Source organism: Microcaecilia unicolor, chromosome 3, assembly GCF_901765095.1.
Source record: "Microcaecilia unicolor chromosome 3, aMicUni1.1, whole genome shotgun sequence".
Classification (NCBI taxonomy): domain Eukaryota; kingdom Metazoa; phylum Chordata; class Amphibia; order Gymnophiona; family Siphonopidae; genus Microcaecilia; species Microcaecilia unicolor.
Window position 1 is genome coordinate 214,702,198 of NC_044033.1, and position 237,874 is coordinate 214,940,071.

General features: G+C 45.1%; 5 protein-coding genes and 1 pseudogene across 7 annotated transcripts; 4 read left to right on the plus strand and 2 right to left on the minus strand.

Moving 5' to 3' along the window:
• Positions 1 to 15,031: 15,031 nt before the first annotated feature.
• On the plus strand, positions 15,032 to 38,179 carry LOC115466294 (E3 ubiquitin-protein ligase TRIM39-like). 2 transcript variants are annotated; one of them, XM_030197457.1, is made up of 6 exons: positions 15,032 to 15,475; positions 18,831 to 18,926; positions 27,410 to 27,640; positions 28,897 to 28,919; positions 33,523 to 33,662; positions 33,819 to 38,179. In XM_030197457.1, the coding sequence occupies exons 1-6, from the start codon at positions 15,065 to 15,067 to the stop codon at positions 34,328 to 34,330; spliced, it is 1,413 nt and encodes a 470-aa protein (XP_030053317.1). In that variant the 5' UTR covers positions 15,032 to 15,064; the 3' UTR covers positions 34,331 to 38,179. The 2 variants fall into 2 exon arrangements, with proteins under 2 accessions (XP_030053317.1, XP_030053318.1); XM_030197458.1 differs by lacking the exon at positions 18,831 to 18,926.
• A 987-nt stretch (positions 38,180 to 39,166) lies between these two features.
• RACK1 (receptor for activated C kinase 1) lies at positions 39,167 to 58,072 on the minus strand. The gene is made up of 8 exons (XM_030197459.1): positions 57,843 to 58,072; positions 49,230 to 49,401; positions 48,757 to 48,904; positions 42,240 to 42,335; positions 40,995 to 41,105; positions 40,771 to 40,911; positions 39,412 to 39,522; positions 39,167 to 39,307 (listed from the first exon to the last, which is right to left on the minus strand). The coding sequence occupies exons 1-8, from the start codon at positions 57,949 to 57,951 to the stop codon at positions 39,242 to 39,244; spliced, it is 954 nt and encodes a 317-aa protein (XP_030053319.1). The 5' UTR covers positions 57,952 to 58,072; the 3' UTR covers positions 39,167 to 39,241.
• Positions 58,073 to 87,763: 29,691 nt separating this feature from the next.
• On the plus strand, positions 87,764 to 208,289 carry LOC115464350. Its single transcript, XM_030194738.1, has 15 exons — positions 87,764 to 88,252; positions 91,380 to 91,475; positions 104,760 to 105,002; positions 107,049 to 107,291; positions 109,919 to 109,941; positions 120,416 to 120,525; positions 135,068 to 135,097; positions 139,146 to 139,661; positions 185,395 to 185,765; positions 187,741 to 187,836; positions 192,952 to 193,167; positions 200,217 to 200,239; positions 201,597 to 201,706; positions 205,230 to 205,259; positions 207,473 to 208,289. Exons 1-15 carry the CDS (start codon positions 87,839 to 87,841, stop codon positions 208,198 to 208,200), a joined length of 3,249 nt encoding a protein of 1,082 aa, XP_030050598.1. The 5' UTR covers positions 87,764 to 87,838; the 3' UTR covers positions 208,201 to 208,289.
• On the minus strand, positions 147,654 to 175,770 carry LOC115466296 (C-type lectin domain family 17, member A-like). 2 transcript variants are annotated; one of them, XM_030197460.1, is made up of 6 exons: positions 175,592 to 175,770; positions 167,314 to 167,433; positions 163,204 to 163,284; positions 154,446 to 154,624; positions 149,819 to 149,925; positions 147,654 to 148,386 (listed from the first exon to the last, which is right to left on the minus strand). In XM_030197460.1, exons 1-6 carry the CDS (start codon positions 175,656 to 175,658, stop codon positions 148,218 to 148,220), a joined length of 723 nt encoding a protein of 240 aa, XP_030053320.1. In that variant the 5' UTR covers positions 175,659 to 175,770; the 3' UTR covers positions 147,654 to 148,217. The 2 variants fall into 2 exon arrangements, with proteins under 2 accessions (XP_030053320.1, XP_030053321.1); XM_030197461.1 differs by lacking the exons at positions 167,314 to 167,433; positions 175,592 to 175,770 and adding an exon at positions 166,971 to 167,039.
• Positions 208,290 to 217,383: 9,094 nt separating the features above from the next.
• LOC115464961 (carbohydrate sulfotransferase 6-like) lies at positions 217,384 to 218,642 on the plus strand. The gene has a single exon (XM_030195355.1). It carries the CDS (start codon positions 217,384 to 217,386, stop codon positions 218,533 to 218,535), a length of 1,152 nt encoding a protein of 383 aa, XP_030051215.1. The 3' UTR covers positions 218,536 to 218,642.
• A 17,449-nt stretch (positions 218,643 to 236,091) lies between these two features.
• LOC115464962 overlaps positions 236,092 to 237,874 on the plus strand; it is a 14,948-nt pseudogene continuing 13,165 nt past the window's right edge.

Consider the following 237,874-nt stretch of genomic DNA (forward strand, 5'->3'; position numbering starts at 1 on the left):
TAGGAGCCTAGTACAGTACTGACAAATCAGTGCTACGCTGCTAACTTCTTTATCCCACCCTAATCCACCCCCGTTGCCACCCACTTTTTATGCTCCTGAATTTCGGAGTCGAGTGAACTTAGGTGCTCAGCCGTAATACATTTTTTTTAAGAGGCCAATTTAGGAGCTGAATTCTCAAAGGGGTCCTTTTCCTAAGTTGCAGTGACAAATGGCCTTAGCAAGCCCCTATGCTGGTCTTTCCCATGCGCTGACCCTTTTTAGAACATAGGAACAAAAGAGTAGCCATACTGGGTCAGACCAATGGTCCATCTAGCTCAGTATCCTGTTTTCCAAACAGTGGCCAAGCCAGGTCACAAGTACCTGGCAGAAACCCAAATCGTGGCAACACTCCATGTAGAACCCCAAAGAATAGCAAGATTCTGGACAAGGTTCCATATAGAACCCCAAAGAATAGCAAGATTCTGGACTCTTAAAGAGTGACAAGGTTCCATGTAGAACCCCAAAGAAAACAAAATTCTGGAATCTTAAAGAATGACAAGATTCCATGTAGAACCCCAAAGAATAGCAAGATTCTGGAATCCTAAAGAGTGACAAGATTCCATGCAGAACCTCAAAGAGTAGCAACGTTCCATACTACAAATCCCAGGGCAAGCAGTTGCCGTTAAATAGAATTACAGCCGTTAAATGGAAAATCAAGGAATTTTTTAAACACTGTGTGCTAATGTTGCCATTAACTCATGACTGTTTAAGAAAAAGTTGCACTTGAATTGATTTTGTAGGTGGTCAGATCTCCTTTGTTATCTGTGTGCTAACTCATTAGCTTGTGGTAATGTAGGTGTGCCCACTTTCCTCCCCTGACATGTCCCCTAGAAAAATTCCCCAAAATATTTAATGTGCACACATGCAAAAACATGTGACGATTTAGTACATGCAGCATTAGGCGTGTGTGTGAGTGCGTGCCTAACACAGCTTAGTAAAAGGACCCCAAAGTTAGGAGCATAATTCTTTTAATATGGCTTCCTAATATTTTCTGCTTCATTTATGGGAAGGAGTTTTTGGTCCATGCTGGATCTTAAGGGGGGGGGGGAGGGTTGGGGAGAGCACAAATGGAAGTTGGATGAGACTCGGGGTTTGTGAATTCGATGAGTCCTGCCCTGTTAAAATCATTTTCCCTCCTCTGACTCAGCATTGCTTAAGCGGTCCTAGAGTACTTCCTAGTCACTGGTTTTCAGAATATCCATGACGACTATACATGAGTTAGATTTGGTATGCAATTTATTTATTTGCAATAACTTTCTATACCGCCCTAGCTGACGGGCAGAACAGAGTGGTGTACAAGCTAACAATAGGAAATGAGAAAAGAACTCAATGTATAGGAAATCAGCAGTGGCGTACCAAGGGCAGAGCGGTGGGGGCGGTCCGCCCCGGGTGCACACTGCAGGAGGGGTGCAGGGAGCAGCCGAGTAGCTGTCGGCTCCGCCGGTTCCTTGCTCTCTCTGCTGTTACTTCCTGTTCCGGGGCAGAGGGAGCAGGGAGCCGGCGGAGCCGACAGCTGTGTGGCTGCTCCCAGCACCCCAGCAGGTAAGAAGAATGCACCCGGGGGGGGGGGGGGCTTGGAGGTGATGTGCAAGGGAGATGCTGCGCCTGGGGGGGGTGTTGTGCTGCAGTTGGGGATGGGGGACGATGCTGCACCTGGGGGTCTGCGCAGCAGTGATCTGCCCCGGGTGGCAGCTGACTAAGGAACGCCGCTGGAAATCAGGGTAAGTTATGAGACATAAGTATTGCAAAAAGAGGGTAAAGCAAGCACGCAAAAGAAGGACAGGGTCGAAGGGTGACACTAGTAATTTCAGCAAACTATTTCAGGTTTTCAGCTCAGTTTTAAAAGCCTTAAAAGAGGAATTGCTACGGAGAGAAAGGGGGAGATTGTTCCAGGTATGAGGAGCCAGGAAGAAGAAAGCGCTGTGACGGGTTGATTCCGAGTGGGCACGTTTTGGAGAAGGTAGAACTTAAGCATAGGTAGGTAGTCCATGCAACTCTATCTCATGCATATTCATTGTATGTATCCTGGAATCCCAAGTGGCTTGGGGGTACTTGAGGACTAATTTGAAAATACTGGTTTGGATGATAAGCTGCCTCTGAAATTTCTCTATCATTTGGTTTCAGATTCTTATAGTTTCTCGAGCTAGAGAAGCATGGTTGCAATGCTAATCTACTTGAATGTTTTGAAATACAGAGCACCAAAAATAATTTTATTTATAGACTAGGCTTGCACTTTTTCAGTGGTACTTCATGGAAGATGAAGCCTTTTTCTTGGACCATCAAAACATTTCTTTATTAGCTTTTGGGAGTTCTACTCCTCTTCTGTGGGTCAGATTATCAAAAAATGTGTTTTACGGTTGCTATGTATAAATGTAGGATTTACAAAGAAAAAGGTGCCTCTTAGCTCCCTTGAGGGGAGGAAGAGAGCAGGGTTGGAGATTCTTGAAAATCCTTTTAGTGATGGGCTGCCAGCTTTATATGATGGTTTTGGGAGCTGTGGGAAGGGTTAACCACCGTTTGTATCGATGAAGGTGAAAGGGGCTTTAAGAGGAGTTGTTCCAGGTACTCCTTGTCATCTATTAAATCATTTTAGGGAGGCCACTAGACCTCCTCCAATAATAATTAGAATTAGTACTGTTGCTTAATCACAGTTAACGATTGTTTAATGGTAATTAAGAATATTAGTGCCACTAATGTGATATTAATTATACAGGTCCATATTCAGTCTGTTGAGGTTTGCTTTTAACACTGATCACCTTGGGCTGACTTGAGCAACCTTGTCCCAAAGAGCCCCCACCCACCCCCTCACAAAGATGCCCCCAGGTCTACCTTTAAGGATATAGACTAGCCAGAGGGAAACAGCAACACAAATGTAGTGTGGTGAGCCCAGATGGTGTACTGCTATGGATTTACAGCCTGTCTCACTGACACAGACTACTCAATAATTACCGTGAATTCTTTTGGATTCGTATTAGATAAATGAAACCTTTATTAGAGGTGCTAAATTCTACAGTGATTGAGGTATATACAATGATTAGCTATATAAACACAATGATTAACTATATAAACAATCATTGCATCACTGGTCTCTACATCTAAGCAATGCTAAGAGTTCTTAGACCAGGAAAAGAAGCAATAAAACACTATACATACAATCATCACTGGTCCTTACATTATCCAGGCGCTTATCATCAGTTGGGGGGGGGGGGGGTGTTACAGCGAATGCCAGGAGTTTTTAGACCAGGAACAAGTCCTCTGTGCAGTACGTACGTTACTCACAAATGAGCTCCCGATTTCACTGAAAGAAACTCCCCTTTTTATTAGGTTCAGAACTCATGTTCAGAGCTAAGGAAAATTACAGAATGCTTCTCTGTTTAGGTAAACAAGCCATACTTGGGAACGTGGTCACATGCTTTCCAAGTCCAGGTGGCCAGGCTGAACTTCCAAAAACAAGAGCCATCTTTCCCTACTACTACTACTTAACATTTCTAAAGCGCTACTAGGGTTACGCAGCGCTGTTCAGTTTAACAAAGAAGGACAGTCCCTGCTCAAAGGAGCTTACAATCTAAAGGACAACATGTGCAGTCAGCTTACAATCTAATGGACAACATGTGCAGACAGTCAGTTGGGGCAGTCTAGATTTCCTGGATAGAGGTAAAATGATTAGGTGCTGAAGGTGACATTGAAGAGATGGGCTTTGAGTAAGGATTTAAAGATGGGCAGGGAGGGGGCTCTGCGTATGGGCTCAGGGAGTTTGTTCCAAGCATAAGGAGAGGCAAGGCAGAAAGGGCGGAGCCTGGAGTTGGCGATGGTGGAGAAGGGAGCAGAGAGGAGGGATTTGTCCTGTGAGCGGAGGTTTCAGGTAGGAGCATAAGGGGAGATAAGGGTAGAAAGGTAGTGAGGTAGTGAGGGGCTGCATATTGAGTGCATTTGTAGGTTAGTAGGAGAAATTTGAACTGTATGCGGTACCTGATTGGAAGCCAGTGAAGTGACTTGAGGAGAGGGGTGATATGAGCATATTGGTCCAGGCGGAAGATAAGACGTGCAGCAGAGTTCACATAACAAATTAATTAGAGCTGTGTCTTATCTTCTACATTCCAACTTGTTTTTGTATTTACAAGAATAGTTACTTTCGGTCAAAGACAGAAGTTTTCAGAGTTGATTATCGATCAAAGCAGGGTTGAAAAGCAATCCTTTACATCTTCCATTACAGATGGGAACAAAGCAGAGCCTCAAACTGGGGGAAGCAAGAGTTATTGGAGGACCTAACACGGCCCGTGTTTCGGCTGATTGCCTGCATCAGGGATCTTCTGTCAAATAGCAGATGAGAATACAGGACAGCATGCCTGTCTGTATTTGGACATTTTTGCTGATTGAGAGGGTCTTTTACTAAAGCTTAGTTTGAGTTATCTGCAGCAGGGCCTGTTTTATTCCTATGGGCCCTGCTGCAGATAACTCGACCCCCTGAGTTGATTAAGGAAGCTTTTACAATATGACCCCTGATGATTAGTTGACACACGGGCAGTGTCAGCTCTTCCAATAGATCTTGCTTCCTCTGGTTTGAAGCTCCGCTGTTTCTTTGCTCCCATCTGGGCCCACCACACTTTACTTGTGTTGCTACTTTAAAGATGCCTTAGTGAGCTAGGGTAGGAGCTTGTTTGCTCTCTTAACTATCCGTGGTTAGCCATTCTTCAGTTAACTGTGCCAGCTGATAACCAGGCGGCAGCGGTCAGCATTTTGCCGCCAGCTATATTCCCGGATATTCAGTGTCTGGCCATGTCCATGCATCAAACAACAAGGAGTGGGAACTGGATCAGGCTCTTCAAGAACAGACTCAGGAAGCCAGAATGGAATTACGGGTGCTTATTTAAGCTGACTCGACATGGAATCATGTTTCAGCACATGCGTGCCTGCCTCAGGAGTCTTGATACGTATATCCAGTGCGTTTTTTCTAGTGAAAAAGGTGCCGGTACTCAAATGCCAGGCCACCCTTCAGGGGCGGGGTGATCACTGAGGGACCCACCCCACAATAGCCAGGCCCCCTACAACCAGTCACAGAATCATTGACAAGGCAGAATTGTCAATGGTGTCCTGAGTCTGTTCTTGAAGAGCCTGATCCAGTTCCCACTCCTTGTATGATTCTATCCACCCATGGAACCTTTGTGTTCTATACACTTTTTTGGTTGTGTTGCACATGTCCAGGCATCGGCATTGAATATTCGATTTTAAGTTGGCCACTAAAGCTTATGCAGTTAAGTCAATATTCAGCTCTTGACTGCATAAGCTAAACCGCTTAAAGATAGGACTGATATTTATGCGGCCCAATTGAAGCGGTTGTCTTACGTGGTCAAGGGTTGAACATCGGCATTTAACTGCGTAAGTGCCGACTCTGCCCACAGAATGCCCACAAGTTAGCCATCTTCAGCGCAGGTACTAACTGTGAATACTCACTGTTGCTGCTGAATTTAAGCACTTAGCTACAGACAAGGAGCCTCTCCTGCCCACTTTAGTTGTCTTGAATTTTAGCCAGGCAATTAATTGTGATCAACATTTTTGATCAGATGACTAATCACAATTCAAATATTTGACTGAACAACAGCTATAATTAGAATCATAGAAGGCCAGTCACATGGTAGAGTAATAAAGTACTTGCTTTGCAATACATTGGAGAAGACATTGGCAATCATCTGTGTTCAGATGTGAATCACATTTGAAAAATTGCTCTGTCATTTGTTTCTGGCATCCTTTGAACCATCTCCTTCCCGGTCAGAGCAGCTGGGGATCTGATGCAAATCACATTGCTTATGTCATCTCAGGTCACCATACAGGTACATAAGGAATACAGTGGTTCCATCGGTGGGTGTGTTTTTTTTTCTTCCAAAGATGGCCTCAATTTTATTAAAACGAGTGTGCTGGACATGAGGGGAAGAGAGAGCAGGGCAGGCAATGTGGCAGCACCACCGGAGACCAGTACTGCCAGTAGCGGGGTGGCGGGATGGCGAACCAAAATGTGCCCCCCCCTCCCCCGTTTGGGCTCTGACCCCCTCCCACCTGAAGGTCTGGCTATGCCCCTGATTACAGCTACAATATACACAAACCACATGGACAGAAAACATATAAACTGGGTCTGTAAACAGTTTATTTACAGTGTACATGGTCACTAAGGGGTCCTTTTACTAAGCAAATGGGCCAGTTGGGCTGAGTAAAACTTCGCCCTCCAAGCTAAGGCAAACTTGGTATCATCAGAACTCTGCTACTGTGTTATACAAACATTTAGATAAGAATTCTATAAGGAGCCACCTAGATTTATATTTCAATAATTTTATTGATGGAATATTTCACAGTACATAGTCAGTATTCATAATATGCAGGACAATAAATGCGATATCTTACATACATTTATAGGAGCCACCTAGATTTAGGTAACAAGTGTATGTGTAGCCTCAGTCTAAGCACCGATAGAAACAAATGTGCAAGTCTGGGCAAAACATGGGCGTCTGTTGTCCTGAACCTTTCACAAATTTTAAGTGCAATTTTTGACAAGCTTATGTTTAAAGGTGCATAAGAATGGCGCTGATGTGTGTGTGCTTCCACTTCTGAGTTTGCATGGGCACGAACACAAGAGCTGGGCTTACCGCATGCCTCTCCCCCTTGCTTTCGGTTTACTAGCGCACATACAATTTGAATGCCGCTTGCATTGAGCTTGCAGGGCTAGGTTTCTGTGTAGTTCTTATGCCATGGGGTTGGTGCTGTTGGCTTTAGTACTGGAGCTTTGAGCATCGGGGCCAGGGTGAAGGTTGGGATTTAATGGGAGGGAAGCGGAATGGGGAAGGTCTGTAGAGGATGGGAGGCACAGTGATTGTGGGCTGCCTGATGAAGGGCTGAGTCAGGGTGTATCGAGAGTTGGGGGATAAGTGGGTAGGGGGCATGTCTGTTAGTAGCTGGGGGGTTCTTGGAATGTAGTCGCTGGGGAGGCTACAGTGAAAGGATGAATTAATGGGAAGGGGGCTGGAGTGGGTGGGCAGGTTTGTAGGTGAGAGCTTATTGGAGGGGTGGGATCTCTGATCCAGAATTCTCAGGACCCCTTTTACTAAGTCACTTAGGTGCCTACACGTGCCCAATGCGTGCCAAAATGGACTCACCGCCCTTCTACCATGTGGCTCTTGCGGTAATTTCATTTTTGGCACGCGTCTGCTACACACATCTGAAAAATAATTTTTATTTTCGGACACGCATAGCGGACCCGTGCCAAGTGGCATCTGACGCACGTAAGTCTTTAGCGCCCAAATTCTTTACCGCTAGGTCTATGGCTGATGGTAAGGTCAGAGACCCAAAATGGACGTGCAGCAGTTTTGATTTTGCCGCATGTCCATTTTAGGGGGGAAAAAAAGGCCTTTTTTACAGGCGTGCTGAAAAATGATTCTGCTTGCGCCCAAAACCCACGCCTACACTACTGCAAGCCACTTTTCAGCGCACCTTTGTAAAAGGACCCCTCAGACTCAGCTCTCGTAAGTTCAGGGGTCCTGGCCTTGTTGGTTCCCCATTCAGGGGTCCCAATGTTGGGTTTCTGTGACCCAGGGGTCCCGGGGAAGAAAAAGCAAGAGTAGGGGTGGACCAAATGACCTCCAGCAGCCAGATAAGGGGAAAACAAATCTTTCTTGAAAATGCACCATATAAACGGACTGAACATGGGACTGTGTTTCGGTGGAGGGAATCGCTTGCATCAGGGGTCATATGCACTGTATATCACAAAGGACGGAAGATCATCCATTGAAATCAGTTACAGTCCGAAATGTGATGGTCTTGCAACAAAGGGTAGCGTATAAAGCATCCAACAAACAGACCTCCATATTGCGCTCCTGCCAGTATGGCCTGTGAAAAAAATAAATATTTTACCTCAATACTTATCACTATACAATGCTGTGTACATCTGCTAGCACTGTCCATGCTGCACTATTCTCGTATTTCAGGTTTGATGGATTAGAGTCTAAAAGAAACATTCCACTTGATCCTTCCTCCGTTGCCTGATCTTCAGTGTAATTGTTTGCGAAGTACAAAGAGGTAATATAAACGAAGGCGTTATAAATACTTGCTGGGTGTGGCTCATACTCCTCTCCAGGGGTGGATGATTCCAGATGTGTGCAGCCCTCCTGAACATGAGCCATTTCCAGGGACGGGCTGCAGGAAAGACTGGACCTGCTTGTTTCTTACCTAGGATGAGGACATTATAGATCAGAAGTTAAGAAAGCACAGGGCAAGTGAAGAATCATCTTCAAAATCTGCACCTTAGTCCACAAAATCATATACTGCGTAGTCACAGAATACATGACAGACCTCATAGACTTACCAATAAGAAACAAAGTCAGATCATCAAGATCCTACCTAAATCTACACTACCCAAATTGCAAAGGACTGAAATACAAAACAACTTACGCATCCGGCTTCTCCTACATAAGCGCACAACTATGGAATGGGCTCCCAAAAGCTGTGAAAACAATCCACAACCACTTGAACTTCAGGAAATCACTAAAAACCAACCTCTTCAAAAAGGCCTACCCCACGTAACCCTCTTCACCTATCAACACAGCATGACTATGATCTAACAGGACAACACACAATCTTCATCCATTCCGACCCTCCACTTATACCTCATACGATCACTATACAACTTTGTATTTGTTATCCACCGACTGGGCAAACGCCTTTGATGGTACTATGTAAGCCACATTGAGCCTGCAAATAGGTGGGAAAATGTGAGGTACAAATGCAACAAATAAATAAAACACAGCAGTGACACTGGGGGATCCTGAGAATCAGGAAAAGTGAGACTCGGGTATCCTTCACTGAGCTCAGGGCATCTTTTACTAAGGTGCACTCACGTTTTTAGTGTGCCTTAAAATTGGACACGCAGTAAATGTTAGAGATGCCCATAGGAATGCATTGGAATCTCTAACGTTTAGCGCGCGGTAAAAAAGTGAGCACGCCTTAGTAAAAGACCCCTCCCCCCCTTAGTCCTACATCATGACATTCCTCTCGGGCTCTGTGCTGTATCAGGTAAAAACCACGAGAAGACGAAGTGGCGTTCGGTTTCCATATTTTCACTGATTCATGGGATGTTCTGTATTCTGATTCTATGAAACCAGCTGCCAATAAATGTATAATATCATTATCCAAAGATTGTGGAAAGTTTTATTTATTTACTATATCAATACAATATAGTTCTTATAAACTGCAATCTCCCAGCATCACCAGTTCCACAAAAAAAAAAAACCAAACAATAGTAAAAATACAAAAATCAATAAAAACTAACAGAACTTGTGTAAAAAATTTCTGAGCCAAAATAAGTTTGTAGTTTCTGTCAAGACCCTAATTAATAATTGTAAAATCTACAATAAAATAACCTGTAGAAAAAAAACATTATAGTTATCTAATAGTACCAAGGTGCCCACTGTCACGTGGCAATCCACTTTGCAGGCGTTAGGAGATCCCGTTGATTTATCGACGCAAGGAGACGTTGAAAACTTGGGAATAGACACTTCGTTGTCTCCTCCAACGTTCTTCCTACCTTTGCAACCAGCAGTACTCGACTTTGAGCGTGAATCGTTAACCCCGGAAGTCGGTGAAGGCGCTCCACCGCTGGGCCAGCGAGTCGGGTCCTTAGCCGGGGCTACTTTGACATCTGAGCCGAAGGGCAATGCGGCCTTACAGGAGAGGCCAATAGCATCTAAGGCCCCGCGAAGGTAACGCTGGAGGCGACATGGGAGGCACTCCAGCGTTTGGACAATACTGTGAAGACTTCAACAGGCAAGATTGACACGCTTTCAGAAAATGTACAGAATTTAAATGTTGCATTTACAACAATGAAAAATGAGGTAAATGAGAAAATAAACCTTTTAAATGTTGACTCTACTAAAATGAAAGAAATAACTGTGAAATTGATACAGGACAATACACTGATTCATAATAGACTTGAATACTTTGAAAATTACAATCGAAGATTAAATCTTCGATTGTTAAACTTTCCTCGAACACCAGTGTATTCTCCTATGGACATATTTAAAAGATATTTGATTGAAAATCTAAAATTTACCTCTGGAAATATACCGCCTGTGAATAAAATCTATTACTTACCAACTAAAAAAACAAATGGAGATTTACAGATTCCTCAACAACCACAACGAGATCTGAATGTTTCAGAACTATTGGAAACCTCTCTGTCTTCTATAACAGAGAGGCAAACATTGCTGGTATTGTTTGTATTCCAACAAGATTTAGACTTGGTGAGAAAAATGGCCTTAAGAAATTTGCAGATTCCTTTCTATGGAGGGAAAATCTGGGTTGTCCCAGACGTTACCAAATTGACACAAGCTAGAAGAAAAGACCTTTTAGCACTACAACCTGCTACTTTGTCACTGGGGGCTACTTTTAATTTGAATTACCCATGTAAATGCAATATAAAATATTTGGGTGTAAAATATATTTTCTTCATACCTGACCATTTGAAACAATTTATAGATCAGAAAAAGCTGTCATGAAACAGGTTGGAACCAAGCAGTATTGATTTCAGGGTTAAGATTTGATAGTATAAAGTGGATAACCTGTTAAGTTTTTCTTTAAAGTTTACTTTGATTCTCATCTCCTGAGTGTATTTACGGCCTTTGTCCCCTATTTGGTGGTCTAATGCAAGATGTATTATTTTTTTATTTCTTTACTATGAACATATTCTTGTAAAATGGTTTAATCTGATTTTCCTATTCAAGTGTGAATGCTTGTAAATTGATTAAAAATGATAAATAAAGAATTTTTTAAAAAATGTTAAGAGGATTAAAAACTGTTAGGTGGATTCTTGAAGGTCAAAAAGGAGATAATGTACTGATATTACACTATCACCCCTGTAGAAATTGGAGGAGAGGAAATATATTGAAGCTAAAATGTACAGTGGGGGAAATAAGTATTTGATCCCTTGCTGATTTTGTAAGTTTGCCCACTGACAAAGACATGAGCAGCCCATAATTGAAGGGTAGGTTATTGGTAACAGTGAGAGATAGCACATCACAAATTAAATCCGGAAAATCACATTGTGGAAAGTATATGAATTTATTTGCATTCTGCAGAGGGAAATAAGTATTTGATCCCCCACCAACCAGTAAGAGATCTGGCCCCTACAGACCAGGTAGATGCTCCAAATCAACTCGTTACCTGCATGACAGACAGCTGTCGGCAATGGTCACCTGTATGAAAGACACCTGTCCACAGACTCAGTGAATCAGTCAGACTCTAACCTCTACAAAATGGCCAAGAGCAAGGAGCTGTCTAAGGATGTCAGGGACAAGATCATACACCTGCACAAGGCTGGAATGGGCTACAAAACCATCAGTAAGACGCTGGGCGAGAAGGAGACAACTGTTGGTGCCATAGTAAGAAAATGGAAGAAGTACAAAATGACTGTCAATCGACAAAGATCTGGGGCTCCACGCAAAATCTCACCTCGTGGGGTATCCTTGATCATGAGGAAGGTTAGAAATCAGCCTACAAGGGGGGAACTTGTCAATGATCTCAAGGCAGCTGGGACCACTGTCACCACGAAAACCATTGGTAACACATTACGACATAACGGATTGCAATCCTGCAGTGCCCGCAAGGTCCCCCTGCTCCGGAAGGCACATGTGACGGCCCGTCTGAAGTTTGCCAGTGAACACCTGGATGATGCCGAGAGTGATTGGGAGAAGGTGCTGTGGTCAGATGAGACAAAAATTGAGCTCTTTGGCATGAACTCAACTCGCCGTGTTTGGAGGAAGAGAAATGCTGCCTATGACCCAAAGAACACCGTCCCCACTGTCAAGCATGGAGGTGGAAATGTTATGTTTTGGGGGTGTTTCTCTGCTAAGGGCACAGGACTACTTCACCGCATCAATGGGAGAATGGATGGGGCCATGTACCGTACAATTCTGAGTGACAACCTCCTTCCCTCCGCCAGGGCCTTAAAAATGGGTCGTGGCTGGGTCTTCCAGCACGACAATGACCCAAAACATACAGCCAAGGCAACAAAGGAGTGGCTCAGGAAGAAGCACATTAGGGTAATGGTGTGGCCTAGCCAGTCACCAGACCTTAATCCCATTGAAAACTTATGGAGGGAGCTGAAGCTGCGAGTTGCCAAGCGACAGCCCAGAACTCTTAATGATTTAGAGATGATCTGCAAAGAGGAGTGGACCAAAATTCCTCCTGACATGTGTGCAAACCTCATCATCAACTACAGAAGACGTCTGACCGCTGTGCTTGCCAACAAGGGTTTTGCCACCAAGTATTAGGTCTTGTTTGCCAGAGGGATTAAATACTTATTTCCCTCTGCAGAATGCAAATAAATTCATATACTTTCCACAATGTGATTTTCCGGATTTAATTTGTGATATGCTATCTCTCACTGTTACCAATAACCTACCCTTCAATTATGGGCTGCTCATGTCTTTGTCAGTGGGCAAACTTACAAAATCAGCAAGGGATCAAATACTTATTTCCCCCACTGTATGCACGAGTTTTAAATTGGTCAAACAACACATTTCTGAAAGGTAAGTTTTTAGTTTCTTCCGAAACTTCATATAAATTAGTCTCACATCTAATATCTAAAGGAAGAGAGCTCCACAAGGTAAGGCACTGAGGAGCACAATTCCTTTATGTTTAATTCTCTTCACCGAAGGAGAATGTAATAAGGACGATATACATTGACCGGTAAGATTACTTTAAGATACACGATCTACTGTTTGGGGTACAGAAATGTAAAAATGGCAAAACAAAACATAATTGTGCATCTATTTACAACCTATTAATCCTACTCATCATTTAAAACTCAACATTTCTTCTTAACGTCATCACCGAAAGCCTGTTGAAATAAAACCAATTGGTTTTCAAATTCTCAGTTACGAGGATCCAAGATGGCTGAAAGTACCAGACATGCTTAGCTTGTGTTCATACATAAGTTGACCAGCTCATCCTACCATAGTAATGCAAGTGCCAAAAATGGGACATAGGCACCCCCTACTGAGTGGAGGAGTAGCCTAGTGGTTAGTGCAATGGACTTTGATCCTGGGGAACTGAGCTCGATTCCCACTGCAGCTCCTTGTGACTCTGGACAAGTCACTTAACCCTCCATTGCCCCAGGTACAAAATAAGTACCTGAATATATGTAACCTGCTTTGAATGTAGTTGCAAAAAAAAAAAAAACACCTCAGAAAGGTGGTATATCAAGTCCCATGCATATAGTAACACCCTGTGGTCAGTGAGTGTACTGCAGCTGTATCTTGGCTGACTGATTTTGACAGTGACATCTACTGGTACCATTTCCTTTTCCCCCATTTCCCTTTCCCAAGGGTGGTCCCCTTTGCACCCAGTGGCTAGGGAGTCACCTATCTGTGACTGGCGCATCCTGTTTGTCCTAGGAGAAAGTGAAGTTACTTGTGACGGGAATTCTCCTCTCCTGGGCAAATGATCTGTCCCCAGCTAGAGACTCACAAGAAATGGGATTGCTGCAGGGATACCTACCCTCTCTTACTCATAGGGATCTTAAAAGAAAAATCTCTGAGCTATTGAAGAGCATCTTCGTCCAATGGGAGCTGTCAAATGACACCTATCTGTGGCTGACTTATCCTGCTGTCTGTCCAAAGAGAATTTCCATTACAGGTTAGTAATTTTACTTTCCTGTTAGAGAAGCTAGTGTGAAAACTCCCGCACAGCCTCAGAAAGTTTTTCCAGGGCTATCTGTTTCTTGGAAAGCTGTTCCCAACCAGTTGCATCCCAGTAATATCATCCATTAATGTGGCTTTTGTGATCCTTGCTGTCCATTGAGAACACCCTTGCACTGACCCTGTGTAAAGAGATAGTGGGGAATGGGGAAATGAAAGATATAAATTGGGAGATGTGTTGAGAGAGAGGGCAAAGGAAGGGGCGCTGTTACTGAACAGAAAAAGAGAATGAGGGACTGAGGAAGAAAGGACAAAAGAAAATGAAGAGGAAGAAAAGAAATTGGGAAGGAAGAATGAAGACAGAGAGAAGAGAAAGATGAGCTATTACAGAACAGGAAAAGCAATTGAGAGATTGAAGAAGAAAAGAGAAACGAAAGAGAAAAGGGAGAGGCAGAAAGAAATTGGGAAGGAAATCTACTGCATGTCTTTGAAGGGGTGAATATACATGTAGGTAAAGGTAAGCAGTCGATATTGTGTATCTGGATTTTCAAAAGGCATTTGACAAAGTACCTCATGAATGACTCCTGAGGAAATTGGAGAGTCATGGAATAGGAGGTAGTGTCCTATTGTGGATTTAAAAACTGGTTAAAAGATAGAAAACAGAGAGTAGGGTTAAATGGTCAGTATTCTCAGTGGAGTTCCCCAGCGGTCTGTGCTGGGACTGCTGCTTTTTAACAGTGGGAAATATGGTAAGAGAGAGTGCAAAAGAAAGGACACCATTACATAACAGAAATAGAGACTGAAAGAGGGTCAAGGAGAAAGGATAAAAGAAAATGAAGAAAAGAAATTGTGATGGAAAAATGAAGACAGAGAGAAGAGGAAGGGGAGCTATTACAGAACAGAAAGAGAAAGATTAAGTGAGGAAGAAAAGAGAAAAGGGAGAGGCAGAAAGAACTTGGGAAGGAAGACAGTGACAGAGAGAAAAATGACATGGAAAGTAAAAGAACGAAAGGTCAAAGAGATGACAGAGGGGAGAAATGAGAGATGGAAATTGAAAGATATGGTGAGAGACAGAGTGAAATGGTGAGAGACAGAGTGAAAAGGGGAGCTGTTACAGAACAGAAAAAGAGAGAGAGAGAAATGGACAGAGGAAAAAGGATAAAAGAAAAAAAGAGAGGAAGAGAAGACATTGGGAGGGAAGAATGAAAACAAGATGAGAGAGGCAGGGAGGAAATCAGGGTTCAGAGGTATGTGGAAGGTGGCATGAATGAGACACATTTCAGAGATATGATTATTCCTCTAAGGGTGTCGCAGTCAGTAACCTCTCATTTCAATCACTAGAAAGAGCCATGCCTGGGAGGAGCTCTGCCATGTATTCTCTCTCCACTGACTTAACCTGTCCTGTCTGCCTGGAGTATTACTCTGACCCAGTGACTCTTGCCTGTGGTCATAGCTTCTGTTTGTCCTGTATCTCCCGATGCTGGGAGAGACCATATGGCAGTTTCTCCTGCCCGGTGTGCAGGCAAAACTTCACCCAGAGGACTCTGAAGAGGAACCAGCAGCTGGGCGAAGCAGTCCAGCGTCTCCATACACAGCGAGCACAATCATCCAGGGGGTGCGAGTGCACCAAAAAACAACATGAAAACTTGAAACTCTTCTGCCGAAATGATGAAAGTCTTCTGTGTGTGGTGTGTGACAGATCTCAGGATCATAGATCTCACAACATGATCCCCATCGAGGAAGCTGCACAGGAGTACAAGGTGTGTGTCAGTACCTTTATTTATTATCACAGTGTGTCTTGGGATTACAGAGGAGGCTGTGTGGGAACACAAGGTGTGTATCAGTATCTTTATTATCACTGTGTGTCCTGGGGTCATAGATCTCACACTGTGATCCCCATAAAGGAGGCTGTTTAGAAATGCAATGTGTGTACAGGGGCATAGCCAGACTTTGCGGTAGGAGGGGGCCAGAGCCCGAGGTGGGGGGGGGGCACATTTTGTTCTGCCGCCCGGCTGCTGCCCTTCCCCCTGCCGCTTCGCTGCTACCCTGCCGCTCCCCACCCACTGCCACAACAAATACCTTGCTGGCGGGGGTCCCCAACCCCCGCCAGCTGAAGCGTTGTCCAACACCAGTCTCCGGCACCGCCGCATTGCCTGCCCTGCTCTGTCTTCCCCTCATGTCCTGCATGCTCCTTTTAGTGAAATTGAGCATGCTCAGTTTCACTAAAAGAAGTGTGTCAGACGTGAGGGGAAGACAGAGCAGGGCAGGCAATGCGGCGGTGCCGGAGACCAGTGCTGGACAATGCTTCAGCTGGTGGGGGGGGTTTGGGGACCCCCGCCAGCAAAACCAGGGGCTCGGATGAAATTGGGGGGGGGGGGCTCAGACCCCCATGGCCACACGTAGCTATGCCACTGTTGGGGACCCCCACCCGCAAAACCAGGGGCCCAGAGGAAATTTGGGGGGCCCAGGCCCCCCTGGCCACTTGTAGCTACTCCACTGGTGTCTCAGTATCTTTAGCATCACTGTGTGTCCTGGGGTCACAGATCTCACACTGTGATCCCCAAACATGAATGGTAGAACCTATGATTCTGGTTTAAAAAATGAAAAACAAACAGGAACGAAACACGTCCCAGTGGATTGGTGTTTGTACATAACAGTGCTAGTAGATGACTCTGTGTTATCAGAGGCAGATGCGCCTCTCATGATTCATTTCCATGTACTGTCCTGCCTTACTTATAAAGACTGGAATTAAAGGGAAAATTTGAGCCTGTCTGGCCTGTCCCTGAACTGGTTCCTCTTGTATATGTAGTTTTGTGAGAGCTGGCACTCTGAGTGAAGTTGCTCTTTTAAGTGCACGTGAATTTTTGTGAAATAATCATTCCTGCTCTATGTGCCAGGAAATACATGTATACTCCTGCACATTCTTATGTGCATTTTACAAAAGGCTCCATTTTTACATAGTAACATAGTAGATGACGACAGAGAAAGACCTGTATGGTCCATCCAGTCTGCCCAACAAGATAAACTCATATGTGCTACTTTATGTGTATACCTGACCTTGATTTGTATCTAAGGAAAAAAAAACAGCACAAAGGGCCTTTAAAAACAAAAGGTACACAAAATTTATATTAAAAAAAAACTTTTAATGATCAAATTTTGATTGAAGGAAGACCCGACATGGGCCGTGTTTCGGTGCTACCGCACCTGCCTCAGGGGTCACACTAATGACAAGAAGGCATATACAGACTCAGAACATCTGTTGAATATCAAAGTTGTCTATAAATGTATTCCTCTATATATCATACAATATTGAGCACACGTTTACCTCGTCATTTCGACATTTACTGTCGAGGTGAGCGTGTGCTCAATATTGTATGATATATGGAGGAATACATTTATAGACAACTTTGATATTCAGCAGATGTTCTGAGTCTGTATATGCCTTCTTGTCATTAGTGTGACCCCTGAGGCAGGTGCGGTAGCACCGAAACACGGCCCGTGTCAGGTCTTCCTTCAATGAAAATTTAATCATTAAAAGGTTTTTAATATAAATTTTGTGTCCCTTTTGTTTTTAAAGACTCTTTGTGCTGTTTTTTTTGCTTGGACTTTGTTTGTTCTTAGTTCCCTCTCTTTATTACTTGATTTGTATCTGCCATTTTCAGGGCACAGACCGTAGAAGTCTGCCCAGCACTAGCCCCGCCTCCCACCACCGAGTGAGCCTTTCATAAAATACCAGGGATATTGTGAACATCATGAGGTATATGTGGGATATAAGTGTTATGGAAGGGCATTTTCAAAAGAAATGTTTAAGTTGGAATTTGGACGTTTTACAATGACGTCCATATTCCGAGGCAGGAAGAAGGTCATTTTCGAAAAAGATGGATGTTCATTTTTTGTGTTCAAGAATACCATAGACATCCTTGGATTTGGACATTTTGCGATTTGGACATCTTTGATTTTCGGCCATTTTTGAAACAAAGACGTCCAAGTCTAAAACGTCCAAAGTCAAGCCATTTGGACGTGAGAGGAGCCAGCATTTTTAGTAGACTGCCATGCCAGCACAGCAAGCGGGCACCCTAGGGGGCACTGCATTGAATTTCTTAAAATGCTCCCAGGTACACAGCTCCCGTGTGTGCTGAGCCCCCCAAAACCCACTACCCCCAACTGTACACCACTACCATAGCCCTTATGGGTGAAGGGGCACCTATATGTGGGTACAGTGGGTTTCTGGTGGGTTTTGGAGGGCTCACAGTTTCCTGCACAATTGTAACAGGTAGGGGGGGATGGGCCTGGGTTCATCTGTCTTGTCCACTAAATTACTCCAGGGACCTGCATGCTGCTGTCATGGACCTGAATATGACATCTGAGGCTGGCAAGTAATGTTCTTCACCACACTTTTAGGGAGTGGGAGGTGGTTAGTGACCACTGGGAGAGTAAGGGGAGGTCATCCCTGATTCCCTCCGGTGGTCATCTGGTCATTTGGGGCACCTTTTTGTGCCTTATTAGTAATAAAAACAGGTCCAGCTCAAAATGTCCAAGTTTTAGTGCTGGACGTTTTTGCTTTGTTCCATTATTGGTCAAAGACATCCAAGTCTTAGGAACGCCCAGGTCCCACCTTGAATACACCTCCGATACACCCCCTTGAGATTTGGACATCCAACGGACTTCCGAGAAAGACGTCCAAAATGCGGTTTCTATTATACCGATTTGGACGTTTCTGTGAGATGGACATCCAAGTGCCGATTTATGTCACTTTTTGGACGTCCATCTCTTTTGAAAATGAGCCCAAAAGTAAAGTAAACTCAACAATTAATTCAGAATCATCTTGGTTATTTTACTATGGTTATGCTGTTAACAAAATTGTAAGTTTTATGTTAAGCTGTACCCGTTGTACATCGCCTTGGGTAAATCTCTTCATAAAGGCAGTTAATAAATAATAAATAAATAAAATATTAGTTTTTCTGTATTCACTAGATTGTTTTTCTGGTTTATGATGTCACATACATTGAGTGTTCTATTCAGGTCTTTATGATGTCACACATGTTGAATGCTTTAGTAAGGTTTTTGTGATGCCACACACTGAGCCCTTTGTTCCTTTGTTACTGCATCACCCAGGAAAAGCTCCAGAGACTGCTGGACCCAGTGAGGCAGACTATAGAAAATCTTCAGAGCCTTCGTTGTGAGGAAGAGCTGAGGAGTGGGATGCTGAAGGTGGGTGGGAATTTGGGGAATGACTGTCATACAGGCTTGTGCTTATTATCATAGGAAATGCAGTACCCAGTAAACATCAATGCTCAGTGACTGGATGGTATTGGGAGCCTTGGGATGCTAAAAATAGTCAAATTAACAATCAAAGGCACTTATGCAGATAACAGCTGCCATTATCCGCATAACTTAGATTGTGAGCCCTCCAGAGAAATACCCAGTGTACCTGAATGTAACTCACCTTGAGCTACTACTGAAAAAGGTGTGAGCAAAATCTAAATCAATAATAATAATAATATGTTGTCTTAGCCAGCGGTGCTGTGGATATTCAGTTCCACAATCCAAATACTTTACAGACCACCTCAGCATCATCTGGATAGTGTGGTGCTAGAGCCGAGTCAGTAGATTTCATTTTGCACTTGTCCACTTTAAATTTCATTGTTATTTTATTTGTTACATTTGTATCCCACATTTTCCCACCTAGATGCCTCCAATCTGCAACACAGCAAACCATAAAATGTACTGGACACTATATATTACTTCCTATCTTCGATCCCCAGGAACCTGAATATACTAACTTTACCCGACCCTAACATCAAATTGTATTTGTTTCCATACCGGTCTAGGCGATCGCCTTACATCTTACTGTAAGGCGATCGCCTAGACCGGTATGGAAACAAATACAATTTGATGTTAGGGTCGGGTAAAGTTAGTATATTCAGGTTCCTGGGGATCAAAGATAGGAAGTAATATATAGTGTCCAGTACATTTTATGGTTTGCTGTGTTGCAGATTGGAGGCATCTAGGTTAGGTCGGTGGGGAATGCTTTTCTGAATAGGTAGGTCTTTAATGATCTCCTGAAGTTTAGGTGGTCGTAGATTGATTTCACAGTCTTTGGCAGTGTATTCCACAATTGTGTGCCTATGTAGGAGAAGTTGGATGCATAGGTTAATTTGTATCTGAGACCTTTGCAGCTCAGGTAGTGGAGATTTTGGTAGGTACGTGATGCTCTAGTTCTGTTTCTGGTTGGGAGGTCAATCAGGTCGACCATATATCCTGGGACTTCAGCATAGATGATCTTGTGGACCAAGGTGCAGATTTTGAAGGTGATACGTTCCTTGATTGGAAGCCAGTGCAGTTTTTCTCGAAGGGGTTTGGCACTTTCGAAACGCGATTTACCGAATATCAACCTAGCTGCTGTGTTTTGGGCTTGTCCATGCTCAGTCTTACAAGATCCTTCTGCAAATACTCACTATCCTCAGCCAATTTAACAATTTGAATCAGTGGCGATCCTAGCCCCCAGCATGTCACCCCCCTCCCCCGAAGCACATCATCCCACTGGTGAGTCACCCAACTCAAGTGCATCACACTTCCCCCCCCCCCCCCCCAAAGCACATCACCAGAACTTTCCTTCCAGGAAGGGGGTATGCAGAGCAGGCATGTGGCTGTTGGCTCTGCCAGTCCCCTGCCTCGGAACAGGAAGTAACATTAGAGGGGGCAGGGGACTGGCAGAGCTGACAGCTGCATGTGTGCTCCACGCACCCCCTTTCTGCCTGCACCCGGGGCAGACCGCCCTCACCACCCTACCCTTGGTACACTACTTAACCCTGCTGTGAACAAGATTTTTCCTATCCTCTTTATTGGCTTACCAGCCTGTAAATCAAAGAATGTGCTTGGCATGTGTTGGAATGAGGGAGGAAGGGTAAGAATTAGATACAGACTCAAACTAACCTGCTTTGTCATTTTTAAATGCACAAACACCAATTTGATTTGGATTCTGGTTCTCGGCCTGTTTCTCGAACCACTGGACTACTCCTCATTGCCCCCTGGATCGCATGCAAATTTGGGCATGTAAATATGGGCGCCTGGAGTTTTGTGTCCTTCACAACAAAGTAAATTAACATCCTTATGCTCCAATTTTGACAGGAAACTCTTTAGAGGGCAGGGAAGTTATTAGAACCGACTCTCTATTTGTGACTCGGATGAATCACTTTATAGAAACATGTCGGCAGATAAAAGCCATATGACTCATCCAGTCTGCCCATCCTCTGTAACCCCTAACTCTTCCTTTTCCTAAGTGATCCCACATGCTTACCCCATGCCTTTTTAAATTCTGGAACAGTCCTTGACTCCACAACCTCCCACCGGGAGGCCATTCCATGCCTTCACCACCTTTTCCGTGAAATAGTACTTCCTTAGGTTACTCCTAAGCCTATTCCCTCTTAACTTCGTCATATGCCACCTCGTTCCAGAGCTCTCCTTCAGTTGAAAAAGGCTCTCCTCCGGTACATAAATGCCCTTGAGATATTTAAATGTCTCCATCATGTCTCCTCTCTACCAGCATATACATGTTGAAATATCTTCCAATGCCTTAGTTCCAACCTTGTGAGAAAACTTTCTGGACATACCATAGAAGTGGTCCCTTATGATGCCACTTGATTTTGTAATCTTTGAGCTCTGATGTGATAAGCAATGTGTACCTTTGGCATGTGCTTATTATCCCTACCAGAATGGCTTAGTCATCTCTCACCTGTCCAGCTGTGTCACCAGATGATTAAATTATGAACCAGCGCACATTATTGTGATTTCAAATCAGTTGCTCAGCTAGTTTGACAGCTTGTGAGCTATTCCAGGTATTCCTCGGGAGAAATATGTGTCATAATCATTTGCATACACAGATTGAGTTTCATCTAGACAGGATTCCAAAGTACCGAGGGGAGGGTTAGGATACAAAGCTGTGACATCTGGAAACTCAAAATCCCCATGTTATCCTTTGAACCATTCACTGTGAATCTTTCCACCGCTGTCCTTCACTGTGATTGTTATTTAAGCCAGCTATCTTCCCCCCCCCCCCCCCCCCCCATTCACTATGCCATATCTCAAAAAAGATATAATGGAATTAGAAAAGGTTCAAAGAAGAGGGACCAAAATGATAAAGGGGTGGAACTCTTCTCGTATGAGGAAAGGCTAAAGAGGTTAGGGCTCTTCAGCTTGGAAAAGAGACAGGTCAGGGGGGATATGATTGAAGTTTACAAAATCCTCAGTAGTGTAGAACGAGTAGAAGTAGATCGATTTTTTACTCATTCCAAAAGACTAGAGGACACTCGAGGAAGTTACATGGAAATACTTTTAAAACAAATAGGAGGAAATATTTTTTTCACTCAACGAATGGAACTTTTTTTGCCAGGTAGTGGATGCGTGTAGAAAATGAAATTACATAAGTACATAAGTACATAAGTAGTGCCATACTGGGAAAGACCAAAGGTCCATCTAGCCCAGCATCCTGTCACCGACAGTGGCCAATCCAGGTCAAGGGCACCTGGCACGCTCCCCAAACGTAAAAACATTCCAGACAAGTTATACCTAAAAATGCGGAATTTTTCTAAGTCCATTTAATAGCGGTCTATGGACTTGTCCTTTAGGAATCTATCTAACCCCTTTTTAAACTCCGTCAAGCTAACCGCCCGTACCACGTTCTCCGGCAACGAATTCCAGAGTCTAATTACACGTTGGGTGAAGAAAAATTTTCTCCGATTCGTTTTAAATTTACCACACTGTAGCTTCAACTCATGCCCTCTAGTCCTAGTATTTTTGGATAGCGTGAACAGTCGCTTCACATCCACCCAATCCATTCCACTCATTATTTTATACACTTCTATCATGTCTCCCCTCAGCCATCTCTTCTCCAAGCTGAAAAGCCCTAGCCTTCTCAGCCTCTCTTCATAGGAAAGTCGTCCCATCCCCACTATCATTTTCGTCGCCCTTCGCTGTACCTTTTCCAATTCTACTATATCTTTTTTGAGATACGGGGACCAGTACTGAACACAATACTCCAGGTGCGGTCGCACCATGGAGCGATACAACGGCATTATAACATCCGCACACCTGGACTCCATACCCTTCCTAATAACACCCAACATTCTATTCGCTTTCCTAGCCGCAGCAGCACACTGAGCAGAAGGTTTCAGCGTATCATCGACGACGACACCCAGATCCCTTTCTTGATCCGTAACTCCTAACGCGGAACCTTGCAAGACGTAGCTATAATTCGGGTTCCTCTTACCCACATGCATCACTTTGCACTTGTCAACATTGAACTTCATCTGCCACTTGCACGCCCATTCTCCCAGTCTCGCAAGGTCCTCCTGTAATCGTTCACATTCCTCCTGCGACTTGACGACCATGAATAATTTTGTGTCATCGGCGAATTTAATTACCTCACTAGTTATTCCCATCTCTAGGTCATTTATAAATACATTAAAAAGCAACGGACCCAGCACAGACCCCTACGGGACCCCACTAACTACCCTCCTCCACTGAGAATACTGGCCACGCAATCCTACTCTCTGCTTCCTATCTTTCAACCAGTTCTTAATCCATAATAATACCCTACCTCCGATTCCATGACTCTGCAATTTCTTCAGGAGTCTTTCGTGCGGCACTTTGTCAAACGCCTTCTGAAAATCCAGATATACAATATCAACCGGCTCCCCATTGTCCACATGTTTGCTTACCCCCTCAAAAAAATGCAAGCGGGCCAAGCGGTAGTTCCGAATTGGTGTGAGTTGGGCACATGTAGGCGCCTACGCGGCTTAGTACATGGGCCCCTAAGTTAATTTTTTGTTATAATTTGATAATGGTGTGTTTCATGATGCTTATATATGCACATACGTACACATACACAAAATGCTACTCAAATGCTAAAGGGCAAATGTATGTATTTTCCTTCCAGGAAATTTGTCCAAACTTTTTTTTAAACCCAGCTACGGTAAGTGCTTTTATCACATCCTCTGGCAATGAGTTCCATTAAGGAGTCCTTTTACTAAGGTGCACTAACAGATTTATTAGCGTGTGCTAAATGATAAGACACCCATAGGAATATAATGAATTTTACCTCCTAGTATCATCCATTATCCTTTAATGTTTTTAGTCTCATGCATTACACCAATGGTCTCTAATGTTTCTCATACCTCACACTAACATTATTTGCTTTTGTCTCACCTAGAATGTAAACCACACTGAATAGGGGATATTAGTGGTATACAAGAATTGATTTGAATAATGGCCATCTTATCATTTATTTAGATTTTACTCATACCTTTTTCAGTAGTAGCTCAAGGTGAGTTACATTCAGGTACTCTGGAAATTTCTCTGTCCTGGGAGGACTCACAATCTAAGTTTGTATCTGAGGCAATGGAGGGTTAAGTGACTTGCCCAAGATCACAAGGAGCAGCAGTGGGATTTGAACCAGCCACCTCTGGAGTGCAAGACCAGCACTCTAACCACTAGGCCACTCCTCCATGCTAATGATTAACCTGTGCTAAATCTGCTAGCAAAGGACCCCTAAATTAAAAAACAGTTTCTCTATTAGTTTTAAATGTACTACTTAGTAACTTCATGGCATGCCTCCAGGTCTTTGTATTTTTTTTTTAAGTAAACTACTATTCACATTTATTCATTCCACTCAACTCAGGTTTTTACAGTCCTCCATTATATCACTCCTTAGCCAGTCCATATCACAGGTACCACTCAGGAGTAGATTACTCCTTATTATTAATATCTAGAGATAAGCAGTGGCTTTCACATGCTTACATGGATAATAATGGTTTATTGACTTTCCTTTGGTCTTTTCCCAGTGTGGTATTACTTATGTACTTATGTACTTTTTAAACCCAGCTCTGCTAACTACCCTGACCATATTCTTTGGTGGTGAAGATTCAGAGGAACTGAAGCAGATTACAATGAACCTGGAATATGTAATAAAGAAAACTGTCAGGCTAAAGAATAATAAATCACAGGACCTGATGGTATACACCCAAATTCTAAAATAAATGAAAAATTAAATTTCAAATCTATTATTAGTAACTAGTAAAAAAGGCCCGTTTCTGACACAAATGAAATGGGCGCTAGCAAGGTTTTCCTCAGCTCCCCTGCAGCTACCCATGTCCAGCGACCCTCCTCTCCCCTGCCCCCTTCAGCCACCCATATCCAGCGACCCTCCTCTCTCCCCTGCCCCCCCTCCAGCCACCCATGTCCAGCGACCCTCCTCTCTCCCCTGCCCCCCCTGCAGACACCCATGTCCAGCAACCCTCCTCTCTCCCCTGCCCCCCCCCTCCAGCCACCCATGTCCAGCGACCCTCCTCTGGACATGGATCAGCTGTGAGGCATGTTTTTTTTCCCCTGGGTTCTGAAGTTGACATCATAATGGCTATGGTGATGTCAGCCTGATCTACGGAGCCATCCTGACCAACTCGGAATGAGCCACGGTCCCAGGCAGCAAGTCAGAACGTTGGAGGTGAGAATTATTATATAGGATATGTAACCTATCATTAACATCAGCTAGAGTTCCAGAGGTTTGGAGGGTGGTCAGTATAATGCAAATTTTTTTTAAAGGGCTTCATGGGTGCTCTTGGAACCTACAGACAGGTAAGTTTGACATTGGTGCCAGGCAAAGCAGTAGAAGTTATATTGAAAACTAAAGTTACTGGCCATATGTATAAAAGTGGGTTAATGGGGTAGAACCAATAATTTTGGAGTGACAAGGAGGTGATCACATTTGTGAGACTGGAGGACTAAGGGGCTGTTTTACTATGCCATGTAAGTGTCTACGAGCGCCCAAAGTGCGCCAAAATGGAGTTACCGCCTGGCTACTGTGTGGCTCTTGTGGTAATCTGGAAAATATTTTTATTTTCGGACATGCTTATCGGACACGTGCCAAGTGGCATTTGAAGCGCGAAGGTGATTACCACACGGCTACCGCGTGAGACTTTGCGACTAGGTCAATGGCTGCCAGTAAGGTGTCAGACCCAAAATGGACAGACGCCAATTTTGATTTCCCCGCACGCCCATTTTCGGCAAAAATTTTAAAAAGGCCTTTTTTACGGGCACGCTGAAAACTACGTGCACCCAAAACCCATGCCTAAACTAACACAGGTTGTTGTTCAGCGCACCCTTAATGGCAAACAAAATTTAATGTGTACAAATGCAAAGTGGTGTAGTAGCAAAATATAATAAAGGAATATGATACTGAATTGCATATTAGGAATCATCTTTTAGAAAAAGGATGTTGGAGTAACTGTATTCAGAAAAAAAATGGAGATTGAAATGAAGACTATCTCTTAATGTCCCTCATACTTTGAGTACTGAGTGCTGTCCTGGTCATCTCATCTCAGAAGAGATAGAACTAGAAAAGGTTCAGAAAGCAACCAAAATGATGCAGAGGATGGAAGATCTGCCCTAGGGAGAAAGACTACAATGAGGACTCTTCAACTTGAGAGGAGAGGAGCTATAACAGAGACCTATACAATCATGAGTGGGGAGAACAGGAAAATAGGGAAGGATTGTTTATAATTTTAAGTAGTACTAAGACTAGGGGGGCACTTCATGGAACTTTAGCACATTTAAAATGAACTGGAAAATTATATTTTAACTAAGTGATTACTGAAGCCTATGGTTCAACAAGTAGAGAAAGCATGCAGAGCATGGCTCATGGAATTCCTTCCAACCCCACTTTATGCATGTGGGTGTCTGTATGTCTATGTGTTGCCTGTGGAAGTATGCATGTGTTTATTATGTGAGTATATATGCATGTGTGTAGAAAGGGTGAGGGCAGTTTTGGTGTAGCGGGGCAATTCTGTGGGCTAGTTTTGGGGACTGAGTAGTTTTGGGGTGTCAGGGCAATTATAGGGGTAGTTTGGGGAGTGGTGGGGCAGCAGTAGGGGTAGTTTTAGGGATGGGGCAGTTTGGGAGGAGTTGGTGGCAGTTGTAGGAGTATTTTAGGAGAATGGAGCAGTTTGGGGATGGTGGGGCAGTTGTGGGGGTAGTTTTGGGTAGTGGGGTCAGTTTAGAGCTGCTGAGGCAGTTGCAGTGGGGTAGTTTTGAAGGATGGAGAGGCAGTTGCAGGGAATACTTTTTGGACACTTTGGGAAGTGGTTTTTAAGGTTAGGGATGAGGAGAGTAGTGAACTGGGATGACGCAGTTTGAAAGAAGGAATTCTCTGTGTTCCACTTTATGTTAATTTCTATGCTAGAGAAGTTGCAATTACTTCTCTCACAGAGATGCTGGGGCCCAGTTTTTGGGGGGGCATATTTCTCTAGAACCCCTAGTCCGATTGAGCCCTTTATCAAACTCAATGTGCCTTTTCACTGGCGTTCACCCCATGCCAAGTTCCATCCCATTCCATTTAATTTTCAGTGAGATGGATGGTTGGACAAACTGGTAGACATTTCTCAGCCCCCTTTAAGAAATTCTTTCCAGATTCTGTTAGGTTGGAAAGAATTTTGTAAAAAATGGTTTATATAAGTCCCAAAAGGCCAAGTCCATAACTGTTAGCTCTGTAGACTTGTCAGGTACTTGTGACCTGCACTGACCATTGTCAGAGATGAGATGCTGGTCTTGATGGACCTTTGGTCCCACATGATGTGGCATATCGTATTTTAACAATAAAAATGAACTCTATTCTATCTTATTTGTCTTTGTGCCTGATACAGAATAAGGTGGAAAGTGAGAAAAGGAAGGTTGTTGTGGAGTTTGCACAGCTGCGTCAGCTCCTTGATGAGCAGGAGAAAATCCTCCTGATCAGGTTAGATGCAGTGGGCATGAAACTTTCGAAGACCGAGAGCAGAATTGCAAGCCGACTTTCCACAGAAACCTCTTCCCTCCAAAAACTGGTCCAAGAGACCAAGGAGATGTGCCAAAAACCAGCGGCTGAATTTCTTAAGGTGAGAAAGGCAGTGTACAAGAGTATGAGAAATATTTTAGATTATTTTTTTCTAAAATGAATAGGCGAAAGGAAGTTAAAGGCACATACAGATTTCCTAAGGTGCTGATAAAACCCTGTTCTCTCTGATTTCTCTGACTCATGTTCTCTACTGATTACTGCTGTAACATTATTAATAATTTAACAGATAGCCTCCTGTAAACAGCACAGGATAGCTTAATTCAGTGGGCCTTTTACAAAAGCGTGATAGCGTTTTTTAGCTTGCGCTACAATTGTGCACTAAATGTGAGAGATGCCTATATATTTCTATGGGTGTCTCTAGCATTTAGCTTGCGCTTTGTAAAAGGGGAAAGGGAAGTGGGACTTGAAATACTGCCTTTCTGAGGTTTTTGCAACTACATTCAAAGTGGTTTACATATATTCAGGTACCAGGGGCAATGGAGGGTTAAGTGACTTGCCCAGAGTCACAAGGAGCTGCAGTGGGAACTAAACTCAGTTCCCCAGGATCAAGGTCCACTGCACTGACCACTAGGCTACTCCTCCACTCCCCTCAGAAAGGCCTCAGCTACAATCTAGTATATGTCCACAAGATGGCATTATTATTCCATCAGGAAGGGGTTCAGTGTTCAGTCATACTGTTTTCCCTCATTCATCTTGTATCCAAAATGTAGGTTTATGTGGTATAAATTATGCAAATAGCATCACAATAATGTTTTGTTTAAAGAGTGCTGCTTTATTTCAACAGATTGATGGACCTGGAGGCATTAGAGAATGGGCACAGGTCACTATGGTGGCAAATAGGGCTATGGCCCTGCACCCCCACACTACCTCAAGCAGAAGGCATAGGTTGAAGACCAGCTTTGGGTCCCCCTCCCCAGTTTCTGCCCTGGGCCCCTGAATGTCTAACACTAGCCCTGCTTGGCCCATTATTTGGCCTGAAGCCAGTAAGCAGAGCTTGCTGCCATACAAAGTAATGCATTTTGAGTGTATCAAGATGGCGACACTGCATAGGGGAGCAATTAAACCTCCATGGGTGTAGATGGCTTCATCCTTGTCACGTGACATCATCTCCTGTCAATGAAATCTCCTTGGTACAAACATATGGAATATACAAACAGGGTTTCGGAGACTTGCTAATGTCTATTCTTTACCTGGAGTCTTGCAAAGCTTGTATGTAAATAAGAGATTAGAGGACTGTTGCATTTAACTGATTTGTTCTAATCAAAGATTTTTTTTAATTGTTGTTTTTGCTTCTAGAATGTGAAGAGCGCCATCATGAGGTAGGAATTATAATTCTTTTTGCTCTTTGAATTTGAGGAAGGAGGTACTTTTGTAGTGAAATTACTGCTCTTTCCCCCTACTCCAGATGCTTAGGACAGGATTCCCTCTGTTCTAGAGTATTTCCAGTTGCAAATGCTAGCAACTCCCTGAACCTTATTTCTTTTTTTTTAATTGTTTAATGGAAAGGATAGCCCAGCTGGTTTGCAGTTCCCTGACTCCAGCCTCTATAAATTGAAGCTGCAGAGGGATATCTATTTTCATGAGTAAATACATAAGGCTGGAAATTTGCACCATATCCACTAGACAGCACCTTTCTTCCATAGATGACTCAATTTTCTTTACAATATCCTCAAAAAACATGAAACATGCAGTTTGCTAACAAAATGGCAAACACAGACAATGGAAGGAGGGAGGGCTACAAAAATCTCAAAATTGAAATAAACAAGGCCTCAAAGTACAGAATGACAAGGTGATTGGGACCCGCGGTAACCATGGGGATGGAGACAGGTGGGGAGGGATGGGGACAGAGACAAACTGTCCATGTGTTATTTTCTGCTTTGAAGTCTGTAAATGAACTGGATTATTATTGTGATGCAGATGATATTTTGATTTTTTTTTTTTTGGGGGGGGGGGGGGGGGGGGGTAAAACAAGCAAACATGCTGGCCACAACTAGCAAATTTTTGCATGGGAGATCCTGTCTATTCCTGCTACCAGCACATCTTCTAAGACAAGTTGCTTGTTTTTATTATTGATTTTTATTGGAGATTTTTAAACAACAGTTGCACAGCATATTGTTCCTTTTTATCTATATATATATATAAAACTCACTCTCAACGTTCTATTTGCACTGACGTCACTGAAGCCAGGTTCGTAAGTTCGAAGCTCTGAAGCCACAGAAAATCACAGTCTGTGGGCCCCGCCCTCGCGTCAAACGTTATGACGTTAAGGGCGGAGCACATTCTCAGCTCCAACGTTGTACTGCACTGTAGCTCTGCTCCACCCTCGCGTCAAAACGCGATGACGTTGAGGGCGGAGCACACGGGGGGGGGGGGGGCGTGCCAAAAGGGCCAGGGTCACACATTCGCATGGAGGCTGCAGGGGGGCCAGCGACACACGGAGACACAAAGGGACGGAGGGGAGCCTTGCTAGCGCCTGTTTCATTGCGATTTGAAACGGGCCTTCCTTACTAGTACTTTAATAAAGATTTAAATATAGAATCATAAGTGTTAGAGGCTTCTGCAGATGAGGACAGAGCCCGTGGGGACAGGGACAGAACCTGTGGAGACGGAGACAGACTTTGTCAAAGCTGAACGAGCAGCAGGTTTGTAAAACAAGTGGCCTTGTCAAGCCTTTGGACAGTTGGAATGTTTATGCATCATGGCACTGGAAGAGAGCTCATTTATGCACCGAAGCAGTACTGGTGTCGACAATCTGCTATAGGCTCAGGATGCCTCTTCAGTCAAGCTAAGTATTTGTGGGACTGTATTTTGATATAATTCATAAATTGTCAACGGTATTTATTGGGACTAATGGAAATTTGATGTGGGAATTTCTGTTTTTTGATGACTAAAACAGACTGTGGATTTTGGCTATTTTTCTCCATTTTTTTGATGAGCAACTTTTTTGTTCTGTTTTTCAAATTTTTTTTGGCTGCTATCTTTTTGCTGGAGTTTGATGTTTGTGCCTGGACATTACTTTTGGGAAAACTGACACATTTGGTCAGACCAGTGCTCTTTGAGCTTTGTTTATTTAAATATTGAGATTTTTGTAGCACCCTCCCCAGTAGTCTGTATTAACCATTTTGTTAGCAAACTGCATATTCCACGCTTCTTGAGGATATTTTGAAAGTTTGCTACCCCTTGTGTATTTTTTCTGATGTTTCGATTTTCTTTAGAACATAACAAGAATTAAAGCATGTAGCACGCCCAGTGGGAGAAACTACCCATCGTTCTCCTCCTTTCCTGTCCTATAATCATCTTCCATTTTATCATCATTTGCCTTTTTTGGGTTCTGCAGCCTGTTCTGGCTCTGGACATGAGCTTGCAACAAATGCCATCCTCCTGCATGCTGCTCTAGCCATGCATCCAATGTCAGCATGCATTTAGGGCTAGAATCAATAAACAGTGACCAAACTGGGATAATCCACACTAAACTAATAGTGGAGTGGAGGAGTAGCCGAGTGTTAGAGCACTGGTCTTGCACTCCAGAGGTGGCTGGTTCAAATGCCACTGCTGCTCCTTGTGATCTTGGGCAAATCACTTAACCCTCCATTACCTCAGTTACAAACTTAGATTGTGAGCCCTCCTGGGACAGAGAAAGATCCAGAGTACCTAAATATAACTCACCTTATGCTACTACTGAAAAAGGTGTCAGCAAAATCCAAATAAATAATATTCTGTAAAGAGTGTCCTTTATAGAATAATACTAGCTTAACATGGCTTTTGTGCTTAACTGTGGGCATGAGCATTTACACCTGTGAAAGGCTGGCAGTAAATGCTCACACCCAACTGATGACAAGTGCACAAATGCAAGTATTCTATAACCTTGAGCTTAATTTCTAGGAATGCCCTGACCCATCTATGCCCCTCCCATGGTCACACCCACTTTGGAATGTAGGCACACGTTATAGAATAAGGCGTAGGGCAGATCCATGCATAACTCCTAATTATTGCCAAGTGCTTAACACCATAATTGATGGCTAGCACCTAATTAATTTACTCACAGATCTGGAATGCATGCCCCATTTTGGGTGACTTATACAGAATCTAAAGTAAGAGATCGAAAGCCATCGAAACTAGACTAAAGCTAAACACCCAACAAAACCAAACTGTTGAGTGTGGTTTCACACTCAAACTGATCTTGTTCCAAACACATTAGCCATATCCACTAGTTTATCTCTACCAGTTGAGAAAAAAAAATCAAAAGGTACTAGGATTCTCCTCACTATCCTTCGAATTACAAATCTATCAGCTATGGCAAAAGACATGTTACAAACTCAAACTACTAAGACTTGATCAGAACCTGTTTCGACCAATCCTACTTCACTGTACTCGTTCACTTATTGTCTCTCACACAGATTACTGTCATGCTCTATATCTAGACCTATTGATGTACAAGCTCCAACATATACAGAACACATAGGCCCGTCTGATCTTCAGATTGCGAAAATTCAACAGTCACACACTACTTGAAACTACTACACTGGCTTCCTATTCAGAAAAGAATCCTCTTCAAAATACCCGCCTATTCTTCCAAGACGTACATGGATTAATCTAAGAAATGCTAATTAACATTTTTAAAGTCTTCATGTTTGGTCACGTTGCAAGGTTACAACACTTATTTATATTCTGTTCCCCAAGTGCAAAACAATGTCTGCTTCTTCAAATTCTACAATGTTCTATTTTCTTTCATGGTCATTCCTCTATGGAACTCCCTGCCTACCACAATCTGCCTGAAACTGTCTTACTCTACATTTAGAAAAAAAACTGAAAACCTTCCTACTTGACAATTAATGGCTTATGCAAATTTGCAATCCATTCTACATGCCTCAGGGCATTCATGATGGAGGCCTTATGTTAATCGGTAATGTCTGTTGAATGTCTTATGTAAAAGTATGTAATTGCTAAGAAAAATTACTGTGATATTGATATTTAGCTCATAGAAATACTGTTTTGGCTAAGAGAATACAAATATTGTTTTCTTTCTTTGGGTATTGGCTCCTCAAGGTGAAATGCATCCAAGTGCAGTAGGTAGATCCATGTCTCCAAACAGCTTAAAATCTAAATTTGTACTTGGAAGTGGTTTGCCCAAGGTCACAAGGAGCATCAGTGTGATCTGAACTTGTGCTTTTCTAGCTCTCGGGATGCTGCTCTATTAAGAACATAAGAGTAGCCATACTGGGCAGACCAATGGTCCATCTAGCTCAGTATCTGGTTTTCCAAACAGTGGCTAACTGACAGAAACCCAAATTGTGGCAACATTCCATACTACAAATCCCAGAGCAAGAAGTTGCTTCCCATGACTGTCTCAATAGCAGTCTATGGACTTTTCCTCCAGGAATTTGTCCAAATCTTTTTTAAATCCAGATACGCTAACCGCCGTTACCACCTCCTTCGACAATGAGTTCCAGAGCAACTATTCGTTGAGTGAAAAAATATTGCCTCTTATTTGTTTTAAAAGTATTTCCATGTAACTTCCTTGAGTGTCCTTTAGTCTTTGTACTTTTGGAACACATAAAAAAAATCGATTTACTTCTATTTGTTCTACACCAATCAGGATTTTGTAGACCTCAGTCATATCTCCCTTCATCCGTCTCTTTTCTAAGCTGAAGAGCCCTAACCTCTTTAGCCTTTCCTCATACAAGAGGAGTTCCATCCCCTTTATCATTTTGGTCGCTCTTCTTTGAATCTTTTCTAAGTCCGCTATATCTTTTTTGAGATATGGTGACAAGATGTGAATGCAATACTCAAGGTGCAGATGCACCATGTCTTGTTCACCATGTTTGCCCTTTCTTTTCCTCCCTCTATCTTCTTTGTAGATTGTATGCAAGTTTATAATAAACTTGAAACTTGATATTACAGCCGTTTTCACTTTCTTCTAAGGTGTGAAACTGTGAGGCTTCCTCAGCCAAATGTATCTCTCATGGCAGACAGGAGCGATACCCTGGTCCGGCGCCCGAGTCAGGACAGCCAACTATCTTCTTCCTGTATTCTGCTGAAGGAGATCAGCCAGCAATTCAAAGGTAAAAATCACAGGCATCCCTCACAATTTATATTCTGTCAAACTGATCCAGACTCGTGTTCTTAATTTTAATCATTGAACTCTCTCTCCCAGAAGCTGAGCTATGGTTCTAACATATTTCTCACTTCTATTTTTCTCTCTCCCCACTCTCCTCAAGAGGATGTGACTCTGGATGGAAAAACAGCCAATCCTTACCTCGTTGTATATGAGAATGGGAAGAGGGTGAAGCGCTGTGACACTAAGCAAGATATGCCGGACAATCCTGAGAGATTCGATTCAGACCCCTGCATCCTGGCCTGTGAAGGCTTCACCTCAGGGAGACATTACTGGGAGGTAGAAGTGGAAGATGGAAGATACTGGGCCGTAGGGGTCACCAAGGAATCGGTGAGGAGGAAAGGGGGTATTCGAGCTATCCCCGAAGAGGGCATCTGGGCCATAGGCCTGTACTGGAACCAATACAGGGCCCTCACCTCTGCTGTGACCCACCTCTCCCCGAGTCAGGGACTCAAGAAAGTGGGGCTTTTCCTCGACTATGACCTGGGGCAGATCACATTCTACAATGCTGAGAGCATGGAGCATGTCTACACTTTCCACCACAGGTTCACCGAGAAAATCTTCCCACTGGTCTGGGTGTGGTCTACAGAAACTCGGATCAAACTGAGCCCTTGAATTCAGTAATTAAAAAAAGAAAAGAAAGTTGAACAGTTGCAGGTACAAGAGTGTAGTTTTAAAATCTTTATATGGTGTTTGTTCTGTAGATCTTTCAGACATAAGATTTTAAAATAGGTCTACATCTCGATCACGTAATTACTTATCTTTGGTTTTTCCCATCTGCCAAACTTGTTCAGTTTTAAAGCAAATTTTTCTTGCACTTTTTTTGTTGTTGTTGTTCATCTTTGGAATAATCTGCTGGTTCAGATTTACTCTTTAATGAACCTTTTTCTTTTTCGGAAGGCTTTAAAAGCAATTTATTTTCTTGATGTTTCAATTGTATTCTGGTTACTGTTTATTTTATTGCTTATATATGTTTTTCTTTTGTAACATTCTAATATATGCTCAGTGGTTTATTTATCGATACCGCATCTTGAATTCCTTCTGGGAGAATTGGCGGGTTATAAGAACTCAATAATAACTTACTGCACTGTGATCCTATCTGCTCTATTGCTGAAAATGTTACGGACAACCTGAATATTTATAAGGTCCATCAAGCCCAGCATACTGTCTGTGACTGTGGCCAGTCCGAGTCAGATACCTGACAGATCCCAAAAAGGAGATCTATCACTCAAAGTTCTTGTCAAAGGATCTCTCCAAACTTTACATCACTACAAATTTTTTTATGGACATAAACTACTCCACAACCTCTTTTTAATCCAATATGGTGGTTGCTTTGACCCGCAACATGTGCCACAGCTTAATTATGTACTGTGTATTTATTAAAAAAGAAAACCTCTTTAATGTTTATTTTCACTCATTAGTTTCAAAGTGTCCTCCTTGTATTTGTGGTAGTTGAAAGGTTAAACAGCTCTCCCCTGTGTATATATCTTGTGAAAGGGATGCATTCTGCCCCCTTTACTATTTGTCGCCCTTCCGCTACATTTTCTGAGATGGGGCAGCCAGAACTGCACGCACTGTTCAATGTGCAGTGCAGTAACATAGGTAGAGAGATTTTGGGTGGGTCTAAGGGGGAAAGAGGTGAGCACTAATGTCCTCTCAACTCAACTTTTAGAAGAAACTGCAAGTACTTTCGTTCAGATGGGCCAAAAAACGAATCAAATACTTGGGGGTGAATATAACCTCTAACCTCTCTGAGCTATTTCAGGCTGATTATAAGGGATTGATTAGCAATATCAAGGCAGATTTGGAAAGGTGGGGGGATCAGGTTTCTTGGTTTGGTAGGATAGCCATTGTTAAGATGAATGTGTTGCCACGATTGCTATATTTATTTCAAGCGTTACCTGTGATGATGCCCAGGCGATTTCTTATCGATACAGGATTCTATTATACGTTTCGTCTGGGCTGGTAAGCATCCGCGCCTAGCGCGTCTGCTTCTTTATCAGGAGAAAAGGTGGATTGGGTGTCCCAAATCTCACACGGTATTACAGGGCTGCCCAAGGGAAAGCTGCAATTGAATGGTACCAGGATTACCCAGATAGACAATGGGTGCAATTGGAACAACATTCTTTGGGGTCGAGGCCATTGGGGGCACTTATGTGGCTTCCTAAATCCTTTAGAGTACTGAGAGATGGAATGTGCCCATCCATGTGTCACTCTCCACTACTGGGACAGCTTATTTCCAAAGGGGCAGTGTTTACTGACACGCATGGCTCCTATAGCATTCAATCCTCTGTTTTTGCCAGGGAATGAATAGGTGGCATACGGAGGGTCTGAGAAGCTGGGGTCAAATGTTTGAGGAGGACTCTATGCTTTTGTTTGAGACACTGAAGACTAGGTACTCTATAAGGGACGGGGATGAGTTTGCCTATCATCAATTAACTCATTTCCTTAACACTGAGGCTGTCCGTCTGGTACTAAAAAGGGAAAGGCTATGCTTGGAGGAAATCTGCGAAAAATTCGCCTCTTCCCGGGGCTTGATTAGTTGTTTATATCGAAGTATTATTACACAGGTTCCCAGCTATACCCTACACAGGAAGAGCTGGGCGAGAGAGCTTGGGGTGGCCCTGGGGGAGACAGAGTGGGAGAGAATAGAGCGACAAGCGGCGGTTGTGTCTACTCATGTCCCGTTTAAGGAAAATGCAGTGAAAGTATTATTTAGATGGTACCTCACTCCGGACCGTCTCTGGCGAATAGTTCCGGATTCTTCGGGATTGTGCTGGAGGGGGTGTGGTCAAAGAGGGACCATGAGACACGTGTGGTGGAGTTGTGTAAACGTTCGAGCATTTTGGAAATCAGTCCAAAGCAGGCTGCAGCAGTGGGTGGGGTGTTCAATTCCTTGGGCTCCTGAGTTTTTCTTTTTTTCTGTAAAACCTCCAGGCTTAAAGAAACACCAGCAAGTCTTGGTGTAGCACGCTGTGGGGGTCACCAGAGTGGTTATTGCCTCTCATTGGAAACAGGCGAGGGTCCCTCCAATTACAAAATGGCATAACAAATTGAGTTATGTGTGTGAGATGGAGCGGCTGTTAGCTGAAAGAAAACACCAGATCAGTAAATGGCACTCGATATGGAAACACTTTTCAAAAATCTACGAAAAGGATGTAAAGTGACAGTAAAGTGGATGCGGTCTGTATGGTTATGCAAATATGCATCTTGGAGGGGGGGGCGGGTAAGAAGGAAGTGGTGGGGTGGTACATGGGTGGGGGACTAACTGTAATACAAAACCTCTAAAAATTTTGAAGTTTACTGAGGTTAGAATATGGATGTCACAGATATAGAAAAGGGGTGTGGTTATTCATGCATTAATGTATAATTTATGCAGCAGTACATCATTCTCTTTGTAACTGAAGCAATCCTGTTTTGTTCAATTGTTTAATAAAGACTTCATGCAAATAAAAAAAAGAAGAAACTGCAAGTACCTCAGCCCAGATCCTGAACATACTGTTTTTGTGTATGTGCGAAAACTGCACCTAAATATGGCTACACCACTGGTGCAGCAAATAGACCTACACCGAGGCATGACATTCTTAATTTTGTTCTCCATCTCTTTTTGGGTAACATTCTATTTACACTTTCGGAACAGTCACGTCACATCAGTCTGCTAATTTCAACAGTAAGTCCCTGTTAACCTTTTAAATGCAAGGTACTAGTTAACTATTGACAACTCCCTAATCTCGGGATGGAGATCATTCCAAGCCCTCCTGTACTGCACAAATATGAGGCTACATCCCTGTGCCCATCCCCGAAGTCCTCCTGTGCAGTAGAAGTCAGAGGCTACATCCCTGTACCCGTTAGTCTCCAGTACTGTAAAAGTGAAGGGCGTTGTATATCACGACCTCAAAAGGAACTGCGGAAACACGGGGTTGCAACTTGATGGGCACTACATAGGACTGTCCTGCGGAGCTCTTGGGGTCATGGCTGCGAACGATTGGTGAGTACTGCCCCAAGGCCTCCAGAATACCTATGTGAATACCTGGGCACTTTCTAAGCTCTCATTTCTTAATAAGAAACGTATTTCATTTCACCATGTAACCTATCAATCCCACTCAATGTCAGGACAACTGAACCCTTGTTGCTACCACGTATAGATTAGACTAACCACTAGTATCGGGCTAGAAATAACTCCCCATCACCAAGTCCTGGAGGACAGAGTTACTGAGAGGGAACAAGCAGCATCAGAAGTGACGCCGAGGACTAAATATATAGATTTCAGATCCTAAAAGGGATACAGGGAGAACTATGAAGAGGGAATGCTAAACCTCAGGAATCCATATAGGGATCAGAACCAAGCAGCTCCTAAAATCCTAAGAGTGTGAATGAAAATGAGAAGAGAGATCTTCCTGTTCAACAGGTACGATCACGTGGCCTTCCATGTGCTTCCCCTCCCCCTCTAAGAGACAAGCAGGGGTGTTTATATGGGACATGCAGGTCTTGAACCATAAAATAACTTTACAACAGTAACTGAGAATTATGAGCAAAGCTAGGCCTCTGTGAACAGGCTACGAACAGGTTAAGAGTCACTGAGAAACTAAATAATAAGAATTACACAGAATTTGAATCTCATGTCAGCTTGCCCTTCTGTTGGAGAGACAGGCTGATAAGGAGTCATAACAGAGATATGTGTGGCAGGAGAATACTGTGCATGAATGTAGTAATGTAAGGGGGAATTTGCTGCTGACCATGAAAGCAGATAATGAAGAGACACAACTTTGGTTGCTGGGAAGATGGTTTTTGCAAAGTAGGATAACCTTACTGACCTTACTTATGATAAGCAAATATGTTATGAGGAACTTTGCTTCTGTAAGATAGAATTTACTAGTAGCATACTGTATGCTGGAATATGTTAGAATATGCTGACTTTGTACTTCCAATACTAGCCTATGAAAGAAAAGGGTATAAAAGGAGAGTCATGGGCAGAGGCAATCAGAGAGCTAATGTCAGAGGTCATGTTTGTGTCCCGGTTGCCGTCTCATATGAAAATTAATTATATTACGCATTCTAATTGTAGTCCTGATTGGTAAGTTTAATGAACAATTACTGATTATTCTCATATTACCATAGCCTTCTGTGTCTTTCTGTCTCTCCACCTGGTGGCATTAGGACCATAATCCCTGGAGTGCTGGACATTCCAGGTTACAGGTAACTAGTACCTTTATACCTGGGAGAGGGCAAAAAGATAAACAAGGGGCGTGGTGGGGAGACGATAAATGGCACTCAAGAGACAGTTCCTGCAAAATCCCAACAGTCCTGAATGGCACCACCGAGGAAGCAGATGGCACCTTGTTTAATAAAAAACAGGATCACCCAGACAGCTCTGAAAAGCAAGATGAACCATGCTGGAGTTATGCTTATATACCAGCCAGCCCCAAGTGACAGAATCGCAGGAAGCAAACATCTCCAAAAGACTTAGCGAGTGTTTATTGAGTGTAATACAGGCACATCTTTCAAAATCTTCTTGCCATCTACAGATTATCGGGTACCGATGGTGACTTGCCAGACGCGGATCAGATTATCAGTGTATCCGGCGAAGAGTGTCTGAAAGACAAAAATATTGTGGTGAAAGCAAAAGAACTATCAATGTTGTAGAGATGTGCAAACACCAGACCAGTGAGGAGAGAGGGGCAAATGGATTTATGTACCTGTCCATCAGCAGACCATGCCAGTGAGGTGCACTGGGGAGGCTCAGCTTTGCTGCTGGTGCTGATCACTTCCTGTTTCAGCTCATCCACGATTATCTTGCCTTCCAGATCCTGGGGAGAGAAAAAAAAAAAGGAGGGGGGGTGCATGTAATGAGCAGAGTACAGTTACACTTATACACCTAGCGCTAGATTCTGTATATAGCACCCAAAGACACTGCACTGTGTGGAATGACCTTTACAGAGCTCACGTTATCTGCCAAACTGATGGCCGTTAGACCCACTAGGGCCGCTTTTAAATCAAAACTGTAATTGTGATTAATCGTACAATTAAAAAGGTATGCCCCCCCCCCTTATAACACTGGGCAAGTCACTTAACCCTCCACTGCCACGAGGAGCTCCAGTGTGTAGAAAAATAAACACATCTTTAATTGCACGATTAATCGAGATTAAAATTTTAAAAATCGGCCACAGCCCTGAATAAAAAATAATGAAAATACAAAATACAAATTGACAAATTAAAGAATGTAAAACAGCATGCAGAATAGCTATACACAGTCTTACAGCTTTCACAGCCTACTTCAGAAATGCAGCCCTAATTCTATAAAATTGAATCTAATTTCTGGGAAAGCTCCTGACCACCCGTGGCCTCACCCCCTTTAGAGTTGCAAGCTATGAAATTTAGGTGCATAGGGCAGATCTGTAAGTAACTCCTAATTACTGCCAATTATACATGGACAGCACCTAACTGATCAATTAGTTTGCATACAGATCTATGATCAGTGCCCAACTCTTGGCAACCCATACAGAATCCCTTAGCCCCCACCACCAGCCACTCACTTCACCTCTGTGCTCAGACTTGAGCTGCCCCTCTTTGGGGACCGATTCTCCTTCCCCCCGTGTGAAGTTACTGGGTGTGCTATACACAGGATTCACAGGAAGACAGAGGATTCAGAATGTCACACTACATTAACTAGGATCTGTTCCAACAGTGCAAATCCTGTTTCTAAATACCAGGGTCTAGGGATACACAGATGCCCCTCGCTCAGTAACAGCCTCTGAGTTTCTACATGCTTATAGATCAGATGGCATTTCAGTATCTCATCACAGCAAGGGGACACCAGGCAAAAACAGCAAAGGGTCATAGGAAGGATGACAGCCAGCTGTTCCCTTCACCACAGGTGCTTCGTACAGGTTGCCACAGAGCACAGAGAAATCCCAGTTTTGTAAGAGAAAGGAATTGCAAAGGCTACACTGGCAAATCAGAGCAGGTATCCCCCTCTGGAAACTCCAGACCTCGTTCAAGCTTTTGAAAAATGTTGTTAGCGATGGCCTAACACCATCTTCCAAGAGGACACTCACCCAGATCTTGATGCTGGGGCCGGTGGCAGCACACAGCCAGTAGCGATTGGGGCTGAAGCACAGTGCGTTGATGATATCCCCGCTATCCAGGGTGTACAAGTGTTTGCCCTCGTTCAAGTCCCACAGCATCGCCTGACCATCCTGAGAAGAAACAGAAAGGAGTTTCACATCGCACGAGAGCAGAGCTGCACAGGGTGTGCACGGCTTGGGCACTGCCTGCCTACCTTGCCACCAGAGGCGCAGAGGGAGCCATCGGGAGACACGGTGACGGTGTTCAGGAAGCCTGTGTGGCCAATGTGATTTGTTTTCAGCTTGCAGTTGGCCAGGTTCCACACCTGGGAACACACAACACAGCCCTTTAGTACATGCAGCGCGCCACACACGCCTCTCGCTATCTGCATGGAATCGCCAACAAGAATTTGAACCCTCCTCTCCCACAATCCAAGTATTCTCTCCTGTACAATGTCATTAATAACCTCCTCTAAGCGGGCTTATTAAGAGCATGGGTTTCCAGTTATTAATGCTATCTTCTACTGTAACATAAAAGCCAGAAACATCCCAAGCTTTCAGCCAGGGAAAGAGGACTGCAGTCTGCAAGATGTCATGCTGGAGACAAAACATCTCCAAAATAGGTAATTAGGTTTTAAATACTTCTAGGAATTCCATAAAAACATAACATCACAACCTGCAGAGTCCAGAACTCCTGCATCTGTTACATTGTGGCACATCGGTGAGGGACACCCCCCCCCCCCAAAAAAAAAAACAAAAAAAACCTCACAGTGCACAAAGCTTGTAGGCAGACAAAACTGGCATGACCCAAAGAAGCACCCTCCACCTGTACATGTTTAGGCAAAGGGATGAAGAGAAAAAAACAAACAAACAAACAAACAGAACAACTCCCCTCCCCCTCTACACACAGGAAATGAGGAGCAGCTTAGTGTTCCTTAAAGAGAGATTGCAAATTAAGCAAGCTGGAGTTAAAATCTTCCTTCTCCTTTGATCTCTGGCAAGTCATTTCACCCTCCACTACCCCCCCCCCCCCCCCCCCCCCCCGCCCCCAAGTACAACTTAAACTGTAAGCTCTCCAAGGCAGGAAAATAAATCATGGTCCTGAATGTAACTTGCCTTCATGCTCAGATTTCAAAACTAAATCCTAAAACAATAAAATAAAAATCTCAGAGCAGGGTTTGCCAAATCCAGTCCTCAAGGTCTACAAACCAGACTGGTTTTCAGGATATGTATGAGATCTATTTGCATTCACTGCATGCAAATATATCTCATACATATTCGTTGTGGAAATCCTGAAAACCAGGCTGGGTTATGGACCTCGGATTGGATTTGAGGACCCTTGACATAGAGAAATGAAGTAGCCTAAAGAAAAAAAAAAAAAGAGCATTCCCCTGACCAACACTCATGTTTGATTTGTTTCCCAAACCCTGTTCATGACTCACTCATTTCCCCCTACTTACCTTGACCATCTTGTCCCAGCCACAGGAGACGATGATGGGGTTGCTGCTATTGGGGGAGAAGCGGACACAGGAAACCCACTCAGAATGACTCTCCTCCTGCATAGAAAGGGAGGAGGGAAACCATGGGGTCAGCGAGCAGTCAGCAGGTACAGAATCCAAGGGCAGCAGCTCTCAACCCAGTCCTCGAGGCAAGCCCAGCCAGTCAGGTTTTCAGGATATCCACAAGCAAACATGAGACAGCCTTGCATGAAAGTGCATGAAAATCTCTATCACAGGTCTTCAGGATATGCATAATTAATCTGTATGAGAGAGATCTGCATGCACTACCTCCTTTGTATGCAAGGCTGCCTCATGTTTGCCTGTGGATATCCTGAAAACCTGACTGGCTGGAGAGCCCCTGCCCTAGGAACAGTGAGCACATTATGTTAGTCTAGAATACATTTTCTCACCAACCCATCATAATTGCAGGACTTGTCATCACACCATGAAGGATCAGGACACAATACGTGTTACTTTAATCATAGGGTCATGGAGAAAGATCAGTGCTCAGACTATTGATGGAGATTACCTTGGCTCATCCCCCCCTGCACTAGGGATGCCTGGGGCACCCCTCCCCCCTTTCACCTACACTATTTATTCACAGATGTCCACTTGCCTTCTGTAGATATGGGACATGCTGGACATGAGCCCAAACGACAGGACTGCTATGGTAGCCTGACAGTTATGAGTAAAGCTATGCCTCACAGTACAGGCCAAGAGGGCAAGTCACTAAGAAGCTAGTTAACAAGTGTGACACAGAATATCATGTCCTTTTCTGCTTATGAAAGCAAAATGAACTGACATGGAGAAATAATAGAAATATTCTTTGCAGGACAGTATGGTTTATAACTTTGCTAATCTAAGGGGAACTTTCTGTTAACCACGGAAGCAGGTGGGTGGAGAAACAGAACTATGGTTACTGTGAAGATGATTTTGCTGATGTTAAGTAAAAGGGAAATGGGACTTGATATGCCACCTTTCTGAGGTTTTTGCAACTATATTCAAAGCAGTTTACATATATGCAGGTACTTATTTTGTACCAGGGGCAATGGAGGGTTAAGTGACTTGCCCAGAGTCACAAGGAGCTGCAGTGGGAATCGAACTCAAAAATGCCATAATATGATGAATCTGCAATAATGATTTGATGAACCTGTAACCCCAATGAAATATGCTATGGCATGATGATTTTGCATTTCCAATGATAAGTATATGGGACACCTCTATATATAAAACGCACCTCCAACGTTTTAATGAAGCCTCAGAAATTTCCAACATTCTAAAGATAAAATTATGTATCATACCTGATAATTTTCTTTCCATTAATCATAGCTGATCAATCCATAGACTGGTGGGTTGTGTCCATCTACCAGCAGGTGGAGATAGAGAGCAATCCTTTTGCCTCCCTATGTGGTCATGTGCTGCCGGAAACTCCTCAGTATGTCGATATCCAAGCTCCATCCGCAGGACTCAGCACTTAGAGAATTACACCCACAAAGGGACACTCTGCCCAGCTCACCACCGCCGAAACGGGGGAGGGGAATTAACCCAGCTCATCCCCACACAAGTGGGGGAGGGGAATCCGTCCAGCTCATCCCCGCGGAGCGGGGGAGGGACACCACACCCGCCGATGCGGGGGGATCTGGCTTATCCTGCAACCGCAACTGCGGGAGGAGCGGACTGACCCTAACACCGCCGAAGCGGGAGGGGTACAAAGCTGCCCTACAGCCGCACGAAGCGGGAGGAAGCGCAGGCAGAATTTAAGTCTCAATCCAGCCCCGTAAAACGGAGGGGAGAGGAATGCAGCAGCTCACTGTAACACAAACTCGTCTCAACTCTTGAAGAATCCAATTGAAAAAACTTGAACACGAAGTCCTCCTGAACAGGAACTGAAGACTAAACTTGAACCTGAAATGCAACCAGAATATAAACAGTATAGATATCTGGGAGGGGCTATGGATTGATCAGCTATGATTAATGGAAAGAAAATTATCAGGTATGATACATAATTTTACATTCCATATCATCATGCTGATCAATCCATAGACTGGTGGGATGTACCGAAGCAGTACTCACCCAGGACGGGACATTGAAATCCCTGAACTCAACACTGAAGCTCCAAACCGGGCCTCCGCCCGAGCAGCCACAGGCAAGCGGTAATGCCTGGAGAAGGTATGGGCTGATGCCCAAGTTGCCGCCTTGCAAATCTCTTCCAAGGAGACGGACCCGGCCTCTGCCATCGAGGCCGCCTGAGCTCTAGTGGAGTGAGCCTTCAGCTGGATAGGCGGCACCTTCCCCGCGGCCACATAAGCCGCTGCAATGGCTTCCTTGACCCATCTTGCCACTGTAGGCTTAGCAGCCTGCAGACCCTTACGAGGACCTGCAAACAGGACAAACAGATGGTCCGACTTCCGGAAATCATTGGTCACTTCCAAGTATCTGATGATAACTCGTCTCACATCTAGATATTTGAGAGCAGAGTACTCCTCTGGGTAGTCCTCCCTACGAAAGGATGGGAGACAGAGCTGCTGATTCACACGGAAGCGAAAAACAATCTTGGGCAGGAAGGAAGGCACTGCGTTTACGTCCGGGGGCCTCAACCCCTTTATCGGACAAGGGAGCAGGGGCAGCGTTTTGCATAAGGAAGGCCTGATGCAGCAGCAAAATGAACTCGGGGGAGAAACCCACCAGACTGTGCACTTCAGCAGCCTGGGCCACAGCCCTAGACGCACCTTCAACCGGCGCTCGCAAGAGCGGGGGAGAAACATGCTGCGCATCCAAAATGGCGTCCGGCGCGACGCGGGAAGAACGGCGCTTAACTTTGGCCGCTTTTTTGCCGTCGCCCAAATTGAGGGCGGCCATAGAATTAACGTCTCCCACCTCAAGGGCAGCCCAAGAAGAAGCCGTCCGAGCAGAGTGGCCGGCCAAGATGGCGGAGGCGAGCAGCGGGGGATGGGCGTTTATGGCGGGAAAACCCGCCGCACCAGAGGAAGAACCGGGACACTGACCGGCCTCCAAACTGACACCCAGCAAGGGCGAATCAGACTTTAAGACCCCCGCATCCCCGCTAGAAGCGCACACGCGGTCCGGGGAGCGATTCTTTGCGCCCTCGCCCTCCGACGCCATAGGCCACGTGGAGACCGATCGGGGAACCCCCTGCCCGCTACAAAAAAGGTAAAAATTACCTGCTTCTCGCACCGAGCTGTAACGAACTGGTGTCCCAGTGAGTAGCTGCAATAAACGTTGAAATAAATGCCCTTAAGGACGTCCAAAATTTTTTTTTTAACGGAGCCAGCGGGAGGGGGGAGAAAAGGAGGGACCTGGCACCACCAGGTTTGCACTTGCTCAAGAAGAGCCCTCAACCCCAGGTATTCAACAAAACCTAAAAATTAGGCTTGGAGACCTAGCCAGAGCTGCTGCTGTGTGTGACCACCACCTGCTGAGATAGAGAACATACTGGGGAGTTTCCGGCACCACATGACCACATATAGGGAGGCAAAAGGATTGCTCTCTATCTCCACCTGCTGGTAGATGGACACAACCCACCAGTCTATGGATTGATCAGCATGATGATACGGAATTGAAGTTGTGTAGATCACATAAGTGTCTGCCCCGTCCTCGCGTCACCACGTGATGACGTCGAGGGCGGGCCAATGACACTCACCCAATCGCATCGCTCACCCGCCCCGCCCTTGCGTCAATCCGTCGGATAAACAAAAAAAAAAAAAAAAAAAAAAAAAGAGGAACTTCACTCAGCTTGAGGGAGGCGCCGCCGAATTTTTTTTGTTTGTGGGCCGGGACGTGTAGCTCCGCCCTCACGTCAACATGCGATTACGTCGACGGCAGGGCAGTACAAACAGCATCGCACATACACAACTTGGACGGAGATCCCCGAGCCCCACTCGGTAAGCTATGACGGCAGGGCTGTACAGAGAGTGTCACACATACAGAACTTGCACCGAGATCCCAGAGCCACCCTCAGTAACCCACATCAACACACAAAACCTAACCTCACAGCAACAGGGTCAACTCAGGCTGGGAGGTTATGCTGGCATGGAGGAGGAGGAAATCAGGGAAGGAAGACAGAATGCTGGCATGGAGGAGGACATTAGGGAAGGAAGACAGAACCGCTTAACAGAGGGAAAAGCAGGTGGGGAGGGGCTCCTCACACCGGAGAGGTGGGGGTGGGGGCCCTGCGAGAGGGGAGGGACTCATTCACTCAGTAGAGGTGGGGAAGGGACAGAGGGGGGAGGGGGAAGGCAGGAGAGGGGGAAAGAGGGACGAAACGGAGGGGGGCTAACAAAAGGCAAAAGTAGGATTGGGGGGGGGGGGGGGGGGGGGGGAACCAGACTCTCACTGTCAAACACACTAGCTCTCGGAAAACTCTGTCTCTCTCACTCACTGTGTCCAACATACGCACTTGCACACACTCATTCTGAAACACACACACTCACTCACAGATACACAAGCACTCAATCTTTCTCTCACAATCGCACACTCTCTCTCTCTCACACACACTCACTCTAACATACACACTACAAGGAAAACCTGGCTAGCGCCAGTTTCATTTGTTTCCAAAATGGGCCTTTTTTAGTAGTCCTTTATAATAAAACGCACCTCCAACATTCTGAAGCTGACTGCATGGCTGAGGCATTCCTGCTCTCTGTATCCATCTCCTGAATTGACATCACGTACTTACGGGTTCGTCACAAGCAGAAGTGACCAACCACATGAGGTTTCTCGGCTTCAGAATGTTGGAGGTGCATTCTATTAAATGGGATTGGTCAGTTCCTTGAAGCACAGCCAGAGCTCAGCGTCCTGCACAGTAACGCTCAGACACCAGAGAGAGAGGGGGTGGGGGGCCTAAAACCATTGCTTTTGACTCGTAACCACCTGTAACCACTCGCCTCCACCTACCTTCCTCTCCTCCTTCCTGTACACATTAATTGATTTGATTACTTTAATTTTTGTCTATTAGATTGTAAGCTCTTTGAGCAGGGACTGTCTTTCTTCTATGTTTGTGCAGCGCTGCGTACGCCTTGTAGCGCTATAGAAATGCTAAATAGTAGTAGTAGTAGCCTAAAACCAGAGAGGGGGGGAGGTATCTCTGTCACACACACACTCTCTTCTCTCTCACAGTCAATGTCTTTCTCTCTCTCACTCTCACACACTATGTCTCACACTGTATCACATTCACTCTCTATGTGGCACACAGTCACTCACACACTCTCTTGGTCTCATACACTCAGTCTCACAGAGAGTCTGTGTCTCACACACACTGTATCTGTGTGAAACACACTCTCTCTCTCACACTGTGTCTCACATACGCACTTGCACACACTCTCATTCTCACACACAAACTCGCACCCAGACTCTCTCTCTCACACAGTCACTCTCACATACACTCTCTCAAACATACACACTCCGAGGAAAACCTTGCTAGCGCCCGTTTCATGTGTGTCAGAAACGGGCCTTTTTTTACTAGTGAAGTTATAAAAGTTAGAGTCATGAACCACAGTAGCCAGAGAACTAATGTCAGTGGTCACGTTGTGTCCCGGTTAGTCTCTCATATGAGAATTGATTCTATTACTCAGCCTGATTATATCCTGTATCCTTGCTTGGTAAGTGAAATAAATAATTATTCTCATATATCCGTAGCCTCCTGAATCTTTTTGTCTCCTCACTTAGTGGGTGATAAGTACATCACTGCCTGGAGTGGTGGACACTCTAGGCCAGGGGTAGGCAACTCCGGTCCTTGACAGCCGCAGGCAGGTCAGGTTTTCAGGATATCCACAATGAATATGCAGGAGATAGATTTGCATACCATGGAGGCAGTGTATGTAAATCAAGTTCATGCATATTCATTGTGGATATCCTGAAAACCTGACCTGCCTGCGGCTCTCGAGGACCGGAGTTGCCTACCCCTGCTCTAGGCGATGGGTAATTTGTAGTTTATTACTTGGGGAGGGCAAAAAGGTATTACACTTCTCTTCGCCAGCAAAGGAGGGGCAAGAGAATAAAGTGTGAATAAACGATGTATTTGAAGGTGGGAGCCTAGGAATGGAGGGTAATGGTGAATGCTATGTACTCACAGGCCTCTATTGCCAGAGCCCCATGCACACTCACCAGTACTGTAATCACAGCCTCCCTTCTCCTATGCTTTTGTAAAACTACTACTACTACTTATCATTTCTATAGCACTACTAGACATACGCAGCGCTGTACACTTGAACATGAAGAGACAGTCCCTGCTCGACAGAGCTTACAATCTAATTAGGACAAACAGCACAACCAAGAGATAAGGGAATATTAAAGTGATGATGGTAATATAAGGGTTCTGAACAAGTGAATAAGGGTTAGGAGTTAAAAGCAGCATCAGAAAGGTGGGTTTTTAGCCAAACCCTGCCATGTATTCCCAAGCTTCCTCCCCCCCCCCCCCCCCCCCCCCCCCCCCCCCCATGTTTTGCAGATCCCACTTCACCTGCACTGTGTACTTGCAGACACCCAGTGTGTTCCAGAGCTTGATGGTTTTGTCCCGGGAGCCAGAGACGATCTGGCGGTTATCGGCAGAGAAGGCCACGCTCAAGACATCCTTAGTGTGGCCCACAAAGCGCCTAGTTGTGGTACCCCTGAATGGGAGGGAAAAAAGAGCTGTCAATTCTCAGTGCCTGCAGCACACCGGTTACCTTGCTCCCCCAAACCCCCACCTCCTTTCAGATTCCCTCTTTGTTGCCCATCATAATTGCAGGACTTGTCATCACAGCAAGTCAGGAAACACGTGTCACTCTAATCATAGGGCCACAGAGAGAATGACTGGCAGTTTCTATGGTTAGAAGATCGCATTCTCACGAAGGCAGGTCTTCTGTACATAGAGCACTGAATAACAGCAATAGAGGAAAGCCCCCACCACCACCCCAGTCTACCCCCTCTCTGAATCACACCCGTTGTACTTGCGTTGTAAGGTCCCAGAGGCGCAGAGTCCCATCCCAAGACCCTGACAACGCGAACTGCCCGTCCGATGAGATGACCACATCGCTGACAAAGTGAGAGTGACCGCGCAGGGCACGCTGGGGGATGCCGTAGTTGGTCTCATCTCGAGTCAGCTTCCACATGATCACACTCTTATCTGTGAAGAGAGAGACAGAGAGAAAGCTTAGCAAACAAAATACAACTCACCAAACCAGAAATAAGCCACTAATTTACCTATTCCTGGGGGGATTCTGCACGTGCCACACGCAGCGGGAAACAGCACCAAAGGTGGCAACAGCTGGCATGGTTAGCCTCCCCTCCCTCACACCAGAAAACTCCTTAGCTGCTCTCTCTCTCCCCCTACTCCCATGCAGGAAAAATCCCTCGGGGCATTGTCCCCTGCCCTCACCCCCACCCCCTCAGCAATTGCTCCAACCCACTTCATACAAAATTACACCATAGTGCAACGGGTACACCAGATAAGTGATCTCATTTGGCACACACTGGATATTCAGGCACTGTTTCCAAACAGTTATACAGAAAAGGAAAGAGAAGGGATTTTGGATTTAACTCTTGACTTTTTCAGTTGTAGCTCAAGATAAGTTACATTCAAGTACACCAAGTCTTTTCCTGACCCTGGAGAGCTCACAATCTATCTTTGTACCTGAGGCAATGAAGGGTTAAGTGACTTGCCCAAGATCACAAGGAGATGAGTGGCTTCTCTGGTTCGCAGCTGGCAGCTCTAACCATCTGGTTACTCCTTCTGTATGTTGTCTAAAAGATCTGTCTGTGGCATCCAAAGCTCACAGAAATAGCAAATAAAGACCTCTGGATCCAGCCAGTTGGCTCTCTCTTCAAAGATATATTCTCACTGACCCCACTGGTACACAGTTTAAACAGAGGGCTCATAAAAGCTTCCCACTAGCATGTTACCAAGCCTGGTCATTTCTCCACCTGCTGCGACATCACCATATAGAGATTTATTTATTATTTGTTACATTTATGTTCCACATTTTCCCACCTATTTGTAGGCTCAATGTGGCTTACATAGTACCGGAGAGGCGTTACAGACTCCGGTGTAAACAAATACAAAGTGATGTTGTGGTAAGATAAAGTTCATGTGGCACAGCCACACCAGGGAATCGTACAACGGAAGAGTTGTGTTATGTCCATTACGTTCTTTAGTTTTGTTGTGTTGCAAAGATCACGCATTTATGTTGGATCGGTAGGGTATGCCTTTTTAAACAGGTTAGTTTTTAGTGTTTTCCAGAAGTTTAGGTGGTCATTTGTTGTTTTCAAGGCTTTTGGTAATGCGTTCCAGTTATGTGCTTATGTAGGAAAATCTGTACGCGCAAATTGATTTGTATTTGAGTCCTTTGCAGCTTGGGTAGGGGCAGATTTAGATATGTTCGTGTTGATTCTGTTTTCCCATCCCTTAGGACGGTGGGTCCCCTTCCAGAATTCCAGGGATAGTGGTCCGGACATACCACTGGGAGGTGGAAAGAAACCCCACCCCTCTCAACTCCATGTCAGTCCAAGAAGGCTGTCAACCTACTGTTAACAAACTGACAGTCAAGAACTGATAATACCTACTGACCTTACCAAATTACAAAGTCAGATGCCATTTACTTAGGTACAGGTCCTATATAGGGGAACAAAGAGTGAGAGATTGATAGTTTAAATAGGCTTTATTTTACTTACCAAAATAATACAGGTTAACAGTATAAGAATACAGAGTCATATTCTTATGGGGAGTGTCATGCGACAAAGCGGCCCGCTGACCTTCATGTCCTGACTCTCCCGTACATATGAGCTATCAGACTTTTCCCTCCCCGTCTCAAACAATTTGAAAGTTCTGGGAGTTACCATCGATAGAAACCTCACACTTGAAAATCACGTGAAGAATACAACTAAGAAAATGTTCCACTCTATGTGGAAAGTCAAAAGAGTAAAACCTTTCTTCCTGAGAGCCATCTTCCAGAACCTGGTACAGTCAATGGTACTAAATCACCTGGACTATTGCAATGCACTCTACGCTGGCTGTAAAGAACAGACCATCAAGAAACTTCAACAGTCCAGAATACCGCAGCAAGACTCATATTTGGAAAAACAAAATATGAAAGTGCAAAATCCCTAAGAAAGAAATTACATTGGCTCCCACTTAAAGAACGTATCGCGTTCAAGATCTGCACGATTGTTCATAAAATCATTTACGGAGATGCCCCAACCTACATGCTGGACCTCCCACCCAGAAACGCCAAAAGATTTTCTCGCACCTTTCTTAACGTACACTTCGCCAGCTGTAAAGGACTGAAATACAAACTAACACACGCAACCAGCTTTTCCTACATGAGCACGCAGCTGTGGAATGCACTACCAACTCACCTGAAAACGATCAACGAATTAACTTCCGCAAATCTCTCTCTTCAACAAGACCTACCATGATAACCCATAACTAACTATAACACAACACCTACACACCTTTACTCAGAATGTCTCTTGCTATAACTGCTTGACCAGACCCTCGTGTTTGCCTTGATTTCTTGGTAACACCAATTGTACTCTTGATTTCTTTATAACACCAACTGTACTCTTTACCCTGGTATAGCGATGCCATAACAGGTCTTTGTAGGCCACATTGAGCCTCAAACAGGTGGGAAAATGTGGGATACAAGTGCAATAAATAATAATAAATACCCTTTCCAGCCTATAATACTCTATTACAGTGATGGCGAACCTTTCAGAGACCGAGTGCCCAAACAGCAACCCAAAATCTAATTATTTATCGCAAAGTGCCGGTACTCATTATGGGTGGGGTTACCACATGACTCCACCCCTATGATAGCCACACCCCTTTCACCAGCCATGGTGCATATAAACAGACATCATTGAAAATATTATACTAGTATAGGAGAAAAAAATAACATGATTTTCTTTCATTATAAATCATTTCTGTAAGCTGTTACAGCTCCAGTATACCCAGTGCAAAATAAGACAGCAGATGTAAATTCTCAAATTGGACATATTCCAAACACTAAAATGAAAATAAAATGATTTTTTCTACCTTTGTTGTCTGGGCGATTTTTGTTTTTTCTATCCATATTGGTCCTAGTCGCTGATTCTGCTGCTCTCTATCTGTTCTCTTAACTCCGTTTCCAGGGCTTCCTTTCCATTTATTTCTTTACTTTCCTCCTTTCTTCTTCATTTCTTGCCCTCTATCCATGTCCAGCAACCCGCCTCTCCCCTCCAGCCACAAATGTCCAGCCACCCTCCTCTCCCCCCTGCCCTCCCCTCCAGCCACCCATGTCCAGCCACCCTCCTCTCCCCCCTGCCCTCCCTCCCAGCACCAGGCATCCCTCTCTCCCACCGAGCATCAGTCCTCCCTCGCACCCAGCAGCAGGCCTCCCTCCCACCCAGCATACATCAGCAGCACCCAGCAGCAGGCCTCCCTCTCTCCCACCCAGCAGCACCAGGCCTCCCTCCCACCCAGCATCAGGCAGGCATCCCTCCCTCCCACCCAGCACCTAGCATCAGGCAGGCAGGCATCCCTCCCTCCCACACAGCACCAAGCCTCCCTCCCACCCCACTCACCCACCCAGCACCAGGCCTCCCTCCCTCCCCGCACCAGGCCTGCCTCCCTCCCTCTTCCAACCAACCAAACAAGCATCAGGAAAATCATGTTCTTTGCTCGGTGTGCCTTCAGCCTTCCCTTCTGTCTCTCAAGCTTTGAGCTTGAAAGACAGAAGGGAAGGACGAAGGCGCTCCGAGCAAAGAACACGCTTTTTACTGCCGACGCCGCCATAATCTCGAGGTATGCCTTTTAAATTTCGGAGGGGGGGGGGGGGGCCCTGGCGCTGGGAGGGAGGGCGGATGGCCTGGTGCTTGCTTGGTTGGTTGGAAGAGGGAGGGCGGGACGCCTGGTGCTTGGTGGGAGGGATGGAGGCCGGCCTGGTGCTCGGAGGGAGGGAGAGTGGGCGGACCAGTGACGGCGCACGTGCCCTCTCTGGCACGTGTGCCATAGGTTCACCATCACTGCTCTATTAGCACCTGCAATCTACGGAAACTTGTTTTGCATATTCTCCAGATGGTCATTATGATACCCCAACCGCAGATTTTTATAACTGTCCCCAGAAATAGCCTCTACTTTCATACACCTGTTTCTCTATGTCCAATAACCACAACTTCTCACTTTCTACTGACACCTGGTGTCTTTTGATCCTTGTCTCCGTTAGCTTCATTACAGTCTATTTTAAGAATTGCCACCTGCAACTGCTTACTGCTTTCCGCAGCACAGTTAGAAACTTCTGGCAATTATTTGATAAAGAGAGGCCTTTGATTTTAGGCTTAACAAATCTACTTGGCCTATCTTCTAAAATGGCTTCAGACTGTACCATATTTATACAATTCGGATGCGTTTCTAGTTGGTAGGTCGATCAAGTCTGTCATGTATCCCTGAGCTTCATCAAACATAATTTTGTGAACCATAGTGAAGATTTTGAAAGCAATGCGTTCTTTGATTGGGAGCCAGTGTAGTTTTTCGCGAAGGGGTTTTGCACTTTCAAATCGCGTTTTTCCGAAGATAAACCTAGCTGCCGTGTTTTCAGTGGTCTGGAGTTTCTTTAAGGTTTGTTCTTTGCATCCCACATAAATTCCATTGCAGTAGTCTACATGGCTTAGTACCATTGATTGTATCAGGTTGTGAAATGTTCCCCTCGGGACGAATTTTTTCACACATTTGAGTTTCCACATTGAATGGAACATTTCCTTTGTTGTGGATGTCACTTGGCTCTCTAGTGTTAAGTTGCGGTCCATTGTAACGACGAGGATTTTCAGGCTGTCTGAGATAGGGAAGGTGTAATCTGGGGTGCTGATAATAGTGGGGTTATCCGAGCTACCAAATGGATCCCAATTTGGCCAACGGGGTTCAACCAGTCCTAGGTTTACCCCACTGCATGCAGGACTTGTACCCGATATCCTCATATTCCCTAACAGAAATAAGGCCTTGATCCAGTACTGGGATTACTCGACTGCATGAACCCTATCTGGATCCTACTGGCAGCCGTAGCTAGATGTCCAGCTTTGCCTAGCTCCTCCATCGATGATCTTGTGTGCCCATTCCAGGCTTTACCCCTTACCCCCAAATTACTAATTTGTCTTGTAACCCTAATTCTAAAACTATTTTAAAGGGGCCATGGATCTGATATACCAACTTTCTGTGGTACAATCAAAGCAGGTACTTTCTCTGGCCCTAGTTGGCTCAATTCCTAGTCTATAACCTCTGCCAAAAGGCTATTTCATACACCTATCACCTTTCATGTTGATTATCTTTGTTTCTCATATTGGTCTAATGAAGAGCTCATATGCTCCGAGAGAAATAAAATGCATGCATACAGGTTTTGTAGCTTGACTTCACACAGTTCCAGTCATCTCCAATCAGATACCTACAGGACCATTACACAACCCCCCACCCCGTCGTTTTGCCAATTAGAGCAGTTTGGTGGAAGTGATCCTGTCCAAGGAGAACACGGAGAGGAATACAGGATGAAACTGAAAGAAGCCAAAAGAGAGATACATCTGGCGAAAGCGCAAGCAGAAGAACAAATGGCTAGAAATGTAAGGAGGGGTGACAAAAATGTCTTCAGGTATATTAGTGAAAGGAGGAAGACTAAAAAGGGAATTGTGAGACTGAAAGATGCTGCGAACTGCTATGTAATGATGAAGAAAAAGCAAATTTGCTAAATAGATACTTTTGTTCCGTTTTCACAGAAGAAAATCCTGGAGAAGGACCACAATTGACTGGCAAAAGTACATATGAGAATGGAGTGGATATAGCACTGTTCACGGAACAGAGTGTGTATGAACAAATGGAAAATATAAAGGTGGACAAAGCCATGGGACCGGACGGAATCCACCCCAGGATATTGAGGGAGCTGAGAGAGGTTCTGGCGGGTCCTCTTAAAGATTTAATAAATCCTTGGAGACGGGAGAGGTTCCGTGGGATTACAGAACAGCGGATGTGGTCCCTCTTCACAAAAGTGGTGAAAGAGAAGAAGCTGGAAACTACAGGCCGGTAAGCCTCACTTCAGTTATTGGAAAAGTAATAGAAGCGATGCTGAAGGAAAGGATAGTGACTTTCCTGGAAGCCAGTAAGTTGCAAGATCCGAGACAACATGGTTTTACCAAAGGGAAATCGTGCCAAATGAATCTCATTGAATTCTTTGACTGGGTAACCGGAGTATTGAATCATGGACGTGCTATGGACGTAATCTACTTAGATTTCAGCAAAGCTTTTGACACTGGTCCCCACAGTAGGCTCTTGAATAAACTTGACAGGCTGAAGATAGGACCCGACGTGGTGAACTAGATTGACTGGTTGACGGACAGACGCCAGAGCGTGGTGCTTAATGGAATTCGCTCAGATGAGGGAAAGGTGAGTAGTGGAGTGCCTCAGGGATTGGTGCTGGGCAGATTCTATTCAATATATTTGAGAGTGACATTGCCAAAGGATTAGAAGGTTGAGTTTGCCTTTTTGCGGATGATACTAAGATTTGTAACACAGTGGCCATCCAGGAGGGAGTGGAAAACATGAAAAAGGATCTGCAGAAGCTAGAAGAATGGTCTAAGGTTTGGCAATTAAAATTCAATGCAAAGAAATGCAAAGTGATGCACTTAGGGAATAGAAATCCACGGGAGACGTATGTGTTAGGCGGGGAGAGTCTGATAGGTACGGACGGGGAGAGGGATCTTGGGGTGATAGTATCTGAGGATCTGAAGGTGACGAAACAGTGTGACAAGGCGGTGGCCATAGCTATTACTTAACATTTCTAGAGCGCTACCAGGGTTACGCAGCGCTGTACAGTTTAACAAAGAAGGACAGTCCCTGCTCAAAGGAGCTTACAATCTAAAGGACGAAATGTCACGTTGGGGCAGTCTAGATTTCCTGAATAGGGGTGTAGTGGTTAGGTGCCGAAGGCGACATTGAAGAGGTGGGCTTTGAGCAAGGATTTGAAGATGGGCAGGGAGGGGGCCTGGCGTATGGGCTCAGGGAGTTTATTCCAAGCATGGGTGAGGCGAGGCAGAAAGGGCGGAGCCTGGAGTTGGTGGAGAAGGGTACTGAAAGGAGGGTAGCTAGAAGGTTGTTAGGCTGTACAGAGAGAGATATGACCAGCAGAAGGAGGTTTTAATGCCGCCTGTATAAGTCATTGGTGAGGCCCCACCTGGAGTATTGTGTTCAGTTTTGGAGGCCGTATCTTGGTAAGGATGTAAAAAGATTGAAGCGGTGCAAAGAAAAGCTACAAGAATGGTATGGGATTTGCGTTACAAGACGTGTGAGGAGAGACTTGCTGACCTGAACATGTATACCCTGGAGGAAAGGAGAAACAGGGGTGATACGATACAGACATTCAAATATTTGAAAGGTATTAATCCACAAACGAACCTTTTCCGTAGATGGGAAGGGTGGTAGAACTAGAGGACATGAAATGAGATTGAAGGGGGGGGCAGACTGAAGAAAAATGTCAGGAAGTATTTTTTTCATGGAGAGAGTGGTGGATACTTGCCCGCCCGCGGGAGGTGGTGGAGATGAAAATGGTAACTGAATTCAAAAATGCATGGGAGAAACATAAAGGAATCCTGTTCAGAAGGAATGGATCCTCAGAAGCTTAGCAGAGATTGGGCGGCAGAGCCGGTGGTGGGAGGCGGGGCTAGTGGTGGCCAGACTTCTACGGTCTATGCCCTGAAAATGGAAGATACAAATCAAGGTCAGGTATACACATAAAGTAGCACACTGGAGTTTATCTTGTGGGCAGACTGGATGGACCATACAGGTCTTTCTCTGCCATCATCTACTATGTTAAATTGAATCATTGTTAGTGCATTTGCACTCTATGTTCAAAAGCGCTAAAATGCCTGTTTCCTCCAGCACTGGTATGGCCCTTACAGCGCAGTGTTACAAATGACATCACACAGGCCACAGCAGTCTTGCAGAACTATCAACAGACTGGCAAAGAGAAGAGCTGCTAAGATACCATGGTCCAACAAGGAACATTTTTTGCTAGTCCAGAATTTCTGACATATCTCACCCTGAAATATTATGGGACTTGTAGCACTGATTTCAACAGGTTGAACCAGACACAACAAATGCCATACTGCTTGGATGTAAGTTTAAAACCAAGATGGCCTACCTTTCGGCACTAGCACCCTCCCCCAAGCAGGAGGTAATATCTTCAGTCATCTAAGCCAGTCTACTCCCCCATTTAGAGCTGTGACTAGACCCCAGAAAAGGGAGATGCAGCTCTGATTTCCCTAAGAATGACAGGAACTAACATCCATTCACTAGGCAGGGCTCAGCTAGCAACAGAACTCTCCCCGTAAGATAGAATAGAAACTACAACTCCCAGCATGCAACGAGAAGGGGAGGAACGGGAAAAGAGACGAGAAGCTAGGACTAATCTACCTAACCCGATCATTCTGGTCCTATTTCTTCCGTAATAGTATCACAAATATTTTCTCTCAGGTAGGGAGCGGCCTCCTCCCCTTAATTCAATCATCGGACAGTACCATACCCCGGGGGGGGGTATATGCCAGCGCAGCGCTCACCTCTGGAGGAAGACAGGATCATGTCTGGAAATTGCGGCGTGGTGGCGATTTGTGTCACCCATCCGTTATGGCCCTTCAGGGTCCCTCTCAGGGTCATCTGCTCCGTCATCTTTCACAGTGGTACGAACGTCCCAGCAGCGGATGGTGACAGATTGAGAAACCCTTCAACCGCTGCACTGGAACAGACACCACCACCACCTTCTTCTTTGGCAGTGGGGGGGAAAAGGAAGAGGCCTCGGTACCGGAAGCGGAAATCGTCCCCAGACACGGCCAACCTGTTCCGCTGTAGGTACGCAAGATGGCCGCTACCAGTTGCTTCGAGTTGCCTTGCAATAAAATGTCTGCTCGGCTCGGTATATTGCACTGAGAAAAAATGTAGCACTTCGTGGGTTCCATGTTGTTTAGTGTACTCCTGTTTATACAAAAGAAATGGATGTTTCCATACAGTATATTATTTACTGGGTGGAACGCTGTCCGTACAACAATATGGCTGCTTCGGGAATTAGTATAGTTGCCGTATGACAGTATGGCCGCCCACAACCCAGCTTCCTAGCTGCTAATGGAGATGGGCGGCCTTCAAGCGCTTGTTCTCATGGTGAAATCCTACGTTTGGCAAATGTTAAAAACATCTGGGTGTATTTCGATAACTGAAATTCAGGTCTGAAAATCCTGGGCTCAAAGATGGCCTGGAAACGCGCAGAAAAGGCGCATGTTGTACGGAACACATGTTCTTAACGGATTTCAAGGATTTGAGCACTGGATCATTGAAATCCGCTGGATTCGACCTTTACCTTCTTCATTAGTTTAGACAAGAGTATCTAGCAAGCTGAGTTTATTTATTTCAACATAAATGTTTTCTGTGAGGTGACTTTTGTTAAGTTCCTCCAGTTCATCAGTGAGAGAGTTCTATTATTTCAACCTTTATTTTCCCACCATTCTTAAGAATATAATTTCAAGATGCAACTGAAATGTGTTACAGACAGTATTAAGGTACATACATGATTTGTAAAGTCATTCATTTTTAGGCATGCAGACATGTCGAGTCACATGCATTAAGAGCCTCTTCTCCAGCTCTCACAAGCCCTCCCTGTTTCCCACCTGCACACTCTGGCATATCTTTCTCTCTTCCTCTTTCTTTCTATCCTTCCCACCCTTCTGCTGCCTGGTATCTGTCGCCCACCAGTCTCGCCCTCTGCCATATCTTGTTTTCTGGGATGCAATTTCCTGTTTCCAGTGGTGGGACATGATGGAGAAAAGGCCCTGCACTAGGCATGTTTCTGCACTGCTACTTACATAAGCAAGAATAAAATTGCAGAGCATATACAAAAACATGGACTGATGAGACAAAGTCAGCACGGATTTAGTGAAGGGAAGTCTTGCCTCACCAATCTAATGCATTTTTTTGAGGGGGTAAGCAAACATGTGGACAATGGGGAGCCGGTTGATATTGAGGCTCATTTTCAAAGCACTTAGCCTCCCAAAGTTCCATAGAAACCTATGGAACTTAGCCTCCCAAAGTGCTTTGAAAATATGCCTCTTCGTATATCTGGATTTTCAGAAGGCGTTTGACAAAGTGCTGCACGAAAGACTCCTGAAGAAATTGCAGAGTCATGGAATCGGAGGTAGGGTATTATTATGGATTAAGAACTGGTTGAAAGATAGGAAGCAGAGAGTAGGATCGCGTGGCCAGTATTCTCAGTGGAGGAGGGTAGTTAGTGGGGTCCCGCAGGGGTCTGTGCTGGGTCCGTTGCTTTTTAATGTATTTATAAATGACCTAGAGATGGGAATAACTAGTGAGGTAATTAAATTCGCCGATGACACAAAATTATTCAGGGTCGTCAAGTCGCAGGAGGAATGTGAACGATTACAGGAGGACCTTGCGAGACTGGGAGAATGGGCGTGCAAGTGGCAGATGAAGTTCAATGTTGACAAGTGCAAAGTGATGCATGTGGGTAAGAGGAACCCGAATTATAGCTACGTCTTGCGAGGTTCCGCGTTAGGAGCTACCAGGTACTTCTTAGCCAGGATCAGGTGACCCTCAGGGGGAGGAATGCTGGCTTCGGCCTAACCCCTGGTAAGCCTTTTCTTGGTTGAGAGGTGCCCAGCTCTCCCACCGGTTGCCTTCTCAGGTGCCGTGGAGGACTTGCAGCTCATCTGCATATCCTCGGAGCCTTCGCCGGAGTGACTCCCAGGTCCGTTCCGATCCACTCGGGGCCTCTGCTCAAGGTGCTGCGCGCTCCTTCTAATAAGTTCTGGGAGAAGAGGATATTTCTCTGGTAAGTGAACAAATTTTGCTTGTGCTTTCGGAACTTGAAGATTGGGGTTTAAAGGAGGAACTGTAAGTTAGTGATAGGCTGATATCCTTAATACTTTAGCAAGTTTTAAATTACGGAAAAACTCAAAAAACACTAAGACTGAGTCAGCAGTCCAGCAGCGAGAGGGGTGCTATCCAGTCTTTTGCATTGAGTGTCACATGTATGATTATCTCCCAATTGGTGAGGTGTCATATGTGTGTGCCCGATGCAAAGAGCTCCTAGCTCTCAGAGAACGTGTCCGTTCTCTAGAGGCTAGAGTAGCAGACTTGATGGAGCTGAGGGAGACAGAGAGGTACATAGAGGAGACCTACAGGGATGTTGTAGAGAAGTCCCACCTCCAGTCAGGTAGCCCCTGTGCTACCTTGGAGGAGGGAGGTCTCCTAGAAGGAGAGCATCACCCTGGTGAAGTAGGAAGTACTCCTGTAGCCAGGACCTGCCCACCAGGGGATGTATTATCCTTTCGCACCGAGGATATATCTCCAAATGTTGCCCGGGAGGGAAAGGTTAGGACAGCTGTTGTACTTGGTGATTCGATCATTAGGCATATAGATAGCTGGGTGGCTGGTGGACGTGAGGATCGCCTGGTGACTTGCCTGCCTGGTGCGAAGGTGGCGGACCTCACGCGTCACCTAGATAGGATTTTATATAGTGCTGGGGAGGAGACGGCTGTCTTGGTACATGTGGGTACTAATGACATAGGAAAATGTGGGAGAGAGGTTCTGGAAGCAAAATTTAGGCTCTTAGGTAGAAAGCTGAAATCCAGATCCTCCAGGGTAGCATTTTCTGAAATGCTACCTGTGCCACGCGCAGGGCCCAAGAGACAGGCAGAGCTCCAGAGTCTCAATGCGTAGATGAGACGATGGTGCAGGGAGGAGGGCTTTAGATTTGTTAGGAACTGGGCAACATTCTGGGGAAGGGGGAGCCTATTCCGAAAGGATGGGCTCCATCTTAACCAGAGTGGGACCAGGCTGCTGGCATCGGCGTTTAAGAAGGAGATAGAGCAGCTTTTAAACTAGAAATGGGGGGAAGGCCGACAGTCGCTCAAAAGAGCATGGTTCGGGATAAGGTATCTTTCAAAGATATCATCATAACAGGGAAGATAGAGTATCCTGATAGTGAGGTTGCAAAAGAGATTGTAGTAGATCGGGTATCTTTAAATAACAATAAAAATCAGACAAAAGATTGCCAATTAATACTGTCAAGTACTAAGCATGATGTACTTAGGAACAACAAACATAGTTTGAAATGTCTATATGCGAATGCCAGGAGCCTAAGAAATAAGATGGGGGAGTTGGAATATATTGCACTAAATGAAAAATTAGATATAATAGGCATCTCTGAGACCTGGTGGAAGGAGGATAACCAGTGGGACACTGTCATACCGGGGTACAAATTATATCGTAGTGATAGGGTGAATCGGATTGGTGGAGGGGTAGCATTGTATATTAACGAGAGCCTTGAATCAAATAGATTGAAAATTCTGCAGGAAACAAAACACTCCTTGGAATCACTGTGGATTGAAATTCCATGTGCAAAGGGGAAAAGGATAGTGATAGGAGTGTACTACCGTCCGCCTGGCCAGGACGAACAGACGGATGCGGAAATGTTAAAGGAAATCAGGGACGCAAACAAACTGGGCAACACAATAATAATGGGGGATTTCAATTACCCGCATATAGACTGGGTTAATGTAACATCTGTACACGCAAGGGACATAGGATTTCTTGATGAAATCAAGGACAGCTTCATGGAACAGCTAGTTCAGGAGCCGACAAGAGAAGGAAAAATACTAGACTTAGTCCTTAGTGGTGCTCATGATCTAGTGCAGGGGGTAACGATACGAGGGCCGCTTGATAACAGTGATCATAATATGATCGGTTTTGATATTGGCATTGAAGGAAGTGAAACTAGGAAATCAAGTACGCTAGCGTTTAACTATAGAAAAGGTGATTACGACAAAATGAGAAAAATGGTGAAAAAAAGACTGAAAGGAGCAGCTCGCAGAGTAAAAACTTGCATCAGGCGTGGATGCTGTTTAAAAACACCATCCTGGAGGTTCAGGACAAATATATTCCACGTATTAGAAAAAAGGGAAAAAAGACTAAACGTCAGCCGGCGTGGCTAAACAGTAAGATAAAGGAAATCATTAGAGCCAAAAAAACAGTCCTTCAGAAAGTGGAGAAGAGAACCAACTGAAAGTAACAGGATAGATCATAAGGAATGCCAAGCCAAATGCAAAGCGGAGATAAGGAGGGCAAAAAAGGACTTTGAGAAGAAATTAGCTTTGGAAGCAAAAATACATAGTAAAAATTTTTTTAGATACATTAAAAGCAGGAAACCGGCCAAAGAGTCGGTTGGGCCGCTGGACGAAAATGGTGTTAAAGGGGCGATCAAGGAGGACAAAGCCGTAGCGGAGAAATTAAATGAATTCTTTGCTTCGGTCTTCACCGAGGAGGATTTGGGGGGGACACCGGTGCCGGAAAGAATATTTGAAGCGGGGGAGTCGGAGAAACTAAACAAATTCTCTGTAACCTTGGAGGATGTAATGGGTCAGTTCAGCAAGCTGAAGAGTAGTAAATCACCGGGACCTGATGGTATTCATCCCAGAGTATTAATAGAACTAAAAAATGAACTTGCGGAGCTACTGTTAGAAATATGCAATCTGTCCCTAAAATCGAGTGTAGTACCGGAAGACTGGAGGGTAGCCAATGTTACTCCGATTTTTAAGAAGGGTTCCAGAGGAGATCCGGGAAATTATAGACCGGTGAGTCTGACGTCGGTGCCGGGCAAGATGGTAGAGACTATTATTAAGAATAAAATTGCAGAGCATATACAAAAACATGGACTGATGAGACAAAGTCAGCACGGATTTAGTGAAGGGAAGTCTTGCCTCACCAATCTAATGCATTTTTTTGAGGGGGTAAGCAAACATGTGGACAATGGGGAGCCGGTTGATATTGTATATCTGGATTTTCAGAAGGCGTTTGACAAAGTGCCGCACGAAAGACTCCTGAAGAAATTGCAGAGTCATGGAATCGAAGGTAGGGTATTATTATGGATTAAGAACTGGTTGAAAGATAGGAAGCAGAGAGTAGGATTGCGTGGCCAGTATTCTCAGTGGAGGAGGGTAGTTAGTGGGGTCCCGCAGGGGTCTGTGCTGGGTCCGTTGCTTTTTAATGTATTTATAAATGACCTAGAGATGGGAATAACTAGTGAGGTAATTAAATTCGCCGATGACACAAAATTATTCAGGGTCGTCAAGTCGCAGGAGGAATGTGAACGATTACAGGAGGACCTTGCGAGACTGGGAGAATGGGCGTGCAAGTGGCAGATGAAGTTCAATGTTGACAAGTGCAAAGTGATGCATGTGGGTAAGAGGAACCCGAATTATAGCTACGTCTTGCAAGGTTCCGCGTTAGGAGTTACGGATCAAGAAAGGGATCTGGGTGTCGTCGTCGATGATACGCTGAAACCTTCTGCTCAGTGTGCTGCTGCGGCTAGGAAAGCGAATAGAATGTTGGGTGTTATTAGGAAGGGTATGGAGTCCAGGTGTGCGGATGTTATAATGCCGTTGTATCGCTCCATGGTGCGACCGCACCTGGAGTATTGTGTTCAGTACTGGTCTCCGTATCTCAAAAAAGATATAGTAGAATTGGAAAAGGTACAGTGAAGAGCGACGAAAATGATAGTGGGGATGGGACGACTTTCCTATGAAGAGAGGCTGAGAAGGCTAGGGCTTTTCAGCTTGGAGAAGAGACGGCTGAGGGGAGATATGATAGAAGTGTATAAAATAATGAGTGGAATGGATCGGGTGGATGTGAAGCGACTGTTCACGCTATCCAAAAATACTAGGACTAGAGGGCATGAGTTGAAGCTACAGTGTGGTAAATTTAAAACGAATCGGAGAAAATGTTTCTTCACCCAACGTGTAATTAGACTCTGGAATTCGTTGCCGGAGAACGTGGTACGGGCGGTTAGCTTGACGGAGTTTAAAAAGGGGTTAGATAGATTCCTAAAGGACAAGTCCATAGACCGCTATTAAATGGACTTGGAAAAATTCCGCATTTTTAGGTATAACTTGTCTGGAATGTTTTTACGTTTGGGGAGCGTGCCAGGTGCCCTTGACCTGGATTGGCCACTGTCGGTGACAGGATGCTGGGCTAGATGGACCTTTGGTCTTTCCCAGTATGGCACTACTTATGTACTTATGTACTTATGAGTTACGGATCAAGAAAAGGATCTGGGTGTCGTCGTCGATGATACGCTGAAACCTTCTGCTCAGTGTGCTGCTGCGGCTAGGAAAGCGAATAGAATGTTGGGTGTTATTAGGAAGGGTATGGAGTCCAGGTGTGCGGATGTTATAATGCCGTTGTATCGCTCCATGGTGCGACCGCACCTGGAGTATTGTGTTCAGTACTGGTCTCCGTATCTCAAAAAAGATATAGTAGAATTGGAAAAGGTACAGCGAAGGGCGACGGAAATGATAGTGGGGATGGGACGACTTTCCTATGAAGAGAGGCTGAGAAGGCTAGGGCTTTTCAGCTTGGAGAAGAGACGGCTGAGGGGAGATATGATAGAAGTGTATAAAATAATGAGTGGAATGGATCGGGTGGATGTGAAGCGACTGTTCACGCTATCCAAAAATAATAGGACTAGAGGGCATGAGTTGAAGCTACAGTGTGGTAAATTTAAAACGAATCGGAGAAAATTTTTCTTCACCCAACGTGTAATTAGACTCTGGAATTCGTTGCCAGAGAACGTGGTACGGGCGGTTAGCTTGACGGAGTTTAAAAAGGGGTTAGATAGATTCCTAAAGGACAAGTCCATAGACCGCTATTAAATGGACTTGGAAAAATTCCGCATTTTTAGGTATAACTTGTCTGGAATGTTTTTACGTTTGGGGAGCGTGCCAGGTGCCCTTGACCTGGATTGGCCACTGTCGGTGACAGGATGCTGGGCTAGATGGACCTTTGGTCTTTCCCAGTATGGCACTACTTATGTACTTATGTACTTATGTAAGGTTGTCGGCCTTGAGGTGGGGGATAGTGAGAGATGTTGGGCCGCATAAGTGGGGTGGAAAGAGAGGGAGAGAGATGCAGGACTTGCCTAGGCCAATGAAGGGGGGGGGGGAGGAGAAGAGATTCTTGGACGTGGAGGAAAGAGGCAGAGGGAGCAATGCTGGACCTGTTGGGGGAGGAGAGGGAGAGTACAGCGAGAGATGCTGGCCATGGAGAACAGGGGTAAAGCCAGACCTCTGATTATTTTTTTTTTTTTTGGGGGGGGGGGGGTCAATGCATTCATTCTTCCCCCGCTCCCAGTGCCGTGGCCCCACCAGCCAAAGAAATTCGTTACCAAGCTGCGCCCCTCCTCTTGCTACTGCAAGAAACAGGAAGTCGGTAGCAAGCCTCCAGCCACTAACTCCATGACTCCCCAAGCATGTTCAGTTCTTTCACAAACTGAGCAAGTACAGTCCCTCACGGTATTGATAAGTAGTAGTAGTAGTATTGGCTGCTGGAGGCACTGTATTTCCATCCTTCACAATGTATTGTAAGCCACACTGAGCCCACAAATAGGTGGGAAAATGTGGGATACAAATGCAATAAAATAAATAAAATGCCGTCAACTTCCTGTTTCCTGCAGCAGCAAGAGGAAGAGGGGAGTGGCTTGGCATCAAATTTCTTTGGCTGGCGGGTCTTCGGCATCCTTGCCAGCCATTTAATGAGTGCTGCAGGCTTTGGAGGGGGCCTGATTCCAAAGTGGGGGGAGGGGCAAGGTCAAGGTCAAGATATGCCACTGTAAAAGAGATGCACCAGCATGTGCTCTTGTGTGCACGATTTGATTATTGGGCTGGTTTAGGTTAGGTTTTATTTTTACTATGTTATTTGTATTTTAAGATGTTTTATTAAGTGTGGTCTAGTTGGAAGGTGAGTTGGCCTTTATTGTTGTAGTCTCAGAATTTGCACTATGGCGTTGAAGTCATATTGGTAATCTGAGTGTTTAATATTATTGTTAAAAGAACTGTCTATTGGTAAGGGTGAGGAATTGGCAAATCCCTGTGATACTGAGGGGCATTTTCAATACGATGTCTAAGTCCGACTTTGGACGTTTTGCAAAAAAAACGTCCAAAATCTGAATAGCAAAAAAGGTCATTTTCAAAAAAGAAAAACATCTATCTTTTGTTTTCAAAAATAGAAGGTTTTGTGATTTGGACGTTTTATTGTTTGATCCATTTTCGGGAAAAAAAAAACGTCCAAGTGCAAAACGCACAAAATCAAGCCATTGGGATGTAGGAGGAGCCAGCATTTTTAGTACACTGGTCCCCCTGACATCCCAGGAAAGCAGTAGGGCACCCTAGGGGGTACTACAGTGGACTTCATAAAATACTCCCAGGTTCACATCTCACCATTGCTCTCTTACCTTGTCTGCTGAGCCCCCCAAACCCACTACCCCCAACTGTACACCACTGCCTTACGGGTGACGGGGGCATCTATATGTGGGTACAGTGGGTTTCTGGTCAGTTTTGGAGGGCTTACAGTTTCCTCCATAAATGTAACAGGTACGGGGAGGTAGAAACCTGGGCCACCTGTCTGCAGTGCACTGCACCACTACTAGACTACTCCAGGGACATGCATTCTGTTCTAATGAACCTGAGTATAACATCTGAGGCTGGCACAGGGCTGGCACGTAATGTTTCTCATCACATTTTTTGGGGGTGGGAGGGGGTTAGTGACCACTGGGGGAATAAGGGAAGGTCATCTGGTTATTTAGGGCACCTTTTTGTTCCTTATTCATTATATTTAAATTTTTTTTATTAAACCAAGGTACAACTTTAAACAGGAGTATTATTCCACAAGTCACAATTACAAAGACTTCTTAGTTCAACAATAACAAGGTACATGAAAACATTTCTTCAAATCCCCTCCACTTCCCATCTACCCCACCTTCCATTTCCCCCACCCTCTCTCCCTTGACTACCAGTTATTGAGAAGAGGATTCTCTCCATTTAGATTAAGCTATTCACATGTTAAGCAGGTGGCTACGAGTCCTAGAGGGTAATGTGTCCAAAAATGGGCCCCATCTGGTGCAATAGTCTTTATACTCCTGGGAATCATTCTCCTTTAGCATCCTCCTCTCTGCTTTTAAAAGATACACCATCTGCATTCTCCATTTCTGGAGGGATGGGCCAGTTGGAGAGAGCCAGTCCATCAGAATAGTCTTTTTTGCGATTATCGTGGCCCGTTTCACAAAGTTCACATAGCCTTTCGGCCTGGGGGGCCGGAGGATGGGCCTGCCCAGCAGTAAGAGTGGAGAGCAGATCCAGCTCGTCGACCATATCTGAGAGATCTGTCGTAGCAGAGTTGTCCAAAACCTTGTTACCACTGGGCATGTCCAGAACATATGTCCCAGGGTTGCGCCTTCTCCTTTACATTTTGGGCATGCACCATCTGAAGAGGCGCCCATATGGAATGCCCTGCGTGGAGGAATATAAAGTCTGAATGCAAATCAATATTGTAATTCCCAGTGATCTGAAAATGGAAATATTTTGTAAGCTGCTATCACATGTTCTTTGAATATGCTTGGAGAAATTTTCACCAAAAGGTCTTTTTCCCACTCTCCAGCATATTTTTGTAGTCCGGTTCCGGGATGGTATCCTTAATGTGTTGTAGGTGGTATCTCAGGGGAACTTTTTGTTGGTAGCCTAGAGAAAAGGCCAAGGGTAGCTCCTCTTGCACGTCCTCGGCTAGGGCCTCCCATGGCAGACTTTTCACATAATGGAGCAGCTGCCAATAGTGGAAATAGTCTCCAGAGGCGAAAAGGCTTAGTTCCTGCAGTTTTGTAAATAAGTAGAGTTTTCCATCTCGGGTTACGATCTGTTGTAAAAATACCGTGCCTCAGTCTTTCCATTTGTTGAAGATCTTATATAGCTGTCCTGGTGGGAATTTGGGGTTCCCACATATTGGCAACATCGGGGTCACTCTGGGGGAGAAACTGTGTAGCCTACATATCCAGTTCCAGGCTTTTTGCGCCGACGGCAAGATATTGGAAATGAGCAGTACTGGCGAAACTTCTCCTTTGATCCCATGCAGTGCACTGCTGAAGTGATATGGTTCAAACAGCCGTAACTCTATATTTGTTGCTGAAAAATCCTCAGATTGGCGGAACCAGTCGTTGATATGTCTCATTGCACTAGCGACCGTTATGTGTCGCACACTCAATAAGCCCAGTCCGCCATACTCCCTTGGGGTATACATCGATTCCAGGGGAAGACTCGGCTTCCTCCCCCGCCACAAGAACTTTCTCAACGCCACATTCAGGCGTCTCTCATCTTTGTTGCACAGATATATTGTCAAAGTTTGGAATGTGTACAACCAACATGGAATGATCATCATGTTATAGAGCGCTTTACGCCCAAGAAGGGAAATGGGAAGTGCCTGCCACTGGCTTAGTTTCCTTGTCGTGTCTGTCAATAACTTCTGCACATTAGCCTCATCTCAGGGGATTTGCACACCTAAATATTTGATCTCTGCCCCTGCTTGCTGTAATGAATGGTCCTCAGAGCTAGCTTCAACCTCTGGATGATGCAGCCTCATGATTTGGGATTTTTCTAAATTGACCTTAAACCCTGATAAGGCACTAAAGAGCTCTATCTCTTCCAACAAGGCCGGTAGTGAAGATCCTGGGTTGGTGGATATTATCAGCAGATCATCAGCAAAGGCCAAGGTCTTCACCCTCTCACCTCCCACTTCCACCCCCACAATCCCCCCTCCCTTCTGCATACATCTTATCAATGGCTCAATTGAGAGCAGAAAGAGAAGAGGGGATAGGGGGCATCCCTGCCTTGTGCCTCTTGCTATTGAAAATTGCTGTGTGTGGGTTCCATTGACGAGCACCGCGGCTTTGGGGTTCGCGTATAGCAAGCAAATAGCCTCGTACGCCCATCTCTTAAGTCAAATGTGTCTTAACACAGCAAACATGTAGTCCCAGCCCACTTTATCAAATGCTTTCTCAGCGTCTAGGCTGACCAGCATCGCCTCCCAATTTTTGAACTGACATTGGGCCATGGCCAATAGCAACCTCCGTACGTTGATCCCTGAGTGGCGGTTATGTACAAACCCCACCTGCTCTGGTCCTATAAGTCTGGGTAGTAGCTCCTGGATTCTGTTGGCCAATAATTTTGCTAGGATTTTAACATCTACATTGATCAAAGATATTGGCCTATAGGAGCCCGCTTGATCCTCCGGTCTCCCAGATTTGTGAATTAAGGTGATTAATGCTTCATTCGCATAGGGGGGAAACTGGCCTTGCTCTACCACCTCCTCAAAATGAGAGTGTAAGGGCCCTACAATGGAGGGGCTCAGGATTTTATAAAACTCACTTGTGAAGCCGTCTGGGCCTGGAGCAGAATGGGTGGGCAGAGATTTAATTATCTCTTGTAGTTCTTTCCCTGTTATGGACTTATTAAGCTCATCTAACTCCAACTCCGTTATCCCGGGCATTCCAGCTTCCCTTAAGTAGCTCTCTACTGCCTTCAATGGGGGGGGGGGGGGCGCTTGTGCTTTGTACATCTCACTATAAAATTGCTGAAATATTGCCGCTACCACCTCTCTCCCATTTTGGATCTTTCCTGCTCGGTCCCGTACCGCTACTATCGTTCTTGATCCCCCCCAGGACTTCACCACCCTCGCAAGCAATGATCCTGCCTTGTTTCCATATCTCTGCAAGTTATATTTCCTAAACACTAGGGCTTTAGATGCCCTTTCATGGAGCAGGGAATTTAATGCTATTTGTATTGTGTGCATTTGCTCCCGCGAGAATTTGGAAGGGGTAGCCATATATCTATGCCTTGCTTTCTTAAGCTTTTTTTCCAAGTTAAGGATTGCCCCAGTTATTCGACGGTCTCTTTTTGCCATATACGCAATTACTGCTCCCCTAAGGACGGCCTTGGCAGCCTGCCAAAATAAAGTTGGTTGTTCCTTATGTTCTTTATTATGTCGCTCATACTCATCCCAACTATCTATGAGATAGCGCTTGAAAGCTGGGTCGGAGGCTAAGTATGATGGGAAGTGCCATCCCGCCCCTCCCCCTCTAGGGTCTTGGTCCTCCAGGTCCAACCAAACCATGGAGTGGTCCAATATCTCCTCGGGTCCTATCTCCACTGCTCCTACACAGGGAAACACTCTGCAGTCTACCAGAATGTAATCGATGCGCGACAGCGTCCCATGTGCTCGCGAAAGATGGGTGTAATCCCGCTCTCCTGGGTGTAAGGCGCGCCACGCATCGATCACATTCAGAGTGCGCGCTAGCTGGGAGAGGGCTCTGGTTCCGGACCCTCCTCTAATCGCCCGCCTAGGAGTGGAGCAGTCCATTACAGGGTCAGCTACTAAATTGAAGTCGCCCATCACCATGAGTGGTAAAGAGGTTTGTTGGAGGCATTTTTGAGTTATGTGGTCATAAAAGGATCTATCATAAAGGTTGGGGCCATATACTCCTATCACCAGATACTCAGTGTGCTTTAACCATAAATGGACAATCACAAATCGCCCATGGGGGTCTTCCTCTATTAATTTTGTCTTATCCACCAGTCCTTTCCAAACCAGGATTGCTACTCCACTATGCCTGCCCTCCGCCGATGCTCCGTGCACCTCCCCCACCCACAAAATTCGCCCCTTCCTCTCCGAGCACACCACCCGAACTCTCATCCACTCTCTCATTACCTCTCGCCTTGACTACTGCAACCTACTCCTGACCGGCCTCCCACGTAGCCATCTATCTCCCCTTCAGTCCATCCAGAACTCTGCCGCACGTCTTATCTTCCGCCTTAACCGATATACTCATGTCACCCCTCTCCTCAAGTCACTTCACTGGCTCCCAATCGGATACCGCATACAGTTCAAGCTTCTCTTACTCACCTACAAATGCACTCGATCTGCGGCCCCTCCGTACCTCTCTACCCTCATCTCCCCTTACGTCCCTACCCGTAACCTCCGCTCTCAAGACAAATCCCTCCTTTCAGTACCCTTCTCCACCACCTCCAACTCCAGGCTCCGCCCCTTCTGTCTCGCCTCACCCCACGCCTGGAACAAACTCCCTGAGCCCATACGCCGTGCCCCCTCCCTACCCATCTTCAAATCAATGCTCAAAGCCCACCTCTTCAATATCGCCTTCGGCACCTAACCACTTCACCTCTTCTCAGGAAAACTTATCTACCCCAACTTGACATTTCGTCCTTTAGATTGTAAGCTCTTCCGAGCAGGGACCGTCCTTAATTGTTAATTTGTACAGCGCTGCGTAACCCTGGTAGCGCTCTAGAAATGTTAAGTAGTAGTAGGATCTTTTCAGTTTTTGATGTTCCTCTGCGTTTAGCCTCGTCTCTTGGAGGCAAACCACATCGGCCTTGTGTCTCTTTAGCGCCTGCAGAATCTTGGCCCTTTTAATGGGTGATGTTATGCCTCCTACGTTCCACGTTATAAACCTAACCCGGGTCTTCCCTCCCATTAAAACATATAATCACCGCATAGAGCTGTGACTCATAATGGGAGGGGATCCCCGGCGCCCAGCTCCACCGAGGTCCCCTTATTTTGCTAGCAGTTGCATCTTGGCTTAATCCCCTACTCTTGTCCCCTGTTAAACCCCCCTCCCTTCCCCCATCCCTATCCTCCCCCCACCCCCCCCCCCCCTGCTCTCCCTCCAACAACCCCACTTAACCTATCATTCTCCTTTCGCAACATCTACTAGGAGAACAAAGATCTAGCAATGGCAGGGGACTCCCCTCCCCCTTCCCCCTACTTACTGGCTCTTCTCTGTTATGTCTACGTGCCCACAATAGACTTTAACCATATGAACTTACAGTTGCAAACTTTTTCGCATTCCATAAAGGTTGTACCTCTGCCAAGTTGCCCGGGTTGTTCACCCAAGAATTCCTTCCTAGGCCTGGCAGATCAACTCCCTCTGGCGACTTAAATTTCTCCATCCAGCTAACGATTGGGGTGTTCAGCTCTGTCCAAGGGATGCTGGTGGCTCGTCCTGCAGCGAAGCTTTAGCTTCTTCCGGGGTGTGGTAGAACTTCCATCCACCCTCTGCCAAAACTTTTAAGTGAGCTGGGTATAGCAACATAAACCTTTGGTTTCTCTCGGCCAGCTGCTTGTAGATCGGGCCAAACGCCTTCCTGCGTTCTTGTAGGGCAACAGAATAGTCCTGAAAAATCTTGACTCCCGAGCCGTCAAAAGTTAGAGTATCCCACTTCGCCCGAGCGCCCCTCAGGATTTCCTCCTTATGTATAGTTATGTACTTTGATGATAACTGCTCGAGGCCGGTTTCCAGCGCTAGGTTTCCTTCCCAGCCTGTGTGCTCTTTTCAGGCAGAGGGGGCCTGCGCTATCGGAAAGCGCGAATTCCAATTTGAGCCAGCGTTCTAGCTGTGTGGGTAATAGGCGATCTGTTACCGATTCCGGAATGCCTATAATGCGGAGGTTCGACCTCCGAGAACGGTTTTCGAGATCATCTATATGTTGCGCTTGCAATTTGAGGGTTGCTTGAAGGTTTTTTATGAGTGCATCTTTGCCTGCTGCCGAGTCCTCCAAGTCTGACACCCGCACCTCCAACTCACCTGTCCTCCGTGTCGTCTCTCCCAGCAACGTCTCGACACCTGCCAGCTGCTCCGATAACTTATTTAGCTGGGGGTCCAACGCGGATTTCACTGCTTCTGTTATTTGTTGCAGCTGGAGGTGGTGGAATTTCGGCGGGGACTCTGGAGTGGGGCTCAGCGCCATCTTGGATTCGCCAAGCCCTCGCTGTTTCTCCGCTTCTTTCTTCACCGTTCTACCTGGCATTGTTCTTGTTTCTCGGAGCACAAAGTGGTCCATCAGCCTTTACTCGATCGCGTTGCAAATGTGGGTCAGATTAGCTCTTGTTTTGCGTTTGTTTTTCCTATCTGAAGGAAGGGGAGCCCCGGAGAGAAAGAAAACATGACTTCCTCCCTCAAACAATCACGTGATCCGCCTTATTCATTATAAAAACAGGTCTAGCTCAAAACGTCTTAGTTTTAGTCCTGGACAGTTTTGTTTTGTTCCATTATGGCTGAAAAACGTCTTAAGTCTTAGGAACACCCAAGTCCCGCCCTGAACACGCCCCTGATACACCCCCTTGAAATTTGGACGCACTTCTGACGGACTTCATAGTAACATAGTAAATGACGGCAGGTAAAGACCTGTACGGTCCATCCAGTCTGCCCAACAAGATAAACTCATTTTACATGTTATGTGTTACTTTATATGTATACCCGAGTTTGATTTGCCCTTGCCTTTCTCAGGGCACAGACCATAGAAGTCTGCCCAGTACTGTTCTTGTACTAAGTTCTGAAGCTAACATCGAAGCCCCTTAAAATTTACACTCCAGCCCATCCCTATCTATTCAGTCACAATAAGGACGTAGACCTGTATAAAACTGGTGCTGCATAGGTCAAGCAGATTTGCTTCTAATAGCAAGGCCTGAATTAAAGATCAAAAGGCCTGTCTGACTAAAAAAAAAAAAAAAAGATTGCAAGACGTTCCAGTAACACTGTGATTGTGAAAGCTGACAGTAGCTGAAACATGGCTCTGATGAAAATAACACCAGGTGGACAGTCCAAAAGGAGAAGTTAGCAAGAAGTTTGTGGTCAGATATTCCATAACTGATAAACAGCAGAAGCCAGGTGCAGAAAAAAAGAGGACCCTAAGGGGGGGGGGGGGGGGCTGTGAAACTTGCGGTCAGATGTGCAAGTTTAGGGGGGGGAACTAAAGAAATAAACATGTTTATCCAAATTGAAGCTATTTAAGATGCTGCTCTGCTCCACAGAAATGGAGAAATCTGTATTGGTATGATGTGCTTGTCATGCTGTCGGATATCTCCCGTATGAGAAAATGATTCTATATCTGTATTGATGAAATACCTATGACTGAAATATAATTGCCTTTGGGTAAGTTGAATAAAGATACTTTCTCATACATTTAATCTCTTGGTCTGTCTTCTGGTTAACTACAGAGCAGGTGCACAGCTCTGTAAGAATTAAGGAGTCAGTATACTTTGAAAGCAGCCTGGGGGTTTCTGTTCCCTAAGTTATAACAGCCGGTCTGTTGTGTCTTGGGGAATGGAAATACCCTAAACCATAAGAGGGGAAGGAGTCTGCCCAGCTCCTGTTTTGTTTCCAATTACCGGCGTTGCCAACCAATCTCCGCTAAGATTCCACGGAACCATTCTTTCTAAAAAGGATTTCTTTGTGTTTATCTCACGCATGATTGAATTCCATTACCGTTTTCATCTCTACCACCTCCCGCGGGAGGGAATTCCACATATCCACCACCCTCTCCGTGAAAAAATACTTCCTGACATTAGTCCTGAGTCTGCCCCCCTTCAACCTCAATTCATGTCCTCTAGTTCTACCGCCTTCCCGTCTCCGAAAAAGGTTCATTTGCGGATTAATATCTTTCAAATATTTTAACGTCTGTATCATGTCACCTCTGTTTCTCAATTCCTGCAAGGTATACATGTTCAGGTCAGCAAGTCTCTCGTACTGTTTGCAACGCAAATCCCATACCATTCTTGTAGCTTTTCTTTGCACCGCTTCCAGTCTATTTACATCTTTAGCAAGCTACGGCCTCCAAGTGGGGCCTCACCAACGACTTGTAGAGGGGCATCAACCCCTCTTTTCTTCTGCTGGCTATGCCCCTCTCTATGCAGCCTAGCATCCTTCTGGCCAGAGGTTAAAAGCATAAACTACTAAAACCAAGAATGAATATACCAAAATATAAATAAGGCTACCAGCATTTAGTACATAAGTACATAAGTAATGCCACACTGGGAAAAGACCAAGGGTCCATCGAGCCCAGCATCCTGTCCATGACAGCGGCCAATCCAGGCCAAGGGCACCTGGCAAGCTTCCTACACGTACAAACATTCTATATATGTTATTCCTGGAATTGTGGATTTTTCCCAAGTCCATTTAGTAGTGCTTTATGGACTTGCCCTTTAGGAAACCGTCTAACCCCTTTTTAAACTCTACCAAGTTAACTGCCTTCACCACGTTCTCCGGCAAAGAATTCCAGAGTTTAATTATGCGTTGGGTGAAGAAATATTTTCTCCGATTTGTTTTAAATTTACTACACTGTAGTTTAATCGCATGCCCCCTAGTCCTAGTATTTTTGGAAAGCGTGAACAGATGCTTCACATCCACCTGTTCCACTCCACTCATTATTTTCTATGCCTCTATCATGTCTCCCATCAGCTGTCTCTTCTCCAAACTGAAAAGCCCTAGCCTTCTTAGGCTTTCTTCAAAGGGAAGTCATCCCATCCCCGCTATCATTTTAGTTGCCCTTCGCTGCACCTTTTCCAATTCTACTATATCTTTCTTGAGATGTGGGGACCAGAATTGAACACAATACTCAAGGTGCAGTCGCACATGGAGCGATTATAACATCCTCACACCTGTTCTCCATACCTTTCCTAATAATACCCAACATTCTATTCGCTTTCCTAGCTGCAGCAGCACACTGAGCAGAAGGTTTCAGTGTATTATCGACGACGACACCCAGATCCCTTTCTTGGTCCGTAACTCCTAACGTGGACCCTTGCATGACGTAGCTATAATTCAGGTTTTTTTTCCCACATGCATCACCTTGCACTTGCTCACATTAAACGTCATATGCCATTTAGCCGCCCAGTCTCCCAGTCTCGTAAGGTCCTTCTGTAATTTTTCACAATCCTCTCGCGAGTTAACAACTTTGAATAACTTTGTGTCATCAGCAAATTTAATTACGTCACTAGTTACTCCCATCTCTAAATCATTTATAAATATATTAAAAAGCAGCGGTCCTAGCACAGACCCCTGAGGAACCCCACTAGCTACCCTTCTCCATTGTGAATACTGCCCATTTAACCCCACTCTCTGTTTCCTATCCTTCAACCAGTTTTTAATCCACAATAGGACATTTGCTCCTATCCCATGTCCCTCCAATTTCCTCTGTAGTCTTTCATGAGGTACCTTGTCAAACGCCTTTTGAAAATCCAGATACATAATATCAACAGGCTCCCCTTTGTCCACATGTTTGTTTACTTCTTCAAAGAATTGAAGTAAATTGGTCAGGCAAGATTTTCCCACACAAAAGCCGTGCTGACTTGGTCTCAGTAACCCCTGTCCTTGGATGTGCTCTGTAATTTTGTTTTTAATAATAGCCTCTACCATTTTCCCTGAACCAACGTCAGACTCACTGGTCTATAATTTCCCAGATCTCCCCTGGAATCTTTTTTAAAAATCGGCGTTACATTGGCCACCCTCCAATCTTCCGGTACCACGCCCGATTTTAAGGATAAATTGCATATCACTAACAGTAGCTCCGCAAGCTCATTTTTCAGTTTTATCAGTACTCTAGGATGAATACCATCCGGTCCAGGAGATTTGCTACTCTTCAGTTTGCTGAACTGCCCCATTACGTCCTCCAGGTTTACCGTGAAGTCAGTAAGTTTCTCTGACTTGTCCGCTTGAAATACCATTTCCTACACCGGTATCCCACCCAAATCTTCCTCGGTGAAGACCGAAGCAAAGAATTCATTCGATCTCTCCGCTACGTCTTTGTCTTCTTTTTCAGAGTGCCCTCAGTAAAAAACCACTATGTAAGGCAGTATATTTTCAATGCCTAGTGGTCTAGCATTTCTTTCATCGGGTTACTCTTGTTTTTGTGTGCTATAGCCTATAATAAAGTGCTCAATCAAAATAACTCAAAACGTGACTTATCTCTTAACGTTCTTTCAAAGGTACGCTGTCCAGCTCATTTTCGAAAGGAGAAGGGCGCCCATCTTCGGGAGATGGGCATCCTTCTCCCGCAGGCGGCCAAATTGGTATAATTGAAAGCCGATTTTGGCCTCCCCCAACTGCAGTCCGTCGCGGGGATGACCAAAGTTCATGGGGGCGTGTCGGAGGCGTACAGAAGATGGGACAGGAGCGTGTTTATCGGCCGAGGAGAGATGGGTGTCCTCAGCTGATAATGCAAAAAATAAAAGGCGTCCCTGGCGAGAATTTGGTCCACTTTATTTGGTCCCTTTTTTTTCAGGTCCAAGTCCCCAAAAAAGTGCCCGAACTGACCAGATGACCACCAGAGGGAATCGGGGATGACCTCCCCTGACTCCCCCAGTGGTCACTAACCCCTCCCTCAAAAAAACAACTTTAAAAACTTTTTTTGCCAGCCTCTATGCTAGCCTCAAATGTCCATCGCAGCAGTATGCAGGTCCCTAGAGCAGTTTTTAGTGGGAGTAGTGGACTTCAGGCAGGCGGACCCAGGCCCGCCCCCCTACCTGTTACACTTGTGGTGGTAAATGTGAGCCCTTCAAAACCCACCCGAAACCCACTATACCCACATGTAGGTACCCCCCTTCACCCCTTAGGACTATGGTAGTGGTGTGTACTTGTGGGGAGTGGGTTTTGTGGGACTCAGCACCCAAGGTAAGGGAGCTATGCACCTTGGAGCAATTTCTGAAGTCCATTGTAGTGCCCCCTAGGGTGCCCGGTTGGTGTCCTGGCATGTCAGGGGGGCCAGTGCACTACAAATCCTGGCCCCTCACACGACCAAATGCCTTGAATTTGTTCGTTTTTGAGATGGGCGTCCTCGGTTTCCATTATTGGTGAAAACCGGGGCTGACCATCTCTCGAACCAGCAATCTCAGCATTTAGTTTGACCATCTCTAAAGTCAGCCTAAATGTTGAGAGATGGGCAGGGCAACCCATATAATCGAAATGAAAGATGGATGCCCATCTCGTTTCGATTATACGGGTTGCCCCACCCCTTCCCGAGGATGCCCTCAGGGATGGATGCCCTTAGAGATGGTTGTCCCCGTTCGATTATGCCCCTCCACGTTACTTAACTTGCTGCTTCACTCTTATCCACCGCTGTCTTTGACGAAACTTGGTTTCCCCTAGACACACCCGACTCCGTGGGTTTCAACGAGTCTTTCATCAGGGACTTGGGTTAAAGCCAGACCAATACTTAACGTGAAGCCTTCTAATTTCTCAAATTAAATGCAGCATCCATTCGCACTCCTCAAGCTGTTTAAAAGGCGCCCAACTATGATTGGAACCGGAACCAGTTCTTAAGACGTCATTGCAAAATAATAAGGGTTAATGATAGAGAGCTCTAGTGCAGTATACCGGTGGCAATACTTGGTCTAAATCACCTGCATTCGAAAGGACTTTAATGAGGGCCATCTATAAATAATTACTTTTATCTCAACACTAGACTAAATGACGTTTAAATGACTTTGACATCTACTACTAGTTAAATCATAGTATTCCACTCGATATTTTCGTTTAAACCCTTGGGATTAACAGTCTGCAATTTGTATATCCAACCTTGTTCATGGCGGGTTAACACACAGTCTCCCCCCGCCATTAATCAATGGCACGTGATCTATGATAAACCACTGAAGATCTGAAAACAAATGGTTGTGTTGTAAACAATGGGCCACAAGGGGAGCAGACAAATTTGTAGTATTCAAGCGACTTTTATGTTCTGTGAGACAAGTTTTCATTTTTCTAATAGTACGACCCACATAATACAGCGCGCACGGACACTGAATTATGTATACAAGAAATGCTGACTGACAAGTAGTCACATGTTTCAAAACAAATATTTGTTGAGACCCAAGATGTGTCCACTGGTGCATCACTTTTATTTGTTTACAAAATTGACATTCCCCGCAGAGTCCATGTTGGCCTTGATCAGTCTGTTGATTATATTCCACATAAGAAGTATGAACCAAACTGTCTTTCAAATTGTGTCCGTGGGTATATGCAATGCTGAAACACTGCATGAAATGAAAGAACATGCCAATGTCTATAAAGTAATTGTGCAATTTTTGGAGCCATAGTGGAAAAACCAAGTACACACACCATTCTATCCATACGTTCTTTAGGTTTTTCTAATAACAATAAAGGACATTGAGCATACCATGCTCTTTTCTATGCCTGACGTACGCACTCTTCTGAATAACCTCTTTCTTGAAGTTTAGATGTCAATTCCCTTGCCTGATGTTTAAATGTCTCATCTGTGGAGCATATCCTGTGCAAGCGCAAAAACTGCCCCACAGTTAAAAGCAGCATCAAAAAGATGGGCTTTTAGCCTAGATTTTGTCTGTCCCATTCTTTGTATGCTAGAGAACACAAGTTATGAGTCCAACTGTTTGACTTTTTAAAAGCTGTTAATAATTTGGTTATTTTAGAAGTTTGTATCATATATTATGTATGTTCTAGGGTTTGCCCTACGTTTTGTTTGTAAGTCACACTGAACAAAATTACCTATAAATGGTAATTGTAATGTAAAATAATTAAATACCTCTGGATCTGAACACAGTTTTCTAAGTCTTAAAAACTGACTATATGGTAAGTTGGATTTCAGTGCTCTGTTGTGAATAAATGTCTTGATTACAGAAGTTGTCACATCAGTCAGTTTTCTATACAGGTCATTGCTGAATTTGTTATTTGCAAAAGTAATTTGAATATCTAAAAAGAGTATTGTCCTTTCATCAGATTGTAACTGAAACCTCAAATTCCCATCCAAACTATTCAACCAGCAATGAAATGATTCCAACTGCTGTGCTGTACCTTTCCATAACATAAACACATCATCAATATACCTTTTCCACAAAAAAAAAAAAATGTTTTCTTTGTTAAGGATCTCACTTAAAAATTTCCTTTTAAAATCTGCTATATATAAATTTGCCACCAAGGGAGTCTTGGTGGCCCCCATGGCAGTCCCCTTAATTTGCTTGTAAAAACTTCCTTGAAAAACAAAGATGGGTATTTTCGATATGACATCTAAATCCGACTGTAGACGTTTTGCAAATAAGGTTCAAAATCTGAATAAGAGAGAAGTTCATTTTCCAAAAAAGAAAAATGTTTGTCTTTTGTTTTCGAAAATGCTGTTTCTAACAAGGATTTGTGCTTTGGATGTTTTGTTTTTTGGCCCATTAAAAAAAAAAAAAAAAAGACGCAGAAAATCGAGCCATTGGGATGTAGGAGGGGCCAGAATCTTTAGTAGACTGGTCTCCCAGAAATCCCAGGAGATAAATGGGGCACCCTAGTGGACTTCAAAAACATTCTCCCTGGTACACATTTCACCATTGCTCCCTTATCTTGTCTGCTGAGCCCCCTCCAAAACCCGCTGCCCACAGCTTTACACAATAGCCCTTATGAGTGAATGTGGGTACATTGGGTTTCTGGTGAGTTTTGGAGGACTCGCAGTTTCCACCACAAATGTGAGAGTTGGAGGGAGATAGGGACCAGAGTCCCCCACTTCATGGTACACTGCACTGACCACTACACTATTCCAGGGACCTGCGTGCTGCTCTAATAGACCTGGCTCTAACATCTGAGGCAGTCATAGAGATTGCTAAATCATATTTGTATTCACATTGGTGGGGGGTGGGAGGGGCTCATTGACCACTGGGGTGGGTATTGGGGTCACCCCTTATTCCCTCCAGTGGTCATCTGGTTATTTAGGGTTCCCTTCTGTTCCTTATTCGTTATAAAAATAACAATTGGTTTTGAAAATACCAATTTGGACATTTTTGTGAGAAAAATGTCCAAATGCAGATTTATAGCACTTTTTGAATGTTCATCTCTTTTGAAAATGTGCTCCAAAGTCATTTTCTTTAAGGACCAAAGATGCCCGTTCAACAATAAATTCAGATGGAATTCTTGAATGAAAATTTTTATCTTTGATAGTTTCTCTAATAATGGTAATAGCTTCCTGTTGCAGCATGTTTGTGTGTAGGGATTCAACGTCTAATATAACCAGAAGAAATTCACCCTCACATATTAAATTGCCTAGGGTATTAATAATATGAGCAGAATCTCTAGTATATGCAGTGTGTTTTATCTAGCGAAAAAGGTGCCACTACTCAAATGCCAGGCCAGGGGTGGGGTGATCACTGAGGGACCCACCCTACAATAGCCAGGCCCTCTGCAACCAGTCACAGGATCTATCACAAGGCAGAATTTGTGTGTAGAGCCTGAGCTCTTTCATTAAAACTTGGGGACCATGGGTCAATTTTAGCAGACAATGGAAAAGATGCCGGTACTCAGTACCCCCAAATACCCCCTCAAAAAAAGCCCTGAGTATATGACAGTATTTTTGACATGAAAGGTCTCGGAAAAATATGGAAAAAAGAGGACAAGGGTTTAAGCACAGAACCTATGGCCGAAATAACGAGCCTGCCTGGTGGAGATGATAAGCTTTTATGAATTTTAGGCAGAACATAGATCATAGGAATGATTGGGTGTTGCACCATTACATAATCTATTTCTTTGTCTGTTAGGAACCCTGCTGACTTAGCTATGGAAATCAGATGATACAAAACTATTCAAAGTTATCAAAACACATGCAGATTGTGAAACTGGAAGACTAGGCATCCAAATGGCAGACGAAATTTAATGTGGACTAATGCAAAGTGATGCACATTGGGAAGAATAATCCAAATCATAGCTACCTGATGCTGGGGTCCACTTTAGGAATCAGTACTCAAGAAAAAGATCTAGGTGTCATTGTAGATAATACCCTGAAGGCATTCTCTTATTTATAAACTAGTAAAAAAGGCCCGTTTCTAGCACAAATGAAACGGGCGCTAGCAAGGTGTTCGTCAAAGCGGCGCTGGTGACCCCTCCACCCCTCCCAGGGTGCCAGCGCTCCTCCCATCAACCCCCCCCTGAGGTTGTCGTAGGCAGTGCTCCCCCCCCTCCATACCCCCCCGAGGTCGCTGCTGCTCCCCCTTGTCCTGTATGCCCTTCCCCCCCTTTATGACCCCCCTTCCATGCCCGCTTCACTGGTGTGAGGACCCCCCTCTCAGTTCTCAGGACCCCCCCCCCCCATCTGTCATCCCTGGAGCCCCTGCCCCCTCTCATTCCTGGACCCCCCCCCCCCCCCCCCTCTCTCTGTGGTGCCATGCACCCACTGTCAGTGTCTGTGGCCCTGCAGTGCAAGCAGGACGTATCCCTGGAGCCCCTGCCCCCCTCTCATTCCTGGACCCCCTCCCCCCCCTCTCTGTGGTGCCATGCACCCACTGTCAGTGTCTGTGGCCCTGCAGTGCAAGCAGGACGTATCCTGGAGCCCCTGCCCCCTCTCATTCCTGGACCCCCCCCCCTTTCTCTGTGGTGTCATGCACCCACTGTCAGTGTCTGTGGCCCTGCAGTGCAAGCAGGACGTATCCCTGGAGCCCCTGCCCCCCTCTCATTCCTGGACCCCCTCCCCCCCCTCTCTGTGGTGCCATGCACCCACTGTCAGTGTCTGTGGCCCTGCAGTGCAAGCAGGACGTATCCCTGGAGCCCCTGCCCCCCTCTCATTCCTGGACCCCCTCCCCCTCCCTCTCTCTGTGGTGCCATGCACCCCCTGTCAGTGTCTGTGGCCCTGCAGTGCAAGCAGGACGTATCCCTGGAGCCCCTGCCCCCCTCTCATTCCTGGACCCCCTCCCCCCCCCTCTCTGTGGTGCCATGCACCCACTGTCAGTGTCTGTGGCCCTGCAGTGCAAGCAGGACGTATCCCTGGAGCCCCTGCCCCCTCTCATTCCTGGACCCCCCCCCTTTCTCTGTGGTGTCATGCACCCACTGTCAGTGTCTGTGGCCCTGCAGTGCAAGCAGGACGTATCCCTGGAGCCCCTGCCCCCCTCTCATTCCTGGACCCCCTCCCCCCCCTCTCTGTGGTGCCATGCACCCACTGTCAGTGTCTGTGGCCCTGCAGTGCAAGCAGGACGTATCCCTGGAGCCCCTGCCCCCCTCTCATTCCTGGACCCCCTCCCCCCCCCTCTCTCTGTGGTGCCATGCACCCACTGTCAGTGTCTGTGGCCCTGCAGTGCAAGCAGGACGTATCCCTGGAGCCCCTGCCCCCCTCTCATTCCTGGACCCCCTCCCCCCCTCTCTCTGTGGTGCCATGCACCCACTGTCAGTGTCTGTGGCCCTGCAGTGCAAGCAGGACGTGTTCTGCAGCCCATGCTCTGGTTCAGTGTTGCCCTGAAGCTGCTGCTGTGTATGTGCAGAGGCTGAGCTGTAATATTTCCCAGTTGACTGGTAAGTGGGTAGATTTAGAACCTGTGAGCTGCTGCTGACTGCAAAGACTGGGAGAAACAAAAGTTTCAGTCTCCTGTGCTCCTATGTGAAGGGGGAAGTGTGCTGCAGGGTGGCCCTCCCCTTCATTAGTGCTGGCTGTTGTAAAAAAACAGTGAAGGGGAGTAGGGACGGACAATTTCAGGGTTCTTTAAGCTTTGTTTTTGCTTTTGTTTCAGTTGTTGCCGCCCTCATTTCCTGTTTACAAGGCAGCTTGAAGCTGCGTCCCTGCGTGTTCTCCTTCACTGTTTTTAACAACAGCCAGCATTAATGAAGGGGAGAGGCTGCAGCAGCAGAAGTCCCCCTTCAGATAAACCGGATATCTCTGGCGCCTCAAGTTTCCGGCTTGTGGCGGTGCCTTTTATATATATAGATAGATAAGTCTTTTACTCATCTATCTATCCCTCCTCATCTGCCTATTATTTTTACCTCTCATCTCTCACCCAGTTTCCATCCCTCCCATTTTCCAGAACAATCTGTCCCGCCACCTTCTATCTTGTTTCAGTGTCCCATCCAGCTACATTTGTTAGTTAGCTCCTGGTTCCTTCCTTATCTACTTAAAGTACAAGCTGATGATGCTGAAGCAATAATGAGCAGATGTTAAAACACATATCTCCATGCAGGCTTCCTCCAATGCAATTCATATGTGTTAAGTCCCTTTCCAGAAGAGCTTATAATGTCACCATTTTTGCCATGCTTAAAGTGCACTGAACTCCCATACATTCCCATCAGCACTTCTACACAGTTCGCATTCTCTTGTCCTGAATCATGTCTTTTAGGGTCCCTTTTACTAAGACATGTAGGCACCTATGCATGTACATAAGTAATGCCATACTGGGAAAAGACCAAAGGTCCATCAAGCCCAGCATCCTGTCCCCGACAGCGGCCAATCCAGGTCAAGGGCGCCTGGCAAGCTACCAGACTTACAAACATTTTATACATGCTATTCTCGTAATTGTGGATTTTTCCCAAGTCCATTTAGTAGCGGTTTATGGACTTGTCCTTTAGGAAACCGTCCAACCCCTTTTTAAATTCTGCCAAGCTAACCGCCTTCACTACATTCTCCGGCAACGAATTCCAGAGTTTAATTATGCGTTGGGTAAAGAAATATTTTCTCCGATTTGTTTTAAATTTACTACACTGTAGTTTCATCGCATGCCCCCTAGTCCTAATATTTTTGGAAAGCGTGAACAGACGCTTCACATCCACCTGTTCCACTCCACTCATTATTTTATATACCTCTATCATGTCTCCCCTCAGCCGTCTCTTCTCCAAGCTGAAAAGCCCTAGCCTCCTTAGTCTTTCTTCATAGGGAAGTCGTCCCATCCCTGCTATAATTTTTCTCGCCCTTCGCTGCACCTTTTCCAGTTCTACTATATCCTTCTTGAGATGTGGTGACCAGAATTGAACACAATACTCAAGGTGCGGTCGCACCATGGAGCGATACAACAGCATTATAACATCCTCACACCTGTTCTCCATATCTTTCCTAATAATACCTAACATTCTATTCGCTTTCCTAGCCGCAGCAGCACACTGAGCAGAAGGCTTCAGTGTATTATCGATGACGACACCCAGATCCCTTTCATGGTCCGTAACTCCTAACGTAGAACCTTGCATGACGTAGCTATAATTCGGGTTCTTTTTTCCCACATGCATCACCTTGCACTTGTTCACATTAAACGTCATATGCCATTTAGCTGCCCAGTCTCCCAGTCTCGTAAGATCCTTCTGTAATTTTTCACAATCCTCTCGCGAGTTAACAACTTTGAATAACTTTGTGTCATCAGCAAATTTAATTACGTCACTAGTTACTCCCATCTCTAAATCATTTATAAATATATTAAAAAGCAGCGGTCCTAGCACAGACCCCTGAGGAACCCCACTAGCTACCCTTCTCCATTGTGAATACTGCCCATTTAACCCCACTCTCTGTTTCCTATCCTTCAACCAGTTTTTAATCCACAATAGGACATTTGCTCCTATCCCATGTCCCTCCAATTTCCTCTGTAGTCTTTCATGAGGTACCTTGTCAAACGCCTTTTGAAAATCCAGATACATAATATCAACAGGCTCCCCTTTGTCCACATGTTTGTTTACTTCTTCAAAGAATTGAAGTAAATTGGTCAGGCAAGATTTTCCCACACAAAAGCCGTGCTGACTTGGTCTCAGTAACCCCTGTCCTTGGATGTGCTCTGTAATTTTGTTTTTAATAATAGCCTCTACCATTTTCCCTGAACCAACGTCAGACTCACTGGTCTATAATTTCCCAGATCTCCCCTGGAATCTTTTTTAAAAATCGGCGTTACATTGGCCACCCTCCAATCTTCCGGTACCACGCCCGATTTTAAGGATAAATTACATATCACTAACAGTAGCTCCGCAAGCTCATTTTTCAGTTTTATCAGTACTCTAGGATGAATACCATCCGGTCCAGGAGATTTGCTACTCTTCAGTTTGCTGAACTGCCCCATTACGTCCTCCAGGTTTACCGTGAAGTCAGTAAGTTTCTCCGACTTGTCCGCTTTAAATACCATTTCCGACACCGGTATCCCACCCAAATCTTCCTCGGTGAAGACCGAAGCAAATAATTCATTCAATCTCTCCGCTACGTCTTTGTCATCCTTGATCGCCCCTTTTACCCCTCGGTCATCCAGCGGCCCAACCGATTCCTTTGACGGCTTCTTGCTTTTGATATACCAAAAAAAAATTTACTATGTTTTTTTGCCTCTAACGCTATCTTTTTTTCGTAATCCCTCTTGGCCTTCTTTATCTGCGCCTTGCATTTGCTTTGACACTCCTTATGTTGCTTCTTGTTCTTTTCAGACGGTTCCTTCTTCCATTTTCTGAAGGCGTTTCTTTTAGCCCTAATAGCTTCCTTCACTTCACTTTTCAACCACGCCGGCTGTCTTTTGTAATTTGCGGAATATGTTTGGCATGGGCCTCTAGGATGGTATTTTTGAAGAGCATCCACGCCTGTTGTACAGTTTTTACCCTCTCAGTTGCCCCTCTAAGTTTTTTTTTTTTTTTTTACCGTTCTTCTCATTCTATCATAGTCTCCTTTTTTAAAGTTAAACGCTAACGTATTTGACTTTCTATGTATAGTTACTTCAAGGTTGATATCAAAACTGATCATATTATGGTCACTGTTGTCAAGTGGCCCCAGTACCATAACGTCCCTCACCAGATCATGTGCTCCACTAAGGACCAAGTCTAGAATTTTTCCTTCTCTTGTCGGCTCCTGCACCAGCTGCTCCATAAAGCTGTCCTTGATTTCATCATGGAATTGTACCTCTCTAGCGTGTCTCGATGTTACATTTACCCAATCTATATTTGGGTAATTTAAGTCACCCATTATTATCGCATTGCCCATTGCGTGCATCAAATTAGAACTACTGTCATGCTACCGCGTGCCCTGGGCGGTAATTTTAATTTTGATGCGCGTCCAAAATGCACAGCAGAAAATAATTTCTATTTTCTATCGCATGGTGCTAATTGGCAGTGTAAGTGCGCTTTCAGTTACTGTCCGGTTAATGCGCGAGACCTTACCACAAAGTCAACGGGTGTCGGTAAGGTCTCAGGCCCAAAATGGACGCGCGCTGATTTTTATTTTGCCGCACGTCCATTTTCAGCAAAAAAAGAAAAGGCGTGCTGAAAAATGGACCTGTGTGCGTCCAATACATGAGCCTACACCAGCGCAGTCCATTTTTCGATGCGTCTTAGTACAAAGGCCTGTTAATGTTTATTGTTTGTCCAGGCTAATGGCCTGCTATGGCCTACTGTTCTGACAGTAACGAAAGTCTAACAATTACAGACTACTACTTCATTTTAAATGTAATATTTACAGCTTGGGAGCAGGAGAAAACAGTTTTCAGTAGTAATTCTTTATTTACAGATAAGCACCATGTTCTCCTTCCTTCATCCTGGGGCCCATCCTTAGTATTGATTTAAAAGCAATTCTGTTTACATAAGGCTAATCAAGTGGAGAAAGACTTCATGTTACAAGCAGGAAACTCCATGGGAAAAGAGGTCACAGCAGCCCTCCTCTGGCTCTCAGACCCCCGGATTTCTGTCATTGGGAAGAAGGGGATGAGCTGGGATGCCGGAGCAAGGTTAGAGGGTCTCAACAGATTGCACTATCCACAAACACATTGCAAAGATGCTGGCGGATGGCATTTGGGATTTGACAAACAGGAGAAAGTGGAGGCTGGCCAAAAGACCAACCACCACAGGAGATGTTTCTTAATCCCACTTGATTCAGAGCACCAGTAGAGGTGCTTCCTGTTTGCTGCATCTGCGGTTAGGATATGAAATAGAAAGTAAAATTTTGCTCTCATTCTCTGTAAGAAGTGGTGTGGAGGAGTGGCCTAGTGGTTAGAGCACTGGTCTTGCAATCCGGAGGTAGCAGGTTCAAATACCACTGCTGCTCCTTGTGATCTTGGGTAAGTCACTTAACCCTCCATTGCCTCCTGGGACAGATAAATATCCAGAGTACCTGAATGTAACTCACCTTGAGCTACTGCTGAAAAAGATGTGAGCAAAATCTAAATACAATAAATAAGAATCATGACTGCTGCAAGCCCTGCTAAACGGCTCAGAGGAGAAGCTTCTTGTCCCGTCTGTCTGGATTACTTTATAAACCCTGTGACTATAGACTGCGGACACAATTTCTGTCATGCCTGCATCGCCCAGGTCTGCGAGAAGGGAAATACAGACTTCTCCTGTCCTCAGTGCAGGGAACCATTTCGACACAGGAACCTCAGACCGAACAGGCAGCTGGCAAATGTAATAGAAATAGCAAAAAAGCTCTCTCCGAATTCAGTGAGACCAAAAAAGTTGAATCTGTGTGAGAAGCATGAAGAGAAACTGAAGCTGTTCTGCAAAGAGGATCAGAGAGCGGTCTGTGTGGTTTGTGACAAATCCCGGGATCACAGATCTCACACCATAATACCCATAAGGGAGGCTGTGAAGGACTACAAGGTGTGTATCAGTTATCTTTATTACCTTTATTATCACAGATTCCACACTACACAGTGGCATAGTAGGGGGGGGGGGGGGGTAGGGGAGACACAAGGGGAGCGACCACTCACCCAAATGGACTTCCAAAGGCACCTGTGCCTATTTTTCATGCCATCCATCCTGCCTACACAGTCCACTCTCCGCTTCCCCCAACTTCACAACCTGGCTACGCTTCTGACACTGTCTGTGATCCCCACAGAGGAGGCTGTTACAGGAATATAAGGTGTGTATCAGTTGTCTTTATTACCTTCATGCTTCCTTTGTGTGTATTTACTAGTAGAGGAGTGTGGTAGCCCTGTTAGTCCACTCTTAAGGTTATCAATAGAACTATCCACACCCATCCTGTTAGAATATCAATGATATGCTTTGATGTTCCCATGCATACCTCCCACCCACCCCCATCCTCCCACCCTGTCAGACTGTCATAGTAATGCTTGAATGTTTTCACTTATATACACTGTCAGCTAGCACATTTGCTTATTTCCGATCTGAGGAAGAAGGGCAACCTTCGAAAGCTAATCAAGAAATGTATTAAGTTATGTCCAATAAAAAAGGTATCATCTTATTTTCTTTTCCATGTTTTATTTTGTTTGATTTCTATTGTGTATTTACTCAAAGTACTTATTCGGATAATTGCCCATGTGCGAATTTTGAGTTGCATTATCCAATCGGTGCCACTGATAAATTCTTACAGACCACCCTGGTACTTTCTGGCTAGTCCTGGGGCGAATCAGGGGTGGTTATACCTAATGTTGTGGATAGTCAGAGATAGGCAGTCACTGTCCAAGCAGCTGTGTGGTTTAATTTAAAAGAGCAAAAATGTCCTAAATTGAACCATTCCGCTATTCAGATAGTAAGTAGCATAACATAAGTGTTGCCATAGTGGGATAGACCAAAGGTCCATCAAGCCCAGTATCCTGTTTCCAACAGTGGCCAATCCAAGTGCTTGGCAAGATCCCCAAACAGTCAAACAAATTTTATGCTGCTTATCCTATAAGTAGTGGATTTTCCAAAGTCCATCTTAATAATGGCTTATGGACTTTTCTTTTAGGAAATTATGCACATCTTTTTAAACCCTGCTAAACTAACTGCTTTTACCACATTCTCTGGCAACTAATTCCAGAGTTTAATTACTCGTCGAGTGAAGAAGTATTTTCTCCTGCTTGTTTTAAATTTACTATTTTAGCATCTCTGCTATCCATACAACCAGTGACTGTCACTGCTGAATGAGGGAAGATCTATCTGTAACAGCATGTTTGTATGTAATGGCTATTCTAGAATACTAATGTAAGTTCACAATTGTGTGCTTAACTTTAGACGCGAGCATTTATGCTAACTCAATGGCTGGTGACCTGCACATGCCCCTCCACGGTTCGTGCCCCCTTGCAGTTGTGCAAACAACAAATAGTGAGGGAACTAACAAAGAGGAAACCAAAGCTAATCCAGATCAAGTCTTTACTGCTTCCAAAGTGATGTAAGTCAATTGCCGAAAGGCTCGACACGGCCGTGTTTCAGCAGACATGCCTTCGTCAGGAGCCTTGCTAGCAACGAAGATTGGTACAAGTATAGTACACATTCAGCTTCAATAAGTTGAGCAGCAACACCCAAGCATTTGTGCATGGGGCCTGCACCTACCTGCGGCTGCCAGCTCTGCTCCGGAAATGGAAGTGACGTCAGACCCCGCAGCCGCAGGAATTAGTGCAGACCCTGCGATCAGTGATCACGAAGTTGCTTAAATATGTTGCTCCCTGCCGCCACCGCCACTGGTGCTACTGGACTGTGGAGGAGGAGAAGCCGTGGCGAGGGGGTGGGGTGGAGGCTGCACTCAGCGACGCCGCAATGCTGCGGAACCGCTTGGGGCCGCACAAGAGAAAAACGGAACTGTGGAGGAAGCACTAGGGTTACCATATGGCTCCAGAAAATGGAGGACACATTGATCCAGTCCGGGTTTTGCTTCCATTGAAAGCAATGGAAGTAAAACCCGGACTGGCTAAATCTGTCCTCCTTGTTCTGGAGCCATATGGTAACCCTAGAGAAGCACCCCCTTATGATCTGCAGCAGGAGATTAGCACCTGACGACTTATCTCACTCTTTCGGAGTATTTGGCTTTGGTTTTTGATACCATTGTTTTTACGTAGTGCATTGGTTCATGCATACACAGTCTTTCTAAAGACCTCTTCACTTTTTTCACCTAGCAGTACAACTTTAACGTCATTTTATTGTCAGACTCCTGAGGCAGGCACGTCACATGCCGAAACACGGTGCTGTCTCGAGTCTTGAGCACTGATATTACGTTCATTGTGTACTATCGAGCAATGTCGTAGCCAAGGGTGGGCCCAGTATCAGCATACCTATAATGTGGCTGGCAGGAATCCCCAAGTCACACCAGCCGAAAACTCCCATCAACTGTCCCTCCTTGCATACCTTGTAAATAGCAGATCTTTGCCTGCAGTGAGCAGTGACTGATACATACTGCTCGCACTGGCCCCACAGCCTTCCCTCTGATGTATTCCCGCCTATACGGAAACAGGAAGTTGCATGAGCAGTGTGTATTAGTTGGTTCTCGCTGCCGGTGAAAATCTGCTATTTAAAAGGTATGCGGGGGAGGGGGAATGTTTGAGAGACCATATGGCATGCAGGCAAGAGAGGGAGAGACCAAATCACTTGTGTGGCAAGGCGGAGTTCTTCTGCCCACCCATCTTGGGCCAAGGCCAACCCAAAATTGGGTGTCTGGCTACGCCCCTGCTTGAGTATTGAGTATTGATCTTATTTTTTTGTGTACTTTTTTATATATATTGAATTTTGAGCACTGATTTTATGTTATTTCTGTAGTGTTTTATACATACCATAGCAATAAACTTTTAATTTCATTGTTCCTGAATGAACAATTTAATTTCATTGTTCTAGTCTTCCTCCGTTCCCACTTCCTTGTGTAGTACTGTTTGTCTCGTGGGACTTTTCTATTCAGTTACCTTCTGGTTTCTGCACCGGGGTGGGCCACCCTCACCACCCCGTCTTTGGTCCGTCACTGGAAACTGTGGCCATAAAATAATAATATAATTCTAACTAAAACGTTTAATATTTGCAGGATAAATTAAAAATGCACCTGGAGTCCCTGAAAAAGGATTTGGAAGATCTTCTGAAGATTAAATTTGATGAAGAGAAGAAAGCTGGAGAGCTGAGGGTGGGTCTCTGTGTCTCCTTCTGAGCCAGTTTCTGCAGGGTCTTTGTTCCTCTCACTACATCAATCCCCTGTGGTTGTCATGTTAATCAATCTTAGAAGTAATAAATAGAAATATAATAAAAGAAACAAACAAAAAAGAACAGAAAGTAAGATGATATAATTTTGATATGAGACAGATGGTTCCGGTCTTTGAAAACTAGTCATACAGGAGTAGATTCAGTAAATGGCAATCAAAATTTGGCACCGAAAAAAGTCAACACTGAAAGTATTCTATAAAGGGCGTTCCAGGATAGGCGTCCTTTACAGAATAGCGCGTAGTGCCAGGATCTGAGCTCAACTTTGGGCACGAGGATTTACACCAACTGAAATCAGATATAAATCCTGGCACGTAAGGTGGGAGCGGATCCCCCAAATTCTATAATACTGCGCAAAACTTTAGTCAACGCCCCTGTCTCACCTATGCCCCTCCCATGGCTGCACCCTATGGGGTCTCTGGGAATCAGGGCCAGCCTACAGATCACCAGGGTCACACCCACACTTACACTCTGGAGAGAACAGCGTGTGTGCAGAAAAGGTGTGTTGTTTGACAGCTATTTTTATTTTATTTATTTATTTATTAGGATTTATTTACTGCCTTTTTGAAGGAATTTACTCAAGGCGGTGTACAGTAAAAATAAATCAAACATAAGCAATAGACAATTACAGCAGTAAAAATATTCAAATAACAATACAAAGTATGGCATAGAGGGGCATAATCGAAGATGGGCGCCCATCTCTAAGGGCGGCCATCTCTAAAGCCGGCGCCGTAAAGAGGTGTTGAAGACTGTATTATCGAAACAAGATGGCCGGCCATCTTTCGTTTCGATAATACAGTCGGGGCCAGCCAAATCTCAACATTTGGGCCAGCCATCGGCCTTAGAGGTGGCTGGCCTTGGTTTTCGCCGATAATGGAAACCGAGGCCAGCCATCTCAAACCCGACCAAATCCAAGCTATTTGGTCGTGGGAGGAGCCAGCATTTATAGTGCACTGGTCCCTCTCACATGCCAGGACACCAACCGGGCACCCTATGGAGCAATGCAATGGACTTTAATAATTGTTCCCAGGTACATAGCTCCCTTCCCTTGGGTGCTGAGCCCCCCAAATCCCCCCAAAACCCACTCACCACAATTGTACACCACTACCATAGCCCTTATGGGTGAAGGGGGGCACCTACATGTGGGTACAGTGGGTTTCGGGGGGGGGGGGGGGTTGGAGGGCTCCCATTTACCAGCACAAGTGTAACAGGTAGGGGGGGATGGACCTGGGTCCGCTTGCCTGAAGTGCACTGCACCCACTAAAACTGCTCCAGGGACTTGCATACTGCTGTCATGGAGCTGGGTATGACATTTGAGGCTGGCATAGAGGGTGGCAAAAAATGTTCTTAATTTTTGTTTTGGGATGGGAGAGGGTTGGTGACCACTGGGGGAGTACGGGGAGGTCATCCCCAATTCCCTCCGGTGGTCATCTGTTCAGTTTGGACACGTTTTTGAAGCTTGGTCCTGAAAATAAATGGACCAAGTAAAGTCGGCCAAATGCTCGTCATGGCCAGTCTTCTTTTTTCCATTATCGGCCGAGGGCGGCCATCTCTTAACCACGCCCGTCCCGCCTTCGGAACACTGCCAACATGCCCCTGGGAACTTTGGCCGGCTCTGCAACGGAAAGCAGGCTTTCGATTATACCGACTTGGCCGCCTTTAGGAGAAGGGCGGCCATCTCCCGATTTGTGTCCGAAGATGGCCGCCCTTCTCCTTTGAAAATAAGCAGGATAGTATACTACTTACAATGTCAACACAATATGTAATAAAAGATTTTAATAGACAAGGTAGGGTATAAGCAAAGATGGAACATAGAGATAGGCAAGAGAGTAAGAGGAGTTAGAAAGTAAGGTGACTAATTAAGTTTAAGAAAGTTGCACATTAGGGGCCAGATGCACTAAACTTAATGAGCCCTTAACGAGTGAGTAGATTACCCTGGCATGCACTAAAGGCTTCTCCGATGGATTTTCCGATGACGGTAGCAGCTAATGAAAACGGTTGCAAAATACAATAGTAATGTGATGCACTACCAATATCGAGGAATGCACAAAAGGAATCAGAAATCTTTTCCGTGATATATTGAACGTGTGGTCAGAGGCTGCCGGTAAACGTCCAGAGCTGTCATAAGCACGTCATAACACGTCTATGTGGTGTGTGCATAATCTTTTGACGTGCTATATATGCGTGGGTACGCGCGTGTGCACATTTGTTGGAGAAGTCATGGCTGCACGAAGGAGAAAGGCCAACTTCTCCGACATGGTTGTGCTGTGGCTGGTCCAGCTGTTCACCATTAATGAAAAGCGCCTTTTCCCCCGTCCGGGGAAAAGGCGCAATATCATAAGGATGTACGAAGGGTGGCAAGTTTTGCAATGCCTATTTAATAGGCGTTCTTCATACCCCAGATCAGTAAGTATTGGCGGCATTGACAAATGACCATTAGTGGAATGGGTGGTGCGTGTTCATCCTCATCTATTTTCTTTATAATATGAACGTGACGTGGAGCTAATGACCACTGGATTTGGGGGTGCGTGCTCACCCTCTGTAAATATGAACCCTCGTTACTGTATATATTTCTTTTCACCTGATAGCCTTTCTTCTTGTTTTAGAGGTTGAGGAGCTGAAAAAATGGGCTCGGTCCTTGAGAAAGGACAATGCAGAATGGCTCCAAGAGGTCAAGGCTATTCTTGACAACAACCCAGGTATTTGTTGGTTTCACCTGAGTCTATAACTGCGACATGAGATTTGATAACGCCGTTGGGGTTCTGATTTTTCTTTGTCTCTGCAGAAATGTCATCTTCTGAGGCTGACGAGGAGGAAGATGATGATGATGATGGTGGCAATGAGGGGTCCTTGGCTGGTGCTGCTCCTCCCCGCCCTTCCTGTCCTACCCCTGGTCCCCACCCCTTGCCTTATGCCCTTGTCCGTCCCGGCCCCTCTTCTGGTCCCCCCAAAAGAGATCCCGCCAAACCCCACTGATGCGGCTCCCTGCTCCCACCATCGCCATATCCACCTCCCCTATCCCTCCCACTCCTACCCTTGACCGATGTACCTCTCCCATTCCCCCTGCTCCCTCCCACACTCGATCCACCTCCCCTATTCCTACCACCCTTGTGGACCTTGCCACATCTCCCATCCCTCTTGCCCGTACCAACCTTTCCCATGAGGAACTCCAGGAGATGGCCCAGACCCTGCACATGGGAGGACAGGGCACTGGAGGACCTTTCCCAGGTGGTCCAGTATCTGTCCTCCCAAGTACAGCGTCCTTGAGGCCATCTCCTCCCCCTTTCCCCCCATCCAACCCCATGCAATATATCCTTTCCCCCCCCCCCCCCGTGTATATAGTTCCCCAATATATTTTTGTACATATATTCTCAATATATTTTTCAAAATTTATAAAGATGTTCTGTATAATCACTATTCTGTGTGTTCTTGTGGTGTGTTTTTCAAGCTGGTTGTGTGGGAGGTGGGACAGAGATAAAAGCAACTGTAGTACAGGGGTGACAGAGGTGATATATCGAGGGTCCCTTCTACCGCTACCCAGGAGGAGAGGAGGAGGAGGAAGAAGAAGAAGAGGGTAGAGAAGGAGATCGAGGCTGTAGCTGCCCTACAAACCCAATGCCTTTTTATATATCACTAGCCATTATGCCCGTTAAAACGGGCGAGATTTCCAGCTACCCTCCTCGCCAGGTCGCTACCGCCCCTCCCCCCCTGAGGTCGCCACTACCGTTCCCCCCCCCCCCCCGGAGTCGCCGGCCCGGGCCCTCTCTTCGCGATTCAACTTACAGCGCCGAAACCACAGCAGGCAGATCAGCTGAGCTGCCGCTGGCCTTCCTTCTTTGCCTATGTCCCGCCCTCGTGTGACGTAACGTCGGCGAGGGTGGGACAGAGGCAGGGAAGGAAGGCCGACGGCAGCTCAGCTGATATGCCTGCTGCGGTTTTGGCGCTGTAAGTTGAATTGCGAAGAGAGGGCCCGGGCCGGGTGGAGGGGGGGGCGGCAGCGGTGACTCCGGTTGAGGGGGGGGAGTGGTAGCGACCTCGGCGGTTCCCTCCCTCACCTTCGCGCATTTTCCCTCTCTGTCCCACCCCCGTCATCACGTATTGACGCGGGGGCGGGACAGAGAGGGAAAGTCTCTACTGCGCATTTGCGGGTGAGTACGGTCACTCGCAATTTATATGTTTGATTCTGCATCGACTAACATTTTTGGGGGTACAGACTATTCTGTGGGTTCTTGTGGTGTATTTTTTAGAAGAGGTTGTGTGTGTGTGTGTGTGTGGGGGTGTTATTAGACAGCCATTGGACAGGAAACATATAAACTGCAGTATTACATCAGAACCAAAACAATGTTGATGAAAACGGAGGGGGGGGGGGGGAAGAGGGGGGGGCAAAGCCAACATGCTATCAGATATATGTGAATTTCCAGACACGGTGGGCGGGAGGAAGAAGCCAGACAAACTAATCGGCTTCTAATTTCAAGATCCAAGTATCCACGCATTGGCTGTTAATGTGCGCATATATATGATGTACATATTGTGTGTCATTAACAAGCGACGCGCAAATCTTCGTGCTATCATCACGTTTGTCTTTCACGTGTCTCGCTACAACAAGGGAATGGATGGTGGATTTTTCCTGGCACGGTTGGACCTTTTTTGCTGGGAGGCAACATGCTGCTAGGCGAAAAGTGGGCCAGCAGGAACAGGAGCCAAGGAGACACGTTCATGGAGACCCTGCCCACGTTCATCCTCGCCTCCACCCCGCGAGTTGCTTTTTTAGAGCATCCATCGTTTTTACGAAATCAGTAAGTTTACTACGTGACTTTTACGTTTTCGTTTCTTTTACGCTTTGTTGATGCATCTGCCCCTAGGTCAGAGAAGTGATTAAATGTTATCTCAGCTGGGGTAGGAATGGATAAACACTAAATAAATGACACTTTATACCATACTAGTATAAAAGGTCCGTTTTGGTAGGCAATGAAACGGGCGCTAGCAAGGTAATCCCCTCTCCCTCCCTTCCTTCTGAGTTCCAGACCCCCCCTCCCTTTCGAGTTCCAGACCCCCTTCCCCAGACCCCGCCCTCCCTTCCTTCCTTTCCTTCCGTCTAAGTTCCAGACCCTCCCTCCCTCCCTTCTGAGTTCTAGACCCCCTCCCTCCCAGTTCAAGGCCCCCTCACACCGAGTTCCAGACCCCCCTCTCTCTGATTTTCAACACCCCCCCTCCGCATTACTGACCCCTGGACCCCCGTGCCGCGACCCTCTCGACCCCCCCTTCCCGCAGAAAACCCTCCCCCACCGGCGTCGCGTACCTGTGCTGAAGACAGCCAAAGTTCTCTTCTCGTCTGCGCCAGCGATGCTTGTTGAATGATCATCTGTTCAAGTTTCTGTGCGTGCATCTGCGCACGCACAGAAACTTGAACAGATGATCATCAAGCAATGCCCCGGCGCAGCCGAGAAGAGAAGTTTGGCTGTCATCAGCACAGGTATGCGATGGCGGCAGGGGAGGGTTTTCTGCAGAAAGGGGGTGTCGAGAGGATTACGGCAGGGGGTCCAGGGTCAGTTACGCGGAGCAGGGTGTTGAAATCGGAGGGAGGGGGAGTTTGGAACTTGGTGGGAGGAGCGTAAGGGGGCCTTGAACGGGATGGGAGGGAGGGAGTGAGTGACGTGTGTGTGTGGGGGGCGGGGGTGTTGATGTTCTTCGGGTGGGGGGGGTGCTTTGGTGATGCGCCGAGGGGGGGGGTCTGTGTTGCCCCGCTCCCTGCCACTTGCTCCGAAGTGGCAGGGAGCGGCGCACTGACAGCTGATTCCCAGGCAGGGGGAGGAGTAGGTCCTCCCCTTGCCTTGGAATCAGCTGTCAGTGATGTCACTGATGTTAGTGTGTTCTATGCTGCCTAGCAGACCACCTCCGAGGGATCCACGGTCCCAGGCAGGTTAGAACGTTGGAGGTGAGAATTATTATATAGGATAATCTTAAAGCTCTTTATATTAATCTATTATCCCTAGTACCTTAAGAAGTTTAATTAAACAATTATATGCCATATAAGGAAGGAGGACATGGTTATATTAGTTAATTAATTAGGATTTATTTACTGCCTTTTTGAAGGAATTCACTCAAGGCGGTGTAAAGTAAGAATAAATCAGACATGAGAAATAGACAATTACAGCAGTAAAAATATTTAAATAAAGAACCGAGAAATAGTTTCCATACTGTAAATAATAGGATTATATCTGGTTCATTATTTACAGTATGGAAACTATTTCTCTGTTCCTTATTGGTTGCGAACAGGCGGATTCTGAATCTACATTTCTACTCAATCAGGGGTGTGTCCTGATGCATGTTGAGGAATTGAATTTAAGGATACAAATTTCAATCTTAGAACAACAGTGCTATTTGCTATTTCCGCCTATATATTGTTCATAGAGCTTTTTTTGAGGGGGTACTTGTGGGTACTGAGTACCAGTACCTTTTCCATGTTATAGATTCTGTGACTTGTTGCTGGGGGCCCTCAGTGATCACCCCAACCCTGAAGGGTGGCCTGGCCTTTGAGTACCAGCACCATTTTTAACGGGTATTGATGCTGTGCAGGATTGTCTGGAATGCAAGGAGTTGAATGCAACCCTGGCACACTTAGAGGGGCATAATCGAATGGGGGCACTCATCTCTAAGGACATCCCGGTGAAGGGGTGGAGAAATCGCTATTATCAAAACAAGATGGCCGTCCATCTTTCGTTTCAATAATACGGTCAGGGACGCCCAAATCTCAACATTTAGGTTGTCCTTAGAGATGGTCATCCCCGGTTTTTGGCGATAATGGAAACCGAGGATGCCCATCTCAAAAATGACCAAATCCAAGGCATTTGATCGTGGGAGGAGCCAGCATTCATAGTGCACTGGTCCCCCTCACATGCCAGGACACCAACTGGGCACCCTAGGAGGCACTGCAGTGGACTTCACAAATTGCTCCCAGGTGCATAGCTCCCTTACCTTCGGTGCTGAGCCCCCCAACCCCCCCAAAAAACCCACTCCCCACAACTGTACACCACTATCATAGCCCTAAGGGGTGAAGGGGGGCACCTACATGTGGGTATAGTGGGTTTCGGGTGGGTTTTGAAGGGCTCACATTTACCAGCACAAGTGTAACAGGTAGGGGGGGATGGGCCTTGGTCCGCCTGCCCGAGGTGCACTGCACCCACTAAAACTGCTCCAGGGACCTGCATACTGCTGTCAGGGAGCTGGGTATGGCATTTGAGGCTGGCATAGAGGCTGCCAAAAATTTTTTTTAAGTTGTTTATTTGAGGGTGGGAGGGGGTTAGTGACCACTGGCGGAGTCAGGGAAGGCCATCCTTGATTCCCTCCGGTGGTCATCTGGACAGTTCAGGCACTTTTTTCATGCTTGGTCGTGAAAAAAAATGGACCAAGTGAAGTTGGCCAAGTGCTCGTCAGGGACGCCCTTCTTTTTTCCATTATTGGCCGAGGACGCCCATCTCTTAATCACGCCCCAGTTCCACCTTCGCTACGGTGCCGACACACCCCCATGAACTTTGGTCATCCCCCCGACGGAAAGCAGTTGGGGACGCCCAAAATCGCTTTTCAATTATGCCGATTTGGGTGACCCTGAGAGAAGGACGCCCATCTCTTGATTTGTGTCGGAAAATGGGCGCCCTTCTCTTTTGAAAATGCCCCTGTTATTTTGGAGCTGTGTACATATTAAAAGATTTTGGAAACATAAAGCCATGTTTATGGAACACTTGCTAAGGGGCCCTTTTACTAAGCTGTGTAGGCGCCTACATGCGTCAGTTTTTAACTACCGCCCGGCTACAGCGTGGCCTGGGTGGTAATTTCATTTTTTTTACACTCGTCTAATAAGCTCCGGCGCATTGCGCTAACCAGACGGTAATCGGCATTGTATGCACGTAGACCATTACTGCCCAATTAATGCGTGTGACCTTACCGCTAGGTCAATGGGTGATGGTAAGGTGTCAGGCCCAAAATGGACATGTACCAATTTTCATTTTGAAGCACGTCCATTTTTGGCCAAAAAAAAAAGAAGGCCTTTTTTTTGCAGGTGTGCTGAAAAATGAACCTGCGTGCATCCAATACATGCCTCTACACCAGCGCAGCCCATTTTTTTGGCGCACTTTAGTAAAAGGACCCCTAAGGAAGCTTCTTCCACTATACCCACTGCTCTTTCGATTTCTTTGAAAATCAGGTATTGGACAGTGTTTATCTTTCTGCCCTCTCCCAGGTATAAAGGTACTAGTTACCTGTAACCTGGAATGTCCAGCACTCCAGGGATTATGGTCCTAATGCCACCAGGTGGAGAGACAGAAAGACACAGAAGGCTATGGTAATATGAGAATAATCAGTAATTGTTTTAAACTTACCAATCAGGACTACAATTAGAATACGTAATATAATTAATTAATTCTCATATGAGACAGCAACTGGGACACAAACATGACCTCTGACATTAGCTCTCTGATTGCCTCTGCCCATGATTCTCCTTTTATACCCTTTTCTCTCATAGGCTAGTATTGGAAGTACAAAGTCAGCATATTCTAGTAAATTCTATCTTACAGAAGCGAAGTTCTTCATATCATAAGTAAGGTCAGTAAGGTTATCCTACTTTGCAAAAACCATCTTCCCAGCAACCAAAGTTATGTCTTCTTCATTATCTGCTTTCATGGTTACTTCATTCTCCTGCCACACATATCTCTGTTATGACTCCTTATCTGCCTGTCTCTCCAACAGAAGGGCAAGCTGACATGAGATTCACATTCTGTGTAATTCTTATTATTTAGTTTCTCAGTGACTCTTAACCTGTTCATAGCCTGTTCACAGAGGCCTAGCTTTGCTCATAATTTTCAGCTATTTTATGGTTCATGACCTGCATGTCCCATATAAACAACAGGTACACGAGCAGTGAAATTACATTACTTTGGAAACGGTTTCTTCTTACATGAAAATGTATATTAATATCATGGCGATCACTGGATTTATAGTAGTAGTAGTACCCCCACATTCACTCAGTGGAAAAATAGTGGTTTTCATTTATTAATAATGGAGCGTTATACATGCCCAAAGGGGTAGATCAACCAAGTGGAAGAAGTATCAGAAGATACGGTCACTCTTTTGAAACACTTTACTCTGGAGAGCATGTAGTTCATTATTAAACTATTAGATTATGATGGTTGCTGCAGAGGGGGAAGGGAGAGTGTTGTAGAGAGGGAGTAACAATTAGATGGGATTACTAACTAGGACTAGGGGTCATGCAATGAAGCTATTAAGTAGTAAATTTAAAACAAGTTGGAAGAAATATTTCTTCACTCAACCTGTAATAAAACTCTGGAATTCTTTGCCAGAGAATGTGGTCAAAGCAGTTAGCTTATCAGTATCCTGTTTCCAACAGTGGCCAATCCAGGTCACAAGTACCTGGCAAGATCCCAGAACAGTAAAACAGAGTTTATGCTGCTTATCCTAGAAATAAGCAGTGGATTTTCCCAAGTCCATTTTAATAATGGCTTTTGGATGTTTCTTTTAGGAAATTATCCAAACCTGTTTTTAAACCCTGCTATTCTAACTGCTTTGACCACATTCTCTGGCAAAACATTCCAGAGTTTAATTACACATTGAGTGAAGAAATATTTTCTCTCTTTTGTTTTCAATTTACTACTTAGTAGCTTCATTGTGTGCCCCCTAGTCCTAATATTTTTAGAAAGAGTAAATAATTCACACCTACCTGTTCCACTCCAGTCAGTATTTTATAAGCCTCTGTCATAATCTCCCTTCCTCAGCCATCTCTTTTCCAAGCTGAAGAGCCATAGCCGCTTTAGCCTTTCCTCATAGGGAAGTCATCCCATTCCCCTTTATCATTTTTGTCGCCCTTCTCTGTACCTTTTCTTATTCCACCGTATCTTTTTTTTGAGATGCACTGACCAGAATTGCACACAATATTTGAGGTGCGATTGTACCATGGAACAATATAATTGCCTTCCTAAGTCATCCACTCCTTTCCTAAAAATCCTAACATTCTATTTGTTTTCTTAGACGCCGCTGCACACTGAGCAGAGGGTTTCAGCATATCATCAATGATGACACCTAGATTCTTTTCATGGGGGGGGGGGGCAGAATTCCCCGGGCCTCCAAGGGGAGCCCGGCGTCATGGTCTCTCTCTTTCTCTCATTCTCCTGATGGGACCTTAGTGACTGCATTCCGACGGGAGCAGAAGAGAGAAAACTCCAGCGCTGGACCCCCCCTTGGAGGCTGGGAAGGACCCGGAGCTTCCTCCAGTGCTGCTCTTCTGCCTATTGCTGAGCGGCTTCTTTTCCTCTCAGGTGCACATGCTCAGTTTTGAAACCCAGCATGTCCCGAGAGGAAAACAGCCACAGGGGCAGGCAGTCAGCGCTGGAGGAAGACGGTTTCCTGCAGGCGGGGCCTCGGGATCCCCACCAGCCAAGGTATTTCAATTCAATCCTGTTGCACAGTGATCGGGGAGGGGGGAGTGGCATGATTGGGGGCAGCAGCATCAGTGATCAGGGGGCGGCAGCAGACAACGTTACTTTCTGGGCAGGGGCAGAGCCGACAGCCGCGCACCTGCACCGCGCACCTCCTTGCTGGGAGAAAAGGTCAGGTGATGCACTTTGGGGGGGCGGGGGTGATGCCAGAAGCATAGCTAAGTTGAGGGTGCGGGGGAGCGGAGAGGAGACTGCTGATGGTGCCAGGATGCATTTTATTTATTTTATTTTTATTTATTTATAGCATTTATACCCCGCTCTTTCCCGCTCAATAGCAGGTTCAATGCGGCTTACAATGTATGGGTACAAAGTATCCTGAGACACATGGTAGTACAGAGTAGGACAAGAGGAAGAGATGTGTGTGTGGGGGGGGGGGAAGGATTGAGGTATGGGTAAAGTAGTGGTGTGGATTAGGTTCATAAATTAAGTTGGGTCGTTTGGATAGGCTTGTTTGAAGAGGTAAGTTTTGAACGAGACACTGCGTGAAAAATAGGCGCTGTCAGAAGTCCCTTTGGGAGGAGCGGCTGCTCCCCTGGCGACCCACCTAGCTATGCTTCTGGGTGATGTGTCGGGAGGGGGGGGGGGCTGCGGGTGATGAACAAGCCACTGGTCTCCTGGCCACTTAAATCACTTCAAATATCAGCCAGTACGTATTTCTTTGGATTGTAAGCTGCTTTGGACTGCTCATCATTAAACATTAAAGTTGCTGGGAAGAGAGTGAGGTGATGAGAGGAGAGGAGGGAGGCTGTACTGGATTCACCACTGTTAAAGGAGGAAGCACTGTGACAGAACCACCACTGGTAAATTGGGGTCAGGGTCAGAGGGCTCAAGGCTGAAGATTCGCTTATTGTGTCCAGTACCCTTGCACCAGTCCTGCTATAACATTCAGCGGCATACTGAGGGCAGGGCGGTGGGGGTGGTCTGTCCCGGGTGCACACTGCAGGAGGGGTGCAGGGTAAGGTTAGGGGTTGTTCAGATTTTAGGGTATTTCCATTCCTGCTGCAGTACAATAGACCAGCTGTTAGTACTCAGAAAAGAATAGAAATATCCAAGGCTGCTATCAGCTTTTCTGACTCCTTAAATTTCATGGAGCTTGTGCACTTAGGTCTGAATCAACCAAGAAGACATACCAAATATAATTAGAAGTATGAGCAGGTATCTTTTATTTCTTATCCACCAGGTATAATTACAATTAGTCATTGCTCTGTAAGTACAATTTACAGAACACCATTTGTGATAAGAAGTACAGCTCAATTTTATTTACCAGGTACAAGCCAAATCAGCAGTTCTCATCGGGGGGGGGGGACAGCAAGCAATACAACTAAAGGTATTGACTGTTTCTGTCTCTCCCCCCCCCCCCCCCCCCCCCGTACAATCTGTAATTACAGTAGATTATGCAGGGCATTTTACATCATTAGATCTGTCTTTTTCCGTCACTATTGTCTTTTTACATCACTATGCCCGCCTGCTTCAACTTCCTCAAAATCACTTTCTGTGACACCTAGTCTTCTTCCTGTGAAGCCATCTCAGTTCTGTTTTTCAAGAACATCTGTGACCACAATGGAACACAATGTTGCTAAACCATGTTACTCTGTTCTTTCTCTCTCACGCCCCTCCCTCATTCTGCTGTTTCAAGATGTCACAACAGATAATGAGTTCTGCAGTCACACTGGAGTTCAGGTTAGAGTTATGGGCCTGTAAGGTTTTTTTTCTCATTTTAGATCCTGAACCAGTCTCAGGCCTTCAACCAAATAACAATAATATTCAGGGTGCAGGGTAGGGTTACCATTATGGCCGGTTTTACCCAGACATGTCCTCTTTTTGAGGACATGGCCGGGCAACCGGGCGGGTTTTGCCAGCCTTCCTGTTTGTCCGAATTTGTGGGCCTAGTGGTGTCCTATCCTCCCCTCTCCTTACTGTACTGCCCTGGTGGTCTAGTGACCTCTTTGGGGCAGGAAAGAGCCCCCTCTTTCCTGCCCGGAGCACCTGCAGACTGTTGTTTACTGACTCCAGTCCCGGTGCCGATTCAAAATGGCCACCGAGAGTTGAAGCGGCCTCGCGTCGCAAGACTTCTGCAGAAGTCTTGCAAGGTCACAGTCGGCAGCCATTTTGAATCGGCGCCGATACGGGAGGGAGCAAGACAGTCTTGGCAGCCATTCCGGGCAGGGAAGAGGGGGCTCTTTCCTGTCCCAAAGAGGTCACTAGACCACCAGGGCAGTACAGTAAGGTAAGGGGAGGGGAGGACACCCTTAGGGGGGTGATGGGGGCGGGGTGTGTGACAGGGGCGGGGTGAGTTGTGTGGCGGGCGGGTATGTGTCCTCTTTTTGGAGGGAGCAAATATGGTAACCCTAGTGCAGGGAGCAGCTGACAGCTCTGCCAGTTCCCTGCTTCCTCTGCTGTTACTTCTGGGGCAGAGGGAGCAGGGAACCAGCAGAGCTGACAGCCGCATGTCTGCTCCCAGCACCCCAGCAGGTAAGAAGAATGCACCCAGAGGGGGGAATGACACTGCACCCAGTGAGGGAGGGGGGTCTTGCTGCACCCCAGAGATGATGACACTGCACCCGGGGGGGGGGGGGGCACAGCGGCGATCCGCCCCTGGTGGCAGTTTACCACTGGTAACATTAGAGATTTCTTATTCAAGTCACAGCTCTGTGCAACAATACCACTTCCTTGTTACTGACATTTGTCTCTTTTTGTTAATCCAGAGAGAGGCAGAGATCAAAAGACAGAAAGCTGAGTCTGAGTTTGAGAAGTTGCACCAGTTTCTGAATAAAGAGAAGCAGATCCTTCTCTGGAGTCTGGAGGAGGAAGAAAAGATGATTCTCCAGAAAATCAGGGAAAATGTGACCCTGCTAGAAAAGCAAAGCTCCTGCCTCACGCAGTTGATCTCCGAGACAGAGGAGACGACAGAGATGAAGAGAGAGAAGCCAGACTCTGAGTTACTGAAGGTGACATTAACAAATATATTTCTAAGGAAGCTACAGTTCTGTTGTGTATTTCTGTTGTTTTCTCTGGGGTCTCTATAAAGCAGTGGCAGTGACCATATTATATGTGGGTCAATATTGAAGGGAACGTATGGTTCGCTGGTGGACAGTGACCCCACATTTGGGTGAATTAGTTAACGACCTGGCGATAATTGGCACTCATTTGAATTTATACATGCATCTGCCTAGATTCTATTCTATAATGCTGTATGCTCAAAGTGTCTCACAGGGGTGTAGCCAGACCTCGATGGGAAGGGGGGCCAGAGCCCAAGGTAGGGGGGCACATTTTGGCAGGGGCAGGCAGTCAGCGCTGGAGGAAGACGTTTTCTGCAGGCGGGGCCTCGGGATCCCCACCAGCCAAGGTATTTCAATTCAATCCTGTTGCACAGCGATCGGGGGGGTGGGGGTGGGGGAAGAGTGGCAAGATTGGGGGTGGCAGCATCAGCGATCATGGGGCGGCAGCAGACAACGTTACTTCCTGGGCAGGGGCAGAGCCGACAGCTGCGCACCTGCTCCGCGCATCCCCTTGCTGGGAGGAAAGGTCAGGTGATGCACTTTGGGGGGGGGGGGGGATGTCATGCCAGAAGCATAGCTAAGTTGAGGGTGCGGGGAAGCGGAGAGGAGACTGCTGATGGTGCCAGGATGTATTTTGAACGCGACATCACGTGAAAAATAGGCGCCGTCAGAAGTCCCTTTGGGAGGAGCGGGTGCTCCCCTGGCAACCCACCTAGCTATGCTTCTGGGTGATGTGTCGGGAGGGGGGGGGCTGCGGGTGATGAACAAGCCACTGCTCTCCTGGCCACTTAAATCACTTCAAATATCAGCCAGTACGTATTTCTTTGGATTGTAAGCTGCTTTGGCCTGCTCATCATTAAACATTAAAGTTGCTGGGAAGAGAGTGAGGTGATGAGAGGAGAGGAGAGGAGGGAGGCTGTACTGGATTCACCACTGTTAAAGGAGGAAGCACTGTGACCGAACCACCACTGGTAAATTGGGGTCAGGGTCAGAGGGCTCAAGGCTGAAGATTCGCTTATTGTGTCCAGTACCCTTGCACCAGTCCTGCCATAACATTCAGCAGCATACTGAGGGCAGGGCGGTGGGGGTGGTCTGTCCCGGGTGCAGGGTAGGGTTACCATATGGCCTGTTTTACCCGGAAATGTCCTCTTTTTGAGGACATGGCCGGGCAACTGGGCGGGTTTTGCCAGCCTTCCTGTTTGTCCGGATTTGCGGGCCTAGTGGTGTCCTATCCTCCCCTCCCCTTACTGTACTGCCCTGGTGGTCTAGTGACCTCTTTGAGGCAGGAAAGAGCCTCCTCTTTCCTGCCCGGAGCACCTGCAGACTGTTGTTTACTGACTGTGGTCCTGGCGCCAATTCAGAATGGCCGCCGAGAGTTGAAGCGGCTTCGCGAGACTTCTGCTGAACTCTTGCAAGGTCACAGTCGGTGGCCATTTTGAATCGGTGCCGATATGGGAGGGAGCAAGAAAGACTCTGCAGCCGTTCCGGGCAGGGAAGAGGGGGCTCTTTCCTGCCCCGAAGAGCTCATTAGACCACCAGGGCAGTACAGTAAGAGGAGGGGAGGATAGAACACCCTTAGGGGGGGTGATGGGGGCAGGGGTGTGTGACAGGGGGCGGGACGGAGGGTGTGGTAGGGCGGGCGGGTTGGGTGGTGGGGCGGGGTGGGGCATGTGTCCTCTTTTTGGGTGGAGCAAATATGGTAACCCTAGTGCAGGGAGCAGCTGACAGCTCTGCCGGTTCCTTGCTTTCTCTGCTGTTACTTCCGGGGCAGAGGGAGCAGGGAACCGGCAGAGCTGACAGCCGACCGGCTGCTCCCAGCACCCCAGCAGGTAAGAAGAATGCACCCGGAGGGGGGAACGATGCTGCACTCAGTGGGGGGGGGGGGGGGGTGGGGGGTCGTGCTGCACCCGGGAGATGATGACGCTGCACCCGGTTCACAGCTCTGTGCAATACCACTTCCTTGTTACTGACATTTGTCTCTTTTCGTTAATCCAGAGAGAGGCAGAGATCAAAAGACAGAAAGTTGAGTCTGAGTTTGAGGAGATGCGCCAGTTTCTGAATAAAGAGAAGCAGATCCTTCTCTGGAGTATGGAGGAGGAAGAAAAGATGATTCTCCAGAAAATCAGAGAAAATGTGACCCTGCTAGAAAAGCAAAGCTCCTGCCTCACGCAGTTGATCTCCGAAATAGAGGAGACGACAGAGATGAAGAGAGAGAAGCCAGACTCTGAGTTAGTGAAGGTGACATTAACAAATATATTTCTAAGGAAGTTACAGATCTGTTGTGTATTTCTGTTGTTTTCTCTGGGGTCTCTATAAAGCAGTGGCAGTGACCATATTAATATGTGGGCCAATATTGAAGGAAACGTATGGTTCACTGGTGGACAGTGACCCCACATTTGGGTGAATTAGTTAACGACCTGGCGATAATTGGCACTCATTTGAATTTATACATGCATCTGCCTAGATTCTATTCTATAATGCTGTATGCTCAAAGTGTCTCACAGGGGTGTAGCCAGACCTCGATGGGAGGGGGGGCCAGAGCCCAAGGTGGGGGGGCACATTTTGGCCGCCCTCCTGCCGCCACTTCCAGCCCTTCCCCCACGGCAGCTACCCTGCCACCACCTCCGTCCCCCACCGCTGCTCCCCCCTCACCGCCACTGCGATGGTACCTTGGCTGCTGGGGGTCCCAAACCCCCACCAGCTAAAGCATTTGTCCCGCACTGGTCTCACATTGCCTGGCACCCTGTCCTGTTTTCAGTCGCTGTGCAAGCTCATTTTAATGAAACTGATCATGCACAGCGACTGAAAACAGGACAGGGCGCCAGGCAATGTGAGATAAACAGGGGACAAACGCTTTAGCTGGTGGGGTTTGGGGACCCTCACCAGCCAAACTGGGGGGGGGGGGGGCTCGGAGACAATTTTGGGGGGTCCAGGGCCCCATGGCCCCCCTCCTTAGATACGCCACTGGTGTCTCATGTGTAACCCAAAGGGGATGTGGCCATGGGAGAGGCATGGGTGGGTCGGGGTGTTCTATAAGTCTTCAGGCACAGGAAACCGTACTAAGTGTAATTCTTTAAAAAGCCCAGAGTGCCCTTTTTAGAATAGCTTGGCATGGATTTTTCCTGGCATCTATTTTTGAGTTGTAGTATACAGGGTGCACTGACAAGATGTATCCGACACCGGCCGTGTTTCAGCACACAGGCCTTCGTCAGGGGTCCTGTCAATTAGTGAGCAGTCTATACAAACTGGCTGGGTATATTCTTCACAATAATGCATAAAATGAAGACATCGGTAGCACGAAGGCCTGTGTACCAAAACATGGCCCGTGTCGGGTACATCTTGTCAGCGCACCCTGTATACTACAGCTGAAGAATAACATTTGTCATTGGCCATCTTGGAACTGGTTTGTGGCCTCCAGGCCGAGATGCTGCCCCCCTTCCTTCCTCTACCCCATTCGCAGTGTTTACCTTGTTGTTTCGTCACGTTCCAAAAGCCGGCAGTGATTCCCATACGCTGCCCTGCCGCCAGCACCCGCCTCTTCCCTTTACTGTAGCTGCCTGAGCCTCTGACGAAACAGGAAGTTACATCAGAGAGGCAGTCGCAGTAAAGAGAAGAGGCAGATGCTGGCGGCAGGGCAGTGTTTGGGAATCGCTGGCACCGCTGGCTTTTGGAACATGATGAAACAACAGGTAAATACCGCGAACGGGGTGGAGGAAGGAAGGGGGAGATGCCGCTTCCTGAAGAGTGCCACCTGAGGCCCCCGCCTCAGGTGGCCTAATGGTCAGGCCGCCCCCATTTTCACTCTTTTCTTTGCTCCATCGCTTTTCTTGTGGAAGGATTGGCAGTGGCGTACTAAGGGGGGGCGGTGGGGGTGGTCCGCCCTGGGTGCACGCCGCTGGGGGGTGCTGTGCGTCTGTCGGCAATGCTAGTTCCCTGCTCTCTCTGCCCCGGAACAGGTTACTTCCTGTTCCGGGGCAGAGGGAGCAGGGAACGAGCGAAGCCGACAGGCGGGCGGCACCTCCCCAGCAGGTAAAAATGCACTCGGAGGGGGGGTGTCCTTTCGCCGGGGGGGGAAGTGTTGCGCTGCACCCGGGGGGGGGGAGTGTCTTTTCGCCGGGGGGGGGGGGGTGTCGTGCTGCACCCGGTGGGGGGGGGAGCACATCGGTGATCCGCCCCGGGTGTCAGCCACCCTAGGAACGCCACTGAGGATTGGTTTCCTTTTTTGGTTTTTCTTGTACCTATTTTTGAGTGCAATTTACTGAATCCAGCCCTGAATGAATAATCCCCTATCGGTGGATTTTAAGCCCTTGTACAGATAATATTGGGTCCAAAATCCATCTGAATAGCCTGATAGTGTCTTTATAGAAAAGGGACGAAGGGAAGGCAGAGTAAGGGCAGGTCACAACATTATCCTAGCATGTTGGTCCTTCTTTCTTGCATGATTAAAATGCATGTGGGTTGGATGTGCAGTGGGGAATAGACTTGATGATCCCTGGCACTGCTGCATCATGTCCAGTAATGCAGTTGAGTTACCGTAAGAGATGAGACCCAGCCCTGACCCACAGCTTCATCCTGTGAAGTAGAAAATCAGAGCCTCATTCTGTCTGGGTCTGGCCTCTTATAAGAAAACCCATCAAACCTCTCTCCTTATTCCTTCCCATGCAGCTCCCAGTGTCCGGCCCCTTAGCAAACTGCTCCCTGTCTGTGGGAAGCAGGAGGGATAATCCTGTTGCAGTGCTTAAAGTTTCTTTTCTCTATGCACAGGCTGTTGTGTGATTGCACAGAGCTGTAAAGTGTATAATGTGTTCTCATAAACTGTGAAATCTAACTTAGAAATTATATTCTCTGTCTCATTTCTCCTTTAGGATATGAAAGATGCTCTGAGCAGGTACAAGTTAATTTTCTATGTGGCTGGATGATTTCTTTCTTTCTGTTCTGTGTGTGAAAGAAGGGAATTCATTGATTGATGAGAGGGAGGGAGAAGTGGGATTGAGAATGAGAGAGAAGGAGGTGGGACTGAATGAGGAGGAGGAGAACTGAGGTCTGAGGAATGAAGGGAAAGAAATGGAGGAGAATCACAGAACTTTCTTCCCAACTCCATCTTGGATCTCCCTTTTTTTCGCCCTATATTGGCAGTTTTCTATGGACAGAGCCATAGACACATTAGCTCTCCTAGAGCTCAGAAAAGCATGGAAAAGCCCTTTCTGATCATTTGCAGGATGCCTCTAATCATCGTGCTTGCCCTTTTCCTCTCTAGTCTGTTCTGTCTGCCCGGCCAGATGGATGGATCCTCCTGCTCTCCTTCTAAACCCTTCTCTTCTTCCTTGCTTTTTTTTTTCCTTACTGTTAGAAATAAATTATTTCTGCTTTCCCATCAACTAGCCTTTTGCACTCAGGCATTTGACATCATGAGAGCCTCTACCAGCAATGGATTGCCTTAGTTATGGGTCCCAGGTTCCTGCCCCTGTCCGCTGGACCCACCCTGTCACTTCCTAGAGTGGCACCCTCTGATCAGCCATGAAGAATGATGCTTCAGAAAGGCAGATCTCTTCTGGAACAGACTGTCATCTCAAGTGATCTCCCCGTTTGGCGAGTCTCTCTATTTGCAAAACCTGCAGATAGGGAGGACCTATCCCTCAGGCAGCGAGAATGGCAGCTGGGGCTTGAGATCCACTGCAGGTTCGGTTGTGCTGACTCCACCGTGCCGCGGCAGCTCTTTCGGCATCAGCTTTTCTCTAGCTGCTCTATCTCCTCGCAGCCAGGAACTTCTGAACTTCTCCCCAGCCTCTGCTCTGCCTTCAGTGCCGCCCATCATGCCAAGCTTGCCGACACACAGAAGGCTGAGGGCAGGCGCCTGTTCCAGGTGGGACCAGCCCACCTCAACAGTCACTCACCATCTTACCCAAATGATTCCCACACAACCGGTTGTCAGTTCAACAAGAATCTATTTATTTTCTTACTTCAACGGCAGACAATCATCAAAGCATGAGCAGAGTGAAAGCAAGCGGCTACTGAAATACAAAAGTACAACGGTTATAAGTGGGATGCTAGGTGATAATCAGCTCCCTAACTACCTCCTGGACTATGCCCCCCTGGCTAAGGGTGGTTCCCTGTTTTATAGGTTTCTGTCTGTCTGGCCCATTCCTCTCATATTCCTCTCTATCTCTTGCCACCAATCATTTCTCATTAATTCCACCCATGTTCCAGAATATTCTATCCACTCTCTACCCTGTTCCTGTGTCATGTACAAAGCGTAGCTAAGGCTGTTTTCTAATATTATGTCTTCTTGTGGTCGGCTAGGAACATCCTGCCTTTCGTCTGTCACTTCTGCTTTTTTGCAATCTTGAACAAGTAACCTTGAGATAAGTTGTTTTCAATCAGCCTTGACACAAGCTAAGAAAATGTGGGATAAAAGATGAACAGCAAGTTGTACAAAAAGTGCTATATATTTTCTGTATAAGTTTTCCTCTAATGTATGATATATACACCAAGTTTATCGTGATATCCACTGCAGTGCTCAAAGTGCAACAACTTGCTCCCATCAGCACAGCCACATGGTTCACATAAGCTGATATTTTTAAAGAATTCTTTCCTTTTACCATGTCTCTAGTACTCATAATTATGTGACAGCCCTGGTCTGCAAAGCTCTCTGTTTGGTTCTTCTTAGTTGAAAAGGCAGGGCTGGGTGGCCTATCTCCATGGCAACTACAAGCCACAAAGCACGCCACTGCAGCTTCTTCGGACAGTGCAGTTGTTTTTGAGGGCGAGTTCATGGGATGTCACTAGCGAGCCATCTGAACGTGATAAGGTTTTTGTAGGGGGCGAACCTCCTTTGTCCTCCCTGTTGGTTTAACTTTCCTCGTTGGGATCGTAATTTGGTGCTCTCGGTCCTTATGAAGCCTCCCTTCCAGTCTTTGTCTTCCTGTATGGTGAAGGATTTCACGCTCAAGGTCACTGTTTTTGAAGTTCTGTAAGGATCGAGTGGTGTTACGTACAGTCCCGTCCTTTCTACCCAAGGTCTTGTCTCAGTTCTACTTGTCTTAGCCGGTGGTGTTGCCTGTGCTCGGTTCTTCCTCAGGGATGGAGGAGCAGCGTCGTTTGAAGTGTCTGCACCTCCAGCGTTGCCCTCCACACTGAGCTTGCCGACGCACTGACAATGAAGGTGGGCACTGAGTACCGTGTTACCAAAGCCTCCTTGGACAGTGCAGTTGCATAAGGCTCCACCCACTGGCGCTGACTCTGCTGCTGGCGTTGCCCACCACATCAAGCGTGTTGACCCATGGGCAAGCACAGATCTACAGACTGCTTGGAGGCCTAGGTTTGGTCTTGCCTGAGCATGTCTAGGCCCATAGGCGCCTGGTATAAGAGGCTTGGGAGGCTAAGCCTCCCCAGCCGCAAGCCCCAAGCGTCTCTCTCTCTCATCTCCCCCCCCCCCCCCCCCATGCAGCGTCTATTCCTCTCACTCCCTCCCTGCAGTCATAGGCGCCAACTCCGTGGGTGCTCGAGCACCCCCAATATTCCACCCACCGGAAGTCAAATTCGTTTCCTCTCGCCCTCCTCCCTTCGAGTTCCAGGCTTCCTCCAAATTTTAAACGTAATCTATCATACGGTGTTAGAGCAGCAGAAAAAGCATTGCAAGCTGGGCTCCGTGCTTTAGTTGTTTTGCCTTCTCTCTCTCTCTCAGCTCTGGCCTGCCCTCATTTCCTGTTTCTGCAAGGGCGGGCCAGAGCTGAGAGACAGAGAGAAGGCAAAACAACTAAAGCACGGAGCCCAGCCTGCAATGCTTTTTCTGCTGCTCTAACACCAACGAGGTATGATAGATGACATTTAAAATTTGCAGGAAGCCTGGAACTCAAAGGGAGGGGACCTTGGAACTGTCTGTGAGGGAGGACCCTGGCACTGTCTGTGAGGGAGGGGGGACCCTGGAACTGTCTGTGAGGGAGAGAGGGAGGGAAGGGGGACCCTGGAACTGTCTGTGAGGGGGGGACCCTGGAACTGGTGTGAGGGAGGGGGACCCTGGAACTGTCTGTGAGTGAGGGAGGGAGGGGGGCCCTAGAACTGTCTGTGAGGGGGGGGACCCTGGAACTGTCTGGGAGGGAGGGAGGGAGGGAGGGAGAGTGTGGGGACCCTGGAACTGTCTGTGAGGGAGGGGGGACCCTGGAACTGTCTGTGAGGGGGGAGGGAGGAGGGAGGATGGACCCTGAAACTGTGAGGGAGGACCCTGGAACTGTCTGTGAGGGAGGGGGGACCCTGGAACTGCTGTGAGGGGGGGAGGGAGGGAGGGAGGGAGGGAGGATGGACCCTGGAACTGTGAGGGAGGACCCTGGAACTGTCTGTGAGGGAGGGGGGACCCTTGAACTGTCTGTGAGGGAGGTGAGGGAGGGGGGACCCTGGGACTGTGCATCTGTGATATTTTGCATGCAAGTTTCAATTTTTCTAGTATTACTGCATGCTGAGTCTGACTTCTTGAGATAGCTTTCCAGTTCAGTATTTTGCCTTCATATCTGTTGTGTCATGTGTTTTTCATGTGTGATCAAGATGCAGTATTCTGCTAGCGTGTAGTATTTGCAGCCCTTTTTGTTTTGTTTCACTAGGTTGTGTACCAGTGGCGTAGCTACGTGGGGCCTGAGGGGGCCTTGGCCCCCGTAGATTTCCGTGGGGACCCCCCTCCCGGCGAACCCGCCCCCGCCGCCGCCTACCTTCCGTTTTGCTGGCGGGGGACCCCACTCCCCGCCAGCCGACGTCTTCTCCCGTAAAATTCAGCAGCCTGCACTGGCAGAGAAAAGTCATCATCCTCGCTTGCTGACGCCTGCATGTTGTACGTGCAGGCTGTCAGACTCAGAGAACAGCATGCGAGGAAGAAGACTTTTCTCTGCCAGTGCCGGCTGCTGCGTTTTACGGGAGAACACGTCAGCTGGCGGGGAGTGGGGTCCCCCGCCAGCAAAACAGAAGGTAGGCGGCGGCAGGGGCGGGTTCGCGGCGGGAGGGGGGTCGGCAGAGACGGCGGGGGGGGGGGGGGGCGACGATGGCAGCGGGAGGGGGCAGCGGCGGCGGGGGGGGGGGCTAAAATGTGCCCCCTCCCACGCAAGTCTGGCTACGCCCCTGTTGTGTACTGGTGTTTTAGAGCCAGGTGTAATTATAGTTCTGCCTTTCCACGCATAAGGTTGTAGCTTGTCCTGTCCTTGGAATTAGTGCTGTTATGGTTTGGTAAGGTTATGAGTGTGGTTTTGCACAAGTTTGTGTATAGTGTTTTGCAGTGGAGAGATTGTGTGTTGGCCTTACTGAGGTGGCACCAAAACATCAGAAAGGGTGTAGAGCCTAAATCATGACACACTACCTCTTGAAGGATCTACATATGGTCGTTAATAAAAGGAGCTCATTGTGAACACTAGCCACCCTACAAGGGTGTTTTTTGGCTCTACATGAGAATTGTGATATTATGATCCCTTGTTTCATATTGTTGATGGTCTGCATTTTCCGTATGGTGGTATATTGGAAGTATTTTTTCACGGAGAGAGTGGTGGATGCTTGGAATGCCCTCCCACGGGAAGTGGTGGAGAGGAAAACGGTAACGGAATTCAAACATGCGTGGGATAAACATAAAGGAATCCTGTTCAGAAGCAGGGTTGCCAGGTGGAAAATTTTTTTCCCACCCAAACCAGCCTAAATCCAGCCCAAAACCCGCCCAAACTCAAACCCCGCCCCTGACACCCCCACCCCGCGTCATCACCCCCGCCTCCCCCGTCATCAACCCCGCCCCCGCCGTCATCGGCCCCGCCTCCCCCGTCATTGGCCCCGCCCAGAACGTCACTAACCCCGTCCCCCGCGGCCGAAAAAAATGCCAAAAAACCGCCCAAAAGACAAAAAAGAAGCCCAAAAAACCGCAACCCGCCGCTGGAAAAATTTCCCGCGGCGGGTCGCAGAAAACCGCCCAATTAGGCGGTAAAACCGCCCACCTGGCAATAGTGTTCAGAAGGAATAGATCCTCAGGAGCTTAGCCGAGATTGGGTAGCAGAGCAGGTGCGGGGAGGCGGGGCTAGTGCTGGGCAGACTTATACGGTCTGTGCCAGAGCCGTTGGTGGAAGGCGGGACTGGTGGTTTGAAGGAGGGGATAGTGATGGGCAGACTTATACGGTCTGTGCCAGAGCCGGTGGTGGGAGGCAGGACTGGTGGTTGGGAGGAGGGGGTAGTGATGGGTAGACTTATACGGTCTGTGCCAGAGCCAGTTGGTGGGAGGCGGGATAGTGCGGGGCAGACTTATACGGTCTGTGCCCTGAAGAGGACAGGTACAAATAAAAAGTAGCATATATGAGTTTATCTTGTTGGGCAGACTGGATAGACCGTACAGGTCTTTTTCTGTCGTCATCTACTATGTTATATGTTACTATGTTATGTTATATTAGGTCTGCCCAGTGTAATATTTATGGTAAAGTAAGGTTATGAGTGTGTTTTTGCACAAAGTTGTGCATAGTGTTTTGCAGTTGAGCAATTGTGGTTAGTATATGCTTTGAGCAACCACTTTATTCTTTGACATATGATACATATCTAATATCTAAATTGAATAAAAGGTATTGATTTTGATTATTTTATTTTTACTTAATTTTTTTCTGTGTGTTGTCAGACAATTATGGATGTAAGCCCTGCCCCTGGCCCCGCCCCAAACCCCACCCCCTTAGCCTCCCCAAACAGTTGGGCCACCGACCGCCTATGTCTAGGCCCTCTCTAGCACTGGGTACTCAATTCCTCTCCATTCAGCAGATGATGGTGGCCTGATGGTGCCACTAACTCCTCAACTACTCCACCTAATGGCCTGATGCCACCATTGCATCTATATACAAAAAAAAATCACTGTTATTCATTGGGTATACTTCCACTTACTAGTTGTACTTAGTATATTATACAAATTCTCAAACAACTATTATTCTTTATATCACCAATCTTTATTAAGTTACTTTTAACCTTTCTAATCTTGAAAAAATCTTACTCACTATGCTGTTCCAATATTTAAAAAAAAATTTTCAACATACACACCATACTCTATCATACAAACATCCCACTCATACATCAAATTTTAAGACTAATTCTTATAATAAGTAGATCGTTCCATGTTTCTTAAAGTCTCATGATCCGGTGGTTAATTGTCCTTTTGCCTCACTTCAAAAAGTTTGTTACTGAAGTCAAACTGTGCAAGCATTGAGATTTTAATCCACTTTTTACTGCTTCTGTACAACAGAGCTGGCACAGCTGTTCTTTTCCAAAGTGTGAGTTCTACATATCTAGTCAAACATGCACCTCTTCTTTAACATATTCCTTTTTAGTTTCATACCATCTACTAGTTCATGCTGACTTCTTCTTCTTCTAACAATATTGAACTTGTATGCATTGTGACCCAACACGTATGTGTTTCGCTCTTGGAGCATCTTCAGGGGTCAGTAGTTCGGCTACTATAAGCCGTTGAGCACTCGATCACAACACCATACCCTCGTGGGGGCGCTTAAATGAACGCCCACACATGCGCAATATGCGTATACCAAAAAAAATGAGGTAAAAATACTACTACTACTACTACTTAGCATTTCTATAGCGCTGCCAGGGTTACGCAGCGCTGTACAAGTTTAGCATGGGGAAGGACAGTCCCTGCTCAAGAGAGCTTACAATCTAAAGGTTACAAACTATGTAGTCAGTGTAGGTAACTTACAACTTAGGTAGTCAATGTAGGTAGCTTACAATCTAAAAAATACCAGCTGTACCCATTATTCCCCAGATTCTGTATAGCGCGCCTAGAGATCTGTGCCGATATCGTCTCAGATTCTATAACAATATGCATAACTTAACAAGCTAATGAGCGCTGATAACAGCACTTAACAAGCAATAGTGAGCACTGATTGGCACTGATTAGAATTTACACGCACAACTCGCTAAGCGTATTCTGTAACGAAGTGCGCTGAACTTCTAACGAGCGCAGGCAAAAAGGGGTGTGGTTATAGGTGGGGAAATGGGCGTTCTGAAATTTACACGCTTAGTTATAGAATATGGCCCAGTGCGTGTAAAGCTACGCTCCAGTATTTACACCATGTTTTCGTTGGTGTAAATGGATGCGTGTAGTTTTAGGCGCTGAGATATCAACTAAGCTTATTATACACTTAGTCAGCACTGATTTTTTTAGGCGCCTTATATAGAATCTCACCCTATATCCAGAATACAAAAAACTATTTGGGTAAATAGCATAAATATACACCCACTCCTATCCCTTGCATCTAACAATATGATTGTGTAAACTTGAAGAATATTGGACTATTTGTGTCAAAATGGACCCTTAAACAGGTTATTCAGCCTCTTATGGGCCGTCCAGTAAATAATACAAAAGTATATGGTCACAATTGTAAAACAAAACATGAGGAAAAAGACCTCAAAACACCCAAACGCTTACTATAATTTTCAGCGTCTTTCACTGGGGTTGTGTCATTCATCATTGGTCTAAAAAAACCTCATGGTATTTTAATTTCATTTATACCTTTATTCCTTTTCTCTTTTTTTTTTTAATAAAATTTTTTTTCAAATTTTAAATTTCTGTTCAGAGGTAACACTCGTTTCACAAAGCAACAGTAATTCAGCTACGTTCTTGAAATTGTATTAGTAACGTGTGTATGAAACAAGAAAAGTTGAGCGCTTAACTGACACCCAAACGTTGGCCAGACCTGTTTCACTCAAACGGCTCCTTCAGGGGTAGTGCTTCGACATTGAAACATGAAAGGATGGTTTCATTCATTCAAATGATAACCTCCAGTCGCCCAAAGTGGAATTAACATGAAGAAGAACCAATAGGCAGTCGAGTTATTCTGGCCATCAGTCCGAAAGCACTCCAGCAGTAATACGCGCGTAGTATTTTAGAATTGTGTCCATATATTTTTGTATTATTTACTGGACTTGTCGTTATACTGCTAGCCATCCCATTTCAAGCCTTCAACCTTGGGTCTCCATTATTCAATCATTTACTCTTCAACATGTATTTCCCTAATGTTACATACAAATACCTTTAATTCAGTATGAATCTATGGCACTTGTTGAGTGGTTGACTAAGCCATGCCAGTGCTCTATGGCTTGACTTGGGCATGGCACAGCAGGATAGGGTTCGAGTCGACCATGCTCCCTTGTTTCGCTGGTGCCTGTGACTCTCGAGCACCAACGACTTCCCCTTCACCAGATATTAATGATTTCACACATGGCAGAGTTTCAAGTCGCTGACTTCACCCACGGCACCACAGGCAACGTGTCTCCCACATCAATCCTTCCAACGTGGAATTAAAAAAGGCACACTGGGTACCTGGTACTGGCATAGAGTGTGTTGTGACTGTCAGAGAGGCAATTAAAAAATAGAGAAAACAAACTGAGGCTTGAAAAATCAAACAAACAAGGTAATGAAGAGTCCAATGATAATACAAAGATATATGATACTATTTTAAAAGACGAAGAAAAGACCTCAAAACACCCAAACACTTACTATAATTTCGGCATCTTTCACTGGGGTTGTGGTATTCATCATTGGTCTGAAAAACCTTATAAAACGTTACAAGGTTTTTCAGACCAATGATGAATATTTTATTTTTTATTTTTATTTATTTTATGTTTTTATTTTAATAATTGCTTTGTTTACTTTATTATTTAATAGTCCTTTGTTAAAATAAATTTTTCTTCACTTCTACTTTTTAATTTTGACACAAAAATCACTCTCCTTTGACAATGCAATGACAACTATGTACTTGTCTTTCAAAAATCTTAAAGAAGTAAAGCAAAAAAAGTCAAGCACTTTTTAAAATAGTACCATATATCTTTGTATTATCACTGGACTCTTCATTACCTTGTTTGTCAGAGAGGCAAGCCAGCCCAGGCCAGAGGCCTGACCAGTTAACTAGGAAGAAACCAGACAGACGATTTGTGCAGACCTGGGTTGTCACATAGTTAGCATTACAGACATGGTTATTACAAAAGGATTCTTTAAAATCAGCATATGTGACATGTATGACTGTGCTGGTAAAGGTATTCAGGAATCAGTGCACTTTGAGCATGACAAAAATGGTGACATTATAAGCTCTTCTGGAAAGGGACTTACACATACGTATGAATTGCAATAGAGGAAGCCTGCATGGAGATATGTGTTTTAACATCTGCTCATTATTGCTACAGTATCCTCAGCTTGTATTTTAAGTAGATAAGGAAAAAAATGTGTGATGCCAGATATAAACAGTGTGGAACCCAGAGGATAATCCTCAGTGATAATGCTGTGAAATGAAGGAGAGTCTAAGGAGTTAGCAATGTAATTGATTTATTCACTGTTGAGTACAATGTATTTGCCTAGACACGGAACAGAGTCTGAACAGAGAGAGAGAGAGTCTCCTCCTAAGTCTGATTCTGTTCAAAATACGATTAGCAAAGCTCCTCGTTTTATAGACAAAATATTGGCTAGTTATCTGGCTGATTAAGATGATAAATGGCTTTGAGAAAAAGCGAGGACTAGGAAAACAGGATGCAGATGTTCTGCTCACATCAAGATATCCAAAAACTTAAGGATATTAGTGACATTATAAGGCACAAAAAAATGAACATATCAGCAGATGGTCAAAAATCTAAGCTAAGCAAAATAACATCCAGCCATTGCTAAGGATCATATGTAGAACTATGGTACCTTTGAAATATTGTCAGGTTATAATGAAGAATAACCTTGAGAAATAACAACTTCTAAAAGGGCAGGAAATAGATGTCCCTATAGTGAGATATTATAACAGGTGGGGATTCTCTGGTTGTTTCGGGAGGAACGGTTGCCAACACTGCAGCTATGACGACCTTCTTTTCAAAGAATATTATTTTTCTAACTTAGAGAATATGATTTTTAACTCTGCCAACTGCACAGATTCCTCTTTTCACTTTTTCAAACCTTCTTTAGCTTCCACTGGAATAGCAAGTCTGGATTGGGGCAGAGGGACAGGCAACTCGTTTCTAGCGATTCTGTTCGGGCTGGTAAATTCTGAGACGATAATCAGATTTTCAGACCTTGTTTCAGTCAAATAGGGGGTCCTTTTACTAAGGCGCTTTAACGGATTTTGCGTGCGCTAAATGATAAGACGCCCATAGGAATATAATGGGTGTCTTACCATTTAGCACGTGCTAATTGTTAGCGTACGCTAAATCCATTAGCACGCCTTAGTAAAAGGACCCCGTAGTTAAAGAAGATAAATCAAGAACCTTTGGTATATTTCATTCCCTTCACTCAACCCCACAGGGTGAACAGCTCCCACTTGTTTCATCTCTTATCTTCTGGTTGTGAACTTCCTCCAAAATAACTTCAGTGCCTCTCTTACTCATAGGTGTCTGAAAAGGAAGATTCCAGAAGTAGAGGATGTTTCTACTGATTTGAAAATAGGTTTGGAATTAACCTACTCGCAGCAGCTGAAGAAATTAGTTACAAAATTTGGAGGTGAGAAATTGTTCCCTTCTCATATTGGTTTCTTTTTAAATCAGGGGTTCAGTTCAAATCAGGTCTTATATACCGCTAAAATCCCCTTTCCAGGGTTCAATGAGGTTTATTTATTTATTGGGATTTATTAACCGCCTTTTTGAAGAGATTCACCCAAGGCGGTGTACAGTTTAACGTAAGACTTACAATTTTGTTAACAGCATAACAATAGTAAAATAACCAAGAATAAACATAAATAAGACTGGCATTAATCTCATCACAACCCAGTTAACAGATTTCAATCCTGGAGCCACCATTTCAAACTGGACTTGGCTTCTAATCTGTTGTCCAAAAAAAATGCTTCTTTTAACACGGGTACTGGGCTGACTAAAAGGACAGCAAGGATATCTGTAGGGGCTTCACATGGGCATGAACCCAAGAAAGAAGACTGAGGTTCGTTGCCGTGAAACCTAGCACCTGTATATAATCCCAGACAAAGGTACTTTTTTAGCCTCGAGTGCTCAATCTTCATCTTCAAAGTCACCAAATTTGACAGAGCTTCTCCACTCCTCTCATAAGACAACACTGGCCTCTGATAAAGCCTACAGTTATTTTCAAAATTTGTGCATTAGTTTACAAGATACTATGTGGAATTTCACCAGACTACATGACCAATTTAACTGATCTACTACTACTACTACTACTACTTAACATTTCTAAAGCGCTACTAGGGTTACGCAGCGCTGTACAATTTAACATGGAAAGACAGTCCCTGCTCGAAGAGCTTACAATCTAAAAGACAAATGTACAGTTAATCTGAAAGGTCAGACAGATTGGGGCAACCTATATGTTCGAAAGTTTAGGTTCCGAAAGCAGCATTGAAGAGGTGAGCTTTAAGCAAGGATTTGAAGATGGGTAGGGAGGGGGCTTGGCGTAGGGATTCAGGAAGACTGTTCCAGGCATAGGGTGAGGCAAGGCAAAATGAGCGGAGCCTGGAGTTGGCAGTGGTGGAGAAGGGTACTGAGAGGAGCGATTTGTCGTGTGAGCGGAGGTTACGGGCAGGAACGTAGGGGGAGATGAGGGTAGAGAGGTAGTGAGGAGCAGCAGACCGGGTGCATTTGTAAGTAAGGAGGAGAAGATCTCCCACTTAGAAATACTATGCCTGTTTCCAGAGACTCTCATATCCCCCATTTCCTCAATTACAAGAAAGTAAAATTATGCCTTACCTGATAATTTTCTTTCCTTTAGTCGCAACAGATGAATCCAGGAACCAGGGCCCCTTTTACAAAGCGACGGTAAGTCCAGCATGGGCTTTCCGCTCGCTAAAAAGGAGGTACCACCAGGCTACCACAGCAGCACGGCGGAAGTTCCCTCCCCTAGCACGCCGTCATTCCGGCGCCACAAAAATATTTTTACTTTTGTAGCGCCAGTGTGCACATCAATTAGTTTACATTAGTCAGTACAGCGCAAGGGAACGTGAACCAATCATCAGTTAGAAGATACAAAACATAAGAAGAAAAAAAACCAACCCCAGTCCTGTAAGCAGTTCTAGGGTACGAATACTGTAATTGTTGATAATATAACAGTCTTTGGGAATAAGACAACTTCCTAAAGCTAAGGTAGTTGATATCCCGCTCTTTTAACAATGGGAAGGGAGTTCCATAGAGAAGTTCCTGATACAAGGAAGAGTGAACTAAAAGTCTTCTTAAGTCTGATTCCCTTGCAAGTCGCGATGATAGGAGTAATTGTTCTTTTAGTCTAATGGATCGAGCTAGGTATATTGATGGTATATCAATCAACAGACAAGATGTGATGCATATAAAATACAAGTGGCTTTAAACCTGATTCTTTCAGCTATGGGGAGCCAGTGCAATTTAACCAGATATATCTATTTCATTTGAAAATCAATCTTGCTGCAGTATTCAGAATTATTTGCAATTTCTTCAAATATTGGGACTTAATACCAAAAAATAAGATGTTACAGTAGCCAAGATGTGGCGAGATCAGCATTTGGAACAGGAAAGTGAAGGCCTTCTGGTCAAACAATGACTGTACTAGTCATGGCCAGTAGCGTACCAAGGGTGGGGCGGTGGGGGTAGTCTGCCCCAGGTGCAGGCAGCAAGGGGGTGCACAGAGCAGTCGCGCAGTTGTCGGCTCTGCCGCTTCCCTGCTCCCCTTCCTGTTCTGGGGCAGAGGACCAGCGGAGCCGACAGCCGCCCGGCTGCTCCGTGCACCCCTCAGGTGGTGAAGGTGATGCGCTTTGGGGGAGGGGTGATGCACCGGGGGGGGGGGGGGGGGGCATAGCGGCGACCTACCCTGGATGATAGCCAACCTAGGTATGCTCATTTTAAACAGCGTTTTCTTCCATAGTTGATTGATGTGGAAGGAAAGCGTTAGGGATGAATCAAGAAGAACCGCAAGCAATGTAGCTTCAGATTGCACTTCAAATGTATTGCTATTACACACTGTTATTGAGGAGGAAAGGGAAATGGGACTTGATATACCTCCTTTCTGAGGTTTTTGCAACTACATGCAAAGCGGTTTACATATATTCAGGTACTTATTTTGTACCAGGGGCAATGGAGGGTTAAGTGACTTGCCCAGAGTCACAAGGAGCTACAGTGGGAATTGAGCCCAGTTCCCCAGAATCAGAGTCCGCTGCATTAATCACTAGCCTACTCCTCCACTAGCAACATTCCATGTAGAAGCCTGCCCTTGCACATCAGCAATGCGGCCGTGCAGGCTTCTGTTTCTGTGAGTCTGACATCCTGCACGTATGTGCAGGACGTCAGACTCACAGAAACAGAAGCCTGCGCGGCCGCGTTGCTGATCTGCAAGGGCAGGCTTCTACATGGAATGTTGCTAGTGGAATAGCAACATTAACATTCCATGTAGAATCTCAAATAGTAGCAACATTCCATCTAGAATCTCCAATAGTAGCAACATTCCATGTAGAATCTCAAATAGAGAAAGGGAAATGGGACTTGATATACTGCCTTTCTGAGGTTTTGGCAACTACATTCAAAGCGGTTTACATATATTCAGGTACTTATTTTTGTATCAGGGGCAATGGAGGGTTAAGTGACTTGCCCAGAGTCACAAGGAGCTGCAGTGGGAATTGAGCCCAGTTCCCCAGAATCAGAGTCCGCTGCATTAATCACTAGCCTACTCCTCCACTAGCAACATTCCATGTAGAAGCCTGCCCTTGCACATCAGCAATGCGGCCGCGCAGGCTTCTGTTTCTGTGAGTCTGACGTCCTGCACGTATGTGCAGGACGTCAGACTCACAGAAACAGAAGCCTGCGCGGCCGCGTTGCTGATCTGCAAGGGCAGGCTTCTACATGGAATGTTGCTAGTGGAATAGCAACATTAACATTCCATGTAGAATCTCAAATAGTAGCAACATTCCATCTAGAATCTCCAATAGTAGCAACATTCCATGTAGAATCTCAAATAGAGAAAGGGAAATGGGACTTGATATACCTCCTTTCTGAGGTTTTTGCAACTACATGCAAAGCGGTTTACATATATTCAGGTACTTATTTTGTACCAGGGGCAATGGAGGGTTAAGTGACTTGCCCAGAGTCACAAGGAGCTACAGTGGGAATTGAGCCCAGTTCCCCAGAATCAGAGTCCGCTGCATTAATCACTAGCCTACTCCTCCACTAGCAACATTCCATGTAGAAGCCTGCCCTTGCACATCAGCAATGCGGCCGTGCAGGCTTCTGTTTCTGTGAGTCTGACATCCTGCACGTATGTGCAGGACGTCAGACTCACAGAAACAGAAGCCTGCGCAGCCGCGTTGCTGATCTGCAAGGGCAGGCTTCTACATGGAATGTTGCTAGTGGAATAGCAACATTAACATTCCATGTAGAATCTCAAATAGTAGCAACATTCCATCTAGAATCTCCAATAGTAGCAACATTCCATGTAGAATCTCAAATAGAGAAAGGGAAATGGGACTTGATATACTGCCTTTCTGAGGTTTTGGCAACTACATTCAAAGCGGTTTACATATATTCAGGTACTTATTTTTGTATCAGGGGCAATGGAGGGTTAAGTGACTTGCCCAGAGTCACAAGGAGCTGCAGTGGGAATTGAGCCCAGTTCCCCAGAATCAGAGTCCGCTGCATTAATCACTAGCCTACTCCTCCACTAGCAACATTCCATGTAGAAGCCTGCCCTTGCACATCAGCAATGCGGCCGCGCAGGCTTCTGTTTCTGTGAGTCTGACGTCCTGCACGTATGTGCAGGACGTCAGACTCACAGAAACAGAAGCCTGCGCGGCCGCGTTGCTGATCTGCAAGGGCAGGCTTCTACATGGAATGTTGCTAGTGGAATAGCAACATTAACATTCCATGTAGAATCTCAAATAGTAGCAACATTCCATCTAGAATCTCCAATAGTAGCAACATTCCATGTAGAATCTCAAATAGAGAAAGGGAAATGGGACTTGATATACCTCCTTTCTGAGGTTTTTGCAACTACATGCAAAGCGGTTTACATATATTCAGGTACTTATTTTGTACCAGGGGCAATGGAGGGTTAAGTGACTTGCCCAGAGTCACAAGGAGCTACAGTGGGAATTGAGCCCAGTTCCCCAGAATCAGAGTCCGCTGCATTAATCACTAGCCTACTCCTCCACTAGCAACATTCCATGTAGAAGCCTGCCCTTGCACATCAGCAATGCGGCCGTGCAGGCTTCTGTTTCTGTGAGTCTGACATCCTGCACGTATGTGCAGGACGTCAGACTCACAGAAACAGAAGCCTGCGCGGCCGCGTTGCTGATCTGCAAGGGCAGGCTTCTACATGGAATGTTGCTAGTGGAATAGCAACATTAACATTCCATGTAGAATCTCAAATAGTAGCAACATTCCATCTAGAATCTCCAATAGTTGCAACATTCCATGTAGAATCTCAAATAGAGAAAGGGAAATGGGACTTGATATACTGCCTTTCTGAGGTTTTGGCAACTACATTCAAAGCGGTTTACATATATTCAGGTACTTATTTTTGTATCAGGGGCAATGGAGGGTTAAGTGACTTGCCCAGAGTCACAAGGAGCTGCAGTGGGAATTGAGCCCAGTTCCCCAGAATCAGAGTCCGCTGCATTAATCACTAGCCTACTCCTCCACTAGCAACATTCCATGTAGAAGCCTGCCCTTGCACATCAGCAATGCGGCCGCGCAGGCTTCTGTTTCTGTGAGTCTGACGTCCTGCACGTATGTGCAGGACGTCAGACTCACAGAAACAGAAGCCTGCGCGGCCGCGTTGCTGATCTGCAAGGGCAGGCTTCTACATGGAATGTTGCTAGTGGAATAGCAACATTAACATTCCATGTAGAATCTCAAATAGTAGCAACATTCCATCTAGAATCTCCAACAGTAGCAACATTCCATGTAGAATCTCAAATAGGGAAAAGGAAATGGGACTTGATATACTGCCTTTCTGAGGTTTTTTGCAACTACATTCAAAGCGGTTTACATATATTCAGGTACTTATTTTTGTATCAGGGGCAATGGAGGGTTAAGTGACTTGCCCAGAGTCACAAGGAGCTGCAGTGGGAATTGAGCCCAGTTCCCCAGAATCAGAGTCCGCTGCATTAATCACTAGCCTACTCCTCCACTAGCAACATTCCATGTAGAAGCCTGCCCTTGCACATCAGCAATGCGGCCGTGCAGGCTTCTGTTTACGTGCAGGACGTCAGACTCACAGAAACAGAAGCCTGCGCGGCCGCGTTGCTGATCTGCAAGGGCAGGCTTCTACATGGAATGTTGCTAGTGGAATAGCAACATTAACATTCCATGTAGAATCTCAAATAGTAGCAACATTCCATCTAGAATCTCCAACAGTAGCAACATTCCATGTAGAATCTCAAATAGGGAAAAGGAAATGGGACTTGATATACTGCCTTTCTGAGGTTTTTTGCAACTACATTCAAAGCGGTTTACATATATTCAGGTACTTATTTTTGTATCAGGGGCAATGGAGGGTTAAGTGACTTGCCCAGAGTCAGAAGGAGCTGCAGTGGGAATCGAACTCAGTCCCTGGATTTTGGAACCACAGGATCTTGTGTTGTGCATTCAGTTTTAGTTTATTTGTCAGGGCCCATTTCTGGATAGCATTCATCCCAGCTGTTAGGGACAAGGTTGGATCGTGATTAGAAGGCGATATTAGTATGAGAAGTCAAATGTCGTCGGCATAAGATAGTCATTTTATTTTTATTTTATTTGTTACATTTGTATCCCACATTTCCCCACCTCTTTGTAGGCTCATTGTGACTTACATAGTTCCGGAGAGGTGGTTACAGACTCCGGTGTGGACAGTACAGATTGGTTTGTACAAGTACAATTCATTAGAATTGGGGGTGATTCGTCCCATGCAGAATGTAAGGGTGGGATCCGCGGCAAGGGATAGGGTATTGTCTGTTTCCTAATTTGATTATTGTGCTTCATTATTTGGTGTTTATGTCTGTTCTGTGTGGTATGCCTTTTTGAAAAGGTGAGTCTTTAGATTTTTCGGAAGTTTAGATGGTTATTCATGGTTTTCAGGTCTTTTGGTAATGTATTCCAGAGCTGTGTGCATATGTAGGGAAAGCTGGACGCATATGTTCATTTATACTTCAACCCCTTGCATCTTGGGAAGTGAAGGTTTAGGTACATTCTTGCTGATTCAATTGTGTTTCTAACTGGTAAGTCGATTAAATCAGTTATGTAGCCCAGAGCTAATTATTCGCCTCGCCAGGTTGGGTTTTCAGGATTTCCACTATGAATATACATGAGATCAATTTGCATACAGTGGAGGCAGTGCAGAAGCATTGCGTGGATTCCAGTTGTGATTTCTGGTTCTAAATGACTTGAAATGTTGAAGTGCAACCAAGCTTGGCATGTGTATGGAACGCCTGGTGGTTGTTCATGTTCCCGACCCTGGAAGATTCTTACCATGTTTGATGGATGAACTTGTCAATTGATACAATACAGTTGGATGCAAAAATCATTTTGGGAGGGCCAAATCGTGCTTAAGTGTTGGGATAAGTACATCTTTGATCAGGATTGGGTTTGGATATCGTGAGTATGTTATCAATAGATCAGGTGTTTGTGTAAGAATTTTGAGTCAGGCAAACATGCGGTACTAGTTATATTAGAGTGTTAAAAGGTTTTATAGTAATTGTGCAGTTATGAGAAGCCCAGGTGGGAATATTCTAATTACTTTTTAACTTAAGTGGGTTTGAATGTTTAATAAAGTTTTTCATTGGGACAATCCTAAAAACCCATCTGTGTAAGTTTCATATGCAGGGCCCGTTTCACCCTCAAGCTTCATCAGGGATGCAGTGCTTTTTTGAGCAAAACATTGCATAGTCTTTGGTATATAATAATAAAGCTTTTGGAAGGGTTTTTATGACCGATGATAGATTGAGGTGTAGTGGAAATAGCTTTGAATGAGCTGTAATTGAGTATCAACAGAGCGCTCTGTAGACTGTTCCGTTAGGGTGCTGTATTAGCAAGGACTTTTAAGGTCCTTTCCCTTTCTTCATTTTATAAAATTGTTGAAATAGGCATTTGGTATCAGTCACATTCTCCACTTTGTGTTTGGTGATCTTGGTTACTACTTATGTGGACAGTGAGTCAATTTTGTTAAAAATACTCATCAGTACCACTCCCCTCTTCTCCCCTTCCCTGTAGCATCAGGTCCTGTCTCAGCACTTTTTCAGTGCTGAGACTACCTGAGCTCAGGTTTACTTTTGCGCTTTGTAAGGTAATTACTAATGATTGTCTACTAATAATTCTTTGATAATTCACGTTCCAGTTAGTTTGCCAGAGTGACCTTTCAATTTTATCTCTTTGATCTGTCACTGCTAATTAAACAGCAGACTGGATGGACCGTACAGGTCTTTATCTGCCGTCATTTACTATGTAATAGCACAGGTTTTTTTTTAAAACTTTCGCAGAGGAAGAGCCTTTGCAAAAATATTCTTTTAAAAGATTAAATTCTCAAGCAAGCAATGTATCTATGTACACACAATAAATATGACCCTGCTTTGATTTCTGTTTGTATTAGTAGAGACTTTTTTTTTAAACTGCTGAGTTATGCTCTAACTGCTTTTATCAAACCCTAAACAAAGTCTTTGGGGTCCTTTTACTAAGGCGCGATGAAATATAGCTTGCGGTAGTGTAGGCGCGGGTTTTGGGCGTGCGCCGATCCACTTTTGAGCGCGCCTGTAAAAAAGGCAATCAAAATGCGTGTCCATTTTGGGTCTGAGACCCTAACGCCAGCCATAGACCTGTTGGTTTTGCTGGGGGTGACTTCCTGAACTCACCTGCTTCTGTCTGCCAGACCTCATGGTGGGAGGGGGCCAGAGCCCAAGGCTGGTGACACATTTTGAGTGCCGCCCCGCCACCTCCCCCCGCCGCCATGCCTTGCCTCCTTGCCCCCCCCGCCTCATCTCCTTGCCGCTTCCCCTCACCGCCCTGTCGCTCCCCCCGCAAAAACAAATACCTTTGCTGGCGGGGGTCCCCAACCCTCGGCAGCTGCTTTCTTCCAGCGCCGTTCTCCGGTGCGGCTGCGTTCGCTGCCCTGCTCTTCTTTCTTCTTGCTCCTCCTGTGCATGCTGACACTCCTTTAAAGGAGTCCGGATGAAATTTGCAGTGCCCCCCCCCCCCCCCGTAGCTACGCCCCTGCTGTCTGCTATCCCTACCCCTCAGAGGCATAGCCAGACTCAGTATTTTAGATGGGCCAAGAGGTAAATTGGATGGGCCCTTCCACATGCACGCTCCCCCTCCCTCCCAACCAGACCACAGATATCTTCCCAGAGATATTTTTTATAAGAACATAAGAGGGGTTTTTTTTCACCTACCCCACATCTTCTCCCTCTCCTCTGCGGCGTCCCAGCATCTGTGCTCCTGTCTCTGAACTCTGTCCCTCCCTGATGTTCTTGGCGCCTGCAGCAATTCATTTTCGCTGCTTGCACTGGCCCCGCAGGCTTCCATCTGCCATGTCCCGCCCTCGCTGACGTCACTGACTGTTTCCTGTCTGGCGGAACATGGCAGATGGAAGCCTGCGGGGCTGGTGGAAGCAGCAAGAATGAATCGCTGCAGGCACCAAGGACACCTGTACTGACACCGGGGACGGAAGGGGTTCAGAGACTACAGTGCAGATGCTGGGACGCCGCGGAGGAGGGGAGGAAGAGAGCAGTGTGGCGCTGCAGCTGAGTGGGCCTGAGCCAAGACTGGGTGAGCCTGTGCCCACCCAGGCCCACCCGTAGGTACACCACTGCTACCCCTACCTAGAAATATATTGTATGAATTTCTCACCAAGGATCCTCTTTCCTGCCACAGAAGGATGTAGACTTTTTGTTTTTCCATATATTGCCTCATTCTCCTATATATCTAAAAACTTCATGCTGTCACCAGGTTTCGAGCAAGCTATTGAAGTCCTCTGTATTATGTAATTCTTCATCTTCCTTTTGTATAAAAATGCTACAGCTATGAGCCTTGGTCCCCTGCCTAGACTTTGGTTCAGGCTCTAAAATGAGGGAAAAGCTTACAGGCCTGTGTGGCTCTTGCTTGAACTCCCAGTGTTGGAGCACTGCAGAGAACAACAGGAAACACAAAGGTGGGGGTCCAAAGGACAGAGTGACATTGTGGTCAGCCATGGTGTGAGAAAGGAAAGGTGTAGCTGGATGCAGGGTCTTGCTTAAGATTTGTGGTCAAGCGAGCTAAAGACAAAACCATGTTAGCAAGATAAAAGCTACTCATTAGCATGAGCCAATCAGTGGTAACCATGACATTAGCATAGATCCAATCAGGTATATCTATTGTCATATTATCCATATCCTGAAGGCACCTATAAAAATCGGAGTATTTCCTGGTTTAAGCTAGAGAGAAGGGTTGCCACTCTCTCTCTCCAAGGGAAACCAATATGACCAGCAGAATTGACAAATTACCTAATTGCTTTCCCTTGTAAAACCTTTAATTGGTAAAAGAAATTATAAAAGATTAGGAACTAATTAACACCTGTTTGCAGCTGGATTATTATATTCCTATAATTAATTGATTGTACGTGCCTGTTGTCAATCACTGATTTGACTTGTATCTTGGCAAATAAACTCCTCATCCCAAATGATGTTCTGTGGACTTCACTTAATGATCAAAGGCTGTAAGTATAGATGCTTCTGCTCTATCAGGCTCTCTCTTGCTGCATTGTATAACCTGTAGCCTAAATCCAGTTTGTCATAAGGCTGGTATATTTTCCTTGCTAGTGCGGGTCCCTTAGACCTGATGTCTCTCTCAGTGGCAATTCCTTTTAGAACTTCACAATTTCTTGATTACCCCAGTACTAGTGCTATTTAGAGATGGAGTCAGATTTGAGGTCTCTGAACCCCGATATTAAAACACTTTCCCTAGGCAGGCAGTACTTCAGGAAATGCTACAGTTCATACCAAAGACCTCAGCCCCTCTCCCAGCTTCTTGATTTCTTATCAGAGGAATCACTCCCCGACACTTCTTCAGGCTTGTCTACCACTTGGAGGTATTTGAAAACTTCAGTCATATCTCCCCTCCTTCCTTCCCTGTAGGGTACATATGTCTAGGACCCTCAGTCTCTCCCCATATGTTTGTGGATCTCCCCCCCCCCCCCCCCCCCAGAGATAATTTAAGTAACTGCCCTCTGGACCAACTCCATCCTGTTTGTATATTTTTCCAGATGTAACAGATCTTATAGAGATGTACAAAAGTGGCAGATAAATACCATATGGTTTATTTAGTGCACCCATCCACATCAGCTGCTCATCTCTTCAATCCTTTCTTCTCCCTCAGTGATCCTCTGTTTGTCTCATGCTTTCTTCAAATTCCATTACTGTCATGTTGTCCACTATCTCCACTGGGAGGCTGTTCCATGCATCAATCAACCTCTCTGTAAAGAAATCTTTGCTCAGGGTACTCCTCAGCTTACCTCCTTTCACCCTCATGCTATGACCCCTCAATCCACACCTTTCTTTTCTTCGATATCGGTTGACTATTGCAGTGCGTGAGAATTTCATTATTTTGTTTGGTTAATTAGGGATGTTCTGCTCATATTCTGCTCAGACCTTTTTCTCTGGTCAGCCCAGCCCACTGCCTCCAGATAGGATGCCAACCTCTATATGTGCAGGTCTACTCATTCGTGATCAAACTGCTGGGAAGCAGACAGGGGACGTTCAGAGGTCAAACATGAAGCATTCAGTGTTCTGCTAACTCATAAATAATATCAAGTTCTTACTTGGTAATGAAGGATAATGTGAGTGAGGGGCACAGTGCTGATAGTGCTGATGGTATGCAAAAAGGTTAATATCTGATCTCTCTTGCTGTAAGATTAAAACACACAGAAGGGAATGTACTGCAAACAAACCTTTTCCGGAGACAGGAAGGCTGTAGAACTAGAGGACGTGAATTGAGGTTGAAGGGGAGGGAGCAGACTCGGAAATAATGTCAGGAAGTACTTTTTCACAGAGAGGGTGGTAGATAACTTGGAATGCTCTCCTGCAGGAGGTGGTGGAGATGAAACGGTAACGGAATTCAAAAACATGTGGGATAAACACAAAGGAATCCCGTTTAGAAGGAATGGATCCACAGAAGCTTAGTGGAGATTCGGTGGCAATACTGGTAATTTATTTATTTGTTACATTTGAACCCCCACATTTTCCCACCTATTTGCAGGCTCAACGTGGCTTACATAGTACCGTGAGGCATTAGCCACCTCCGGTGATGAAACAAATACAAAGTGATGTTATGGTCGAATGAGATTCATGTGTTACACACACATTAGGGAATCGTAGAGGGGAAGAGTTATATAGTGTTCATTACGAGCTTTGGTTTCGTTGTGTCGCAGGGTTCAGGCACTTAAGTTGGGTCAGGAGGGTATGCCTTTTCGAACAGGTTGGTCTTTAGTGATTTCCGGAAGTTAAGGTGGTCGTACGTTGTTTTCACGGCTTTCGGTAGTGCATTCCACTGTTGCGTGCTTATATAGGAGAAGCTGGATCCATAAATTGATATGTACTTGGGAAGCAAAGCAAGTGCTGGGCAGACTTCTATGGTCTGTGTCCTGAGAATGGCAAGGACGAATCAAGGACATGTATACATATAAAGTATCACATACAATGAGTTTATCTTGTTGGGCAGACTGGATGAACCGTACAGGTCTTCATCTGCTGTCCTGTATTATGTTACTATGTTATATGTACATCACAAGCACCCCTTTATCCCCCCTCTTCCTGAAAGTTAATTGAAAGCTAATGTACATAAGTACATAAGTAATGCCACACTGGGAAAAGACCAAAGGTCCATCGAGCCCAGCATCCTGTCCACGACAGCGGCCAATCCAGGCCAAGGGCACCTGGCAAGCTTCCCAAACGTACAAACATTCTATATAAGTTATTCCCGGAATTGTGGATTTTTCCCAAGTCCATTTAGTAGCGGTTTATGGACTTGTCCTTTAGGAAACCATCTAAGCCCATTTTAAACTCTGCCAAGCTAACCGCCTTCACCACGTTCTCCGGCAACGAATTCCAGAGTTTAATTACGCGTTGGGTGAAGAAAATTTTTCCCGATTTGTTATAAATTTACTACACTGTAGTTTCATCGCATACCCCCTAGTCCTAGTATTTTTGGAAAGCGTGAACAGACACTTCACATCCACCTGTTCCACTCCACTCATTATTTTATATACCTCTATCATGTCTCCCCTCAGCCGTCTCTTCTCCAAGCTGAAAAGCCCTAGCCTCCTTAGTCTTTCTTCATAGGGAAGTCATCCCATCCCCGCTATCATTTTAGTCGTCCTTCACTGCACCTTTTCCAATTCCACTATATCTTTCTTGAGATGCGGCGACCAGAATTGAACACAATACTCAAGGTGCGGTCGCACCATGGAGCGATATAACAGCATTATAACATCCTCACACCTGTTTTCCATACCTTTCCTAATAATACCCAACATTCTATTCGCTTTCCGAGCCGCAGCAGCACACTGAGCAGAAGGTTTCAGCGTACTATCGACGACGACACCCAGATCCCTTTCTTGGTCCGTAACTCCTAACGTGGAACCTTGCATGACGTAGCTATAATTCGGGTTCTTTTTTCCCACATGCATCACCTTGCACTTGCTCACATTAAACGTCATCTGCCATTTAGCCACCCAGTCTCCCAGTCTCGTAAGGTCCTCTTGTAATTTTTCACAATCCTGTCGCGAGTTAACGACTTTGAATAACTTTATGTCATCAGCAAATTTAGTTACCTCGCTAGTTACTCCCATCTCTAAATCATTTATAAATATATTAAAAAGCAGCGGTCCTAGCACAGACCCCTGAGGAACCCCACTAACTACCCTGCTCCATTGTGAATACTGCCCATTTAACCCCACTCTCTGTTTCCTATCCTTCAACCATTTTTAATCCACAATAGGACTTTTCCTCCTATCCCATGACCCTCCAATTTCCTCTATCTATGCAGCTGAATGATCAGAGAGGTCATATGCGGGTGAAGGTGGGTGCAGGCCTTTCCCTTGGCTGTGTGCTAATCGCTGTTGGAAGAGATGAAGGTAGTGGGAGATGAAAGGAATGTGGGAGCTTCAGGCAACAAGAGAAAATAACATACTAGTTTTTTTTGTGAGAATATGACCGGACCATGAACCTTTTCTTTGTATGCAGTGAGATAAGAAGTTAACAAGAATGTCTATTGGCAAGAAATGTACTTTTTCAATCATGTAGAAAAAAACCCAAAACAGATTACAGAACCAGACAGATCCAGTGCCTGTGTACTCTGAGCTAAGAACAATAATAGATAAGACCCCTGAGAAGGAGGGGCGGGGAAATCAGCAGTTTTGATAGGTGTCTCTCTGAGCTGGCTTTACCCTTTGACTATGTATCCTAATTACCCTGCTTCATTTTGCTATAAATAGTTACTTATTATTTGTACTCGGTGCATTTTTTTCTAGCGGAAAAAGGTACCAGTACTCAAATGCCAGACCACCCTTCAGGGGTGGGGTGATCACTGAGGGACCCACCCCACAATAGCCAGGCCCCCTACAACCAGTCACAGAATCTACAACAAGGCAGAGTTGGTGTGTAGAGCCTGAGCTCTTTCATGAAACCTTGGGGTCCGTGGGTCAATTTTAGCAGACAATGGAAAAGGAGCCGGTACTCAGTACCCCAGAGTACCCCCTCAAAAAAAGCCCTGTTTGTACTAATTGTTGTAGAATAAGCATTACTAACCTGAGAAGATTTTCTTATTTGTCGTTTTCTTTTGCGATCCACTTATCAGGTCGGTATTCCAAGAAGTACAGCTGAGGTAGCATGTGGGAAGAACCAGAGACTGGTCCCGGTTGGGAGGTTCTGGTTCTGATCCGACTCACACAATAAGTTCACTGATGGATGTTGTCATAAACCAAAATCTTTACAATTTTTTCTCTACAAAAAAAATTCCATTTTGCAGGACTCGATAAGTTTTATACAAAAGTTAGCACCATATATTTTTTTCCATATGATTGTACTTGTTTGTTTTCTCTGAAATTTGATCAATTTCTTTTAATGCAGATTGGTGGACGGAATGTGGCAGACACGCAGGTAACAATTTCTGATATAAACTAATTATATACAAGAATGAAATCCAGCAATGTGACATCTCACTATGGTGTTGTTTCTGGGACATAAACCGTAGAAGTCCACCCGGCTTTGTCCTTATGTTCCAATTACTGGAGTTGCCGTCAAAGCCCACTCCAGCCTATCCAAATCCATCTTGTTTGCGGAACAAAGACCGTAAAGGTCTGCCCAGCACTGTCGTCATGTTCGAAACCACTGGAGTTGCCATTGAAGCTCTCTTCAATCCATCCTAAACCGGATCGCCATATGCGGGACTCAGACCAGCCTTAGTTGATGCAGCCAGACTCGCCATCTAAGCACCACTGACATGCAAACACATATACAACCCTTTAACCCTTTACGTTTTGTTTTTTTATATCCTTTATTTTCAAATAAGAGATCCTCTGTGTTCATCCCACGCCTTTTTGAATTTCACCACAGTTTTTTTTTCCTCACCATCTCCCTTGGGAGGTCATTCCAGGCATCCACCACCCTCTCCATGAAAAAGAATTTTCTGACATTACTTCTGAGTCTACCACCCCACAACCTCAATTCATGTCCTCTAGTTTTACCATTTTCCCTTCTCTGGAAAATATTTGTTTCTATATTAATACCTTTCAAGTTTTTAAATGTCTTTATCATGTCTCCTCTGTCCCTCCTCTCCTCTAGGGTACATATCAGGGGCGTAGCCAGACTTCGACGGAAGGGGGGATCCACAGCCCGAGGTGAGGGGGCACATTTTAGCCTCCCCGGCACCGCCGACCACCGTAGCCCTCTCGACCCCCCTTCCCGCCGCGTACCTTTGCTGGCGGGGGACTCCAACCCCCGCCAGCCGAAGTCCTCTTCTCAGCCGTGCGGCGTTACCGAATGATCTGATCAAGTTTGAATCTGTTTCCATGCGTGCACGCACAGAAACTTGATCAGATCATTCAGCAAGCAATGCCACGTGGCCGAGAAGAGGACTTCGGCTGGCGGGGGTTGGGGTCCCCCGCCAGCAAAGGTACGCAATGGCGGTGGGGGAGGGTTGGCGGCGGGAAGGGGGGGTCGAGAGGGTCGCGGCAGGGGGGTCCAGGGCCAAATCTACAGGGGCCCATGCCCCTGTGGCCCCATGTTAGTTACACCCCTGATACATATACAGGTCTTCCAGTCTCTTCTCATATGTCTTTTGGCGTAAGCCCCATGTCGTTCTTGTTGCCTTCCTCTGGACCGCTTCTTCTTACATCTTTAGCAAGATTTATTAATTTACTTACAAAAGCTTGATATACCGTAAGGTGCCAAGTTGACTTCTATACGGTTTACAATAAAAGTTAAAACTGCCTTAAGAAAAGGTAAATTTCAGGGAAACACATACAATATTATTGCCTGGAAGAAGAAGTGAAGAGGTATGTTTTTAGTGCTGCTTTGAACTGACCTTAGGAAGTTTCCAGAAGGAGTTGAACAGGGAGTGAATTCCATTAGAACCAGTGATATCAAGATGCATAACAGAAGGAGGGGGTAACTAGAGTGAACCTGTTCTCATTGGCCATTCCCTTATCTCTTACACGGGATCCCTTCATGCAGCAACAGCAAACAAATTGCATGAAACACCTGGCTCCTTGTCCCCTAAACACATATTTGTGGAGAAACACCTTCTTCTTTGGAGAGGCCTCAGCCTCACTCACCATCAAGGTTATATCAATTTTATCTGCCATATATGGGCTGCACAGCTTCAGTTCCTCATGTTTCTCCTTGTTATATGATTTTCTAGAAGTGCATAACCACAAAACAAAAAGCACCAAGAGCCTCCAAAAAATAGGGATTGAAGTCTTTAATCATATGTTGAAGAAACAATACTTGAATGGACCCTCTAAAAAATGGGGATTGAAGTACTGTTTCTTCAACATATGATTAAAGACTTCAATCCCCATTTTTTGGAGGCCCTTGGTGCTTTTTGTTTTGTGGCTTGGTTTTTTGTTTGTGCTTTGCTCCCTCTCTCTGTTATACCTAGAAGTGCATAACAACATTTGCTATTTACTGGGAAATAAACTTATGCACTCAATGTACAAGTAGTAGGGAGAAACGAAACTTATGCTCGTGACAGCCGATCTGAGTGCTTACAGACCAAGCAGAGGAAGGAATATACAGCAGTAATAGTTCATGAAAAAATGATACTGCAATTTAATCTATCAGCTCCGCTGTGATTTGGATAAAGGTGAAGATCCCCTGTGAAATATATGATCAATCAGGTACTTCCTGTATTTGTGTTGCACAACTCAGAATGCCTGAATGTCATTACCACAGTTCATGGGCGTAGCCAGACCTCACAGTGGGAGGGGCCAGAGCCCGAGGTGAGGGGCACTTTTGGTCTGCTGCCCCACCGCCACCCTGCCGCAGCAAATACCTTATCTGGCAGGGGTCCTCAGCACCCGCCAGCTAAAGAGTTGTCCAGCTCCGGCACCACCGCGTTGCTTGCCCTGCTCTGTCTTCCCTTCACATCCTGCACACTCCTTTTAGTGAAATTGAACATGCTCGGTTTCACTAAAAGGAGCGTGCCGGATGTGAGGGGAAGACAGAGCAGGGCAGGCAATGCGGCAGCGCCAGAGACCGGTGCTGGATAACAGCTGGCGGGGGTTGGGGACCCCTGCCAGCAAAACCAAGGTCCCACAGGAAATTTGTGGGGGGGCCAGGCCCCCGTGGCCCCATGTAGCTACGCCACAGCCATTAAGAGTAAACTGAAGAATAGAGGGAGTTGTTAGTTTTGTTATTGCAGTTTTAATGTGAACTTGCTGTTGGATGTTTTTATTTCTGTTGTGAATTGCTCAGCTGTTGTGTACGATAGATGATATATCAGATGAATAAAGGAAAGTGGGAAGAGAGGAATAAGGCAAAGATTCTGTCTGTGCAGATGTGACCTTATGCTATTTGCTGTGAAGAAAAAGTGTCACACAGTTGCTTTACCTAACAACTGAAAGTGATTAGACACAGGGGGCCAGTACAGTTGTGGCATGGTAACATAGTAGATGACGGCAAATAAAGACCTGTACAGTCCATCCAGTCTGCCCAACAAGATAAACTCATTACATATGGTATGATGTGATACTTCATGTATATACCTGATCTTGATGTGATTTATAGGAAGCTTGGCAGTGAATTAACCAATCAGAGATCTCTTTTTTAACTCAGGAGCCCTTTTACTAAGCAGCGGTAGGCTAATGCGTGGGTAGCATGCAGCAAATAGATACTACCGCCCTGGTAGCACAGGCACCTGGCGGTAATTTTGAAGTTGGCGTGCGCTGTTTCCTGCAGTAGAAAATATTTTCTACCGTGCGGGGAGTTCCTGACTGTGGCCACATTGGCCCATTCTGTCTGATTACTGTGCGGTTAGCGCATGAGCCCTTACCGCTAGGTCAACGGGTGGTGGTAAGGGTCTCAGGCAGTAGATAACCCCTCTTTCCTGCCCGGAGTGCCTGTATACTGCTTCTCGCTGACTCCGGTCCCGCCGTCTAGGATTGAAGCAGCCTCATGAGACTTCTGCAGAAATCTTGCAAGGTCACGCTCGACGGTCATTTTGAATTGGTGCCGGGACCAGAGTCAGCCGAGAAGCAATATACAGGCACTCTGGGCAGGAAAGAGGGGGCTCTTTCCTTCCCCGAAGAGGTCACTAGACCACCAGGGCAGTACAGTAAGGTAAGGGAGGGGAGGATAGGACACCCATAGGGGTGTGTGAAAGGGGTGGGGCAGTATGTGACAGGGGCGGGGTGTAGCATGGGCGGGGTGGTGGTGGGTCTAATGTGAGCGGGGTGTGGTGGGGTGGGGCATGTGTCCTCTTTTTGAGGGAGCAAATATGATAACCCTAAGCCAATAGAATTAGTGAGTGACTGAGGAGCTAGCCAATGACAGTTAGAGACAGCATGTGAGCAGCCAATGAGAACCATGTGCTCATGTTTATTAATATGTGAGGAGCCAATGAGAACCATGTGCTCATGTTTATTAATATGTGAGGAGCCAATGAGAACCATGTGCTCATGTTTATTATTATGTCTCCTCCTTGTAGTGAATGTGACTCTGGATCCTAAAACTGTTCACCCTGAACTCATCCTGTCTGAAGATCAGAAAAGTGTCAACCGAGGAGACAAAAGTCAGAATATGCCAGACAATCCGGAGATATTTAATCTTTCTCCCTATGTGCTGGGGTATGAGGGCTTCACCTCGGGGAGACATTGCTGGGAGGTGGAGGTGGGAGATGCAGCTGTCTGGATCTTGGGAGTGTGTAAAGATTCTGTGAAGAGCAATGAGGGGCTATTGCTGTCAGAGGGGCTATTGCTGTCACCGGGGGAGGGATTCTGGACAGTGGCACTGTGGCATGGAGGAGGATACTGGGCTCTCACTTTCCCCAGGATTCAGCTTTCCCTAACACACAGGCCTCAGGCCGTGGGGATTCTCCTGGACTATGAGGCAGGAAAGGTCTCGTTTTACAATGCCGATAATAAATCTCAGCTCTACATCTTCACGGACACCTTCACAGAAACACTCCAGCCTTTCATCTGTACTTCTTCAATAAAGTTCCTCTGAGAATTCGCCCAGGGCCAGCCTGGGAATGAGAGACCCAGGCTCAAGTTTAATACCTCCGGTCTCTAGCAGGATTGTGAGAGGTGAAAGAACATTAAAGATGTGTGCTAAATATTTTTGAAGAAATTGCTGCCACAGAAATATTCACGTTTGAGGATTTTCTTTCTTTCTGAAAATTGCTATGTTAGTCTACTGCGATACGAAGGTGCTTACTTTCGAAGCATCCCCATGTCTAGAGGGCAGCGTTTAAACATCTGGAGAGGCCCAGATGTCTAAATACCGTTTCAGAACAGGGGCCGTTCGGATGTGCGGAAGAGCGTGTCTACATGGCAAGGGGGCATGAGGAGAGGGAGGGGTCTGGGTGGGATAATAATATAGACGTGCGTCCCCTGTTTCAGGGAATTGGAGAAGACAATGGGGAGGGGGGCTATTGGGCCAGCAATCACCCACACTTATTCTTACCCCACTCACCCTTGTGGAGGATCACTTACACTCTAGAGTTCTGCAGAAATAATCTTTCTTCCTTATGCTGCAATTAGACAAACAAATTCAGCTGGACAGGGCTTCTTCAGAAAAACAAAAGGATACTGTATTAGTGAGAGAGGGGTGGGGGGTGGTATGAGTTAACTTCTTAGCTCATTGCCTCCGATCCTCTCTCTTCACTTCCCAGCGGGGGCATAGATAGGTGGGGCCACGGGGGCATGGGCCCGCACAGATTTAGTCCTGGCCCCCTCTACTTTTTATCCCCCCCCCCCCCCCCCGCCGACCCTCCCCACCACTTTCGACCCGCCGCCGCGAGGTACCTTTGCTGGCGGAGGTCTCCAACCCCTGCCAGCCTTAGTCTTCTTCAGTGCCGGTCTCCGGCACGTTTACTGATCTGTGCTGTGAGTCCTGACATCTAGCATGTCCTGCACGTTTATTTAAGTGAAATTGAGCATGCCAAATTGTCAGATATGAGAATTACTCTTATCTTCAGGTGAGAAGTTTAAATACTGAGGATCATTCTAGAGTGTCAGGAGTTATTTTAGATCCTACTTTCTCCTTTGAAAAACAGCTTAATGCCCTTAGTAGAAAATTATTTTTTAAGCTTCAACAACTACGGGCACTAAGACCTTCATTAATGAAGAAAGATTTTACAACCATTGCTCAAGCAGTTTTACTTCCACAATTAGATTATTGTAATTCACTTTACTCCCTTATTTCGACTAAGCAGTTGGAACATATACAACTGATGCAAAATATAGGCATAAGATTTATTAGCGGTACTGGGTTATTTGAAAGCATGGCTCTCATTTTTTGAGATTATCATTGGTAAATGATAAGCAAACGTATAGATTTTAAGATTCTTTATCTGATTGGGTTGAATTCTGAGGGCCTAAGTGAGCTGTTGGTATTTCTACTGGTAGACAGAAAATTAGGCTTCTTGCGAACTCTGAAATTAGGTTTTTCCTATCTGAAAAATATTCGATTTAAATCTGTTTTTGAGGCCTCTTTTCCTTTTATTTTGGGCTAGATTATGAAACAAATTGCCTTTGGAATTGAAATTAGCGTCTTCTTACTTTTCTTTTAGGAAAATGTTAAAACCCCCTTTATTTGAACAATAACTTTTTTAGTTGATATTTTGTCAGAGTGTTATTTCCTCCTTGTTATTGGAGTTCTCTTTATTAATATAAACTGTTTTGAATCCTCTTTGGAATAACTGCAGTATAGAAAACTCCAATAGTACAGTATAGTATAGAATTAGTATAATGTATACCTGCTCCGAGACACATCTAAGTGCCAGCTGTAAATCCCATGATGCCTGATCGCTATGATGCCAGCCCCCCTGATCACTTTCTCACTTCTATGGCAGTCTCCCCAAAATCCCCAACCAACCCCCTTCCCCTGACATCACACTCAACTCTCTATAGCACAACCCAACAGCTGGCACTCCGGATCCCAGACTGCACACAATTAGAGGGTGACTGAAACCGGAGATCTCAGTTTCAAACAAAACCAAATCGGCAGCCGAAGTTTTCCACTCGGTTTTGGCAGAAACCAAAGCCAAAACAACCACCAGCACCTCCGATTCCTCCCCCCCCCCCCCCCCCCCCGGCAGAGATAGAGCAGGTCCTCCTGAACTACCATCCCCCGATCCCCTGGCAGAGAGAACAAGTCCCACCAGGTTGATCACCCACCCGTCCTCCCACCATCCAAAGGCCCTTCCCAGGCCTACCTTTAAATGCCCTGATGGTCTAGTCAGGGCTGCTGAGAGAGGGGGCAAGGGGGGAGGGCAAAATTTCCTGGGCCCGGCACCAGGGTCTCTCTCTCTCTCTCTCCTGCTCCTGATGGGCCCCAAGTGATCGGGTCCTGACAGGAGCAAGAGAGAGAAAACTCTGGTGCCAGGCCCCCCTCCAGTGCTGCTCTTTGCTTGCTTCTACCGCCCTGCCAAGTGGCTGCTTTTCCTCCTCAGGCGCATGCTCGGTTTTGAAACCGAGCATATGCGAGGAGAGAAAAAAGCAGGGGCAGGGCAGGCATGGAGTAAAGATCAGCGCTGGATTCTTCCGCTGGCAGGGTCTCAGGATCCCCGCCAGCCCCAAGGTACCTCAGTTTTGGCAGCAGTGATCCTGGGGGGGGGGGGCGGGAGCGGTGGCGATCTGGGGGGTGGCCCTGCCCCACATCAGTCTCTCAGCAGCCCTGGGTCTAGAAGTAGCCTCTTCTTGGCAGGAGGAACACCAGTTGCTCCTGCCTCCCCCCCCCCCCCCCCCCCCCCCCCCCCCCCCCCCCCCACCCCGTTTCCTCAGTCAAAATGGCTGCTGAGAATTCCTGTGACAGCCTCATGATTCTGGAGATAACCGTCTTATGTCTTGCTGAATATTAGCGCGTAGTCAGCTGGCCGGTTAAATTCCTCAGAATATTGGGCCCAAAGACTTCAGAGACTTACATTTCCCAAAGCTGAGAGAGAAAATCAAAGCCTTCCCACAAAAGAATGCACAGGGGAAAATCTGCATAGTACTCTGTGGTAAACATGAGATACAAAACTGGACATGTGAGATGACCCTTCTGCTCAGGGCTTTTTTTGAGGGGGTACCTGGGGGTACTGAGTATCGGCACCTTTTCCATTGTCTGCTAAAATTAACCCATGGACCCCGTGTTTTAATGAAAGAGCTCAGGCTTTACACACCAATTCTGCCTTGTTGATAGATCCTATGACTGGTTGCAGGGGGCCTGGATATGGTGGGGTGGATCCTTCAGTGATCATCCCACCCCTGAAGGGTGGCCTAGCATTTGAGTACCGGCAGCTTTTTTGCTAGAAAAAAATGCACTGCGTCTGCCCCTTATAGCTTTCGCTGTCTGTCCATGTCCTGTTTATGTTCTGTTTGTAAAAATGCATTTGAATAATTTTACCTAGGTAGATCCATGTTAGCTGCAACCACTAGATGGCATTCCAAGACCATCCTGAGTACATACTATATGTACCTGTCCGGTATGCTGAAGGAGCCGTCTTCTCTGTGCATCTGTGTGAGCTCTGGCCCAGCCAGTAGGTGGACTAGGCACCTGCCTAGAATTGCAGCATTTGGGAGGATAGCGGTAGATCAGGGAAGTAGCATCTCATCTCCCCTCCCCTATCTCATCCTATTTCCAGCATTTTGTCCCCTTGCCTTCCTGCTTCCACCATAGTAACATAGTAAATGACGGCAGATAAAGATCTGTATGGTCCATCCAGTCTGCCCAACAAGATAAACTCTTTTTACATGGTATGTGATACTTTATAAGTATACCCAAGTTTGATTTGTCCTTGCCTTTCTCAGGGCACAGACCGTAGAAGTCTGCCCAGTACTGTTCTTGTACTAAGCTCTGAAGCTAACATCGAAGCCCCTTAAAATATATACTCCAGCCCATCCCTATCTATTCAGTCACTATCAGGACGTAGACCATAGAAGTCTCCCCAGCTCCCGTTTTGTTTCCATTTACCGGCATCGCTGCCCAATCTCCGCTAAGATTACATGGAACCATTCCTTCTAAACAGGATTCCTTTGTGTTTATCCCATGCATGTTTGAATTCCATTACCATTTTCATCTCCACTACCTCCCGCGGGATGGCATTCCACATATCCACCACCCTCTCCGTGAAAAAATACTTCCTGACATTAGTCCTGAGTCTGCCCCCCTTCAACCTCAATTCATGTCCTCTAGTTCTACCACCTTCCCGTCTCCGGAAAAGGTTCGTTTGCGGATTAATACCTTTCAAATATTTGAACGTCTGTATCATATCACTCCTGTTTCTCCTTTCCTCCAAGGTATACATGTTCAGGTCAGCAAGTCTCTCCTCGCACGGTTTGCAACGCAAATCCCATACCATTTTCGTAGATTTTCTTTGCACCGCTTCCAGTCTTTTTTACATCTTTAGCAAGATACGGCCTCCAAAACTGAACACAGTACTCCAAGTGGGACCTCACCAATGATTTGTAGAGGGGCATCAACACCTACTTTCTTCTGCTGGTTATGCCCCTCCCTACGCAGCCTAGCATCCTTCTGGCCACGGCCGTTGCCTTGTCGCATTGTTTCTTCACTTTCAGATCCTCCGACACCAACACCCCAAGGTCTCTCTCCTGAGTCGAGCTTACTAATCTCTCCCCTCCTATCCGGTATCTCTCTTTTGGGTTTCCGCACCCCAAATGCATCACTCTGCACTTCTTGGCATTAAATTTTAACTTGAATCAATACATTCATCAACATAAAATGGTGACAAATTGTAACCGCTATCTCACAACAAAAATATGTTTTTAATGTGTTTTAAATGTGCTCAGTCCGTACCCATTCCAACCATTATATCCCCAAGAGGAATATGTGGTAGTGTCACAGATGGAACCATCATAGCACATTAGGTGTTCTGTCTCCTTATAGTGTATGTACATACATCTGAACCAACCATAGTTTTTAGCATATGAATCTATTACATTGTGCTGTATAAATGTCTATATACTGCAGTTGTAAATTCTTAATCCTTTGTATATACATGTATTACTGCACACTACTGAACAAAAATACAAAATATCACATATGCAGATTTATGCAAGTACAGCTGATGTTAAATTTCATGTATTAAACCATGGGGAGGTACATTACGACTTGTGTCACAGGTTCTATAAATTCCCACATATACATAAACTATGTAAAGTAATACAAAACTCTAGCATATTGTGGTCACTTCCCTTGAGGATACAGCGTGCTCGTGCTTCATAAAATCCACTCATGATCCATTCATCCTGATCATTCTTGCCAACTCAATGAAGATTCCCTTTAACTCTGGCCGAGTTTCGTATAGCATCGTCAGAAAGGGGGAAAAAACAAAATAGAAAACCAATCTTGGACACCAAACCCCGAGCGGGTTCGTGTCTGGAATTCTTCCTCTCGTAGCTCTGAACTAGATTTGAAGAAGACCAGAGATGGAGCTTGATGTACTGGCTCAGGAGGTCTATTCCAGGCATATGGTGCAGCAAGATAAAAGGAACGAAGTCTGGAGTTAGCGTGGAGGAGAAGGGTACAGATAAGAGAGATTTACCCAGTGAACGGAGTTCCCGGGGAGGAGTGTAGGGAGAGATGAGAGTGGAGAGGTACTGAGGAGCTGCAGAGTGAATGCACTTATAAGTCAATAACAGGAGTTTGAACTGTATGCGAAATCGGATAGGAAGCCAGTGAAGTGTCTTGAGGAGAGGGCTAATATGAGCATAGCAAGACTGGCGGAATATAACTTGTGCAGCAGAATTTTGAACAGATTGAAGGGGAGAGAGATGGCTTAGTGGGAGACCTGTGAGAAGCAAGTTGTAATAGTCTAAGCAAGAGGTGATAAGAGTGTGGATAAGTGTTCTAGTAGTGTGCTCAGAGAGGAAAGGATGAATTTTGGTGATATTATAGAGAAAGAAATGACAGGATCAGGGCAGTTTACAAAAAGAACATATAAAATCTTGGAAGAGAACAGCATAAATCATGATAGGAAAGACCTAACACACATAAAAAAAGAACAAAAAAATATATAAATATATATATTTGATACTGCACTGTATCAGCTCTGTAAGTCAATATATCTTCCAATTCCCTTCAGAATGAACATCAAAAGACAATGAAAAGGAATGAGCTGTTAACAAAACTTTAAGGGTTCCTTTTACAAAGCAGTGCTATTGATTAGAATATGCTGAATGCAAAGAAGCCCATGGGAATTGAATGGGCTTCTTTGCATCAACGTGCCATTAATCGGTAGTGCCGCTTTGTAAAAGAAGCCCTAGATCTTTTCAAATCCATTTCCACATGAATTGGCTTTGGTAGTTTATTCCGAAGCGTTGGGGCAAGCCAAAAAAATGAACTTGTGTGGGTGGATTCCCATCATCCACTGGAGAGATGTGGCAGGATCATTCTGTGGTCTTGCTGGGATCTAAGGACCCTAGTTAGGGGTATAGGGAATTACTGAAGTATTCAAGTCTGGCAGCAGCTTCTCATAATGGTTCTAGGTCAGTTCCTACTTGGACAGTTCCCACCGGACAATTCCCACCCACCAATTCCCATCTGGATAATTCCCACCTAGGACAATTCCCACTGAACCAATTCCCACCACACCAGGGAGAACAATTCCCCACCCATAACCCCCAAAATAGAAAACACACTAGGGCAAATAATCTCCCTCCATTTTGTCTTCCACATCGTTTGGGGGCCCAGTCCCCCCTCACAACCCCCCCAACAACATTATCTTTTACACATCCCTTTCCCCTTCCAGAAATGCAGTTCATGTTTAATCTGGGATCTAAATGTCATAAATACGTAAATAAATAAATAAATAAATACAAACTGCAGTTCATGAGGGGCGGGTATTGCCCCCCCCCCAACTAGGTTTGAACCTAATTCAGCCCCTCAAAATGACACACATTGCGATTTATAACAAATTACTACTCTACCTATGAAAAGTTATTCCGTTATTATACGTCCTCGTGTACATCCTTATGCTGCTCTAAACTCCTTGTTTCAGACGCCGTAAAAAAGAAAAAAAAAAGCACCGCTAAGACTTATGGGACTCGATACTAGAAGAAGTTACAGCCAGTAAAAAAAATTATAGGGAGGGTGGGAAATGTCCATGGGGGGGGGGGGGGATGTCCTTGTGGGAATTGTCCCCTTAAGTGGGAATTGTCTCAGGGGGGCCGGAGGGGGGGGGGGGGGGAATTGGTAGGTGGGAACTGTCTGGGTGGGGACCTGCCCGATAACCTCATAATATGCTCTGTGAGCAAGAGTGAGGATTTTAAAATTAATTTGAAACTGAACTGGTAGCAATTGATATTTTTTAAACAAAGGAGTAATGTGGTCATACTTGAGAACCTTCCCAAGTAACCTCAGTCTAGTGTTCTGTACAGTTTGTAGATGTTTGATATTAATATACCCAGAATACCTTAATCTAACTCAGTTTGCGCTACTTCTGAAAAGGTGTGAGCAAAATCCAAATAAAAAATATAAGATGTACTCGCATAAACCATATTCCTGTAATCAAGTCATAAAATTGAAAAAGCGTGCAATAACATATGAAAAGCTTCTTCATTAAATATGTATTTTACTGAACAAAGTTGGCACAGTGCATAAAAAAACCTTTTTTTTAAAATTAAAGATAATACTTGTTCATGAAAAGAGAGTCTACAATCAAAAAGTACTCCTAAATATTGAAGGCTGTCCACTTTTGGAATGGGTCTACCCAAGAGAATGGGTGTCAACAGAGGACGATTTTCCTGTCTTGTTAATTTTTATTTATTATTAGGATTTATTTACCACCTTTTTGAAGGAATTCACTCAAGTAAGAATAGATCAAACATGATCAATAGGCAATTACAGCAGTAAAAATATTCAAATAACAATACAAAATATGACATAGTATAATATTTACAATGTGAACACAATAGGTAATAGAATATTTTAATTGATAGTGAAGGGTAAAGCAAAGATGAAACATATAGAGAGTAAGAGAAGTTAGAAAGTAAGGTGACTGATTTAAAGAAAGTTGTACATGAGGTCAGAGAGATGGTTGAATATTATCTCAGCTAGGGTAGGAGTGTTATCCAGCAAACTGTTTTATCAATATTTAAAACTAAACAGTTAAGCAAAATCTGTTGCATCCTACCACCAGTCAAGAAATGTGATCTGATCAGGGAAAATGTGGATCAGCACCAGAACCTGGGAATCGTCCTTTTGACCGTTTTTTCTCCACAATGTAATTTTATTTTACTGTTATTGCTGCTAATTTGTAAATTATTTCCTTCTCTTTTTTTTTTCAACGGAACTGCTAAATAAATTACTCTGACAACACAAGTAAAATTGTTGTGCCAATAAAGTTATCTGAATTTGTAATGCTGATGTGAAATGGAAGGCGTAGGGACTACAAATTGCATCACCCCAAGGCTACGTAACATTGAAAAGCCAGTCCTGTCCAAAAACGGCCCACCAGAAACCAGATGAGCTGACAGTGTCTCATAATACAAGAATCAGATGAATACAAGAATCAGATGAAAGGTTAAGACTTTTCCCAGCCATCGATTTAACCAGATTATCCAGCCAAACCCAGATTACAAAGACTCCTCTTCTCACAGATCCACAGAAATGTGAATTTACAACTGCTATCATTCCATTCTCCATTCCATCCTTTATCATATCGAAGCTGCACACAGTCCTCGTCCCTCTCCATATAATTGTTAGGCTCACCTGTGTTCCAGAAACTGAAAAATAAAACCCCACAAAATCAACTTTTGATGATTTAAAATTGATAGGATTGGAGATGCCTACCACAATCTGGGTTTCAGCAAAGGGAGGGAGGTTAAGAGGCTCTGCTCAAGGTCAAACAGTGAGTGATGGAGCAGCATGAGTTCTAGGTATCAGGACAGTGGCGTAGCCAAGGGTGGGCCCCCACTCACATTGGGCTCAGGCCCACCCAGTAGCAGCACACCTATGATGTGGCTGACAGGATCCTCAAGCCAAAAACTCCCAACAACTGTCCCTCCTGCATACCTTTTAAATAGCAGATCTTCGCCTGCAGCAAGCAGCAACTGATACATACTACTTGCACCGGCCCCACAGCCTTCCCTCTGACATATTCCCGCCTATGTGGAAACAGGAAGTTGCATCAGAGGGAAAGCTGTGGGGCCAATATGAGCAGCGTGTATTAGTTGCTGCTCGCTGCTGGTGAAAACCTGCTATTTAAAAGGTATGCGGGGAAGGGGGGATGTTTGAGCGACCATATGGCATGCATGTGAGAGAGGGTGAGACCAAATCACTTGTGGGACAAGGCGAAGTTCTGCCCACCCATCGTAGGTCCAGGCCCACCCAAAATTGGGTGTCTGTCTACGCCCCTGTATCAGGAGTGGTTCAGCCAAGCCTAGAACTGGTAACCATTGGGACTGTAGGCAGTAGCTCCACTTTTCAGCCTGAGGGAGTTTTGACCTTTCATCCCTACAGCCTGTGCCCCCACCCTGCTGATCATCATACCAGAAATGATTAATGATGTGCTGAAATCGGATAAAGATTCACTGAACCTCTTTTTAACAAGGGTCATCAGAACACATATATACTTAACATAACAAACCATAAAGTAACATAAGAATAGCCATACTGGACCAGACCAGTTGTCCAGCTAACCCAGTATCCTATTAAACAGTAGCCAATCCAGGTCACTAGGGGGCAAATCAGATACATTTTTTCTTCGCTCAACGTGTAATTAAACCCTGGAATTCGTATAAGTACATAAGTAATGCCACACTGGGAAAAGACCAATGGTCCATCAAACCCAGCATCCTGTCCACGACAGCGGCTAATCCAGGCTAAGGGCACCTGGCAAGCTTCCCAAACATAAAGGCGGTTAGCTTAGCGGGGTTTAAAAATGTTTGGACAGCTTGGTAAAAGAAAAGTCCATAGACCATTATTAAATGGACTTGGGGAAAATCCACTATTTCTGGGATAAGCAGCATAAAATGTTTTGTACTTTTTTGGGATCTTGCCAAGTATTTGTGACCTGGATTGGCCACTGTTGGAAACCGGATGCTGGGCTTTAATGGACCTTTAGTCTGTCCCAGTGTGGCAATACTTATGTACTTATAAGTACCTGGCGGAAACCTGGCCACCGAAACCCCACAGTTTTAGTGAGAGCAGACGTACCTAAAGGACAGTGGAGACCCATCTACCCATTGCCAGACGCCTTCTGTATCCTTGTCACTCAGACCGATCCAGCTGTCTTTCGAATTAGTGCTGTTGGACAGAAAATACTGAAGCAAAGAAATTGAACACAACAGTTTGTCAAAATATCCTTTGGTCTTTCTGTAGCATCTGGATTGTACATACAGGAGCAAGATTTGCAAGATTAACAAAGAGGGAGAATGAAATCGGATTTAAGTGTCCCCAAGGAAATGAAACTTTTAGGGGAATAAGGGATCTTGTACAGCTGAGATGCTAAGATGGAGAGTTCTTTTACTATGATGTGTAGGCGACTATGCATGTAGAACGCGCATGAAATTAGAACTACCGCCTGGCTACGGTGTGCGCCGGGCGGTAATTATAATCTGTACGTGCGTCCAAAAAGTGTGGCAGAAAATAATTTCTATTTTCTACGACATGTACATAAGTGTTGCCATACTGGGAAAGACCAAAGGTCCATCAAGCCCAGCATCCTGTTTCCAACAGTGGCCAATCCAGGTCACAAATACCTGGCAAGCTCCCAAAAAAGTACAAAACATTCCATACTGCTAATCCCAGAAATAGTGGATTTTCCCCAAGCCCATTTAGGAAGCCGTCCAAACCTTTTTAAAACTCCGCTAAGCTAACCGCCTGCGCTAACCGGGCGGTAATCGACAGTGTACGTGCGCTGACGATTACCGCCTGGTTAACGCGTGAGACTTTACCGCTCTGTGAATGGGTGGCAGTAAGGTCTCAGGCCCAAAATGGGCACATGTTGATTTTTATTTTGCCGCACGTCCATTTTTGGCAAAAAAGCCCCTATATTTCTTTTTCGACAGTTTGCTTCAGTCCTGGTTTTTACCACTTTGTACGCCGAGACCGGTAAGGGTCAATATTCAAAGTGATTTAATTGGCCAGAAATGGCTTCTTGCTGGTTAAATCACTTGTGTGGTGCTCAGTGCTGCAGAATATCACAACAGACTGCTAAACTGCAAGCCGGTTATTTTGTGGGTGGTCGGGGCAGAATCGGCAACTTGGATTGCGTAAGAGTCAATCATATTTTTGGGGCCCTTTTAGAAAGCAGCGGTAAGACCACCGCAGACTTAGCGAGTGGGAATCTGCAACTACCGCTGGGCCAACGCAGGTGCTGACGGTAGTTCCACCCTCAGTGTGTGCCATTTTCGGCACTAGCAGGAATACTTGAAAAATATTTCTGCAGGGGGTTCTACCCTCCTTTCGCATTACCACACGGTAAGTGCAATCTTACCTCATGGCTGTTTCTTTTTTCATCCTTTTTACCCGCTGCGGTAAAAAGGGCCTCAGCGCGCGGCAAATCCAGCTGCCGACGCTAGCGCAGGGCCGCTTTTACTGCAGCTTCGTAAAATTGCCCCTTTACGCAGTGTCAATTAGGGGCCCCTTTTACTAAGCCATGGTAAAAAGTGGCCTGCGGTAGTGTAGGCCCGTGTATTGGGCGCGCGCTGGGCCAGTTTTTATGGGACGGGAAAAGGGCCTGCGGTAAAGATAAAACCAGCACGCACCCAAAACTGACCTGAGCCCTCAATGCCACCCATTGATCTAGTGTTAAAGGCTCGCACGCTACACCCACAGTGACTGGTTGGCGCCAATTGGCAATTACTGCAGAAACCAGCATGCATAGGAGGAAATAAATAATTCATCTAGGCATTATGAGCGCACCAAATCAAAAATTACCTCCAAGAGGACACACTGGCATGGCGGTAGTTTCATTTGGGCAAACGCTTCATGCGCATAGAGCCTACCCTGGCTTAGTAAAAGAGCCCCTTAGGTGGTTAAGTGCTAAATATTGCACTCAGCTGCATAAAAGAGTCATAGTAATGTAGTAGATGATGACAGAGAAAGACCTGTACGTTCCATCCAGTCTGCCCAACAAGATAAACTCATATGTACTACTTTATGTGTATGTATACCTGACCTTGATTTGTATCTGCCATTTTCAGGGCACAGACCATAGAAGTCTGCCCAGCACTAGCCCCGCCTCCCAACCACTAGCCCCGCCTCCCACCACAGGTGCTGCCGAGTCAGCCGCATAAAGCAGGATGTTCAGTGCCAGCTCAATATCTACTTCTTAGCTTTCATGTCTGAAAGAAACACAGGAGCTACAAGTAGAAAGGGAGGGGGGCATGCCAGGCCTGGATTAGACAATCTCAAAATAAGGGTCTAACGGATAAGTGCTGGATTCTTTTCCTTTAATCTGGTTGTATAGCAACAGAAGTTGCTATAACTGTTGTCATATGTATCAGAAGAAGTTGCTATAATTATTGGGTTGTGTCAGCTATAAGTAGTGATGTGCCTCGGAATTCTGCAATTGTTAAATTATAAGTGGAATAAATTTAGATTAATACAGTTTTGAATATGAAGAAATAACTTTTTGAATCATGTTAGGTAGGAGGATTTTTGACAAATGATTATAAATGGGGGTCTGTGTGTGAGCATTAGTGGATTTGCTCCAAATGCTTCCCACCTGCTGGGATCTTTTCCTCAATTAAAAAAATATATATTAAAAAATTTAATTATAAAATGTATAAAATTCATGAAAACGTTTTTGTTAAAAAAAGTTTTCACCTTTTGGCTGGCTTTGTCCACTATTTATCTAGATTATAGAATTGTCAGGGTCGATGTTCAGCCGCTGGCGGTGAGTGTGTTTTAGCTGCCACCAGTGTTATGCCTCGATTTTCAATGCCAGGCCATGTCCACGCGGCATTGAATAATCAGTTTAGGCAGCCAGCTATTTCTTATGCGGTTAAGTTGCCTAAACAACAACGGACTGTTCCATAAAATGTAGTGAAACTAAAAATCAAAAATCGTGGAAACCCTACCCATCCAAATAACAATTACATCAGGTGACAACAAACACTGTTCCTCAAACAGGAAACACTTTTTTTTCAGGAACTTTTTTTATATTTGAGGAATTCTTTTATTGGTTTAAAAAGGAGGAAAAAAAGCCTCAGCAGTCAAAGGTACTAGCCATCGGCCTGACATAATCCACTTGATTTTTCAAAAGCCGAGGCTCTGGCAATTTGCAGGTCATGATGTCAGAGGAATGACTGTTGCATGTTAAAAAAAAAAAAAGCAGTATCCCCTGAAGAAGCCTGTCAGGGTGAAATGGGTCCCCGTTGGAAGCTTAAGTTAAGTGCTTCATTTACACATTCTCTGTGACAATATTTGGCAAGTTAAAGAAACGTTTGTTAACAGTGACTGAACTTAATGTTTAAGTACGATGTTGTAGAAGATATTCTCATTGCCTTTAAAGGGTGAAACTGTTCAAGAAGAAGAAATTAAACTGAATTAAACAAGTAAGATTGAACTGAAAATAGTTTGGAGGTTTTTTTATGCAGTCAAGTGCAATATTAAGCACTTAACTGCATAAGCAACATCACGTAAAGATAGGACTGACTTTTATGCGGTCCAATTTAACCGCTAAACTTAGGTGGTCAAGTGCATAAGAGCCCCCAGACCACCCACAAAAAAGCCAGCTTTGAGTTTAGTGGTCTGTGACAATATTCAGTGACTCTAACCGTTAAGGGCTTCTGAATATCAGTGGATAGCCCTGAATAAGTGATTTAATTGTCCAGGAGCCATTTCTGGCCAGTTAAATCGCTTTGAATATCGACCCCATCCCTTATGCTCATAAATGTATGTGCATAAGAGGCCTGCACAAATAGGAATCTTAACTTTACATGCATAAGTTAGTTATCTACATGGACAGGGCAACTGAGTAATGTTAAGCAGTGTTACGGACTCTGTTGTATCTCTAAGAGCAGGACATATTTACTGTAATATTAAAGGGCCTAGGTACTAAAACTGCATTGAAAGGAACAAATACGTTATTCGCCATTGGTACTTATACCAATCTACATGTGTCTTAACCTCAGCATACTCTCAGGGTTACCTCCTCTCATTACAGATGTAAATATGCATATCGTCAAACAACGTGCATCCTTTATTCTAGCTTCAGCCCCTAACAGCCCTATCTATTTCCATCTTCAACCCAACTCAATCTTTCAGTCTCAACTCCAACTCCTCCAACAGCAAACCACCCCTTATTCCAACCTCAACTCCAACTCATTCCTTTCTTCGAACCTCCATCCCTTCCAATAACAGCTTAATCCCTTAGGCCAACTCAAACTCTTCCCATTCTCAATGCAACCCTATCTTTCAGCTTTCACCCCAACCCCTTCCAACTGCATCCAATCCTATTTTCCAACCCCAACCCTTTACATCCCAAATGTAACCCTTTCTTCCAACCCAAATCCCTTCCAACTGTACCATCCTATCTCCCAACTCTAATCCTTTCTATCCAAACCCATCCTTTTCTTCCAACTCCAGCACTTTCTAAATGCAACCCAATTCCTTCTTTCAAACCTTTCCATCCCCAATTAACTCCTTTTGTTCGAAAATTTATTTCCAGGCCTATCTTCCAATGCATTACTCCTGATAACTGGCTGTTTGGATTAAGCTTCAGTACTCTACCCCTCCCCCCTTCAATTCTGGCAACATCCAACTCATATAGGGAAAACCCAAGCCTTCTTCTCTAGGCTATAAGGCCCCATACCAGCACACAGCAAAACATTACCTGTTCTTCTAGGCTGTTAATAATAGCAAGGTGGGAATTGCTCTCAGCGCAGGATATTCTCGCACCTTCCCAGTCTTTGGCTGTTGTTGAGAACTTGTAGCAGGATCCCCTAAACAACAACCAGCCAAGGGGGCATTCCTGGCAGATGGATCTTGAAGCACACGCCTGGCAGATGGATCCTGAAAGGTAAAATATGGGTCATCAGAACACATCCTGAAAATGGCAATGGGGTGGAAACATCTTACTCCTTATAGCATTACTTTGACTTGGGCGTAGGTGGGGAATTCATGCTACAAAGCTTGAGTGGATTCTAGACCCTGAACATAGTCCTTATTCCCATCCTTCATATTAATCCTAAATTTTACTTTGTCAAGCCAGATCAGTCCAGACACTATCCCTCCAGCAGATGGAGACAGAGAACTGGTTTCACTTACATCATCCCATGCAGCAGCATGCTTAACATTCTCTATTTCTAGCAGATGGTAAGATGGTACCCATGCAGCCTTGACTGGTGGGGCAAAGAAGAATGCAAATAGTGAAATCCTGGGACAAGTGACTTGGGGCTGATTTTATGCACCTTGAATATTGTGTTCAGTTCTGGTTGCCGCATCTCAAAAAAGATATAGTGGAATTAGAAAAGGTGCAGAGAAAGGCGACGAAAATGATAAAGGGGATGGGACGACTTCCCTATGAGGAAAGCTAAAGTGGCTAGCCTGCTTATAATCGAAAGAGAAAAACGCCTATATTGCGACCCAAATCGGGAGGTGGGCGTCTTTCTCCCGTGGGCGCCCAAATCGGTATAATAGAAAGCCGACTTTGGGCGTTTCCAACTGCAATCCGTTGCGGAAATGGGTAAAGTTGATGGGCGCGTGTCGGAGGCGTGGTGAAGGCGGAACTGGGGCGTGGTTATCGGCCGAGGACAGAGGGGCGTCTTTAGCTGATAATCGAAAAAAAAAAAAAGGCGTTTTACCGTGATTTTGGGTCACTTTTTGTGGACCCTTTTTTTTCACGAACAAGTCCCAAAAAAGTGCCCCAACTGACCAGATGACCACTGGAGGGAATCGGGGATCACCTCCCCGGACTCCCCCAGTGGTCACTAACCCCCTCCCACAAAAAAAAACCCCACTTTAAAAACTTTTTTTCCAGCCTCTATGCCAGCCTCAAATGCCGTACCTACCTCCATGACAGCAGAATGTGTTCTATCCTCTGACAGCCTTTCCCTGGTTCTGATGTGGCTCTCGGGTGAGTGTGACACCTTTTCTGTTATGCGCACTGCAGAGTCACATCAGCAATGCATTGTGGTGGGTGTAGGGTATTGGGCTCCGTGATTCCACTAGCTTGTGGCAAATGCTCATGATGTTGGTAGTTGGTAGGCTCTACTTCCATGGTGCTTTTCCCCCTGCTTACTGGGTCAGAATGTGCCCTGTTTTGTTTCCGGTAGTCCATGAAGTAGTGGCCATTTTTGTAAGACAGTTTTAGATCCCTTTCACGTGTTAGCCACGTTACAGAACTTAGTTCTTACCTTGAATGTGGCTGAAAGAGGGCATTGTACACCATTCTGCCAGCTCGGACCTACTGCTAATCTCAGTACCAGGGAGACTCGTTGCCAGTGGGGCACAACCTCTGATCTGCAGTTAACTGTGAGTAAGCGTGCTTATTCCAATAAAGGACGTTTTCGGAGAGATTAGTCTTCAGGTGTCAACTGGTGTGCCAATGTTATATAGCAGCAACAAGTCCTAGAGGCCTGCGTGTATGCAGGTCCCTGGAGCACTTTTAGTGGGTACCGCAGTGCACTTCAGCCAGGTGGATCCAGGCCCATCCCCCCTACCTGTAACACTTGTGCTGGTAAATGGGAGGTCTCCAAAACCCACTGTACCCACATGTAGGTGCCCCCTTCACCCCTAAGAGCTATGGTAGTGTTGTACATTTGTGGGTAGTGGGTTTTGGGGGAGGGGAGTTGGGTGCTCAGCACCCGTGGTAAGGGAGCTATGCATGTGGGAGCATTGTCTGAAGTCCACCGCACTGACCTCTAGGGTGCCCAGTTGGTGTCCTGGCATGTCAGGGGGGGCGAGTGTACTATGAATCGTAGCCCCTCCCATGAACAAATGGCTTGGATTAGGACGTTTTTGAGCTGGGCGTTTTTAGTTTCCATTATCGCTAAAAAAAAACAAACGCCCAGCTGAAAAACGTCCATTTTTTCGAAAATACTGTCTGTCCCGCCTCTTCACGTACCCGTTTTCGGACATAGACGCCCATGGAGATAGGCGTTCGCTTTCGATTATGCCCCTCCACGGCTCTTAAGCTTGGAGAAAAGACGGCTGAGGGGAGATATGATAGAGGTCTATAAAATAATGAGCGGAGTCGAACGGGTAGACGTGAATCATTTTGTTTACTTTTTCCAAAAATACTAGGGGGCATGCGATGAAGCTACAAAGTAGTAAATTTAAAACGAATCGGAGAAAATGTTTCTTCACTCAACGTGTGATTAAACTCTGGAATTCATTGCCAGAGAATGTGGTAAAGGCGGTTAGCTTAGCGGGGTTTAAAAAAATGTTTGGCCGGCTTCCTAAAGGAAAAGTCCATAAACCATTATTAAACTGGACTTGGGGACAATCCATTATTTCTGGTATAAGCAGTATAAAATGTTTTGTAATTATTTGGGATCTTGCCAGGTATTTGTGACCTGGATTTGCCACTGCTGGAAACAGGATGCTGGGCTTGATGGACCTTTGGTCTGTCCCAGTGTGGCAATACTTATGTACTTATGTAGCTACCTAGGGGTCTTTCTAAGAGGTAGTTGATTAAAGGTCCTACGCCAGGGAAAGTGGAAGGGATCGATGGGAGGCTTGCAGTCACTCCAGATGGGCCATCTTCTCTTCCCCCTCCTCTTTTCTTCCTCTCCCCAACCATAACTTCTGAATAGGAGGAAATAATCTGAGGGTAGATTATGGGGGAGTTTGAAGATCCTCAGAGATTGTGTTGCAGGGACGCCTTGGAAAGCAGAGGATGTGCAGGAAGCATTTATTTTAATTTACTGTAAAAACCTACATTTTGCCTTTTTACTTTTCAAATTACAACAGGAATAAAATATGTAACAGTTTAAATATATTAAATATACAATAATTACAAGAAAAATATAATACAAACAATACAAAATAAACAAAACCTACACAAACAAACAGTAGCTTTCTAGCACATATATGCCGAAGAATAGCTTAGTGGTTAGTGCAGTGGACTTTGATCATGGGGAAGTGGGTTCAATTCACACTACAGCTCCTTGTGACTCTGGGCAAGTCACTTAACCCTCCATTTCCCCAGGTACAAATAAGTACCTGTATATACTATGCAAAATATTTTGAATGTAGTTGCAAAAACCACAGAAAGGCGGTAAATCATTTCCTATTTCCTTCCCTTTTGATTTCTCTGAACAGCCAAATTTTCAGAACGCATGGAAACTGTAAACAACTAAGGATGCTATAGGGGAGAGGAACAGGCTACTGTTCCATCAGAGTGGTGATGCTGGTGGATATCTTTCCACTTTGTCTGCAATAGTATCGGCATGGTCTCCTGTTTCAGGACTGAGATTGGAGTGCTGGCCATTTTGTGCACCTTGCACAGTGTGCTACATGCCCTGACCTCTCCAAGACTGCTCCATGACTGCTCATGTTCTTCGGTCTGCAGGACTTTCAACATCTATCACACCAGTGAAGGGAATATCAAGAAGAGTGTTTGGGGGGGGGGGGGGGCTCCTGCTGATTTCTCCTAGAGTTGTGAATTGGAGACACTAGGCCTTTAGTACAATGGATCAGGGTTCTAAAACTGGACTCTTCCTGAGAAAAGTCCACCTCCTCAAGGACAGGCCTGAGAACCTGGAGAGGTCTGTAGGGAAGTAAATCCTAAGTGCGATGAAGAGCAGTATCTATTCTTCAGGGTTCTCAGCAGGTCCCCCTAACTGAGGATTAAGTGGTACAGGACAACCAGAGATTACCCCTGGAAAGGGACAGAATCTACAGTGGACCTTCTGTGCTGAAAGGACCTTTTGCCCTTCTTGATTTCTCAAGCCTTAGAGGTGCTGGGATAGTGGAGGTTCTTGCAGAGAAAGAGAAAAAGCCTCCAGGGTAACTACCTTTGAGGGGTATTTAAAAGCGTGTGAAGGCCTTCCATCTTTAGAAGGCTGCTTTGGAATAGGTAAGCAAGAGTGAAATACCCCAGACACACCAGCTTGAAGGTAGGTAAGGCAACGAGTAAGCCTTATCTTATTCCTAGATAGGAGAGAAAGAAATTAATGGATCGAAAGTGAATGCCCTGGCTGGTATCAATGGTATTATGGGACCAGAGACTGACTGGATTCAATGACTTTTGGAAAGAGGCAGGGTAATAGCAGCAGGAACGTCTATAACTAGAATCAGATAGATGCTTCATATAATGTGATATCAGGGCATCAGTGCAGAATACGACCAAATTGGTTACAGCTACAGCCTGCTTACATCTATGAAATTGGAGATTCTTCATCAGGGGAATCATGGTAGTGCGAGTCAAAAAAGGGGATGTGAAAATGGGTGGGACATGGGCAGATCGGGGCATTCCTTTAAGTTACGCACGTAGTTATAGAATAAGAGGGGTCGTCACCTAATTTAGGCACAAACTGTTCTATAACGTTAATGCATATCAGTTCAGTTGGAAGTAGCAGATAAGTGGAACTAGAATTTTGGAATAACGGTTCTCATCCCACTATTAGTGTATATGATATATTTATATACACTTTTGATACTTTGTACCCCTGATGCAGCCTGAGGGCGAAACGTGGCCACGTCGGGTATTGTTCCAATAAATGCATTTGATTCCAATTCTGACCTGGAAGCAAACAGAAGCAGATCAATCAAGATGTAGTGTACAGCTTTATTCTAAAAAAAAAGCATGAAACAGGGACCAGATTAGATGTCTTCAGCCTGCTAAGTGGATTGAGCTAGTTTTGGAGGAACACATTATGCTGGTTTTTTTTGCTCCGTTGTGAACCTGTTTCGTTTTCAAGCCCGTGACGCAACCCTAGTGGGTGAAACACAGTCTGTGTCGGGCGTTTTTTTAGAATAAAGTTGTACACTACACCTTGATTGATCTGCTTCTGTTTGCTTCCACGTTGGATTTTGCGGATCATCTGCCTTCTTGTTTTCTTGGGCCAATTCTGACTTGGACATTCTTTTGAAAATGCCCCTCCGTGTTTATAGATTAGCACTAAGTGCAGTTACACCCATAACTGCAAATTGCTTCCACTTAACACCATTTAAGGGTCATTACTGGAAGTTAAAGCCAATTAGTGCCTACTTAAACAATTAAGTTAGGCGCTATTCTATAACTTGGGCTTACAATTTTGCGCACTAGTTGCAAAATTTGGTGCCCATGTTTATAGAATTAGAGGATGGTCCCCCATCTTACATAGAAAATACACATCTAGGTTAAAAAAAAATTCCCTATCATCTTTTACACCAGTTCAGAAGCACGTACAGATTTTTTAAAAAAAGTGATCATTTAGGCCAATTCTACTTAATCTCACAAGGTTCATTTCTGTCTTGAAACCCCCTCCCCCCCACATACACATTATTGCAGCCTCATTACTTAATTGGTGACATATATATTTGGCGGACTTGTGAAATGGGCTGGTTACACGAGAAAGTACCAGCACTCACACGTGGATGATACGTGAATCACCACGTCTACATGGAAGATGCCAGGTCAATAACAAAATGGCTGCACCAGATCCCTGTGCTGGAAAATACATAGGTCTGAACAACCCAAACACAGAAACTGGGATTTAAATTAGTTCATGCTAAACTGGGGGAAACTATATATATATATAATACTGAACAGCCCACAGTTGACTGTTGAAATATATAAATGTAAACAAAATTAATTAAATTTCATAATTAAATTTCGAAGTGCTCATAACTACTGAGAGACTGTTACCGATCAACAAGATCACTTATATCACTCTCTCTCCATGCTGTAATCATTGCACTAACGATACAAGACAGCATTTTCACATCCAAGATGCTAGAAATCAATCCTTTACTAGACCTTTTGGCCTACATCAGGAGTCTAAAGAACAAGTACAAAGCACTGCTTACAAGACTAACAGAAGGTATCAGTGGCACATATTTACTTGGTTCAAATCCTATTTGAGTGGAGTGGAGGAGTGGCCTATTGGTTAGGGTGGTGGACTTTGCTCCTGAGGAACTGAGTTCAATTCCCACTTCAGGCACAGGCAGCTCCTTGTGACTCTGGGCAAGTCACTTAACCCTCCATTGCCCCATGTAAGTTGCATTGAGCCTTCCATGAGTGGGAAAGCATGGGGTACAAATGTAACAAAAATAAAAAAAATTGTCAGATAAACAACAATCACTGTTCAGAAACAGCACATCATTTCCTTGGGTACTGAACTGTGGGGTGCCACAGGGATCCATATTGTCTTCCATTTCATTTAATATCTACCTGAAGCCTCTAGCTTTGGTCAACAAAATTCTACATCTATGCTGATGATGTGCAACTACTCATACCCGTTGACCAAGATCTACCCACAGCTCTGAGTAAACTGACTGCCTGCCTAATTGCAACTCAGGAATGGGCAAACAACAACAAACTTTGCCTGAACCCAAATAAAACATAGATTTTTTTGGGATACCAAATACAAGTGGAGAAATACCCGACTTCAAAATACCTATGAACTCCCCCTAAAATCACAGGTTAGCAATCTTGGGATACTGCTAGACTCATCACCCAATCTGATCCCGCAAATTCAAACAACTTTTAAACACTGTCTCTATCACCTACAGCAGCTATGAAATCTCTCTCCATATATTGAAAAACCGAGTCTGACCACAGTAGTCTATGCTATGATAACATCACGACTAGACTACTGCAATGTCCTGTACACTGGTCAAACCAAAAGGAGTTTGTACCAGCTCCAGCTAATTCAGAATGGTGCAGCAGGACTGATAGGCTACAATAGGCGTGACCACATCACACCCTTCCTTCAAAAACTACACTGGTTACCAGTACCTTACAGGGCTAAATTTAAAACTCTCTGTTTGATTTTCAAGGTCCTCAGACAAAATAGGCCAGAGTACTTAAAGACTAAGTTAGCCCTTTACATACCTTTAAGACCTCTAAGGTCCTCTCAAGGATCATCAGTATCATCAAAAGAAATTGTAACATGTGATACCCCCAGTGAGCCTTCTCAGGAGTAGCCCCCACACTTTGGAATTTTCTCCCAGAGGAGCTACGAGTAACTCGAGACTACCTCTATTTCAGGAAGCAGGTGAAAGCCTAGCTCTTCTCTCAAGTCTTTAATATGTGGGGTGACTGACTGTACACTCATTCTGCACTTAGACTAGCTTGCGACACACACTGTAACTTAGATCAGTTCCTTATCTCTTGCTTAACTATACAAAGAACTTGCCTTGAGTTTAGCCAACCATCAAATTATCCCAACTGACTCTGTACCGACCGTGCACCTTGTTCCCATCATATATCTGCTCTTGGTCCCTGAGCTATATGGAAGGCCATATTGTAGAAAATCTTTAGCATCATATCTATGTTAGTTGAATATTCTAATGCATGTTTATTAGGTTTGCCATTAGTATTATGCTAACATTGTATTATAGCTCTGCTATTTGAATTCCAGTGCTGTTAAATGTATATATTTTTTATACTGTTTCACGATAGTTTTCAAGTTTACCTCATTTATTGTATTTAGTTTATTCTTGGTTATTTTACTATTGTTATGCTATTAACAAAATTGTAAATTTTATGTTAAATTGTACCTGCTGTACACCGCCTTGGGTGAATCTGTTCACAAAGGCGGTTAATAAATCCCAATAAAAATAAAAAAACAAATAAATAAATAAATAAGAACCAAAACATATAAAATCCACACTCACTGTTCAGTTATACATCAACACATCCACTTATGAATTCTCAATCCTAAAATCTCACCACACATACCTTTAATCACAGAAAAATGTATACCATATGTTTTTCGTTATTATATATTGCCCTTTAGTTTCCCGTTGTTTTCCTTCCAATGTTTCAATGTTCTTTTCCATTGATATACTCCTTAACGATACTTAGATTTTGTCTCGTATAACTCTTCACAATGTAATCCATAACCGAATTGTAACAAACTGTATTTCCATCATTCATAATGTATTGTAAGCCACACTGAGCCCGCAAAAAGGTGGGAAAATGTGGGATACAAATGCAATAAATAAATAAATAAATAAATAAATGTCAGAATCACAAACAAACCAAAAATGTATAACAAATGTATATTAGCTTGAACAGTACACATATAAATATGAATAACAATCAAAATATCAAAATAACAATTATATTAGTGCTTTGTATTTGTTCTTTAGACTCCTGATGCAGGCATGGCCCGTGTCGAGCCTAGCATAAACCTTCAATAATGGATTGATTTTTGTGCACCTTGAATGTGAAAATTTTGTCCTTTTCCTGATAGAGATCCATGGAGGATTGTTTTCTGGGGGGTTTTTTTTCCCCCGTAATCATTGCACTTCCATATACCAATTCCTTTTCAAAAAAAGATTTCAAAATTTTCAAATATTTGTATCGGTGTAAAACATGAAAAACGAAATGTACTGAATTGAGCGTGTCCTGGCCTGGATGTCTCAATTCTCATCTCTATGATGTATCTAAAACTGGGTTTCATATGTTTGTATTATATTTATCCTGATGTTTTTACCTACGGTTTCCTTCAGTTCTTCTAAGGACTTGTCAATCCTGGATAGATCCTTCTGTTTCACTTCAGCCAAGTCCAAATACCCTAGAGACAGAGATTCATTTTCATACTAATATTCAGCAAGCTTGGGAATTGGATACAGTGGCTGTACCTTAAGCTTATAAGATGAAATTGTCAGCGGGAAATGACCCTATACTTTCAGAGAGACATAAAAAGTCTTCCACATTTGTGACCCGCTGAGCGAAAAGATACCAAAAGCGGGTTATTTACACTTATTAATACTACAAGATAGAGGAATATCAATTGCATAATCCTACAAAATTTCAGCCTCGGGTATGGACTAATGACGTCTTCAAAAAATGAGAAACGTTTATAAATAAAAACAAAAGTAGTTTTTTTTTTTTTGAAAATTGCATTTGAAATATATCAAACTTAAAACATCGATATCTCTGTAATCCATAGGAAGTTATGGAAAAAACATTTTTCTACTGACTCTATAGCAGCGGCGTAGCCAGACTGGTTATTTTGGGTGGGCCTTCCAAACCACCCCTGTCCTGCAAATCTCTCCCTCTCCTTCCACACATATTTTTGAAATTAGGTGGGGTACAGTTTTTGAAACAATGATGATTTCCACACAGTCGACAAATCAAACCAAAGAAGTGGAGAAAGCCAACCAAAATGTTCAGGATGACCAAAGTTTATTCTTCAAAATAAATGCTGATAGAATAACCCAACACGGGCTATGTTTCGACAAACACAGTCTTCGTCAGGGGTATCTTTCAAATCAAAGCCAAAACATAGTACCGTGTTGAGTCATCCTTTAATAAGGGGTCCTTTTACTAAGGTGCGCTGAAAAATGGGCTGTCTAGTACAGGCGCATGTTTTGGGTGCACGCATATCCATTTTCAGTGCGCCTGTAAAAAAGGCCTTTTTAAATTTTTTGAACAAAAATGGACGTGAGGCAAAATAAAAATTGGCACGCGCCCATTTTGGGTCTGAGACCTTACCGCCACCCATTGATTTAGCGGTAAGGTCTCATGCAGTAACCGTGCGGTAATCATCTATGCGTGCAGAATGACAATTACCGCCCGGCTTCCACTGAAGGTGCAGGACGGTACTCACGTCACTATCTTTTATGATTAATTTGGTTCATGCTGTTTTTTACTGTACTTTGGAAGATTCATGATTTCAGACTTTCGTACATTTGTCATCTCGACTTGTAAAGAACATTGTGTAGCCCCTGACGCAGTCCAGTTGGGTGAAACACGGCCAATGTCGGGCTGATTTGAATATTTGGTTGTCATTTAATAAAATCATTTTTTTTATTGATCTGCTTTTTTGTCCTTCTATTTTTTGAAGAGCCTGATTCTGTTCTCACTCTTCTGTTCCTGTTGTCAGCAATCCTTGTCTAGGGTTGGTAGAGATCAAAAGCTTGGAGCCTCTATGTCTGGCTTCCTTTGTTCTTAGAGAGCCTGCTCCCAGATGGAACAAAAGGTATGTTAATCAGGAGTAATTGAGAAACAAAAGGGCTATGGGCCTCTGAGCACCATTTGGTCCATTTTGCCATCCTCCATGATCCCTGAGGGAGGGGTGAGTTCTCAGAGGTCAGAAGCTGGTTTAATATTACTCTATATTAATTGTAAGTATGTCCAGCCATCCTGATACCGGTTAAATAGTTTTAAATATCGGCTGGACTCTCCCTAATTGTAGAAATTTGCATGCCCAACCAGGGGCGTATCTGGCCTCCGGCGGTAGGGGGGGGCCAGAGCCAGAGGGAGGGGGCAGACGTCAGACTCCGAACTGGATTCAGATGCTTTCAACTCCAGCATGTTGGCCACGGTGGAGGAAGAATTTGCAAGTTGTCACCACGGGTTGGCTGGCGGGGGTTGGGGTCCCCCGCCAGCCGAAGAAATATTTTTAAAGGCGCAGGAGGAAGCGGACGCAAAAGTAAGAAACGGCAGCGGGGGAGGGCTGGCGGCGGGAGGGGGCCAGGGCGAAATCTGTGGGGGCCCAGGCCCCTGTGGCCCCACGCATACGCCCCTGTGCTGTGCCCAACTTCATGCTTAGTGCTCAAAGTTACACGGACAAGTAATAAAATAATATCAGTTGTGTACGTGACTTAATGACATAATTAAATGCTAATTGGGCTTAACAATCAATAATTGGCACTAATTACTTAGTAACTTCTAAGCTCAAATTCTGTAGCATAAAATTGCAAGGGGGTGTGGTCCTGGGTGGAGCAAGGGCAGGTCATGGGCGTGCCTAGCACTTATTCATGCGGTTTATTATACATGCAGATAGATGCACGCATTATACCAGTCGTTTGGTTGGCAGAATTGCTGATATAGACTTTGCGCTGAGTGCTAAGCTATACACGCCCGTTTTAATAAATTCCAATTAGCACCAAAAATGGCTTCTTAAGATCCCAATTATCGGCGCTAATTGGCTCGTTATTCAATTACATTGCATGTGCAATTTTTACCGTCCTTTACAGAATTTAGGGGATAGCGGATACTGCTAATCTGAATATGAGCTTTTATTTAAGCCCCCAGTTCAGTCCCCTTCATTCACCTGCCTTGCATTATGGCCCCCCTTTTCAGCTCCAGCCCCGTTCTCTCACCTACCCTACTTTTCAGCCCCAGACCCATTCTGCCCCTGCCACAGGCATGGCCCCATTCTCCCTCCTGCCCCATTCTCAGACCCTAGCTCCAGCCCCATTCTCCCATCTGAGCCCCCCTAACCCAGTCACTTCACTGGCTTCCTATCCATTTCCGCATACAGTTCAAACTCCTCTTATTGATCTATAAGTGCATTCACTCTGTAGCTCCTCAGTACCTCTCCACTCTCATCTCTCCCTACATTCTTCCCCGTAACTCCATTCACTGGGTAAATCTCTCTTCTCTGCACCCTTCTCCTCCACTGCTAACTCCAGACTCCGTTCCTTTTATCTTGCTGCACCATATGCCTGGAATAGACTTCCTGAGCCGGTATGTCAAGCTCCATCTCTGTCTTCAAATCTAAGCTAAAAGCCCACCTTTTTGATACTGCTTTTAACTCCTAACCCTTATTCACTTGTTCAGAACCCTTATTTTATCATCCTCACTTTAATATTCCCTTATCTCTTATTTGTCCTGTTTGTGTGTCCTCATTAGACTGTAAGCTCTGTCGAGCAGGGACTGTCTTTTCATGTTCAAGTGTACAGCGCTGCATACGTCTAGTAGCGCTATAGAAATGATAAGTAGCAGTAGTAGTAATAGTAGTCCCCTTCTCCCATCTGAGCCCCCCGATCCAGTCCCCATCTGCCTACCCTCGGCTCCCTCAACAGCCCCTTTCTCTCTACCGCTTGACCCCCTGCATTTTAAGCATCTCTCGATCAGCAGCGCAACACCTCACATCTGCCTGTAAAAGTGGAGTGGAGGAGTGGCCTAGTGGTTAAAGCACTAGTCTTGTAATCCAGAGGTGACCAGTTCAAATCCCACTGCTGCTCCTTGTGATCCTGGGCAAGTCACTTAACTCTCCATTGCCTCAGGTACAAACTTAGATTGTGAGCCCTCCTCAGACAGAGAAATATCCAGCGTACCTGAATGTAACTCACCTTGAGCTACTACTGAAAAAGGTGTGAGCAAAATCCAAATAAATAAATACAGAATTATTCCCACTGCATATTGATTTCCACATAACTTTTATCTGAGAGTTGGCACAGAGGGCCAGCCCTACCAATCAAAGACTGTGTTTTTTGCATACGCCTCCACTGTTCATCCCCTACTGACCTGCAGATAAGATTCTGCAGCAAGTCTCTCTGCATATCCCTCCACAGACACCACTCCCCATCACCACACCGACATGCACAGCCACCTTCTTTACCCCTTTTATCAGGAGTGGCCACCCTCCTTACTCCTTCACATCCGGCTCTATTTAGGAAACCATCATGCAGGCTGTTTCTCTGGAGGTTGAAATCCTCAGTGTGGGTCAATTTTTTCTTTCCAGGAATCTCTTGTAGTTTTTTTTTTTTAACTTTCTACCACTGCTAAAATGTGACGGCCTGAAGACTGAATTTAGTTTCCCTGGTACACAGTTTTACTTCTCCTTTCAAGATGATTGTGTCATACTTACACTTTATCATGATTGGGAGAGAGACGAAAAGCCACAGGAGTGAGATCCCCAACAGGAAACAGATGAGGAGGAACTTATAACTGCAACCCTTTCTTCCTGGAGAATGATTCCTGGAAATATCTGAAATCAAGAAGTAGAGAAAATATCTAGAAAAGCGCAGAAATATCTGAGGGTGATCCAAAGTCTTTTTACTGTGTGATATAATCAGATAGAAAGGGTAGAAACTCCTAAGAATCATCTTAAGTTTTTGTTTCGGTGGAATGTGTAACAGTGGTATTTATTCTCTACAGGGTAGTGGCGTAGCCAAGGGTGGGCCCAGGCCCGCCCACTTTGGGCACAGGCCCACCCAGTAGCAGCATACCTATGATGTGGCTGGCGGGGCCAAGCCCCACCAGCTGAAAACTCCCAATAACTGTCCCTCTTGCATACCTTGTAAATTGCAGATTTTTGCCTGCAGTGAGCAGCAATTGGTACATACTGCTCGCACTGGCCCCACAGCCTTCCCTCTGATATATTCCTGCCTAGGTGGAAACAGGAAGTTGCATCAGAGGGAAGGCTATGGGGCCAACGTGAGCAGTGTGTATTAGTTGCTGCTTGCTGCAGGTGAAAATCTGCTATTTAAAAGGTATGAGGGGAGGGGGGATGTTTGAGAGACCATATGGCATGCAGGCAAGAGAGGGAGAGACCAAATCACTTGTGGGACAAGGCACAGTTCTTCTGCCCACCTATCTTGGGCCCAGGCCCACCCAAAATTGGGTGTCTGGCTACATCCCTGCTACAGGGTGTAATAAAGGAGTAGAGGAGTGGCCTAGTGCTTAGCACACTGGTCTTGCAATCCAGAGTTGGCTGGTTCAAATCCCACTGCTGCTCCTTGTGATCTTGGGCAAGTCACTTAACCCTCCATTACCTCAGGTACAAACTTAGATTGTGAGCCCTTCTGGGACAGAGAAATATCCAGAGTACCTGAATGTAACTCACCTTGAGCTACTACTGAAAAAGGTGTGAGCAAAATCCAAATAAATAAATAAAGGAACAAAAGGGTTAAACAGATACATAGGAATAGGGTTACCATACATCCAGACTTCAATGGACATGTCCTCTTTTTGAGGACATGTCCGAGGGGCTTTGGCCGCCCACCCGTTTGTCTGGATTTCTGGGCAGGTGAGCAGCGCCGTGGGTCTCCCCTTCCCTCCCCTTCCCTTACTTACTATCTGTCCCGCACCACCCTTGGGGGTTTAAATTTGTAATTTACCTCCGTCCCAGCGGCGGCCATGTCATTTCAAAGCCCTGCCTGTCTCTCTTCTTCCCTCCCTTTGTGACGTGAGTTCGTTCCGCAGAGTCCTGCCTTCTGACATCATTTCCTTGAGGGCAGGACTCTGAGGGAACGAACTCACGAAGGGAGTGAGTTCGTTCCCTCAGAGTCCCGCCCTCAAGGAAATGATGTCAGAAGGCGGGACTCTGCGGAACGAACTCACGTCACGAAGGGAGGGAAGAATAGAGACAGGCATGGCGGGCTTTGAAATGACGCGGCCACCGCTGGGACGGAGGTAAATTAAAGATTTAAACCCCCAAGGGCGGCGTGGGGCAGATAGTAAGTAAGGGGAGGGAAGGGGAGACCCATGGCGTCGCTCGCCCAGATGGATGGAGGCAGGAGCAGGGGAGAGGAGAATCATGCTGGGTATGGATGGAGGAGGGCAGGGGACAGAAGAGAATTGCTGGATATGCATGGAGGGCAGGGGAGAGGAGGGTTGCTGGACATGGGTGGATAGAGGGGATGGCAGGGGAGAGAGGAGGGTTGCTGGACATGGGTGGATAGAGGGCAGGGCAGGGGAGAGAGGAGGGTTGCTGGACATGGAGGTCAGGGGAGAGGAGATTTGCTGGACATAGGTGGATGGAGGGGAGAGTAGAGTTGCTGGACATGGGTGGGTGGCTAGAGGGGAGAGGAGGGTTGCTGGACATGGGTGGCTAGAGGGGAGAGGAGGGTTGCTGGACATGGATGGAGGGGAGATCAGAGGAGAGGAGATTTGCTGGACATAGGTGGATGGAGGGGAGAGTAGAGTTGCTGGACATGGGTGGCTAGAGGGGAGAGAAGGGTTGCTGGACATGGGTGGATGGAGGGCAGGAGAGACAAGAGGGTTGCTGGACATGGGTGGATTTAGGGCAGGGGAGAGAAGAGGGTTGCTGGACATGGATGGATGGAGGACAGGGGAGAGTGGAGGGTTGCTGGACATGGATGGAGGGGAGGGGAGGGAAGACAGGAAGGAGATGCACATGGATAAAGGGGAGAAATTCTGGACATGCATGGAGGGGAGGGAAGACAGAGGAAGGAGATGCACATGGATGGAGGGGAAGGGAGAGAGAAGAAATGCTGGACATGGATGGAGGTGAGGGAAGAGAGAGGAGAGATGAGATGAGGGAAAAGGGAGAAAACCTGCACATCGATGGAGAAAATAGGCAGAAGCTGGATCCACTGGACAGCCAAGTCTGCAGAGGACCCAGCTTTTACTTACGGATGTAAGGCAAGAAATGAAGAAGAAAGGAGGAAAGTAAAGAAATAAATGGAAAGGAAGCCCTGGAAACGGAGTTAAGAGGACAGATAGCAGCAGAATCAGGTAATGGGCCAGCATGAACAGAAAAACAAAGTCACCAGACAACAAAGGCAGAAAAAATCATTTTATTTTCATTATAGCGTTTGGAATCAGGTGCTCAACGTTAAAGGTTTATGTTTATTTACTTATTTATAGCATTTTATCCCACATTAAACATGAATTAGATTGGAACCTGGGAGCATGGTGGAGAAGAGAAAAAGGAGATGCTGGGGGGGGGGGGGGGGGGGCGCCAACTGATAGTCTGCAGGGGGGCACCAGAGACCCTAGGACCGGCCCTGTATCTGCCCTGGTGGTCTAGTGACCTCTTTGGGGCAGGAAAGAGCCCCCTCTTTCCTGCCCGGAGTGCTGCCTGTCCTTGCCCTGCATCCTTCTCAGTCTCGGCTCGGGATTCAAAATGTCCGCTGAAAGTTGAAGCGGCCTTGCGAGACTCCAACTCTTGGTGGCCATTTTGAATCCCGAGCAGAGAATGAGAAGGATGCAGGGCAAGGCAGTGCTTCGGGCAGGAAAGAGGGGGTTCTTTCCTGCCCCGAAGAGGTCACTAGACCACCAGGGCAGTAGACAGTAAGTAAGGGGAGGGGAGGGGAATATGTAACAAGGGGTGGGGCGAGGATGTGAAAGGGGCGGGGTGTGGGCGGGACAGAGGCGTGGTGAGGATGCGAAAGGGGCGGGTGTGGGCGGGACAGGGGCGGGACATGTGTCCTCTTTTTAAGAGGACAAAATATGGTAACCCTACAAAGGAACCTCTGGTGGTGGTGGGGAAGGAGAGAGAGAGCTCATGTGTGTGTTGAGGACACAGAATCACAAGAAAGGCAGCAACAGAAATATTACATTGGGACCTAGAACACCAATACACTACTGGTGAAACAGAACAAACAGGTTAGCTATAGATCCTTGCACAGAAACTACATGCTAGCTGAATCCCTCACCTTAATCTTAATCTTACTCACAGAACAGATAAACCCTCACCACAAACATAAGGGACCACAAATTAGAAATGGAAATATGCAGACAAAAATTGGACTGGAAACTCAAAGAAGCTGGATTCTGCCTTAAATGCAACACTGCAGAAGTAGGAAGAGAAACAGAAGGATATCAGAGAAGCACACTCTCCAACACTGAGAAAGAAAACCAAAGGCTTCCCATGAAACAAAAGAAAGAAAAACTTTGCAGTAATCCCGGGGGAGACTTGAGAAACAGTACTTACGTCTCCCTCCGACATTCACGGCAACAGAATCTGACAAAGTGAGACAGATAGAGATTGCGTTTGTGTGATCCCAAGTGTCTTTTTAAAAAGCATTTCTTGCCGATAGTAGCTAGCATCTACCACTGGCGTTGTCAGCTGTTTAACACACTTATCACTCGGCTTGTGGAATGATATTCTTACAGACATAGCTGGACCGTGCAAGGTTTTGGTTCCAGTTTTCGCATTTCTTCTACTTTTGCATACAAAGACCCATGGCACAGGCTAAGGTTGCCAACTAGATTCCGATTCTCCTGACAGGGTTGATCCAGTCCTGTGCTTACCCCATTGCATGCAGGGGCTTGTGGTTCTGATTTCCCCACTGGATTCCCTATCGCCGATCCTCTTCAACCTAAGGATGACCCCACTAGCCAAGTCCTTAACCAACCAAGGCCTTAACCCCTTCATCTATGCAGACGATGTCACAATATACATCCCTTACAAACATGATCTGACAGAAATCACCAACAAAATCAAGCTCAGCTTGAACATGATGAACTCATGGGAAATGCATTTCAACTAAAACGCAATGCAGAAAAAAACACACTGTCTCATCCTCTCATCCCATTACAATGCAGACAACCCCACAAATATAAACACCCCAGATTACACCCTCCCTATCTCAGACAGCCTGAAAATCCTCGGCGTTACAATCAACCGAAACCTTACACTAGAGAGCCAAGTGAAATCTACAACAAAGAAAATGTTCCACTCAATGTGGAAACTCAAACGCGTGAAACCATTCTTCCCGAGGGCAACATTTCACAACCTGATACAATCATTGGTATTAAGCCATGTAGCTACTGCAACAGAATTTATGTGGGATGCAAAGAACAAATCATAAAGAAACTTCAGACCGCTCAAAACACGGCAGCCAGACTTATATTTGGAAAAACGTGATTTGAAAGCGCAAAACCCCTCTGTGAAAAACTGCACTGACTACCAATCAAAGAACGTATTGCTTTCAAAATCTGCACCCTGGTTCATAAAATTATCTACGGTGAAGCCTCGGGATACATGACAGACCTCATAGACCTACCAACCAGAAACACATCTGGATCCACACGAACATATCTAAATCTCCACTACCCAAGCTGCAAAGGACTCAAATACAAATCAACTTATGCATCCAGTTTTTCCTACATAAGCACACAACTGTGGAACGCATTACCAAAAGCCGTGAAAACAACTTAGGACTACCTAAACTTCCGGAAATCACTAAAAACCAACCTGTTCAAAAAGGCATACCCTACCGACCCAATTTAAATGCCTGGACTCTGCAACACAACGAAACCAAAGCACGCAATGGGCATAACATAACTCTTCCACTCTATGATTCTCCAATGTGTCTGTTCTACACAAACCTTATCCTACCACAACATCACTTTGTATTTGTTCATACTGGAGTTGGCGAACGCCTCTCCGGTACTATGTAAGCCACTTTGAGCCTGCAAGTAGGTGGGAAAATGTGGGATACAAATGTAACAAATAAATAAATAAATAAGAAAAACGAGGCTACAAGTTCCTGCATGCATTGGGGGAAGCCCAGGACTGGATCAACCCTGTCGGGCGAATCTGGATCCAGTTAGCAACCCTAACAAAGACACATGCTAAAACATGGCTGTGTCGGGTCTATGAGTGAACAACATACACTGTCACACTGCTCCTGGAGCAGTTAGTCTCCTTGGCAGCTTCTGCTCCAGTTCTGTTTCTTGCAAACAATTAGAACAGAAAAACTGGTTTAGGAGCGAGGCTCATTACTGTCATGGTGCGTGCAAAAGTAAAAGTAAAAAGGTAGTGAGAAAAGAACCACGGACACCAGAGATCAGGAAAAATAAACTTGATGCTTCAAGGTTTATTGATCCTCACAGACATTGGCAGTTGCTGCAATCACTATGCATTACTCAACGTTACTGAGAATTACTTTTCTCCTTGACCCTGACAAGGCACTTTCCTCAAGTTTTTAGGCCACACATTACAAGACATTATCACCGAAACAGAAGCACGGACTGTGTTGGGTCCAGCTGACACATGTGACTCTTTCAGGAGAAAAACCTTTTGGATGATTATTGATTTCTGCTCTTTTTTTTTGTTTTTTTGGAACATTCCTCCATCTTGTTAGTTGTTTGCCTGATTTCTGTGGAAGGACTTCCCTGCCCTTTTTTTTTGTTTTGTTTTTGGTTGTAAAAGAAACACATGCTTGCTGTGTACACCAAAAGTTTTGTGACACACTGGTTGAGAACCACTGCTCTAAGATGAATTGGAATTTGATTCCACTCTCTTGGATATGATACAGACATTTAAATACTTGAAAGGCATTAATATACAAAAACAAATCTTTTTCAGAGACACCAAAGTGGTGGAAGGTGAGGACATGAATTGAGGTTGCAGGTTATAGACTTAGGCGTAACAACAGGAAATACTTTTTAACACAGAGGATGGTGGATGCCTGGAATACCCTCCTGGTGGAGGTAGCTGAGACAGAAACAGAAACAGTGAGAGAATTAAAAAAATACATGGGATACACCCAGAGGATCCCTACAGAGAAACAGGATGGAATCAAAGCCAAACTTAATAACTTTAGCACTTTAAAAAGGACATGGGGGAGGGGTGTAGGCTGATACAGCTCTGGCTGCCTTGTTGAGAAGACTAGAGGGACCGTACAGGCTTTTATCTGCCGTCATTTCCTACGTTATGATGTTACTAGACTTTGAGCCCGTAAAAATGGGCTATTATAGGAAGGGGGGGTTGAAAGGCCCGCCCCCACCGCCGAGTTCGCCGCTGCCCCTCCCCCTCCGAGTTCGCGCCCCCCCACCGAGCCGTCACCACCCACCTTCCACCCGGCCGGGCCCTCGCTCCGCTATTGAAACAGCGAGGGTCCGGGAACGCAGCACTGAGCTCTGCTGAGCTGCCGACGTCGGCCTTCGTTCTTCTTCTCTGCCTGTCCCGCCCTCGTGTGACGTAACGTCGTCGAGGGCGGGACAGAGGCAGAGAAGAAGAAGGAAGGGCGATGTCGGCAGCTCAGCAGAGCTCAGTGCTGCGTTCCCGGACCCTCGCTGTTTCAATAGCGGAGCGAGGGCCCGACCGGGTAGAAGGTGGGTGGCGGCGGCGACTCAGGTGGGGGGAGCGTTAGACGGCGGTGTCCCTCCCTCAGCATTAATGCGCAGTACAGACCCTCTGTGTTCCGCCCCCCGTCATCACGTATTGACGTGGGGGCGGGGCAGAGAAGGTCTCTACTGCGCATTTGCGAGTGAGTACGGTCACTCGCCGTTTATATGTTTGATGTTACATTCTTTAATAAGGTGTACGTATTCACACCAGCTCAATGGCTGCTGTAAGCAATCTCGTCTAAAATACAGTGTCTGAAAGAAAGTAAGCCCCCTACACTTTCTGCAATAACAACCGCAAACTTCTACCAAATTAATTAAAAATTTTATCTGCACAAAGTGACGTCTATTTCAAACAATGTTGTGTGGTTTCATACAAATCCATCTTAACGTTGCTGAGATGTCAAATTTTAAATAAAACTCCCCAAAAGTTAGCATTTCAAACACAGTTAATGTCAACCTGAATAGTCTGAATGTTTAAATCTGAACTTTTAGCGTTGTATCCTTTTTCAACTCTGAGTATTTTAATTAAAACTCAATTTTCTTTTGACATTTATTTTGTTTATCAACGTGCAATGACATCACAAATTATGTCAGCGAGTAAGTAATTAAGTCATGTCGGAAACTGAGATCTGTGACAGCAGTTTGTAAAAATTAAAAATCTCTTAAACAGGACGAGGGATTCCTATGTAGTTTGGCGTCAGTGAGGCAAATAGATGTCACTTTGTGCACGTAAATTTTTTAATTAATTCAATGAGGTTGTTTGAGGAGTGGCCTAGTGGTTAGAGCACTGGTCTTACAATCCAGCGGTAGCGGGTTCAAATCCCACTGCTGCTCCTTGTGATCTTGGGCAAGTCACTTAACCCTCCATTGCCTCAGGTACAAACTTTGATTGTGAGCCCTCCTAGGACAGAGAAATATCCAGAGTACCTGAATATAACTCACCTTGAGCTACTACTGAAAAAGGTGTGAGCAAAATCTAAATAAATAAAATGGGGTTTTTTTCTGGACACAGTGTATAGGCCCGTTTTTTTAATCTATTATGTTAATATTCTACAGAGAAATGCAGGTGCCTGCTTGTCCTTAGAGAATGGACTTGAAGACGCCCCTTTATTGAATTACTAGTCTCCAAGCATCTTATTTTGCAATACAGGAAGAAATTGTTATACTAAGAGAGTTTCTTGAATCTGAGAACTGCAGGGAGGGGAAGGATACAGGCAGTAAACAGAGCAGAGGAACAAGTGTTGCCATTAGCTAAGAGAGAGAGAGAGAGAGAGAGGACAAAAAAATTGTTATCTTTTGAAAAGGAGAATGTACTTTACCTGCCTTCCCCTCTTTGGCTTTGGCCTGATAAAGCTGGTCAGAGTTCACATACATAGCGTTAGCCATAATCTCTCCCCAGGCTCGGGCTCTTCTCAGTCTGAAGCTCTGAATCTTCTTCTCTCAGAGCTCCTCCTGTCTTAAATGTGACCACTACCCTCTCAATGGTCTCAGACTAAGATTCCAATAAAGGAACTGGCTGAGGTCTTGAACTGCTAACCCTAGGGTTTTGAGGAAATTGGAACAGAAACTCACTACCTCCCACCAGTGAGTAAGCATTGGCTGGTTCCCTGTCACTTCTTCCCAAAGACACTTCATGATGTCATGGAGAAATTTTGTCATGTTTAAATGCATGATGAATTCTCTTCCACCATCCAAATCAAACCAATGGTTTTCTGGAGGATTATTTGTAACCTTTGACCTGTGGGAAAATCATGCCCTTGGGAATAACCTGGAGCATCTATCTGCTTTGGTGCTTGTAGAGGCAGTATGGTAAGTCTTTGCTGCAGGTTACTGACATGGTTGCTTGGAGAAGAAATCCATAGGACAGTTGCCGCCTGGACAATTGATGACTTTGCAGTGGTAGGTTTGCAATTTGGGCATCCAGTGCTTGGTATGATGGGTCATTCAAGATCAACCCCAAAGGCCCCTGGTCAGTCACCACCATGAAAAGTCATCCCCATGAAAGTGGGAGCAACTCTCTCAGTCTGAAAGTGTCATTGCCATGGATGCTAAGGATGGCCCACCCTAGAGAGTTAGATTTACCGTCTCAGGGAGTGAAGCTGAGGGACAAAGTGGGACATTTTTCAAATGGTGTGTCCACAGCTGGCCCAAAGGTATCTGAAACGCTAAGTGAACCTTCAGATGTGCACCTCCCTCACCCCAGGGTGAGTCAAGGCCCTCTTCCCCTTCCCTACATTAGCCCCTATGGTATCCAGCATCAGTGAATTTCCTGGAAGCCAATAAGTTGCAAGATCCGAGACAACATGGTTTTACCAAAGGTAAATCGTGCATTGAATTCTTTGACTGGGTTACCGGAGAATTCAATCATGGATGTTCTATAGACGTAATCTACTTAGATTTCAGCAAAGCTTTCGACACGGTTCCCCACAGGAGGCTCTTGAATAAACCTGACAGGCTGAAGATACGACCCGACGTGGTGAACTGGATTAGGAACTGGTTGACGGACAGACGCCAGAGAGTGGTGGTGTTACGACTGTGCTCCCCTCGCCCTCTGGTGGCCAGAACCGATGGCTGCTATGAACTGCCATAGACTGTCTTGCTGTTCCTATCCGGTCCAGACTTCAGCCCAGTCTAGTCCGGATCTTCCAGACTGCCAGACTTGCTTGCTTTGTTTGAACCTACACAGCACCCGTAGTTGCCTGGTGATTGCTGCTCCTGAGCTTCAGCTGCTTCTGGGCTTATTAGCCATTTTGAAACTCGCTGAACTTCCCTCAAATTCAGAAGTTTAAGAACTCAACTATAATACACCTCAACGGCAGATGTTTGGTCCGTCTAGTGGTTGGGCCATCCCTGGGTGTGTCTGGGGTATGAATCTAGAATAAATTGCTTTGCAAATTTAAAATTCCACTCAATGTGGAAACTCAAACGTGTGAAGCAATTCTTCCCGAGGGAAACATTTTGCAACCTGATACAATCAATGGTACTAAGCCACTTAGATTACTGCAATGGAATTTATGCGGGATGTAAAGAACAAACCTTAAAGAAACTTCAGACCGCTCAAAACATGGCAGCTAGAGTTATATTTGGAAAAACGTGATTTGAAAGTGCAAAACCCCTCTGCGAAAAACTACAGTGGCTCCCAATCAAAGAATGCATCGCCTTCAAAATCTGCACCCTGGTTCACAAAATCATCTACGGAGAAGCCCCGAGTTACATGACAGACTTGATCGACTTACCAATTAGAAATACATCCAAATCAACACGATCTTATCTAAATCTGCACTACCCAAGCTGCAAAGGACTTAAATACAAAACAACTTATGCATCTAGTTTTTCCTACATAAGCACAAAACTGTGGAACGCACTACCAAAAGCCTTGAAAACGACGTACAACCACCTAAACTTCCGGAAATCACTAAAAACCAACCTGTTTAAAAAGGTATAACCTACTGATCCAACTTAAATGCCTGATCTCTGCAACACAACCAAACTAAAGCACGTAATGGACATAACACAACTCTTCCGTTCTCCGATTCCCTAGTGTGGCTGTGCCACATGAACTTGATCTTACCACAACATCACCCTGTATTTGTTCACACCAGAGCCTGTAAGGCCTCTCTGGTACTATGTAAGCCACATGGAGCCTACAAATAGGTGGGAAAATGTGGGATACAAATGTAACAAATAAATAAATAAAACAGCAGCAGCATAAAATACTATTTGCTTGTCTTTGGAGTAGAGAGCTGCACGGCTTCCGTCCCCGTGGGAATCCCGCGGAACCCGCGGGATTCCCGCAGGGACGGAGGCAGTTCTTGCGGGGTTCCTGCGGGGATGGAAGCCGTTCTGCGGGGTTCCCGCGGGGACGGAGGCAGTTCCTGCGGGGTTCCCGCGGGGATGGAACCAGTTCTGTGGGCTTCCCGTGGAATTGTAAGCTCCACCTGCACCAGCCTCTCATCTACCGAATACCAATTTATTTGAGTGCTGTCTCCTCCTCCTCTTCTTCCTTGCTTTAACAGCATAAATGTGGAAAGTCTTCCATTAAGGAGGTGGTAGAGTCACAAATGATGATGGAATTCAAAAAGGCGTGGGATGAACACAGAGGATCTCTAATTAGAAAATGGAAGTTATAAAAAACCTAACCTTAAATGGCTGCATGTGTGTGGATGTGTCAAGTGACGCTTAGATGGCGACTCTGGCTGTGATGAACTAGGGCTGATACCTGGCAGACTTGTATGGTCTGTGTCTCATACATGGCAATCTGGTGTAGGATGGGCTGGAAAGGGCTTAGACAGCAACTTCAGTGGCTGGAACATAAGGACAGTGCTGGACAGACTTTTATGGTCTGTGTCCCACAAATGAGAACATGAATAGGCTGGAGTGGGCTTCGATGGCAACTCCAGCAGTTGGAACATAAGGATGGGGCCAGATAGACTTCTGTGGTCTTTGTTCCAGAAACACGAAAGAAAGACCATAATCAAGTATATAATATCACACTCGTTGATTTAATGATGAATTGATCATGAGTGTGACTATTGGCAGAGTGGATGGACCATTCAGGTCTATTTGCTGTCACTTACTATGTTACTATTAATCCTCTTTGCTACCAGGCTGGTGCACAGACCTCAGCTCTGACACAGGCACGAGAATCAGATGTCACCTGACCTACTGGCGCGTGCATGTGGCGCCCTCTCAGCACGGAGTGCAAGTGAATTGGAGACAAGTCTTACATGTGCGCACCAGAGTGTTCCAACTTCCAACTTCCGTTCCTTCCTTGCCTACAGTGCTGTGGCTCAAATCCAGAGAGAGACTGAGGGAGCTGACTGGAACTTTCTTTTATGTACTATTAAATTCTTACGGGGATGGGTTAAATTCTTACGGGGATGGGTGGGGATGGGTTAAATTCTTGCAGGGACGGGTGGGGACGGGTTGGGATGGTTTAAATTTTTGCGGGGATGGGTGGGGATGGGTAAGATTCCAGTGGGGATGGGTGGGGACGGGTAAGATTCCAGCGGGGATGGGTAAGATTTCTGTCCCCGTGCAACTCTCTACTTTGGAGTCTCTGAGAAGATAAAGAGTGGAGGAAATATAGGTAAATTCTCAAGGCTGCTCTCTGCTCAGTGGCTAACAACATGTGCATAGGTTTCAGACCCCATATAGGTTCAGGGAAAAAGGAAGGGCAAGGGGAGATACCAATCAGAAAGGTATGCTCACTACTCAGATTTCTTCCTACTGGTAAGGCCAGTTGACTTCTCTTGTCTCAGGCTCACCTCTCATGAATGTCCAGATCAGGAGGTTGTGGTTGCAGTGAAAGAGAGAAGGGGCTGGACAAGTGTGAGAGTGAGAGAGCTTTCAAATGAGTGTGACATGCTCCTAATGAGAGGCTTGGAGACCATGAGTGAGACAGCCTTCAAATGACTGTGACACATTCCTCATGAGTGAGGGAAGGGACTCACAGAATGTGAGAATGAGATAGCCTTCATATGAGTGTGAGACACACACACTTCCAGGGGCGTAGCCAGACACCCAATTTTGGGTGGGCTTGGGCCCAAGGTGGGTGTGCAGAAGAACTCCGCCTTGTCCCATTTGGCCTCTCTCCCTCTCTCGCCTGCATGCCATATGGTCTCTCAAACATCCCCCTCCCCCACATACCTTTTAAATAGCAGATTTTCACAGGCAGCGAGCAGCAACTAATACCAGTGCTTTTTTTGTGCCGGTACGCAACAGTATGGCGTACCGGCACCTTTTTCTCCTCCTGTCCTCCCCTCCCATTATTTCCAGCGATTCTCCGCCTCTCCCCTGCCCTCCCATCGACGTGCAGCGATTTTCCGTCCCTCCCCTGCCCTCACCTCTCCCATATCCAGCGATTCTTCGTCCCCCAGCCGTCCTCCTTCACTGCCTGCCAGCCAGCATCGGACTCAGAGGCGAACGGTGCAGGCAGCGATTGGCTGGCAGCGTCGTAGCTTCCCTCTGCAAGTCCCGCCTATGCGTAAACAGGAAGTTGTAGGCGGGACTTGCAGAGGGAAGCTACGACGCTGCCAGACAATCGCTGCCTGCACTGTTCGCCTCTGAGTCCGACGCTGGCTGGCAGGCAGTGAAAGAGGACAGCTGGGGGACGAAGAATCGCTGGATATGGGAGAGGTGAGAGCAGGGGAGAGACGGAGAATTGCTGCACGTCGATGGGAGGGCAGGGGAGAGGCGGAGAATCGCTGGAAATAATGGGAGGGAAGGGCAGGGAAGAGAGAATTGCTGGACATGGGATGGGAGGGAAGGGCAAGGGAGAGAGAATTGCTGGACATGGGATGGGAGGGAAGGGCAGGGGAGAGAGAATTGCTGGACATGGAATGGGAGGGAAGGGCAAGGGAGAGAGAATTGCTGGACATGGGATGGGAGGGAAGGGCAGGGAAGAGAGAATTGCTGGAAATCAATGGGATGGGAGGGAAGGGCAGGGGAGAGAGAATTGTTGGACATTGATAGGAGGGCAGGGATGAGATAATTGCTGGACATGGAGGGGAGAGAGGAGAATCGCTGGATGGGGAGGGGAGGACAGGGATGAGAGAATTGCTGGACATTGATAGGAGGGCAGGGATGAGATAATTGCTGGACATTGAGGGGAGAGAGGAGAATCGCTGGATGGGGAGGGGAGGACAGGGAAGTGAATTGCTGGACATGGATGAGAGGGGAGAGAGGAGACATGCTAGAAATGGATGGAGAGGAGAGCAGGAGATAGAGGAGAATTGCTGGACATGGATGGATGGAGGAGTTGGCTAGGAGAGAGGAGAAATGCTGACTTGGATGGAGGAGAGGGGAGAGAGAATTATTGCTTTATATGGATACAGAGGAGGGAAGAGAGATGAGAAATGCTGGACATGGATGGAGGGGAGGAGAGAGAAGTGCTGGACATGAATGGAGGGGAGGAAAGATGCACATGGACGGAGATGAGGGAAAGGGAAGAGGAGAAAAACTGCACATGGATGGAGAAAATAGGCAAAAGCTGGATCCATGTTATACCTCCTCCAGTCAATTCCATGGAGGAGGACCCAGCTTTTACTTATGGATGCAGGGCAACAAAAGAAGAAGAAAGGAGGAAAGTAAAGAAATAAATGGAAAGGAAGCCCTGGAAACGGAGTTAAGAGAACGGATAGAGAGCAGCAGAATCAGAGACTGGGACCAATATGGATAGAAAAACAAAGTCACCAGACAACAAAGGTAGAAAAAAATCATTTTATTTTCATTTTAGTGTTTGGAATTTGTCTTATTTTGCACTGGGTATACTGGAGCTGTAACAGCTTACAGAAATTATTTATAATGAAAAAAAATCACATTATTTTTTCTCCTATACTAGTATAATATTTTCAATGATGTCTGTTTATATGCTCCATGGCTGGTATAAGGGGTGTGGCTATAATAGGGGCGGTGCCATATGTGGTGACCCCACCCACAATGAGTACCGGCACCTTTTTTTCTACAAAAAAAGCACTGACTAATACATACCTCTTATGTTGGTCTCACAGCCTTCTCTCTGATGCAACTTCCTGTTTCCGCAAAGAGAGAGCCCTGTGTCCAAGTCCTTGCTCTGAAGGGAGCGAGACCTGTCTCCAAGCACCTGCCCTGAATAAAGAGCCTGTACCTGACTGCCACATCAGTCTGGAAGCCTGCCTTTGTATGAGTGCCTGTCCATAATATATAACACTAGTAAAAAAGCCCCGTTTCTGATGCAAATGAAATGGGGGCTAGCAATGTTTTCTTCTGTGTGCATGTGGGAGTGTGTGTGTCCCTGCCCTCTCTCCCCTCCCCCCTCTGAGTTCTTCACTGTTACAGAGCCAGCGATTTGATTTCGTGCTCTGCTGTTTTCCTTCACTGACTGTTTGTGTTACAGAGAGGGCGGGGCAGACACTCATGGGGAAACCGGATATCTCTCCCCCTTCACACTTCCGTCTGGAGGCTTCATAGAACGTTGGTGTTGCCTTTTATATAGAGAGATATTTTCTCCTAGTTAAATCCCTCTGTTGAGCGGAGTTTATTTGGGAAACCCTCTTGAACTGTGACAGTTCTGTAAGTGTAATACATTACCCCATCACTAGGGAGTTTATACTAAATTATATACTTGTTGGAATAACCAAGGGGTCCTTTTACAAAGGAGTGCTGAAAAATGGTTTTGGGAGTGTGTCGATCCATTTTTTTAGCACGCCTGTAAAAAAAGACCTTTTTTTTCCCCCGAAAATGGACGTGCAGAAAAATCAAATTTGCCGCGTGTCCATTTTGGGTCTGAGACCTTACCACCACCCATTGACCTAGTGGTAAAGAATACGGGTGGTAATGACCTACGCGCATCAAATGCCACTTGGCGTGCATCCGTTATGCGGGTCCGAAAATAAAAAATATTTTTTTCAGATGCGTGTATCGGACGTGCGCCAAAAATGAAATTACTGCAAGAGCCACGCGGTAGTCAGGCGGTATCTCCGTTTTGGAGCTCATTGGGCACACGTAGATGCTTACACAGCTTCGTAAAAGGGTCAATGTTAAACTTCTGATAAGTGTGACACACTCCTAATGGGTAAGAGAGAAGGGGCTCACAGATTGAGTCTTCAAATACGTGTGATACATTCCTGTTGAGTAAGACTTGGCGTCTTCGCTTGCATAGAGAACAACCGATCAGTCTGCATTAGGGGATCTCCTGGTTCAACAATGATTTTCCATGTGGTGTATTGATCTCTGGGTTTCAAGGAAGCTGAAACAGAACCTTCTCACCTTTCACCTTGCCTCTCTGCAAGCTAGTTTCCTGTGATCTCTATTCAGAGACACACAGAAGCCCTTTCACTAAGCCGCGTCGGCGCCTACGCTCAACCAACGTCTGCCAAATTGGAGTTACCGCCTGATTACTGCATTGCCCCTGCGGTAATTTCAATTTTGGCGCCCGTCCGCTACGTACCTCCGAAAAATATTTTTTATTTTTTGGCGCGCGGTAGCTACGCGCGTCAAGTGGCATTTGACACGTGTAGACCATTACCGCCCGGTTACTGCATGAGACTTTACCACTAGGTCAACGGCTTGCGGTAAGGTGTCAGACCCAAAATGGATGCGCGGCAATTTTCACTTTGCCGCAAATCCATTTTTGGCAAAAAAAAAAAAAAAGGCATTTTTTGTAGGTGAGCAAGTGCAAAGTGATGCATGTGGGAAAGAGGAACCCGAATTATAGTTACGTCATGCAAGGTTCCACGTTAGGAGTCACCGACCAAGAAAGGGATCTAGGTGTCGTCGTTGAAACCTTCTGCTCAGTGTGCTGCTGCGGCTAAGAAAGCAAATAGAATGTTAGGTATTATTAGGAAAGGAATGGAAAACAAAAATGAGGATGTTATAATGCCTTTGTATCGCTCCATGGTGCGACCGCACCTCGAATATTGTGTTCAATTCTGGTCGCCGCATCTCAAAAAAGATATAGTGGAATTAGAAAAGGAGCAGAGAAGGGCGACGAAAATAATAAAGGGGTTGGGACGACTTCCCTATGAGGAAAGGCTAAAGCGGCTAGGGCTCTTCAGCTTGGAGAAAAGGCGGCTAAGGGGAGATATGATAGAGGTCTATAAAATAATGAGTGGAGTTGAACGGGTAGATGTGAAGCGTCTGTTTATGCTTTCCAAAAATACTAGGACTAGGGCCATGCGATGAAGCTACAATGTAGTAAATTTAAAACAAATCAGAGAAAATGTTTCTTCATTCAATGTGTAATTAAACTCTGGAATTCGTTGCGAGAGAATGTGGTAAAGGTGGTTAGCTTAGCGGAGTGTACAAAAGGTTTGGATGGCTTTCTAAAGGAAAAGTCCATAGACCATTATTAAATGGGCTTGGGGAAAATCCACTATTTCTGGGATAAGCAGTATAAAATGTTTTGTACTTTTTTGGGATCCTGCCAGGTATTTGTGACCTGGATTGGCCACTGTTGGAAACAGGATGCTGGGCTTGATGGACCTTTGGTCTTTCCCAGTATGGCAATACTTATGTACTAAAAATTCTGCGCACGCTCAAAACACACGTCTACACCATTTTTCAGCGCACCTTAGTAAAAGGACCCCACAGAGATGTCAAGGGAGAGCAATTTTAAATGGTAAATTTTGGCCTACCTCCCAAACCAGCTCATGCCCTGCCCCCCCCCCCCCCCCCCCCCACTCCTTCTGCAACACTTCTCTGTCAGCAGTTCCTCCCTGAATCGCTTCAGATTTGGCTGCCTACAGTTCCTGCCTGTTAATCTTGCAGTAGGAAGCGTTGGCAGTGAGATCTGCAGCTGCTTGTGGTCATGTACAAACAAAAGAAAAACTGACTGGCTGGGTTCTGAGACTCCCACCAAAGTCTTCCACTCAGTGGAGGAGACTAAATATTTCTTTCTGATCCTATTTAAATGCAACAATCGCCTCTTCCATTACAAATCCAGCCACATCCATTATCTTTCAAAGGGAAGGTTCTGAACCGTGATTTCATTTGTCAACTGCTTCAAATTATTTTCATTAACATGTAGGTGCTGTATAAAAACCTGTATATATAAACTACTAAAAATAGAAGGTATGTGTCAAACCTTATATTCTTTCCAAAAATACTAGGGGTACGTGATGAAGCTACAAAGTAGTAAATTTAAAACGAATTGGAGAAATGTTTTCTTCACTCAACGTGTAACTCTGGAATTCATTGCCAGAGAATGTGGTAAAGCCGGTTAGCTTAGCGGGGCTTAAAAAAAGATTTGGACAGCTTGGTAAAGGAAAAGTCCAAGGACCATTCTTAAAATGACTAGGGGAAAATCCACTTCTTATTTTTGGAATAAGCAGCATAAAATGTATTGAACTTTTCTGGGATCTTGCCAGGTATTTGTGACCTGGCTTGGCCACTGTTGGAAACAGGATGCTGGGCTTGATTTGGTCTGTCCCAGCCACACAGGTCTCTGCCCCCCACCCCCACACCCACCCAGTCCCTCCAAATGACACACTGATTACTATTTATAACAAATTACTACTCTACCTATGAAAAGTCCGGGCAAATCAATTAAAGTGCAGACAGCCCGCTCAGCAGCTTCAAATTACACAAAAGCCTTCACACATCCCCCCCACCCCCTTCCACCACAGATGAAACAGGAACTAAGCTCTTGCTCTCTCATTTCCTGTGGGCATCATGGCTGCTGCAAACCCTGCTGAGAGTCTGCAGGATGAGGCTTCTTGCTCTATCTGTCTGGATTATTTTACAGACCCAGTGATCTTAGACTGTGGTCACAACTTCTGTCGCTCCTGTATCACTCAGTCCTGGGAGGGGAGAGGCGCAAACTTCCCCTGTCCCCAATGCAGGAGAAACTCTCAGACAAGGAAGCTCAGGCCTAACAGGCAGCTGGCAAATATCACAGAAATAGCAAAAACGCTTTCTCAGTTCTCGGTGAGACCAAAAGAGGAGGATCAACTGGAAAAGCCTGAAGATAAACTGAAGTTGTTTCATGAAGAGGAGGATATGAAGAAATACAAGGTGTGTCTCAGTATGTTTTGTTTGTTTATTTATTGGGATTTATTAACTACCTTTATGAAGCGATTCACAGTGTGTCCTGGGGTCACAGATCTGACACTATGATCCTTATAGAGGAGGCTGTGCAGGAATACAAGGTGTGTGGCAGTAGCCTAGTGATTGCAGACTTTGATCCTAGGGAACTGGGTTCAATTCCCACTGCAGCTCCTTGTGACTCTGGGCAAGTCACTTAACCCTCCGATGCCCCAGGTACAAAATAAATACCTGAATATATGTAAACCGCTTTGAATGTAGTTGCAAAAACCGCAGAAAAGCAGTATATCAAGTCCCATTTCCCTTTCCCTGGGTCAAATGGAGTGGAGCAGACCTGGGGAACTAGGTTCAGTTCTTTCTGCAACTCTGTGTGACCCTGGTTAAGTCACTTAACCCGCCACTGCTCCAGGTACAATATAATACTAAATTGTGAGCCCATTAGGGACAGTACCAGAAAAAGAAAATCCGCATTGAGCCTGCCATGTGTGGGAAAGCGCGGGGTACAAATGTAATAAATAAAATTGTAAATGACTTAGGTCTAGGTGGTATATAAATACTGAAAACAAAATAAATATGTTCTGGTGTTGCCCCATTTTGGAAACAGTTATTTGCTTAGGTTTCAAGAATGTGAAACTGTACATGTTCGGTCAATGTTTTTCTCTTGTTTACAAATTTTGTTTTCTTCCTTAGCCCTGGTTTATCGGGGTTTTTTTGGTTTTTTTTTTTGCAAAGGGCTGTCTTGATGGCTGAAAAGACTGTTTCCATTTGGGAACCTTTTTTGCATCACTATACTTGCTTATTAAATTTATGATTACATTATTTAACTCGCTGGCAGAGACACTCTCTTAGTTCAGTGTATTGTTATGGTTTTCGGGGGGGGGGGGGGGGGGAAGGGGTGGGCAGATAGTTTCATAAAACTTGTTGGTCATGTATTCAGAATTTTTGTGCTATGTTTACTTCGTGCTTGATGACCAATAAACATTTAAACATAGAGTCCAGTCCTATGTGGATAAGTGCCCTATCTGAATTCTCACCCACATTATGTTCTTGTAGACCATCCTGGCGCTGTTTGAATAATGGAAAGATAGAGCATAGAGTGTTCTGCCTAAATTTATAGCAAGGTGGCACTATTTAGCTGCTAGCTGGACAGCACTGAATATGTAATAAATTTAAATACTTCAGTTGGGGTTTAAAAAACTGTTGATTACAGCTTTTGAATATTGAACTGGTACTTAATTTTCTGGTCACCGTATCTCAAGAAAGATATAGTGGAAGTAGAAAAGGTTCAAAGAAGAGCGACCAAAACGATAAAGGGGAGGGAATTCCTCTCCTATGAGGAAAGGCTAAAGAGGTTAGGGCTCTTCAGCTTGGAAAAGAGATGGATGAGGGGAGATACGATCGGAGGTCTACAAAATCCCGAGTGGTGTAGATCTACATCGATTTTTATCTCATTCCAAAAGTACAAAGACTAGGGGACGCACGAGGAAATTACATGGAACTATTTTAAAAACAAATAGGAGGAAATATTTTTTCACTCAACGAATAGTTAAGCTCTGGAACTCTTTGCCAGAGGATGTGGTAACAGCGCTTAGCGTATCTGGGTTTTAAAAAGGTTTGGGCAAGTTCCTGGAAGAAAAGTTCATAGTCTGCTATTGAGACAGACATGGGAAGCAACCGCTTGCCCTGGAATTTTTAGTATGGAATGTTGCCATGATTTGGGTTTCAGCCAGGTACTGTTTGGAAAACAGGATACTGTGCTAGATGGACCATTGGTCTGACCCAGTATGGCTACTCTTATGTTCTTATGAGTTAGTTAGCAGTAGCACACATCATTACGGCTTTGACCCTGTGACTATTCAGGCATCTTCAATAACCATTCAGAATCCAATCATCTCGTTTTAAAATAATAATGACATTCTAACCAAAGATGTTTTAACGTTCACAGGAAAAAGTTAAAATGCACCTGGAGCCTTTGAGAAAGAAGCTGAAAGAACTTCTCAAGTTTAAACGTCTTGAAGAGAAGAAAGCTGAAGAGCTGAAGGTGAGTGTCTGTCTCCTTCTGAGCCAGTTTCTGCAGGGACTTTGTCTCACTCCATTAGTTCTCTGAATCATATCAATAACAGAATAATAACATTCACTCAACTTGTAATTAAACTCTGGAATTTGTTGCCAGAGAATGTGGTAAAAGCAGTTAGCTTAGCAGGGTTTTAAAAAAAGGTTTGAATAATTTCCTTAAAACAACGTTCGTAAGCCATTATTAAAATGGTCTTGGGAAAATCCACAGTTTATTTCTAGGGTAAGTAGTATAAAATCTGGGATCTTGCCAGGTACTTGTGACCTGGATTGGCCACAGTTGGAAACAAGATGCTAGGCTTGATGGTCTTTTGGTCTGTCCCAGTATGGCAGTGCTTATGTTTTTATGTTAATCTGCCTATATTTGCCATATGAAAAATATTTCTTGGTCCCTTATTACATAGTAGATGACGGCAGAAAAAGACCTGCACGGTCCATCTAGTCTGCCCAACAAGATAAACTCATATGTGCTACTTCTTGTGTATACCTTACCTTGATTTGTATCAGCCATTTTCAGGACACAGACCGTAGAAGTCTTGCCCAGAACTAGCCCCACCACCCAATCTCGGCTAAGCTTCTGAGGATCCATTCCTTCTGCACAGGATTCCTTTATGTTTATCCCACGCATGCTTGAATTCCGCTACCGTTTTCCTCTCCACCACTTCCCGCGGGAGGGCATTCCAAGTATCTACCACTCTCTCCATGAAAAAATACTTCCTGACATTTTTCTTGAGTCTGCCCCCCTTCACTCTCATATCATGTCCTCTCGTTCTACCGCCCTCCCATCTCCGGAAAAGGTTCGTTTGCGGATTAATACCTTTCAAATATTTGAACGTCTGTATCATATCACCCTTGTTTCTCCTTTCCTCCAGGGTATACATGTTCAGGTCCGCAAGTCTCTCCTCATATGTCTTGTAACGCAAATCCCATATCATTCTCGTAGCTTTTCTTTGCACCGCTTCCATTTTTTTTACATCCTTAGCAAGGTACGGCTTCCAGAACTGAACACAATACTCCAGGTGGGGCCTCACCAACGACTTATACAGGGGCATCAACACCTCTTTTCTTCTGCTGGTCACACCTCTCTATACAGCCTAGCAACCTTCTGGCTACGGGCACCGCCTTGTCACACTGTTTTGTCGCCTTCAGATCCTCAGATACTATCACCCCAAGATCCCTCTCCCCGTCGGTAACTATCAGACTCTCCCCGCCTAACACATATTTCTCCCGTGGATTTCTACTCCCTAAGTGCATCACTTTGCATTTCTTTGCATTGAATTTTAATTGCCAAACCTTAGACCATTCTTCTAGTTTCCGCAGATCCTTTTTCATGTTTTCCACTCCCTCCCTGGTGTCCACTCTGTTACAACCCTGGTGTCCACTCTGTTACAAATCTAGTATCGTCCCCAAAAAGGCAAACTTTACCTTCTAACCCTTCAGCAATGTCACTCACAAATATATTGAACAGAATCGGTCCCAGCACCGATCCCTGAGGCACTCCACTACTCACCTTCCCCTCCTCCGAGCGAATTCCATTCACCACCACCCTCTGGTTTCTGTCCGTCAACCAGTTCCTAATCCAGTTCACCACTTCAGGTCCTATCTTCAGCCTGTCCAGTTTATTCAAGAGCCTCCTGTGGGGAACCATGTCAAAAGCTTTGCTGAAACCTAAGTAGATTACGTCCATAGCACGTCCTTGATTCAATTCTCCAGTCACCGAGCCAAAGAATTCAATGAGATTCGTTTGACACGAATTCCCTTTGGTAAAACCATGTTGTTTCGGATCTTGCAACTTATTGGCTTCCAGGAAATTCACTATCCTGTCCTTTAGCATCGCTTGCATTACTTTTCCAATAACCGAAGTGAGGCTTACCGGCCTGTAGTTTCCAGCTTCTTCCCTATCACCACTTTTGTGAAGAGGGACCACCTCCGCCGTTCTCCTATCGCACGGAACCTCTCCCGTCTCCAAGGATTTATTAAACAAATCTTTAAGAGGACCGGCCAGAACCTCTCTGAGCTCCCTCAATATCCTGGGGTGGATCTCGTCCGGTCCCATGGCTTTGTCCGCCTTTAGGTTTCCTAGTTGTTCATACACGCTCTCTTCCGTGAACGGTGCTAAATCCACTCCACTCTCACATGTACTTTTGTCAGTCCATCTCGGTCCTTCTCCAGGATTTTCTTCTGTGAAAACAGAACAAAAGTATCTATTTAGCAAATTTGCCTTTTCTTCATCATTTTCTACATAGTGGTTTGCAGCATCTTTCAGTCTCACAATAAATAAATAAAATAAGAAAAAGAAACATGGACTGATCTCCTTATTATAAGAATTATTCTTAGAATTTGATGTATGAGTGGGATGTTTGTATGATAGAGTATGGTGTGTATGTTGAAAATTTTTTTTAAATATTGGATCAGCATAGTGAGTGAGATTTTTTTTTCAAGATTATAAAGGTTAAAAGTAACTTAATAAAGATTGGTGATATAAAGAATAATAGTTTGAGAATTTGTATAATATACTAAGTACAACTAGTAAGTGCAAGTATACCCAAGGAATAACGGTGATTTTTTTGTATATAGATGCAATGGTGGCTTCAGGCCATTAGGTGGAGTAGTTGAGGAGTTAGAGGCACCATCAGGCCACCATCATCTGCTGAATGGAGATGAATTGAGTACCCAGTGCTAGAGAGGGCCTAGACATGCTCAGGCAAGACCTAACCTAGGCCTCCAAGCAGTCTGTAGATCTGTGCTGCCCCATGGGTCAACACGCTTGATGTGGTGGGCAACGCCAGCGGCAGAGTCAGCGCCAGTGGGTGGAGCCTTATGCAACTGCACTGTCCAAGGAGGATTTGGTAACACGGTACTCAGTGCCCACCTTCATTGTCAGTGCGTCGGCAAGCTCAGTGTGAAGGGCAGCGCTGGATGTGCAGACACTTCAAACGACGCTGCTCCTCCGTCCCTGAGGAAGAACCAAGCACAGGCAACACCACCGGCTAAGACAAGTGGAACCGAGACAAGGCCTTGGGTAGAAAGGACAGGACTGTATGTAACACCACTTGACCCTTACAGAACTCCAAAGACAGTGACCTATAAGACAGCATCTGTAACTCAAAGACTCGCCTAGCCGATGCTACAGCTACCAAAAAAACACCGTCTTGAGCGTGAAATCCTTCACCATACAGGAAGACAAAGGCTGGAAGGGAGGCTTCGTAAGGACCGAGAGCACCAAATTAAGATCCCAACTAGGAAAGTCGAACCGACAGGGAAGACAAAGGAGGTTCGTACCCTGCAAAAACCTTACCACGTTCGGATGGCTCACTAGTGACATCCCGTGAACTCGCCCTCGAAAACAAATGCACTGTCTGAAGAAGCTGCAGTGGCGTGTAGTTGCCATGGAGATAAGCCACCCAGCCAGGCCAGAGGCCTGCCTTTTTAACTAAGAAGAACCAAACAGAGAACTTTGCAGACCAGGGCTGTCACATAATTATGAGTACTAGAGACATGGTAAAAGGAAAGAATTCTTTAAAAATATCAGCTTATGTGAACCATGTGGCTGTGCTGATGGGAGCAAGTTGTTGCACCTTGAGCACTGCAGTGGATATCACGGTAAACTTGGCGTATATATCATACATTAGAGGAAAACTTATACAGAAAATATATAGCACTTTTTGTACAACTTGCTGTTCATCTTTTATCCCACATTTTCTTAGCTTGTGTCAAGGCTGATTGATGGCTAGACTGGATGGGTCATATGGCCTTTATCTGCTGTATGTTTCTAAAACAACTTATTTCAAGGTTACTTGTTTCACGTTTGCAAAAAAGCAGAAGTTGGAACTTGGTGACAGACGAAAGGCAGGATGTTCCTAGCCGACCACAAGAAGCCATGATATTGGAAAATAGCCTTAGCTATGCTTTGTACATGACACATTGACTGAGAATAGACAAATCTAAATCCATCCATTTCTGCTCACTTAGCGTTAGGTTTATCCTGATCCATGTTAAGTCTTAAATAACCCTTATCCAGGTTCCACTCTTAAATAAACTCCCATGAAGCTCATCTAATGTGATCATGTCTTATCTGTATCTTGTGAAAATTCTAGAATACAGTTTTGGATTCTGGTGACAAAAGGCTCAGCAGGGCTTTGATAACCAGGGCCAGTGTAATCATAGGAGAAGTAGGTGGCCACCGAGAACAGGGCAGAGCTGCAGGCTGAAGAAAATGTGGATGACGGGGGGGGGGGGGGGGGGGGGGGGACAGACCAAAGGTCCATCAAGCCCAGCATCCTGTTTCCAACAGTGGCCAATCCAGGTCACAAATACCTGGCAAGATCCCAAAAAAGTACAAAACATTTTATGCTGCTTATCCCAGAAATAAGCAGTGGATTTTCCCCAAGTCCATTTTAATAATGGTCTATGGACTTTTCCTTTAGAAAGCCGTCCAATCCTTTTTAAAACCCTGCAAAGCTAACCGCCTTTACCACATTCTCTGGCAATGAATTCTAGAGTTTAATTACACGTTGAGTGAAGAACAAATTTCTCTGATTTGTTTTAAATTTACTACTTTGTAGCTTCATTGCATGCCCCCTAGTCCTAGCAAACAGGGCCAGATACTGGAAGGGGAAAGAGGAGCTAGATGCATAGATACTGGGAGCGGGAGGGAATGGGAGAAGCAGGAAGCACATTCTGGGGAAGAGAGAAATGCAAGGTTGGTTGGGGTAAGAATAGGAAAGGAAGGAGACCTCTGCTCACTTAGAATTAAGATATGTGTGCAACAGTGGTACTGGGCTAGGCGAAGATGGAGAGAGAGGGAGATGTTGGGCAAGGGATGGCGGAAAGAGGGAAAGGGGTATGCTGCTGGACAGAGTGAGAGGAGAGAGGGAGTTACTGGGGGGATGGGAGAGAGGAGGGAGGCTGTGTTGGTCTGGGGTCAGGGAGCACAAGACTGAAGAGTCACCTAGTGTGTTCAGTACCCTTGCATCAGTCTTGCTAGTAATAATAGAGATTTCTTATTCATTGCAGGACCTGAATCCAGAGCTCTGGGCAACCAAAACTGAGAATTCTCTCTCTCTCTCCTTGTTCAAACCAGAGCGAGACAGAGATCAAGAGACAGAAAGCTGAGACTGATTTTGAGGAGCTGCACCAGTTTCTGAATGAGCAGAAGCAGATTCTTCTCCGGAGACTGGAGGAAGAAGAGAAGAAGATTGCTCAGAGAATCGGGGAAAATGTGACCCTGCTAGAAGGGCAAAGCTCCTCCCTCACACAACTGATATCCGAGATAGAGGAGAAGAGGGAATTACTGAAGGTGACATTAACAAATATATTTCTGAGGGACTTACACATCTTAAGGAATAAGGGAATTCAAGTAGCAGATCAAAAGTGTCATAAAATAACCGTGGCCATTTTTCAAAAGCCCCCTCCCATAACATCCCTTTTTTATAGCCCCTTCCCATCCACAACATCCCTATTTTTTTTAACAGCCACCCATAGCATGCCCCCCCTTTTTTTTTACAGCTGCTCTCTCCTGCTCCCCCCCTTTTTTTTTTTACAGCCCCTTCCTCCAGACACCCCCACACTCACCTGAGGTAGGAGGAGTATGAGCTGCAGCGAGAGTACCTCTTCAGGGCCAGTGCTGCCGCCGCTCTCTTGCTGGTGCCATGCTTTTTCAAAACGCCACCGAGACTTCAAGTGATAGTCTCACGAGATTACCACTTGAAGTCTCGGTGGCCGTTTTGAAAAAGCATGGCACCAGCAAGAGAGTGGCGACAGCAGTGGGGCAGGAAAGAGGGGGGTTCTTTTCTACCCCCGAAGAGGCCACTAGACCACCACCAGGGAATGCAGAGGTAGGCCGGGCAGAGAGTTGGGTGAGCGGGTGGGGTGGCAGCTGAGCGGCGGAGGGTCTGTCCTTTACCGCAGCCATGCAGATTCTGCTTGTAAATGTTGAATGCGTGACTGGGGTATTTTGCACAAATTCTGCTCTCCACAGTTGGGCAGAATTCTGGCAGGAGTAAATATAGGAAGCATGCCCTGTATAGAATAGTGTTTAATGCCGATTTTCTTTGCTGCTTAATTTTGAGCATTATTTACTGAGGGGTCCTTTGTACTAAGGTGCTCTGAAAAATGTCCTGCGTATTGTAGACGCAGAAAAAAACACAATGTCTTATACTCACCTCACAACTAAATTCACCACCATAACCACACCAAACTTCTCCCATCCCGTCTCAAACAATCTGAAAATTCTTGGAGTCACCATCGACCGAAATCTCACACTTGAAACCCACGTGAAGAATACAACTAAGAAGATGTTCCACTCCATGTGGAAACTCAAAAGTGTAAAACCTTCCTTCCCGAGATCCATTTTTCGAAACCTGGTACAGTCAATGGTGCTAAGTCACTTGGACTATTGCAACGCACTCTACGCTGGCTGCAAAGAACAGACTATCAAGAAACTTCAGACAGCCCAGAATACCACAGCCAGACTCATATTTGGAAAAACAAAATGTGAGAGTGCAAAACCCCTAAGAGAGAAACTTCACTGGCTCCCACTTAACGCACTGCGTTCAAGATCTGCACGATTGTTCATAAAATCATTCACGGCGATGCCCCGACCTACATGCTAGACCTAGTGGACCTCCCTCCCAGAAACGCTAAAAGATCAGCTGCACATTTCTTAATTTACACTTCCCCAGCTGTAAAGGATTAAAATACAAGCTAACACACGCGACCAGCTTTTCCTACATGAGCACGCAGCTGTGGAATGCACTACCAACTAACTTGAAAACAATTAACGAAATAACTAGCTTTCGCAAATCTCTGAAAATCTATCTCTTCAACAAGGCCTACCACGAGAATCCATAGCCTAATAACACTTCACCCTCATTCTGAAAGTCATCGCCCTATAACTGCTTGCTTAGATCTTTTTTGTCATCCATGATCTTTTTGTAACACCAATTGTATCTGTTACCCTGGAATGGCTATGCCATAACAGGTCTTTGTAAGCCACATTGAGCTTGCAAATAGGTGGGAAAATGTGGGATACAAGTGCAATAAATAAATAAAATAAAAATAGACGCGTGTTTTGGGTATGCGCAGAATTATTTTTTAGCGCACCTACAAAAAACGCCTTTTTTTGCCAAATATGGACGTGCGGCAAAATGAAAATTGCCACGCGTCCATTTTGAGTCTGAGACCTTACCGCAAGCCATTGACCTAGCGGTAAGGTCTCGCACAGTAACCAGGCGGTACATAAGTATTGCCATACTGGGAAAGACCAAAGCTCCATCAAGCCCAGCATCCTGTTTCCAACAGTGGCCAATCCAGGTCACACTATACCTGGCAAGATCCCAAAAAAGTACAAAACATTTTGTACTGCTTATCCCAGAAATAGTGGATTTTTCCCCAAGTCCATTTAATAATGGTCTACGGACTTTTCCTTTAGGAAGCCGTACAAACCTTTTTTTAAGCTAACCGCCTTTACCACATTCTCTGGGAACAAATTCCAGCGTTTAATTACACGTTGAGTGAAGAAAAATTTTTTCAGATTCGTTTTTAATTTACTACATTGTAGCTTCATCATTCCCCCTAGTCCTAGTATTTTTGGAAAGTGTAAACAGACGCTTCACATCTACCCATTCAACTCCGGTAACAGTCTATGCGCGTCAAATTCCTCTCGATGCGCGTAGCTGCCGCGCGTCAGAAAATAAAAAATATTTTTTGGACGCGTGTAGCGGATGCGTGCCAAAATTGAAATTACTGCAAGGGCCACGCAGTTACTGGCCGGTAACTCCAATTTAGTGAGCTTTGGGTGTGTGTAGAATCCTACGCAGCTTAGTAAAAGGTTCATTGGACCTGATTCTATATAGAACACCTGAAAAATCGGTGCGGAATCTAGGCATATTCTATAAAATCCACGTAGAATTAGGCGCGGTATATAGAATACACCTAGGTGGTTTGTAGTATATGCCTAGCGGCAGGGCCGCCGAGGGGGGGGCAGGGGAGACAAAATTCCCTGGGCCTCCAAGGGGGGCCCGGCGCTACAGTCTCCGATCTCACCTGCCCCGAGGTCGTCGCCGCTGCCGCGCCGCAGTCCCCACCCGCCCCCCTCTGTCCGCCACCGGGCTGGGCCCCTGCTTTGAAATCATCACAACGCGTCACCTGTCGCCTCCGTGACAAAGTGCAGCAGCGGCAGATGTCCCGCCCTCGTCTGATGTAACTTCTGCGAGGGTGGGACACAGGGAGGGAAGGCCTGAAGGGAGGCAGATCTGATCTGCTGCGCTTTCAGTCACGGAGCGAGGTGTCAGGTGAGGCGTTGTGATGATTTCAATGCAGGGGGCCCGGCCCGGTGGCAGACGGAGGGGGACGGGTGGGGACTGTGACGCGGCGCCCCGGGGGGGGGGCAGGGGTGGCCTTGCCCCCGGCCCGGCCCAGTCTCTCGGTGGCCCTGCCTAGCGGCCATGATTGTGCCTAAATGTAGATGTGTCCATTTATGACACGTAAAACTTGGTGTAAATACCAATGCCTAAATTACGCATGGAGCAGGTGTATTCTGTAACCCTGCATGCAAATTTTTGGAACACACGTGACCCACCCATTCCACGCCCATGACCACACCCCCTTTTTGGTTGCACGTATTAGATTTTACGTGCACCATGTTACAGAATACGCTTAGCGAGTTGTGCTAATTAGCTAGTTAACCAATGAAGTTAGGTGCATTATTATAGAATGCGCTTCGATTTCTGCATGGAAATTAAGGCGCGATATATAGAATCCGTGGGTATATGTCTTACAACAGCCTGATTTCATAGGATCAGGTAAAGTGAAACTATCTAAGGATTCCTGAAGTTGAAAAGCAGCAAAGGGTTCAGAAGTCTTTGCTAAAAAGGGATTACTGGCTATTGACCTAAATTGAAAAAGCAGCCAAAGTATAGATTCTGAAGGCAGGAGTAACATCATCGCAGGACATGGAACTAAATCAGGTTTGTACAGCCTATGGGCTAGAACCCAGCCCACCAAGTGCTTATTCTTGTCTTCCAGAAGCTTGACAATTTATGTGGTGCATACAGTGGGATTCTTGCTTCTCTTCCGTAACTCGGTTCTGTCAATTTGGATTGTTCTTCTGGTTTCAAGTGTTGCGAGACTTGAAATCGTGAGATCAAACCAAACGTCAGGCACTCCATGGCTCAAGCTTGCAGAGAGCCAGTGTAAAGCACCCCTTTGCCTCTGAGGGGAGTTAAACACATCGGAGGGGTCAGAAAGCCCTTCCAGCAAAGGAAACACTCCAGATTATATTTTTTCTCTTTTATAATAATGCTAAAATTTATTAGAATAAACAAATGATTACAATAAAATTCTTTTATCCCAGTGTTACAGAAAATTGAATTCTTATTTATATAAATCTAAAATGTCAGCAAAAGCAAAATGTCTCTCTGGTGGCTTCTCTATGTGTTTCCCTGGAAGCTTTCAGGTCTGACTGCTATAAGACATGCTTAGTCAGATACTGAAGCTTCCCTTTGTCTAGTCTCTTAACGTCTTTTATATTTTTCTCCTATCTGGTATTTTTCAACCCTTACCTCTAAGGTCACCTTATCATACCTCTCCTTTTTTGGTATTTTTTTTTCCATTATTCATCATTTGCTCTTTATAACCTCAAATCGCCCTGAATTTTTATCACTCATATATGTCCTTCACTGATACAGACGCTTGTTATTTCCAGATTTTGTAGCTCATGACTTGGGCTAAGTCTGCCTGCTAACTTGTCCCTGAAAAAGCCAAGAAGACAAAGGCTAGCTGTTTGTTTGCCCTGCTAGATCATAGATAAGGGAATAAGTTACATACACAGAGATGGCTGATCTCTGCAAAATTAGACACCAGACATCACTATACTGAACACCAGGATGTAGTGGAGAAGTAGGAATCCTGCTGTTTGTTCTGCAGCTGAAGCCAGCTGAGGGAAAAGAAAGTGGATGAAGGCTTGGGGGAGGGGGTTACATAAGTGATGGATACTGGGTGAAGGCTGGGGGGTTTACATGAATAAGAGAGACTGGGTGAAGGCTGAGGGGAGGAGTTACATGAGCGAGAGAGACTGGATGAAGGCTGAGGGGGTTACATGAATAAGAGACTGGGTGAAGGCTGAGGGGGAGGAGTTACGTGAGTGAGAGACTGGGTGAAGGCTGAGGGGGAGGAGTTACGTGAGAGACTGGGTGAAGGCTGAGGGGAGGAGTTACATGAGAGAGACTGGGTGAAGGCTGAGGGGAGGAGTTACATGAGTGAGAGACTGAGTGAAGGCTGAGAGGAGGAGGTACATGAGAAAGAGTGAGAGTCTGACTGAAGGCTGGGGGTGTGTGACAAAACAGTGTGTTTTTAAACCTGTAAATTTGCCTTTATTAACTCTTGAAGTACATTTCTCTAGTTTGGCCAGCAGGTGGTGCATGTTTTATGTTAAAGCTGTTATAGAAAAGTGCATGCCTTTTAGTTTCACTTAGTGAAGAAGTGAATCTACAGTACTGTGAGCAGTATACTTTTAAAACTTGTTGACTGGGCTCTGATTGGCCTAAAGTTTGAAATTACCCGGCAGTTGTTAAAGAGAGCAGGACTTTGCTGAGGCTCAGTAAACAGTTATATATCCTGATCTTCCCAGGTACTTTTCAGAAAAGTAAGCAAATGTTTAGTTAGTGTTATAATTGATCCATATTTCAGTTACCTGTTTTTGCTTGCTAATTGCACTATTTTGTACCACTGTTCGATTTTTTTTTAAAGACAATAAACAATATTTAGTTTGTCTCTCTGTGTGGACTGATAAAGAATCCTGGTGGTTTGTGTGAGTGCTTTCTGGGAAATGTGGGACCACTGGGAGTGTGGCCCCAGTAACCTAGAAATCAGTGGGATAATTTGAGAGTGGGAGATTCGCCCAGAGGCGGTTGTGACCCAGTCGGTGGGAGGAGAGTGGTAGTGTAGAACACAAGCAGCAGGTGCAGGCTGTGCTGGGGATAGACTAAGTGGCCATGGGGTAACTCCAGGCAGGTGGCTAGGCGTTTCGTGATGGGGGGGGTTACATGATTGAGAGAAACTGGGTGAAGGTTGGGGGGGTTACATCTGCGAGAGAGACTGGGTGAAGACTGGGGGGGGGGGGGGGGGGTTACATAAGCAAGAGAGAGACTGGGTGAAGGCTGGGGGAGTGATGATGCACTTTCATATTTTGCTACTCTTTAACGAAACATGCAGCAAAATACGATGAAGCTTGTTTTAACCCCTCCAAATATTGCAAAATGTAAAACGTGGCCCCTGATAGAAAAAGGTTGGATAACACTGATCTAAATCATCCTATTGCACTGGTTAAAGTTTCTTTGCTCCATACATAGAGTGTTAATATGACTGCACAGAGCTGTATATTGTGTTGCACAAACTGATTAACAGCCAATCACAATCCTAAAGGGTTGTGTAAGGAGTGGCCTAGTGGTTAGGGTGGTCTTGAGGAACTGAGTTCAATTTCCACTTCAGGCACAGGCAGCTCCTTGTGACTCTGGGCAAGTCACTTAACCCTCAATTGCCCCATGTAAGCCGCATTGAGCCTGCCATGAGTGGGAAAGTGCGGGGTACAAATGTAACAAAAAAAAACAGTAGAAAAGCGGGAAACCAAGGTATTTACCAAGGTCTGACCAACAGAACATTGATATCTGTATAAGATTTTTTGTCCATGGTCTAGTCTCTTTCATAGGGTTTTCATTCCCACTTTCTTGCAGTCAAAAAAACTGCCCATAATAGAGCCTTATATTTCAAAAAAGCATTTCCTAAGTGAAGCTTCATTAGCAGGAAATCAATACCCCCATTATGATTAAACTGGTGGTTCCTGATGAAGCCCTGAAGTGGGTGAAACGTTTTGGGCCCCGTTGAAGAAAAAATGTGCAGTTGAAGTGGGGTTATTAAGCCATCTATACTATAAGCTAAGTTAATTTATGCTTTAGTTTTGGCTGGTTTAAAGTTTGTATACTCAGAAATGCTTTTTTTGAAATATAAGGCTCTATTATGGGCAGTTTTTTGATTGCAAGAAAGTGGGAATGAAAACCCTATGAAAGAGACTAGACCACGGACAAAAAAATCTTATATAGATATCAATGTTCTGTTGGTCAGACCTTGGTAAATACCTTGGTTTCTGAGGGTTTTTCCCGCTTTTCTACTGTTAGTTACTCACCTTACACAACCCTTTAGGATTGTGATTGTCTGTTAATCAGTTTGTGCAGTATTAGATTACCTCATTGGGATTAACAGCTCATACTGTGTTTTGACATTAATCTGTATATTGTGTTCTCATAAACTGTGAAATCTAACTAGAAATACTTTTTCTCATTTCTCCTCTAGGATGTGAAGGATCCTGTGAGTAGGTATGTTCATTTTCTGATCTTTTCCTTGTGGCTGGATGATGTATTTTATTTTTATTGGAAACTAGTAAAAAAGCCCCGTTTCTGATGCAAATGAAACGGGGGCTAGCAAGGTTTTCTTCTGTGTGCATGTGGGAGTGTGTGTGTTCCTGCCCTCTCTCCCCTCCCCCCTCTGAGTCCTTCATTGTTACAGAGAGAGCGATTTGATTTCCTGCTTTGCTGTTTTCCTTCACTGTTTGTGTTAGAGAGAGAGAGCGAGGGCGGGGCAGACACTCATGGGGAAACCGGATATCTCTCCCTCTTCACACTTCCGGTTGGAGGCTTCATAGAACGTTGGTGTTGCCTTTTATATATAGAGATAATTGATTGGTGAGAGGGAGAAGAGGATTGAAAATCAAAGAGAGAGGCGAGATTGAGTGAGGAGAGGGAGAATTAAGGTATTGAGGAAGCACTGGGGAATGAAGGGGAAGAGATGGAGGAAAATGACAGAGCTTCCCTCTCTTTCCCATCTAGGCTCTCCTTTTTTTTCTCCCTGTACTGGCACAAATTCTCTCTCACCAGTCCCCCTGATTTCTCCTCTCCTAACCTCCTATTTGACTCTCCATGAATCTCCTTTCCATCCCCCCAAAATCTCCACCCCTGTGGATCTCCTTTCCACCTCTATATTGCCAGTGTTCCTGCTCCACAACTCTAGTTCAAGTGGGGTGTTGGAAATAACTATGTGAATTGAGATGGAGAAGAGATTAGTCAAACACATCCCCACACTGGGGAAGAAGACTAATTCAATCCTTCTCCATAGTGGAGATGATGGTAGAGCCAGAAGACTGAGTAGACGGACAGGCAACACAACTGATTTAAGTGATTCTGTGAGGCCTGGCAAATTCTTGATAATACAGTAAAGTCTCGATTATCCGACCTAAACTGGACTGACCCGTTGTCGGATAAATGAAGGTTGGATAATACGGAAAACAACGGTAAACCCTGAAACAATGCAGAAACAAAGACAGTATAAGTAAGGTCCTGGCTCACAACGGTGGTAAAAGTAGGGTCCTGGGTTTGGAAAACGGAAAGAGAAGCTGCATGATATCACTGGGGGGGGGGGGGACTGTCAGATATGCCAGGTCAGATCAACGAAGGTCAGCTAATCCAGATTTTCAGACCTTCAGCTGTATAATCATGGAGAAACAAGGGCTCATAGTAGATCTCATTTCTTCCATCTCTATCCCTTAAGGGTGAACATCTCCCAGAATAATCCTATTGACAATCTAATCCATAGGTATATCATTCTCCCTCCACCAGTTTAGTTATTCCCTGGGTGTGAACATCTTCAGAATAATCTCAGTGACTCTTGTACCCACAGGTTTCAGAAAATGAAGTTTCCGAAACCAGAAACTGTGTCGATTGATCTGAAAATGGGCTTTATATTGAGCTACCCTCAGCAGCTGAAGAAATTGGTTACAGCATTTGCAGGTGAGAAATTAGAACAATGTAGGGCGCCTTTTACAAAGCCATGGCAGTCATTACTGTGTCTTCCTCCTGCCGTGAAAGATAAAGCTTTTTACATCCCATTGGCCTGGACTAGTCTAGCAGGATGAGATGGAAGATGAAATTTGTTCTTCCTTGATAATTTCCTTTCCTTGATTCCTGCTAGACCAGTCCAGGGCCCACCCAGGAAGGCTGGTATTTGGGGGATCTCTTGTGACATGTTGGAGTTTCATGATAGAGCCCTTTCTGATAAGTCTCTAAGGCCTGGTCAGCCTGTACATGACCAAAGGGGGTGCAAGGTCAAGCTGTGTATTTGCAGAATGTCGCAGAAGTGTAGGTGGAATGGGACTATTGAATACCCATGGTTGCCAATGGGCATAGGAAGTTAAACACCACAGCAGTTCCAAGTGACACACTGTTTGCCTTGTGGCTTAGAGATGTTTGTTTACGAGTGCTTTGATGGGTTTTCTAGCTTCTGCTTTACCAACATGTTTTGCTCTTATGTAATTTGCTGGCTACGGCTTTACAAGCTTGTTTTTCTACCATGACATTTGGAACATGGAACAATAGTGTGAGGGTGGATGGAGAAGGTTTTTGTGTTTTTGTTCATTACTGGCTTTGGCATTAACATACTGGCAAATTCAAGACACTACCACTTTTTTTATATAATGATGTCAGTGTAGAAAAACGAGCACAAAATACAGCCTTTTATTAGTGCTGTTTCCACCAGCTACAATCATTTTGGAGCTGTTTTAGTGATATTCAGTTTTGATTTCATGGTATTTATATTGATAATAAAAGAGGGATCAACAGTACAAAACAGAAACAAAAAAAAGCACACGGGGGCCTTCAAGACTGGGACAATGAGAGGAGATGTATTTGAGGGATGGCCCGGCACGGGCTGTGTTTCGGTGGAGATCCTCCTGCGTCAGGGGTGGAGAACGTCCGGGGTTGCTCGTTGTGTCTTGAGGATTGGTGGTATTGCCGGTTTCCTGGTGGGCGACTTGCACGGTTGCAGAGAGAAAGGACGCTTATCAAGTATCTAGATAGTGTCTTTTCTCTCTGCGATTGTGCAGTCGCCTGCTGGGAGGCCAGCAGTATTGTCTGGTGCTTTCTGTCATTCTGCAGGACGCCACGAGTGACTTTGGACGTTTTTGTCCCCTGATGCGGGCGGATTGCTGCCGGGGCACGGCCTGTGTCGTGTTGTCCTTTGGGTGGATTTCCTTTCATTGTCCCAGTCTTGAAGGCCCTTGTATGATATTTATATCTACATATGGGAAGCTTTCAAATAAATTAAAAAACTGTCAAATAAGTTAAAAAAAAATCTTTTGTTCTCTACCTTCTAAGGCACTGCCTATCCAACTAGAACAGCTGTTGACTTTTTACAGATGGGCCACACATAGGCAGTTCGTTATTTCTAATAATCTTTTATTATTGTTTTCAATAGTGTTTGCTATTGTTTTGGGTGAACCAGTGTGGTGGCAAGCTCCTCCTACTGACTTTAACCCATATAATGGGCTAGATAGCCTTGTACTGTCTCCCGTTGTCAATCTAACCTCCGTGGTTTGATGCATATCTCTGGCATTTAGGTATGAGCACTTCCACCAGTTCTATGGCTGGCACAAACGCTTGCACATAACATCCTACACATGTATTTTTATTTATTTTATTTTAAAGCATTTATATCCCACATTTTCCCACTGGTTGTAGGCTCAATGGGCTTACATAGGCTAAATCAGGAATACAGTACTAATGGCATATTAAAACAGTAAATTAAAGTTTGGTATTATATTAAACAGTAGAATAGTAAAGAAAATAGATTCAAGTGTTTCTGGATTGAGACCAAAGAAACTGAACTGATTATGATGCATCTAGAGAGTAGACCTTTTTGAATAGGATGGACTTTAATAATTTTGTAAACTTTAGATAGTTCTGGGTTGATTTAACTAATTTAGGTAAGGCATTCCACAGTCGAGTACCTAAGAAAGGGAAGTTGGAGGCATATGTAGATTTCTATTTGAGGCCAAAACAATCCGGATAGTGTAGGTTTAAATAAGATTGGGAGGAATTAGATCTGTTCCTGGGTGGCAAGTCAACTAAATCTAGCATATAATCTGGAACAGTGCCATAGATGATTTTGTGAATCAAGGTGCTGGCCTTGAAGGCAACTCGTTCCTTGACAGGAAGCCAGTGTAATTTTTCCTGAAGGGGCTTGGCAGATTCAAATTTAGATTTTCCGAAAATCAGTCTTGCTGCCGTGTTCTGGGTAGTCTGAAGTTTCTTAAGTAAATGTTCCTTGCAACCAACATAGATACCATTACAATAGTCCAATTGGCTCAATACCATCGATTGAATCAGGTTAGTATTGTATAAAGGATAGTAGTCATCTAAATATAGGTGCACTGTTACTGAATTGCCTTCTTAGGGACTCTCACCAAATACAGAATAAGTAACTACAGACTAGTAAAAGAAAGATGCAGTCAAACATTAAGTGGAAATCCCAAGAAACCAGGCTTTTGCCTGCAGGCTTCCTTCTGTTTCTGATGTCCTGCACGTACAGCGTGCAGGACGTCAGACTCACAGAATGAAGCCTTGCAGATCAGCTGATCTGCAAGGCTTCGTGCTGTGAGTCTGATGTCCTGCACGTACAACATGCAGCACGTCAGAAACAGAAAGAAGCCTTTTGCGAGAAGAAGAGGACCTTGACTGGCGGGGGTTGGGGTCCCCTGCTAGCAAAGGTAGGCAACGGCGGGTTGGCAGTGGGAGGGGGGCTCGGGAGGGTCGTCGGCAGGGGGAGTTGGCAATGGCAGGGGGCTTAAAATGTGCCCCCTTACCTCGGGCTCTGCCTTCCCCCCCTCCCCCCCGCCAAAGTCTGGCTATGCCCCTGCTTTGTGAATACGTATGACTTATGCATACCAGAAGTATTTGACCTGTGCATAACAGAAGAAAAATTAAGAATAAGAATGATTGTGAAGGTATGAAAATAATTGAAAAAAAAATATGTAAAAAAATGTAAGTCTAAGATACTATGGGATTGATGAGGATTACAGTACCACTTCTATAAGTATGCTTGGCTCATGAAGAAATATTTAGCCAATTAGGAGGTGGATGCGTTTATCTGACAGATCCTATTATGACTTTCTGATCATCTGGACCTGGGTAATATAGAGGTTAAGTAAATTGAGAAGTTGAGCATATGGAGAATGATTCATTGAAAGCTCCCTTCATTATTTAAAGTTACATGAGTGCCTTATTGCTGTTTGTAACCCATAAATAATGTCATGTTCTTACTTTGTAACAGAAGAAATGTCATAAGTTCACTGATGGACATTAACAAAATCTCTAACATTTCTCTGTTTCTATATTTTTTTATCTACAAAAATATCATATCCTGCAAGAATTGTTAAGTTTAATTCAAAGTTTATCACCATATATATTTTATCATCACATCTTTGTCTTATTTGTCTTTTCTAAAATCTAATAGCAATTCATGTTTCTTTTAATGCAGATTGGTGGGAGGAATATGGCAAAAATGCAGGTAACTGAATCTGATATACAACCAATTATACACAAGAATCAAATAAGTAACATAACCTCTGACTGGAATCTCACAATATGGCCAGTATTAGAGATCATTATTTCTCCTGTGAAAGAGTATGTGTTTCCTGCTTATACACTGCAGGGTCAGGGAGTGATTCTTCTGGTAAGGACAGAAGCAGCTTTCTCATTCAGGTGCTGCTGATACCAGGATCTCCACTTCTCACAACTAAGAGTTCTGATTTTTCTCATCATTGTCTAAATTGATTTTGTGTTCAGTTAACCTGCTACCTGCATTGTGTTATTGTGTATTTACTGCTCACTTCTCCAAAGGAAAAACAAAAACAAACAAACACAACTCACCTTAAAACCTTTTTTCTGCTTTGCTGCTTTGGCCTTCTCTTGCTATCTTTGCAATAATTTTGCCTTGCTCTCATCTGTGTTTTGTTTTCAGGTCTAGCTCTCTACTCAGGCCTTGGGCATTTACAGTGGATGGTTTATAAGGTGCATCTAACTGCAGTTTTAGTTAAGGCATTTATATAAAAAAAAAACAACTTGCGAATCTAAAAGTGGGCAAAGCTATGGGGTCGGATGGATTACCTGTCAGGATACTTAGGGAGCTGACAGAAATCTTGGTGGGACCTCTTGAGGATTTATTTAATAGATCTTTAGAGACAGGAGAGGTTCCACGGGATTGGAGATGAGTGGATGTGGTTTCTCTTTACAAAAGCGGTGACAGAGAAGTGGGAAACTATAGGCTGGTAAACCTCACATCAGTGGTAGTGGTATGGGTGTACCAATAAACAAAAAAAAAAGTGAGGTAGATTCAAGGAGGATATCAAGTGGTTTTTATTGGAAAAACAGCTTAAAAAACGACCCAACACAGCCATGTTTCAGCCCAAAAAGGCCTGCCTCAGGGGTGTGGTGAATCTCTGATGTTATAGTAGAAACGCTTAACAATGAGATTGTGGTTGAGGTACTTGCTGTTAAATCCTTGTGATATCCTCAGCAGAAAAAGTGGCTGTCCAAACTGCAAGAGTCAGTGCCGCAAGACTCCTGAGGCAGGCCTTTTTGGGCTGAAACACGGTCGTGTCCGGCATCTTTTAAGCTGTTTTTCCAATAAAAACCACTTGATATCCTCCTTGGATCTACCTTACTTTTTTTGGTTTGTTGTTCATGTGAGGTTTGCTCTTCCTTTTTGTTTGTCTTTGCTATGGGTGTACCAGTGCCAGAAGTTAAGTCTATTCTGTAACAGATTCAGGGAGCCAAGAAGCTATTATAGAATACTAGCGTAACCTGCCATCGGCACATCTAACATTTATGTTTATTTAAAAACTTGATATACCACCTTAACATAGCAATAGATCAAAGTGGTTAACAATAAAATATCCAAACAAGAAAACAGCACCACGGGCCTTTAAAAATGGAACACAGTTCTTTAATGAATGAACCTTGACAAAAAGACTCGACACGGGCCTTGTTTCGGTGACTAGCACCTGCGTCAGGGGTCACAGTGATGACGTGGAAAACTTGGGAAATAACTCGAATATATTCCTCTACAATATATTATTCCTTTCCCCGTTTGGCGCACTTCCATTTTGGGTCTGAGATCTTATCACCACCCATTGACAGCGGTAAGGTTTCACGCGGTAATCGTCTATTTGTGTAGAATGATGATTACCGCCCGGTTTCCGCCATGCGTAGGAAAATACAAATTATTTTCCGGTGTGCTTAGCGGATGCACATAAAAAAAATTAAATTACCACCCAGGCCATGCAGTAGCTGGGCGGTAACTCAAAATTGATGCAGGTAGGACACACGTACGTGCCTACATGTAGGGTTACCATATGTCCGGTTTTACCCGGACATGTCCTCTGTTTGAGGACATGGCCGGGCAACTGGGCGGGTTTTGCCAGCCTGCCTGTTTGTCCGGATTTCTGGACAAACTGGCAGGCTGGCGGGCGGGCAGGTCTAGTGGTGTCCTTTCCTCCCCTCCCCTTACCTTACTATACTGCCCTGGTGGTCTAGTGACCTCTTCAGGGCAGGAAAGAGCCCCCTTTTTCCTGCCCGGAGTGCCTGCACACTGTTCCTTGCTGACTCCGGTCCCAATTCAAAATGGCCGCCGAGAGTTGAAGCGGCCTTGCGAGACTTCAGAGTGTGGGGAGCTAATGAAAAACATCTGCTCATGTTTATTAATGTGTCTCCTCCCTGCAGTGAATGTGACTCTGGATCCAGAAACTGCTCATCCTGATCTCATCCTGTCTGAATGTCGAAAAGGTTTCAAGCAAGGAAAAACACGACAAACGCTGCCGTACAATTCTAAGAGATTTGATACTGATCCCTTTGTGCTGGGGTGTGAGGGCTTCACCTCGGGGAGACATTACTGGGAAGTGAATGTGGGGGATTGTACTAGCTGGATATTGGGGGTGTGTAAAGACTCTGTGAGAAGAAAGGGGAGGATCATACCATTACCTAGCGAGGGATACTGGGCATTGTCATTGTGTGAGGACGAAGGTAAATACTCAGCCCTCACTTCTCCTGTAACCGACCTCCGCCTGAAACCCCGGAAAGGGGAGTGTTCAGAGGATATCTGGGATGAAAATGAGTATTACTGTGCACAGGCTATGTGGGATCAAATTGAAGATGGCTATCTCGATGATATGTGGGATGAAAAGAGATTCTGGAGGGCTCTCAGTTGTGTCCCCCCAGAAAAGGGACCCCGGACAGTGGGGATTCTGCTGGACTATGAGGCAGGAAAGGTTTCATTTTACAATGCGAAAAAGAGGATTCCTCTCTTCACCTTCACCGACACCTTCACTGAGAAACTCCGACCTTTCTTCTGTACTTATTCTAAAGAACGGGGCTCAGAAATAGCATTGTCAGCCTCTCTCTGTGTCTCTGTCCCTTGCACTGTGTACATCTTGGAAGATTTCTTGGCCTAACGTTTTGTAGCTGTGAAATGTGTGGGAACCCTTCAGTGTTAAGGCCTTCCTGAGTCAGTACGTCAAGCCCACCATTTTGAGGCTACTTTTAACTCCTATTCATTTGTTCAGTACTCGTGTCTGTTTTATCATTCCCACCTAAAGTAATTCCTTTATCCCTTAGTTGTCCTGTTTTTCTGTCTTGATTAGATTATAAGTTCTGTCGAGCACGGACTGTGTCTCAAATGTTTAGTGTACAGTGCTAGTAGCGCTATAGAAATGATAAGCCGTAGTAGTAGATGAAATATAATTAATAGCATGAAAATCTACATGTAAGCATGAATTAGATTGTAAGCTCAATAGGGCAGGGACTCGTACTTTCAGGTAATTTGTGTAACATCTCACTGTCTTATATGTCATGTCATAAATACTGAAACAGTGGCAATTGGAATATTAAGAATAAAAGCTATTTTCCTTTCACCTTTCTGCTTGTCATTCCTCTTAACTCCTTTCACAACTTTTTTTCCTGGGAGATCCACATACAACCCTCTATGGACAGAGTAACATTCATATAGATTGTAAGCACTTTGGGTCAAGAATCATTTGGAAGTAATTTGAAGAATTTCTGTGGGGCCTGCAAAGTAATTTTCAAAAGAAAACGCCTAAGAGACTTTCCTTGGAAAATTCAGTGGCCTGCAGTACCACAGGTACTTAAGTACAACCATGTCCATCCAGAGGCCTGCCAGTACACAGGAAGTCCAGGGGAGGGGAGCACAGTTGTCTTTGCTAGGTGGTGGGAACTCAAATTTCAGAGCTCAAAATGCTACCACACCCTCTTCTCTTACTGTCTGATGGTAGGATTCGTTCAGTGGAGTCGGAGGCAAGAGTTGCTTGGGCTTCTCCTGGAGACCTTTTCCTTTGTGGCCTCCATGAACCCTTCTGCTCTAGGGTATTTAACCTCCTTCCTGCCTGAATCCTGATCCTCGCCCCTCTGACTCAGCAGTTTACCACCACCTGCTGTTAGGTGGTTCAACTTCAACCTCAGTGAGGGAGTGATCCTATGAAAACCCAGCCATGTATCGTCCACTCCCTCACAGGGACGATTTTGGCATAACATCTCAATTTGGACTTAGATGACTTTTTGAAAATGCCCCTCCACGACACTATTGTCTATGCCCATAATAAAAAAATGCATATTTTAGTTTACGAAGTAAACACAGTAAAATTTAAAATATGTTTAAACGGAGAAAGAATTAAAGGAAACCTTGAAATAAGACCAGAAGAGTCGGGCAAGTTTATATTCTAAGTTGTTTAGATAAACTCTGTCGAGCAATATCCATAGGTTGGACTTTGAAAAAACTTCAAACACAGATACCTGTTCCCAGTGGCGTACCTAGGTTGGCTGCCACCTGGGGCGGGTTGCCACTATCCCCCCCCCTGGCGCATCACCCCCCCCCCCAAAGTGCATCACCTATCTCCCCCTTCCCCTGAAGCACATCATCCTCCTAACCTCCTTGATCTTCACCACCTGGGGATGCGTGGAACAGTCATGCAGCTGTCGACTCCGCCAGTCCCCTGCTGTAGAACAGGAAGTAACGTCAGAGGGGGGCAGGGAACCGGCGGAGCTGACAGCTGCACAACTGCTCCGTGCACCCCCTTGCTGCCTGCACCTGGGGCGGACCTCCAGAAGGAAAAGGTGGGGGTTGACAATGAGTTTGATTATTTTGCTGACCTATTATTAAAGTTTATGAGGCAGATATTCAAAGAATTTATCTTGTAACTTTGAGTTTATACACCTATATGGGCCTCTCTGGAAATTTACATGGGCTGAGCTAAATTTATACTCAAAAGTTCACTAAATTCCCAAACTTTTAGGAAGGCAACAGGGCAGATTTAGGGTGAGGGAAAAAGTTAGGCTTAGAACTGACTTTCAGCACTAGACACCATAATTAGACTCATATATCCAAGTACATGAATAGCAGGCTTAAATTTATAAGCGTACGCTTTAGGCCCCTAAATTAAGATGAATTATCAGCTGAAAATACAGTAGGGCAAAAATTTAGGAGCTTAATTTAGGGCCTTAAGTTTAGGAGCTCAGTCTTTTGAATATCGGGTACTATATTTTAAAATTAGGGTTTTTTTTTTTTAGCACTGTTACTTGGACTTGGGATAGCAGCCGTTAAGGGTGTGCAGTCACACAGTATGAACGCAAACAAATTCAGTCATTGGATTCCTAGAAGCCCTGGAGCTATGCCTTTACTTCTGAGTAGAAGGTCAACACCAGCCTGTCTGCTGCTGGTTAAGATTTAGGTAGCTCCGGGGTTGGCTGCTGGAAATCACAGAGCAGGTATTTGGTGGATTCCAGATTGTAGTGTCAGATCTGACTTCCTCTGGTAAGTACCCCCCCCCCCCCCCCCCCCCCGAATGTATACGATTCATGTTCTGTGTAAGCTGTGAAAGGCAGGGATTGCTCCCCTCTGAAATACATGAAGGTAGATTAGAGCAACTTCCAGGTGAGTTGCTAACAGCAATGAGTTTTGTCTGATCTCAGTCTTCGCTGTATATGAAAATAATCTCTATAGTGTTGTCTGGTGTCTGTGGAAGACGGAGTTAACGCCAGTGACACTCTGTGCTGTTGATACTAGAGAAAGCTTGTGCCACTGAGGCTTATGCCATAGTGATGACAGAATATACACAAGAAAAATTCCCCCGTCTTTGGTAAAATATCAAATATGCTTCTCTAGAACCAAGACTACTGCTACCTAGAAAAAATAGCACCCACTAAAACATACATGAATGTGTTTACTTTTGCTTTTCTTTCTTTTTTAACTTTATTATGGAGCTCTCTGCGAGAGATATTTCCTTAGCTGTTCATACTCCTTTTATCAGATGTACTTTTTTTTACTGTGAGCCAATGTACTTTTATTGTTTGTATTTTTTCTTTATGGTGTTTTGTGTTCCCCAATATTCTCCCCTTCAATAAAGATATTTAAAAAAACATACTCACGAAAGTTCATTTAGTTACCGGCCTAGTAGGACATTAATTCTGTTCCAATCCAAATACGGACACTCCCTAATTACATGTTGTTTAGGAAGCATTGAAAACTTATTTGTTTAATAAGTACATGGATGATTAGTAGTACAGTGGGGGAAATAAGTATTTGATCCCTTGCTGATTTTGTAAGTTTGCCCACTGACAAAGACATGAGCAGCCCATAATTGAAGGGTAGGTTATTGGTAACAGTGAGAGATAGCACATCACAAATTAAATCCGGAAAATCACATTGTGGAAAGTATATGAATTTATTTGCATTCTGCAGAGGGAAATAAGTATTTGATCCCTCTGGCAAACAAGACCTAATACTTGGTGGCAAAACCCTTGTTGGCAAGCACAGCGGTCAGATGTCTTCTTTAGTTGATGATGAGGTTTGCACACATGTCAGGAGGAATTTTGGTCCACTCCTCTTTGCAGATCATCTCTAAATCATTAAGAGTTCTGGGCTGTCGCTTGGCAACTCGCAGCTTCAGCTCCCTCCATAAGTTTTCAATGGGATTAAGGTCTGGTGACTGGCTAGGCCACTCCATGACCCTAATGTGCTTCTTCCTGAGCCACTCCTTTGTTGCCTTGGCTGTATGTTTTGGGTCATTGTCGTGCTGGAAGACCCAGCCACGACCCATTTTTAAGGCCCTGGCGGAGGGAAGGAGGTTGTCACTCAGAATTGTACGGTACATGGCCCCATCCATTCTCCCATTGATGCGGTGAAGTAGTCCTGTGCCCTTAGCAGAGAAACACCCCCAAAACATAACATTTCCACCTCCATGCTTGACAGTGGGGACGGTGTTCTTTGGGTCATAGGCAGCATTTCTCTTCCTCCAAACACGGCGAGTTGAGTTCATGCCAAAGAGCTCAATTTTTGTCTCATCTGACCACAGCATCTTCTCCCAATCACTCTCGGCATCATCCAGGTGTTCACTGGCAAACTTCAGACGGGCCGTCACATGTGCCTTCCGGAGCAGGGGGACCTTGCGGGCACTGCAGGATTGCAATCCGTTATGTCGTAATGTGTTACCAATGGTTTTCGTGGTGACAGTGGTCCCAGCTGCCTTGAGATCATTGACAAGTTCCCCCCTTGTAGTTGTAGGCTGATTTCTAACCTTCCTCATGGTCAAGGATACCCCACGAGGTGAGATTTTGCGTGGAGCCCCAGATCTTTGTCGATTGACAGTCATTTTGTACTTCTTCCATTTTCTTACTATGGCACCAACAGTTGTCTCCTTCTCGCCCAGCGTCTTACTGATGGTTTTGTAGCCCATTCCAGCCTTGTGCAGGGGTATGATCTTGTCCCTGACATCCTTAGACAGCTCCTTGCTCTTGGCCATTTTGTAGAGGTTAGAGTCTGACTGATTCACTGAGTCTGTGGACAGGTGTCTTTCATACAGGTGACCATTGCTGACAGCTGTCTGTCATGCAGGTAACGAGTTGATTTGGAGCATCTACCTGGTCTGTAGGGGCCAGATCTCTTACTGGTTGGTGGGGGATCAAATACTTATTTCCCTCTGCAGAATGCAAATAAATTCATATACTTTCCACAATGTGATTTTCCGGATTTAATTTGTGATGTGCTATCTCTCACTGTTACCAATAACCTACCCTTCAATTATGGGCTGCTCATGTCTTTGTCAGTGGGCAAACTTACAAAATCAGCAAGGGATCAAATACTTATTTCCCCCACTGTATATGTTTGGTACTGAATTAGTTGTTATTTTTTCTGTATGTAACCCGCTTTGATTCCAGTATGATTTAGGCGGGATATAAAAAAAATACAGGAATAGAATAGACTAGTTTATTTTGAAGTCTGTGAGTTGCTTGCAGAACAGGTCATTCTTTATGTGATCGCAAGGGAAAGGTTCCTTTTGTAAGAAGACAGCTGTTTTCTAGTACATATGTTGGTGGCAGTTAGTTAACACATATGCATAAATATTTTTATTGCCAAATTTGGTATTGCTGTTATTGTTCCTGAGTAAAAATGTGTTACTGAATTTGGACTTCTGTTTGAATTTTGAGGACAAATAACATTGTTAACCACCTTTATGGGTCTATTTTTCTTTTTATTTAAATTTAAAATTGTCTGTCTTGACCACATTGAACCAGGTTTGGGAGCCATGACTACAAACATCACTTGTTGCCCCAACTTGGTGACTGTGGGACAGGGCAGCATCTCCCCTTTCCCTCCCTATCTTCCCCTCAGTGGCCAGTATCTTCCCCTCACTATCTATCCAGGTAACCAGCATCTCCCCTTCCCCTCCCCCCACCCCCGGAGGCTAGCATCTTATATCCGCTTTCTTACCTTATATGTTTGACCATCTTCCCCCTGCTGGGCCTGCCCTACCTCCTCGTAGACTTGAAACTGCAATGACAGACAGTGCAGCAAAGGCTTTTCAGTACAGTTCCCTCTCTTGCCCAATGCAGACTTCTTGTCAAAGGGGGCAGAACGCAACAGCACTTCAGTTCAGGCCTGTTGCCATGCTGAAGTAGCATTGATCTGCCATGCTAGAGCTCTGCCAACCTCTCCCACTCAAATATTGCCTTCCGAGGCAGATGTCTAATCTGCAAAGTGGCAGGGCCAGCTCTGGGAACAGCTCCTTGTGCTTTTTCCAGCAGACTCCTGATTCCTCCAGCACTCTCAAGGCCACCAGTCCCTATATCTAAGGCCTTAATTAGTTCAATCCAGAATTTAACATTAACATATCAGTTCTTATATACCGTAGCTCTCCATATAAGGCTCAGAGCGGTTTACTCACCGGGACCATCAATACTCACCAGAAAATATTACAAAATTAATCAAATTCATTTTAACTCACAACTACTTCTGCTTTAACAATGATATCTATCTACAAATAATGGGCACTGCGCTGGGCACCAGGACAGCACCCCAATATGCCAACCTTTTTATGGCTGAGCTGGAAGAGACATTTCTGAATACACACCAGACCAAACCTCTAAAATACTACCGGTACATCAATGATATTTTTATGATTTGGACAGAGGGTGAAGAAACTCTGAAACAATTTTATTCTGCCTTCAATACATACCATCCTACAATCAGATTCAAAATTGACTACTCCCCAGAAAAAGTCAATTTTTTGGACACCACGGTCTCAATCAGTGATGGCTGTATACAAACATCTATATACAAGAAACCCACAGACAGATGCAGCTACCTCCACAACTCCAGCTTCCATCCTTCACATACAAAAAGATCCATCATTTACAGCCAAGCCACAAGATACCACCGTATCTGCTCTGACCCAGGGGACAGAGACAGACACCTTAAAAGCCTGACTGCATCCTTCAAACAGAAAGGCTACAACCCCAAAATAATCTCCAAGAATATTGCCTCCTCCCTCAAAACACCCAGGGAGAATCTGCTACAGTACAAGGAGAAAAAATCCACAGACAGAATCCCCCTTGTAGTGACATACAATCCAGAGCTGGAAAAACTGAGGAAAATCATAAGAGATCTACAACCTATACTCCAGGAGGATGAATTACTGAAAGAGATATTCCCATCCCCACCAGTACTGGCCTTCCGACAGCCACCCAACTTAAAACACAAGCTAATCAGAAGTAAACTTCCATCACAGACTGAAAAGGAACAGAAGGGCACACTTCCCTGTAATTTATCCAGTTGCAAACTATGCCAAAATATTTCACAGGACCCCACAGTCATCCACAAAGGAAAGATATTCAACATAAAGGAATCTTTCACTTGCTCATCTTCCAATGTGGTATATATCATTCAGTGTAAAAAATGTAACGAAGGATGCTATATTGGAGAAACAGGCCAGATGCTTAAGACAAGATTCAATTTACATAGACATCACATGAACAATACTGGTGCCAGCAGGGTTCCCAAGCCTGTTGGTCAGAATTTTACAGGACCAGGACACTGTACCAGTGACTTCACAGTGAGAATCCTGAAAGATAACTTTAAAACCATACAAGAATGTAAGACCTTTGAAGTCAGAATGATTGAATATTTTAACACCCAACAGAAAGGACTTAACAAGGATCTGGGGTTCCTAGCCCATTATAAACCATAAAGTTGTATTTCTCTGTTGATCACCCCACCCCTCACCTATCCACACCCATCCTGTTAGAATATCAATGATATGCTTTGATGTCCCCATGCATACCTCCTACCCACCCCCATCCTCCCACCCTGTCAGACTGTCATAGTAATACTTGAATGTTTTCACTTATATACACCGTCAGCTAGCACATTTGCTTATTTCCGATCTGACGAAGAACGGCAACCTTCGAAAGCTAATCAAGAAATGTATTAAGTTATGTCCAATAATAAAGGTATCATCTTATTTTCTTTTGTTTGATTTCTATTGATAACCTTAAGAGTGGACTAACACGGCTACCACACTCCTCTACAAAAAGAAAAAAAAATACACAAACACACAAAACAAAAAATCCCATCAGCAAATATTTATATCCAACATACAAAAAACAAATCATAAAATGAATTATACCCATAAATAATACTTAGAAAAGAACCAAGATTTGAGGGATTTCTGAAAGCGCAGATAGTTAGTTTCAGTCCTAATGGTGAGAGGCAGTGCATTCCACAAGGGAACCACAGCCAATGAAAATAATCTCTTCGGACCCTGTTTACTAACCCACACTGTAGGTGTGATAACTTTTTAGCACGCGCTAATGCTAGAGACACCACGGGTGTCTTTAGCATTAGCGCAAGCTAATATTTTGTGCATGCTAAAAAGTTAGCGCGCTTACAGTGCGGCTTAATAAACAGGATCCTTAGTAGCAGAAACCAAACGAGGTTTAGGAAAAAAAGGGGAACCCTTAATTTATTCACATGAATAGATCTTGTTGTAGTTCTAGAGGACTGAATAGATATCAGAGTAGAAAAATACTCAGGACAGAAGCCATTAATGATCCCACCGTAGTTAATAAACATTAGGGCAAATCTTCCATGTCATTACCTCATCACAGCACATACAAAGGGTCTTTTATTACAGGGCCTCTAGCTTGAGAGGGCCAAAAGGCACCTATTTGCAGCCTATTTTATCAAAACATAGGCACCCATGTGCCTTCATAAAATACTAGCACAATCCTGCGGGTATCTCTGGTAAAATACCTGAGCAAGTATAAATACACACACGACAGAGCCGCCAAGAGACAAAGCTAGGCCCGGGACAAAAAATCTTCAGGCCCCCCCACTGCAGCCACCACCACCACCACCACCCTTGCCACTGCTCTCCCCCCACCACTGCCGCTTTGCTCCCCCCCTTCCTCCTCCCCGCTGATTTCTATGTTTGTACAGCGCTGCGTATGCCTTGTAGCGCTATAGAAATGCTAAATAGTAGTAGTAGTAGTAGTAGTGATCTCACCTACAGGTTCCTGCTGCCAGCAGCGATTCACAGTCATAGGCCGTCTCCAACTCCGAGGCCTGCCTTCTGCCACGTCCCACCCTTTCTACTGCAACTTCCTGTTTTGATGCTAAACAGGAAGTTGCAGTAGAGAGGGCGGGATGCGGCAGAAGAAAGGTCTCTGAAGGCCTGATACTGGGCCAAGGGAATTTTGACTCCCCCCGTCCTCTCAGCGGCCCTGACACATAACAATATCCACAACTGCATACATTTTATTAAAATGTGTGTAAATCAGGACTGGCCCAAACACTACCCCAGCGCACTGAGGGGCAGATTCAAGAAAGAACGCCATGTTTAATGAATAAATAAATATCCAGCATGTCACCCCTGCACTCTTGCAAACCTTGTGCAATCCCATTCAAGACTGCAATTTCTACACAGTGTTTATGCAACTCTAAGCAATACTCCTGCAAACCTCCACCCAGAATGAGCTGGTGACCTCTGAAACAAGAACAGCCTCACAGGTTTGGAAGGGGAAGAAAAACTGTAGGCAACTAGAAAACAACACATAGAAACACCCCAGTCCTTGCTTAGCAGTGAGGTCATTTAACAACCCCTCCTAGTTTAACACTCCCTCCTAGAGGGCTTGATCTCAGGCACTGTCTTATGGATATGTGAAGAGTTTTTATGTGGACACTTTCTGTCACTTGCTTGAGATTCTGAAGGTGCCAGAGTTGGATGGATACCAAGTTTTGTCCGTGACCAACTGTTCTCTGTTTTCCCTTTGCAGCCTTAAGAAAAGGAATGTTTCCAAGGGTCCACATCTTCCGAGTGTGCCTCCTGATTCTGGTGTCTGCTCTGATAATACTGTATTGGGAAAGACAGCTCTGCCCTGTGCCTGATCAAGGACCTCAGGGAACAAGAGTGAAAACTCGGCTCCTTATCCTCTCCACGTGGCGAGCTGGATCCTCCTTTGTGGGTCAGCTCTTCAACCAGAACCCAGATGTCTTCTACTTGGTGGAACCAATCTGGCATGTGTGGAAATGGTTAACCATGAAACAACCGTATATTATGGCACTTCCTGCAAGGAATCTGCTCAAGTCCCTCTTTCTCTGTAACATAAAAGATCTGACATCTTATCTGTACAAGGATGACTTCATCTCCGACCTCATCATGTGGCAGGAGAGCAGGGCCCTTTGTTCTCCTCCAGCCTGTAATGCCTTCCAGCGCTCTGACATCATTGACAAAGTGATATGCACAAATCATTGTAACCAAGTCCCATTCCAAAAAATAGAGGATGCATGTAGGACCTATAGCCACATAGTGGTGAAGGCAGTGAGGTTCCTGGACCTAAAGGTGCTCTATCCACTTCTCAGAGATCCGTCCCTGAATCTGACGATCTTTCATCTAGTGAGAGACCCACGAGCCATCTTCTCCTCTCGTCAGTTTATAAGCCTGAACTACAGCAATGCAATCTTAAGCAACAGCAAAAATTCAGAGACCAATGACAACATAGTGATGCAGAAAGTTTGCGATGCCCAGGTGAGGATTTACAATGCTGCCATGGCGAGTCCTCCCCCATTCGCTAGGGACCGCTACCGCCTGGTACGCTTTGAAGACCTGGTGCAGAACCCACTGGATTACGTCAAAGAGTGGTACCAGGCTTTAGGCCTCACTATGACCTCCAAGCTGCAGTCCTGGGTCTACGACATCACTTCCAGCCACTCTGAGACAATTCCAGAGGCTGGATTGTTGATGCCTATCAGAAGAGTGTCCAAAAGGACTGCCAAGTACTGGAGGGAGAAACTGAGCTTCCAGAAGGTGCAGGAAGTTCAGCATCTTTGCAGGGAGAATATGGAGGTGTTTGGTTACCACCCTGTCCGTTCTGAAGAGGAGCTAAAGAACAGTTTGCTAGAGCTGGTGGCACCCCAAAAGAGCTTTCAGGAAGAGCATTAGGATGTTTCAGCCTTCTGCATGGCCTGGCCACTGAAGTGATGCACCATCCTGCACTAATGAAAGGTTCATTCAGTCCCTCTAAACAGTCCCTCCTTTTTCTTATCTGGATGTTTTGCAGGATCACTCAGCTCTTCAGTACAGACACTTCTGTTTGCAGGGCAGTGGCTTAGCCAAGGGTGAGCCTGGGTGGGCCCAGGCCCATCCAATTTGGACTCAGGCCCACCCAGTAGCAGCACACCTATGATGTGGCTGGCAGGGATCCCCAAGCCCCACCAGCTTCCAACAATTGTCCCTCCTGCATACCTTGTAAATAGCAGATCTTCACTTCCAGTCAGCAGCAACTGATACACACTGCTCACACCAGCCCCACAGCCTTCCCTCCTATGTGTTCCAGCCTATGTGGAAGCAGGAAGTTGCATCAGAGGGAAGGCTGTGAGGCCAACATGAGCAGTGTGTATTAGTTGTTGGTCGTTGCCGGTGAAAATCTGCTATTTAAAAGGTATGCAGGGGGGGGGGGGTAATGTTTGAGAGACCATATGGCATGCAGGCGAGAGAGGACGAGACCAAATCACTTGTGGGACAAGGCAGAGTTCTCCTGCCCACACGTCTTGAGCCCCGGCCCACCCAAAATTTGGTGTCTGGCTATGCCCCTGTTGCAGGGATACTTGACCCATTGTTAATAGACTGTACCATGGAAGAGGTTTGTGTAATAGGCACAAGCTTTGCTGTCTAGCAATAATTTAAGTAGATGGTGCTGTATATGCTCTCTCATAAGTACATAAGCACTGCCATACTGGGAAAAGACCAAGGGTCCATCAAGCCCAGCATCCTGTCTCTGACAGTGACCAATCCAGGCTTGAAGAACCCGGCAACCCCCCCCCCCCCCCCCCCATTTTTTAAAAATAATGTTCAATGGACTTTTCCCTCAGGAATCTGTCCAAACCCCCTTTAAATTCCGTAAGGCCAGCTGCTGTCACTACATTCTCCGGCAACGAGTTCCAGAGTCTAACTACACTCTGAGTAAAGAAAAACTTTCTCCTATTTGTTTTAAATCTACCATATCCTAGCTTCATCTTGTGTCCCCTGGTTTTGAACTGAATAATAAAGATGTGAATTTTGACTATTTTTAAGTTAACAAGCACATCTACATTAGGATGTATAAAATTCTGGTAGTATTTTAGAACAGAACAGGTGTGATGGAAAATATTAAGGATTGCTTTTCAGTCTTTCTTTAATCGATAAATACGTTTTAAAAATCTTCTGTCTTTGATCAAAAGTGACTTTTCTGGTATATCTCAAAGAACAGGCTGGAATGTAAGGCACATCTCAAGAACAATGTATGAGATAAGGCACATTTTAAGAACAATATATGAGATAAGGCACATCTCAAGAACAGGTTGGAATGCCTCTGAAGCCAGCTTGTGCAGGAGGGAGGCGGGGCATGCTTGAGGTTTGGGAGATAAGCCACCTGGCCAGTGGTTTGTTTACCTGAACTGAGAGCATATGACTGAAACCTCATGTACATTCCTGGATAAGTTTTAGCTTAATAAAAAGGGGGCTTTTTGCAACAGAGCATTGAGGCTCATTCTGTGGATGGATGGATGGATGCATCATATAGAAAAGACTTGTTCCTGATCATATGGAGACTTCGGGCTTTCGCTGCAACGGGCCCCCCAGCTGATGAGATAAGGACCTGAATGATGTAATTCCTGACCAGTGATGTTGTATGTATATATATTGTAACCAGGTACCTCTCATGTGCAGCCAAGGATAGAACAATCTCCTCCAGCCACAGGCTCCCGGTACAATGAAGAAATAGATGTCCACCAATAACTTCAATCTTAAGGACTTTTATTCCATGCAGGTTTCTAGTACACAGTTCCAACAGCAGCATAGCACATACCAGGATTCAATACATGCTTACAGGCTTCAGTCTGGGCTCTTTATCCAATGCACAATAAATAGTAATTCAATTCCCAAGACAAACAGTTCTTTCAGTTCATCATCACAGTTCAGTCACCAAGCAGCAGTTTCTACCTTCTATCCTCTTTACCTTCAGGAGAGTTCAATATTTTAGGGACTCCTTCTACCCAAGGGTTTTCCCCTGCATCAGCTCCACAGTGAATTCAATACTTTTGGGACTTCCTGTCACCCAAGGAATTTCAGCCTGCTTCAGTACTTTAGGGACCTCCCTGCCCAAGGATTTTCAGCCTGCAAATACTTTAGGGACCTCCCTTCCCAAGGGTTTTCAGCCTGCAACTGCTTCTCTCCTTCTGCTTCTCTCTCCTGAACTGAACTGAACTCCTCCTGGGACTCCTTCCCACCTGCCTAATCAATCCCTGGCTTCAACTACCACAACCAATCATGCTCCTTCCATTAGCTTCCCCACACCCAAACCAGCTGAGTTAAGCATTAGACTAATGAGACCAATGATGTGCTCCTGCACACAGGGTTTCCTAACTCTCTTTCCGCCTAGTGGCAGTCCCTCTACACCCATGTCTTCCCTGATTGCAGCTAGGAGTCCAGTCCGGGTTCTTCATCTCCCCCTCTGGCTCCTTGCCTGCAATGCCTTCTGGGACTTGTATTTCAGACTGAAACTGCCTTAACCCAACTATGCTGGATGTGACTTTATCACTATATATATATATATATATATATATATATATATATATATATATATATATTTATATTTATTTATTTATTTTTTACTTTTCTATAGCCTTCCTTTAGTAATGTACTCGATTAGTGTGTTTATTTCTTAATCATTGTGATTCAGTAACAATAATGACTTATACACTCTCCATTTAAAGTACTAATAAAGAGTTCCATTTACCCAATACGAATCCAAAAGAATCTGTAGTATTTTATTCTGTGAGCAGTCTGTGGTGATCAAGTGAGCAGGCTGCAATACCAAAGCAATACAGTAGTATTTGCCGACCATAGAGCCTGGTCCTAAAATGTATGCAAGAATACACGTGTATATGCTATTAAGTGTGGTGGAGCATCCATTTTACAAAAATAAATGTGGAAAAAAAATCAGTGGGGGAAAAATGGGAAAGTACACATTTTATTTATTTATGCATTCTTATATCCCACTGTTACCCCAAACATGTTTCGGTTCAAAGTGGCTTACTATTTACATTATTAGTTGAGAATTACAATAGAATGTCCATTATTACATGAAAAGTAGTCTGTATATTTGTCTATAGAATTTTCTGAGAGGTTAGTCTGTGTTTTTGTCTGTAGCGTTTTTGGGAAGGTAGTTTTGAGGAGGCAGGGCGACGATTTATGAAGTCGTCTGAAGGGTATTGATGAGGTGATTTGTAAAGTGGGATGTTGATTTTTGAGGAGGTAGGAAATGTTTGTGCCGACACATATAGGTCATAAAATAGCAACTTAAGGGGCCCTTTTACTAACCTGCAGTAGAAGGGGTCCTGTGCTAGCGCCAGTGTGTGTTTTTGATGCATGCTGAGGCCCCCTTTTACTGCAACGGGTAAAAGGCTGTCTTTTGTTGTCCAAAAGAATTAGCCATCCAGTAAGTGAACCTCTTACTGCACGGCCATTTTGGGGTGGGAGCCCTTACCGCCACCCATTGATATGTAGGTAGGGTCTCCCGTTCTAACCTAGCGGTAACCGGGCAGCGCACGGCACTGCCTGATTACCGCTGGGTACGCCGTAGCACTACAAAAATAGAAGATATTCTTGCAATGCCTGAAATGGTGCGTTCTGGGAGTAGGAACTACCCCCAGGCTCTTACAGTAGCCCGGCAGTAGTTGCGGATGGGCATGTGGCAAGCTCATTCCCATGCATTAACCCTTTAGTAAAAGGGTCCCTAAATGAGTAAGCCGTTTTGCAAAAATACATGTATCTGTTATAATGGAAACACAGAGGTAGCAATTGTCCTAACGTGAAGGCAAACTGTCTTCAGGCTGCTGCCAGCAACTCATGTACTGTTCATAGGACTGTGGTTTCGGGAGGGAGGGAGAGGGAGAAGGAAGAAGCGATGCTGAACCCATGGGGAGGACATGTGGAGGGAGGAGAGAAACACCGGGCCAGGGGGTGGAGAGAGAAGGGGAGAGACACTGGACCAAAAGAGGGAGGGAGGGATGGCAGACCAATTAGGGGAAGGGGTGTGCTACGGGTGACTTATATTCTGCAATATCTCCATTTGGATTCACTGCGGATTACAATCAAGGAAGAGAAGCACCCTAGTCAGGTGGAATTACATTACATGAAAAAAGCAGAAAAGCATAGCAGACAGGAATCAGATCAAAATTAGCAAATGAAAACACATACCTAAATTAATCAATACCAACGGCAGAAAACATATGAGCTTTCAGGTGTTTCCTAAATAAGAGATAAGACAAAGTCAATCTTACAAAATTTGGCAGCCCATTCCAAACCTTACACTTCAGGAATGATGTGGCAAAAAAAAAAAAAAATCAAAATAATGCACCAAAATAATACAACATATTAAACAGAACAATATTTGCAGTATTCTGGAAAGTGTCAAAGTTAAGTACTTTGACACTTGGCTTCCAGTCAGTCCTTGTTCCCTAGTCTAGCATCTTCCAGATGACCATGTGAACAGTGGTGTTCTGTAACACTGTAACAGAGCAACCATAAAATGATTTGCCTATCAAGTGTTTTTTGGGGGGAGAGGGGGGGTAGGTTGCCAAATGGCCGTTGGGCTTCAGACCTGCTGGCCTTTAGTTTATTGTTGAGTTACAATGGTTAGAATATGTTTTATCAGTATGAGCTATATCTATTGCTTTGAACAGCAGGGCTGAGAACCAGGGAAGCCAGGGTTCAAATCCCACTGCCACTCCTTGAGATCTTGGACAAGTCACTTAACCTTCCATTGCCTCAGATACAAACTGTAAGGTCTCCAGAAAGAAAAAGTTCTACTGTATCTGACTGTAACTCACATTGAGTTACAAGCAGTGGTGTACCAAGGGCGGGCGGTGGGGGCAGACCGTCCCAGGTGCACGCTGCAAGCGGGTGCAGGAAGCAGCTGCGTGGCTGTCGGCTATGCTGGTTCCCTGCTCCCTCTGACGTTACTTCCTGTACCGGGGCAGGGAACCAGCGGGACTGACAGCCACGCAACTGCTCCCTGCACCCCCAGGAGGTAAGAGCGATGCACTTGGGGGGGGGGGGGGTGATGCCCCGGGGGGAGGGGGCACAGAGGCATTCCATCCTGAGTGGCAGCCAACCTAGGAATGCCACTGGCTACAACTGAAAGAGGCATGAGCTAAATGCAAATCCAAAATCCAGTACTAGGCATACTGTGAAGTAATACAAAAATCTACAAAATCACTCAGGACCTATAAAGCAATTCTACCATACCATAACAGTGCTAACTTCCAGGAGTTATACTACAAGGGCCTTTCTAAGAAAAGGGAGCACCATAAACATTGTATTGAGTAGTATAACATCAATACACCTATTGGAAAACTAAACAAGCTGAATTAGTACAGATCAATTCTTTACAGATACTCGATCTTGAAAGAATACCTGTCCTTTTTTTTTTTTTAACAAACGAACACAGGTAATCCCTCGTCAAAAATAGAATAAGTAACCACAAATGAAAAGTAGAAATATGTAGACAAAAGTTAAACCAACTCTCCAAGAATCCAGGCTCTGGATACAGTGCAACACCAGAGAAACAGGAACAGTGATGCATGTCCCTTTGTACTGTGCAAAATATAAAGAGAACAGATGAATATTTCAAAAACTGACATATTCCAATTGTTACTTTAAAAAGTAACAAATAAAATGAATAAATAAATAAATAAATAAGGTGATATCTATTTATTGAACTAACTTAGGGGCCCTTTTACTAAACCGCATATAGACGCCTATGAGTGCCCAATGTCACGGCCATTGAGGCTTGTTACATGAGGCTCAATGCCGTAGAGTGTAACCCTGGCACATCAAATCACCTGAAGTCTCTATTATTTTTATGAAGTCTCTTTTATTGAATAAATCACAGATAATTTACTCACAGATAGATGTTCAGGATACAGAGACTTCTTAATCTGGAGGCTGTGGGAGGTGGAGATCTGAAGAGAGGTAGTTGTATTGCAGGGGGAGGGGAAGGTAGTTGAACAGGTAGAAATAGTCCAAAGCTGGGTGACTGGAATGTGCAATATCTCATTTGGAAGGAGATATTCTCAGGGTAAAAATCCAGGTTCTTTACAGGGAGTTCTCAGCAGGACAGAGCTGTCTGGAGCAAGATGGTGTTAGCTCCATGTCCCTGGCTAGAATGGTGAAAGAAGCCCCTCGGGGCTGAAAGGACAAAGAAGTGGTGGGGCTTCACACAGGGAGGAGCGGATAGAGACCAATGGGGACAGAGCCTGCCATCGATAGCAAGGGGTGGTCCTAGAGATAGGAGGGAAAGGTCATACCTGGCTGACCTCTCAGGACAGAGATAGTAAGACTGAACAGGAAATGATGGCAGGAAGACAAAAGAGCCAAGCTTGGCAGAGAGAGAAAGGAGGTCTGGGCAGCCTCACAACCAGTGGTAACAATTCTTGCACAACCAAGCAAGTGTGGTTGCACTGCCTGTGAACTATATTACCCATAGTGCCTTGCTCATATATCTTTACAATGAGAGACTGCAGCAGCGAAGTCCTTAGAAATGAGAATAACAGTAAAGGCATTACACACATTTTAGGATCACGTTATAAACTAGTGCGAGGTTGTCGGAGGACAGAACACCCAATGCATGCCAAATTGGAGTTACCGCATGGCCCTCGAGGTAATTTCAATTTTGGCGTGCATCCGCTACGCGTGCCTGAATAATATTTTTTATTTTCTGGCATGCAGCAGCTTTGCAAATCAAGTGGCATTTGACGCGCGTAGGTCATTACCACCTGGATTCTTTACTGCTAGGTCAATGGCTGGCGGTAAGGTCTCAGACCCAAAATGGATGTGCAGCAATTTTCATTTTGCCGCACGTCCGTTTTCAGCAAAAATTTTAAAAAGGCATTTTTTGTAGGTGCGCCAAAAAATAATTCTGCGCGCGCCCAAAACACGCGTCTACACTACGGCAGGCCATTTTTCAGCACACCTTAGTAAAAGGACCCCTTAATCAATATATATAAAAGGCGAGTGTCGTACTCACTCGCAAATGCGCAGTAGAGACCTTCTCTGCCCCGCCCCCGCGTCAATACGTCATGACGGGGAGCGGAACAGAGAGGGTCTGTACTGTGCATTTCTGAGGGAGGGACACCGCCGTCTAACGCTCTCCCCACCCGAGTCGCCGCCGCCACCCACCTTCTACCCGGTCGGGCCCTCGCTCCACTATTGAAACAGCGAGGGTCTGGGAACGCAGCACTGAGCTCTGCTGAGCTGCCGGCATCACCCTTCCTTCTTCTTCTCTGCCTCTGTCCCCGCCCTCGACAACATTACGTCACACGAGGGCGGGACAGGCAGAGAAGAAGAAGGAAGGCCGACGTCGGCAGCTCAGCAGAGCTCAGCGCTGCGTTCCCAGACCCTCGCTGTTTCAATAGCGGAGCGAGGGCCCGGCTGGGTGGAAGGTGGGTGGTGACGGCTCGGGGGGGGGGCGCGAATTCGGAGGGGGAGGGGCAGCGGCGAACTCCGCACCGGGGGCGGGCCTTTCAACCCCCCCTTCCTATAATAGCCCGTTTTTACGGGCTCAAAGGCTAGTATATATATATATTTTGACTATCTTTCAGAGGTCAAAACCTCCTTTCTTAAGTCAAGACACACATCTTATATCAGTAGTATACTGTCCTGACCTGAAGGAGGTTTTGGCCCAGTCAAAAAGTGTATTTAGTCCAATAAGAAAGTAACACCTTCTTTTCCACTTTTTATTTTATTTATATTTATTAACTTGTAAAGTGGACCATCACAGCTACCACATTATTTCATTCTAAATTAAAAAGAAAGTAATATTCAGCCCACGGGGGCCAGCATTTTTTTAATGATATTTGTGGGCAGAATTAACGCCACATATTCAGCAGCAGGCTGTGTCCAGGGGGCTAATTTAAGTGGGGCTTCCCGCCAAAGCTTATGTGATTCCTGGTCAATATTCAGCCAAGGCCTGCATACGACAGTTATGTGGGCCCTGACTGACTATTGGCCAGGCAAAGAATATACTCCCGCTATTTGGGGAGAAAGGTTTTTTATTGCCAATTTTATTAATGTTTAGAATCTTTTGGGAGGAAAGACCTCAGAAGCCTAACATGCTCAGTGCCTCAGCACAGACAATTTCAAGCATTCCATAGGCGACCTGCTCAATCGTTGGTCTAAACCTCCGTTTTCTACTTTTTTTGTGTGTATTTGCAAGTGAAATGCACACATCTTTATAAGTGCTTGGAGATTTTTTTATGCTCTAAAGTTTTGGCGTTTCACTTGCAAATATACAAAAAAAGTAGAAAACGGAGGTTTTAGACCAATGATTGAGCAGGCCGCCTATGGAATACTTGAAATTGTCTGTGCTGAGGCACTGAGCACGTTATGCTTCTGAGGTCTTTCCTCCCAAAAAATTCAAAACATTAATAAAATTGGCAATAAAAAAGCTTTCTCCAAAAATAGCGGGTAAAGGTTTTAGTATATTCTTTGTGAGGGTATCACAAGAACTCAAGTAAATTTGTGCACAGTTTAGGGTTAAGTGATTTCTGTACATCTGTGCCACAGTTTGTGTATGAAATGAATATTGGCCAGGACCAGCATCTTTTTTTTTTGTTTTACTGTTCTGTCCTCTGACAGCCTTGGACTAGTTTATAATGTGATCCTAAAATGTGTTTAATGCTTTTACTGTTATTCTTACTTCTAAGGATTTTCATTGCTGTAGTTCTCACTGCAAAGATACCTGAGCAATGCATTTTGCGTAATGTAGTTCACCAGACCTCCCCTCTTAGGGTTACCATTCGTCCGGATTTCCCCGGACATGTCCTCTTTTTGAGGGCACTGTCGGGAGTCCGGGCGGATTTGTTAATTTGCTGGCTTTGTCCGGGTTTTTTCTTATACGAGACTAGTCCTGACTCCTCCCATCCGTCGTCCTCCTGCCTATGCACGCAAGCGACGTGCAGTGTGCTTGCCAGCCTGCCCCACTCAGCTGATGTTTGTAAATAATGATCCTCCTCCCTCCCTCCGTCCACTGTCTGCAGTCTTGTGAGGGAGAAATGCGCTCATGTAATACGATCTCTTCTTGAAAGCCTGGCAAGGCAGCGTGCTGCAGACAGAAGCTGTATCAATAAGGAGCTCTGTTCCTCTCCGAAAAGGGCTTCCTGAGCTGCCTTTGATTTGCAGATTCCCTAAAGGGAGGGCCTTATAGGAGAAGTTGCTCAGCTCAGGTTTTGGCGGCACTTCTGACTGACTGGCTTTCAAACTATCGTTTCTTGTGCTTTTCTTTGAACTCCTGTATCTGAGTTTTCTTCCAATTGCAGGAATAGTAAAGAGTGTTGTTGGGGTTTTTTTTTTCTTGGACGAGAGGTGCCTCGGTGACAGCAGCTTTAAGAATGAAGTTATCATTTACAGGAGCGTAAGAGGTAGAGTCTCCACATTAATGCATGCATACTGTATATTTACAAAACTGTATGTGTACTTGTGCACATAGGTAGATTAATGTGAAATGGGAGGCAATTACTCATTGTTATTTCTCTGTAATGTTCCCCAGCTCTAAAAGGAAGGTTGACAATTAAAGATTTAGATAAAGAGTATACCTGTAACGTCATTGAGAACCTCATTTTAAGCACCTCTTTAACTTTCTGAAATTCTTTTAAATGACTGTGACACCTTTACCAACTTATCCTGGAATTGTGGTGAAACGGAAAGATATAGAAATATTTATGAAAATAGCAGTAGAAGATTTTGGACAGTGTATTCCTGCCTCTTGGAATGAAACTCTTTGGAGACAAGACTCTAAACAGCCTCTTATTCCTTAATATTTCTGGTGTTTTACCTTGTCTATGATATACTTTACTCTGGGGTTCCTCAGGGGTCTGTGCTAGGACCGCTGCTTTTTAACATATTTATAAATGATTTGGGAGTAACTAGCAAGGTAATTAAATTTGCTGATAACACAAAATTATTCAAAGTCGTTAACTCGCGACAGGATTGTGAAAAATTACAGAAGGACCTTACGATACTGGGCGGCTAAATGGCAGATGACGTTTAATGTGAGCAAGTGCAAGGTGATGCACGTGGGAAAAAAGAACCCGAATTATAGCTACGTCATGCAAGGTTCCACGTTAGGAGTTACTGACCAAGAAAGGGATTTGGGTGTCGTCATCGATAATACACTGAAACCTTCTGCTCAGTGTGCTGCTGTGGCTAGGAAAGCAAATAGAATGTTGGGTATCATTAGGAAAGGTATGGAAAACAGGTATGAGGATGTTATAATTCCGTTGTATCGCTCCATGGTGCGACCGCACCTTGAGTATTGTGTTCAATTCTGGTCGCCGCATCTCAAGAAATATATAATAGAATTGGAAAAGGTGCAGCGAAGGGCGACTAAAATGATAGCGGGGATGGGACGACTTCCCTATGAAGAAAGACTAAGGAGGCTAGGGCTATACAGCTTGGAGAAGAGACAGCTGAGGGGAGACATGATAGAGGTATATAAAATAATGAGTGGAGTGGAACAGGTGGATGTGAAGCGTCTGTTCACGCTTTCCAAAAATACTAGGACAAGGGGGGCATGCGATGAAACTAGTGTAGTAAATTTAAAACAAATCAGAAAAAGTTTTTCTTCACCCAACGCATAATTAAACTCTGGAATTCGTTGCCGGAGAACGTGGTGATCCAAAAGGGATGTGTGGGCGGGGCAGGAGGCGTGGTGAGGGTGGGGCAGGGGGCGTGACATGTGTCCTCTTTTTCAGAGGACAAAATATGGTAACCCTATCCCCTCTTTCTCAGCCAAGCTTGGCTCCTTTGTCTACCTGCTATCATTTCCTGGTCATTCTTACTATCTCTGTCCTGAGAGGTCAGCCAGGTACAACCTTTCTCTCCAATCGAAGGCTGTCCTCTAGGACCACCCCTTGCTACCCAATAGCAGGCTTTATCCCCATTGGTCTATTTACCCCCTCGTCCCTGGGCCTATGTGATCCCTTCTTAGCCTCTCCCTCCCCCTCGCCATGAGGCATTCTCCATCTTGCTTCAGACAGCACTTGTCCTGCTTTACTCCTTGGAATGAACTTGGTTTTTTACCTTGAATATATCTTCTTAATGAGACATTGCACTCTCCAGTCACCTAGCTGAGATACTTCTATCTGTTCAACTATTCCCCACCTCTGCAATAAAGCTGCCTCTCTTCAGATTTCTACCTCCAACCACTGACACAGCTCTCAGAATTACGGAGTCTCTGTGCCCTGGGGCAACACTTCTGAACATCTGACTTTGAGTAAATTATCTGTATTTATTCAATAAAAGGAAACTTCAGAAAATAATAGAGACTTCAGGTGTGCTCTGGTGTGCCAAGGTTATACTTCAAGATATTGGGGCTTTAAAATTAAACAAGTCTTAAGAGGCTTGACATTTACCCTCAGCGATCCTACTCCCACCCTCTGATGTAGGATCCTTGTTCCCTTCCCCTCCCCCCCAAGCACCACTTACTGCACGGCCATTTCAGGGGGAACACTTACTGACACCCATTGAGGTGGCAGTAAGGGCTCCTGTGCTAACCCAGGGGTAACCGGGCAGCACACGGTACTGCCCGATTACTGCCGGGTAAACACCGGCACTACAAAAATAGGAAATATTTTTGTAGCACCAGAAATGGTATGCGCTGGGGGTGGGAACTACGTCTGGGTTGCTGCAGTAGCCCAGTGCTAGTTCCTGTTTGGCACGCGGTAAGCCCTCAGTGGGTTTACCGCTGCTAAGTAAAAGGGACCCTAAGTGATTAGGGCTGGAATCTATTTAAGGCACAGCGATCAATTTACACACATAGTAACATAGTAAATGGCGGCAGATAAAGACCTGTATGGTCCATCCAGTCTGCCCAACAAGATAAACTCATTTTACATGGTATGTGATACTTTATATGTATACCCGAGTTTGATTTGTCCTTGCCTTTCTCAGGGCACAGACCGTAGAAGTCTGCCCGGCACTGTTCCCGTACTGAAAGTTCTGAAGCTAACGTAGAAGCCCCTTAAAATTTACACTCCAGCCCATCCCTATCTATTCAGTCACAATCAGGGCATAGACCGTAGAAGTCTGCCCAGCTCCTGTTTTGTTTCCAATTACTGGCATCGCCATCCAATCTCCGCTAACATTCCGCAGAACCATTCCTTCTAAACAGGATTCCTTTGTGTTTATCCCACGCATGTTTGAATGCCATTACCATTTTCATCTCCACCACCTCCCGCAGGAGGGCATTCCACATATCCACCATCCTCTCTATGAAAAAATACTTCCTGACATTAGTCCTGAGTCTGCTCCCCTTCAACCTCAATTCATGTCCTCTAGTTCTACCGCCTTCCCATCTCTGGAAAAGGTTCGTTTGCGGATTAATACCTTTCAAATATTTGAATGTCTGTATCATGTCATCCCTGTTTCTCTTTTTTCCTCCAAGGTATACATGTTCAGGTCAGCAAGTCTCTCCTCGTACGGTTTGCAACTGAAATCCCATACCATTTTTTGTAGCTTTTCTTTGCACCGCTTCCAGTCTTTTTACATCTTTTTTTTCCCTCTTTTTAAAATTATTTTATTTATTCATTTTATATTACATTTATGTCCAATACATAAATGGGAAAGAAAAGAGAAAATATCAATTAAAACAAACATTAAGGAAAAATATCATCTTTGTTAGTCCACATTATTGTCCACAATTGGGGGATCCAAGATCAGGAAAACAATCTCAAAGAAAATAAGAAAAACACAGAATGGTTAATCTTACAATTCATATTTTCTGAGGGAGGAAGGTTAATCGGTAATTGCAGCCGGTACAGTGGTAACTTAAAGGAAGTTGCTGCAGAGGGTTCTTCATCTGTTCTTTTAACTCCACAAACTCTTATAATTTCCTGGGTTCAACAAATAAGTAATCAGGAAATAAAACACTTACAAGGGAATCGCTCTAGGAAGGTCCCACCTAGGGCAATGATTCTTGGCTTAAAAGCCAAGAGTTCACACCTCCTAGTCTGCGATTCCCTTGATATGTCAAGAAATATATTTATCTTTGAACCCAAAAAAACTATCAGCCATATGTCGGAAATACAATTTCAAAACATTGTTCCTATCTAAATCAAAGGCAAAAGACACTAATAATATAACTCTATATACAGGGTATTTTAGGAAAATTTATCTTTCTCAAGTTATTTTTCCTTAATTGGTTCTCCAGAAGTTCCAATTTTTTACAAGAAACATAATTGTCCTTCATTACCAGATTAACTGATTTTCGTAGCGAAACCATTTCCAAAATCAAAGTCTTTATTTTTTTTATCTTGGACTTCCACTTTGTTAGATAAGTATTGATATAATCACATATTTATTCCTAAAAAATGTTGACATCTGAAGAAGAGAGTTATTCACACTCTGCAGCACTTCCCATAGTGCGTCCATTGTGACACTGTTTGTCTTCACCAGGTCCAATTTCTCCACAGAAACTGCTCAAGATATCTTCGGGGGGAAGAGCTCACTCTCCAATCCCCCAGTTGGTTTATTATCCGGAGTCAATGCTGTGCCAGGACCTCCTCGGATCGCGTGAAAATCCTAACCCTCTTCGGGCGTTTCCACTGTCGACCTCCATAGCGAAGCGTTACTGTTTCCGGGTCTTGGAGAGGTCATGCCAACAGGGGGACTCAAAGTCATTCCCTCTCCACTGAGATTCGGCAATAAAGCCTTGCTGTTCCCCGAAGCAGAAACCGATATCCCCGACGTTATGACCCTGAATCTCTCCAAAGTAGACTGAGAAGTGGTGGGAACCCCAGCCGTGTTCGAGGAGGACAACACCACGGCTTTGCCTTTCTTCTTCCCCATTCTCTGGGGAGCACTCCTACTTCTTCAGGTATTCTGGTGTAAAACGGGATCTCAACTAACGTACATCCTCCCTCTTTGTCTGGTTTCTCCTCAGAGGCCTGTCTGATATGGGTAACCCTTCAGCATAACCCTCTGAGTCATTGAAACACGGAAGCCCCTCCACCACTTACAAGGTGGTGTCCCTTCGGAGGGGGTCTTTTTACATCTTTAGCAAGATACGGCCTCCAAAACTGAACACAATACTCCAAGTGAGGCCTCACCAACAACTTGTAGAGGGGCATCAATACCTCCTTTTTTCTACTGGTTATGCCCTTCTCTACGTAGCCTAGCATCCTTCTGGCCACAGCCATCGCCTTGTTGCATTGTTTCACACTCTACTCAATTGATTAACGAGCCAATTAGTCATGATAATTGGCTGATAACAACCAACCATCATCACTAATTGGCAATAATTGGAATTTACGCGTGCATATTTTTAGATGTACTGTAAAAGGAGGCGCATGCGTAGCTGAAAAGGGGGCACAGCCATGGGAGGAGTGTAGCTGTGTCAGGGGTGTCAATCACATTTATGCTTGCTGTTATAGAATTCAGGGGAACACATGTGCATTTAGGCACCGGAGGGCCATTTTTACTAAGCTGTGGTAGGCTCTATGCATGTGCGGCGCGTGCCCAAATGAGACTACCGACAAGGCAGTGCGCCCCCCTGGCTGTAATTTTAGATTTGGCACGCGCCCATAATGCGTGGATGAATTATTTATTTACTTCCTCCTACGGGCGCCAGTTTTTTTTTTTGTTACATTTGTACCCCGTGCTTTCCCACTCATGGCAGGCTCAATGCGGCTTACATGGGGCAATGGAGGGTTAAGTGACTTGCCCAGAGTCACAAGGAGCTGCCTGTGCCTGAAGTGGGAATCGAACTCAGTTCCTCAGTTCCCCAGGACCAAAGTCCACTACCCTAACCACTAGGCCACTCCTCCTCAAATGGTAACTGGCACTTGGTGTGCGCTGAGTGCTCACTGCTCGTGTAACGCCTGAGACTTTACCACTAGACCAATGGGTGGCGTTAAGGGGTCAGGCCGGTTTTGGGTGTGCGCTGATTTTATTTTTACCACAGGTCCTTTTCCCGTCCCATTAAAAAAAAAAATGCCATTTTGTGTAGATGCAGTAAAAACTGGCCTGGCCCAATACAGTCGCTTACACTACCGCAGGTCACTTTTTACTGTGGCTTAGTAAAAGGACCCCCAAGTTTTCTGTGGCATAAATGGCCAAAATGTACTTGTTTTCCCCTGGCCTAGTGTGTGCTGTTCTATAAACTGTGTCTTACTGTATACATAATTTATAGAATAGTGCTACATGCGTTATTCTGACGTGCCTACATTTAAGATCGACGCCTTATATAGAATCCGGCCCTTAGTGGTTAAAGATAGGCCTGCTATTTATGCAGCCTATCTTAACCGCTCAACTTAGCCAGTTAGCACTGAATATTCATGCTTAACTGGCTAAATCGCACAACATAGCCAGCTAGTACCGGGCAAGCTTCTACGGTTTGCGCCCCGAAAATGGCAAGGACAAATCAAGATCAAGTATGCATATGTAGTATCACAGTATACCTTATATCTTGTTGGGAAACTGGATGGACAGTACCAGTGGAGCCAACTTTTCAAAATGATTGGGGGTGCTGAATTTTTTTTTTATTTTTTACAGGTGGTGCATTCCCTGTCCCTCTCCTCCCCCTCCCTCTCCCCTCCCCATCCCCCTCCCTCTCCCCCTCCCTTGCCCCCTCCCTCTCTTCCCCGTCCCCCTCCCTCTCCCTCTCTCCCCCTCCCCTCCTCCCCTCTCCCCCTCTCTCCCTCCCCCTCCTCCCCTCTCCCCTCCCCCCATCCCCCTCCCTCTCCTCCCATCCCCCTCCCTCTCTTCCCCCTCCCCTCCTCCTCCCCTTCCTCCTCCCTCCGAGTTCCAGGCCCCTTAGTGGTTAAAGATAGGCCTGCTATTTATGCAGCCTATCTTAACCGCTCAACTTAGCCAGTTAGCACTGAATATTCATGCTTAACTGACTAAATCGCCCAACATAGCCGGTTAGTACTGGGCAAGCTTCTACTGTTTGCGCCCCGAAAATGGCAAGGACAAATCAAGATCAAGTATGCATATGTAGTATCACAGTATACCTTATATCTTGTTGGGAAACTGGATGGACAGTACCAGTGGAGCCAACTTTTCAAAATGATTGGGGGTGCTGAAATTTTTTTTAAATTTTTTACAGGTGGTGCATTCTCCCTCCCTCACCGCCCCTGTCCCCCTCCCTCTACTCCCCCTCCCTCTCCTTTCCCCATCCCCCTCCCTCTCTTCCCCCTCTCTCCTCCCCCGTCCCCCTCCCTCTCCTCCAGTCCCCCTCCCTCTCCTCCCCTCCTCCTCCTCTCCCCTTCCTCCTCCCTCTGAGTTCCAGGCCCTCTCTCCCTCCCTCCCTCTCTCCCTCCCAGTTCCAGGCCCCCCCACGCCCTCCCTCCCTCCCTCCCAGTTCCAGTCCCTCCCAGTTCCAGGCCCCCTCCCCCCCCGTCCAAGTTCCAGGCCTCCCCTCCCTCTCCTCCCTCCCTGTTCCAGACCTCCCTCCCTTCCCCACTCCCTCCCTTCAAGTTCCAGGCACCCATCCCTCCCTCCCTCCGAATTCCCTCCGAATTTTAAATGTCATCTTACCTCGTCGGGGTTACAGCAGCAGCAGCAGTGAAAAGTGTGCAGGCTTGGCGCTTCAGCCTTCCCTTCTCTCAGCTCTGGTCCCGCCCTCATTTCCTGTTTCCGCAAGGGCGGGACAGAGCTGAGAGAAGGGAAGGCTGAAGTGCCGAGCCTGCATGCTTTTCACTGCTGCTGCCGCCGTAACCCTGACGAGGTAAGATGACTTTTAAAATTTGGAGGGAGGGGGCCTGGAACTAGAAGGGCGGGAAGGAAGGACTTTTAAAATTCTGGGCTGGCGAAGGGAAATTCCGGTGGGTGAAATATTGGGGGTGCTTGAGCACCCACAGCACCCACAGAGTCAGCGCCTATGGGTCTTTTATTTGCGGTCTATGTTAGGCATTTGCCTCATATCTATGCAATCGAAGCAGGCCTTATTGGAGTAGCTACACATCACAATCTCTGTGCTTCGTGCTCTAGGATTCAACATCAATATGAAAAAGTTCTTTCTCTCCCCAACATTGTTAGGCCTGTCAGCTTATATGCTCTGTTGAGCCTTAGCTTTTACAGGTCTTAATCATGGTTCATATTTCATAGTTCATAACTAGCACTATAGAAATAATAAGTAGTAGTAATAGTAGTAGTACCCATAATATACAACATATAGATTGGGTCACAGATAAACACTATCCATGTAAGAGCTCAGCTTTTTTTTTAATATTGGGCCCTGTATTTTAAAATGATTTTTTTAAGCACTGTTTTTTTGATAGCAGCCGTTAAGGGTGTGTAGTCACACTGTGTGAACAGCAAACAAATTCTGTCATTAAGTTCCTAGCAGCCCAGGAGCTTAATGGCTTTAATTCTGAGTGGAAGGTCAACACCAACCTGTCTGCTGCCAGCTAACAGTCAGGTAAGGTAGCTGCAAGCCTGGATGCTGGGAAACTCAGAGCGAGTCCAGTGGCATTTGATTGCGGTGACAGATCTGACTTCCTCTGGTAAGTACCCTTGAATGTATACCATTTCAAGTTTCACCTAAGTTGTGAGTGGGTGAAAGGGTGAGTCTGTTTCCCTTTGAAACAGATGAGTGCCAAATCCTGGGTGAGTTGCTATCTGCTATGTCTGATCTCAGTCCTTGCTGCACATATATCTCTTTTTAAAACTTTTTATTTACAGTTATTTAAAATGAGTACAAGTTAACAACTCTTGCAGGAAAATGGAATTCACCTACAGTAACATTATTATTGATTATTACTATTATTTGTTACATTTGTATCCCACATTTTCCCACCTATTTGCAGGCTCAATGTGGTTTACATAGTACCGTAATGGCGATCGCCAATTCTGGTATGAACAAATACAAAGTGATGTTGTGGTAGAATAAAGATCATGTGTGACAGACACATTAGGGAATCGTAGGGAAGAAGAGTTAAGTTATGTCCAGTACGAGCCTTGGTTTCGTTGTGTTGCAGGGTTCAGGCATTTAAGTTGGATCGTTAGGGTATGCCTTTTTGAACAGGTTAGTTTTTAATGATTTCTGGAACTTACAGCTGTATCCCTAATAACTATCAGTTAACATTGTTACAGTAAGTCCAAAAAAAGAAGGAAATCTTATAAATTCACTCTCAAGACCCCATTCTGTTTAAAAAGGAAAAATATCAACTAAGCAATTCAAATTGACATCGATATTTAAGGCTTTGTATAGGTAGGATCTTGGTTATTTACAGGACTACATGAAGTTTTACCAACCTAATAGAGTTCAAGATGGTAAACTGACAATTCATACAAAGACTGCATGTTGATTGGCGAGAATATTTAATATTTAATATGACAATGTTGGAAACGGACTCAGAACTTTGAAATTCTTTGTCTGTGGAGTTGTATCTGATTATGTGGAATTCTGATGTTTACCGAAAGCATGGTCATTTCGTAGATTGTTTGGTGAACCTTTGATTTCTGCTATTTGAATATGTTTGTTGTTAAGTTTTTTTGAGGGATTTTAATTTCTTTATCTTCTGTATTTTATTTAAGATATATTTGTGTTAGTATTTTTAGTACTTATTGCTCTCTGCCTAGAACTATTTCAGTTAAACAGAATATAAATGTTAAAATTAAATTAAATTAATATTGCAAGTCTAGCCAGCATGGACCTCTCCAAAGGACAATATGCGATGTGATACCTGCCGGTGAGCCTTCTCCGAAGTAGCCCCCCCCCCCCCCCCGCGCACTCTGGAATGCACTGTCTATCTCTGCTTCAGGAAGTAGGTGAAAGCTTGGCTCTTCACCCAGGCCTTTAATGGAAGAAGTAACATTTGCTAGACACACACACACACACACACACACACACATAGCAGCAATAGACATACACACACACGTAGCAGCACTAGACACACACATGTAGCAGCACTAGAAACACACACACATACACAGACACACATATAGCAGCAATAGACACACACACACACATAGCAGCACTAGAAACACACACATACACACAGACACAGACACACACACATGTAGCAGCAATAGACACACAGACACACATAGCAGCACTAGACACACACACACACATGTAGCAGCACTAGACACACTCATAGCAGCACTAGACACACACACAGACACACACAGACACAGAAACACATACACATGTAGCAGCAATAGACACACACACACATGTAGCAGCAATAGACACACACACACATGTAGCAGCACTAGACACACACACAGAAACACA

Bases quoted from the DNA above. Each gene is read 5' to 3' on its own strand.
- LOC115466294 (XM_030197457.1), top strand. From the start codon at position 15,065: ATGCCTGGGAGGAGCTCTGCCATGTATTCTCTCTCCACTGACTTAACC. The intron at 15,476-18,830 runs GTGTGTGTCAGT...TGCATCACCCAG, and splicing joins AAGCTGCACAGGAGTACAAG to GAAAAGCTCCAGAGACTGCT. The intron at 28,920-33,522 runs GTAGGAATTATA...CTTTCTTCTAAG, and splicing joins GTGAAGAGCGCCATCATGAG to GTGTGAAACTGTGAGGCTTC.
- LOC115464350 (XM_030194738.1), top strand. From the start codon at position 87,839: ATGACTGCTGCAAGCCCTGCTAAACGGCTCAGAGGAGAAGCTTCTTGT. The intron at 109,942-120,415 runs GTACAAGTTAAT...TCTTACTCATAG, and splicing joins ATGAAAGATGCTCTGAGCAG to GTGTCTGAAAAGGAAGATTC. The intron at 193,168-200,216 runs GTGACATTAACA...TTTCTCCTCTAG, and splicing joins AGAAGAGGGAATTACTGAAG to GATGTGAAGGATCCTGTGAG.
- LOC115464961 (XM_030195355.1), top strand. From the start codon at position 217,384: ATGTTTCCAAGGGTCCACATCTTCCGAGTGTGCCTCCTGATTCTGGTG.
- LOC115466296 (XM_030197460.1), bottom strand. From the start codon at position 175,658: ATGGCTAACGCTATGTATGTGAACTCTGACCAGCTTTATCAGGCCAAA. The intron at 167,434-175,591 runs GTAAAGTACATT...TCTTGATTTCAG, and splicing joins AGCCAAAGAGGGGAAGGCAG to ATATTTCCAGGAATCATTCT. The intron at 154,625-163,203 runs GTAAAAACATCA...TTTACCTTTCAG, and splicing joins AGAACTGAAGGAAACCGTAG to GATCCATCTGCCAGGCGTGT.
- RACK1 (XM_030197459.1), bottom strand. From the start codon at position 57,951: ATGACGGAGCAGATGACCCTGAGAGGGACCCTGAAGGGCCATAACGGA. The intron at 41,106-42,239 runs GTAAGTAGGGGG...GTGTGTTCCCAG, and splicing joins GCTGGGACAAGATGGTCAAG to GTGTGGAACCTGGCCAACTG. The intron at 39,308-39,411 runs GTACATAAATCC...TTTGTCTTTCAG, and splicing joins CATGGTCTGCTGATGGACAG to ACACTCTTCGCCGGATACAC.